General features: G+C 30.2%; 1 protein-coding gene across 9 annotated transcripts; it reads right to left on the bottom strand.

Moving 5' to 3' along the window:
* Window positions 1-72,810: 72,810 nt before the first annotated feature.
* LOC129958173 (toll-like receptor 6) lies at window positions 72,811-185,893 on the bottom strand. Of its 9 annotated transcripts, none has more exons than XM_056070418.1 (4): window positions 185,679-185,893; window positions 173,347-173,418; window positions 116,411-116,467; window positions 72,811-78,926 (listed from the first exon to the last, which is right to left on the bottom strand). In XM_056070418.1, the coding sequence occupies exon 4, from the start codon at window positions 78,512-78,514 to the stop codon at window positions 74,888-74,890; it is 3,627 nt and encodes a 1,208-aa protein (XP_055926393.1). In that variant the 5' UTR covers window positions 78,515-78,926; window positions 116,411-116,467; window positions 173,347-173,418; window positions 185,679-185,893; the 3' UTR covers window positions 72,811-74,887. The 9 variants fall into 9 exon arrangements, 8 of the variants coding, with proteins under 8 accessions (XP_055926393.1, XP_055926395.1, XP_055926396.1 ...); XM_056070420.1 differs by lacking the exon at window positions 185,679-185,893 and adding an exon at window positions 180,150-180,295; XM_056070421.1 differs by lacking the exons at window positions 173,347-173,418; window positions 185,679-185,893 and adding exons at window positions 169,161-169,345; window positions 180,150-180,295.
* Window positions 185,894-288,358: the final 102,465 nt, after the last annotated feature.

Raw genomic sequence — 288,358 nt, 5'->3', positions numbered from 1 at the left:
AAAGGATCATTTCACTATTTCCTATAGTATCATAATGGTCAATTTTCAAAAAAAAAAAAAAAAAAAAAAAAAAAAAAAAGAAAGTGAAAATTAAATTTGAAAAAGAAAAAAGAAAGGGAGGGGGGAAAAAAAGATTTACTTTTAGGTGATTGATTCTCTAAAAATATTTGAAAGTTGTAAGATCGAAACGATCATCGGAGAATGAATTTAGGCTTAATAAGTGAAACAAAATGTTAGGATTAAACTTAATTTCATCACTTCCTTTTGAAATCGTGCAATAACCTTTTTAAAATAAGATTTTTTTTTTAAATAGAAAAACACTTAGGAATATTTTTTGAATAATCTGTTTTTTTTTTTTTTTTGATAAAGTCAATTTTTTAAAAAAACAATGCGGAAATCGATTTTAAATCATTACCATTTATTAGCTTCTATGTAAATGTTCTTACGTATAATTAAAAAAAAAATCGCTCCAATTTAAAAAATATATAAATGAAAAATATTTTTCCAAATTTGAGCTTTTTGAAATTTACTTCTGACCTAAATAAGCTCATTTTATTGTTACTGTCAGTATCTAATACTTTTTAATTTAATATTTCTACTCAAATTAATAGCATTATATTTAAGCGCGAAAAACCAGAGACTATTTTCCACCCACCTTAACCCACCTCCTACCATCTTCTGTGACATTACTGATGCAAAATTAGAGACCTGTTTTAGGCAGCCATCGCAACAATTTAAACCAATAAAATTATTATTACATATTTTTCTCCATATTTTGACACTTTTTATGACAATGCGGACTAGTATATTAAGAGACAAAATGAAACACTGAACATTACAATAACGATAGCTGTTACAACTTTCTAAAGTGATGGTTTATGCGTAACAACAGAGAATCTAATGCAGCGGATGCAATACCTTGCACACAGGGGAGGTCAGCACACTGAAAATATTTCAGAAGACCCTAATATTGATTAATAAAAGATTTTTTTTCTCTGATTTTCATAATGTGTGTCATTCATTTCAGTATGTGCATTTTTTTTATTACTTGGACGTTAATGAAATTTTGCGCAATTCATTGTCCGTACTTCCATTGTAATTATTAACACTTTTTGTGTTCGAACGCATCAAAATCTCCCTTATCGGCGAGTGTGAGAAATAACCTTTTGGGGAGGTAGCGGAGATTTATCTTTGCGCGTCTTTCTCAGCTTGTATTCGAAATTTAGGTACATCCCGTTCATTAGTTTTAATCCAAACAAAGAAAGTCATTTTATGGCCAAGGTGTATAAAACATAAGCGTGATTTTGTAGGTTAATGCATATGTTAATTTTATGATATAATTAAGAGCGGGGGTTTTACATTAAATGTCTCATCTCATTCATGTTTAGGTCACATCTCTTAATCATATTACCAAAAAAATTAATGAATGGGGCATCCTTAAGAAAGAAAAACTACTGTAAATGCCCTCTGTTAGAGGTCGGATTAACTAATATGGGATCTCTGCTTTTGGAATGAAAAATATAAAATAACATTGACGCACCTGATATAATTAAAAAAATTTCCAAGGAACACCCCTATAACTTTTTTTCAAGTTATTATATGTATAAATAGCACATTAACTGCTTCCAATCACTTTATTTCGAAGCACTGTAGGTGAAATTTATTATAATACATTATATTCAACATACACGGAGTGTTTAAAAAACTTTTATGTGATTTTTTATTGTTCAGAATTTTTAAAAACCATCTTATTTTTTAACTTTATTAGAGTCGTCTGTTAGTTATTAATGAAAAAAAAAGTGAGAAAGTATTTTTTCCGAAATATTTGAAGCCAAATAGCAACAATGCGATTTTAAACTTACCTATGTTCTTTTTGCTTGTAAATAAATACCTTATTATAACTTCTTTGTCTTTTGGTCAAAGTTTATCAAATACAAAAGATCAGCTATATATTTATTTTTCAAGTATCTAAAAAATGGTTGAGAAATATGAAAGTCATCAATATTGATAGACATTTCTTTGGCCAGCTAGTTCACCTGATCTTTCTCCCTTAGAGCACATTTGGAACTCAAAGGAAATTCATTTGCTACCATTCCAGAAATAATGCTGATTTATTCCGATAATTGGAAATAATTTAGTAAGAAATCCCACAGGTCTCCAACTAGGAATTCATGCCGGTAGGGGAAACACACCCTGCTGTATTAAATCTCGCAGAAATGGACCAATGCGTTATTGACTTCCTTACTTTGCAACATTTAATTGTCCTTAAATGTTAATCACTCCTCTTGCGACAGATATTCATCACATTTTCTCATTTTTGTCACAACTAGATAACCCCTTCGAGGTTTATGAATTTTTACATCTTATGAATTTACTAAGTTTTAAATCTCACTGTATTCGGTATATCTGACATATTTTCTACTTATATTCTCCCTTAAGAAAACAAATAAAAATTTGATACAAGTAACAAAAATTTAGTACAATATCAAGTAAGAAACGCTTTTATTAGAGCATTTGAAGTCAGATTTTTTTATTATTATTATCTTCAACTTTTTAATCTCTAATTTATAATCCATCGTATTAAATATTACGTTATCTTAATTTTCTTAAATTCATGACTAGAAGGTGGTACACCCATGGGATAAAAATGCAATTAAATTAATTGAACAAATAAGTTCTGAAAGCATTAAAATAATGTTTTGTCATAACATAAGAGAGAGAGAAAGAGAGCACATAAATATACAAACTTTCAAACACAAGCACATCTTAAAGTAATGAAAAAAATTGTCAATATTTTCAAACATGATACAAATCAAACAATTAGAATTTTTAATACAAAACATTAGCTATTACTCTTCCCAACCGTATCATTAATTTTTCTTGCATGATTCATGCTGAATTCGCCTTATCTTGTTTCTGTTGAGAAATGAAATCTTGGAAAAGACCTGCCGGTTCTAATGCCGTCCTTATTTTCTGACCACGGTTACAAATTAAAAGTTTCGTACCAAAAGAGTCCAGAAGTAGCTTCTTAACAGAACAATAATGGTACTAAAATTCGATTAATCTTGCAGGGAAATATCTTGTTTTACTCACAAATTATTTCATTAGTCAAGATTTTCGAGCTCAGTTTTAAGTCAAAATATGGATTTCTTTTAACGAACTCAAAGAATTCTGGGATAATTGGAAAGTACATTCTGCCAAAAAATACATTTTAAATAAGTTATCAAGTACAAACGGTAATAAATAAGTTGATAATAACTTGAGTGAATCGTTTAAAGTTGCATCTTTTCTCTATTTATGCAGTGTTTTTTCTCAGTTGATCGATACATGTAACAATATTGCTAAAATGAAAATAAAATAATCCTGAGTGGAAAAAAAAAGGAAGAATAAAAACTTGAAAATCATAAATATCGATCATATTTTCTCGATTATAATCTTAGAACTTACAACATGTGAAGCAGTTTCACCCTTTTTTCTGTACCTTCCATATTTCGCCCCCAAGGGTCAAATAACCGAGTTCGATACAACCAGAGAAACCATTTGAATATTCCATGTCACCCACTCCAAGTATTCGTTCTGTGATTGGCTATCCCGATTTTCCAAGTAGATAATAGCTTGTCGTGGGCGAAAGCTCAGACAATGACAAACACCATCGCTCTCTCTTTGTTCAGCAGCCCTTATTTTATGACCGAGGACAAACACTTTGTCACTGGGACTCCAAAACTCTATGATAAGCGTTTATCTCCCGCGCGCTAGAATTTGTTCCGCCGCTTATCCGTACTGACCTCAGAAAACGTTTATTTTATTCAGAGATGTTGTTGATAAGAGACGTCTTTCGGCGTTTAAGCGAGGGATATTTTACTCTGAGGAAAGGCCGTTGAGTTACAAGGCTCTTGCACTTTTGCTTTTCTTTCTTGCTGGCGGAGCGATAACCGAATGGCCCATTTCATTACATCGCTGAATCTTAATTCAAAAAATAGATGCTCCGCTTTCCAGGGGGAAAAGATGAACGGCTGCCTCGCTTATTTGGAGACACACAAGAATGATTTTGTTTTGGATGGAGGAAGATAAGATGTTTCTAAGTTACATCCGTTAAAATATGTTCTCAAGGCAATATGTTTATTTGAAAGAACCAAGTGCACTTTTTTTTTTATTATAAACATCAAATGCTTTTTACTTTTAGCTCCAAGTAATGAAAATGAAGAAGAGTCGAAACTAACTGCTGCCATGGTAACACAGGCCTTATATATATATATATATATATAATATTTTAAAATTGAATTTAATCCTAATTAATTTCCAAAGTTTTATCTTAATTCAGCCAGTAGTAACTTCATTCTAAAATATTCTCTTATTTCCTGATCCCATTCCACTTTTTCTGTTTAATTAATTCAACTGAAGCTGTGTAAAAATGCTCAAGTCATTGGTTCACACACTTCGAGTGAAAGGATAAAAATTGTCAACCTAAGCGAATTCCTTTTAAAAGATCCCTATAATCCCCTTACCTAAATTGACACATATAAAAAAATCCCTATCATGGTATATAAGGACAAGGGGAAAATATTTCTGCCCTTTTTATGCTTCCTCTGCTCTTGTATCGTATGTGGATGGACAACAGTTCGTCCGAGCTTCTTGTACATAAATTATGCCACCCGGGATGGAATGAAAGCGAAGTTAAAAATTACAAAAGTATCTTTTCTCTCTTTGGCCCCGAAACTACTCAAAAATCATGTTTATTTATATATATATGTGTGTGTGTGTGTGTGTGTGTGTGTGTGTGTGTGTGTGTGTGTGTGTGTGTGTGTGTGTGTGTGTGTGTGTGCATATAACGCTTACCCATGTATGTTATCTTGTAAACAGGATAACAAAAGAAATTTTGTTTGAATTTTAACTGGCTTAAAATACGTTTTTAGAAATGTGGTAATCTCGAACAAGTTCGTAAATGGCCTATCTAGCTCAAAAAGAGAGGAAATGGTGCGGGATGCGTGTGTTTAACGCATATTTAATAAATTTAGAAAAATATATATAAAATTTTCTGGTGCTTTAAATATATTATCACTTATAAAATAGTATAATTGTTCACGTTGTTGAACTGTTAAAGAACTTTGGAAACTTTTTCATGGTTTTAAACCAGTTAACCCTTTCTAAGGCCGTGGGAAGTATGCCTCCCACCAAATTTATCAATATTTGTATGAAATTATGTAGGTTGGCGTAAGTTCTGACAAATTTTTTTAGAAAGACATAAACTTAGATGCTTCAGTTCTTTATCTCACACAAAATGATGTGTCTTGATTTGTTACTTAATTATTAATTAACCAAATTAATTAATTAATCAAATTAAATTTATCTAATAAGTTAAATGAATCTCTTTTCTTATTCTAATTTCAAGCCTAAAAATATTTTAACATAATATGACTAGGAAAAAATGGCCCTTTAAAGGGTTAACGCATATATAAATATACTAACAATCAATGGAATTCAGCTATATACGGACAATATATCGATATTTCTAGTTCCAGTCTTTAAACATATTAAGGTTGTGAAAATCTAAACTCATGTGAAAATCTCAACGTCTAAATTTTGTTTTAGCAGAAATTTCCTTAAAGTTTTCAAATAATGCATCCGTGCGATTAGTTACGCCGGAAAAGTTTCTTATCAATTATTTTTCATAAATAATTGAACCAATTACTAAACTTCTGTAAAATTTCATAGCAACTAATGGACTTGAAATTCAAATTATATTCATCTTACCGTGTATAGAAAGCTTACATAAAATCGTCATAAACGGATCAGTATAAAGACTCATTAGATTCAAAATAATAAAGGAAAAGAGTTCCAACTTTTAAAATTTTAAAAATGAATTAAACTGGAGGAAAAGGTAGCCGTAACCTGTGAAACACTAAGGAATATTGAAGAAATTTACTTTTTTTTCTCAATTTAAATTGTGTGATGATAATTTAATGTAAAGTATGCTGTTTTGAGATTTAAAATGAAAGCTTGTAATAAAAATTCCACACTAACTCATTTTGTGTGTAACTAACTTTTGTAAAAAAAACTTGTATGTAACTAACTTTTGTAAAAAAAATTGAGTGTAACTAACTTTTGTAAAAGAAAAAATCCACACTAAAACTCAATGAATTTGGGAGTAATTTGATGTACTGCAAAACTTTTGGTCCAGTGTCTAGATGAAGAACAACTCTTACTTGATTTATGATGTATTGTCACGGAAATTTACATAAAAGTCATTTAGTGAGAATCTCGAGTTTATTTTGCTAGTTACTGCATTTCATGTCTGCATGTTGATAAATGTTATCCAACATAAAATTTTGTAATATTATAGTAAACAACATAAAATTTTGTGTAATATTATAGTTTATCTTAAAGTTTGTGACTAAGTTGAGGATGAATGAATTGAAAAATGTCATAGAATACTTATATTTTTGAATTTTGGCATAAAATGCATAAGAAAAACAAGCCCAATAATAAAATATATACAGTTAAAAGCCATATATATTTTGAAAGTTGGAAGAAAAATGTTTTTTCTTTGTTAAAACGAGTCATGACTACAAACTTTCTAGCTTAAAAGTTTATCAAATTTTCAAAATATTGAAGATAGCTTTATAAGTATATTACCTATCCTATCTTTAAATATTGAGTAATATTGAATATAATGATGAGTGATAAGAGATTTTTTTAAAAAAAATTTCAGTGTTTTGTAGCATTAAAAAAAATCCTTTCAGATGACCATACTGCTTATTCTGTTGTCCAGAAACTGCATGTTGAAAAATTATTATACATCTAAACAAAAATATGCTCTTGATTTTACCACGCCGTCTGAACATTTAATCGGGATTAGGCGCCGGTAGGAATGGTCGGATCATCTCGCCTGTCACCGACGGTTTTTTAAGATTTTCAAGATATTATAAATTTTTATTTTCATAAAATGAATAATTAATTAAATGAATAACTTTCATAAAATAAATAATAATTAATACTAAACAATAAAATGAAAAATTCACAAAATAATTAATTAATTAAATGAATAACTTTCATAAAATAAATAATAATTAATACTAAACAATAAAATGAAAAATTCACAAAATAATTAATTAATTAAAATAATAACTTTCATAAAATAAGTAATAACTGAATAAAATGAAAAATTCATACAATATATAAAAATTCGCTGGGCACCAAAATGATGTTGCCTGCATTTGCCTGATAGTTTACGCGGAACACCATCGTGGTGTTACCGGACGGCATAGTGTTAATAGATGGAATTTTTCGAGAGAAAATTTTATCAAAATTGCGAAAGTAAGAAAGCATTAATTTTTTCAAGCACTGTGGTTTATTTTCGGAATCACTTATATCAAAGAAATTAACGCATGGTTGTCAGATTTTAAACCTCTTGATGATGAAAGTATTTAAAAAACTTTTTATTTTAAAATTTAAGAATATATTTTCCTCATTAAGTGATTTAAAAACTGAACGACCATGTATTAAAGACTTTGAAATAAATGAATAAAAAAATAAACAACCATGCTTTAATGTTCTGAAAGAATTAACGTAAAAACAAAATTCCAATGATATTTTAAAAAGAAAACCCTTCAAAAATAAAATCATTGAATAAAAAGAAGTTTTTTTCACCTAAAGTTGACGCTTCAATGTAATCACCTACTTTGATATTCCCAATTTAATCTTTAAGTTCAGAATAACCAACATTTTCATTTTCAATATATCTAATTCAAATTAAAAGCTACGTCAATAAACTTCTAAGATTTTTAAAAAGTTTAAACTTACAATCTGTGCAGCTGCTCTGAAGTTAGTAAAAGCAATGAACTTTCAGAAATAAGTCATTTATAAAATCAAAGATACTCTTATTTTAGCGTTTATAAAATCGCTAATTAAATATTAATTGTCATTTCAGACTTTTATTTAGAGTGTTTTTATGAAACAGTTAAAGGCAGCTTTCTATCTCTGCTTCTCCAATGTCCTATCTACCTATTGATCCGATTTGACCAAAGCTTTGTCGCTCCTAATTCATCCTATTTCTGTGGAATCCATAACTTTATTTCTTTGCCCTCAGCCGACAGAATCGCTTTTCATTTTTTTTCTTAAAAAGCTAGAGTTGAGCCTTTTAAATTTCGAATGACGTTAGGCAACGATGCGAACTGCCCGCATGCTTCTTTTATGTTCTGACGCGATCGAATCGGATCGGTGTTTCCGCTCTAAGAGATCCGCTTTTTTAAAAAGCGTTACCTTCTGAAACTGATGATAAGAGGCAGCCAGGAAGCAAAAGACCTCTCCGACCATGTTTTATAAAACTTGATACATGCCCCAATGTATTTCGATTGTGATAAAACTCCGAATGGTTACGGCCTCGCCTCTACCATGTTAAATGCGTTTTTCAGGATATTAAATAATAAAAATAAAAAGTTTTAAAACCACACCTTTATCGTTGCGTTAAAAAGTATAAAACAGTTTTTTTTTAAATTAAAAATATGAGCATCCACGCAAAATCATAAAAGCATGAGGATCTGATAAATATTCTAAGCCAGTAAGAATTTCGATCACATTTATAATATATCTTAATTTTTAACAAATGGCGATGAATTTTTTTCTTCTGATATTTCTTCTAATATTTGACTCCGAATGGTTACGAGCTTGTCTGTGCCGTGTTAAATGTATTTTTCAGAATATCAAATAATAAAAATTAAAAGTTTAAAAATCGCACCTTAATGATTGCGTTAAAAAGTATAATATAGTTTTTAAAAATCAAAAATATGAACATCAACGCAAAATCATAAAAGTGTGAGGATCTGATAGGGGTATTCTAAGCCAATAGGAATTTGGATTACGCTTATAATATTTCTTACTTTTTAATGAATGACGAGTAATTTTCTTTTTTTCTGATATTTACTGTGGCTTAATTTCTTTATAATTGTGTTTTCAAGCCCATTATGCTTTTATAAATTTTATTTATTTCATGTTCATATTTTTGATTAAAAAATACTTTCCATTTTTTAACATATTAATAAAATCGTACCACTTAAAAGCTTTTTTATTTTTATTAATTTCAATTTTTCAATTTTTGTTAATTAATCAATTTTTAAACTTTATTGGTTAATCATTTTTTCAACATTTATTAATAATATAATTTTCATTATTTTCAGTCGTTAAAATTAATTATTCCTTATAATAAAGATAATAAAATCTTTTTTCTCGAACTCACACCCATATACCATCAAACCGTTACAAATAATAAATTTTAATTCAAAAAAATTCTTCAAAGTATCTACTTGTAGATGAAAAAATTAAAATAAATGGAAAATTTGCAATTACATTACGTGATTCGTATAGGTTATAAAATTGGTAAAATTCACAATATATAATTCCAAAGGCAACCCTAAAGCGTAAAACTGACTGCATACTTTTTGTAGCCACAAAGCAGCATAATTTCGCCAATTCTTTTTAATATATATAAATAACAATAATAGATCACATGCTTTCATTTCACTTTTTGTAATATTTGAAAAGATGGCATTATATAACCGATTCTTCAATTTCTTCCTGGTGTGTTAGAGTTCTACGGGGTGCGGCACAAAAACTCGGAAAAAGTTATTACATCATAAAATAGAATTAATTTCTTTTTAATTTTGTTCATTTCTTTTTGTTTACCACTTTAATCATAACATATTTTATAACATATCTTTTAGTTTATGTACTGATTTTTGGCCTTTTTACAATGCCAAGCAAAAGATATGCTATTTTAAAGTTGGAAAACGAACAGTATGAAGTCGTTCGTTTGCTTAATGTGCCTCGGCAAACAGCGTCTGATGCAATCTATCGTTTCAAAGAGCTGGGCAATCATGGTCAAAGTCCAGGAAGTGAACTAAAACATATGGTGAACAATTTCAGTAGCCGTAGATTATCAAGAAGCGAGTTCAATGAAATTCGAAGGTTCCTATGAGAAAGATCCCTCGTGAACTGGAAATAAGGGACCGATCAGAGCAACGAGTGGCAAAATCAGAGCTTGGACTGAAGCCAAGGTCCAGAAAGTTCAGCCTCTCACTGAAGAAAACAAACTCGTGTGGCTCCAAAGACGTCGAAAGCTTTTGAAACGGGCCGCATGTCAGAACTGAGAGAGATTCCTTTTTACTAATGAGGAGCTCTTTACAGTCCAAAAGTTCGTAACTCCTAGAACTATAGGATCTGGTCTGTAGATGCACCAAGCACTTCAACAATTGATGAACATCGCAAAAATCCAAAGTCGGTCATGGCCTGAAGTGAAATTTGCGAAAGCTGCAAAACATCTCTGGTTTTTGTAGATGAGGGAGCTAAAATAATTCAAAAAGTGTACTGGTGGGACATTCTAGAAGTTGTTATATTTCCGTGGGTCATAACGCGTTTCGGCAGTGTAAAGTGGGAGTTTCAACAAGACTCTGCATCAGCTCACATGGTTAAAAAGACAGAAGAGTGGTTGATGGGAGGAACATTTTCTGGACGCGATATCATCAGGAGAATGGGCACAATACTCGCCAAATCTCAATCCCAAGTGCATGGTCCATTTTGGATTCTAGGGCTTGCACTAGGGATTGCAATACCGGACAAAAATTTCAATACCGGTATTCGGTATTTTTTAAATCTTAATACCGGGATACCGGTTTTAATACCGGTATTAGAAATTTTAGAAAAAGAAAGACAACACAGGTATTTCTTTGTTTTATTTGCAAGTTTTGTTAGAGAATGCAAATATCACAAAAAATAATTTGTAATTTATAAATTATAACAGTATATAATCACAAAAAAGTAAAGAAACATCTTATTTATTTAAATCACAAAAAAGTGTAAATATCACTATTCAGTTTGTGGTACTATTACAAATTTTTGAAATGTGATCTAAAAAAAAAACATAATGCGTTTATTGTACTGTCATTAAGCCTGAAAAGTAATTTTGTGTAAAAAATACCAGCTGTCGAAAACGCTCTTTCGGCATCTACGCTAGTTGGTGGTACTGTTAGCTATGCGCGATATACTTTTTCCAAGTATTTACCTCTAAATCCCTCATCTCCAAATAAATCGATTTCTCGTCGGATGGTTTTGGATATAGCTGATTTCTGTATTGTATTTTGGTTCGTTGAAATTTTTTTTATTTATCGCTAATTCTAATTTTTGTTCAAGAGACAATTCCTTTTCACTATCGACATTAGTGTCATCATAATCTTCGATAATTGAACCAAATTCTGAATGTGGATAGGTTTGTGGGGAAAAAAATATTTAAGAAACTTTACTCTAACTTAATCAAATTTGAATTGGTTATTTTTTTTCCTTCTTTTCATTTTCATTTTTAAAATCATTAGAATTATGTAAATACCATAAGACATTTTCTATTTCGGTATGCCTTTCTTCTGTCCGACTTTTTAATGTAATATATAATTCTTCAGATACTAATGTGTGCTGTTCTTTCAGTGACTGCAACATGAAATTTATTGTTGCATTATCTGTTAATAAATTAGAATCTCTCCGACATAATGCCTCAATAGTCAGTTTTATTGGAAGTAGAGATGATATAGTTCTGAATATTAAGTCGAATTCATTATCTGAAAAATTAATTTACAGGTTTAAGTCGCTTATTGGTTGGATTCGATTTCTCAATTTCAAAAATCGTTCCATCATTAGGAGTAAACTTTTCCAACGTGTTTTCAAATCTAATATTAATATATATTCTGTTTTATTTTCAGTTAGTATATATTTTAGTAATATATCCTTTTTATAGGGGAACGTTTAAATATCTTAAAAATTTTTCGAACTTTATAAATTATAGGAAGCAATTCTTGATAGTTTAATATTTCATCTTCATTAGCAGTATCTTCTTCAACAATTACATTGTCATTATCTTCATTGTCAATATCACTCTCACACTTACTCTTTTCAAAGTTGGAATCCGAAGTTTCTATATCCACAGTATTTGGATTCTTCTGTTCTTTATTTTTTTTTTGGTATAATACATCTATTAGTCCTAATTGAATTCCATGTGCATAGCATTTGTACCAATCAACTTTCCAACTTTTTTCATAATTGTTGCTCCATCAGTCGTTATGGATACAATATTTTCTTTCAGGGATAATCCATGTTTCGCTAATTTAGGTTTAAGCAATTAATTAAGCCATTAATTAGCCAATTAATTTCGCCCGCTAGGGAGACATAAAAACAAAAACGTATACTATATTGCTATGTTCGCGATACCTGAACATATAGTGGAGACAATTTTGAAAATTTCTAGTAAATACCGAAAAACCGGTATTTAAACTTGTGAATACCGGTATTACGAAATTGTACAAATGGCTCAAAATACCGGTATTCGGTATCCCGGTATACCGGTATTGCAATCCCTAGCTTGCACTGAACGATATAAAAGTTTGGACTCTCTAAAGGAATGACTTCTGTGGGAATGGGATAGATTAAAGGAAGAAGACTTGCGGCCCATTGCTGAAAATTTCAATAAGCGTTTGCACATCTGCATCATTGCAAATGCCGGCCACTGTGAAACCCATTAAATTTATTTATCAGTGAAAGTCTACTCTTATTATTATTTGTTATATTTTGTTAATTTATTAATTTTTAATCAAGTTATATTAAAATTTGTTTGTCCGGGTTTTTCTGCCTCACCCTGTAAATTTATCTACTGCCACCAGTGATAACATTTTTATATTTGCAGAATTTCATTATAAACTAATTTATTTACTTTTCAATTCCTTCGCTACAAGCTTTCTCTGATTGTGAATCTTTGAAAAATTTATTACGAAATTTATAATATTTGTAATAATGAGTCATGAAATATATTAAAAACTAAAAAGCAAAACATAGTAAATTTTTTCAGAAGTATGCCTTCATTAGAACAATTAAATGTAGAAAATATTTTTTTTAATCATCTGGAGTTCACAACAAAGATAGTTGAAATTCCAGACGCCGAAAAAATATAATACGGAAATTAGGTCACCATAAATATTCAAAGAAATAAAATTCTTAAACATTAATTTCAAATTAAAAGGCAATATGAATGTGATTAAAGTTTCAATTTATATGGTGTGTTTATATTAGCACCGCAAGCTTTTGAGATTTTTTACTTTGACTTCCAGATTATTGCCCTAAATATTATTTTGTATATTTTAATTCATTAAGGTAAGGCAGAGTTAGTGTGTACCATCTAATCTTTGTGCCTCTACTTTTTTAAAATGAGTAACGAGACTTTTCAAATCCCTTAATGGGAACACTGGGTATGTTTTCCCTTTATAATAGGGCATTGAGACGAGAAATTTTTAATTAAAGAATGTTTTCCTGTTTATACCTTGAGACACTACCTTAATTCTAGCTACTATTAGAAGTGTAATTTAGCGCAATAAAAATAGCTAGAACATTTTAAAGATTTAATTAAGGATATTTAATTTCTATTTAATTTTTTGTTTACAATACAATGTGTAAGCAAAAGCCCATTTCCCTGATTAGGAACTATTTAGTTACATTTATGTCCCATTTCAAAGCAATACTAGGGCTATTTTGGGATGAACCTTGTAATTTTGAACCGCCGTCAGACGACAAGGACGACATCTGAGCTGGTACCCTCCTATCCAAACTTCCACACCACACCAGGGGAAAGACGTTTGGCCACGATGGACTTAATGTACACCAGACCAGCTTACACGATAGTTCTTCGGTGGAATCGGGTCACGATCCTGAAACCTCCGGTTCCGAAGCCAAGACCTTACGACCCGGTCACAACGTCCCTTGTTAGGAACAGATGTGTTGGTACAAAAGCTTGGAGAACTATGTACCGATACACACGATTAAGAAGTCTAATCGTGAAGAAGTTCGTGCATCCAATAAAAAATGGAAAACCTCACTCATGTTTGCAAAAAGTTTGTAAAAATTTTCATATCCAAACTTTTAACAAAAAGGCACATGTTTAATTATTTGAGGGACATGTTAGCCACATTTTCTGTTATTTTATCATTAAAGCAATTGAAAATCATGTAGTCACTAAGATTCCCTTATAAGAAATCAGAAACTTAAAAACGGTTTGTTTATATGCATTAAAGCTGCCTGGGACAAAGTGTTTCTAAAATAACAATGAGGAAATACATAGAAATTTTTTTCCAAAAGCTGACTGTTAAACTGGTTAATGGAGTCTTTGACATAGTCCCACCTTCAAACACTATTAATAGTTTTAAATCAACAAGAATTTCTGATAGTAAAACAAACAAAACAAAACAAAAATAAACAGCCCCCCCCCAATGAATACATATTCAGCTTATATGATATGGCATCCCTAATAAACGCATGCCTTCAAGCACAAAAATAATTGAAAAAATTATTTCAGAAGAAGTAATTACCTCGTTCCTGGTTTGAGAGTATCTGAAATACTTTAATTCTAGAATTGAGAATTGAGAAATAGGCCAGTTTCTCTCGCCCTCACAATTACAATAAAAGAGCATGTATATATATATTTTGTTTTTTAATCATAAAATCAAACTTTAAATATTGTTAATAGTGTAAGAGCATCCCAAATACTAAAAGAAAAAAATTATCTTTACAACTCCAGAATTTTAGGTAGGGAATACCAATTTACACCGACCAGATGAACAATTAAGCACCTACAACTTTATGTTGGTAAATTAGCTTAAAAAACTGGTTAATTACAAGAAATTTTATATACCAGTTAAAAGATAAAAATCAATTAAGCAATTTGGTATTTACAATAGTGTTAAAGAGAAAGATTGTAAGTAGTAAAAGGGTTCAAATGCGGAATAAATCTGTGATGTTGTGAATTCGGCGCCCAATTACCCCACATCATTGGAAAAAAAAAAGAAACTTTTTAGAGCTCTTTTTATATAAATGTCCATCTGCTTTTTTCCCAATTACTTTGCAACTTTCTTCCTACATCATGACATTATATGCAATGCATAGAAAATGCAATTCAATCCCAAACAGAAGTCATCAAGAAATTGCTATCATTTTATAAATAAAAGCCTATATCCAAAAAAATCTATAATTCGCCTGACCATTTTTCATGGTAATCCTGAAATCTGCCTCCAAGTCGTAGAAAGAATCAGATGATGTCATTTATCGACCCAGGCAGTCAGACTTCCTTAGCTTCGGAATAAATTGATCCGAAAAAAAAGTGAACTAATGGAAGAAACCATGAGTAAATTAATTTTTCCACACAGTCCTGACATGATACTTAATTTCTTTGGTTTCCTCTGTCGAATTATTTTTCCATAAAGAAACGTCTTTCGCCTCATTATGTGTCTGCGAGTGCAATTAATATGCATTAGGGATGATGGTGGAATGTCTCCTCTAAGTGGAGATGAATGTCTCAAAAAGAGGGAAACTCAGTCTATTAAAGGTGAGCTGAGGTTTTGCCAGAAACTCATTCTCAGAAAGAAGGTTGGAGCAAACTGGCGCAATTCGTATTCTGTTTTAAAATAACACCGCTCGAGAGAAAGCAGTCACTACCTCAGATCCTGAAAGGAAGTACTTTCTGAAAGTGTCATTAAAAGAAGAAGAGAAAGAGTTTTTATCTGATATATAAACATACAATGAAGGGTGTTCACGCAGGTGAAAAAGACAAGAGTCCAAAGTTGTGAATCATCTGCCTGGATTTGTTTTCATTAGGTTGCGAATGTTCCGGCAGATTCATTTTGGTCATTAGTGTATTTATATTTTTCAAGGTTTAAGATTCTTAAAACATTTTAAAGATCCAAGGTTTAAGTTTCAAGATTCAACCCATGACTAATATCAGATATGAAGTGAAAAAACATGGTTCATTCTTGTAAACGTCATACGTAAGAAAGGATGGGAACTGGTTTAAGACAGAGTAAACCAATAGAAAACGGAAATCTCTATTTAATGGAATGCAATGTGATGACACATTTAAAGGAGCGCACAAGGCTAGCCGAACTAGGTGGTTGATTTGAGATAGACATAATAAAGGAAGGACCTTTGATCGGATGTAATTTAAACATTGACTAATGAGGTGGAAATATTTATTACCCCTTCCGTGTGTCTGATATAACATCAACATCTGGATTGTTGGAAAAAATTATAAATTTACTGGAAGTTGGGAAAAATTATAAATTTTCAAATTCTTAATAAACTGGGTTGTTTCAATGATTGTTATGCAAAGTAATAATTCAAAATGCAAAATATAAAAATGCAGGGAATACCTTTAAAAACTATGTATGTATAACCAGTGGTGTGGTCTCACCAAAACTTTCTCGCATGCTCTCTAATAAAGTGTTAACTCAATGCTTTACATGGCATTTGCGTACAAGAGTTAGGAAATATTTACCTTTAGCGTGAATTTAGCATTTTTACTGAATCTATCTTGTCATCCTAGGAGACTTATTTGGCAATTAATCTCTGGCATGCAAAAATTTGTTTTTTTAAAAAAAATCGAATTTGTGATTTAAACGCATTTTTTCTAACCAATTAAAACAAAAATCTGACACAAGACTACACTTGTAATCACAAAATCTCATCCCAAATTTGATATATTTAAGCCATTTTGTCTTTGAGTTATCGCTAACATGCTTCTAAAAGTACAGACGGACAGACGGCCAATCCCTTTTCGTATTTGGCTCAAAATTTGATAGGTGTATAGACTACAAATGTTAAATTTGTGTACCTGATTTTATCTATATAGCTCTCTTCGTTTTGTAGTTATCTTGTTAAATTAAATTCCTCTAAAATAGAACAGTCAGTTTTAGTTTAGTTTAGTTATATTAACGTCCCGTTGTAAAGCAACACTAGGGCTATTTTGGGACGGACCTCGTCATTTTGAACCGCACTCAGATAACGAGGACGACACCTGAGCTGGCACCCCCCTCTCCACACCACACCAGCGGGAGGACGTTCGGCATGACGGATTTAATGCAACAGACCCCCCCCCTTACACGACGGTTCTTCGGTGGAATCGGGTCTCGAACCTGAAACCCTACGGCTCACAAGCCGAGACCTTACCACCAGGCCGCCACGGCCAGAACAGACAGCCTTCCTCTGAGCGGAATTTGCAAACAATTTGATAGAAATCATCAAATTTTGTATAAAGGCCTCATACTAAATTTCATCCATCAAGATCAAAGAATTTTTGAGTTATCTTCGTCACAAACAGACAGACAGACGGAGATTTTCTAAAAATGTATTTATCGAATTCAGAGAGGTCTCAGGGATTCATTAAAATCTTGAGTTCGCAATTTTTTGACGATTACTGTACTTTCTCTATATTACGTGTACGAGAAAGTTAAAAGCTCGTAAAATGGAAAAAAAAAATCATACAATAGGTGCAAAATAAGTATTCACAACTTAATTATGTTTAATGTTAGAAAATTTATAATGGGATTTAAACCAACATATTACTTCCCACAGTTGTTAGATTTCCCATTTTTTTTTTTGTGTGTGTGTTTGTAATTTATAAAACAACTGAAGTTTTGAAATCTTCTCAGTGTGGATTAGTGATTGGAATTACAAGTTTAGTGCTATAGAATTCTCCGGAGAATTCTTGATTAAGAGATGTCTGAAGTATAACTTAGTGATGATGTCGTGTCCGCGTTACCACGGAAAGGGGGTGCTGTAGCTTCTGAGGTTGAAGACCCCTGAGCACCCGAGGGCAGAAGTTTGACTTCTAGCTCATATGAAGATGAAATTCACACATTCGCTTGCACAGCCCCTTTTTACCAGGGGGCACATTCACACACCTAAGAGATAGAACCCAGATGAAGAACAATCATACCCTAACCGGGATTTGAACCCGGGACGTCCAGATCATGGGGAAAATGCGCTACCCCTATCAAGGACGCCGGTTAGTAAGGCAGTTTGCACTTAGTAAAACTTGAGGAAATTAAGTGGTGAGAATGAGAAAAGGAAATAATTTTTTTCAAGCCTAAAAATAAAATAAATTGAGAAAAAAATACGATAAATTCTAATCAAGTTTGATACGAAATAAAATTCATATCAAAATACGAAAAGAAAAGTAAGTTTATTACAGAGAAAACTCACAAGGCAAACCACAATACTCTAACACAGCGTGTCGAATGAACACATCTCATTAACTATTATCATTTTTTAAAACACTAGATAACCCCCAGAGCACATCATGAGATAATAAACCTCTAAGGAGAAATAATTTGAGAGGTTTGATTCTTGAGAAGAAAAAATAATCCCAATATACATTTTAAACATTTTTTTGTTTCCTCCCATCAATATTGATTGTTTGTTCATGGCATGGTTTAAACCTGTCTGGAGAACGGAAGCATCTTAATTTTGAAATATGTATTATTATGATGATTGCTTAGATAAGGAATTGGGTGTATTAATTTCATAAATTGCCTCAGAAAGTCGCTTAATAATTTCCTTGGGACCCATAAAAGGTGGAAGGGCTTATTTTTTTTTATGTTAGAACAATAAAATTCTTTATAAATAGCAAAATCTTTCTGGGTTATATATAATTTTCATTTTTTTAAATAAAAATCTATTGATTGTTATAATAATAGTGTAGAGATTCATAATATTTATTCTGATCCAAGCGGTTTGTAACATTATTCTGATAAATAGGTGAGGCATAAAATAAAAGACTAGATAGCAAGTATGTGGAGTTAAACCCGGCAAGCATGTAGGCTAATAGGCTTAATTAGTAGTTGATTGGAAGATAATTCTCTCATTAATTTCTTGATCCATGGAGTTTCAGTTGATTAAGAATTCGGTTTGCATTTAAGTCTTATAATGAAGAATTAATGAAAGTGCTGAATTTAAAAATCAATTTAGGTATAATGTATGGAAGTTTATAAATATATAATATTACAGTTTCTTAAAAATTCTTTATATCTTAATAAAATAAAAGCAGAATTTCTATCAATGAATAATTTTTCAAAGACTTGCGTTTAAAGCATTTATTTTAAAATATTCATATAACTTTTACAATTTTGGCTGCTTGAAAGATAACTTCAAACATGCCTTGTTACATGGATAATTATGGTATGCAAATTTTTTAATTGAATTAGATGGATTATTTGTTCAATTTAATTAGAATAATTAAATGCAATAAAATTATTAGTAGTCAGGTATTCAAAAGATATGTACTGTTGAATATATTTGTTGAATGAAGCGAATATTTTTAATTCCTTTATCCTATTAGGTTGGCAAGTAGTGAAATATTTTGCGAATTCGAAAATATCAGAAGTAATTAGGTGGATGATATAAAGCGATTATTAAATTAATGAATTTTTTAAGCACCAAGATGACAAAATAGCTCATGAGCTTGGCTTACTAATTTATACTTTAGAGAATATGTAGCAACTATTTAAAACAGATCTTCATTTTTAATGACAATAATATCTTTAAACTTTTGATATCGAGATCCTCGTATTTTATTATATTATTTTATTATGCTTAATTTCTTATTGTCAAGCAAATAACTGAATTTTGAAGATAGCGAGAATTTGAATATCTGGATAGCAAATTCACATCATGTTAGTAAGGTGAGAGAGGGTAATTGGGAGTAATTGATACTACTCTAAGCATAAATGAAGTCTCTGCGAATTGGGAAACATCTGCCTTCGTAAATGCATTTTAGATAAAGATTATAAACACTTTTCCCACTTTTTTCTCTGAAATTTTCTAGCATTTATTTACTTTAATTGTAACCATGTTAAAAAAAGTAAAACCGAAATTTTTCTATGTGAAATTAATCATTCTCAACCGAAGTAATTTGCAAGTTTAGTCGCTAAGTTATGCATTTCTTTGATTTGTATGATATAAGAGTTGCGAGTTAGATATAATTTTCAATTTTAGATTTTCTCCTGAGAAACAGGAAAGAGTTCTCAATTACCTCTGGTGATTTTCATAATGGGGTAATCAGGAACAGAGCTTTAATATACTGATAATCTATATTTTTAAGCATTTAAAAAATTTATGATAGAAAGAGGTATAAAATTAAGGAATAAGGCAGAGTCCTGTCCCACCAATAATGTTTATTATTTTAATGTCGAATTAACAACTGATACTAATAATACATAATACTTTTTATTTGTGAAAGATGGTAATTAAAAATGATTTGGAACCGATTGTCATCTTGTACAGAAGAAAACAAGGGTTAGTTTGTTTAATTTGGTTTAGTTATTTTAACGTTCCGTTTCAAAGCAACACACACAAAACAAACAGACAACAATAACAACAACAAAATCAAAGAAACTGATCTGAAGAAAGGAAAAAAAAAATCTCATCAGTAATATTTATTATTTTAAGTCGAATTAACAACTGATATTTTTAAAGAATCTACAATATGATGTAAAAACATAATACTTTTTACTTATGAAAGATGGTTATTAATAATGATTTGGAACTGATTGTCATCGTCTACAAAAGATAACTAGGGTTAGTTTGTTTAATTTGGTTTAGTTATATTAACGTCCCGTTTTAAAGTAACACACGCACACAAAACAAACAGACAACAACAACAAAATCAAGGAAACTGATCTCAAGAAAGGAAAAAAAAATCTCATCAGTAATGTTTATTATTTTATGTCGAATTAACAAATGATATTTTTAAAGAATCTACAATATGATCTAAACACATAATACTTTTTACTTATGAAAGATGGTTATTAATAATGATTTGAAACTGATTGTCATCGTCTACAAAAGAAAACAAGGGTTAGTTTGTTTAATTTGGTTTAGTTATATTAACGTCCCGTTTTAAAGTAACATACGCACACAAAACAAACAGACAACAACAACAAAATCAAGGAAACTGATCTCAAGAAAGGAAAAAAAAATCTCATCAGTAATGTTTATTATTTTATGTCGAATTAACAAATGATATTTTTAAAGAATCTACAATATGATCTAAACACATAATACTTTTTACTTATGAAAGATGGTTATTAATAATGATTTGAAACTGATTGTCATCGTCTACAAAAGAAAACAAGGGTTAGTTTGTTTAATTTGGTTTAGTTATATTAACGTCCCGTTTTAAAGTAACACACGCACACAAAACAAACAGACAACAACAACAAAATCAAGGAAACTGATCTCAAGAAAGGAAAAAAAAATCTCATCAGTAATGTTTATTATTTTATGTCGAATTAACAAATGATATTTTTAAAGAATCTACAATATGATCTAAACACATAATACTTTTTACTTATGAAAGATGGTTATTAATAATGATTTGAAACTGATTGTCATCGTCTACAAAAGAAAACAAGGGTTAGTTTGTTTAATTTGGTTTAGTTATATTAACGTCCCGTTTTAAAGTAACACACGCACACAAAACAAACAGACAACAACAACAAAATCAAGGAAACTGATCTCAAGAAAGGAAAAAAAAATCTCATCAGTAATGTTTATTATTTTATGTCGAATTAACAAATGATATTTTTAAAGAATCTACAATATGATTTAAACACATAATACTTTTTACTTATGAAAGATGGTTATTCATAATGATTTGAAACTGATTGTCATCGTCTACAAAAGAAAACAAGGGTTAGTTTGTTTAATTTGGTTTAGTTATATTAACGTCCCGTTTTAAAGTAACACACGCACACAAAACAAACAGACAACAACAACAAAATCAAGGAAACTGATCTCAAGAAAGGAAAAAAAAATCTCATCAGTAATGTTTATTATTTTATGTCGAATTAACAAATGATATTTTTAAAGAATCTACAATATGATCTAAACACATAATACTTTTTACTTATGAAAGATGGTTATTAATAATGATTTGAAACTGATTGTCATCGTCTACAAAAGAAAACAAGGGTTAGTTTGTTTAATTTGGTTTAGTTATATTAACGTCCCGTTTTAAAGTAACACACGCACACAAAACAAACAGACAACAACAACAAAATCAAGGAAACTGATCTCAAGAAAGGAAAAAAAAATCTCATCAGTAATGTTTATTATTTTATGTCGAATTAACAAATGATATTTTTAAAGAATCTACAATATGATCTAAACACATAATACTTTTTACTTATGAAAGATGGTTATTAATAATGATTTGAAACTGATTGTCATCGTCTACAAAAGAAAACAAGGGTAAGTTTGTTTAATTTGGTTTAGTTATATTAACGTCCCGTTTTAAAGTAACACACGCACACAAAACAAACAGACAACAACAACAAAATCAAGGAAACTGATCTCAAGAAAGGAAAAAAAAATCTCATCAGTAATGTTTATTATTTTATGTCGAATTAACAAATGATATTTTTAAAGAATCTACAATATGATCTAAACACATAATACTTTTTACTTATGAAAGATGGTTATTAATAATGATTTGAAACTGATTGTCATCGTCTACAAAAGAAAACAAGGGTTAGTTTGTTTAATTTGGTTTAGTTATATTAACGTCCCGTTTTAAAGTAACACACGCACACAAAACAAACAGAAAACAACAACAAAATCAAGGAAACTGATCTCAAGAAAGGAAAAAAAAATCTCATCAGTAATGTTTATTATTTTATGTCGAATTAACAAATGATATTTTTAAAGAATCTACAATATGATTTAAACACATAATACTTTTTACTTATGAAAGATGGTTATTCATAATGATTTGAAAGTGATTGTCATCGTCTACAAAAGAAAACAAGGGTTAGTTTGTTTAATTTGGTTTAGTTATATTAACGTCCCGTTTTAAAGTAACACACGCACACAAAACAAACAGACAACAACAACAAAATCAAGGAAACTGATCTCAAGAAAGGAAAAAAAAATCTCATCAGTAATGTTTATTATTTTATGTCGAATTAACAAATGATATTTTTAAAGAATCTACAATATGATCTAAACACATAATACTTTTTACTTATGAAAGATGGTTATTCATAATGATTTGAAAGTGATTGTCATCGTCTACAAAAGAAAACAAGGGTTAGTTTGTTTAATTTGGTTTAGTTATATTAACGTCCCGTTTTAAAGTAACACACGCACACAAAACAAACAGACAACAACAACAAAATCAAGGAAACTGATCTCAAGAAAGGAAAAAAAAATCTCATCAGTAATGTTTATTATTTTATGTCGAATTAACAAATGATATTTTTAAAGAATCTACAATATGATCTAAACACATAATACTTTTTACTTATGAAAGATGGTTATTAATAATGATTTGAAACTGATTGTCATCGTCTACAAAAGAAAACAAGGGTTAGTTTGTTTAATTTGGTTTAGTTATATTAACGTCCCGTTTTAAAGTAACATACGCACACAAAACAAACAGACAACAACAACAAAATCAAGGAAACTGATCTCAAGAAAGGAAAAAAAAATCTCATCAGTAATGTTTATTATTTTATGTCGAATTAAAAACTGATATTTTTAAAGAATCTACAATATGATGTAAAAACATAATACTTTTTATTTATGAAAGATGGTTATTACTAATGATTTGGAACTGATTGTCATCGTCTACAAAAGATAACTAGGGTTAGTTTGTTTAATTTGATTTAGTTATTTTAACGTCCCGTTTTAAAGCAACACACACATCACAAAACAAACAGACAACAACAACAATAAAATCAAGGAAACTGATTTCATGAAAGTAAAAAAAAATCTCATTAGTAATGTTTATTGTTTTATGTCGAATTAACAACTAATATTTTTAAAGAATCTACAATATGATCTAAATACATAATACTTTTTACTTATGAAAGATGGTTATTACTAATGATTTGGAACTGATTGTCATCGTCTACAAAAGAAAACAAGGGTTAGTTTGTTTAATTTGGTTAGTTATATTAACGACCTGTGAAAGACGGTTATTAATAACGATTTGGAACTGATTGTCGTCAAGTATAGAAGAAAACAAGGGTTAGTTTGTTGAGTTTGGTTTAGTTACACCAAAGTCCCGTTTTAAATCATCAATAAGAAAACAAAAAAAAATTTATCTGAAGGAGAAGCAATAATAATAATAATAATAATACCGAAAAAGAATCTTCAGAAAGGAGTTTTGGAAAAGGAATTTGAAAGAAAAAAAAAACCTTTTCAACATGAAATGAAGGCTATAGAATAGGGAAAAAAATAAAATCATGAATCATCTAGAGTTCATTTTTCAACAAATATATTTATTTTGATAGATTATATTGAAGTTTCCAGAATGAATAACCATTATTTATTCTTTTGACAGATTGTTGTAGTCGAAGGTGGTCAATTGAATGTGACAGGTTTGAAAAGCACCAATTTGACTAAATCAAAATTTGTTTTGTGGGAAATGGCATTTTATGAATGTTGAGAGTTGGACGAAAATCACTGAATTGATTTTTTTATTCAAAGTAAATATTAAAGAAAAATGAGTTGATTTGAAGATTGAATATTCTACTAGAAACGGGAGCTCTATTATCCACTATAATTTGAGCTACTAGCCATTACTCGTTTTAAAGTGTATATAAAGTGTAAGCATATCTCCTTTTCGTTTTTCATAAAATCCAACCAATTCTGTTTTTCGAAAGGTACATTTCCCCTATATTGTTAGGATAGAACAATTGTAATTTATTTTAAAGGTATTAAATAATTATTATAGGTTGTACGAAATATTCCACAAAATAGAAAATGTAGAATATAAATAGAAGAATTTGGGGTAATTGGGAAAGGGCGATAAAATATATTAAGGTAATCAGCAGTAAATCCTTATTTCTTTTCAAGTCAGTTCGTTACTGTGATCAAAATACGTGTTCTCGATAACAACATATTTTCTGGGGTAATTAAGAACATATCTGGGTAGCTGTGAACGACGCAAGAACAAACACCCATTAATTAATTAATTAATTTGGGAAAAAAGAGGCAACGTATAATGACCCCTCCAAAATATTTTTATACACTCACATGAATCATAGATTTATTTTTCTTCTTATAAGAACATTTTAAAGCCCCAAAAATGGGAACTTTTGCAAAATTTGATCCTAATTATCCTAATTAAAACATGTACCCTTTTCACACTTAATTTTTAGCAAAACAAGCTTAAATTAGATGACTGGTAGAAAACCTAAACTAGGATTCTGGTGAATTTCGGAGAAATATTAATTGCATTGTCAATATAAATGATAAATTTTTGGTTAGAAAGATAATAACAGATCGTATCTGCAGAATATTATTACAGCAAGACATTTAAACTGAATAACAGAATAAAAACTTTTCAAATCTCTTAAAAATTTGGAAAGATAAGTAATTGGATGCAAAAAAATTAGAAGTGTTGTTTCAAGTCAGCTTCAACGTTCTAGTTTGATCTATCTACAAACAATGGAATGTTACATCAGGTTTACGCGATATTAAAATTGATTCAGTTGTTAAAATGTTCTTATATTTTTCAAATATACTTTCATATTCATCAACCAAATCACGCTTTCTCTCTTTTTTTATCATTGCAATAAAGAATATTTAAGACAAGGAAAGATTTATGTTAGATATTTACAAAAGCTTCTTCATGTTTGTTGCTTATTTCAATTTTTAAAAATGTTTCATTATAGTGCTACAAGAAGTAACCTTGATTGTTTAATCATATAGTCATATATTATTATTAAAAATAAAATATTACAATAAAACTGAAAATATAATGAGTAAATATGAATATATGAGTAAATACTGTTACGAAATTTCCGGGGTTTGTTTGGATAGTGGGGGTTATATGGTGTGAAGAACGCTCAATCACCGGGCGGCAGTAGAAAATAAAACAACGACGTTTATTTACACGAAGACACACAGGACAGCACAAAGACGACAACTATATACAGCACAGAAGACGATTATCTTCAGCCGAGACGTGCATCATACAACAGTATACACAGCAGCTCGACTCCGCTAGTCCCTGGAAGACGAGCTCTTCACCGTCGATTCCGACTACAACTCTCCGATCTGGTTCACGACTACTTTTCTCTGTCGCTTCCGACTACAACCCTTCAATTCACCATCACTCCCCGACAGCTGCAGCTCCTTTTATAGGTCTTAGGAGGCGGTGCTAGAAGCCTCTCAACCAATCAGGAACGTTCGAGGCGTAACTCGGTTCCTACTGGACGGATCGGGAAAATTGTCGATGATGCGGATATAATCTATTTCGGTGCCAAAGTCGCCAAATTCGTCACCAAGTCGCCAAATGGTCGCCAAGTTTGTCGCCATGTTCTGGGATCTCCCATGGAACCAACTATGCTGGAAAGCCGCATCACAGATTCATAACAATACAAATATCAATACGTGCGTATGTAAAGTAAAGTTTCAAATTTTATTAGGTAGTATAATGATTACCACTGCTGACGAATTCTCCAAAACGCATAGAGGCCTCATACAGTCATGAATTAAAATAGGAATTCCCTAGCTGAGATGGAATATAATCCATGATGCTAATACAGAGCTTTTTAAAGAAAATCGTTATTTAGTCAAAACAATTTAAGAAAAGCAAAACTAACTACTTCAACTTCGAAACTGTTCCAAGAGAAGGATGATCTATCATAATTTCTCCCCACTGCAAAACTCGTGCAACAACTTGGCTAGAATGGTTGTAGAAACAGCAAAGGTAGATTTTTTTTTTGCTTTGTTTTTGCTTTAATTTTCGTAGATAAGGAAAACGTTGCTGTATCATTACTCGAGGTTATTGTATGACAAAAGTAAAACAAATACAAATATAATATCATTTACATGGTAGTTTAACAGTGAGAAAAAAAATACTATTACAGATATTTAAGGCGAAAGGAAGGCATAAACGCAGTTGCATAGTTTGCAATAGTCAAATTGAAGCTGATCGAAATTGCATATATCCTTTGAGAAAATGAAAGTTTATTTCCCAATAAAAAAAATAAAAAAAACTCGATATACGTTTTAGACAGTGTGAAGTACATGACCTGACATTAGAGAATCTTGATACTATTACTTATAAGGTTTTCTGGAGTAATTTTTTGAACTCGGTAGTATTTATTCTCTGAGACAGTGTGAGATGCAAAGATTGATTCACAAAAATTTGAGAAAAGTGAACACTGGCATTAAGATTTTTATAAAATTTTACCCGAAACATAAAATAATAATTAACTATGATCTGACAATAAGCATAAATTCTGGCCAGCGTCCTGACATAGGGGTAGCGCGTCTTCCCCGTGATCTGGGCGTCCCCGCGTTCGAGTTCGGGCTTGGTTGTTCTTCTATGCTCTCAGGTATGTGAATGCGTCCCCCTGTAAAAAAGGGTTGTGCAAGTGAATGTGACTCGTGAAGTAGCTAAGTCGCACTCCTGACCTTAGTTGGCACTACTGAAGAAACAAGAGATGCTCACTCGGCTTAAATCGCTAACAGATCTGTCAGCGGGCTTGTAAAGGGCCATAAGTAAAACAACAGCAACATAAATTCTAAACTTTAAGTTAAAAAATTCATAAAAATAAAATTCCTAAACAATAAGTACAATATAGAAAATTTCTATTTTCCAAGTCTGCCAGATTAAATCAACATTTTCACTGACTGATTGATATCAGTATTCTTAATAAAGATTATAATTAGACTTGCTCATTGATTTTGATCTAAGCTATGCAAAAATAGGCAATAAACAATAATGAATTTAACAAACTATCAGCATTAGATATCTCCTCAAGGATTTTTAATCTTAAGTCTATTCTTTTTATGATCAATACAAAAATGAAACAAGCATATTAAAGTAAGGTAAGATGGGTAAATGGAAACAAATTTTACTACATCATAAAATGATTTTATGTTTGAACTTTTTTTGCTAGCTTTAATTTTCTTCTTTTATGCTCTTGTGCTTCAGAATGCTTAATAGACATTGCCTTTTAAACTGTCATATAAAACTTCTTAAAACCTATCAATTCTTTCGTGTAATGTTTAATTAACAAATATAATGTCATCGGTACCCTGTTCCCCATCTAGCCCGGGTAACTGGATAACACTCAGCACTCTAAAACATGAAACTGGTAACCGAAAAAAAAAAGTTTAATATTTGAAAAGTTCCTTTTTGCTATTATTTAATGATATTTAAGTGACGGCTTTGTGATTAAAAAGTAAATATTTTACTGCAGATCTAATTGAGAGGCTATTCATCATTATATCAGCAATAGCCTGAGAGCAGATTAAATACTTTCAACTGAGAAACAATAAGATAATTTTTAATCTTATGTAATTCTTTTAATCTTATATAATTCTTATATAATTCTTCTTATATAATCTTCTCTTGTCCTAACTCAGTTTCCGAGCGGGCAACTGGCTTTCTTTTGTTATTTTTTTCCCTGTTAAAAAATACAAATATAAAAAGCAAATAAGATGGAAATTAAAACTATAAGTTGTAATTTTTAAATCGATCTAGTTATTTTAGTTACACTCGCGAAGCTACATTGAATCAAATAGTGTCTTAAGTAGTAAAGAGTTCGGTTTTTTACATTCTCGCATGCGAAATATAGAGAAAATATTATAATCGTCAAAAAATTCGAACTCAAGATTTTGAAGTATCTTCCCGTTTTAGATCTCCCCGAGTTTGAAAAACACATTCTTGAGTAATGTCTATCTGTCTTTGATAAAGGCAACTAAAAAATGATGGATGAAATTTCTTTTATCCTTTTTACACCAAATTTGCAGATTTCTATCATATTTTGAACAAGATCTATTCAGAGGAAGTCTATCTATCTGGCTGTTCGAATATAAGTTAAGACGACAACTTCAAAACAAAGAGAGCACAGATATATTGTAGATACCTATGAAATTTTAAGCCAAATCCAACAAAAGGTTGAATATATGTCGCTTTGTACTTTCAGAAGCATGTAAAAACGAAAGCTAAAAACCCCAAATGAAAACTGGTAAACAAATTTGGTATATGAATTTGACACTGCAATTGTAATTATTCTATGTCAAATTTGGTTTCAGTCAGTTGGAAAAAACGCGTCTAAAACCGAATTTACCTTTATTAGAGAATAAACGAGAAAGTTTCGGGAAGACCATTCCAACTTCCTTTCATAAATAAATTCTCTTTTCAACTGCTGTAATACGATTGGCGATTTGACCTTTATTTTGAAAGGCACACGTACGGAATGTTACCAATATATGATTTAGAAGTTTCTTTAATTCATATTTTAATAATAATAATAAAAAAAATTAAAAATTACAAAATTAAAGAAACGGAATCCATCAACCAAGAAACTTTTTTTTTCGCGATTTATCTGTAGTTGCGATCGATACTGAGTAACTTTGCTCCGTGTACCAGTTATTTCGACTTTCTTTAATTAAAATCTTTAATAGAATTAAAAAAATTTAATTTTTTCCGCCCTGTTCCTTTCTTGCTCATAAACTTTATTTCGTTTACATTGAAATAATGATATGAAGATTATTAATTGGGGAAATCGAAACACGGTTCAATTGGTAGCATCTTTTTTGAGCCCTGCGGCATTTTTTATTTAAAAAAAAAGCAACTCGCCTGATTATTGAAGCTTGTATTATTTAATTATTCCCTTTCTTAGAAATGATATTTTACTTCAAATGATAGATGGAATTAAATCACAAATTAAAGTAAAGTAACTACTGTAGATTTAGGAAGCAGATAGGAACCCGGAGAAAACTATACAACCGTTAAGAAGTAAATATTTGATGCAACTTTTAGAGAAAAAAAAATGGCGCATTGAATGCATCTATTGATAGCAGGATTTATTTCTGAAAACTTAAAAGTTATTTTCAATAATAACAGGTTTCAACTCGGAACTGTGTAAACAAACAGAATCCATCCACCAAAAGATTTTTTTTCTCGATTTATCCGCAGTTACGATGGATGTTGGGTCGACATTTTCGTTTGAAAAACTTTCTTTCTTTTTCTTCCTTTTCATGGTAATACATAGTAATCCTATGAGTTTTTGTAAAATAAAGATTTGAAGTTATTACATATTGAAAAATTCTTTTTATTAGTTAACAGCATCCATTTTCTGAAGACAGAAACGCCGAAAAGACAGAAGTTTGATGCAAACACATTTTGAATGAAAATGTGACGTTCCGAGCTTAGAAGGAAAGTAATGTAATTTGCTCATTCAGCGCTTTTAGAGAAGCTCGCGATAAATCCCAACCGAATAGAGTGCTCGTAGTCAAAATAATGTCAGAAAGGCAGAGCAGATGGTTCAAAGTCAAAATAATGTAAGCAAAGCCGAGCAGATGGCATTAAATTCTTTTAACATTTTATTATTTAAAAGCTTTAAAATGTAAATACTGGATTGTCATCAAGAATGATTTTGTTGTAGTCAGAAGATCTGCAGACTATTTTTAATGGTTTTGTTTAATAAAATTTATTTCTTCTTCAAATAATTATCATTCTTTTTTAAACTCTCAATTAATCACATTAAAATTGACACATTAATGTAAAGTATCAGTTGAAAATACTTTTATTCTCTTTTCGCAAACTAGAAATTCAAAGAATTAGTTCTCTTTATTACAAGCGGCAACTTACTCCCATGACTCAATACTTCTTTGGGTCTTGATTTCGGCAGGTGTCTATGTTCTTGGGTAAACTTCAAGATGACTTAGACCTCTCCTTTGATAGAGAGATTAATGTATTAGCAGGTATAATTTTTATTGAAATATTCTATGCTGTTAAGGACTTTAGATTTCACTTTTTCCATTTTTTTTTACAATAATCATTTAGTTTGTTTCTATCATACTAAATTCAATAGGCTTTTTTTTTATTTATTTATACGGTGTTTCGGAAAAGACAATAGTTTTTAGCTTACGACAAACATTTGGTACTGAAAACATTCCTATTTGATATTTTCATCTATTTGACATTAGCAATTTAACTGCTAATTAATACAATATCATTCTAACTTCAGTCTTTTATTTCAGTTTTATTACATATATAATAAATTAAGAAAAATGAGAACTCACATATTCAAATAACAAACTAAAATATTGATTATAAATCTAATTAATGATAATGAGAAGTAAATGCATTTCCAATAAACTGAGATCCAAAAGTAATTAACCATATAATAGTACATAAATATAATAAAAATATTAATAATTTAAAAAATAATAATTTTGTAAAACCCTATAAACTATAGCTACTACAAGATACCCCCTCCTCTTTGCTAAGGCTATAGGAATAGTTGACGGATCGTATCACAGAGGCCTTAGGAAACTGAGGGATAAAGTTAGTTTGCCATCAGGCTGCGGCCATCACCAGCCACGGTGCACGTCTCACTGGCGATATGTTCTGTCTGTCATTGGAGTGGAGTAACTCAACTGCACATCATTACCGCATCCACCATGAAAGCGAATATTTGATTAATTATACAACTTATTATCCATGTACTTGAGAATCTTTTTTCATGTAATAACGTTTGTCTAAAATAAATAGGGTAGCTTTATTGATAGAATAGCCTTATTAATACAATAGCTCTAACAAACGAAACCTTTGTGAGAATTGTCTCCCATAAGTTTTTTCGTAGTGGTAGGGGTGCTATACTCGGGGAGTTTCTAGTCCTTTCATCTAATTTCATTTTCTGTTAATAAAAGAATGCTAAATGGCAATGTGTATATGGAAGCGTGTAAATATTTACTTGCTATAAGATGATATTAATGATTTTGATCTATTGCTATTTTTTAACATTATAGCATTATTATTACACTGTAATGTTCAATGGTTTTACGTCATCTGACCGCGGTTCAAAATTACGAGGCTCTTTCCAAAATGATTCAAAATGAGACATTCATATAGTTAAACAAAACTAACTACACGACTTCACAAACTTGTTATCAGCCCCCATCAAATGCTCAGATTGTTCATCATAATTATTCTTGCTTGGAATTTATTAACAATAATTAATTTACGATTTCTTTTATTGTCACTTCAGTTTTAACGATCAAACCTTAAAATTGTCAGTTATAATCATTTGACTTAGTATATCAAAGCCTTGTTTTGAAGCATTATTTGAAGGATTGTTTGGGTACGGATCTCGTAATGTTAAATCGTGGTCAGATGACGAGGATAACATCATCTTTTTAACACATCTACGAAGGGATACATCCAAAAAATACACGATGGGATTGTTCTTGAAGCCATGAATTCCGATTTAACTATTGAAATTTAGAACGTTAGGCAAATCTTTTAATGATAGAAAAAATGTTGATGTGGAAAATATAAAGCAAGTAATCTCGTAATGTTGAATCTTGGTCAGATGACAAGGGTGGCACTGTCTCTTCAAAAAAAAAAAAAAAAAATGTTGAAGTGGAAAATGTAAAACCGTTCATGGGCAAAAAAATATGCATTATTTTAGGATGGTTCAGGAGTAAGATATAATATTCATACCACACAGAAATAGCGCTCAGACGTTCTAGCCTATTATAAAACAATTACATACTAACAATATCAATTGGAACCCCATCTGCCATTCCTTCCGCAGTGAAAGAGACTTAAATTCAAGGCAGGGAACTGACAGCGTCAGTCAGAAGCAACTTAATTTGCATAAGCTCTTTTCAATCGCCTGGGCTTGTGTACAACAAGCCAGAGGCAGAAATATTCTTGGAATTTCCTCGAGTTCCGATGAAGACTTTCCTATCTTCGCGATAAAGATTTTTACCCCTCTCCTTCCCCTCTCTTCTCATAAAAATTGGGGACTTAGGGAACCATGAGCGCTCGGAGAATAGGCGTCAGTTCCGCACTTGAGTGTTTTATGTTTTATAGAACTAGTCGCTTTTGGCGACCAGCTTGTTAACCTTGATTTTTGACTACTTAGATAGCGAAACGGTTAATAAGAAATGCATTTTATTAAAAAAAGTGTCCACTTGTTAAGGACCCTTGCAGTATATAAAAATTATTCTACTGTGTTTTATTTTGAATTAGATTCTTTTTTCCACAATATTACGAGTTTTTCGCCATTTTTTCACTTTTCAAATCCGAGAGTTATCCAAATTCACTTTATTGCTAAATGTAAACATCTCCTCTTTTCATCTTTCCTCTCACCTCTATTTTAACTAAATAAACGCATCCTGACGCATGCGCAAAAGCGTGAAGGTTTTAGAATCCGTGAATGAACATTACGTTAGTATTTTATATATATAAGTAGTAAAGAAAAACGAGTAACCATTTTTAACTATTTTTTACGACCGACTGCAAATTTCAGCAATAATATGACATCGAAATTTCCATTATTTAATTCGTTTCTTTTTCAAATTTTCGCATTAACATGCATGCAAAAGACAGTCATCCTATTGGCAGATTTGATCCAAAATCTCATCAAAAATTTACACTTAAAATACTAAAACTTGTACCAAATTATAATTATCTAAGTACTTGTGTTCTTGAGTTACATACGAGAAATTAAAGATCGATAGATGATCTGAGTCTTGGTTCATTTTCAGTTTCAGTTTAGTTATATTAACGTCCCGCTGTAAAGCAACGCGAGGGCTATTTTGGGACGGACCTCGTCATTTTGAACCTCGGTCAGATGACGAGGACGACACCTGAGCTGGCACCCCCCTCTCCACACCACACCACACCAGCCTGAGGACGTTTGGCATGAGGGATTTAACATGCAACAGACTCCCTTACACGACGGTTCTTCGGGGGAATCGGGTCTCGAACCTGAAACCCTACCTTACCACCAGGCCACCGCGGCCCAGCGTCTTGGTTCAAAATTTGATGTAGATATATTCTTCAGATGCTAAACCTGTACATCAAATGCCCAAACTACTGTTCATTGCAGTATCCCGAGATTATCGCTTTTCGACGATTCTACCTCGCTAAGGGATGAGAAGCGGAAAGATGAGCGCATTTCCGAAATTCTACGTCATTTTTCGAATTTGATTTTTGTCTTATTACATTCTTTTTCTTTCAGTTTTCTTCCCCACGGGTATGTGAGTGCCGTGTCGTTTTTGATCATATTATTTTATTTTACCTCAAAATTGCGTATCGATTGCTTACGTGGCTAGTTACAGAGGGAAAAAAAAGCTTTTAGGAGTGGCACGAAGATTATTTTATATAATATCAATAAATATGACCGAGATTATCTACTATTGTTATTGTCAAAATGCTATCAAAAAATTCAGCGACAAATGAAAAAAAATTATTATTATTTTATAAAGAAGTGAAGTATCAAATTTTAAGAACAGAAACCTTCCATTTATTCATAATAATTTAATGTTTAGGATCTTTACAATCAATAAAAATTGCTCTAGAGTATATTATTGTTAATTAGTATCTTTTCCCCATAACATTACGAGTTATTTGCAATTTTTACGCCTCCTAAGCCTGCAAATAGTCCTAATTCATCTTATTTTTAAACGCAAATATCTCCTCCTTTCATCTTTACTCTCACCTCTATTTTGGCTAAATAAACGCATTCTAATGTATGCTCAAAAGAGTGGACGGTTTACGAATTCAAGAATGAACAGTAGCTCTTTACATTTTGTAGTCATCGTTTTCACTTGCACTCGGGTAGACACGAAGACTTCCTGTAAATGGATTTCATTCAAAATTTGATATCACTCAACAAATTTGGAGTAAAGAAAACATGCCAAATTTCATACGTCTAGATAGAATAATTCCAAAAACATGGTTCGTAACTTCGACTTCGCATTTCTGATGGTTACAATAATTTTTTTAAGTATGCTTCATATGCAAAAAAGTAAAAAACACAAAAAAAAATTATATATATATATATATATATATATATATATATATATATATATATATACTTTTGTCTCAATTCATCTGTGTTTTAGATGTTGCTGCATTGCGCTCTCTAAATACTATGATGCTTTTCCTGTTCCTTTTTTGGTTTTAGTTTGAATAAGAAATAATTTTTAGTTGCGATTCCGAAACTATTTCGTTTCGTTTTTGTTTTAGTTTCGTTTTCAAAATATTTCTTACTTGGATTGGTTACTATATATATATATATATATATATTTCTCTCTCTTTGTTCCATTGCTAATTGAATTTTGGGCTATAACTGAATTCTTGTTGGGTTGTTCGGATGTTAATATCAGTTTCAGTTTAATGAATACCTTCTGTCGTTTCTAAAATCTAACTTCCAGGAATGCGTGTTAGCTACACCGTTGGATGAATTTTTAGAAACAAATAACTAAAAAGAATTCTCCTATCATATCAATCATTTTTACTCATCATCTTTCAGGAACTCAAGCAAATAAAGTTTTTTGTTCAAATCAAAACACGAAGTTGATATTGAATTTGAAAAAAAAAAATTAATCATTTTTGATGATAGCTCAACGTATCATATTTCCAGTAAAGCAATAACCCACTTTATGAAGTATACTCTTGGAATGTGAATTATTTTCTCCGTCTAAAAATGATATCTTTTCTATTGGTAAAGTACCCGATGCTTTTGAAAAATGTTATTGAAAAGCGTCTTTCAAGAGCTCTGAAGAATGTTTGAAAGAAATGAAAAAATAAAACAAGAACTTCTTTAAAATCGTTTTTAAGACTCTCGTAGCTGTAACCAAATCATAAATTTGCCGACTTTTTATTATAAATTTTAAAATTACAGATAAGAATTTCATTTAAAGTAATTTTGATAACTTATCAGAAGAAGTAAGCATGCAAATTAAATTCCCAATCATATAATCATACAGTATGATTTAGTAACTCCGCCGGGGAGTACCCTAGATATGGAGATGACAAGTTTCTAACATAGTAGATAGTTCTTGCTTCTCTGGTGGGTAAAGCAAAGTGTAGGTCCGAGTCACCTCTACCCTAATGATGGAAATTACCTCCTACGGGAGAGATTGTGACATGGTCTATGATGGTCGTGACGACAGTTATTTATTACTCCGGGTGCTTTGACAAGGCAGGAGAGGCTTGCTTTTGCGGTATGGTTTAGCAATAGACAAAGTAGACTGATGGTATTCTGCCAATGAAATGTAAGAAGATAGAGCGATGTAAATGTATAACCTTCAAAGGTAATCAATTTTAATGTGGCTTGTACTGAAAAGCTGGCTATAAATCATATTTATAAGGAAAAAACAAATAAATAAAATAAATCTGGCCGTCCAAATAATTTTAAAATTCAGCTTTTGCGCCTAATTTGTCACAAAACTTATAAAAATGTATTCATAATTTATAACAGCTCTGATGAGTGGTCGACTGTTTGAAAAATTAGGGTTTCACCACAGAAGGCTTTCGTAAAAATAGTTTCTTCGTCCAAATTTTACAATATGCCATGAAATGGGATTTCATTTGTATAAAACAAATAAAATAACCATTGGGGAAAGGGGTCCCACAGAATTCTGATGTTGTCTTGCTACACGATAATTAGAAGCTGCATTAATCATTGTTGCTGCATACAATCAAGAACATGCAACTTAGAAAGTTTAGCCTTTTTCTGCAAAAATACTTTACGTGTTTGTTTCATTATAAAGAGAACTGCTAAATGTGGCAATAACATGAGCAAGATATATTAATATAAATTTTAAAAATATCGAGTGAATATAACACCGCTAATTATTAATGGAGGGTATTAATTGTACTGCTTGTCAGCAAATATATCAGAAAAGTTGCATTTGAAAGGTTTGACAACAACTTTTCAAAATCTTCTAAGCTAATTTATTTCTTAGCTTAGAAAACACATTGAGTTTTGAGACAAATAAACAGCATTTGGGAGAAGTTTCATTATTTCATTGTAAAGAATATTAAAGCAGAAACATATCGTCTGCTGTTAGACATTTAAAGTGAGCATGCATCATAGAATATAATTTATATAGAGTGGTTGCAGCGATTTAAAAATGATAGTTTCAATGCACATGACAAAGATCATGCTAAATCACCCAAACAAATTCGCATTAAAATTTGGAAGCAATTCTTGATGAAATTACCAGTGGTGAATGATACAAGCAACAATTAATCAATTTGAACGAAACACTGCAAGAGAAATATCTAGAATATAGTGAAAGATATGATAAGGTCGTTCTCCAACACGACGATGCTTGACCAAATGATATCAAATCATACGATAAGATAGAAGCAATAGTTGATCAGTTTGAACGGAACATTGTAATAGAATTGTCCAGAATATGGTGAAACACATGACAAGGTCGTTCTACAATACAGCAATGCTCGCCCACATGTTGTCAAATCAGTGAAAGAAATTTTAGAATCACTTCGTTGACATGCATTGCTCGCCCCCACCGCATTCACCAGACGTTACTCCGTCAGACTACTGGTTTTTTTTTTTCGCTCCATTCTGAAAGAGGTTCAATTATCACCATCAAAAAGTCATGCAGAGTGTCCTTTATAGAGATAGAGGTTCAATTCCCAGCATCAAAAGTTCATGCAATGCAAAAGTTCATTCTTTATAGAGAGAGGCTCAATTCCCGGCATCAAAAATTAGCTTGATAGCTGCATTGCATCTAAACAACCAGATTGTTTTCTTCGCGGAATTCGTTTGTTATCCAAAGGATTGACAAATGCTGTAGTTTCTGAGAGGAAATATTTTGAATAAATCGATCTTTCATTTTTATAACAAATAAATATATTTTTTAAATTCAAAAAAGCACGGAGTCATTTATATAAATCTAATAGATCATTTTCCACTTTCTTTATGATCTCTCTTGCTTCTTTATCTCCTTCCTTAATCAGAACAAAAGCCTCATCCTTTTGGCCATGAAAGTGTATTCCACATTTCGATTGCATTTTCTCAATTTGGCTAACAGTATTTACTTTCTTTCTGATTTTGTTACGATCGATTACTTAAAATCGATTTTCTTTGATAATTATTCTTATATATTTTAAAAATAGCATCCATAAGAATTGTTGCTGAAGTTTTGCGAATAATTCTCATTTGCGATATCGAAGGAAAATATTTACTTATTGCTGTGTTTTCCTCTTTATCTTATTTACATTAAGTATCTTTATATTCTTCAAAATTTGAAGATCACAAAATATGGCCCATTTTTGAAGGAGAATATCTACGATCATTTTTCTCTTCACTGCTTCTCTGTTGAACATTTTGGTTTCTTTCTGCTTTCTTTTCTTTACATTGTAGTTTATTTTCAAACATTTTACCTTGTTTTATTGTCAATATTTTCAACAACCATTCTTCAAAATATTCTTCAATCCATTAAAAAATCTATTTCAGTGATAGGTATTTTTATTTTTTAAGTAGAGATTAAAAACTGTTTACATTTACATAAAGGATACATCGAGGAGATTTTTCTCTATTTTGTTCTCGAATGATCAACTTTTTTCGAAGAGTATTGTTTATCTTCTCTTTTCATACTTTTCTTAATATTACGATATTATTTATGATATTCTCTTTTCTTGTGTAACAATTTTTAGTCTGATACAATAGAAATTGAAATGTTTATCCATAAGTGCTTGCGATGTTTTATTAATAGCGCACAGAGTTCCTGCACCCCCCCCCCTCTTAAAATACATGTGCATAAATAATATCATTTAACGTCTGCATATACCGGTAGCATGTTATCTTTAACCTTTTAACAAGCCATTTTTTTCCTAGTAAAAGTATATTAAAATATTTTTAGGAATGAAATTGGATTAAGAAAAGTAATTCATTTAGCTTATTAGATAAATTTGATTTGATTTATTAATTTATTAGATGGATTAATAAGTAAGTAACAAATCAAGAAAGATAAAGGACCAGAACACGCGTGATGAGTTTTGAAATTTCGAATCCCTTCATTCCTGAGGTCATGTTAAATATCAAATTTGTAATTTTCCTGGCAATTTTTCACACACCCCTGGCTTTATATAACAGAATCGTCAGAATTTACGAATGCATTTTTGTATGCATTATAAGAAATCATATGATATAAATAAATTTTAAAGTTAGTTAGGGAGCCAAATATTTATTTGATTAAGCTAAGATTTTGTATTATAACTAAGTTTTGTAGTACGCAACTTTTCATCATATAGGACTTTGTAGTTGGCAACTTTTCCTCATATAGGACTTTGCAGTACGCAACTTTTCCCCATAAAGGACTTTGTAGTAGGCAATTTTTCCTCATATAGGACTTTGCAGTACTCAACTTTTCCTCATTTAGGACTTTATAGCAGGCAACTTTACCTCATATAGGACTTTGTAGTACACAACTTTTCCTCATATAGGACTTTGTAGTAGGCAATATTGTCACATACTTTTTTAACATCGTGATTTTACTTTTTCTTCTTTTTTAAATTCATACATAGCATACACATTCATATCTCAGAAATCTTATTATAAGTCTAAGAAATAAGTAAGTATTGCATCTGAGTGTTGCTGTCTCTCAATTATATTCTTCAACTGTATTTCATCATAAATTTAGTTGTTTATCACATGACTTATTAATTTGAATGAGGTAACATGTCAGCTGCCATAAGAATTTCTTTTAATTTAAGGTTTGTAGAGTTTTGAAATGCAAAACACATTTCTACTATTATCTTCAAGTTATTGAACCAAATACTGAATATATTATCCTTTAGATCCTATTTAATCAATTAGTTTTTCACATAAAAACAACTTGTAGCTCGAATTATCAAAAACTGTCCATGAAATATTTACAATCGGTGTAAATTTTAGTTACCGCAGTTTTCATTCCGAACTCTTTCCCATCTGTTATTTCCAATTCACTGCAGCTGCATTTAAATCATTCCAGGGATATATTTTTATTTACATTTAGCGCCAAACGCAAAGCAAGATGATAGATAACGTTATCAATATACAGATGTTAACTCAAATCGTGGCGCATTAATTAATTTCTAAGCTATTATAGGCACGCTATAGTTCTAGTTGGAGAAATGCTTTGAACGACGCAAAGAACTAATGGGAATGGTTTCTCTAAAACTTTCTCTCAATAAAGGTGTTAGTCCGAGTACGCCTTGCATAGCATTAACGTGCAATAATTACGAAATATTAATCTTTGGCGCGTACTTAGCAATTTTACTGAATCAATCGTCTCATCCTTGGCGTTATTTGGCGATTAATCACTGGAGTGCGATTAGTAATATCCGAAAGTCGAATTTATGTTTTATATGCGTTTTTCCGACCCAATTGAAGCAAAAATGAGTTTAAAATCTACAATTTTAGTCACAAAATCTCATATCAAATTTGTTGCATTTAAATAATACTGTTACGGAATTTCCGGGGGTTCGTTTGGATAGTGGGGGTTATATGGTGTGAAGAACGCTCAATCACCAGGCGGCAGTAGAAAATAAAACACCGACGTTTATTTACACGAAGACACACAGGACAGCACAAAGACGACAACTATATACAGCACAGAAGACGATTATCTTCAGCCGAGACGTGCAGCATACAAAACTCTACTACAGACAGTAGCACACAGCTTAGTTCAGCACTAGCTTCACTCCGTCGCTGCTCCGCTTATCTCTCGAAGGCCAGTTCTTTACCGTCGCTGCGGGTGCTTCCTTTTATAGGTCTCAGGAGGCGGGGCTAGAAGCCTCTAAACCAATCAGGAACGTTCGAGGCGTATCTCCGTTCCTACTGGACGGATCGGGAAAATTCTCGATGTTTCGGGTATAATCTATTTTGGCGCCAAAATCGCCAAATTCGTCGCCAATTCGCCAAATGGTCGCCAAGTTTGTAGCCAAGCTCTGGGACCTCCTATGGAACCCACTATGCTGGGAAGCCGCATCAAGGATTCGTAACAATACTGCTTTTCAGTTATCACGTTTGCATGTTTTTAAAAGTACAGACCGACAGACAATCAAACCCTTGTTAGATTTGGCTCAAAATTCGGTAGGTGTCTAAACTATAGATGTTAATTCTTTGCCACAAACAAGCAGACAGATATACGAACGGACATTTTCCAAAAATGTGTTTTCCGAATTTTAAGAGGTCTCAAGCGTGGAGATTTGTCAAAATCTTTTGAAAATTTTGACAAGTATTGTGCATTCTCTATACTACGTATACGAGAAAGTAATTATACATTATATTCTTGTAGTCAATACCCACACTCCTAAAAAATTATGAAAATTAAATTTTTATGCAATCTCTAGTCCTATCAATCATATTTAGTAAAATATTCTTATAATTTTTCACGACCTTTTAGTATCTATGTTTGCCTATTTTTTATATTTTCAAGGCTTATTATACGATTTTATCGTTTTAAATACTCAGAGAAAGTATTTTATGATTCCAACAATTTTGTGATATCATATGCTTGTACATTAACCACAGATTTGGCGCAGTATGGCCAAATTTGGCTCATGTGTCAGCAAACCACAGAAATCAAACCAAATCTAATACAATATTCTTGACACATTGACATTTAAAAAAAAAGTTCCACTTTTCTACTACCACAATTGATCGAGTTGGGTAGTTTTGAATGCAGTTTAGACGATTTTTAGTTAATTCCAACGGTCATCCTAAGGAGGATAATTCAATCAAGGGACTCCGTTTCCTTTAAGTGACAGTTGATTGGATTCACAGTTCAGTCTGGGATGCATTCGTATGTAGTTAGTTCACTCTCCGGCAACCTCCAGAGTAATTGGAAGTTCGAATCTTTTTATCTTTTAGCCCACTTTTTATTTTAATTTTAGAGTCTAGTTTAAATTTAATAAATCTGATTGAAATTTGCAAAACCAAATCTTTGCACAAGGATTTTAAATATAAAGATCATTATAAAAAAAGAATGTAAAAAAAAAAAACATGCCCAGAAAGAATTAGAGGCTTAAATGAATAAATACATCAGTAGTTGAATGCAAGGAGATGTTATAGTTTGAACCAGTGGAAGTGCTCTCTCCGAAAATTTCTCGCATATCGATAATAGATGTACTTGTGTACACAAGTACTCTCTAATAGATGTACTTGTGTACACAAGTACTCTCTCTGTACTGTGTATCATTAACTGCATGCCATTAGCGAATAATGGATCCAAAAGAGCCTATTAGCAACAGATTCTTGGCGATCATTTTGGCGATTAATTACTGGGAATTGGTAGCCAAAAAACCAAATTTATATTTTGGATACCTTTTTCTGACTCATTGAAATCAAAATTTTACACAGAGTTACAATTGTGATAAAGAATTTGCATACAAAATATCGTATATTTAAGTCAAGAACTTTTGAATTATATATGTATACATGTTTGTGAAAGTACAGATGGACAGACAGTCAACCCCTTGCCAGATTTGGATTCCAAATTTAATACAGATTTACATTTTAGCTAATGAATATATGCACCAATTTTTATTCACCTACGAGTAACTCTCTTTATTTTATAGCTATTATGCAAATTTATTTTTGGACATTCAGACAGATAAACTTTCTCTTAATTGATTTCACCCAAAATTTGATAGAAATCCATACAGATCTCATACCAAATTTCATCCATATAGCTCAAAGTGTTCTTGAGATACCCTGTTTATAGAAAAACAGATGTAATTCTAACGAGCAGAGAGTAATCTCCCCGATACTTTCTCTCATACTCTCCAATATATGTACAAAAATATGTACAAATCTTCTGTACAAAATTATGAATCTTGAGTAAGACAGCGAATTCCTTGCATGGCACTGGTGAATGATAGTTACGAAGTATAACCTTTAGCATTAATCTATCACGAGAACATGCATTTTCGAATACATTTTTGCCGTTTGATTGGCACCAAAATTTTATTTTAAAAAATTACACTTGCAGTCACAAAATAACATATCTAATTTCGCTGATTTAAGTCATTGCGTTTATTAATTATTGTACTTACAGACGTACGAAAATAAAGACAAGTAGTCAACCGTATGACGAATTTTAAAATTTCATCAACCATCTATATTTTATATGCTAAACCCGTGTACTCTTTGCGTTTTTTAATTATCGAATTAACTTGTATTGGAATAGCTAAACAAATAGATAACTTTTGAATGGATTTCTTTCAAAATTTGAGAGAAATCTACGAATTATAGGTAATTTCAGATACCAAATTTCAGTCGTGTAGCTCAAAAAGTGTTTGAATTATCGTGTTCACAGACAGATAGACAGAGATAATGACAAAAATATGTTTTTCGGATCCAAGGCGATCTGAAACATGGGGTTTCAGCAAAATCTCGAGTTCGATTTTTTTTGATGATTACATTATTTTCTCCCAAACTCTCGTATACGAGAAAGTAAAATATTTGTAACATCAAAGTGTGGGTAAGAAAAAAATCTTCTTTTGGGTTAATGCACCAAAGAAAGCAAACGTTAAGCTTAGCTTTAACAATGTTAAAAGATAATACGATACAACTTATAAAAAGAAGGCGATCTGAAACATAAGGTTTCAGCAAAATCTCGAGTTCGAATTTTTTGATGATTACATTACTTTCTCCCAAACTCTCGTATACGAGAAAGTAAAATATTTGTAACATCAAAGTGTGGGTAAGTAAAAATCTTCTTTTGAGTTAATGCACCAAAGAAAGCAAACGTTAAGCTTAGCTTTAACAATGTTAAAAGATAATACGATACTACTTATAAAAAGAAGGCGATCTGAAACATAAGGTTTCAGCAAAATCTCGAGTTCGAATTTTTTTGATGATTACATTATTTTCTCCCAAACTCTCGTATACGAGAAAGTAAAATATTTGTAACATCAAAGTGTGGGTAAGAAAAAAATCTTCTTTTGGGTTAATGCACCAAAGAAAGCAAACGTTAAGCTTAGCTTTAACAATGTTAAAAGATAATACGATACTACTTATAAAAAGAAGGCGATCTGAAACATAAGGTTTCAGCAAAATCTCGAGTTCGATTTTTTTTGATGATTACATTATTTTCTCCCAAACTCTCGTATACGAGAAAGTAAAATATTTGTAACATCAAAGTGTGGGTAAGAAAAAAATCTTCTTTTGGGTTAATGCACCAAAGAAAGCAAACGTTAAGCTTAGCTTTAACAATGTTAAAAGATAATACGATACAACTTATAAAAAGAAGGCGATCTGAAACATAAGGTTTCAGCAAAATCTCGAGTTCGAATTTTTTGATGATTACATTACTTTCTCCCAAACTCTCGTATACGAGAAAGTAAAATATTTGTAACATCAAAGTGTGGGTAAGTAAAAATCTTCTTTTGAGTTAATGCACCAAAGAAAGCAAACGTTAAGCTTAGCTTTAACAATGTTAAAAGATAATACGATACTACTTATAAAAAGAAGGCGATCTGAAACATAAGGTTTCAGCAAAATCTCGAGTTCGAATTTTTTGATGATTACATTACTTTCTCCCAAACTCTCGTATACGAGAAAGTAAAATATTTGTAACATCAAAGTGTGGGTAAGTAAAAATCTTCTTTTAAGTTAATGTACCAAAAAAAGCAAGCTTTAAGCGCAGCTTTAACAATGTGAAAAGATAATATGATACAACAACTTGATGAAAAGATGGAAGTACTTTGATTTTCATGAATAATGGAAAGTATTGTTAAAAATCTTCAAAAATTTATTTAAAAAAATTGTTAAATTCAGGGGAAAATATTAGAAAATAATTATTATCATTTTTTTTACATTTTAAAATGGCATAAACGTCTTAAATGTTAGATAATATTTTCGAATAATTTTTCCCGAGTGAAAAAGGAAATTTCAAGTTCACACATCGACGATTGACAAGTATTGATTGATGGTTCGCTCGTTCCTATGATTCGCAGTTGGTTCGTCGAGGGGGGGCTGAACCGTAGGAGAAGGTCCCCTTTACCCTATTTTTGTGAGAGAAGCGTCTTTCGGTTATTTATAATACCATAGATTGAACTCTTCGAAATTATTATTTCTCTAATATTTTGAATTATTGTAATAAATAATCATTACTTGTCAAGCCCAATCACATGGGCCTCGGTGGCCTGGTGGTAAGGTCTCGGAACCGGAGAGTTTCAGGTTCGTGACCCGATTCCTCGGAAGAACCGTCGTCTAAGCAGCTCTGGAACACGTTAAAACCGTCTGGGCTAAACGTCTCTCTCTGGTGTGGAGAGGGTGGTGCCAGCTCAGGTGTCGTCCTCGTCATCTGAACCATTGAGTCTATTTAAAATGTAGCACTTCCATAATTTTATTTATAATGTAAGCTTAAGATACAAACTTTTAATACTGATACTGAGATTTGTATTTTGAATTTGAAATTACGAGATTCGTCCTAAAATAGCCCTAGTATTGGGATATGGGATATTAATATAACAAAACTAAACTAAACTAAGTCCAAACTAAGTTTAGTTTAATTTACTAAACTTAACAAACTGATTTCTGAATGTAAAAGAAAAAGCTCTATACATGTAATCAATAAATTTACTTACAGTATTGCATCACTATAGTTTCATTTACCACAGGTTTGATATTATAGAACAAACTTTAAATGCTCACTACATATTATTTTTTGTTTATTTAAAAGCTGTAGTAAAACATTTTTATAAACAAAATTATAATGCATTTGATTACTTTAAAGAGGAATAAAATGAGTTCTAAAGTTTTTATTAACGTTTTCAGCTTTTAGATAACAGCTTTTGTGAACTTTCAGAATTCATTTAAGCTTGCGACGCATGCGAACAATTTTCATGATTTTTTAAAAAAATTAACGTCTTTGAAATATTTCAATCCATTAACAAGATTTTGTTTATCCTACCTGAATTTCAAATGAATTCTGTTTTTCAAAAGTCCTTTTTTGTGTTTAATCTACATAAAAGATTGAAACTTTATTAAATTTAGCACTTCCGTAATTTTATTTAAAATAGATATAAACTTCTAATAATGACTTTGACATTTGTATTTTGAAATTGAACTCTGGAAACTGATTGCCAAATTTTTGCCAAATGCGCATCAAATTTCCCTTCGGTTGAATTACACATTGTACAGTCTTCAGTCACTAATGATTGGAGATGTCATGGAAGTAAAAATAATTTATTGTTATTTAAATGCAAACAAATATTAATTTTAAACCAATAACACTTAAAAAAAATACTGCGTAGAACACTTGATATAAGCATATTTTTAGAAATTTTGATTGATTGAATCTATTTGAAATTTAGCACTTCCATAATTTTATTTATAATGTAAGCTTAACATACAAACTTTTAATACTGACTTGAAATACTTTGTATTTTGAAATTGAAATCTGGCCAGACATTGGCAAATTGTGCCAAATGCACAAAAATTTTTCACTTCGGTTACCTGAATTACAAATGAATTCTGATTTTCAAAAATGTTTTTTTGTGTTAAAAATCCTCAAAAACCATTGACAGCTATATGAAATTTATCATTCTGCAATTTTATTTATAATGTAAACTTATGATACAAACAAGTAATACTGACACTGAGATTTGTATTTTGAAATTGAAATTTGGAGAGACATTGCCAAATTGTGCCACATTTTTTCCAAATGTCCAACAAATTTATCTTCAGTTACATTACAGCACAGTCTTCCGACACCTGTGATTGGAGATGTCATGGAAGTAAAAATAATGTATTGTTATCTAAATGCAAACAAATATTAATTTGAAGCTAAGAACACTTAAAAAAAAGCACACATAGAACATTTTTATACAAATATATCTTTAGAAATGTTTATAGAATTTTCAAACAAAACTGAGTACACTGGATTATCAGTGATTCATTTTAAAAACTAAGCTGTAACTGGCTTAGTATGTGCTTACACTTATCGAATTAAATTAAATTAGTTATGTTTCATCTAAGGTTAGAGGCTTATTAGCACATTAAGTTTTGTTTAAAACAATTTTATACACTCGTAAAGTATTACTAGAATTTAATTTTCTTAACAGCTTATTTTAATCACAATGTTAATTTAAATCAAATACTGATTGGTAATATCGTGGAAGTCAAAACAATTTATTATTATTTAAATGAAAGCAAATATTAATATATTGCCAACACTTAAGAAAACATACATAAAACACTTGATACAAGCACATTTTTAGAAATATTTATAAAAATCTCTGACAAAACAGAACACTCTGGATTTTGAGTGATTCATTTTAAAAACTAAGCTGTAATTGGCTTAGTATGTGCAACCATTTATCGAACTGAATTAAATGAGTTATATTTTATCTAAAGATGGAGGCTTATTAGTTCTGTTTAGTATAAATTCGCAATTTTATGCACTCGTAAAGCAATATTTGAAATTAACTGTCGCAACAACTTTTTTAATCACAATGTTAATTTAAATCAAATACTGATTGGTAATATCGTGGAAGTCAAAACAATGTATTATTATTTAAATGAAAGCAAATATTAATATATTGCCAACACTTAAGAAAACATACATAAAACACTTGATACAAGCACATTTTTAGAAATATTTATAAAAATCTCTGACAAAACAGAACACTCTGGATTTTGAGTGATTCATTTTAAAAACTAAGCTGTAATTGGCTTAGTATGTGCAACCATTTATCGAACTGAATTAAATGAGTTATATTTTATCTAAAGATGGAGGCTTATTAGTTCTGTTTAGTATAAATTCGCAATTTTATGCACTCGTAAAGCAATATTTGAAATTAACTGTCGCAACAACTTTTTTAATCACAATGTTAATTTAAATCAAATACTGATTGGTAATATCGTGGAAGTCAAAACAATGTATTATTATTTAAATGAAAGCAAATATTAATATATTGCCAACACTTAAGAAAACATACATAAAACACTTGATACAAGCACATTTTTAGAAATATTTATAAAAATCTCTGACAAAACAGAACACTCTGGATTTTGAGTGATTCATTTTAAAAACTAAGCTGTAATTGGCTTAGTATGTGCAACCATTTATCGAACTGAATTAAATGAGTTATATTTTATCTAAAGATGGAGGCTTATTAGTTCTGTTTAGTATAAATTCGCAATTTTATGTACTCGTAAAGCAATACTCGAATTTAACTGTCGCAACAACTTTTTTAATCACAATGTTAATTTAAACCAAATAGCTGGAAATTAATACTCTTTTCGAAAGTGATACTACTCATTCATTGCAGGTTTCTAGTTAACAGGACTTTAGCGTGTGTAAGACTTAAATCCTGCTTTGATGAAAAATGCAAATTGCAAGTATAATTGAACAGTAATTGGGAAAATGAACTGTTCGACCTGTTAGATAATCTGACCCACGTTTTCGCTACATTTCCCATTTAGATTGATATTCTTTGCAGTTCGCTTTGAAAGCCAGGTGTTGATTAGATTTTCGTTACCGGCATGCTTTAAGCTTTGAGATGTGTTAATTGTACCATTCTTCAATCTGAGAGTTTAACTTTCTATTATTTATTTGTGCGTTAAACATCTTTAAACTGGCCTGGTTGGTTAAAGTGGAAGTTCGATTTGGAGGAGTCGCTCAAAGATATAATTCATTAAATTTATTCACTATATGACTCATTAAATTGCTTGTTCTACTTATTTAAAAAAAACTGAAAGACTGAATATACCCTTTTTAAGCATCTCTGTGCTGGGTTCAAGCTGGTCATGTTCTGTTTAATGCAAATACGTTTCTCTTCAAGTGTTCTCATTATGTTCTATAAGACTGCCTTGGAATCACATGTTACAACAGCGAATCTGTTCTCTTTACTTACAAATCCCCACATATTCAGTAGCAATACTAATACTTCAATGTACCAAAATTTACTTTATAACAAAAGCCTATAAGTTGTTAGCTTTCTTAATTAAGAAAAATAAAAGGCTGAACGCAAATTATTACTCTGTGCTGGGTTCAAGCCGGCCGTGTGCTTTTTCAACATAAATGCGAGCATTTTTCTCTTCAAAAGTTCTCATTATGTTCTAGGGCTACCTCGGAGTCACATATTCCGTAAAAAGAATCTGTTCTTTTTAGTCATAAATCCACACATAATCAATAACAATGATAATACAGTACACTCCCGATTATCCGCGGAATTGGGTGGCGCGGCTGCCGCAGATAACAAAAATCGCGGATAATCCGAAAAAAGCTAAAAACGGGTATAGCAAAAGAGAAAACAGTCATTCCAACTTTGAAATATCGTTTTATGTACAATAAAACGTAAAATAAACAGCAGGAAATGTTTAACTAAAGCTTAATATTTTAGTATATCACTCAAAACTAACCTAAAATACATCTTGTTAATGAAAACAGAAAAGTGCTTTGGACTTACGAGAGGCGTCAAGAATACACAAAAAAATGAATACATATGTACTGTTTTAATACTGTAATGTATTATTTTATTACAAAAGCATAACTGTAAAACTACACCTTTTTGAAGAAATCAGTCATTTGTGTTTGCTTCTTGCTTTGGAAGCATTTCCTCTTTGCTTAGAAGCAAAAAAAAAAAAAAAAAATTAGTGCAACAGGCGCGGATAACCCGCCCGCGGATAATCGGGAGTCTACTGTACTTCAATAAATCCAAAATTTATTATATAAAGAAAGACCCTAAGTTGTTAGCTTTCTTAATTAAGGAAAGTCAAAAGCAGAATGTAAGTTATTGCTTTTTGCTGGGTTCAAGTTGCCCGCGTACTATTTAAACATAAATGCGAGCTCGCTTCTCTTCAAAGCTCTCATTATATTCTAGGGCTACCTCGGAGTCGCACGCTACAAAAGAGAATCTGTCCTCTTTAGTCACAAATCCCCATATAATCAATAACAATGCTAATACTTCAATATACCAAAATTTATTATTCAACGAAAGTCGCCAAGTTGTTAGCGTTCTTAATTTTATGCTGAATTAATATTTCAAATTTTCTTCTTGTGTTCTGAGATTACTTTGACACAATGCAAGTCACAAGCAGCAAAGCAACTTCTCTTTAGTCACAAATCTACACACAATTACTGATAAAATAAATGCCTGATTATACCAAAATTTATTATTCTAATAATTTTTAATTAATTTTTTTTCTTTTAAATTCACACATAATCAATAATAATACTAATAATTCAATGTTCCAAAATTTATTATTCAACGAAAGTCACCAAGTTAGCCTCTTTAATTAAGAAAACTGAAAAACTAATGTAAAATTTTTTTTCGGCTTTGCTATGCTGATTTCATATTTCAGATTTTCTCTTTGTGTTCGGAGATTATCTTAGAGCAATGCAAGTCACAAACAACAAAACAGCTTCTCTTTAGTCACAAATCTAAGAATAATTAGTAATAATATAAATTATTTATTATATCAAAATTTATTATTCCAATTAAAAATGTCGCTTTCTTTTGCTGCAGTATCTCTACAGAAGGATCATAGATTAAAAACACAATTTTCTTAGATATTTTATGCATACTTATGTTTAAACCTTTCTTATGTTTTACGTAGCATCTGATTAAGGGTTAAATATTTTCATATCGATACATTGTGTAAGAATGCCATTTATCATCATCATAAAAAAATTAGAAAAGGCATAACCCATCGCCTTCCTATAGCATGAAAAATGAACGAATCTATTCAATCCAATTGTAAATACATTTGAAATTAAGAATTATTATATAATATATAATGTTTATTTTTCAATTATTTGTAATTTTTAATTATATGATAAAATATTATCACTAAGAGTATTTTACCAACTCAAAATACCATTTATCATCAAACGATAATTCAAAAACGCAAAATCCATCGTTGTCCTATAATTTCAAAAACAGATAAATCTATTCGATCCAGTAACAAATATACCTGGAATTTAGAACCAATGGGAAACTTTATCATATTTATTTTTCGATTATTCGTAATTTTCATTTATATGATAAAATATTATCACTGTGAGTACTTTACCAACTCAAAATATTTTTCTCAAGGTAAATTTATCAATGGCAATACGTACGAAATAGTTATTTTTATCTTTATATTTATTAGAAAATTATATCATTCTAATTTTTGAGATTATACATGTGTGGAAAAATTCGACGCATCGACTGGGAACTCGCTGCATTTTAAATGTACTGTGCCAATGAGTCTATTTTAGGAATCCCAAACTGTAACCATGGGCAACCAATAATTGGGGTTTCTTTCCGTGAATTCACGACGCTCCTTAATCTTATCGAGATCAAATAAACAACTAATTCAAACTTTGAAGCCTTTAGTTGACCAAAGAGAATTTTGATTGCTTTTCTTCTTGTCAATTGTTCGACGAATACCGATAGCAGATTGTTTAAAACATACTAGTTTTCTGTCTAATCTATTAGTAAGATTTATCTGGAAAATTACATCTTAAACATTGTAAATAAACTTTTAGATTTTTAAGTACACATATATGCAATAATATCTATTAATCTAATTTAAATCCTGATTAATTTCCTAATTTTCATCTTAATTTAGCTCATATTAACTTCATTCTAAAATGGTCTCTTATTTCCGGATCCAATTCCCAGTCCTACGTTTTTATTTAATAATTCTGCACACACTCTATAAAACTGCTGAATTCAGCAACTTCTCACACTCTGAGTGAGGGAATAAATATTCTTAATGCTTACAACATTCTTTTAAAGATACTTAAATTTCCTTTTCCTAAGACTACACGTGTCAAAGAAATCCCTATCAAAATCTCATAGTAAAACCACTAAAGGGAAAAATTTTGGTTTCTTCTGCTCTTGTATCGCGATGTAAACAGACTTCAGGTTTTACTTTCTGTACATAAAATACCTCCAGTAGTAAAATAAATCAAAGTTTTAAAATTCTTCTATTCCACCACGAAACTGCTAAATATATTTACATATATATACTGTCAGTTTTCAGAAATGAAAACCCCCTACAATTTTCCGCTTGCGTCAGTCATTTTGATTCTACTGAAATAAGGATGAAATGAAAGATGGAAGAGGAGATGCTTACTATATAAGATCGATATATAAAAATATTACACAGGTTTTAAAGCAAAACAAGATTGTGCGATTCAAAAAGAAATTGAAAAACATCAGAAACGGATTACTAAACGGAAATAACGTCTAACAAAGAAATCTAGAAAACCTTTCTTACTATTTTCTTACTATTTCTTACTATTACATCCCTCCTCTGCATATTGAAATTATTGCGCGTGATTCTGAAACGAACAATAACAACGAGCTAATTACAGTCAACATTATCTCTTTTTCTCGCTTTCTCTCTATATATTAATTATACAAAAAATCTAATTAAAACAAGATAAACTAGAAATAGTGAAACTCAAATCAAAATACTTGCAACAGAGATAAAATGTATGCTTTTTGGAACAAGATATGCAGGATTTTTTGAATTAGAATTGTCTGCATAAAGGCAACAAAAAGTATCTGTTGCGTCACCCAATCGATGCATCCGAAAGAAGCTTTAAAATGGCAAAAAACTAAAATACAAAAACGAAAGACGAGTCTACGGCTTTTGAGTATTATCTAAAAGCTGCTTTTTTCGAAAAGTATGTCTAACTTTTATTTTTAACCAATGTATAGACGCAGTTTAATGCACTGCATTGGGTAATCCTTATTTTTAACGTATTAGGACAAAAAATGTCCTTAAAAATTTCAGAATCAGTATTTATTTAAATTCAGTTCCTTTCATGTTTTTGAGTATGGAACCAATTAACTTATTAAAAGGCACTATTAACTATCATTTTAAATAACACAAAAGTAGTGGTATACTTTTCATTTATCCTCTCCTCGAGAAAGTACTTATAATCGTCAGAAAATTCAAACTTTAGATTTTTATGAGTGCCCATATTTTAGATAATTCTGGAAAACATATTTTTGGAATTATCTCTATCTATTCACGTATATATGGACACAATAATTCATAAAAGAACAGAGCGAATTAGATAAAATTTGATGCGACATTTTGTCACCAAATTTGAAGACGAGTATCAAATTTTTGACCAAATCCTCATGAGATGCATGCACTTTCTACCAATTCGTATGTTTGTGAATACGAAAACAGAAAATTGTAATGAAGCAGATGAATGAAATTTAATATGTGGGCTTTAAACTAAAATTGTGGATAACATAGACTGACTTTTTAGGATAATGCTACCCGCAATTTCTAGGATAATTGTTGATAGCATAGACTGATTTTCTAGGATAATGATACCCATAATTTCTAGGAGAATTCTGGATAGCATAGACTGATTTTTCAGGATAATTTCTAGGATAATTCCACAATTTCTATCCTTAATTTTTAGGATAATTGTGGATAGTATAGACTGATTTTCTACGATAATGCTACCCACAATTTCTACGATAATTCTGGATAGCATGGACTGATTTTCTAGGATAATGCTACCCACAATTTCTACGATAATTCTGGATAGCATAGACTGATTTTCTAGGATAATGCTACCCACAATTTCTACGATAATTCTGGATAGCATAGACTGATTTTCTAGGATAATGCTACCCACAATTTCTAGGATAATTGTGGATAGCATAAACTGATTTTCTTGGATAATGCGACCCCCATTTTCTAGGATAATTCTGGATAGCATAGACTGATTTTCTAGGATAATGCTACCCACAATTTCTAGGATAATTGTGGATAGCATAGACTGATTTTCTAGGATAATGCTATTCACAATTTCTAGGATAATTGTGGATAGCATAGATTGATTTTCTAGAATAATGCTATCCACAGTTTCTGAAGTAATTGTGGATAGCATAGATTAGAACTAGCAATTTTTAGATACTTGTGGATTTCGTAGACTAGACTAGCAATTTCTAGGATAATTGTGGATAGCATAGACTAAACAAGCAATTTCTAGCATGTGACTGATATCAAATAGTGGATATTGTCTTATAACAATAAAGTTACTGTTTCCAAAAGCATACTATGGTCGATTCCATTCCCAGTGGCATAGTAAGAGTAAGTAGCTCCCAAGGCATAATAACATTTTTGGCATCAAGGATTTAGCAAGTAATCGTCGGTGTCAGTGGCTTAGAAAATATAAATATCACCCGGGGTATGGCCTAATTTTCCGGTTCGATGTTTTACCTTCATACCGTCCCTAAGACCAGCGCCAGGGGCATCCCCCCGCCTTTTTCTCCTTCAGTCCAAATCATAGCTACGCCACTGCTCGATTCTATTTCACTTCTGTTTCTTTTTCATTCGTGATACGGAGGATGGTTATTTGATGACAGACTAGATATGAAAATTTTGGGGCTCAATGATTTCTACAATGTTATTTCTCAATTTTCATAAAGAAACGATAAAATTTTCAAGAAATATATGAATTGTAGCCTAACGGTGATCATGTCATTCTTGTAATATATAAATGCATTTAAAATCTCTCTGCATAGATGTAAAGGTGAAACTTATACATAGCGACAGAAATCATTGATTAGATTGTGTTTCCCAAATTATTCTTATTGATTAGATTTTTTTCCTTAAATTATTCTTATTGATTAGATTTTTTTCTTGAAATTATTCTTATTGATTAGATTTTTTTCCTTAAATTATTCTTATTGATTAGATTTTTTTCTTGAAATTATTCTTATTGATTAGATTTTTTTGCTTAAATTATTCTTATTGATTAGATTTTTTTCTTGAAATTATTCTTATTGATTAGATTTTTTTCCTTAAATTATTCTTATTGATTAGATTTTTTTCTTGAAATTATTCTTATTGATTAGATTTTTTTCCTTAAATTATTCTTATTGATTAGATTTTTTTCTTGAAATTATTCTTATTGATTAGATTTTTTTCTTGAAATTATTCTTATTGATTAGATTTTTTTCCTTAAATTATTCTTATTGATTAGATTTTTTTCCTTAAATTATTCTTATTGATTAGATTTTTTTCTTGAAATTATTCTTATTGATTAGATTTTTTTCCTTAAATTATTCTTATTGATTAGATTTTTTTTCCAAAATTATTCCTATTGTTTAGATTTTTTTCCTTAAATTATTCTTATTGATTAGATTTTTTTCCAAAGTGATTCTTATTGTTTAGATTTTTTTTCCTTAAATTATTCTTATTGATTAGATTTTTTTCCAAAGTGATTCTTATTGTTTAGATTTTTTTTCCTTAAATTATTCTTATTGATTATTTTTTTTTCCTTAAATTATTCTTATTGATTAGATTCTTTTCCTTAAATTATTCTTATTGATTAGATTTTTTTTCAAAATTATTCTTATTGTTTAGATTTTCCCCCCGAATTATTCCTATTGATTAGATTCATTTTTTCTTCCCGAAATTTCCTCACAAATACTATAATTTATAGAAGATACGTTGATAATTAATTAAATAATAAAAGTAAATGTAAAAATCTTTAAGCTGTAATTATATTTAAGCTAAAAAAAATACTTAAGTTGGGATTAAAAGCTATGTTTCCATGCATAGAACTGATAATTTTATCTTTAGCTCTGTTGAATGAAAATATTGTAGACATTTTAATTTATTTTATTGGCTTATTTCTCAGTCACTCAATCTTTAATAAAATTTTGTATCATGTTTTAAAAATTTTCAATAACTTATGGAAAAAAAATTAGATTTCGGCTATTTTTAAAATTTGTTTTATACTTTCCGTAATCTTGCAAAGAAGCAATGAGATTTAAAAATCTTTTGAAGTGAATGATATTCCACTTTTAATCAAAAACAATGATGCATACGATAAAGCGGGCTTCATGTATTTGATAACTATAATTTTATTTATATTACTATTATTTTATATATTAGTATTTTTCACATAAAAATATTATATATGTTTTTCAGAAGTTAAATGTTGTATGAGTTTTAGAAATCCATCATGTACTGAAATGAAATATATTTTTGCTTTCTAATACATGACTTAAGCCAGGTATCTGACAACAGATGACATGATTTGTTCAATATTTAAAAATTTGCATGCAAATAACTAAAGAATAAAGTGCTTTAAAAAATGAAAATTTTTATGCAATTGAACAATTATTTCTTTATTAATAATAGATATTCAGATATTTTCATGCGAAGGATACTGGATTGCATCAGATAGTATTGTTTGACAACGGATTCTAAAAACCTCCGCGCTTTTGCGCATGCGCTAGAATGGGTTTAATTCGTCCAAATAGGGGCGAGAGGAAAGATGAAAAGAGGGATGTTTACATTTAACATTAAAATATACTCGGATTACACATAGACTGAATTAAAATAATTTGGTCAGAAACGACACGATATTAACATGCACGAGAAAAAAAAATTGAACAAAAAAGTATCTAAGAGGGCAAAAATCAAGGTCAAAGAATGACAAAGAATTCCGGAAATGCGCTCATCCTTCCCTTAATGAGATAGAATCGTCGAAAAGTGGTCGTCTCAGAATACAGAAACGAACGGTAAATAAATATGACAAATAAATATCAATATGCTAAAGCTAATATAATCTCTTTCTAATCAAAAAACCTCCTATATATTTTAACTACAATTTGCATTTATTATACATATTATTAAAAGTAGGAATTTCTAAATGGATGTGCTGTTTTGATGATAAAATCCTAAATATGTGTTTGGCGGTATTGGCATACTGCTATTTTGAGAATTATTAATTAAACTAAAAAATAAAATGCTAATTATTTATAAATTTCTTCAGCATCTTTAAATATAGTTCTTAGTATCCAAGACAATTAAAAAATTTAAAAAAAAAATTATTACATGTCCATTACATAATTGCACATTGACTACTCCGAGTCGCCTAAGGCACACAGATAAAGCTGAATGACCGGACCACAACAACGCTGATGGAAACTGTGGATGAGTCCTAAGAGCCATCACCGGCCTCGGCACAACCTTTCCCGAAGGAAATACGTCGTGTCATCGATGGGAGGTAGCCAATTTCCTTCTTTATTTGTTCCCACCAGAGTGACGAGAACCAACCACCATATAGGAAGCTTCTCATTCTTATTTCTAAGATGCTCCCCCCCAATGGTGTATGTCTATTACATAAAGGAAGCTGGACAAAATTTATCTAAATAATTTTGCATCATAATGTAATGAATAAATCACAAATATAAATTAAAAATCGGAAAATTACAAAATAACAAAGGAAGAAAAGTAAAAAAAAACAAAACAAAAAAAAAAAACAGAGATTTTGTGTTTGACTTACTGTATCATAATTTTTTTAAAAAAGTTCATTCTCAATTAATTTCATTACATATAAGCTCTTATATTTAAAAAATGGAATTAAATTCTTTGAAGACATTTTTTTTCTTTATTAATTTATTTTAATATTCTAATTGATACAGGTCCTAAAACAATCTGCTGTACAGAAAAATAGAAATCTCAACTAAAAAAGCAAAAATGAGTATATCATACATACTCTCATATATAAATAGAAATGTTGGCTAAATTAAATCTATATTAATTTAGACTATACTCTATATTAAATAGACAATATTTTGATTCAATAATTTTACCACATCTATATCCTATATAAATTGGATTTGATTGTACTCTTTTTATTACTCTTATGGGACACAATTTGTCTGTGAGCTCAGTTCTCCAAGGCCCACTCTGCTGGAAAATCAGTTAGCTCTGGCGATCTTTTGGGTCTTGAATCAAGCCACTGTTGTACCCTTTCTGTAACGGCGCATCCATAATCGAATAAGGACCTTGAAATGCATAATTTTAAGGAAAGGTGTGAATGTGGGAGTTTTCCTTTTCACAGCATTCGCTTTTATATATAATTTTTTTTCGTCCCACTTTTTTTTTTTTTTTTTTTTTTTTTGAAAACGAAGAGAATTTGCATACAACGGGACTGGTCCATTAGTTGCTTGAAAATAAAATGCAGCTGAAAAGAAAAGAAAAATGTCAGTCGTCATCGACAAAGTACTTTTCATATAAGGACTGCAATATTCATGGAGGGAGGGATGTCACCCCTTGTTCTGCTTCGACAAGGCTTCCAAAATCAATAAAAATCTGAGTGCGCGCAGCAGCTACAAACTCACACAAAAGAAGCTTAAGTTTGTAACATAAAACTATTTGCTTTTTTGTTTGCTTGGTTGGGAAACTTGTTTGATAACGCTTTTGTTTCCATCCTACTCACACATACACACATCCTGGGGAGGAGAGCGCGTTGGTTCATGTACAAGGGTCCCAATTGCAATCAGGTGAACAGGCGACTTGACTAGTCCACCACTGGTTACACATTTCACATTTTGTATTAGAGTGGGTTTTTGTGCCTCTAACTGGCTTATACTTTCTTTCATAAAGTTTTGAATGATCATCAATAAAATTCACAAATACATCTAAGACTTTTATTCATTTGAAATACATTAAGAAACAACTCCCATTTCCGCTTTTTATAAGAAAATTTTGCCCCATAAGAAATTAATACAAAGAGTATCAATGCATTATTATTGACAATATTTTATGAATAAAAAATTGTGGTCTCATATAATGCTTGTATGAAGCAGGCTATCAAAATTTCGATCAAAGGAACTTTTGAACATAAAAAGCTTAGTTTAACTTTGTAATATTAATGTCCGGTTTTTAAAGCAACACGAGGACTATTTAACGAGGGACCTCGGAATTTTGAACCATGGTCATATAAAGAGGAAGATACCTCAGCTGGCAACCCCCTCTCCAAGCCCCACCACCACAATAGCGGAAGGACGTTTGGCAGATCATTTCGAGTTCATTTTCTGTGTGAGCGACACACTAGAGAAGAGTTTTGTTTTATATCTTTTTAGCACAGGACGGTACGAAAGCATGACTTTGGCTATTCTTGCAGCTCATTTCGAGTTCATTTTCTGTGTGAGCGACACACTAGAGAAGAGTTTTGTTTTATATCTTTTTAGCACAGGACGGTACGAAAGCTTGACTTTGGCTATTCTTGCAGCTCATTTCGAGTTCATTTTCTGTGTGAGCGACACACTAGAGAAGAGTTTTGTTTTATATCTTTTTAGCACAGGACGGTACGAAAGCATGACTTTGGCTATTCTTGCAGCTCATTTCGATGAACTATTAATCAACGTTTGGAATCCAACAAGTTAATAGAACTCTGTGAATTTGCTGTTTATATTATTTATATTTCAGAGATATGCGGGACTGTTGACACAAGTTTTTGCTGTGTCTTCTTTTCTTGTTTTTTTTTAATTAATTGCTTTTAAAACAATGTAGCTGCAATTAACAGCTACATTATTCCTTCGAACAAACATTAAAGAAAAGCTACTTAAAAAGAAATATCTATGAACGCTGATTCTTTTCTTAGAAGGTAATATCTATGAAAGTTGGTTCTTTCCAAAAAGTGCAATATGAAAGAATACGTTGAGCTAATGGATCTTTACTTTTTTTTTTAAAGCCAGCTAAAAGTAAAAGCATTGAAAAGAAAAGTAGAACTAGATTTTGAAGAAACGAACGAAGTATCATCAGGTAAAAACTCCAATTACATCAAGTTTATCCAATTACAATCTAATTTTAACAATTAACCTCTTAAAAATTTATCTGTTATAATAGGCTATCTAGGAAATACGCGCTAGCTTTTATATTAGTATAGGGAGCGCGCTCGCTGAAAGTTACTTAACATTTTTTTTGAAAACGTTAAAAACAAAACCTTCAAGTATACTAAGAACTCTTTTAGTTTGACTCAGAAACTAAGTAAAGTATAAAGGAGTATATCTCAACCTCTGGTCTTGAGGGGCTAACCCCTAACAAATACTTGGTATGCTTTATTGTTTGGCATGGCCCTTTTATTGTTTAACTTAATCAACGTTACATTTCTCAAATTTTTAATTTTATGAATGAAAAATTGTGGTCTCATATAATGCTTGCATGAAGCAAACTATCAAAATTTCGTTCAAAGGAACTTTTGAACATAAAAAGCTTTGCTTAACTTAGTTATATTAATACCCCGTTTTTAAAGCAACACGAGGGCTATTTAAGGAGAGACCTCGGAATTTAGAATGAGAAAAACACCTGAGCTGGCACCCTCTTCTCCAAGCTTCCACACCACAATAGCGCTAGGACGTTTCACCCCGACGGATTTATTGTGCACTAGACCAGCTTTTCTAGACGGTTCTTCGGTGGAAGCGAGTCTCGAACCTGAAACCTTTCGGTTCCGAAACCTTGCCACCAGGCAACCACGACCCGTTTTATATAAAAAAGGCCAACGCATTAGTAAATAATCTAGTTTATTTTCCAATAAATGAATCACAAATCATTTCTAAGGAAATTTGCTGTTGGCCTGATCTACAACTCCTTAACATATATTATTCATTCTTCTTGGCCATTTTATCTTTTCATTTAGAATATTTCTCTGCATTTTTTTTTACGAACAAAGAAAGTGATAGGACATAAAAAGTGATATTCATTGTTCTAAAAACCAAAACATCATCTCAACAAAAATATAAAGGCCATTCTTACATCTTCATGAAATCTCATTTGTATCAAAAGGATCGAAAATTCTGAAGTGAAAGGATTTGGTTAGACAAGAAGATAAGACGAAACACTTCTGATCATTTGTATCACGATTTCTACAGTCAAAATAAATGCTCCAAGTGCTTCTTACAAATAAAAGATGTATAAAATCACAATCCGAATAGGATTACATTTCTTTCCTTCCTAAATTATTTTTTGTGGATTCTGCTCTATAATGGAATGTTTTTGTTCTCCGGGTTATCCGAAAAAATAATATGCAAATTAATCATGATCGTACCCTCTCATGCTTCTATGATGGATTATGTCACGCGACACCCAATAATGCGCAACTGATTCACTCGAGAAGAGGTTTCGTTCTATTCCTAGGGGAATAATTCCTTGTTTTTCATCGGCATTTGCATAAATTTGCAAATTGCTTTACCGTAGTGTAGTCTCCCCTCCCTAGCAAAGGATTGTACCATCCGCAAGCTGGAATAGTGCCCAGGAAAAATATCAAATATTATTTACTTGGTGAATATTTTGGCTTCCTTTTTAAAATTTATTTTTATGACAGACTTCGCCAAGAGTGAGTGATCGGTTCGGCAATTGCTGTTTCTTAAGAAAAGGAGAAAAATATTTTTTTTCTTTTTCTTTTTTTGTTATACATTCATTAAAAATACCGAATACAATCGAAAAATGAATTTCGCATATATTTTCGTAGCACATTTATTGCCTAGTGTTTCATTATATTTGCAACATGTATCTTATGGTATGCGTATTCCTAAAAATTTTGTGTTTGCTACGTTTTTGAAACGTAGATTTCTCAAATATCTTTTCTCCAAAAGATATTTGAAAAAGATTCCCAGAAAATTCTTCTGTGGTGAAAAAAAGTAACAGATTTCTCCGTACTGAGGAATTAGTATTAATCATCCAATAATTTTTTTTTTTCCTATAATGTGACCAGAAGAGTGAGAGGAAATTCTCAGCCCTTTTCACCTAAAATTGTCCTTTTTCAATTCCTACAATTAGTTCACACTCTCCCTAAATATATTTATATATCTTATTCAAATTTTCAATCGTTAACAAAATACTTTTTATTTATCCACTCAAGTTCAAATATATTTTTTAAATTTGTAGTGGATGACACTTGATGTTAATACAGTTTATTCAAATATTAATTCATTAATTATTAAATTTAATTAATTTTTAATATTTTAAATAGAGTTTTAGCAGTTTGTAATGCATTTGAAATCAACGTGCAGTGTCTCAATCGGTAAAATGCAACGATTCCAGTGTTTTTCACGTGAAGGTGAAGAATGCGAGTTCAATTTTTGCGAAAATAAGAATTGACTTTAAAATTTTTTTATATTACTTGTTCTCATATATCAATCTCCATATGCATCTTATGATAGTTCTTTCATGCATATTCCTAAAAATTTTGCATTTGCTACATTTTTCAAATGTAGATGCCTCAATATATTGTTACGAACCTGCAATGTTGCTTCCCAGCATAGTTGGTTCCATAGGAGGTCCCAGAGCTTGGCGACGAATTTGGCGACTTTGGCGCCAAAATAGATTATACCCGAAACATTGAGAATTTTCCCGATCCGTCCAGTAAGAACCGAGTTACGCCTCGAACGTTCCTGATTGGTTGAGAGGCTTCTAGCCCCGCCTCCTGAGACCTATAAAAGGAATCAGCCGCAGCTGCCGGTCAGTCGTGAACCGGTAGTAGTCGAGAGTAGTCGGAAGCGTCAGAGAAGAGTAGTCGGGATCGACGGTGAAGAATAGTCGGAATCGACGGTAAAGAACTGGCCTTCCAGAGATAAGCGGAGCAGTGACGGAGTGGAGCTAGTGTTGAACTAAGCTGTGTGCTACTGTCTGTAGTAAAGTTTTGTATGCTGCACGTCTCGGCTGAAGATAATCGTCTTTTGTGCTGTATATAGTTGCCATCTTTGTGCTGTCCTGTGTGTCTTCGTGTAAATAAACGTCGTTGTTTTATTTTCTACTGCCGCCTGCTGATTGAGCGTTCTCCACACCATATAACTCCCACTATCCAAAGGAACCCGGGAATTTCGTAACAATATTTTATATAAAAGATAACTGAAAAAGATTCCCAAAAAAATCTTCTGTGGTGAAAAAAAGTAACAGAATTCTCTGTATTGAGGAATTAGTTTTAATCATCTAATAAATCTTTTTTCCTAAATTGTGAACAGAAGTATGCAAGTAAAACCAATAGTCCTCTTCCCTTAAATTAAGGCTGTTTTGATAGAAATAATTAAAATATAAGGGATAAAGACAGGTAGATTCAAAAAATTTATAGCTGTTCCGACTGAAATAATTTTTTCTCTCTCTTTTTTTTATGAATATCCAGCAGTGGAAGAAATTCGAACCAAGTATACAGACATTGAAGCAAATTAAATCAATTTATTTCTATTGTTACGAAATTTCTCGGGTTTGTTTGGATAGTGGGAGTTATATGGTGTGAAGTACGCTCAATCACCAGGCTGCAGTAGAAAATAAAACAACGACGTTTATTTACACGGAGACACACAGGACAGCACAAAGACGACAACTATATACAGCACAGAAGACGATTATCTTCAGCCGAGACGTACAGGATACAACAGCATACACAGCAGCATACAACAAGACTCTACTGCAGACAGTGGCGCACAGCTTAGTTCAGCACTAGCTGCTTCACTCCGTCGCTGCTCCGCTTAGCTTTGGAAGGTCAGTTCTTTGGAAGGTCTTCTCCGACTACGACCACTGGTTCACGACTGCCCGGCAGCTGCGGCTGCTTCCTTTTATAGGTCTCAGGAGGCGGGGCTAGAAGCCTCTCAACCAATCAGGAACGTTCGAGGCGTAGCTCGGTTCCTACTGGATGGTTCGGGAAAATTCTCGATGTTTCGGGTATAATCTATTTTGGCGCCAAAGTCTCCAAGCTCTGGGACCTCTTATGGAACCAACTATGCTGGGAAGCAGCATCACAGGTTCGTAACAATATGCATAGAACGATGGAAAAGAATTTTGAGTGAGTTATTTAGGAAATTTTTAATGAAATAATTCCAATTTTGATGATGGTAAATTTTTCTGGGGGGGGGGTTATTTTGGAGTGGTCTACCTTCGAATAAAATATTTTGAATAAAATACCGACGCATAAAATATTACGAACCTAAAGATAAAACGCTACTTGAAGCACCGTTTCTACACTTCTATAAAAGTTACAGTGTTTTATGAAGACGAAAGAAATTTTAGAAATAAAACCATAAATGCAAAATTACTTGAAATTTTTCTTCTTCATAATCAATAGATTTGTGTTTAAATTGTTGCACCGGGAAAAAATTTCCTGGAAAGGTTTATTTTTATTACAAATTCTTTATCGCGATTGTCTTAATGTACATATCACAGCAGATCTAACCTTCAAGCGTATGTGAGCGACACACTAGAGAAGAGTTTTGTTTTATATCTTTTTACCACAAGACGCTGCGAAAGCATGACTTAGGCTATTCTTGCAGCTCATTTCGATGAACTATTAGTCAACGTTTGGAATTCGAGAAGTTAGTAGAACTCTGTGAATCTGCTGTTTATATTACTTATATTTCAGAGATATGCTGGACTGTTGACACAAGTTTTTGCTGTATCTTCCTTTCTTGTTTTTTTTTAATTAATTTCTTTTAAACAATGTAGCTACAATTAACAGTTACATTATTCTTTCGAACAAACATTAAAGAAAAGCTACTTAAAAGGAAATATCCATGAAAGCTGATTCTTTTCTTAGAAGTTAACATTTATGAAAATTGATTTTCTTTCTTGAAGGAAATATCTATGAAAGTTGATTTTTTTTTCTTAAATTAAATATCTATGAAAGTTGATTTTTTTTTCTTAGAAGGAAATATCTATGAAAACTGATTCTTTTCATAGAAAGTAACATTTATGAATGTTGATTCTCTTTCTTAAAGGAAATATCTACGAAAGTTGATTTTTTTTCTTAAAGGAAATATCTATGAAAGTTGATTTTTTTTTTCTTAGAAGGAAATATCTATGAAAACTGATTCTTTTCATAGAAAGTAACATTTATGAAAATTGATTTTCTTTCTTAAAGGAAATATCTATGAAGGTTGATTTTTTTTTCTTAAAGGAAATATCTATGAATGTTGATTTTTTTTTTTCTTTGAAGGAAATATCTATGAAAGTTGATTATTTTCTTAGGAGGAAATATCTTTGAAAGTTGATTCTTTTCTAAGAGTGCAATATGAAAGAATACGTTGAGTGAATAGTTCCTTATTTTTTTTAAAAGCGAGCTAAAAGTAAAAGCATTGAAAAGAAAAGCAGAACTAGATTTTGAAGAAACGAACGAAGTATCATGTAAAAACTCCAATTACATCAAGTTTATCTAATTACAATCTAATTTTAACAATTAACCTCTTAAAAATTTACCTGTTATAATAGGCTATCTAGGAAATACGCGTTAGTTTTCATATTAGTATAGGGAGCGCGCTCGCTGAAAGTTAGTTAACATTTTTTTTGAAAATGTTAAAAACAAAGCCTTTCAAAATCCTGAGAACCTTTTTAGTTTGACTCAGAAACTAAATAAAAAGTAAAGGAGTATATCTCAACCTCTGGTCTTTAGGTACTGACCCCACACAAACGCTTGGAGTGTTTTATTGTTTGGCAAGGCCCTTCTATTGATTACCTTAATCAACGTTACATTTCTCTGCCCCCCCCCCCTCCTCCTCATTTGTTCCTTTAGAAAGATTGATCTTGTGGATCATTGTATTTTGGATTGCATTTTATTTCAATTTCATTTAATCAAATCCTCAAATAAAAATAATAATATATGGTTTAAAGACATTTCATGTAACAAACGGCCATTATACAAGATCAGAAAGTGTTATTAAATTTCTAAACAAATTAATGATCAACTTGTGAATTCAGGGTCTTAACGATAAATTTAATTTTAAAATATTATTTTGGTTTGTTATATTAACGTCCCGTTTTATAAGCTAGGGCTAATTTGGGACGGACCTCGTAATCTTAAACCGCTATCAGTGAACGGGGACGACAACGAAGCTGACACCCCCTTCTCCGCGGCAGCGGGAGGACCTTTGGCCCAGACGTATTTAAAGCGCACTAGACTAGCTTACACGATGGCTCTTCAATGGAATCGGGTCTCGAACCTGAAACCCTCCCGTTTCGAAGCTGAGACCTTACAACTAGGTCACTGCGGCCCGGCTTTTTTTTTATTATTATTATTATTGCAGAATATATTTATATAAATTTCCTGTGTAGTTGAAAATATTTCTCTTTTCTTTATGCAATTAGTTGTAAATTTGTATTCATAAATACTTACTTTTGAATTTATATGTACAACTTTAAGAATTGCATATCGAAAAAATGCATATTATTTACACTGATTTCTGTATTGGTATTTTAAAAATAAAATCTCAGATTGCTCATATAAACTATTTGTTTATTATCATTATTAACTGTTTGAAAATTATGTATTTTTTTAAAATTTCTCCATGAGGATTATATCTAGTTCTACATATATTATTTTTTTAACTCTACACAATTGTTTTTTTTTTTTTGTATTTTAATATTTAGTTTGTTAAATTTTATTTTTTGGATACGTTTTTATTTCACCTAATGATATATAAATAAGTTTTATTTGGGTTTATTGTCATTGTTTCTTACCCCTATTACATTGTTTGTTTTAGTAATTTTTTTTCCCTTTCACATTGTCAATATTTTTGTAAAATTTATCTATATGTTTTGCACTTTAATTGCTATTTATTTCCGTTTGTTATATTCTGTATTATTTTATTTGTTGTTTTTTTATACTTTTATGAATTTTAAAATTCATTAAACTGTGTTAAATTTTAAGCATTTAAAACTTTGCTTTTCTTGATTTCCTTCCAGAATTTTCATTATCCTTTCAGTATTATAAAGTATTTCAGTATATATATTCAGTATTATTTCATTATCCTTTCAGTATATATATTCAGTATTATTTCATTATCCTTTCAGTATATATATTCAGTATTATTTCATTATCCTTTCAGTATATATATTCAGTATTATTTCATTATCCTTTCAGTATATATATTCAGTATTATTTCATTATCCTTTCAGTATATATATTCAGTATTATTTCATTATCCTTTCAGTATATATATTCAGTATTATTTCATTATCCTTTCAGTATATATATTCAGTATTATTTCATTATCCTTTCAGTATTATAAAGTATTTCAGTATATATATTCAGTATTATTTCATTATCCTTTCAGTATATATATTCAGTATTATTTCATTATCCTTTCAGTATTATAAAGTATTTCAGTATATATATTCAGTATTATTTCATTATCCTTTCAGTATATATATTCAGTATTATTTCATTATCCTTTCAGTATTATTATCCTATTCAGTATTATTTTTCTCATCGTACAATTCCCTCATTTCTGTTTGACCCTCCTTTTTACAGGAGTATTCTCGTCCTAGACGGCCAGTTAATGTTCTAAAACTAGGAGGATCCATAGAAAGAATAATCTATTTCCATTATAAAATAGTAGATAAAATTGTTTTCTAATAGCAGATCGAATATGTGTTAATCGATAACAGTTAAGATCATAATTATGAATCGATATGTTCAGAAAAAATAATTCTGTGTAGCAGTTGCATTACTCTATCTTCTCTTTTGGATAATAGATGGCGATGTTTGATTAGGTACGCATCCCACAGTGCATTGCGATTGTTATTATAATGATGAGATGCTATTCTGTTAAGGTGCAGGCGTTAATGTCTTGTCTTTCATGTTTGTGTTTGTTTTGTGTGAAATGTTATCATTAAAGAAATGTTTCCAAAATACGTCGTGTTGCTTCCTCTGCACGGATCATAATCTTCTTTCTACCACATCTGTATAAAATCTCTCTAAAATTAGGATAATATCTGAGTATAAATTCAATAACTAAATGAATTTATTTTAATATATTTTTAATGATAATGAAAAAGAATGGATGTCGCGTGATTTGTAAATCTAAAATATTTTTTTCTCTTTATAAATAGCCTCTTAAAATTATGTGGATGTGTAGAACTAAATAAAAATACGTTTGACAGATGTGTACTGCTAGTAAATATTGTAGTATAATATTCGATACATTTACGATGAAATGAATTTGTTTTAAGCGTATTGAAATTTGAAAAAAAAAGGGGGAAAAAAAACTCCTCCTTTTTTGAGAAAAAGGTAGAATATTGCATTTTTCTATCACATAAGTGTTGCTGTTGAACTTTTGGTTTTTCAAACCTATATATATCACGCATTTCTGTGATCATTGAAATATCCCATATTTTGGGAAGCTAATATTGATTCGCTTTAAGGTACAAATAAATGTTCCCAATTCCCTTCAGATTGTTTTTGGTTATATATTAGCATGTCAATCAAATATCACCTATCTTAAACGTTCAATATCGTATTATATTTTCTTTAATTTATCATGTTATTACAATTGAGATATTTGGAGCAAACTCTTTTTCATTATACACTTTGAATTTCGTAGCTAAATTAAACATTTATATATATATATATATATATATATATATATATATATATATATATATATATATATATATATATATATATATATATATATATATTCCCCCTCACGTTTATATTTGAACCTATTTCTCATTTACCACTTATTAACCTTTGTTATCTATATACTTATAATAAAGCTCAATGTGTGTGTGTGTGTTGGCACTCAACAGGCCAGGTCATTTGACATACAGCTATCAAATTTGGTACATGTATACCTTAGAGGTCGGGAATGTGCACCTGGGGTCCCTTTTTTTGAAATTTTAATTAGAATTTTAATTATTAATTAAAAACTAACTTTCCCGCCAAAAAAATCTTCCATTTTCCCCACCACCAAATGAGTAAGGCTTCAGTTTCTTTTTTCTCCCAACAGTAATGAGGCGAGGGTTAATATTTTTCGCCGGATTATTTTAAACGATTCTGTTTGTTTTCTTAATGTGTTATGCATTTAAAATTAAACATTGTTAATTAAACCATGTTTCGGATTCATTCTGAAGTACTTTTGAATTAAAATAACACAGAATAAAGGAAATTAAAAATGTATAATCTGCATAGCGTTACCCCAACTGGCGTAGAAAAATTCACGCATTTGCGTTACCTAACTGGCGAAGAAAATTCACGCATGTGCATTGTTCTGATTGTTGTCATGACAACCACTTTCAACGGATGATTTAAATTATTTTTAGGTTAGCTGCATGCTTTTGTAAGTAAATTGTATTTATGTTAGTTATATATTTTTTGTATATGCTTATAGTTTTAAGTACATCGTTTTTTTAAACCTGTTTTCGACCGAATATTTTAAACGATTCATTTTATTTTCTTAGTGTTTGATGCATTTAAAATTAAACATTGTTAATGAATCGATCTGTTCCTGATGAATCTGAGAAAATTTTGTTGACAAATTCTTGAGATATTACATAAATTAAGAAAGATATTCTTTAGTGCCCATAAAGTTTAAACGCTCAGTGACTCTGTTATCAGTAATCATATTATAAAAAAATGCTTTGTTCCAGTAAAAAATATTATTATATTAATTGCAGATTAATTCTTTCCATTTTAATTTAAAGCATAAATTCTAAGAGAGGTAACAGAAAATTAGAGAGATACATATTACGTTATGACTGAATGCCTTTATAATATTATGAGTAAATTATATGACTATCAAAATTTGAAGTTTTAATATATTTTGATGAAGAATCTATTAAAGTTGGAATTGCGTAAAACATTTAATTATTAAAATTTAAACGAACATTAAGATTGGCGAACCGGCTGGTCGCCAAAGGCGGCTAGTTTCAAATATAGAATGATTGTCAATTGTCTTTTAATGCGTAATTTTTTTGTCTTTAGTATATTCGCAATTTGACAGAGAGATTGGAAATTAATCCAGTTACATCAGCTTAATTTGACATATTAAAAATAAGGCTCTAAGAATTTACAAATAAGAATGCGCCATCTGGTGGTTCAAATGACAAGTGTCAGAATATAACTATTGATCGAATTAGCGTGTAATAATGCAGCATATATATTGCATTTTATAATATCTCAGTCATTTTCTTTTGTAATATTATAGTTTTGGATGCCTAGATTGATCGTTTTTTAATTTAAAGATTTTTAAACAGTTTTTTATTTTAAGTATTTTAAAATGGTTTTAGAACTTTTCTTGTGTGAACTTTTGGTTTTATGTTGGAAGCTGCCTTCTTGGCAATAGAATTTTTGTTATGTTTTTTTCTTCAAAATTTCTTATTGTTGGTTATATATTTCCTGCTTGGTTGATGTGATTTCTAGGTTTTTGTTTCATAATTGTTCCTTATATACATTATATATATTTGCTCTTGATGGTTCGTTAGAGTATTTGTATTTTTCACTTTTATGTGAATTGTTTATGATTCTAATATTTGCTATTCAACTCATTAATCATCATTTTGGTTGATTTTTGCATTTGTTTATGCATTGGTTCAGTAAGAACCTTACGCCCACAAATCTTGTTGGTTTTGTGTGGATGTTATAGAATGTAATATATGTGTAAATATATAAAATTAGAAATTTAATTTTAATGATGCACTGAAAGAGTGCAAAATAAAAAGTGTTCTAAGCCTCCTATAGATAAGTCCTTACATTTTACATTTCTTGGTTTTTGTGTTGTTATTGGTCTTGGTAATGGTTATTATTTCTTGGTTTTGGTAATGATTATTGGTTGTTATTATTATAAGCATTTGCTGTTGAAAGTCCGTTTAGAAAATTTTTATTCTTCACCATTATGTGAGCATTTCATGATTATAATTTATTAATCATCATCATGGTTGATGCTTGTACAATTTTTGCATTTGATTATTCATTTGTTCAGTCGGTTCTTGTACCCAATCTGGTACGATTTTGAGGGTTAAAGAATGTGAAAATATAAATATATAAAATCAATTTTTATATATTTATACAGTTTAAAATTTTTATATAAATATATAAAAATGTTTTTTTAATTTAAAAAAAATTTTAAGTTTTATTATGTTAACTTTTGATTTTATGTTTAAAACTACCTTCAAGGCACTTTCGATATAACTTCTGTAAATGTTTTTTTTTTTTTTTTTTTTTCAAAATTACTTATTGCCAGTTAGGTATTTCCTGTTTGGTTGATGTGATTTCTTGGTTATTGTTTTGTAATGGGTCGAAACAAACGAATATACCATGAAGCTCTTTTCAAACATGTAATTCATTCCAACTACTAAAATCAATCGAAGAAGATTGCACATTTAATTTTATATAAGGAGTAGTCCAATGAAACGAATATTTTTATTGTAGATAAGTGGTGTCTAAGGGTAATGGATAAATCTGTTTCGCAATTGACAATGGAGTAGTGATATAGCCTCTCTCTCTCTCTCTATATATATATATATATATATATATATGTAATGATATCTCCTAATTTCAATTTTAATTAATTTTCTAATTTTTTATCTTAAATAGTTCAGGTTAATTTGATTCTAAAATTATCCAATTCACACTTTTTATTTAATTATTTTTAACACGCGCTCTACAAAACTGAAGACTTTGGCATTTTCTCACTTTCCGAGCAAAGAGATAAAAACTCCTAGCATTCACGCATAACTTTTCAAAGATTCCCGTACCTAAATGACACGTGGAAGGAAAATCCTTATCAGAATCTTATAATAAAATCACTGAAGGAAAAAATTTCTGTCTCTTTGCTATTGTTATCACGATGTAGACTGATGGCCTTTTATGGCTTTTTCACTGTACATAATATGACTCCCGTTGTTAAATTTCAGAAGTTTCTTCTTTTCGGCCACGTATCTGCTAAAACATGTTTACATACATATATAAAACAGAGAAAGAGAGGTCATTCTGCTTTAAAGTCAGATTAAGTGGCTCTGTTTTTTGAAAAAGGAGCTCTACTCTTTTACTAGCTCTAACAGAGCAAACAATTAACACAACAATTAAAGATACAAACAATTAAGCGCAGAGGAATTCTCTCGAAAAGATAGTGTTGCTCTAGGGCAACGTGGGACTGAAAATCCCACAAACATTCCAAATATTTCCCTATCCGTCTCCTATATCTTCGGTACTTTAAATAATCTCTGAATGATTAATGGTTGATATGTGGCAAGGAAGTGCAGGATACACAAAATTGGAGTGGCCAGCAACACAGCAATATCAGAAACATCCACTCCTTTCCCATGTGTAGGGAAGGGATCCTCATTATCAGAATTTCAATGCTAATTATGTGTAAGTGTCATGTTACAAATGAGTCCCAATTAAAAATATTCTTTAGGTACAATCAGTCTCCATTTCATGTGGGAAACACTTTTTTTAAAAGTTTATCCTCAGAATGAACATGTACCCTAATTTCGGTTAAGAACTCTTGTAATTTAAGTGCATGTAGCGAAATAAAAAAAGTTATTGTATATAAAGCAGGGTGTGCTGTGTATTACTGAGAATGTCTTTGGATCTTTTTACTAACATGTGATTAAAACAGAACTAAATGTCGCTTTCAGATCATAAGCTGAACCTAGAATATATAAATTTCAAGTTTAAAAAAACAATAACATGAAACATTTTTTATAATGTTAAATATATTGTTTCTGAATAATGTTTATAATGTCACAAATAATGTTTCTGAACGTGAAGCAAGTGTGTTCCACACGACCTCTTAGATCAAAACAGTTACGCATACAGGTATAGGTATGTAAATCGAAACAAAAACATATTTTAATTAATTTCGTAATTTTCATCTTAATTTAATCCATATTAACTTCATTCTAAAATGGTCTCTTATTTCCTGATCCAATTTCCCTTAATTAATCCCACGCGAGCTCTGTAAAACTGCTTTTAGTCAGCAGGTTCTCACGCTCCGAGTGAAGGGATAAAAATATTTAACACTTAGCACATTCTTTTAAAGATGCCTAGATTTCCCTATTCTAAATCGACACGAGTCAAAGAAATACCTATCAAAATCTTATTGTAAAAACCACAGAAGGGAAAATTTCGGTCTCTTTCACTCTTCTGCTGCTGTGTTCCGATGTAGACTGACGTACTGCTTAATGCTTTTTATCTGCACATATTATACCTCCTAGGATGGAATAAATCGAAGTTAATTAATTATACAGATTAATAGAATATTATTGTTATTATTACAGATTAATAAAATGATCAATTGCAAGATTCCATGAGTCCAAATTCAACGATTCGTCATTAAATAGCTCAGTAGATAGCAACAAGCTATTAATAATAATAAAAAAAAGAAGAGTTAAAAACCTGTGGTTGATCAATATATTTTGTTTGGTAGGGTCATTTATGGTCAGTAGCCCATTTTCCAAATATTATACATTCATATGGCGAGTATGAACCAACGCTGAGCTAAGGATAAAAAAAGAAAAGATTCACGTGAAGCATGGGTGATTCAATGCAGTCCAAAGAAATACATTACCTGTGAGACACACTTGCTTCAGGTATTAACGTGTTAATGATGATCTATCTACATGACACTTTCATACACAAGTAAATAAACCTCCAAAGAAAGACAGAATCCATTCACAATTCACAACATCTACTTTATTATAATTGACAGCATAAGAAAACGTATTATCACAGATATCAGAATGTTTTCGAAAACAGCATGTTTGGTAGGACAATACCCGAAACTAGCACCACATTTACATTCTCTTGGGCAGGATTCCTGTAGATCACAGTTATGTGGCACAGACGATCCAAGCTCCATTTCTTTTGATCAGATTAAATATACATAAAAACTATCAGGTGCATTTCATACAAAAACTATCAGGTGCATTCCATGAATTCCGAACCTAATATTCTACAGGATGCACATATTTTTTAAGGAGTAAAAATAAAAATAATTCAATCGCGAATAATATTTATCATCAATCATAAATAATCAATTTCATTTATTTTTTAAAGAACAACTGAGTAGGATATTCAAAAATTGAAACGATCAGGTGCATTCCATGCATTCCGAACCTAATATTCTACAGGATGCACATATTTTTTTAAGGAGTAAAAATAAAAATAATTCAATCGCGAATAATATTTTTCGTCAATCATAAATAATCAATTTGATTTATTTTTTAAAGAACAACTGAGTAGGATATTCAAAAATTGAAACTATCAGGTGCATTCCATGCATTCCGAACCTAATATTCTACAGGATGCACATATTTTTTTAAGGAGTAAAAATAAAAATAATTCAATCGCGAATAATATTTTTCATCAATCAGAAATAATCAATTTGATTTATTTTTTAAAGAACAACTGGGTAGGATATTCAAAAATTGAAACTCATTTCTTCCCAAATATTTCACAAAAGAACAAATATTTTTATAATCAACTCTTCGAAAGGGACATTCGATATCCCCCCCTTTAGTAAAAAAAAAAAAAAAAAAAAAAAAAAAAAAAAAAAAAAAAAAAAAACAATGGGAAATAAATAATGATAATAAATAGTTCGAATAAAATTACAATAAAAAAATAGACAGCCTATTAAAAGAACTATTAAAGGATAGACAAAATATTAATCAACAAATTAGAAATGTTCCCAGATAATTTATGTATATCTAATCTGGAGTGCAGGGTCAAGCTTGGTATTTCGGTTTCATGTTTCGCTATAGACTTTTGTAATGAAGCTTGAAAATTCACATCTTAATATATATATATACAGAAAAAACATATATAAAACATTAATATATTTACAAAAGTTTCAAGCTTGTCAGTCCTAAACTTCTCCTCATCATTCCCAATAAATACGTGATCAGAAACACTTTATCGTCCAATCCAGGCTCAACATCATGCGAGAAAAAGAAATCAACATCAAGAAAACATCAACCTCCAAAATCTATCCAAGCATTCTCCTGCCTGTTCATGCACAACAGGATTCTAGATCGCCACATTCTGCAGGAGACACTTTTTGGATAAAAGCATGACAAAAACAATGGCATGCGAATCAACAAAAAATGCAAATTCACAGTACAGTTCTCGTCCAGAGATTCGTCTTCTGTATAAATGTGAATGGAAACAAAAATATACACAGAGCACATTTACAATGTCACCTTGGAATATATACATATAAGCATGAATATCAAACATCGAAACATCTAATAGCAGTTACTAAGTCTATTCATGCAATTTCTGCAAAAAAATAATCCAGTCACTCCATTAGGAAGTATTTTCTGAAGTATTAAGAATTTAGTTTCAAGTTCGTCATCAGGGGTATTAATAAACAGGTGAGAAGTGAAAATCAAAATCATTTTGGCCCGTTTTAAATTATTGGCTTTTGAGATTGATTTAAAATGTTCATCAAGTTATTGTTCGTGAAAGCTCATTGAAATTTCTGTCTGGCTATACATATTTTTGAATTTTACACAATCCAATAAATGGAAAACAATAAATAGAAGGGGAAAAATGTTTTAAATTATACGTTCTTGTCCAGAACAATAAAGTGAAAACTTTTCCTGAACGAAAAGGAATGCCTTAATAATAGGCAGATATTATCGAAAGACAGTACATTTAGGAACAATTATAGACTTTACCTTCAAAAAGGGAGAGTTAAATTTCTTTTTGAGAAGCATTTGGACTCCTTGGTTATAAGACCAGAATCCATTAATAATTACACTAATTTAACATTGCTGTAGGGGGGAATAGTTCCATGAGAATACTTCACTCTTGGATTTATATTTTTGTGAGGCATTATATATTTCAGTTTCTCCCAAAATCTCTTTTCTCCCCAACGAATAATTGGTGCTTTTCGAAAGCACAATTTTGCGTCAGGCGGTATATCTTTAAAGGACAATGGGTCTATGACAAGAATTATCAGCCTGTGCTTACTGCTATCCTGCAATTCCTCGTGAGCGATTTTTAAGTCTCGGTGGCAAGACTCACACTTTAAGTATTGTTCCGTCAAGATAATAATAGTTCTGTGACTGACTGATACATATTCCCTTAGATGAGCGTCTGGGCACAGATGCTCACGATGCAGGTCACGGTGTCGCAGACAAATACGGTAACTTGGAATACCTAATTCCAATTCTTGAAGAAGAGTCTGCTTCACAAAATTCTCATCTTTGGTGCTGTAAGATATAAAAGCATCAAACAGTTTTTCGTCTTGATGTGGAAATCCATTTCTCTTGAAAATCTTTATGCCGTACTTGGTGTACACCCAAATGCTCAGCTCTCGGCGATAAATGCATATAAGAATAGTAATTACCAGCAGCAACAGAAAGAGAACTGATATTATGACAACAAGAGCAACATGATCCGTTTTAAATACAGCTTGGAAGTAAGTAACTGAGCTGTAATTCGAACAAGAAGACATGTTAAATTCAATCAAATATGGGCCGGCTGAATGGTTAGAACGGCATTGAATGGATCCAAGGTCTTGAACTACAGACGAGGCACTCCGGAGCCATTCGTGGTAAGACTCTAAATAATCGCAATCGCATATCCAGGGATTGTGACCCAACTGGACACTTGTGAGATGTGGATTCCATTTGAAGTTCCAAACTTGAAATTCTTTGATGAAATTGTGGTCCAAATTCAAAATAGCCAAAGACTTCAAGTTTTGAAATGTAGTATTCGCAATATAACTTATTTTATTATTAGAAAGATACAGCTCTTCTAGGTGAACCAGCGTTTCAAATTCGTATCCGTTCAGAATTTTTATTTGGTTATTTTCCAAATGCAGAGCTCTGAGTATTAATAAGCCGTTAAAAGTTCGATTATTAATCACGTGAATGTTGCTGTTATTCAAGTATATAATCCGCATATTTTTACGACCTATTAGTGTATGACTAGTTAACTGGTATATGTTATTTCCATCCAAATACAGATCCGTCACATCCATTGGTATAACAGATGGCATGGAAGTAAAATTCTGGGAACTGCAATCGACGATATTTGTATTCCATGTTTGATCCGAATAGCATGTACAGTTGTCTGGGCAAACCATTTCGCAGTCACAAGCGTCAAATTCGCAACAGTGGCACAACGCAAAACAATGACTATTATATTTGCAGAGAAAATCTGACGATTTGGACATCGATAGTGGCAAGTACGTGCCGTATCTAATAAATGATAACTTGCAAATTACATCATTCAAATCTATAATATGCGGATATTGAACAGTTCCGTCAAGCTTATTCATGTGTTGCAGCCATTCCATGTTACAATCGCAAAAGAAAGGATTTGCTGAAATAGCAAATTCTGGTAATGGTTTTTTCAAAACAACTGGATTCAGTCTGAACGTGTTAATGTCCAAAGTTTCAATATTATTGTTAGCCATATTAACGTAAGTCAGGTTGGTTTTGGCTAAAAATGTAAAAGGGTTTACAATACTTATACGATTGTTGTTTATCTTTATTTGTTTTATGTGATTAGGAAACGAAGCGGCGTTTATTTCAGATATGAAATTAAAAGAGACATCTATAGTGTGCAACTGAAGGGTGTCTTCCAATTCATAATAGTTACTTAACATTCCGATTTCATTGCTGTGAAGGTCAAGTTCTTCAAGCTCCGTTGGTATTACGGCGTAATCAAACCATTGAATTTTATTCCGGGAAACATTGAGGAACATCAGACTTTTCAAATTCATGAATAATCCATTGATATCAGAAAGATAGTTATCACTCAAATCAATAATATTCAAGGCTTCTCCTTCGTCGAAAATACCATGTTCCAACATGTGAATGTTATTTTTCGATAAATCTAAAGCTTTCAAAGCAACCAGGTGCTTGAAAGCGTATTTTGTTAAATTTCTGATTTGATTTTGCGAAAGACTTAGATGACGAAGTTGTTTCAGGTCTTGGAACGATGAATTATTGAGGCTGCCGATGATGTTGTTGTTGAGATTCAGAGTTTTCAGAAATTGCAGAGATTTCAAAGCAGTTGGAACGTGGCTTAAATTATTTCCTTGGAGAGTCAGATCTTCCACGCTGCTGCAATTTTTAAATGCATCAGAATGCATACTGTAAATGCTGTTATGGGACAGCTTTAGATCACTTAGAACATACAGCCCGTTTAGTGTAAATATATCCAAATATTTCAGCTTGTTATGGCTTAAATCCAGAGTATATAGGTTGTAAAGAGACGAAAACGAATTTTCAGCTATAATGTCAATGTCGTTATGAGAAAGGAAGAGCATCTGAAGAGAATATTGCGACTGGAATAAAGTATTGTTGATGAAGCTTAATTTATTTCTGCTCAGATCCAGAATCACCAAACGAATTAAGTCGACAAATGTCTCCGGGCCAAAGGAAAAGCTAGAAATCTTGTTGAAGCTTAAATTCAAAATCACAAGTTGTTGTAAGCCATTAAACAAATCGGATGGTATGCTTATTATTGAGTTATTGTTCAAGTATAGCTCTCGAATGTCAGGTGAATCTTGAAACAACCTTGCTGGAAGGGTGATAAGTTCATTATTTGATAGGTCAACTACTTGCAATTTAGCAAAACTGGCGAAGACTGAAGAATCCAGGTCAAAAATGGCATTGTGCGCAAGATTAAGAAGGCGCAAGTTCATAAATCTTGCGAGATCTCTTTTTGTCACAATAGATATCAAATTATAAGACAAATCGAGTTCTGAAAGACTTTCCAAGCAGTGCTTATGTAAATTATGATTGGTTTCATCTGAGAAAGCAATTACAGCATTCAAATTATTATGAGTTAAGTTTAAAACTTTCAGAGATCCAAGATGGCATATCATTTCATCAGTTAGTCTTTCTAGTTTGTTATGGCCTAAATCAAGAGTTTCTAACTGATGCAATTTTGCAAATACTTCATTGTGTAGGGACAAAGGGAATTCGCCCCACTCGTCATTCATTGTCCGTAGAGAAAGGTTCCTCAAATCGTTTAACTCAGCAAAAGCATCCGCAGACAGTTCCCTCAACTTGCACTGATGTATACGCAAAGCTTTGAGATATCGTAGATGTGACATAGCCATTGGGGCAAGAGTACTTTCAAAGAACGAAGAATCGCATATAATATTAAGAGCTGTAGTATGCTCACTTTGTATCACACTGAAGTTAGTTGCCAGTATACCGGAGGCAACAATACTTTTTAAGTGGCAAGTTAACGAGACATCACTGCCGCTGATGAGTGTCCATTTACAGTCTTCAGGCGCTGAATATAATATTGGCGAGGAAACTATCAGCTGTAGAAAGAAAATTAGTACTTTGAAGACAAAACATATTTTTGCAATTTGACTGCGGTGATCGGAATTTGTGCAAATTCCGGCCCCCATGTTTTGGAATGAATGTCAGTATATGTTTTATTCAACAGAGAATTAAGTCTGTAAGATCAGTCATCTTATCAATCAATGCTTGTCCAAATGTCAATAGTCTTTCAAGTCTGTTCTAATTCACTCTTTGGGGCAGATTTTTCATCTCGATCAAGTTTCAGACTGAAGTAATATCAAATCCTATCTCGAGATTTCACTCCAGGGCACTGGTGTGATCTCGAGATCGAAGAACGCAGATTATCTAGAGATTTGTTGTATAAGTTCCATCTGCTTACCGCGAATCTTTCGGGAAAGGAGGAAATCGGATTTGCCCAACTTCTACTCGCACAAATGATATCAGCTGGTTTCTTTCTTCCCCTCCTTTAATTTCTCACAAAAGAATTTTTTCTCCTTCACGGAAGAAAATCTCCGTAACCTAAAAATAAAAGAAATAAATTAATAAAATTTTACTTTAAAGAATTTTTTTTTCTAATGTTGTATGTAATGAAAAATAAATGTAGACTTAGTTTTTTTAGTTTCAGTTTATTTATATTAACCTATTGTTTATTTTTATTCATTTATTTATACTTTTTCATATATATACAAAGAGAAACCATTAAATCGTCAAAAAAATTCGAAGTCGAGTTTTTAGGGAATTTCCACATTTCAGGCCTCCGAGAGTCTGAATGACGTCTGTCTGTCACGCTATGAATATGATAACTCTAAAACGCTTTGAGCCAAAGATTCTATTATTTTGAACCATTTGTGTGTGAAAAGAGATATTTAGCTTCATTTAACGAAAAACTTAATAATTCTAAAAAAAAACAACCCTTATTTATACTATATAAAGCAACATTTTTTGCTGTTCAAGAATCTGTAACGCAAAAGAAACACATATTTATTGAAGGAATAGAGCATACTGAGCTAAATAATGAAAAAAGATTTGGAGGCTGTCTATTCCGATCAGCCATCCTAAATAGCCCTAGTGTTGCTTCAAACGGGACGTTAATATAACCAAACCAAACCGATCAGCCATCCTGCAGAGACAAAAAAATAAAATGTTCTGTGAGGAAAAAAAATATCCTGCTTCTCTCAACCTACAATTATATTTTAAACAATTATATCCTAAACATACTGAGATAAATAATGAAAAAGATTTGGAGGCTGTCTATTCCGATCAGCCATCCTGCAGAGACAAAAAAATAAAATGTTCTGTGAGGAAAAAAAATATCCTGCTTCTCTCAACCTACAATTATATTTTAAACAATTATATCCTAAACATACTGAGATAAATAATGAAAAAGATTTGGAGGCTGTCTATTCCGATCAGCCATCCTGCAGAGACAAAAAAATAAAATGTTCTGTGAGGAAAAAAATATCCTGCTTCTCTCAACCCACAATTATATTTTAAACAATTATATCCTAAACATACTGAGATAAATAATGAAAAAGATTTGGAGGCTGTCTATTCCGATCAGCCATCCTGCAGAGACAAAAAAATAAAATGTTCTGTGAGGAAAAAAAATATCCTGCTTCTCTCAACCTACAATTAGATTTTAAATAATTATTTTATAAACATACTGAGCTAAATAATAAAAAAAAAAATTGGAGGCTGTCTATTCCGTTGAGCCATCATGGCAGAGACCAAAATGCACAACAATTTGTGAGAAAAAAAAATATTCTGCTTCTCTCTACCTACAATTAGATTTTATTCTATAAACATACTGAGCTAAATAATGAAAAAGATTTGGAGGCTGTCTATTCCGTTAAGCCATCGTAGCAGAGACCAAAAAGCACAACAATCTGTGAGAAAAAAAAATATTCTACTTCTTTCTACCTACAATTAGATTTTAAATAATTATTTTATAAACATACTGAGCTAAATAATGAAAAAAAAAATTTTTTTTTTTGAAGGCTGCCTATTCAGTTGAGTTATCGTGGCAGAAACCAAAATGCACAACAATCTGTGAGAAAAAAATATTCTGCTTCTCTCAACCTACAATTATATTTTAAACAATTATATCCTAAACATACTGAGATAAATAATGAAAAAGATTTGGAGGCTGTCTATTCCGATCAGCCATCCTGCAGAGACAAAAAAAATAAAATGTTCTGTGAAGAAAAAAAATATCCTGCTTCTCTCAACCTACAATTAGATTTTAAATAATTATTTTATAAACATACTGAGCTAAATAATGAAAAAAAAAATTGGAGGCTGTCTATTTCGTTGAGCCATCATGGCAGAGACCAAAATGCACAACAATTTGTGAGAAAAAAAATATTCTGCTTCTCTCTACCTACAATTAGATTTTATTCTATAAACATACTGAGCTAAATAATGAAAAAGATTTGGAGGCTGTCTATTCCATTAAGCCATCGTAGCAGAGACCAAAAAGCACAACAATCTGTGAGAAAAAAAAATATTCTACTTCTTTCTACCTACAATTAGATTTTAAATAATTATTTTATAAACATACTGAGCTAAATAATGAAAAAAAAATTTTTTTTTTGAAGGCTGCCTATTCAGTTGAGTTATCGTGGCAGAAACCAAAATGCACAACAATCTGTGAGAAAAAAATATTCTGCTTCTCTCTACCTACAATTATATTTTATTCTATAAACATACTCAGCTAAATAATGAAAAAGATTTGGAGGCTGCGTATTCCCTTTGAGCCATCGTGGCATGGACCAAAATGCACAACAATCTGTGAGAAAAAAATATTTTGCTTCTCTCAACCTACAATTATATTTTAAACAATTATATCCTAAACATACTGAGATAAATAATGAAAAAAATTTGGAGGTTGTCTATTCCGTTAAGCCATCGTAGCAGAGACCAAAAAGCACAACAATCTGTGAGAAAAAAAAATATTCTATTTCTTTCTACCTACAATTAGATTTTAAATAATTATTTTATAAACATACTGAGCTAAATAATGAAAAAAAAAAAAAAAAAAATTGAAGGCTGTCTATTCCGTTGAGATATCGTGGCAGAAACCAAAATGCACAACAATCTGTGAGAAAAAAAATATTCTGCTTCTCTCTACCTACAATTATATTTTATTCTATAAACATACTCAGCTAAATAATGAAAAAGATTTGGAGGCTGCGTATTCCCTTTGAGCCATCGTGGCAGACCAGAAAGTACAACATTTTGTGAGAAAAAAAAATATTCTGCTTCTCTCTACCTACAATTATATTTCCTCCATGCTGCCTTAAATGTGTTAGCACGCCGAAAAAGAAGAGGGAAAAGTGCCAGAAGAACTGTGTGGAACGGTAATAATCACCTCTGAGAAAGAAGGACAGGTACCTTCCGAAAAGCAGTAAATAAACAATACCGTACACCTGAATTCAATTGCAGAGAAGAGAGATAAAAACCATGCAGTTTAGGGCGGAGTAGGAACATATTGGTGAGCACTGAAGCAAAGATACCTATGTATTGTAGATGCTTGTACTATTAGGCGGCCCAAGTTTTTCTTTACGGAAGAGAAGTTAGGCATTTTTTTAACAGCACTGGTTTGCAGTCTCATAGGCGTCTCTTTCTCAAGTCCTTCCAATCTCGAAAAAAGAAAAAATATGTCTCCCAAGCACTCTTTATTTGCAAGTAAATGCATATTGACGAAAACAAAGGATTTGTTTTTCTTATGAGAATTCTTCAGTTCTTAACTTCCCATGGTTTTAAATATAAGCGAGACAAACGTTATCGCTACTAATGCTCAAGACGAAGGTGTGCGTGTCTATGTTGTTGGCGCTTTACAGAAAAAAAAAAAAAAAAAAAAAAAAAAAAATTAATGCAACATTTCTTTCCGATTTCAAACACTGCTTCACAATCCAAAGACATGTTTTTAGATTCCACGAAAAGTTAGTAGTGTCATAATTGAAATGATAAGTTGTAACAGTACGCACTACATATTTTAAGATTTGTAAACGAATTTTTTAATACAAAAATCTTAATATTGCGGCAGATTAAATTTTAAATTACGACTATCAAACATTAACAAAAAGAAGTGAAAAAAAATCAATTTAATGCAATATTTCTTTCCGATTTCAGACACTGCTTCACAATCCAAAGACATGTTTTTAGATTCTGTTAGTAGTGTCATAATTGAAATGATAAGTTGTAACAGTACACACTACATATTTTAGGATTTGTAAACTAATTTTTTAATACACAAATTTTAATATTGCCGCAGATTAAATTTTAAATTACGACCATCAAATATTAACAAAAAGAAGCGAAAAAAAATCAATTTAATGCAACATTTCTTTCCGATTTCAGACACTGCTTCACAATCCAGAGACTTCTTTTTTTACATCCTGAACTGTTTCTAAAAAAGTATTTCAAAGCGTAAAAAGCTGCGTAGAATAGCAAACGTTTGGCGACATCTGCCAATGACTCCTGGCGACTAATTACAAAAGCCGTCATCAAAAGAGATTGACTGGAGTAGAAAGTAAAGCGGTTTTTCATTATGTCTTGAGACGCGTCACCCTAAACTGTTGCTTTTTTTCCCACTAATGTGTGGGAGTCAAATCGCCTGACAGCGTAATAAGGAAGAAATATTAAGTTTCAGTCCGGTGCATCGATCTGTGGGGGAAAAAATATTAAATTGCCGTCGAAAACCACACGAGATTAATTTAACTGGGGAGCTCAGAAACCAAATTTACTGACTCTCGAGATGTAACCCTCCCCTTTCTTTGATGTAGATTTAGAGTTTTGTTGAGAACAAAAGCCCTCTCCCCTCCTGTTCTTTCACGTGTGATGTCACGTAAAGTGTTAAGAACACTTTAGTATAGTGATCTCTATGGAACTAAATGTGTTCACCCCCCCCCCAATAGATCTTTTCAATAAGCGTATGAAATAAATTCATGCCACATTACTTTTTTACATTACATCGATCAAATGATCGAGATTTACAATGATAAGACGGAATAAAACAATCAAAACCTTTCAGCAAATACATGGTGTTCATTAATTATTGTCGGGGTTTCCATACCTCATAACTTTCGAATAAAAAATATTACGCAAAAACCAATTACGTATTCGTAAATTACAACTCAACGAATTTTATTAATGATATTAAAGTGTAAAGCTTACACAATTTACACTTTGTAGGCATTCAGCTGAAGGCGATTATGTATTCGTAAATTACAACTCAAAGAATTATGTATTCGTAAATTACAACTCAAATAATTATGAATACGTAAATTACAACTCAAAGAATTATGTATTCGTAAAGTACAACTCAAAGAATCGCCTTCAGCTGAATGCCTACAAAGTGCAAATTGTGCAAGTTTTACACTTTAATATTATTAATAAAATTCTTTGAGTTGTAATTTACGAATACGTAATCGATTTTTGCGTAATATTTTTTATTCGAAAATTATGAGGTACGGAAACCCCAACAATAATTAATGAACACCCTGTATATAAATCATAGTAGTGTTAATAATTTATAATTCACAAAAATACATAAAAAGTTATATAATTTTTTTTTATTATTATTATTATTATTTAGGTCTGAAAAAAAAATATTTTGAAAGAAAATTTGAAATATTATATATAGCTATATTATGCAACTTTAGTTTTATTTAGTTAATTGGAAAGTAAAATATTGGTAAATGAAATAAGCAGACAAATATTCCTATATTATTTAGAAATAATTGAAAAAATAAATTATATGTAATAACATTCCTTAATAAATAGTTCTGAAGAATTTATCAAAATTAAAAAGTCTGTATATAATAAAATGGGTTTAAAAATTTATAATGAAAAATGGATAACAAGTGCAATGCAGCATTGAAAAAACTAAACGTTGACAACAATAAAAAACGTAAGAATTAAAACAACGATTAAAAAAAAAACGAAATAATTAGGAAAATAATAACGATAAGAAATTATTTAACGAAACAAAAACAAAAAAAAATATTGGAGAAAAAATAAGGATGAATTAAAAAAAATTAAATAAAAGTGGATGTTTTGAGAAACAATTTAAACCCGTTGGAAGAAAATATTCCACGGTATTCAAACAATCTTTGCTATTTTTTAATTAGTTTTTATTATTGGAGTTATTAGTTTTTCATTATTCAAAACACTGAAAGATAAAAAGAAACGAATTCATTCCATTAACGTTATTTGATACCCTTCTTTTATTTCCATATCGTGATTATAATTAAAGAAGATAACATTTAATAAGAATTGATGGGAAAAAAAAAAAGGCTTGAATAATCTATCTTATATAATCAGTCAAAAAAAAAAAATATTAGAACACTGAGATTAAAACAACAATGTAATTCAAATTTTTTTCAAAAAAAATTTGTAAGTTGCAGTAGCGATTTACTAAATACCTGTCTAGCGCTGGCGGGCTAAGAGGAACAGGAGGCAAGACGTTTATAAAATATTTTTAACTTAGTTTTCAAATAAATAAATTTAAAAACAAATACAAATTCCATGAGTAATGAAATATTAAGATTAAAATGTTTGTTTAGAATGAATTATTAAAATCATTATTAAGTATAATTAATTAAATATTCGTTTAATTGGTTGTTATATTTCACTTGATCGATCACATAAAATAATAACTTTTAATGTTACACTCGAATTTTATTATTTCTCTATAAATTATTATAATACGAAATACTTATTTTTAAATAAGGAAATCATCAGCCAAAATTATGATAAATTTTTCAAAGATGCTGTTATTAGTTCAGTCATTTTTTTCTCATGGCATACATATTAAAAGATTAAAGGTACATTTTCCCTCTAAGTTATTAAAATAAAAGATTAAAATAAAATGAATTATTATCAAAATAACCAGTCAACAATTGACATAAGTTCAGTTGACCTGTTAATAATTCACTCAATTAACCTGCTCAATTGACCTGTACATAAAACTAATTCAATGTATGTAATATCCCTTTGTTTCTGTAACTGTATTTGAGGTTTATTTATTAAACAATAGTTTTTCGGCTATAACGGCATTATAATGAGAGGGCGTATCTGATTCAAGTCTAAATTTAAAAATGTACTTTAAGTAAAGAACGGCAGCTACAAAGTAAAAGATTCTATATTTAAAATTTTTAATTATTGAATTCTTTATTTATTGAAAGTAGGAATAAATAATTAGATCTTCCTATACTTATATAAAATCATGCCTTTGGCATTCCCATATTTTACATTTTAGAAACATGTATAATTCAAAACATTATTTTTACACAATGGACCAACGTTTAAATAACTGTAGGCAAGAAGTACGAATTTTATTTTAAAAATTATTTTATTAGTTAATGCATTTCACTGCTTAAATTCTTTTGAAATGTTACGCAAACTTTAAGAAAAATGCATCAATAAAATATCATAATTATATAGAACTATTACATTAACGAGTTGAACACACAATAATTATTTTATATTAAAATGTCACATACAATAATTTATAAAATTTTAATGTTTATGTAAATTATACTTTATGTTCATAAAATATAAATCATATGCAATTGCAAAAATAAAAAATATATATGAATTCAATATTTACATATTATAAAATAAATTATTTCTAATGAAAAAAATTATAAGAAATATGACTTCATATGGATTCAATATTTACACTTTGTAAAATAAATTATTTCCAGTAGTCTGTCACAAAATATACTCAGTTTACGTTTGCTTGTTTTTCATTATGTGTTATGGTTAAAAATTCACTCACTTCCCCTAAATCTATCTTTGGTTTCGACGCTTCACCACACACATTTCTTCGAATTTTTTTTTGTGATAACTTATTGTAAACAACAGACATTGAGCTAAGTTGTGTCTGTTTTAAATAATTCCTCTCCTAAAAGCTTACATTCTGAGGCGAAAACAGAGCGAATCATGTATTTTCTGACAAAGCCTAACTTCACACATCTGCCCCGCTTTCCGTGATCCTCAAATGTAAACAAACGGACATCTGTTGAGTTTAGTTTTGCTTTTCACGGTTTAGAGCTTCGAAATCAACATCCGTTTTTTCTTTTTTTATAAAATAGATAGGATGAGGCATAATAAAGGCCTTTTCATTGATTTTTCGACGTTTCACCACCATAAAGAACTCCAGGAAAGATTCCAGATTCGGATCGAATCGAAGTGTTTATTCTAGCTTCGAGCCCGGAATAGTTGAGCCGAACGAACTGACGAATGAGTGTTTTTCGTCGCGTCAGTTTCGCTGGCAGGATATTTCGTAGTCGATCCCTCCCTAGACGCTGCTGCCTTATAGGCCCGGATTCTGGCGGGTTTTGGGCCAGAGCCAGGCCCACCCAGCAAGTCGTTTGTTGATCTGGAACGACACAGAGGCCCTGCCAGGATTCGGCTTCTTCGCCGTACTAAATCGTTTCGTGCATGATAAAGGAAAACTTTATTGAGGGGAATCACAAAAAGGAAAGACGCGCCACGGCGAGCTTTGGCTCTCCAGGTGGTCTGCTAAAGCTTTTACCAATAGAAAGTGTTGGAGACGCGTTGAATTTTTCACTTTATTCTTTTCATAATTGCATAATAGGACAATGCAAATGGAAATAAAAAGAATTAGTTTTAATAAGGCGTAAAAAAATAGGTTACAATGTTTGGGGTTATTACCTTTTTTTTTAAAATAAAACATACGAAAAATGGTTATTTATAAATTCACTAACTGAGAGAACAGATAAATATTTTATATTTTGCTTTGTAGAAATGCTTATCGTTTTTTTTTAAAATTACGGTCATTAGTATTTTTTAATGTCCTTTATGTTCATATATGTTATGGTCAATAAAATTAATCGGTTATTATTAATATTAACCATGGTTAGTATAAAACTTTTATTTACCGAATTATGTTGCCATCAATTTTTCAACTTCATTTTTGCACTAGTAGTTAAGTTTTCTTGCAGAATAATCCCAGGGAACCCAAGAAATATATTTTAATTGGTAGAAATATCTTAATTAATTTAATTATTAATTAAATATTTTTAATTCCTACTTTTAGCTTATATTAATTTCTTGCTATTTGGGTTACATTCTCCGTGTTCTTTTAGAATACCATCAGCAAAAATTGCCATATTACGAAGATATAAGCCAGATTTAAATGGTACTTTTAAGTACCGTCAGTAAATAAAGGGTTAATAATAACCAGTGAATGTGATAAATCGATTAATCCTTCTTACCAGTTATTATTAATAGTAACCGATTAACCACACTAACTGTAAAATATATATTAGTTACCTTAATGCGATATTAGATGCATTTACTTCTTAAATTAAAATATTATTTTTTAAAAGAAAAATATATAGTACCAGAATTTCTTATCGACATCTGCTTACAAGAATTTACAGAAGAATAAAATACCAAGAATAAAATATTTTGATTGATTATTCAACAACGAAATATCAACTAAATTTCGATGACACACTGAGTTTTTTGGTTCATTCACTTCCTAAGGGATAATAGCTTAATGAAATGCAGTACCTCAAATATTTCTTCGGCGAAATGAAATATGTTTTGATTATTTGATTGATTGATTATATTTGTGCTAATAAATTTCTTGTAACACTCACTTTAGATTTTTGAGCTTCCTCAAATCAGTTTTCTGAATTATTTAATAATTCTTGATGGAGATTTTGCTCATAATTCATCGAATGAAAAAGTCATCGTCAAATTATTTTGGTGTAGGACAATCATTTCCAAATTTTCTTCTCGAAAGTAATGGAATGCAATGAATGAATTTAAATTATACTGACACATAAACTTACTGAAAGACGTTTCATAATAATTAAGTACAATGCGCTAATGGTTTCTTTCACAGAAAATTACGAAAGCAAGGTGTCTCATAACTTGTAAAATATTTTTAATTAATAAGAAATCAGGTATTATTAAGAGAAATAAATATTCTACATTTTCTGAAAAGAAAGAATTGTTTTTACTTCGAGTAGTTTATAATAATAATAATAATTATTATTATTGATACTGGGAAAATTATGGCAATATAAAATGGAATTTAGCAATTAAGCATAATGCCCCAGTAAAAGATAATTTCGTGATTAAAAATGTTTTTCTTAATCAAAATTTACTCTTCAATAAATTATGTTTTACTATTTACCTTTAAAAATTTCTTTTTCTGTCGAAAATAAAATGAAAAAAAAAACCTATGTAACTTTTAAATATCTTTTATTAAATCTTAAGGAAAGCTCCCAGTATTAAGTTTAATTTTAAAGAGACCAGTATTGCAATTTAATATTTTTCTATTATTTCAGCGTACACGTACATTCAATAAATAGGCAAAATTTCAAATGAAAATTTAAAAACATATTTGTTGAATTAGAGAGGAAATCAACATTCCTATGCATTTAAATAAAAATTTAAGGGGAAGAAACTTATCCACATTTATCTTGGGTTAAAAATTGTTTAGCAATAAGTTTTAATTCAAATTTTAAATGATGAAAAGTTTTAAAAGATACGAATATGTATCGCAGATTATTTATTATAATGTTTTTATATTCGAATTCTTAATGATGAAATCGGTCAGAATTTCTTATTGACAATTTTCAAACATGTTTCTATTCCTTTAAAAAAATTTCAGTTGCTGTCTAGAAAAAAGTCAGTCGCTGTATCAAAAATCATGTTTTCTACTCTAACAGAATATAATTTATTTGGGCTACATTACATTTGTTATAAGTGATTTAAAATAAAACACTGATAATATAAATAATATCGAGCTAAAAAAATTGTGAGTTTAAATATATCGCTAAAATGAGATTAAAACATTGAATATTAATTTTTTTTGAAGCTGAAATCTAGTATTCACCCATTCTTCATTCATTATTTTTACTTTCTCATATTCAAAATATACAAGAGAAAAGCATTGTAATTGTCACAATTTTCAAACATGTTTCTATTCCTTTAAAAAAAAGTTTGAGTTGCTGTCTAGAAAAAAGTCGGTTGCTGTATCAAAAATCACATTTTCTACTCTAAAAGAATATAATTTATTTGGGCTACATTACATTTGTTATAAGTGATTTAAAATAAAACACTGATAATATAAATAATATCGAGCTAAAAAAATTGTGAGTTTAAATATATCGTTAAAAATGAGATTAAAACATTGAATATTAATTTTTTTTGAAGCTGAAATCTAGTATTCACCCATTCTTCATTCATTATTTTTACTTTCTCATATTCAAAATATACAAGAGAAAAGCATTGTAATTGTCACAATTTTCAAACATGTTTCTATTCCTTTAAAAAAAAGTTTGAGTTGCTGTCTAGAAAAAAGTCGGTTGCTGTATCAAAAATCACATTTTCTACTCTAAAAGAATATAATTTATTTGGGCTACATTACATTTGTTATAAGTGATTTAAAATAAAACACTGATAATATAAATAATATCGAGCTAAAAAAATTGTGAGTTTAAATATATCGTTAAAAATAAGATTAAAACATTGAATATTAATTTTTTTTGAAGCTGAAATCTAGTATTCACCCATTCTTCATTCATTATTTTTACTTTCTCATATTCAAAATATACAAGAGAAAAGCATTGTAATTGTCACAATTTTCAAACATGTTTCTATTCCTTTAAAAAAAAGTTTGAGTTGCTGTCTAGAAAAAAGTCGGTTGCTGTATCAAAAATCACATTTTCTACTCTAAAAGAATATAATTTATTTGGGCTACATTACATTTGTTATAAGTGATTTAAAATAAAACACTGATAATATAAATAATATCGAGCTAAAAAAATTGTGAGTTTAAAAATATCGCTAAAATGAGATTAAAACATTGAATATTAATTTTTTTTGAAGCTGAAATCTAGTATTCACCCATTCTTCATTCATTATTTTTACTTTCTCATATTCAAAATATACAAGAGAAAAGCATTGTAATTGTCACAATTTTCAAACATGTTTCTATTCCTTTAAAAAAAAGTTTGAGTTGCTGTCTAGAAAAAAGTCGGTTGCTGTATCAAAAATCACATTTTCTACTCTAAAAGAATATAATTTATTTGGGCTACATTACATTTGTTATAAGTGATTTAAAATAAAACACTGATAATATAAATAATATCGAGCTAAAAAAATTGTGAGTTTAAATATATCGTTAAAAATGAGATTAAAACATTGAATATTAATTTTTTTTGAAGCTGAAATCTAGTATTCACCCATTCTTCATTCATTATTTTTACTTTCTCATATTCAAAATATACAAGAGAAAAGCATTGTAATTGTCACAATTTTCAAACATGTTTCTATTCCTTTAAAAAAAAGTTTGAGTTGCTGTCTAGAAAAAAGTCGGTTGCTGTATCAAAAATCACATTTTCTACTCTAAAAGAATATAATTTATTTGGGCTACATTACATTTGTTATAAGTGATTTAAAATAAAACACTGATAATATAAATAATATCGAGCTAAAAAAATTGTGAGTTTAAATATATCGCTAAAATGAGATTAAAACATTGAATATTAATTTTTTTTGAAGCTGAAATCTAGTATTCACCCATTCTTCATTCATTATTTTTACTTTCTCATATTCAAAATATACAAGAGAAAAGCATTGTAATTGTCACAATTTTCAAACATGTTTCTATTCCTTTAAAAAAAAGTTTGAGTTGCTGTCTAGAAAAAAGTCGGTTGCTGTATCAAAAATCACATTTTCTACTCTAAAAGAATATAATTTATTTGGGCTACATTACATTTGTTATAAGTGATTTAAAATAAAACACTGATAATATAAATAATATCGAGCTAAAAAAATTGTGAGTTTAAATATATCGTTAAAAATGAGATTAAAACATTGAATATTAATTTTTTTTGAAGCTGAAATCTAGTATTCGCCCATTTTTCATTCATTATTTTTACTTTCTCATATTCAAAATATTCGAGAAAAAAGCATCGTAATTGTCACAAAATTCGAAATCAAGATTTTGACGAATCTTCACCCTGAGTTCAAAAAACACATTTTTGGAATTTAATCCATCTATGAGCACTAACGCTCAGAAACACTTTGAGCTAAACCGATAAAATTCGGTATTTGGTCTTGATGCCAAATTTGTAGATTTCTATCATTAAATGAGATCTAGTCAGAGGAAATCTGTCCGTCCACCTGTCCGAGTACAAATGTGCACGATTTACGACAAAACATAAAGAAATAAATGGGGAAAAAAGTTGGCAGTCAAATTTAACATCTAAAGTGTCGATTCGTATCGAATTTTGAAGCAAATCTCTCAAAATGTCGGCCATTTTTAGGTCGGTACATTTATGTACAGATATGCTCGTAGAAGGGGGGGGGGATTTCTATTTGAAGGGAGAAGGCACACGTAATTTGAAGGTCAAATAACATTTTTAAAATGAAACAATTGACTTGATGATGTAACTGAGTGAATGTTTGAGATATCTAATTATCTACTATAAATTTGCTTTATTACAGTGCCTATTGTATTTGTTTTTGATAAAATCATATAATCAACAGGTATCTGAAATGAAAGGAATGACTGCATCAGTAAAGAATATATTTCTCGGCGTATTTAACTCATATTAAGTGATTGAAAAAGTGCGATCTTTTTTTTTGGTTGAAATTTTAAATATAAATTATAAAAATTAATATTGCGAGCACGATTAAATTTATCAATTTAGAAAAGGCGTAAATTTTACTTTAAGAGATGAAGTTGAATACAAAAGATCCTTTACTTCTTATTTAACGACTAAAACTATTTTCCCGTGTATTTCTTAGCTGTAATTAAGGAAGACACTGAGGGAGGGGCAGATGAAAGGTAGAACAACAATGGGAATATAAAGTTTTGGAATTCATATAAAGCATGTGGTAGCTCTTTAAATTAATTTTAATTTTTAATATAATTAATTTTACCTAACCTCAAACTTAGCTTTCAGAATTGTCAAGGAATAATTCAATAAAAAAGCGAATTTAGAAAAGGACGAATAAAAATTTATTTTTTAAAAATGTTTTTGTTGTTTGACATTTTAAAATTTTAAATATTAATTATACAAAAATCATAAAAATTTATCTTGTAGCATAGCATACGCCATTTTCGGCGTATACTCCTGTTTTCCCCAACACATTACTATAAGAAAGAAAATAAAAAAGAAAAAAAAATTCATTTCTTCAGTCCCTTTTTTTTTTGTTGTTGTTGTTTAACAATGCTATTATAATTTGTAGTGTTTTTTTTATATCTAATTTTTTTTTTAAATCACTGGGGTTGAGGAATAATTGTTTGTCCACTTCCTAATGGACAGTAATAAGTTTCGATATTTGAACATCTGAAATTTTAATGCTGAAACGCTTCAGAAACTTTCCCCCTGTTTCACGACAGAGCACCGAACTAAGTGTTTGGTAAAACCGATGCACCCCAATTGATTTTCCAACCGAAATCAATCAACCAAATCATTTTAAATCACCGAATAACAGGGTAAACAGTGATGCCCCAGGTGTGGATCAAATAAAAATCACAAACTTTTATTCAAAGAAATGTCCTTCAGAAACCCATTCTTACGTAACCAATGATTACTGCGAGAACATAAATAAACAAACAAAATGGAAATAACGTGAAGTGTTATAAGGAGAGGAAGAAACACACACAGAGAGAGAAAGAAGGGGGGAAAGGGGGGAAGACAAAGAAAAGAAAATAAAGAATAAAATCCCCTGGACACCCAAAGCGTTCGACCTACAGAGCAGTTCCATAAGAAGGCTTGAGGTAATTGAGTTATTAAGTGTGACGTCACTGGTCCCCTCCCCCTCCTGAAGCCTCACTCGCCGAGATTTTAATCATTTGACTCGCGATTCGATGTCCTTGGGACAACCCACTTGATCACAAAGCATGTAATGGAATTCGGATGTTGGTTAAGACGCTCTGGCTGTATATCTGTAATTTTCCTCACTGGGTCGTTGGAAGAAATGACTCAATCAAGGAGTAAATTCACTTTTTTCCTCTTTCGTGGTCTACCGCCCATTAACGTTCGGAAAGAAATGAAGACATCAACTTTTCGCATTTCAGGTGTCAATTCAAGGACAGGATTCTGGTTGGACGCGCGCATAATATGCGAAAGATAGGGAGAATGATTAGAAAAAGTTGTTTTTCTTTTATTGTTATGGTGGTGATAGTCTTCAATGAATAGACTGTCCACTACAAGTGGAATCATGACAACACGCTTTGCAATTTCAAAGGCATGATTCCCAGAAATAGAACTTTTTTAATATGGAAGCTTATTCTGTTCTTGCGGTGATTGTGGTAATCCATGGATAGTTGGAAATTCTCAGAGAATTTTGAGCATGAGAAATATCTCACCTTTTATGTGGCTTTATAATATGCAGATGATCGGCCTTTTAACTAAAAATTTCGCGGTTTATTCCTGTCAAGATGAAGACATCAACTTTCGCGGTTTTAGGTGTCAAATAGTACAAAAAAGAGGTTTTACGAATTCTCCTACTTTTCAGACGGAAGTTATATTTTTATCACTGCGGTCGCTTAGATAATCAATAGTTCAAGTAATGTTTCTTTTATTGAGTCTTCCACTATAACACTGAGAAAATAAAGACATTAAGCTTTAAAATTTCGTAATCAAAATGGTTTAACTTCTTCGTTGTCCGTAACGCGTCTAGCGCGTTCATGTGAAACTTCTGCAGGGCGGACGTAACGCAAGCTTCTTCTACATTTAAAAACTTTGAAACATTTAAAACACTTTGTAAATGTTTACTTGTTTGAATTGTTGCTCTTTTTTGTTTGTTTTTTGTTCTAATGTGGCGAAAAGCAAAGGAAAAACAGAAATGTTCGTGGACAGGAGAGGACGGTGAAAGGGTTAATGAGTATTCAGTGGATGTATTACGTGGCGACGTGATCAAGAGAAACAACTTATATAGGCGGTATTAGTTATTAGATGAAGATTAAGCACTTTGGTATGGCTACAATTGTTAGGAACAATCCTACGGATAGTTTCATTTATTCCTAATATTTAATTAAAGTTAGTTAAATGCCTATAATTGTACAATATCTGGAAAGGAAAAAGACTGGTGAGAAACGGACAAGTTATCTGTGGAAAAACTGTTCGAATGATTTGCAATCTTCTTGAATATTTCAATACGATTGCAAAATGATTGCTTTTATTTCACCGGCAAGACCGAAAATAATTAATTCGAACTTTATTTTTCTTTAAAAAAACAGCAGTTTTAATTGATATAAGGGGATGAAAAGAATACAGGCATTTATTTTTAAATATCTTTGATAAAACTTATTCTTCAAGTCCAAAATATAACAAAGATTCTCCGTTATTAATTGGTCATTGAAATGAATTTCAAAAAACATCACATGTGTTCAAGCGATCAGTGTACACAATTTTGTACCACTAAAACACATCCCAAACCCAAATTTGCACGAGCTAGCCATGAAATTGAAACGACACTCTCTTTATTTTAAAATTTATTAATATCTATTTTATCATAAAAAAATTCATCTAAAAATAAACAATTTAAAATCATGAAAAAATCTCAGAAATAGATATCTTTAAATATTGCATTTAATTTACATTCAACTTCGATTCCATTACACACAGAGAGATAGATAGGGCGCTTATAATATTACAATTAATTTTTGATGAATTTTTCATAATTGATTATAAAGTTAACTTTAAAAATTAGAAAATGAACATACACAAAAATAAACATGAAACTTGCAGGTTGCAATTCGGTGTTGTTTACAGATACTTTGTTCTGACAAAAGTTCAGAAATGGCTATACGTATTTTTTATTCGAAAATAAAATCAATTTTCCTAAATAATGAAATTTAAAAAATTCAGATAACAAAATTTTCAGCCCGCTAAAAATGAAATTTATTTAGTTATATAATAAAGATTTAAATACATGATGGCATCCATCTTTTATAAAATAAGACATGTGAAGCATTAAAAGCAAATTGTGTATTAAACATTAATATTAATTTGAAAATGTGAACGATTATGTGTTTTTATCAGTAGAACTGTAACTAAAGACTTGGGGGGGTATAAATTATAATGCCCCTCCCTTTATTGTGTCTTCCAACTTTAAACAATTGTTTCCAGTCATGTTTTATAATTTTTTTAATAATTAAAGTAAATTTATATTTATAATAAAGTAAATTTATATTTATACTCTATATTTTTTCAATAAATCTCATATTGATATGTGTTATTATATATTATTTATCATTAGTTTCTAGTTCTATTTGGTCAAAAAAAAATCAGATGCTTTTTGTTATACAGAGAAGGGAAATATAAAACATGTGCAGTAAAATCAAGGTAAAATGTTTACTAGCGAAATATTCAGTATACTTTATTTCTATATTTGTATTTAAAAAATTAATCATTTCTATTTTAGTTTTAAATGTTCAGAAAATAAACTTTATTAATAATTTTATAAGAGTAAATATTTTTAGGTTTGGTTTTGTACTTTCTATTTAATTAGTAATAAGTTATATTTATAATCAGATAAATAATTTTTCAACTGAAAAGTGAAAACATAAATATAATTAGCAAAGTTTTATTTTTCCAATTTTTAAAATAAATTTCCCAATATAGATATTAAAAAAATAAAAATAATCTTTTACTCCTTATTCGGGACCCCAGAGCACTGTCCCTGTGGCTACAGTAGTAGTTAGTAGTAATAATTAAAGCATAGCTTAAAGTGAAAAATTATTCCAAGGGCTCGAGTTTTCGACATTTCCAATGATTTCTAATTATAAGTCACTAACAGGGAACCTCGTTATTATTACGGGCAAGGGCGGATTTAGAAATAGGAAAATAAGCTCTTTCAAAACTATAATACATAAAATACATTTATCATGCAATAAATAAGATTCGTAATAATTATAAGGTTCAAATACATATTTTATTATTACTAAATAATGACTGCATAAGTTTTATTCTTTTACACAGTTATTAAGGTTACAGTAAAGTAACACATGCAAGGGCTTCGGCAGTTATTACTTTATAATAATTATTATCTTTGCGAAATCATCAGTTAGATTTTTATTCTATAAAAAAAAGTATTAGATATTTATTAAGTGGGAAAAATGTTTTTTTTAATAGACAGCAGTTATATGACTATTTAAAACGTTGACAATCATTATTTTAATAAAATTCAAGAGTAACAATTAAATAGATGTTTTGTGCTTACTATATAATAAACCAGTTCTTAAATCGTAAAAGAAAAAAAATATATATCTAAGTATTAAGATACGTAAGATTTTTCTACTCCAGAATTAGCAAATTAAGGAATCTACCTCATTTTCAAAATATAATTTAAAAGCAAACCTGTTGTTTAATTTTTAATCACATTTCATGCTAAATTGAAAATATTACGCCGCGTTTAAATACGAAATGTTTACAGTAGCAAAGCTTTAAAAAAAAAAAAAAAAAAAAAAAAAAACTAGTAATTTAGACCACATAGACTGTAAGAATTTTTATTTATAAAAGAAAATCTCAATTCTCATAATTTACCACACAAACGATTCTTACTTCGTTAATGAAGACTGTTCTAGAAAGCGAGCTCATTTTATTATTATTATTTCATGTCGCAGATTTTTTTTCCCCCCGACAGTAATTACATAACTTAAGCTTTAATGTCTTCACTAACCAGTCAAGTCATAAGAATTCCATCATAATTTTAGTTTTTTAACGATAAGACACATAACTTTTGCTTTTTTGAAGTATATTTCAGCGCTTATGTTGAGCATTAAATTACACGAAAATATGATTTTAATATTTTATTTAAAATACAGATGGCGCTTAGAGAGAAATTTTATGTAATTTTAAAAAACAACTAGATTCATCAAAAGGTAGTTTTTTCCGAACAAAAGAATTTAAAAAAAGGAGAAATAATTAAAAATGAATAATATTTACAAAAGAAAAAAAAAAATATATTATCCATAGTTAACTGAAAAGAGTAAAAGCGAATGGACTGATTTGATTTCATATAAATTTTCAATTTTTATAATTATCAGTACCTTCAATTCCATAAGACAATAAACATTATTACTAGTTGAAAGAAAGAAAATTCTTTTAAAAATTAATGCTTCTTTATTTTAACGAAATTTAGAAAAGTTAATAACTTTCTCGTTTTTTTTCCTCCGTTATCATGCACCATCCAATTATGTTACTTTAATACTTATTATATTTCGATATAAATAAAGTAACATTGTGATTGAAAATTATTTCTAAATAAAATCTCTTTCACAAATTTCTCACAATGTTGTTAAAAACCGTCTTTAAGATATTAACACTTAGTGACACTTATTAAGTAAATTTTAAAAGAATAAAGTTTTTGTTAAATTAATCGAAAAGAGTGATCACAATTAAAAATGTATGCGTTAGTTGTTAAGTTTACCAAGAATCACAGTTGCTTTGGATTTAAAAATAAATTTTATGGTAGTATTTTTTTAACATTATCTACGAATTACACGTCATTATTAAATTCAAAGCTCTTGTGTTTTCTACTGATATTTTTACTAGGTAAAATTTTACTATGACACAAGTGAGTCATTATTTGATGGGCTTACTTTGAACTTCTGAAAATACTTTAAACAAAGGCAATACATAGAACTGTCAGGCTATTTCATATTAAGATCTAGCACTTTAAATAAAGTATATTTAATAGCTTTTATTGATTTATATCTGATAAATCATTTGATAGTACAAACTCATTTCATAACAGTATCGAAAATATCTATGAAACTAATGCAACGCATGAAAAATCAACCATGTACAACAAGATTTAAAGATTAAACACAAATAAAAAAAATGAAAAGATTTTGCATATATTGTTGTAAATGTTTAAGATTAAAAAAAAAAGAAAAAGATTGATTTAAACGATGAAATTATAGAAAGAAACATATCTATCTATACTTATTCCAATGCAACTTTTCCTAAAATGACATCAATTATTACTTAGTTTGACAAAATTAACCCAAATGAAACAATAACTATAAACCATAAAACCTAATGGTTGAAAATAACAAATTTTTCAATATCATCCATAGCGATGTCCTGTAACAGCATGGACATAGTCATACAGATAAAGAAACAAAATGAAAATACAAGGTGTTCATTAATTATTGTCGAGGTTTCCATACCTCATAACTTTCGAATAAAAAATATTACGCAAAAACCAATTACGTATTCGTAAATTACAAGTCAAAGAATTTTATTAATGATATTAAAGTGTAAAGCTTGCACAATTTACACTTTGTAGGCATTCAGCTGAAGACGATTATGTATTCGTAAATTACAACTCAAAGAATTATGTATTCGTAAATTACAACTCAAAGAATTATGTATTCGTAAATTACAACTCAAAGAATTATGAATACGTAAATTACAACTCAAAGAATTATGTATTCGTAAATTACAACTCAAATAATTATGTATTCGTAAATTACAACTCAAAGAATTATGAATACGTAAATTACAACTCAAAGAATTATGTATTCGTAAAGTACAACTCAAAGAATCGCCTTCAGCTGAATGCCTACAAAGTGCAAATTGTGCAAGTTTTACACTTTAATATCATTAATAAAATTCTTTGAGTTGTAATTTACGAATACGTAATCGGTTTTTGCGTAATATTTTTTATTCGAAAGTTATGAGGTACGGAAACCCCGACAATAATTAATGAACACCCTGTACAACACAATTCTACGCTAAACCTCTTTAGTGTTAATATTTATTCCTTTCAGTCTATTCAAACTATTGAAATAAGCTTCCCATTCCTCATTTTAATGTCTGCAATCAATATCCTGTTGTTTGACAAAACCTTACTGCTTTTTTAGCAGTTCCTGTTCTTTTCAACGCGCTTGATATTCTATGGCATTGATGATTGATGCGCAGTGGTATTGTTGTTGTTATTATTATTACTATTTAACTTATTCAAAAGACTGAAATAAGCTTCACATTCCACATTCTAACGCGTGCAATCTATGGCAGTTGTCCGACAAAACCTTACTGTTATTACTGGAATATTTTACACGTTTGAATTTCTATGGCATTGATGAGAATCTTTATTTTTTTTCTCCCTTTTTTCCATAAACGGATCTCGCCCTTGATCGCCGGAAACAATTGTTGCGCGAGAAAAAAACTCTTTTGAAGAGAAGCATATGAAAGGGGAGAAAGGGGGGAGTCAGCCATCAACCATTAGCTCATGGCGAGTTAGTTGTCTCAATAGGGAGAAAGGTTATCATTGGGACATTATCCCGCGAGCGAATTTTTTACCCCCATTAACAAAACCGCTCCCAAACGTTCAGTTATTATTATTTTTCTTTTTTAATAAATGACCAACACAGCTGCCGGTATGTATTCCTATTACCGAATTGGGTCCGAGTAGCGTTAATGACTGTAAGCTCTCCTCGATTTTTTAATACATAGAAGTTATTTATTTTTTTAAGTTTTTACTCTTCACTGATAAAGTAATTACTTACAACAGTTTATAACGGAGCGACCTTAACTTCCCTCCCTTTAAGAAAAAATAAATAAATGGAGAAGCAAGCTTATTATCTTTTTAGGTAAAGTGCTTTTAGTTTCGCTTCGAATTTTCTGAATTTTGTATCTAAACAACTTTTCTGCTTCGTATCTCAGCTATTTCTTTTAAAGTGAATAAACAAAATGTAATAGCTTTCTTGCTATATTTTCTACTTATTCTAAATTAGTTTTTTTTTTTCCCCCTTTTCATGTATTTTAGGCTATTTCCTTTTATTTATAAAATGGGTGAGTGTAGTACGAGAGGAGTATACGTATGTAAATGACCTTCCTCCCCTTTATTTGCCGATAAAGTTCCAGTCTTCTAGCATAAACGCGCGATGAAGTAAATTGTTTTAACTTTCCATTAAACATCGTTTATAAGTAATTAAAACCATCTTTTTGCAAATATTCTGGCACAAAGTACCGAATAAGCTGGTATAAGATCGCAAAAATTCCATGCTTACAATTTTTTTAATGAAAAAAAAAAAAACAGTTTTTAATTAAACTAACTGCCAATTCTAGGAGTGTAAAAAAAAAAAAAATATTCGTTAAAAATGGTCAGGAAATTCGTTATAAAAAAATGCATTTAATAGTTAAACATTAAAAAAAAATCCTTTCAAAGAATATATCAAAAAAAAAAAATCAGAAAGATGTTAAAAAAATACATAAATTGAAATAAAGTCATTTTAACTAAGCATTCACACATTTTTCGAAAGCCAAAAAGGAATTCATTTTTTAAAAAATTCACCGTTATCTCATTTTTGGGGGAATTTGAGACAGATTTTTTAAAAAGTAATTTGTAAGGAAGGTATCGAAAATATGTAGTTAATACTGGGCAATCTCATGTTTATTTTTAATTACTGCTTTTACTGTACTAATTACTGTTTGTTTGTAATAATATTTAAGTGTTTTGAAATAGCTGTTTTATAATGATGCAAAAATTCTATAGAAAGATAGGGGGCGCCTAAAATTTTCTACCTTACTTATAAGAAATCGGGGTTTCCGAGGAGAGGGCTTAAAACGCGAAGACATTTAAAACATTAACACTGTAAAATAAGAAAACAGAACCGAAAATAATTATTGAAAAAAATAGAAAATATAAATTATTTTCCTTACAATCAATGTGATTTACCCTCTAGTATAAATAATAATTATTAAAAGTGATTAACAGATTTTCCAGATTATAAGATTATTATTCCATTTTTTTGTGTGGGAATTTCAGCGTAATTTAATCTTGTACTTGTATTCATACTACACTCCAGACATTTTCCCTCCCAGAATTTTCAAGGTAATTTAATTTTGTACTTACATTAAAGTTAAAAGAGCAGCGTACACGAATTTATTCAAATTAAAATAGGCCGGGTATTGTTTAAATTTTGAAACTTCACAATATTTCTATTTAATTACCTTTTAAGAGTACCTTTACCTTTTAAAAGTTACGTCGCTTTATATTTTTTTTTTTTTTTAAAAAAAAGACATGCTGCTTTATAATTAACAAAAATATTCGTTTCTATAATTAAATACAATTTAGATAATCTTAAATGTTTTGCCATTTTTTATTATCTTGTATAAAATTACTTTTCAATTTTAATTTTGCATTTTCTTTTAGATTCAGCCCACTGGAATCAATTCTCTTGAAAATTATTAGCAATTTAATGCTTTGGTATTTCAGTTTCCCAAAATGTGATGTTAGAACTGTCTATACAGAGATTAAATAAAAACCAATTGAAAAAATATCGGACTCTGGAAATTATGAAAAGGGAAAAGGTGCCCCGAGACTTGCATTGTCTTAATCCGAGCTTTACTTTTTCTTACATTTAAAATTTATTCTCTTATCAGGCTCAGGATAAGGAAAAAACGCCTGTATTTTAACAATGCAGAATAATTCCTAATTGGAAATTCGAGTGAAACTTGAAAACAGGATTTCTTAATTTAAGTCAACAGCCAGCTTCATGCGAAGCAGCTTACAGAACAAATCATTCGAAGGATAACAACAATTGAAGGAAAACAATATCATCGCAGTTGTTGAAGCATTCAATTCAAGAGTGCATATCCGAACATATCCTGCTTACAAACAGCCCTAAAGACATAATGAATATGAATAAGGTTCTTATGACGCCGGAATAGCTTAGTCTCTCAGATAAATAGAAAGCTTTCTCTTGGACTGACGCAACTCGAAATGCTTTTTGTCTCGCATTGGTCAAGTTTTCAGAAGAAAGATCCGAATAATTTTCGAGGAATATGAAATGTACTAGATAGTAATAAAAATAAATGGGCAATATTTGTCGAGATAAGGAGCCAAAAATTTATATCATGTGTTTTGAGAATTTTCGTTTAATGATTTACACTTAATTCTAAACACAATACAATGGACTGTACAAACTCTGTATTCCTATTCACTTCTCTCTTAGCATCTTTGGTATAATATATTCAGGGATCTGCAAGTGTCCTTAAGCAACTCGGATTTTTGAGATCCCTTTCAAATCCGTGTATTTAATATAATATCTATATTCTTTTGTGGATTTTAATATAATATCGACATAAGCTGTTTTTTTTACTTGAAAATATTACGAAAATGTAAAGTAACAAAATATTTAATTGCAAGTCACCTTTGAGAAAATAGCTTTCTGTATCACGAGTGTAAAAGTAAAATAAGTCATTTTAAACAAGATAGAAAATTTTCATAAATTTTCTAAAGACTTCAAAAAATTCAAACACAAAATATCTTTATGATTTTTACATAAATAAACAAATAAGGCATTATATTTGTTCTAAAAGTGAACAAAAACTAAATTTTCAAGAATTTATCAAACACATTTCAAATTAAAAGTGTAACGATGTTATTTTTCAAAGCATAAAAAATCAGATTTTATAGATGAACTAAAAATTCTTAAAAAATCTACAAAATACGCTTGTTTGAATGAAAGAAATAAAGCACATTTAAAATTCTGGATTCTTGATGTGTAAAATTCGTCACTTAATTATTTCTTTTACTTAAACAATAATACATATTACTCATTTTATCATGTCAAACTTTTTTACATATGAACATAGTAAGGTCAGTATTTCTCGCAATATTTCCTCAAAGCTTAAACTGTCAAATATCGGGAATTCTGCATTAAATTGAGGGATCGGTGATACCAGATATTAAGATCCACAATTTTTTTTTAAAAAAAATTAAGAATTTAGTAGTTTTAAAGTAAAATTAAAAAAAGAAAGAAAGAGGAAATAAATATTAACATCTTTTACATCGCACAAAAGCCTGAAATGTACATTTGGAGAATATCATAAACGAAAGTCACCAATACCAAAAATGCAATCCGAATCTATATATAGGCTCAGATTTGCTACAAGAATCAACTGCTGCCGAGATACACATCATGTAAACATATCCAATGAAAAAAACTGTTTTCAAAACCCTCTGCTCTCATGTCTCGATGAGCAGCTGACAATAAATTGTTTCGTGTAATAACTGAAGAACAAATAAACAGATAAAAATTTTCCATAACCTGAATAAACAAATTAATTGATAAATCTGCTATAAGTAAGTGACTTTTAGGCAATTAGACATACTATCTCAATTAAACACAAAGAAGTTTTTCACGTGCATTTCAGCAAAAAAAATTAAATGAAAATATTAGATAACATATATAGGATTTAACATTTTGAGAATATTACTAAGCAAGGCAGATTGAAAGAATGCTTTTTCTTCACATCATACATATTTAAAATAAATGTCAAATGTAATTAATTCCAAAGAGCAAACATGCACATAAACCAAATAGCTGCCAAATAACTTTTAGCGATATATCTATCTCATTCAAGTTGCCTTGTATAATGATTAAAAAAGTGAAAATTAAATTGACCGTTTTTCAACGTTTTCGCGCATAAAATGATATTCGAAACTTAGCCAGTTCTGAATGTCTCCTATTCCGAAAATCAACTGTGATCTATCTATTTGCAACACATTCAACAGTTGCTAGAATCATATATATACAAGGTATATGTATAAGGTGTTAGGTACACTTAACAACAAGGTATAAGAAAAAGGTGTAACAAGACAAGGTGTACGAGATATAAGAATAAGGTGTTAAAAACTATTTTCAAAATTCTCTGTTCAAAAGGCTCGCTCAGCGGTTGGCAAAAAATGGCTTCGTGTAATAATTGAAGAATATAATAAAACAGGGGCAAAAATTCTCCAATATCTGAACAAACAAATGATTCGATAAATCTCCCATATAATTAGGTGACTTTTATGCCATTATTCAGATGATGCACTGTCTCAATTAAGCCATATCTCCTATACTAGAAAAAAAAAAGCCTTTAACGTCGATTTTCACATAATAAATTAATGTGAAATATGTTATCTAATTTGCTCACATAATGCATTAATTGACAAATTAAATAACTTATTTAGGATTTAACCTTTAGTGAATATCACTAAGCAAGGCATAATGAAAGAAAACTTTTCCTTTTCGCTTTTATTATTTAAAATAAATGTTAGATGTCATTCCAAAGAGTAAAAATGCAGTATGAACAAAACAGTTCGAAAATAACTTTTAGGGGCGCATTTATCCAATCAACGGAGCTGCCTTGTTTAACACACAAAAACGTGAAAATTGAATTGACCGTTTTTTCCCCCACTCCCGTGTTTGCTCGGTACTTTGAAATTCACCTCTCGGGGGCCCATTGTTTGGGAATTACCAAGTCGCTTTTTGGCAACGCACTTATCCCACCTAACAAGCCACACACCAAAAGCACGCATTCCAACAAAATAAGTAAATAAATAGCATGAAAACAAATTCCAAAGCACTAGCAAAGGCAATTGGTAGCGAAAATTCTTGGTCCGTCAAAGCTTGCAGATTACTTTTTGCAAGGGGTAGTAAAGGAAGTTTGCGTTGCGTTGCGTTACAAATCCTTTAGGCAGTTAAAGGTTGGGCAGGTTGGGAAGGAAAAAAAGAAAGAAATTGACTCAGGCTACCAGGCAGCACACGGCATTCTTGAATCTTACTTAAATGTGCGAATTGCGTGTTCAGAAGAAGCTCTAATGGAACGTCTCGTTCCGCAAAATTCCGAGGAGGGCGGCAATCAGAAGTTTATTTTCGCCTCTAGAAGATGAAGAAGGTTAATCTGTAGAGGAGTTCATTTAAAGCGTAGGGTGACTACGGATCGAACTTTGCATGGTGCAGGATTTCTTGGATATATTTATGATGGTCTTCGTCGACCTACATTATGCGCTTGAACGGTCTTGAGAGTGAATAAACATATTGAACTAAAACGATTGACGCTTAGTGTATCAGTTAGCGTCACATGTTCCTACTGAGGTTTCTTACGAAAAAAATGAAAGGCTTCTTTCTTGAAAAAAGAAGTGCAAGGATATAAATTCTATCTGTTCCGTCGAAATCTTATTCTTTTCTGATATTTAATGTATCAAAATATTCTTTAAATATTCGACTACTGAGGTTTCTTGCAAAAAGAAAAGCAAGGATATAAATTATACCTGTTCCGTCGAAATCTTAGTCTTTTCTGATATTTAATGTATCAAAATATTCTTTAAATATTCGGCTACTGAGGTTTCTTGAATAAAGAAATGCAAGGATATAAATTCTATCTGCACGATCGAAATTTCATTCGTTTCTGATATTTAATGTATCAAAATATTCTTTAAATATTCGACTACTGAGGTTTCTTGCAAAAAGAAGTGCAAGGATATAAATTCTATCTGTTCCGTCGAAATCTTATTCTTTTCTGATATTTATTGTATCAAAATATTCTTTTAATATTCAGTAATGACGAAAACGTATTTCCATTTTGGGTAATTTAAAAAAAAAATTGCAAACATGTTGAAGAATTTAAAATATGCAATCACTTTATAGATGATGAGGATTACATTTCTTTTGTAAGATAAATAATTAATTGTGTTAAGTGATTATCTTGGAATAGATTATTTTTGGGAAAGACAATTAATATCTTTTCATCCAATATTCTTAATTTCTGTACAATCTTCTTTATACAATCGCTGGAATTTTATTTCTAACTTCATTCTTTGGGAGATAACATGCATTTTTATACTTGCTTAATAATGTTATTTTACGTTTTTAACATAATTTTTTTCAAATTCGAAATTTGGGTAAAATTTTCTTAAGGAAACTTTATGAATCAGAATATAATGCATATTTATTGTTCAAAATTTGGTTCAATAATTTCTCAACGTGTTCTTCAATTTTTGAAGTACAAAATATATAATCTCTACATTTAAAAAAAAAATTTGTCCAATTGCTTGAATGTATCAAAAGGCGAAAGAATATATATATATATATATATATAATGCCATTTATTAGTCGAATCAATGTATTCAGATTGAACAGGTACGCTTCAATCTTTTTTATGCAAAAATTCAAAAATATTAAAATTTTGCAGGATCTCCCCCACACACCAAAAAACAAACTAACGTAGATGCGTATTACTTAAAAATGTACATCATGTTTATTCAATTACTTTTTTGGTTGTAATGAAGCTTTAATTCTTTAAATTTGCATTCGTTTCATATATATTTGGATTATAACAAAATAAAATCCTGAATTCATTATTTTTACCTTCAATATTTTAAAACATTCACATACAAAATAAAAAATAATACAATAAAATGAATAAGAAATTTACTTGAGTAAAACTATAAAACTGCATTTGTTCTTGAATTTGCCTACAGAATGCAAATGTACTTATTAACTATCCGTAATTATACGCATTTGAATGAATCTCTTCTCTTCCTCAAGGACAAACTACTTTTCAAAGCTCCAATGATTTAATTTCTTTTTCAGAGACCGTAATTTTTAGAAAAAGTTGAGAAATCCTTGATTCACCTAATTTGAAAAACCTTCAATTCAGAAGTAATTCTCAAATGCTAGTTATTAATAGGATTTTCAGATTAAGTTCACTTCAAATTATACATCAAGTTTCCTGTCTGAAGAAATCCCTTGCTTGAAATAAGTTTTAAAATGACGTTTAATGAAATAAATTCGAATTAAATAAACTTTTCAGGTGATATTGAAAATGAACACTTAAACTGAATCTTAACGCTCTTAATATATTCTGATTTGCGCAATGCAGCAATTCCTAAAGAAAAAAATCGTATACGCACACACCTAAGATAAAAATTGAAATTTTTTCATTAATTTAAGAGTTTTATTAAACCAAAAATCCAGTGAAATCATACACTGATGTAGATAATTTTAACAGCAAATCTAGGAAATTAATCTAGCTTTATAAAAATGTTAAATAACGTTATTAAATTTGAAGTGATGAATTTTGAAAATGAAGGTGAAAAATCCTTTAAAATATGCTTTTACTAATGTATTAAATAATTAGAAAATATTTGCTTATTTAAAATATATAAATCAAAAATCAAAACAAATCTGTGAACGTAGAAAGGCTGATAATAATACTTGAAACTTTAATTAATTAAATATTAATTTAATTAATTAATTAAATTCATAATATATTTTTAATTTTTAGTGAATGGTTACGAATTTTCTACCTTATGATATTCGTTTCCTCCTAATAATATTTTCAGCCGCTCAGATTTTTACAATAAAGATTTTATTTTCAGCTTTTTAATATCTTAATATATTATATATCATAAAAATATAATTATGTCTTGAAATCGTTTTTTTTTTATTGTTTAAAGCTTTCTCTAACAGATGACACTCAAATGCAGAATCGAAATTTAATTGAGATCACTTTAATTAAATTCATAATTTATTTTTAATTTTTACTGAATGGTTAGGAATTTTCTACTTTATGATATTCGCTGTGATATTCATTTCCTTCAAGTAATATTTTTAGCCGCTCAGGATTTTACAATAAAGAGTTTATTTTCAGTTTTGAAAAAAAATGCATGAAATCTATTTCTTTACTATTTTTAATGAATACTGAAGAATCTAAAAAAAGAATTATTTGTTCCGATATTCGCAGCCTTAATAAAATAATGTCAGCAACCCAACTTGGATTACCTGACCAAAAGTTTTAGAAGTCTCGATACAAATTAGAAAGAACAACAAAAATTCCATTAAAATAATTTAATCGCTTCCATTTACAGTAAGATATAAAATTTTGAAGAAATTACAAGTAGAACTGTAGCAGTTTCGCTTGAAAATTGCTCATTAATTGACGTTTCTTTCATTCGAATGACCATTTTAAACTTTTCCCTTGTTAGTTCTAGTAATCCTCCAGATTGAAACCGGCAAATACCTCCTGACAAAAGAATAGCCTACTTCCCCCAATTAGCTCTGGATCTCTTTCTTCACAGAATTATTTCGCAGAAAAGAAGAATTTTTCCAGGTTCTTTCAAAAAAGTTTTATCCCGGTTAAGGATTTCCTTCTGGTTCTATAATTGTTTAGTGCAACCCTAAAAATAATACTGAAGCAACTCCCAGTAGTAAGGTTAGGTTTCACTCTGAATTACAAACCGTTCTTTGTTATTAACATAAACAGCCTCATTAGCATTATCTGTTTATTGTGGTCCCAGATTTTAAGAGCAAGTGGGAAAAAAAAAAAAAAAAAAAAAAAAAAAAAAGATGATTTTTGATTTTGAAAGATTATGAGAAAAGTTTTAAAACTTTATAAACAGAAGTTATTAAAATTGTTTAACTCATTCTAGGGCCATGGCAAATATGCTGACCACCCAATACATGATTCTTTGAATAAAATTTTGTATGTTGGCATAAGTTTTCACAATTTTTTTTCAATAACGCAGAATCCTAGATACTTCAGTTACTTACACAAAATTATGTATCTTAATTTGTAGTTTAATTATTAATGAATCAAATTAATTAATGAATCAAATTAATTAATGAATCAAATTAATTAATGAATCAAATTTAATTTATCTAATAAGCTAAACGAATTTTTCCTTCAGCCAATCTTAGTCCTAAAAATATTTTAATATGCCATGACTAGAAAAAGAAATGGCCTTTTAAAGGGTAAAAATATGGATGAGTTAAAAGATATAACAAAGCTTAATAAAACATAAAAGCAAGTGGAAAACGCTTTAAAATGCGGTAAAATTTATTTAGAACGAGATTTCTTAAGAGTTAAAAAAATTATGTCACATAAACAAAGAGAAAAGTGAAAAAAAAAAGTAAAGAATGTTTTGACACACGATTTTAGGGAAAAAATTTACTTAGATAAATCCTTTTGAGATTTTCTATATTTTTCCAAGAATTAGCAAAGAGGAAATCGGATTGGAAAAAAGACTACACAGTAATTAAAACGCTGATATTTTAAAATCATAGAAATAGAAGTTTGAAAATAGTAACGAAAATTAAAGGCAATTAGGAATTACAAAGAAAAACGAAATCAATGTGGAAAACAGCATAAACATGTTATGCTAATTAATATACGCCTGTTTTAAATATAAGAAAAGTTTTTGTTTACAAGGAATCGGAATAACTTTGAGGAGATGAAAAAAGGGAAGAGAAAAAGTACATATGAAAAACAACACCAAAAATCAAAACGAAAGTAACAGCTATCTTACCAATGTGGGAAGTGAAAGATTCCTTCTGCTAGCAGGGAGCAAAGGAGGGGGAGGGAATGTAAACGGTCATGGTTACAAAACACAGCGCAAGAACCCTTTCCCGCGACCATAATAGCCTTTTGATCTTTAAACGATGTCCGATCATGTTTTTTTTTAATCAAGGGGAGAGTTTAGAAATGTTGCGTCAATATGATAACGACGAAATCGGCAAGAAATTTAGCCGAATCTTTCAATTACGGGATATCGCAAATAAACAAAGTCATCAATCTTTCTTTAGCTCAATGGACTTTGAGAAAAGTTGATGATATCATTGCCACTTTCTCAATTAAAAAAAATCCTCCTTAAAGACTGTACGATCCATGCAACAACAGATTGCACACAATTGCCTCTTTTTTCAAAAGAGCCCAAAATAGACATAAAAAACAAATAAATAAAAATATTCGAATTTTTATTTACTTACTATACTTTTTTGAAGTCTTAAAAGTCCTTTTGTCCGAAATAATGTATTAAGCTTTTTTTTAATTAATATTTAATAATTGAAAATGAAAAATCTTCAGACTAACAAATCCCTCTAAATGGCTGGGTTCCCCTAGAACAAAAGGTGGCCGTTATCGAGAGATTTCACTCTAGAATGTTTCATTAGCTAGTCTTATCTTCTGTTAAAGGAAATATATAACCACTCAAAAACCAAAAGCATCGAAACTTCCTTGTATCTCATACTTACGAAACATATAACTACAGATTAGAAGTCAAATATGGATAAAATAAGCATAACGCCTTAAAATCCAACATCGCCCTCAATATCAAGGGTAAAAGTCATCAACCACAACTGTCAAATATCTCAAACCGTAAGAGGTATCGCCCAACTAATGGAAAAGTGGTCAGAGAGTGGATTCGATCGATGCTGTTTATACGCATACCGTTCAAAGTTGCGAGATTTAAGATTGCGAAAGTAGTATCGGATATGCATTACTGAAGACACGAAGATCAACGTTGACCTCAAAACGTCCATCAAATTTGATTCACCCCAATGACAGTGATACAAGATAACATTATGAATAAGAGGTTCAAATAGCCATTTAGCTCCGGCTGACATGGGTGAATCACAACATTCTCTATAAAAAAAAACTTACTTTCCAGAGACAGTGTCAAGATCTTCCTTGTTAACTTTTTGTAGATTTGTTATTCTCTTTTTAATGGATTACTTTAGATATGTATATCCGCCAACTTCAGAGTTTTGACACCCTAAGGGGGAAAAGAGAATATTTCTTTTCACGTTTGTCATTGCTCGGCTATCACTGCGTCTGTTTAAAATCTTTTAATGCCATAAGCTTCAACCCAAAGAAAGAGGCTTAGTTACGCGAACTCAGAAAATAATAGACTTCTTAACGATATTTTTTTATTTGGTTATGCTGATTTGTCAGAGGGCCTGATTTCTTCATTTACTGCAGCGGGAATTTTTGAAATGCCATTAGTACCATAATGTTTCTTCTGTTTCTATAAAGTATATTTGCAGACTAAATGAGTAGATAGGTTTTTACCTAAATGTGGAGGAAAAATTTTGAAAACTATACTATCAAGACTATATTGATGCATAATGTCAAGATCGATGTTTAACAAACCGAAATCGGGTGTAGGTTCCAAATATTTTCTAAAGCTGCCGTTGAAAAGATCACGCTATAAATGACTCAATCATAAAAAGTAACTGAAACTGAAGTAAAGTTCACTATTTTTCAACCGCAATGGAATATCAGTAGTTAGAATTATAATATCTCCACAAGTAAAAAAAAAAAAAAAAAAACCAATTGAATAAATTTCAAAATTCTTTTTAAGCAAAATGGAACAATTTGAATAATAAAAAAGAATGGCAGAGTAAATTAAAACTTCTTTATTAGAGATTGTTATCAATTTAGCGAAGAAAAATAAAATAAAATAACAAAGATTTTGCCTTATGTTGTCTAATTTACACGACATTTAAAATTTATTATAAAAAATTTCATTTCCAGCAGCTGTAGAAAGCAAACTCCTTTCTGGAAATACAAAGGAATAATACTTTTCAAAGAATAACTTATTTCTATAACCATCTTCTACGAAAAATAAATAACAAGTGTATGTAACAAAACAAACAATTTGATTAAATGCTATTTAACATACAATAAATCCTAGTCAAAACAGCCGTTTTGTTTTTAGTCACGCAAAAAAGAGCATGCCATCCATATTTTATACCGTGCGTGTTATATTAAAGCAAATAACTGAACACACTGATATAAATTCTTAAAAATATTAATCTTTGTTTCATTCATAAATTTTAGAACACATACAAGAAAAAATTGACCGAGAAAGCCACATCATATTTCTTAGCTGACTATTTCGAAATGATGCAAAATACATCAAATGATCATTAGTTTGGGAAAATGACAGCTGAAGTTGACAAGCGCAGCTGAAACCTGACATATCTCACTTTCACTCACATTCCAGAAAGTGTCCGCGAAATGTAATCAATTTTCTGCCACAGAAAATTTTCAAGTCCAGCTCTATCTGTATAAACTTGCAGATAAAGCTGTAAATTCCTGCAGGAGGTAGTCAATTACTTAGTATGCCGGAGGTTATTTCATTCCGGCTCAGAAATACGATTCAGCCGAACCATACCGAAGTGAGTTTGTCTCTGAAGAAAGGACAACTCGTTAGAATTAATGTTACATTAAGACATCTCGTTATTCCTTTAATTTACTTCTGCTATCAGAGTAAGATAAATACATTTTAGAGATTTCTAATTTATTCGAAATCTCTAGCTCTCTAATGGTTGCACACTGAATTAATTAACGGGTTTATTGATCAAAATTCTGTAAGTTATCTCGAGTGCTTAGGTAAGGTTCGGAGTCACAGAGTTAACACTGCGGTACAGAATCCATAACAAATTATTTTGCAACCGCCTGGTATGCGCTTACTTGAATTAATGGAAAATTTGAAGTGGCAATATCGCTCTCAAATGGCTCGTTTTTCGCAATTGAAATAAATGATGGAAAATTAACCCACGGTGTGGAATTTCTCTTTTGAATTGAACAGAATGAAATGTTTAGATATTTGGAGATGGAATATTCATTAAGATTTTAATGAAAATTAAATCTTGCAATGAGAGATAAATATTTCAAAACTAACAGGGGAGAGAACTGTTACTTAATATAAAATTTGTCACTATATTCTCTATATTATTTGTTATAATTAGCTATAACCGATTAAAACTTTTTTGAACACTTCCCTTGGTGTAGATGTACTATATAAACTTACTGAAGTTTTGCAAATCGCCCATGGCAACTAATTTTTATGCCAATATTTAAAAAAAAAAAAAAAAAAAAAAAACTTTAAAATGTCGAGCAATATGGGCCATATTAAAATATACAATGTTTGAGATAAAAGCAGATAATTTTTAGGTAAATGGAGATATATTATGTTTTTATAGCTAAATTGGCATATAAGAAATAAATTTTCTAGCGACTGCATCGCTATTCCACTGGTTATTTAATTTCTAATAGTCACAACAGTAAAATACTGAATCATTGGTTTAAACACTTTTCCAACTATTGCCTTGACTTCTCTATGAACCTTGACTTCAAGTCAACTAATTATTCTCATATCGCCTTGACTAGTAGTCAAGCGAATAAAAAATAATGGAATTAATTACTAATGTATCGACAAAAACTGGAATTTTTCAGAAATCTAGATTTATAATGAGAGTAAAAGAGAAAATGTATTTTTTTTTTTTTTTTTTTTTTGTCTGTGGCTGAATAACAAGATACAGAAAGTCATAGAAATACAATGTAAATGTTCCGTTCAGTTTACTTAATGTATAAAAATCTTAATAAAATGAAAAAGAGAGAAAAAAATTAATTTTTTACCATCTTTTAAAAATAACAATACAGTTACTCTTCTGTATATATGTTTTCGTTTGACTTCTGCATCCCAGGCCATGGGCAAGGGAGGGCTTGCGGAAAATCTGATTTTAAAAGTAAGGAAACCGTTCTATTCTTTTGTACAAAAGGAATGCATGATGTATTCATCAATAGGTCTACCATCGATGCCAATACAAGAACTCCATTCGTAACTTAAACAAGGTTGAATTACATTCAGGCATGTGTTACAATTAAAATGAGAAATGTATTGAAGTTCATTACACACATTATAGGAACAGCAGCGAATAAAATGACAAAATAATATCATTTCTTTTTAAGCCATTTATGTATGATTCAATTCAGGTTCTGTGCTTTATATAGATGAGTTTAAAGCAGATAGGTGCTTTAAAAACTGAAAAGTAGATACCCAGTAAATGATCAAGTCAAACAGTGAAGGAAGGCTTTGATTTTGAGGCAAAAATCAAAAAGTTGACATCTGTTAGAGTAGTAAGACATGTTTTTTTTCTTCTCATCTTAAAAAAATAATACCGATTATACCAATAACAAAATTGCATAGAATGAAATGGTTTTGACTCATAATTCAAGAATATATTTTTTTAAAATTATAATCTGAGACACTAAAAAAGAAATATATCAAACAGATTAAAATAATTTTTAGTATTAGTTTTTTTTATAATTTTGATTACTATAATTATTATTCAGAAATATAAGGGGGAAAAAAACGAGAGCTCAAAGCCTTGATTTACCAGTTTATAGATTAATTTTAAATGATAATGATATCACTATTTGCTCAGGTTTAAATCTTTTCGCCCATAGTCGACATGCAAAGTAAAAACCTCAACATAAAATGCGCCTATTCCTTACTGATGCGATTTATGGAACAGCAGGGAACATTTATATCAAAATGCGGATGTCTTTACATAAGCTTTTTATCGCAAAGCAAGACAAAACGAATCTGAACAAATGAAGCAAATCAGTTTACCGGGATCACTGAGAAGTTTCCAGTCTAGGAATAAAAATTCAATTTCTCTTTCGTGGTGTGATTTCACTGATAGTAAGAACAGAAAATGAAAGCTATATATATTCAAAGCAAGCCCCACGACTGAGGAATACCTTTCCCACTTCTTGTTCTACCACAAAAATAGGGCGAAGGTCGTCCACCCAGAGAATTTACAGCCCTTATGAATATTTAAAAGTGCCACGTAAAATCCCGGTGAACATCATCTGGCACGAAACAATACGCAAAAAAGCAAAGTTGTCAACCGTAAACATTTTAGTCGAAGACGTCAAAGATAAAAGAAACCGTATATAAAAAAGCATTGACCCATAGAGGGTACAAACTCACGACTCTCTGGAGACGAGGGCCCCCTTTGCGCGACCATTTAGCAAGGCAAATGACGCGAATGCAGCGCTTTTTACGACGCTTTTCTAAGCCAACCAACTACTTGCTACTGTAATGGCACGGCGTCGTCAGATGGATACCTCCTTAAAAGCTTTCAGCGTCACTGCATCCCTCGATGGCACTAAAACTTTATCCCACTTGGGTTTCGAATTCAAGTTATTCTTTTAACATTAAAAACGTGTTAGCGGGAGGAAAAAAATTATAAGAAGCTATTTTCAAAGATTCCCTTTTCAAAAACGAAACCCAGCGTGAATGCATTCCCAAAATGTGTTTAACGGCGAAAGTAATGAAAAGTGCAAGTTGAGTGTATTTGACCGAAAAACAACGAATTCTTATTGTCAAACATTTATATTTCTTTTCACCCTCTCGGAAAATAAGAGCACAGAACAATGCATTGCCTTACAAAAATGATTGTCAAAATCATGGGCAGAAATACTGCATTCGAAGTTTTATTTGGAAAATTTTAAATTGTATTTTGTATGACGACAGATAAGCTACTGCGAAAATTTGGCAATACATGGTGTTTGTTCATAAATGAATATCCCAACTTTGCAGGGCAATTAAAAGAAAACAAAACAGTTTTGTTGCTCATCGGAAATCAGAAATAACAGTTGGAAGTTTGAATTAAACACAGTTAAAACTATTTAATGACAACCCCTCCAAAAACACGAACGACAGGACAATTAAAAGAAAACAAAACAGCTTTTTTGCTCATCGGAAATCAGAAATAACAGTTGGAAGTTTGAATTAAACACAGTTAAAATTATTTAATGACAACCCCTCCAAAAATACGAATGACATCGAGCTGGTACGATAATTTATCCCACACTTTTTTCTGCATGCCCAGTGCGAAGCTTTAAAAATCCTGCAAATACGCGCGTATGTCAGTAACAGATTTCTTGTTTCTAAAGCTACTACATCAAATAGGAGATGTTTGTTTTACCATTACCAACTGATATTGAGAAATTTAAATATATCCATATCTGCAATACTTAAAATTTTCATATCAGAGATGACGAAAAAGTGTGACATTAAGACATCCATATATGCAGTACTAAAAATTTTCATATCAGAGATGACGAAAAAGTGTGAAATTTAAGGCATCCATATCAGCAGTACTTAAAAATTTCAGAGATGCTGAAAAAGTGTGAGAAGAGTCCTCATACCGCCTCGATATTTTTGTATTTCTGGAGGGGCTCACATTGTATACTTATAAATGTGGAATTTAAACTTTAAACTGTAATCTCTAATAAATAACAAGGCTCTACTTTGTTTTCTTTCCATTTAATAGCTCTGGAAAATTGAGATATTCATTTATGAATCCCCTGCATTACTAGAAAACTCAGTGTTTAAGAAATGGCAGCCATAGAAGTTTATAATGCGGAAATACAAAAAAAAAAAAAAAAAAAAAAAAAAAAAGTAAGCGTTGCCATTTTGATGAAGCAAAGCTCAAGATGCCCACATGTATATATATATGCTTTTTATTCTATAAGATGCGCACTAGATGGCAAAACTAGCTAGGATCACGCACTTGCGTGTATCAGTGAGCGGGAAATGATTCCATAAAGAAGCCGAAAGAAACTTACCTCAGAAATTGGAAATTCAAATGTTTTTTCTGGCAATTTCCAAGGCAAGGCCAAGATCTGGAAATAAAAGGAAAAACAAAGTCAGGGAAAGGCTAACTAAACTAAAATTCATTTTATATAAATGACAGAAAAGAATTAAGAAACCATTTCATACACATTATAATAAATACAATAATACAGTATTATTTCACAATTCAAACAATAAAAAAATAATCACAGTTAAATTATCCTAAGAATCAGTGTGAGGTAAGACAATTATAAATAAGCAAACCCCCCAAAAAAGAATAATCGAAGCAAAATCGGTTCTCCCAGATTTTCAAGGAAATATATTCAATACCAGGAAGGAAAAGTTATGTAAACACCATTGGAGCATGCAACAAGTTATATTGCTCACTAAAATCAAACATTCAAATTACAAAATGTACAAAATATATTGCATGATAAATTGCAGAAAGGTTCAGGAAAAAATGGAAATTTTATTGCACATATAACAAATACCGAAAAAAGAGTTACTGCAAAAATGCTTGATGGCAAAATCAATTAACTATTCCATTCTCAAACTCTGAATCAGTAAAAACTGAAAAAAGAGAATCGTTTTCAGACTAATTAATCATTCAGATTTTTAACTTTAATGTAGATATATTGATATGTATGTACATTATATTAACCTGAATGCTATATATAGAATATTATTCACCATAAAATAGAATTTATAATTTAAAAACAAAATTAAATTGTTTGATTTAGCCTGTATTTAAAAATAATAATAAATTTTTGTCGCAGCTTGATATTTGTTGTAATTCAGTCCAATTAAACAGTACATGCAATTTAATTTTTATCATTACTCAAAGTAAATATTTTTATGTTTTTATATAATCGGCAAAATTAATTTTGCTTTTAATTACTCCAACTTTTATCCTTTATGTAAAGATAAAAGTAAGAAAGAATGGATAATGCATTCACTTCAAACAAATTTTTTACACAGATTTTTTAACCTTTACATAGTTCTAAATATTATGGCACGATTCTGTTTAAATCGGCATTTTTCAATCTCCCATGATATTAATTTATTTTAAACTTTCAGATTTCGAGCTTAAATACAATGTGGAAAGAAAAAAAATCCAATCTGTCTGACAGCCCTTATTTTTTTCATTTTGAAAGCGAGACGCAACAAATTAAATTTGGCACACTCGAAGAAAAAAAGGGAGAAAAATAAAATAAACGGAGGCTGCTTGTTGGTGATATCTAAAGAAGCGTATCTAGTTGAGGGTCGAACAGTTTACGAATCGTTCGTTGAAATTATTTTCATAACAAAGGATGCTCAAGTGACAAACCATTAATCATCACTTGTCAAACAAATTATGACTTCGCATGGAAATCTATTATATTCCGAGATACCTTTAGAAAATATAATCTCGCAAAAATGCCTTTTACATTTTTCAATTTAAAAATTATCCTTTTAATGATGCCAATTTCATTCAGATTACTTTCCCATAATTTTGATAAATTTAAAATATTTCAACACTATGTCATGCAATTAAATTAATTTCAGTGTTTCAATGAATAGATTTATTACATTGCATTTTCACATAGTTAATTCTATAGTTATAAAAAATTGATTTCTTCTAATATATTAACCATAATAAATTTCCAAAACAGATTTTCACTTACACAAACTTTTTTAAATAATGTGTCTTGACACAAGCTTACTGAATTAAGGAATCTTCAAATCATTTGATATGTTTAGTTTAGTAGAATATTTTCTCACAACAATTTCAAATTAATCTGTTTAATAATATTCACTTGATCTGTTTAATAATATTCCATAATCAACTTCGTGTTTTGTTTTCTGATAATAAATTTTATGTTTCATTTTAATTTCTCAAATAATATAATTCGAGTCTTGGTTTTTTTTTTCTTCTTTCGTTTAGACATAATGGTCTAAGACAAAAATGAAAAGAAACTTTTACTTAATGATGCAAATAATTTTAAACTTTTCTCATCTATAAATACTCTTTTTCTTTCGTTTAGACATTTTGACTATAACAAAAATGGAAAGAAACTTTTACTTAATGATGTATATAAATTTAAGCTTTTCTCATCTATTAATTCTTTTCTCTTTCGTTTAGACTTTTTGACTAAGACAAGAATGGAAATAAACTTTTACTTAATAATGTAAATAATTTTAAGCTTTTTTCGTCTATTAATTCTTTTCTCTTTCGTTTAGACATTTTGACTAAGATAACAATGGAAAGAAACTTTTACTTAATGATGTAAATAATTTTAAGCTTTTCTCATCTATAAATTCTTTCTCCCCCCCCCCCTGCTAAATTTGTCGAAGTTCTGATATACACACATATGACACACACACACGCCTGCGCGTGTAAATCTTTCTTTGAAGAGAGAGGAATAGATTTCTTTAACAGCTTTTATTCCATACGATTTTAAATAAATAAGTTCATTTTTTATCTTTTATAAAGATTTCTTTCTTAAAGCCAGGATGAACTTAATACAGCGTATTGACTAAGCAGAAAGTAGGATAAAGAAAAAGACCTGAGAATGTATTTTGAACTTATACAATTTTAGAAAAGAATGTGCCGTCACAGCGTTTTTGTTCTGAGAGAAAATAGTAGCCCATGCAACTGGGAAGTTACAGTCACCAGAGTTCGAGTGATTAGGAAACTATTTTTAGAGGGTAGATTAATTAGATATTATATATATAAATACATTATGTTTTAGAGTAAATGTAATTTCTCTTCCTATAATTTTCGATTTTCATAAAATTTATATTTTGTTGCCTTTTTAAACAACAAGGGTTACATTTTTAATAAGTATGCATTCCAAATGACCAATTTTAACAGCTAAATGAGCCAACATTTCAAGTCAGTAATTACTTAACAAAATAGCCTAAGGTTGCTATATATATATTTTTAAACAAAATTGAATAAGAGTTACAAATTAATTGTATAAAATTAATGTTAATAAAAAAATTGTGTAAAAATTTATAGCATGTGTATTAATAAGGTAGCACGTTTACAATGAAATAAAAAACAGTGGTAAAAAGACTATAAGAATATACCTTGGTTTGCTGATCATATTTTATAGGTTCACTGGAGGATATCAGAGTATGACAAACTACCTATAAATACTACTACGAATACCACCATTCATGCATGCTCGTTCCAATCTCCGAACTGTTCGTGAAATTTTCAGTTCATACGAATACAGTACATAATGGAAACATAAGTTGCTTAGAAAACACGCACTCTAGAGTTAGCCTGTCTTACGGAGACTATAATATATCAAAAGATGAGTGGAGAATCGACCACAAAATTTCAATTTTACAAATATGAAACTAGTAAAGTACGTAGAAAGTACAAAAAGGAAAAATATGATATTGCTCCTGAAACAAAGTTAAATATAAGAGTGCTCCAGAAACAAAGTTAAATATGAAAGTGCTCCAGAAACTAAGTTAAATATAAACTAACCAAGTTCAAGTTTATGTTTAATAAAATAAAAATACGAAATGGTGCAAAATAAAAAGAAATTAGGGATGGAATTAATGGTTAAAGATCAAAAGGTTAGTGATTAGCACATCAAAAGGTTATTGATTAATACATATAAAGGTAATTGAAGAATCAACTACATAATTTCAATTTTACATTCATGAAAGTAGTCAAATAAAAATGTGTTAAAACGTATAAAAAGGAAAAACATGAAATTGCACCAGAAACAAAGTTAAATATAAGCTAAGTTCTCAATAATTTATGCTTGATAAAATAAAAGGATTTGAAATGGAGAAAAATAGAAAGAAATTAGTTCTAAAAATCCCCGCCCCAAAAAAATCGTAGAAATACTGAACAGAATAAAGTGTACTTTTAATTAATAAGATGGTTATGCGCTCAGCAGTTTCACCATCGATCTTCCCATCATCATCTTTTGATAACAGTCTTCTATAATAAACAAAACTCCGGGGGAAAAAAAGCTTTTGTTGAAACAGGACATAAAAATTTCATAAAAAAAACAACCTAACCATAACAGATCATCGTTTACGGAAAAGAAAAAGAGATTCTCTCCCAAATCGCCTGTTAGCTGAAATATCAAGTAAAAGGGTGATAAAGGTCTCCTCTGGTTACATTACTCAATCAATTGAGTGTCGGCATGGATGCAAGAAAAAAAAAGTCTCAAACCATTTTATTAAAGTGTTTCAGAATATTGGGAAACTTTCCAAGGCTTCTGTAATGTGGACCTAGAGCCATTCCTCTAGTCACTGAATTGTTTAGGCAGAGTTTTAACATTTTCTAGTAGGAGAATGTTAAAACAAAAAATAAATATAAGATTGAAGCTTCACGCGTCATTAAGCTCACATGTATCAAACCCGACGCGATAAGAAACATAATATTCAATTGCACCCGTCAAAGGCATGTGCGCTTCGCTAACTCTTTATCCATGCGCAAGTATTCTAGTAGGAAGGGAAAAAAAATTGAAGAAAAAAGAAAACATCATTGACATGATGGTGAATGATACGAACCTCCATCGTAACATGGATGGATAAATCTTATAATCCTTCTTCAAGTCGATATGCATTTTCTTCATAAATGTTATTCCATTTTTTTTTAATAAATAAAATTGAGTTTCGGAAGCAGATTGATTATATTTGTTTCAGAGACAGTAACTAGAATCAAAATCAACTATCAACAGCATTTCGAAGACGTGATTTTAAATGAAAAAAAAATTTAATACCATTATGCATCGACATGTTTTTTTCATTTCCATTCTTTTATCTTTAATAAACAAATGGCGTTTTTAATAACTTAATTATCGTCTGCTATGTACATGCATTGCATTTTTATTAAGCTGAAAGGTTGACCCAACAAGATGCGCAGAGTTACTAATGTGTCCCAGAGCTTTTTAGCAAACTATTCTTCGCTTCTACAGCGAAATTACATTTTAAAATTTCTGAAGACGCAGAGCTCTCTTTCATCCCCCCCCCCTGACCAAAAGTTGTTGTAACAAATGTCATTTAGGAGTGTTGGGGAAGGGGTAAAAAGCAAAACAATCGAAACTGCGTAATGTTTCAATATATTACTCAGTAAAAAAAATAAACATCTACTCTTCCATCTGTCATCTCACCCCTATTTCGGTGAAATCAAAACCGTTTCTGAATCCCGGGCCTACCATTTTTGGACAATTTCACTCCGCAGAGGGTAGATACGCATTTGAGTAGAAAGAATCCTTTTCCGGGATTCTTTATTTGTCTTGCATTCCTCCCCCTCCCCATTCTTTTCCGTTACTGATTTTTATTTTGTTTTTGAATTGCACCATTTTGTTTTAACTCGAAACCGTGTAACGTTTTCTATGTATTACTTGGCAAAATATCGCGTCTGTCATATCATCTGCATTTTGGAGAAATCAACTGATGCATGCGCAAAGGTTTTCCAGTTTCTGAAAAAAGGTAGTAGATATTAACCACTTCATGCATAGAATTTGAAATGACAAATTTTTAGAACCTGGTTTGTACCAGTTTTGCTTTCATTCGATTTAACAATAATGGAATCCGGCTATTTCAAACAAAGGAGTATAACGGAAGTGCTTTCTTTTTATTATTTTCGAAAGCTGCATCACATTACTCACGGAAAAAATAGCCAAGACTATAGATTGGAGCATGATGAATACATTATTTAAAATATATTGTATCCAAAGTTTAGTCAATGTGACTTACACATTTTTGAAACAGTTAACTAACACATTGCACAGAAATAAAACCAAAGAAATCTTGGTTTAGAAAAATTAAGTAATGCAATTTATGTAATTCGTCTTTAATCCTGTCGATAAAAATTAATGGAAGTCTTCTAAAATAATAAATATATTGTATCCAAAGTTTAGGCAATGTGACTTACACATTTGTGAAACAGTAACTAACACATTGCACAGAAATAAAACCAAAGAAATCTTGGTTTAGAAAAATTAACTAATGTAATTTATGTAATTCATCTTTAATCCTGTCGACAGAAATTAATGGAAGTCAGGAAGTCTTCTAAAATAATAAATATATTGTATCCAAATTTTAGACAATGTGACTTACACATTTGTAAAACAGTAACTAACACATTGCACAGAAATAAAACCAAAGAAATCTTGGTTTAGAAAAATTAACTAATGTAATTTATGTAATTCATCTTTAATCCTGTCAACAAAAATTAATGGAAGTCTGGAAATCTTCTAAAATAATAAACCTGGTAGTCTTTGATGTAAAAAATTCAACACGCATCAGTATTACTATTATTATAACAATGCTAATTAATGATTCTGTTTCGGCTTTTTAAAATACACATATTATAGGATATTGATAATTTAGCATAATAAGGAAGAACTATTAAATTTTAAAGCCTCAAGTTTTTGTCAAATAGAAAATAAATAAAGGTATCTACCTAAATAAATAAATAAGTGAATCTTTTGATACCCCAACGATAAAACTGGCGATATGAGTCAGAACGCTTATTATATTTTGCAATTATAATCAAAATTAATGAAAAAGATTCGATCAGAAGTTTTATCAAACGTTTATCAAAATGACGATTTCAAAAGATCAAGTAAGATTAATGGATAATTTGACAAAATACAAGATTTTTTTCAGCAGAATCATTATACATTATTATAAGATTCGCGATCATAAAACATGCACCTAATCTATAATGTGCTGTTCATTTTCTTCGCTATTGAGAAATGCCAACCTATTTATAACTTTTTCTTATTAGGACTACCAGGGAACACAAAAAAGTCCAACAATACCTCAATTTATTATGCTACATGATCAATAAGATCAATGAATAGAGTGTAAGTCGCTGTCTAACTTCGCATATAGATATATGCAAATTTTTATTAATTAGGGACAAGGCTAAGGGCTAGGAAAAAGAAGTATATATTTCCAAAGAAAGTATATACTAAAAATATTTCCAAGTACTTCCTTTTTATTTTCCTAACAGACATGCATTTTTTATTCCTTATTTTCTTTTAGGACATATTCATCATTAGAATCTCTTATCCAAAATTTTTAAAATTTTGGATAAGAGATTCTAATGATGAATATGTCCTAAAAATTTTTAACCCTTTATCAATTGAGCTAGTATCTTCTGTCAAAGCCAGCAATTGGCAATTATTTTTCAAGTATATCAAGGTTTGAAGTAACGGCGTTTAGCATAGCGATTGTTACTTACGCATTTCTGTAAGCCCATCGACATTCAGTTCTTTACAATGCGAGTCTAACAACCCATTGACATCACAACTCCTAAATGTAATTGCAACTTCCTCTATTATAAGAGAGACTCGATTACTTTCTGGCGTTGTTCCCGGTTCACTTTCGGAAAAAAGCTAATTTTTTTCCCTTCAAACTTTTGTTATCCTTTTTTTTAATTCAGAAGTTTGCATACGTTCCACACACGTTCCACCGATGCAGTTAATTTCATTCAACTCACTGGATTACATATTTCGAATAATAACAAATTCTATAACGACGACTGTTGGTATAAATAAATAAAACATTCAAAATCTTTTTTATTCAATCATTTAAATAATCTCACCCAGTTTATATAAATCTTAATTTCGAGTAATGTGCTCTCTTTTGCAAAATATTTAAGCTAATTTATAACAACTGCATGGGAAGGGATATTATCAAGATGATTTCAAAAATTTTTTTTTTGCTTAGTAAAAGAATAGCAATTTTTTAAGATATCACCTCCTGTCCATTCTTAATAAAACAAGACCAAACTATGTATGTGTGGAAAACTATGATATGTTGACGCTCGCCAAAAGGCGGCAAAGCATAATAAATTACTTTAAAACATTATTTTCCAGATAAATCTTCAACAGAAAATAAGCTAAGAAAGGTGAATATATTAAAAAGAAAAATTATTTCTTCTACAATTATTTCTTAAAAATATGAAAAAACAATTCAAATATATTCAGACAACGCCTCTCAACTAAAAATTATATAGCCATGTTTGCTAACTCACTAATAAAAACTACCGATCAAAATAATGGTGAAGAATTTTTTATTAACAGAATTCTTGTTGATCTTCATAAAATAAGGTTAAGGACGCCTTGTCAGGAAATCAGAGGTTATTTATTCCAACAATTAGAACTATTTGTACAGCGATAGATGCCGCAGGAATAATTTTATAAGACAATGCAGTCACAATATTTGAATAAAATCGTCTGCATAATTTCATACACTGGTACCTCTTTTTCATTCACTGTCATCTTAATAACTAGTTTTAAACAAAGATATTTTGACGTCTTGTGGTGATCTGACAGCATTTCTGACAGCTCAAATAATGCATGCAAAATAACGATGCATTGTAATGCTGAAACTACAGTCAATTTTCTTCTTGACTGCTTTGCATAAGAATTTTTCCTAGTAGAAATGAATACTTCTCCGTTAACAACGATACTTATCTTTTTTTATAACAGCACGACAATATCGCTTTGTCGAAGAATACCATGAGTGAAAAATACCTCAAGAAAATGACAACTTCGTTCAGACTCTAAATAGCGAATGATTAGTCAAATTATCTAATTTTGTTAGAACATAATAATTAATTTCTTTGAGGGAGAAATCATTTTGTAACCAGAAAATCACATCTGTCTGAGGCATTTTATTTTGAATAATTGGATGAGACAGGCTGAATAAACATCTGTTACACGATAACATTCGTAAATTGAAACCACATACAAATGATGAGAACGTCAGCAAATTAACACCTGCTTTATTTCCAGAGGATTGCAAATTATGATGACGGTTTATTTCATAACAAAACTGGATCCATCCAAACAAATATTTATTATTTTTTTATAAAGAATATGAACAAGAAATATTGAAATTATGTACTTCATCACCCTGAATCAGTAACCTGAGTTATTTATTCACTATAAGACGACATTCATGAATTTAGCATAAAGAGAAATGTGACTCCTTTTCTACTTTTAATGCAAAAACGAATAAATGATGAAACAACGTTCTACATTTTCTAGATTATTCTTAGCCTTGAGGCTAAAAGAAATAATTCCATTTTACAGCTATCCTAAATCTTAAGTTAAAACAGCGAATTTCTTTTTGGAATGGGGAAAATGAAAAACTCATTTCATTATCATGCAGAATGCAGTAAATTCGTAAGTCTGGCCTTCCAGAAGGGGAACATTTCAACAATATTCAAAAGGTATTTTATCAGGATTATTTTTTATTTTGCTTTTTTTTGCGTAATTCGGGTGTTATGTTTTGTTTGTTTTCTTATTTGTTTTCGAATGTACAGGAATAACACTCTAATCGTGACCCAATAATTAATTTTAAACTATCAGAGATAGGCATATACTTTCAGTTAGAAAGATGCTTTAAATGACGTAAAGACTTATATTTATGCTATTTCAATTGTTCTGGAAAAATTATGAAATTTGTATATCGTTCTTCAATCCTATTAGTCATATTCAATGAAATGTTCTAAAGATACTAACATTTGAAAAGAAAAAAAGTCATTATTCTGAGACTTAAAATATCTGAGTTATGAAGCTTTGAATTTCACAATCATAGGCCAACCAATGATCGCCTAAATGAAAGGCGTGAGTTAATTGGTGTTTCGAACTAGCTATTGAAATGGTCTTAAATAGATATGCTGAAAGTTTAAAATTCGGACAGTTTTATTCACCAAAGAGTGAAACGTATTTTGCTTAAAATGTTAATAAGCTATTAATATTTTACTGAATATGACCAATAAGACTTAGGGACAGTATTTAGAGTTTGTAATTTTTCAGAACAATATCCACTATCTGATAAATATTTGGAATATGATTCTTTACATCATTTTGAGCAATTTTTCAAATGGAAATTTATGCCTATATCAAAAGATTATGGAATTTGGACACGGTTCGATCGAACATCTCGTATGTATATCATAAAACATTCAATTCAGCAGTTGGAATTCCGACAGCTGCAAAAAGTTACTAAAATTTCATTAAACAGCTTTTAGGCTTAGAGTACTTATCAGGATAAAAAATAGGTATCACGCACACAAAAATCTATTTTAACTCGGAAGTTTCTGCAAATATTTTCTCTAGAAAATTAATAAAAAAACCAATTCCCAAGACCACATTAAATGAAAATTGAAAGCATAACATATCTCTGACAGAATACTGAAAAATCTTAAGAGTAACATTAATCCTTTTTTATTTTTCATAATCTCATAAACAATCTACAAAATGAAAAGGACATTTCGAAATTCCTACAAAAGCTTAGTAAATTTGACATCTGCAAATAACATTTTGAATTGTAGGTAGAATAGCTGCATGTAATCACTCCCCAATTTTTATATAGGGTTCCAGGAGGGGGGGGGGGAGATCACCCCCACCTTCTTTACAGTTTTTATTCAGTAGTGAATCTTATCTCAGCAAGCAGGCATTGATCCTTTTGAACAATGATAAGTTCATTTACCTTACATCCATATTCTTGCAATCGATTACTACCCCCCCCCATATAATCCCAACCCAAAAGTGAAAAAAATGTAAAAGAAATCAACTCAGCTTTTCAATTATTAGAATTATTTCACTCTTTTCTAAAAAAAAGTGAATTTATTCTTTATAAAAGAGTAGAATGCATATTCAGAAAAAAATAATCAAACAATGTTTATCGAAGACCCTGTCGGATAGGGGATATTGTGAATCACTCCCCAACCCCTGCTTTATCACACCTCCAGTTTTCCTAATTAAAAATCTATTTGCTTCCTTTTTCCCGAAAGACTGAGATATGGTGAAGGGGGGAGAAAATGCTTTGTGATGGGTAAAGAAAATTAAAATGTTCGATGCGTCTAGCAAGTTTCTGGTGATCGACTTTTCAAATCCCATGCACCTTTGAAGAAGAACGTATCATTATTATTGAAATTATTATTACTATTACTATAATTCCACCCATCCAAAGAAAAGTTCAAAATTAAGCATTTTGTAAAATTAATGATGAGATAGAAGAGGATCATGGTGCAGTGTAACACAAACATACAAAATCCAATCCAGACATATACCGACGGTGTACCTTCAGTTATAAGAACTTAACCCTTCTTTGTATGATTTTTTTCTTTTTTTGTGAAATAAATAAGGGTGACATAATTCATGCTCTAAATTAAAGGAAAAATGTTTTTAAAAAATCCTATTATAAATATATAATATAGAATAATTTTTAAAAAGTATGAAGGAAATATTCATCATCGTGCAAATTTACATGTTAAGCTCAGTACAAAATCTTCAATATCCCTCTTTTCTAAATTTCTCCACATTCATTAACGCTTTTATTAGAAAAAAAAATATTCAAAAAATCGCAGGTTTCTTCCATCCCCAACAAACAGCTAAATGACAAGTTCAAACCCGTTATAATGATTGTGATATTTGATTTTTTTTTTTTGTCAGCTACGTTTCTTATTACGCAACAGTCGTGTAAGAAGTTGCCAGCAACAACCCATTTACAGTACACCTGTTTTGAGTACAATTTTTTGTTCACTAAATGTTATGATGGAAATTTCCATCATCATGCAAAGAAGGGTTAAAAGATTTCAGAATCGAATATGAAATTATTTAACTACGTGAACGAATCTGAAATTAAATTCTCGTTAAATTATGAAAACCTTCCCCCTCCATTTTATTACTTGCAAGGCAAGAAAGTCAACATCATGCGAGTAGGCAAAGATTTTACTTTATAAACAAAGATAATTGAGAAAAAGAAAAGATAAGAGCTTCTAGTACGGTTTAACTCGCAGTGTTATCATAAGGAACGAGTTATTAAAATTTCAGACGAAAATATATAATTGAGTTTTGAATACATGCAGCAATAATTAAATGTAAAAACTAGAAATTATAGAAAAAATTTTAGACATGCGTGATTAAAATTCAGAAGACTGCTCAGAAAATGAAGACATCTTGAATTGTTTCTGAAATTCATAATTCCGTTAACAGCTAAAAACAAACTTCACAACTTAAAAGTTCAACAAAATCAAACAATATTAGATTTGAAAAAGACATGATTCAATCATAGGTTAGAATTGCATGATTATAACTCAGAAGATTGATTAGAAAAATAATGTTCATAGATTAGAATTGCATGATTATAACTCAGAAGATTGATTAGAAAAATAATGTTCGTAGATTAGAATTGCATGATTATAACTCAGAAGATTGATTAGAAAAATAATGTTCGTAGATTAGAATTGCATCATTATAATTCAGAAGAATTATTAGAAAAATAATGTTATCTTTAATTCTTTCCGAAATTGCTATTATTCCTTTAATAGCTAAATAACAAATTAGACGTAATTTTAACTGGTATCACATTTGGTGTGATATAGTCACTCAATAAAAATATACATACCCATAAATGTACATTAACTTTCAAGAACTAAACATATCATTTAAATATGTTTATTTTAGCAACGAGTATTTAATAAAAAATTAAATAAAAATCAATATTTAAACAAGTAAATGAAAGTAAAAACGATAACATCATAACAATTCGATAAAAATTTACACTATGCTGAGATGACATTGAAAAAAAAATTCCGAAAATGTGCTGATTTTACAAATAAGATAATCTACGCTATATAATGCGTGTTTATCTATTATCTGATAAAGCTGATTATACTGACTCACTGATTTCTTCGCAAGGTCAATTTAGAAAATGAAACACTAACAGTAACTATAGCACTTTGGTAACATTTCTCGCTTGAACACCAGCACCAAAAGCATGTTGTAAAGAAAGTCAACACTCGGGAAGAAATGGATTCCCGCCATTACCTTGAAAAACAGGATTAAAAAATGATTACTTCAGGTCTTTCCGCCGGTATCATATTGAGCTCTTTTTAAAGATTTTTATTGCATAAATTTATTATTCAATGAAAATATAATTATTTGAAGAAATATTGCCTGTCAGTAATAACTGTAAGAGGGTAAATTTCGATAAAATCCTCCGAAACTCATCTATCAAGGAGGATTATTTTCTAGATACTCATTCCAGCTTCACAAAGAGGTCTGTCCTAAAAAGAATCTATTTAAAATTCAATGCAGTAGGCACAAAGCTTCATGTTTTTTCACAGAACACTATCTCTTGTGAGGAGATAGCTATCTACTGACTTAAGTAATTTGTAAGATGAAATAATACATTTCAAAAGCTGATGATCAGTAATGGATATGCCGATGGGAGTTTTGGAGGAGTGTTTGTCTTTTGTTATCAAGACCTGGAAGTGATTCAAAGTTTTGTTTTCTACATCAGTAATGAGTTTGGGCTCTCATTTTTTTCAGAACGTATAAAAAGGGGGAAATCCTTTGGCATGAAAATGAAGATCGATAAGCGTTTCTGCCTTGCGATTGATTTAAGCTAAAGCTTTTGTAGATATCGAATTGAATATAGAACAATGTCATTGAATTAATGAGATCTTATCTAAGGAACAAATTTAAATCAAAAAATTCTAAGAGTTTTATTTTGAAGAGATTAATGCAACAAGCTTAGCTACCAACGGTAACATAACTTTGACACACAAACAAGAACACAATAAAAATTCTAAAAAAATATATATATACAAAATAAAATATATAATGATATCTATGGAGTAAAGATAAAAGAAGATACGTAGTAAGAATGCGAAATAGATGCATTAAACTTTCACTGTTCAACAAATTTCAATCCAGAATTTAAAATTTCAGTCATTCCAAATAAAATAAAAAAATGCAGAAATAAATGCTTCAAGTATGACTCGAATTTTGGAAAAAGAATCTTCAATTCCTTTAATGAAAAAGTTAATAGTCACATATATTAATATTGGAACAAATAGAAGGAATGTTCTGTATCGTTGCAACACAGAAGATTATATTGATTCAGTAGATACTTTTCATAAAAGCGTTCTTATCGATAATCTAAATAACATTGAAAGCAAAGAATTAAGGAAATGAACAAAGGAATTAAATTACACCTTATTTTCAAGATTTCAATAAAAAGTATTTTTAAAAATTTTCTTGGCGATTCTGTCAAATTTTGCAAAGAAAAAAAAAATGTAGCTAAATATGACATCTGCATCGAATGGAAATGGTCGGCATATTTTGGTTTTCTTAAGAAAGAACATTTCTTAAGAAACCATTAACATTTCTTAAGAAACAATTGCAGACAAGCCAATTTAAATAAAGAATAAAACCAATAGTGAGCAATCTAAGAAAATATCACAGCTGGACAAGACAAACTTACCAAAACTCAATTGATATAACAATTAGCAACTACGTAATTTTATGCAAAATGTTAGATAAGGAATAGAAACCACTAAAAACTTTAATAAATCCGACATTATAACTACCGAGAGAAAAAAAATGCAGTTTAAAAAAAAATTAAACGCATATAGATTAGCACAGAATAGCATCAGATTCTGTTCACAAAAGAGTATCATAATTTCATTTGATATAACAATTAGAAACTACGTAATTTTATGCAAAATATTCTTTGTCAAAATGTTAGATAAGGAATAGATACCATCATTAAAAACTTTAATAAATCCAACATCATAACTACCAAGAGAAAAAAAATGAAGTTTAAAAAGAAATTAAACACATATAGATTAGCACAGAATAGCATCAGATTCTGTTCACAAAAGAGTCAAGATTTTGTTTGGAATGAGGTAATCTTCGTATCTTCATATGGTGAGAATGTGTAATGAGAAGTAATCTTAAAATTTACGAGTAAAGTCACATAACAGCGGCGGTGGGATGATGGTTTGCACAGATATAAGTGAATGTAAAGATCTGTATATCATCCGGAATGGCAGTTTGAAGGGTAGAAAGTCCAAGGACAAGATTTTTGGTCATGTTTTACCGCAAACGAAAGCCATAACTGATGCGTTCGTTCTTTTTAACGGACGACAACGCTTGTTGTCACGGATATCATCTTGTGAAAGACGGACTTTTGGAATAGCAAATCCAGCGTAAAAAATAGCGAATATATTATCCGATTTGAATCCAGTAAAAAATGAAATTTCTAGAAACAGAAACAACTTTATGGAAGAAAGGAATTTACTGGACTACATTTACATTCCAAGCCAATATGTAGGAGCTGCTCGTGGAGTTGATACATTCTACTGATATCATATCAAATTCCAAGAAAAAATATTAAAAAATTTTCTTTGGAATATTGTCATTTTAAAATCTTCATAAAGTTTTTAAGACATTTTATTTTTTTGAAAATTGAGCATAATAATTTTGTAAGACAAAAAAGAATACCGGAATATATTTCCAAAAAAGTGTGTATCTTTTTTTATAATTTATTATTAACTTTTTATATATTTTCAATGGTTTATTGATGAGAATCCACCAATTTTGACGCACGTTTGCACATAAGTAACTAGTCAATAACCAGTTTGTAACAACAATCCTTGAGTTAACAAAACACAACTTGATAAATTCTTGAAATGACACTTTACTGAATTTTTTGCAAATTAATGACGAAATTATGATTCAAATGAATAAAAAGGGGAGGTATTCAGGGAGTTAAGTTACGTTAGTTTATTAGAAATAACGGTAAATGAAACTCCAAAATATTATTTTCTAAACTTAAATTACAAATAAGAGCAACAATTAGTTTTTAGTAAGTTTAAAATTCACATTTTTAAAGATTACCGCACTTTAAGGTTCAATTTTGAATAAACATTGTATAAAAAGTTAAAATCTGTCAACACTAAGAGAAGTCCATCTATCTGCCTACGATTCATCTAAATGTTTCCTCAATTTGGCGGGAACAAGAACAGGAATCATTGGCCACATTATAGCTAGTCTACCATTAAGATATCTGTAACAAAGAACAATATTCAAACTTAACAAAATATGCAATTTTCTGTTTGATTTCTAAAACCACAGCCCATTCCAATGCAATTTCAGCTGTCGACGCCCTTTCCATGCAACCCCTTCACCTCTTAAATAGTCCGTCTGTCAGTAACGTGCTGATTTCTAAATCTGAAGCTTTTGTGTATCGATGTGGGTATGTGGGTCACCAAAAACAAGTACAGCGCAATTTTGAAGTCAGAGATCAAGCGCATTACTGGGTATTTAGACACCCGAAAGACCTTTAACACAGGCCATTTCATGCTTAATCGGTTTCAACAAACACAGTTTAGCTGAAGAGGTTTTTGGATATGTGACACCAAATCCAACCTATCGTTACAATCAAAGCGGACTCACTATGCCGGCTGAATCTTCCGTTTCAACTTCGTTCTAAACTGTTCACAAAGCGAAGGCGAGTTTTGTTGAATACTTTTATTCTGTTGTAAATTTTTGCATTTATTATTGTTTTCGGATATGCTATAGGATCATATAGATATTGTTTAATATTTGATAAGTATATTTTGTCAACTATTGGTAGCAAAATAATCGAATATTTATATTTTTATTTCTCAAACTTGCTATATATTAGTATATTCGTGAACATATTGCTTTTCACATAGAATTTTTATATAAAAAATTTCTCGAGATAGAATGTACTTTACTTAGGAGGTCTTTAAATATAGTTTAACATATGCATCCAGCCAACATCATAAATCAAAGACATTAAATTGAGTTTGAACTAGTTTAAATGATACGGAAAATTTCTTATGATTAAAAAGTATGGCAGCATTCATTAGTGGCGAACATGGAATTAATGATTTGATAACAGTTTCGAAAGTAATCAGCTTAATGCCAAGTAAAAACCCTTGTTCAACTTTTTTTTTTTTTTTTTTTTTTTTTTTGAGTTTTGGAATAGATGAGTACTTTTTGAGGAATTTCGAGACGTTTTGTCAGATGGAAAATTCTCATTAAAATAATTTTCTAAATTTAATTAAACGTGGAGTTAGAAAATTAATGTTTATGAGTTTGATCAAATGCTTTTAAATGAAATTATTTTAAGATAATTGCATTCTCTATTACAATTAAAAGCAAAGAAGGGCTTAGATTTTTCTCCTTCAAATGGTATTTTTCTAATAGTACAGAAATCAGCGATTGTGTAAAAAAAAAAAAAAAAAAAAAAAATACTGACTTGCAATAATTTATAAACATTCGAAGATTTTTTTTTTTTTTTTTTTTTTTGCACATACAAAGGTACGAATATATAATTTTTCACACATACTAACATGCGGAAGCAATTACTTACGGTGTTCAGACCGTTTATAGTCGTTACACAAACTAAAAATTTCAAAAAAAAAAAAAAAAAAAAACTCCGAACCAAACATGTCAAACAAAAAAATATTGTTACGAACAAATATACAATACACTTCAAATGAAAGTTTAGTTTCCTTTTAAAACATGCATAGTTGTAGTTTCTTAGAATTGCTTTAGTCAATACAAAACGAGAATTCTGTATCGTAAAGATAAATAATTCCTACGCTTTCCGTTTCCAACTTCAAAGGAAATTCTTTTTATTTTTTAAAAAAGGAAGACTTCCAAAATTTTTTTGAAAAATAAAGCAAAAGAGCGCAGTTATAAAATTATATTCAGTATTAGCTGAAATTCCTGCATAACTTCAAGGTAGAAGGAAAGAAGAAATTAATTTATATAAAAGTTTGCATTCTTGTTAAATTAAAAAAAAAATTACCTTTGCATAAAAGAAAATTTACTTCAGATTATAACAGAATGCATCAGTCGCATGTAAAGTATTTTTATTGAGTATTTAATCAACAGAAAGATAAAAAATTCTACATGATTTATCCTTTACTTTACAGAATATTTAAAGGATTAAAGAAATATCCATGTACTTCAGTATTTCTTCATCATAGCCAGTGGCAGATTTGGGTATTTTGCAACTCCATGCAGTGCATTTTACGAGGTCCCCTTTTTTAAATAATTTAACTTAATATAAATGTACTATTATCTTTTAGTATATTTTTTATATAATACATTAACTATACATTTTAGCTTATTTATTTTTAATATAATAAATTTATAAAACTGTACTTTTCTTCTGGCGAACTGGCGTGGGGATAGCGCGTCTACCCCGTCTGGGTGTCCCGGGTTCTAGTCCCGGTTCGGACACGGTTGTTGTTCTTTTTCTGTGTTCTATCTGTGAAGTATGTGAATTTGCCTAACTGTAAAAAGGGGTTGTGCAAGTGAATGTGACGCATGAGTAGTTAAGTCGTACTCTGGCCCTAGATGGCGCTGCCTAAAAAACAAGAGACGCTCACTCGGCTTGAAATCGCTGACGTCCTCACCGCGCTTGTCAACGACAAGAGCTATTAAACACAACATAACAACAATCAAAGCATGTTTTCGTTTATTTCTTATGATTCAATGGGTCGGCATTCGCCTTTATAAATATAACAATATGCTTGTGAACATAATCAAACACACTGGAACGTGATTAATTACTTCAATCCAGGTGTTAATATTATCGTAAAATTTTATAATTCATAAGACTGGCATTTTTAACAGATTTATTTATTTGTAAAATACACTAATAACATCTTTTTAATCAATTTGAATCTGTCCCTCCCCTTCAGCCCAACAGGCCTTTGGCAATTAGTTGCCAGTTCGAAATCCGTCACTGATCACAGCGGTCACTAAACAAGTTGCCTAATCTGTCTAATCCGAAATCCGTCGCTGATCAACAGCGGTCACTAAACAATGTAATTCTGGAACAATACAATAAAATGTAACGACTCTATAATAAGATATATCAGTCAGTAATTGATTCTTTTTACCATTAACTTCAAAATAGCTTCTATTTGTCCTTTCTTTTGCCAGGTTACTTATTTCATTTATTGGTCTTTCATATTACTATCAATATCATTCGCAATTGTATTTAAAATATTATATGCTATATGTTACTTAATCTGAGCAGCTACAACTGAACTTCACCCGAGATCTCATCCTATAGATGGATGGAATGGCTTCCAGCAAGTATTTATTAAATAAGCAATTGAGCAGATAAAGATATCTGGAATTAGGTTCAAAGGGATATCTCATCCAAGTGAATTGGAAATGAAGAGCATTTCTCCGAATTTCCCTTTAAATTGGTAATGGTGTTTCTCCGGTAACCTTACCACTTCAATATCGCAACATTCGAAAGATAAGTGCTTTTGTATGCAATAGCAGCGACTCATTCGCTAATGGATTGCATTTGGAATTCCAAAACGAAACGCGAATCCCTGTCTTCCTTTCTTCGTTGGCCCTTATTAATTCTCATTTCAGAAGTCGAACCCAACTCAATGGAGGGAGAGAATTTATCTGTAAAATGAATTTAATATCGGAGTTTGGGAAGTATAGTTTTCTGTTTCCCCATCAAACCCGAGACGGGAATTCTGTCATTAAATTTAATCCCCAAAATGAAGTAGGGCAGTTAATAATATAAATTGCATTGAGCAAACGACCGCTGTTATGACATGGGTGAAAGCGCCCTCTCTACAGCAGTGGGGTTGACAGGACCCAACCAGGGATTGGGTATCTGGTGGACCAGAAAATAAACACTTTCTTTGCTTCTCAAATTTCCAAAGAGGGGATAGGGATAGTTTATAAAAAAGAGTCATTAATTGGATCAAACACCTTCGTTGTTGGATTTCAGTTATTGTTATTTTGAAAGAAAAATTTACAAGCCTGAATTTGCATTTTCGAACTTTTATATAAATACACATAGAAGAAAGGGGGAAAAAAACAGGGGGAAAAATAGTCAAACTACTTTTTAATTATATATTAATTTATTTAAGCCCATTGCTCAAAAAGACAAAAAAAAAAATCATTTCAAGGTAATTTAGAAATGATGCATAGCTCGAAATGAAAATAATTTTAAATATATTTCATTTAATTATTTTTGTATAAATACCATGATACACACACACACACAAAAAAAAATTATCGTTTGCAACTGAAAATTAAAATCCATAACGAACTAACTAATAAAAATACAATACTTAGAAGCAATCACTTTTTTATTACAGAATATGAAAGTTTTACACCATAACATACAACTTTATATTACAAATTAATATTTTCTTTCAGTTTATTAGATGCTCTTTTTATCTTTTAGCACATAATTAATTAATAGTAAACATCCTAACTATTATGATAACATGACCAATGTAAGTTTCAAAGAATGACATTTTTATTTGTAATTTCAGCTTTCAAAATAGTACGTCTTACGAAAGAAAGAAATTAACTAATATTAATTCTTAGTAATTAATTGATCATGGCAATTTCTTTAAACGAATCGAATTCATTACGCAATTGCTCCAATTATGTCTCTATCAGTATATAAGTAGCAACAGTAATAGTATTTATCTTTTTAAGTCTTTAAGGAATAGATATCACTTTGTTTTGAAAAATCTATGCCAGTTGAAGAAATATTTATTTATTAAAGAAAATAATAGAGTAAAATTTGAAATTTTCTCACATCTTTAAAAACAGAAGGATACAAAGCAAACTAACAAATTCCAAAAGAAAATGGCTAAAATGGATGTAGGACGGAAAAAAACATTGTGAATTTTCTTTTTTTAAAAACTTTCTAATGAGTGGGCATAAAATAATATTAAGCTTTTGGAACATTCAATACTTTTAAAACTTTCATTTAAAAAATTCCCTTTAAACAGAATAGTTATAAAAAGAACCACTCTTTCTAAACAAAATAGTTACAAAAAAAAAAAAAAAAACACCTCCTTCTAAACAAAATGGTTGCAAAAAAAAACCATCCTTCTAAACAAAATGGTTACAAAAAAAACCCATCCTTCTAAACAAAATGGTTACAAAAAAAAACACTCCTTCTAAACAAAATAGTTACAAAAAAAAACTCCTTTTAAACAAAATGGTTACAAATTAAAAAAAAAAAAAAAAAAAAAAAAACTTTCCCATAAAAGTTGTCTACCAAGGCAATACAAAGCTACGGTCCAGATGAATCAGTCATAAAATAATTTTTAAAAAAATTGCAGATTAAAAAAAATGGGTTAAAAAGTTTACAAGAAGCACTTCTGTTATAGAATGCAAGAGATGAGGGGCAAAAACTACATCGTTGGCAATGCTTTAACCACACATTATACCCGAATCCGCCATCACAAAAAAAAAAAAAAAAAAAAAAAAAAGGAAAGAAAGAAAGAAAGAAATGAAGGCTGGGGGAATGAACTTATTGAAGTATCTTCTGAACAAGCTAAAATCTTCATTCATCAGACTAATCGTTCCCCCATCCTTCGTCGCTGAAAGAGTATCGAAAGTCAATGAATAACGAAGTCCAATAAAGGATACTCTTTTCAACTGACAGGGAGAATTTTGGCAAGCAGGGGACGAGGGGGGTGGAAAACTGGGAGCCAGAAACAGTGGGGGGAAGGGGGTGCTTTGTAGTATGTGGGAATGTAGTCGCTATTATTATGTTTTTCTGAAATCATGAATTGGAACACAAGAATCGAAATTAAAAATTAGCCCAACCAATATATACATATTTAATTGGTTGGACTTGTAAATTTAAGGTAAAACTCATAATATGATCCTCATAATTAGATTTTCATATGCATAAATGAAGTTGAAAGTACATTAAATGATGTTTTACTACAAATTTCTTCCTTTACTTCTTTTGCAAGCGAAGTCTAATATAAGTCGAATGCCAAAAGGAAAAACATCACCAACTATGTTTTGTGTCTTTCCTTCGTGCCCAATTCTTCAAGGCATCAACCAGAAAAGAAAGCACTCGAGGAGAATTATTTCTTTTAGGTGGCAGCAACCTTCCTCCCGTACTGGTAGCATAAATCAGTTCTTGGAAATACATCCCCGACTGGTAAAATCAACACTCGAATTTCGAGATGGTAGGTGATCAAGAGGTCCTTCTTCAAGCGTCCACTGTTCGGATGTTTTTACAGGTGATTCTTTCTAATAGTTTGCTTTCCACTAGAATGCAGTTGGCGACCCCGTCCATTTTAACACGTCTGCTTGATGAGTGCAATTGCTTGCACTGGAGATGGCTTTTAAAGATGATTGGCAGATGCCCAATGCTTACACCGCAGCCTTGAGAATGACTGAGGTTGAAATGAACAAGGGCAATGTTTGCTTTGAATTTGTGTAAACCTTTCTCCTTTTAGATTCAATACCAATAGGCGATTAACTCATAGGCATCCATCTCATAAAGATAACAAAAGCACAGGAAGAAAATAAAAAATATGTTTTATTTTCTGGCATTCGCTGCTTTTTGTCAGCTATATTAAGATTCTGGAAGGGGTCTTTTCGCACCTGTTTCTCTTTACAGCCGCCCTTCATAAAAACGAACTGGGAGTTTTAAAATTCGAACTTGATAATAGCCATTCCGTTAACGCAATAAATTTATGGATGCCAGAAATTAATTGCCTTTCTTTTCAGTCAATCATATTTATGATTTTTGTTTTGACCTCCAGACTTGTAATAAAAAATTACTTTTCTTAATACGCTGATGAATTAGCTTTTTTTAAAATTTTATATTCATTATTTTCTAGTTATTAGTCTTAAAAACAAACATCGAATAAAACGAAATTTAATGCCTCAATCCACTCAAAATAATCAATCATTTCTTTCCTTAAAAGTAAAATACTTCATGGTAAATTATAAATTCTTCATCAGAGCTAAACAGCGACATGACAACTATCAGTATGAAACATTTTAAATACCTTATTCGCAAGATAAATACCAGAATAGACAAGAAAATCAGTCCCCCAATCAACAGAAGTAATATCTAGAAAGAAATAACTGCAAAGAAATTCTGAGAAACATTTTCTTCTATTGTTCTGTGAAGGTATTCGACATGGTATTAATGATACAATGTCGTCAATGCAATAATATGACAAAGTATTCGAACAATATGGTGACTTAATATATATAAACATGTCCATCTATACTAGTTATTATGGATAATCTAATACTGGCAATTGTTGATACTCTCCAGCGAATGTCGACACATAAAAAATACATCAGTGAAAGATCGAATATTTTGTTAAATATCATTATTTCTAACTTGCAACAGTAAATATCAACATTTAGGAATGCTGATGAGGAATGTTGATGTGGAATGAGGAATGCTGAACAACAATATTTTCGCTACGTAAAGACAATAATGAAACTGTTTACGTCGTACTTTATTAATAAAGCATAATATGATATGTGCCAAAATAAGGGAAAGGTAAGTAACAGCACGTGTAAACAAATTGTTACACCTGAAACGAACAATTCATTCTAAATGAGAAAAGTAAACAATACCAATAATAAACTTAGCAGAAGTCGTGATTAACATTATACCATTTTATTTAGTGCAACGATTTAATCTGTTGTTATACAGCAACAAAATTAAGGTAGACTAGGCTAGACAAAATTAAACGACATAATACGTTTTTTCACCTCTCAGGCTGTTTTCTGCTTTTAATTACACCAGAGTTTATCTGTGATTCTCAACAAACACAATTAAAATTTTAAAAATATTCAGTCTTTCACCGGCGTATTTTGTATGTGCTGATATTCAATGGCGAATATTTGCATTCTCTACTTTTGAATTACCACTTTTGATGCAGTATTCCTCATCTAGGTTTTTTAACATAAAAAGGAAATTAAGATCACTAGACATCGGACTTCAGTGACTAGCCTGTCAATGAAGATCGTGACACTGGGAGTAACATTTGCATTTTCTTTCCCTCTTTGACATTCCACCCCCTCCTTTATTTTATTTTATTTATTTATTTATTTTGCCGAAATGTCTGCCTTTAACCTACGCCGTCATGCAGACGTTAGCCACATAATGCATTCTTGTAACCCAAGAAAATGGTATGTGTCGCCATTCACCAGTGAATATTGACATTCTGAAGTTTCGCTCTTCCACAGTAATATATACTAGTATACTAGCAAAAACATTCCCCATATACGTTTAATATTAAAGGGAATGTTAAAAGAAATTAAGGATCTACGCATCTTACTTCAGTGACTAATCCGTCAATAGAGATCGTGACACTGTGAAAAACATTTACATTTTCCTTCTCTTTGATATTCTTTCCCTTCCCCTTCCCATTTTTCTGTCGGAATTGCTGACTCTAACGAACACCAACATGCAGAAGAAGTTAGAATCAGAATTCATTCTTGAAACCCAAGAAAATTCACCGACATTCATCGGTGAATATTGGTATTCTCAAATTTCACTCTTCCACTCGGTGCAATATTCCACCTGTACATTTTGTAATGTTAAAAGGAAATAAGGATCACACATCGTACTTCAGTGACTATTCTGTCACTGGAGATCGTGACACTGTGGAGAACATTTACATTTTCCCTCTCTTTGATATTCCCCCCTGCCATTTTTTTCGGTCGGAATTTCTGACTCTAACGAACATCATCATGCAGAAGAAGTTAGCCACAGAACTCATTTCTTTCTAGTAACCCAAGAAAATATGTCACGTGACAGTGTTCTTAAAATACTTGACACGTCCGACGCGGAATAATAATGAGCATTTTTACGATTTTTGCTCTCTCGTTTAATGGCTTTATGCATGGGACCTACCACCGTGGCTAAGGAGTGGGTTCTTCGCCAAACACACGCACTCTGCCTCCCGACTTCGTCAAGCGAAAATTTGGGTGAAACGGTAGCATATGTATTATCTTCACCCAGCTTTTGTTTTTGCAACCGTTGGCCAAAAAAACATGTACTTTCAAAAAAAAAAATCAATTGTACAAAAATTACGAAAACTAACTTTTTATACGGTCTTCCGTTTTCTACAGTTATATTTAGTGAAATTTATACGTAACCAAACGAATATACCATAAATAGTATGGTTAAACATTATAGAATAAAAGCCGACAAAGAAATTTCATCCTAAACAAAAAAGAAAGAAAAAGAGTCGACTCATTTAGTGTGACGTTGAGACAGATGACGATGTTTTTTGGTATACTGTACAATTTATACAACTGTAAATTGAGAACTTGTTTGCCATTATATTTTGAGAGAGAATTATTAGAAAATAATTGAAGGAATGAAAAAATATTCGATACTTTCAAGGCTGTTAAGGTATATGCCTAATAAAAAAACCATTTTTGACCGAAAATCGCAATTTAAAAAAAATATTTATCTGGAAGCTTTCTCTTTTACCATCTCAAAACCATTTTTATACTATGCTTACGATAATTAGAAATGAAATTAAAGGCATCTTAATAAAACTTGATAAGTTGATCTTAACAGTTGAAAATGGAACTGTAAGCAATAAGATATATAAACTTTTTCATTAATTTTATTTAGGTTATTTAAAAATTACTGTCTTTCCCAAATTCATTTCTTTTATTATATACCAGATATCGTTTTCAAATATTTTCAGTATGCATTTCTTATTTTTGATACCATTGTTGCAAATTTAGATAAATCAGAATCATTAAAGTATTTTGTTTTTCCACTAATGAAGATTACAAAAGAAATATCGAAATCTGCTGATATCAGCTCCATAGCAGATCACAATACTCATTAGAGTAAAGAAAAAGACAAATTCTTCAAAATTGGAAAATTTTTAAAAATGAATTGCGCTCAAGAAAAAGAAGAAATAACCTACCAATTTAATAAGTTACGAAGAAAAACCTTTCTTCTATTATATTCTATCTAAAAATTAAAAATAAAAACTTCAAACCTATTTTCCTGAAAATGGGAATTTTCTGAAAATTTACGTTTTTTTTAAAAACGATTATTGAAATGCTATTAAAAATATAATTCAGAAATTTGGTATACATTTCGCTTATACTACTATTTAGCCGATGAACCAAGCACCAGTGTTATGACGAAACGTTCTTTGAAGTTTTGATGAAAGACGGTTTTGATTTTTTTTTACTGGAGTGTTTGAAAAAAGGACAAATTTTGAGTAATAATTCTATATTTTTTTCAAATAATTAAATTATAAAACAATTTGCATGAAATTTCAAGTTTTTGTACAAATAGCATTCGCAGATTACAAAATATTGCCTCAAATATAACTTAGAAACGAATTGATATTTATGTTCAGTGAGATTTATATCAACCATTCGTCATCAAGATTCAATTTGGGGAATACATATGAGATGTTTTTCGTTGGAGAGAACGCTGTAGGCGTCTGTAAATTGATGACTTGTTTCCCGCTATATTTCGGGAGCGATATATAACAAAAGTAGAATAATTGGGAGAGGCATTCGATTGTAGGATTGGGAAAGCATTGTAGGAACGTTAGGATCAGCTAAATATATATTCAGTAAGTGTTTTTCTCGTTCATTCCTACCTAATAACTGCTACTGAAAGCTGAGATGAGAAGTGACAATACGTTTATTAAGATAAACGAATTTCGATTTCGTCCTAATGCCTACATTAAATGGTATCGACGGCAAATATCAGCTCCCGCTACTGCTTCTAGAAACTAATAAGGTGTTATTGTTAGAATAAAAAGACACTAGATACTTTCAAAGCCCTTCTATTCTATTTAAATTCAGCTGAGTGCTTTGAATATCGAATTTTCATTCGTTTTTCCTTCATTAGTTAACTGAAAGCGAAAGCTAAAATGAGGTTTGACAACGTGCTTACAAAGTTAAGCGACTACAGATTTTGCGTTATATAGGTGCATTAAATGACGTCTAAGACAAATGTAAAATTCAAAAACAACAGTGGAATTACATATTTCTTCAATTTTATGCCAAAGAGGAGTGAAATCTAAATAATATCGAAAACATTTCAAATGGTTACTAACTACATACAGAAACCTAACGTTTATTATCTTCTTTTCAGTTTAGATATTTTCAAATAAAAAATAACCATCACATAAATAATATACTTTTTTTTGGTAAAAATTTGTTGTATTAAATTTCCCGTCTAATTAGTATATAAGCTACTTTTTTTATAAGTACTGTTCGTAAAACAGCAAGACAGATCATGAGCAACTGGATATTACTTTAAATGAATAGTACCTCATGAAAATGACTGAGTGAAAATTAAACAGGATTTTGTTTTAGTTGTCTACATTCAAATCCATTTCCAGTCAGAATTACGTTACAAAATATTTAGTAATTCGTTAGTTGATAATGTTACATAGATTATCTATTTACTTCGATTCCCATGCTGCATTGTTAAAAGAGAATACCAGATTAGGTACAGTTTAAAATATATCAGCATTTCTAATCCAAATGTATTTAACGAGATTTTAAAAAATGATGACTACTTTTATGGCTACTATTTCGTGATGAATCACATGGTTATTAAAAAGAACTTAAGTCAAGGGTGTGGAGAATATAATACAAACAGCATAGCAATCAGACAATCCCAACTTTTTTTAACATCAGATTTAGATTCTTTTATGTATGCTATAAAGATATATTTCTTGAGCAAAAAGAATTTTTATCATATCCAAAAGTGCTGCATCAATTTAATCTAATAAAATAACTCTGGATCTTATCTCAAGATCTATTTCTGCGTGAAAAATGAACATAATCCATTCGAAATGCTTTCATGGAATTCGATAAAAGCACACTCTTATATCATTCCGTTATATTTTACTGTACCAAATAGTTTCATCTTCCAACATAAAACGTAGTATATGGCTTCAAAACAAACATGACACAAAAGAATTTGTCAGCTAGATGTCTTTTTTTTCTGAAGATTGCTAATCTCTTTCCTTCTTTCTTTGCTGAGATCTCAAGATTCGAACTTCCTTTTACTGCCTTTACTGCATACGAGGGAAAAGTGGTACATCAGCCATCCTTCAAAACGGCAACAGAAGTCCTTTCTGAACCCGTCCAAATTCTGCCAAGCGAAGTGGCGCAAGTTTTTATCACTCATTATGTTGTTGAGAGCATACTGAAATAATTAGTAAAAACACAAGGCAGCGATAACGGAGAAAGACAAGCCTTGAATTCGGAATTATTGATACACCCGACTTAAACCACTTGAGACTGGACGTGGTTGGCAAATGGATGGAAATGCCATGAAAATGAAAAAAGATCTCAGCACTCACGGCACCTCCAGATTCGTGTTTTGAATACGAATCCTACTAATGACGCTAACAGGAAACAGAAGCTTATATGGTTGGTTTATCGTTTGAAGCCTTTATATACTTTTTCATAGGTAAATGACTTGCTTCTTGCGAAGTCCTCCTGCTATTTTTGATTGGTAAACATATCGTACTTCATTGCGTTTAGACCAATAGTTTTATCTTTTGCCCTGGAGGTAGTGAAGAAGGCGGGGCGAAAGGAAATAAAAATAAAAAGATTTAAATGTATCTAGAGGGAGTTGATTCAAAGCTGAGAACACAGCACAAATGTAATTACTATCTGAAAATCACAAAGCGTGAATTGGCTCCACCCCCCATTATTGACCTGAAATATCTGTACCTAGATTTAGCAAACATTCAAAATTTAGATAAAATCTAATTTAGGGTACAGTTAACGATCAGATCCTTAATGAATGAAAAATTTAAAAGCCACATTCTTTTGTAAATTCCGCAGCTTTCCTTTGAAGTTGTATTAAAAAATGGCTCATTAACTAAACTGAATCTCCTATAAGATATAGTTGGCAGATAGAAATAGCAGTATCAATAACTGAAATCCAAACAGTTAAAAGTTTCTTGGATTAAAATATAAAGAAATGAAGGATTCGGATTAAATAATAAGTAAGAGTTTACTATCTATTCTTAAAAAAAAAAAAAAAAAAAAAAAAAAAAAAAAAAAAAAAAACCTTTTTTATAGATACCCAGCTAATAAAGTTAAAAACATTTTATATGTTCTAAAATTCATTACATGTGTGTACGCGTCAGAAAGAGAGAGAGAAGTGTGTGTGTGTGGGGGGGCAGTAAATGAATAGAGGGGTTCTTGGATTTGATTATAAAGAAATGAATGATTCAGATTAAATAATAAGCAGTTTACTAACTATACTTAAAAAAAAAAAAAAAAAAAAAAAAAAACAGACTTTTTATGGATACCCAATTTATAAAGTTAAAATAACTTTATATGTTCTAAAATTTTTGTACATGTGTGTACGCGTCAGAAAAAGAGAGAAAAATCTAATAATTATGAAAAGGGTGAAATAATGGTAAAAGGCAGTTAATCAAATAAAATCAAATTAATAAATGGAATAAAATATTTTGAATACAATACAAACGCAACGAATTCGCGATATTAGGAAATTAGATGGAAAATGTGAAATTCAATAAGTCATAAATAAAGTTTAAAAAATAATATAATATTAAATAAGCAGTACAAATACAAGAATGCCTCGTCGGGGAATTGTAATTTATGGGACCACAAAAAAAGTTCTTGCCCATTCTGTTTACATCCGCATCAGTCAACTCCCGAGAGGAAATACGGTAATTTTTTATATCTTACTTTTTCATGTGCAAAATCATTTTTTCTTCCTTTGGTTTTGCATTAGACTTTACTCATTGCATTCTACTCTTATTTGATTTTTGCTTTCTGTTGGTATGGAGAATAAATACAATGTTTTTTGGCTTTACTACGGCCAATACTGTCGGCAGAAAATGCCACAAACTTTTTGTGGTTTGCATATATTTCAAACCACTTATGACGCATATTTAATATATACTTTAAAATACCTAATTTCTTTATTTACTTTTGAATTATTCTAAATACATACATATGTAAAATATAAGTAGACTGAAAGTGCAGCTAACGCAGAAAATAAATTACAAATCACTTAAATCTAACTAGCTTTTATCTGAAATTTTTAACTACTATTACTATAAAAGATTAGTCTAATTTTTTTTTTCTTTAATCTTCCATGAAGTCCAAATTATGGCCATTGCTTAAATCTTACGAGCAAAGCATCGTGGATTACGAACAAGTGTCAACAGCAGAAAGAAGTTGAAAGCGTCGCCACAGCTTTAATGCTTACGTAGCGCTAGCGAAAATCCACGGATTCGGGCTAATTCAGCAGCTTCGTGGGATTAAGTAGTGATCGATGCGGAAATTTCTACCACAGATGGTGGAAGTTGGGAGCAATTAGATTTTGAAAAGCGTGGGAAGGAGTAAAACTCAGAAGTACTTTTATTTGAAGTAGGGATTATTTTTTATAAAAAATTATAGACTAAATCAAACTAAATACTATATTTAAGTATTAAAAATTCAAGCTACCCGCTCATAAAAAAGACCGGAACAATATTTACATGAGAAATGCGGGGGAAAGAGAACAGAAAAATATTGGCACAATATTATACACGAAATAGTCACTGTCAGATGAACATTTATTGAAATTCACAGCAAAGAATAATGCGAACATACAGTTAAGACAAAATAAAATCAGTGTTTATGGGCTAGGTAGAATACGATAAAATTAACAAGAGAAATAAGTAGAAAAATCTTCAAATAAAAATGGCGAATTAGCAAACGATTATATTGCTAGAGCGAAAGGAAAATCTTAAGACTACCAATCTACAACATTAGATGCCTCCTCTAGATTACATTTATGTCAACATTCATTGACATAAATGTTTACAAAAATCAAAGTTTTAGATGCTCTTTGTGCTTCATGATGAAATATGCGTTCAAATCCAAACTGAATCATTCGGCAGTACAAAGTATTTCATGACATTAATCGTAAAAAGTCAAAATGTTCAATATTTTCATATTGAAATAGAATGCATGACTTTTCTCTCATTTTTTAAAAAAATAAGAATGATTTTTACATGTTTCTTCATTTTATAATTAAATATAAAAGTCTAACCAATGAAAAAATAAAAAGTGACAATGGCAAACAATTTGAGAATGTGCAACTTCATATTCATTTTACAAAATTGAGGATATTTCATGGAAAAAACCATTCCATATAATAATGAAAATAACTCTAAAGTTAAAAAACGAAATATATCCTTCAAAAAAAGGGCTAGATCTTTATTATATGAAAGTGAGCTTACATTAAAATTTTGGACCACAGCCATTAATTGCAGTGCTTAGGTGTCTAATGTAACACCACGTAAAGGGAAAGGAAAAAAAAAAAAAATCCTTTGAAATTCGGACAGATAAAAAAAAAATGCCAAATGCCGTGTGCTTTATTTTCACGTTCCATAAGTAATGGAAAATAAATTAAAAGTTCCGGGAAGAAGTAGTATAATGCGAAGATATATTACAGAAAGGAGAGGTTATCGAATTTATGATATTAAAAGCCATAAAGTGAGGAAAGATCAGTTAAATTCAATGAATCTTTGAAAGGTAGTAGTTATTTCGGGAGAAAAAAAATGAACACTGGAATATGGAATATTGATTCATCATTTGAAACTTCACCAGAAACAAATGAGATACCTCATTTAGAAAATTTCTGCCCAAACGATTGCAAATATGAATAATTACCCAATCCCATTCCAGGACATAACATCATATCAAGCAGGCGACGCTGTGGGGGATAAAAACTCAACTCCGGATGTTGCGTTGAATAATAATGATGTATATCAAAACTCCCGTCAGATGTTCAGAGAGGCTCAAATCTAAACAAATGATAGCTCATTTAACTGATAACTACTTCCTGGGCACTTATTTTAGAAACTAAAAGTAGTGTCGATAGAAAATTCACAGCAATGAAGGAAAAATGTTTAAACTTTTCACTATACAAATTTTTATACCCTCTTTTCAACACATTAATAATAGCGTGTTTGAATTTTATTATTATTTTCTACTTTTTAGTCTCGGATTCTCTACTTTTAGTTCTACTTTTCTCTACTTTTTAGTTCGTGGATTATGGAATGTAATTCCAGAATCCGCGAACACTAATATATTGAAATCTAAAAATTTGTATTTTTTTGAAATTGATTTTTAGACAGAGATTCATTTTTTTTTTTTTTTTTTGCTAAATTAAGATATTAATTGATAAAGAAGAGTCCTAAATGTATTAAAATATTTTATCATAGGGAACCGATAACTGTAATAAACTTTCAGAACATGAGGAATCAAAAAATTACTGCTTTACAAACATGATGTGTAGCTAAATAAAAGTGTTTTAAAAAATGAATTGTATCTATAAAAAATACATACAGTTCGGTAAACAGTACAGAAGTCTGCAAAGACAAATTTTTTTTAAAAAAAAGTGCTTTAATTAAAATAATATAATGCTCGGGAAACAAAACATAAAATAAGGCAATCAGCAGTTGGATTTTTAATCAAATAAAAACATTTATAACTCAAAGAGTATTCTTCTGTAATACATATAAAATTTTTTTGATAAATAATTGTACTTGAATCTCAACTGAATTTGCTTATTAAGAGTTTTGATGGAAAAATTGCATATTTATGGAGTATTATATAGGAAACTATCTATATGTTACATATTAATGTGAAATTAATTGGTTATAGAAAAGCTTATAAATGGAAAAGAATATTTATGGTTTATCATAAGCATTTGGAAACTGGTATATGAAAATGAATTAAAAAAATTAGGTTATTGCAATTAGCTTCTAATTGTATTAACTTAATTACTAAGCTTTATGGTCAAAATATTCTTTCGTAATGTAGATTATTTACATATTTTTTTTTGTCATAACAAGAAAATATATCATATATATTTCAATTAACATCAAAAGTGCATTTCAAAAGGATGCGCACAAAAACATTTTACGTTTATAGGTATGGAAACTTTTAAAATATGAAAATGGTATTAGTTTGTCACTGTTTGAATATATTGAGTCATAACTGGTTAAACATAATTCTAATTATTAATGGAAAAAAAATAAGAATTCCCCTTTTACAAAAGAACTAATGGATGCTACAATGTATCTTTAATATTTAGCAAATAGAACGCGTCATGATATATCATTTGAGCTATCTTATTTCTCATAATTTGATCATAAATCAGGCGGAAAAAAATAATTTAATTTAGAACAGATATATTAAGAGTACAAACAATAGTAAAAAATATATATTGTTTTATGATAATAAATATAGTTTTCTGAATACAAGGGGAAAATGTGGAAAATAATAATTCATCATCTGGTTACTGTAATTCTATTAGATAATTCATTAATTTCATGAAAATTTCAAATTCTAAAAAGCATTAGTCTCTCATCATGTAAAACAGAATTATTTGCTATTTCTGGACGTTATATTTATATTATTCTGACAATAAATATATTATCTGGAATTAGAATATAAACAATTTTTGAATGGTAAAATTAACTTAAAATCAGATCATCAAAACAAAAATTCAGAGAATTACAAAAATTTAGTACAATACGAAAAAAAAAAATAATAATCAATTGAATTTACAAATACAAAAATTCAATGGATGAAATACAACTTTATGATATAGTGATATGCCTTTATGGTATGGTATCAAAATATATGAGCCTAAGAATAGAATGGTTAACAGCCATATTTTATTCAAAGGCTTCAAATAAAGATAAGTAAAAAATGTTTAATTAATCTCTTAATTTTGTATGTTTATTGCTACTACAGTTTAAAAATATATTACTCAAAGTAGGGAGACTGAAGCGAAAGAACTGTTTTTCACGAGTACGTGCGTGTCTGCCCGTCTCACTCGTTTCAAAGTTTCTCGAGGGCTTGACCGATCACTTCGCCGTGTGCGACGGTTTCATTTTAAAAATGTATGTCATTTGTTCGTATTCTTTTTTTTTTTTGTCTGTTTTTATACGTGATAAAACTTTGTCCATATTTTTTTTCTCCAACTTTATCTCTCGACAACTATTCCAGTATTATTTACTGTAAAGCATTTAATAATAAAAGAATATTATTTCTCCTTTTTAAAGAACCCCCCCCCCTCCATTAATTCAGGAAGGAATTGCACAGAACTAATGCGTTTTATCTTTGTGAAGTAAATGAATAATAATAATAATAAAATTTAATAAAAATTGAGCGAATCAAGTAGAGGATTCGAATTCGAGTATCAGTAATACGTAAGCCACATTACATTTTAAAAATAAATCACTGCATATAACAACAACCTGGTTCATCAAACTGGATAGTTTAAGTTTAATATTTGCATACTTTAAGTTTTAATATTATTTTACATTTACAATGCTACTTTCTCGATTTGTTAAAATCCTCTTACAAAAAAAAAAATCTCGTCAATTAAAATCCATTGCATTTTTTTTTTTGTTCAAATTTGATATAATAATTTCTCAGTATATTTTGTATTTGTCGGACTACAGAATAATTAATCTGTTATTCAAAAGGATTTTACAGTCGTTCTAATAAGTCAAAATGTGAAAATAATTGAACATTTGAAGTGATTTAGCAATCAAACAGCAATATTTAAAAACTTGATAAAAATACAACTTAATTCCAGTTCAGGAGCTAGACGGTATTTATTTTTTAAAGTTTTATACCTGATTTTGATTTATTAGATTTGGTTTATTAGATGATAAATGTGATAATATTTGATTTCCAACCTTGCAAAAGGGGAATAATGATCAGAAACCTTAAGAAAATTGACAACACTGGGAAAAAGCTTTATAAGTTCCAGTATATCATCAAAAGAGTACAACTATACGGGTTTCAGAATTCGATCAAACTGAAATAGACACGTTAAATGCTTTTCGATGTTTCGTTAGGGTAAAATAGTTCTCTAAGAGGGTGTTTTCCCATGAGTTCGAGCCTTTACCATGTCTCATAAAAACTGAGTAATTCGTTTGGTCTCACTTAATTTCACCTCGTAACCTGAATTAGTAAAGATCCTCAATACAACGATTTTCGCTTTCAGTCACATTTGTCTTGATTAAGTAGAACGCTAAGAGACCCCTGCATAGCAGTATCAGTCACGTTAAAGTACCAGGGGAACTGACCCCTCCTATTAACACAAAAATCCAATACTTTTTCCACCCTCATAGTAAAGGGGTTGAGTTCCTTGTGTCTCCATATCACACCATCGAAGAGGTGGGCCTGTTTTCACAATTTATGGTTCATTCAAACTAACCTAGCTCGAGTAAATTTGACACAAGCAATGTCCGACGGGAAAGAGGGGGGGGGGAAGAGAATGGGGATATTGGGATGTATGCTCTCCCAATTACCCTGAAACATTCGAAGGAACAAGGTCTTGCTCTTCATATAAATGCTATATCATACGGTATAGGTTATATATATATATATATATATATATATATATATATATATATATAGAGGATATATACATATATATATATAGAGGATATAGAGGATATATACATTATATATATATATATATATATATATATATATATATATATATATATATATATATATATAATGTATATATCCTCTATTAGGAGGGGGGTTTCTATAAAGTGCATAAATATAAAAAAAATTCAGAGAAATAAGGATTTTATATATTTCTCGTAATAAATTGTTTTGAAAGTTTAATCATTGTTTCTACCTCATAAATACAGAAAAATATTATACAAAAGGTATTTAATTTTCGGAAGGAAACGCCTAAAATGAAAAACGGATTCTTTGTCAATTTTGAAGCGCAATATTTTCAAATGCGCTAACAATAATAGGAAATTATTAAAGGTACCTCACATCTTTTTTGCAATGCTTGAGCAAGTCTTTCCAATTACAAGTTCGGATAAATATTATACACTGTAGTTGATATTATAAGCACAATCTTTGGCAATTTAAAATGCATCTCCAATTAAACATTTAGAGCAAATTTGTAAAGTTTTCTTTCTTTTTTTTCAATCGTATTTTAGTTCTTTGGTAATTTTTGCGACATAAACTTTCAATGAAAAATTAATAATTTTTAGAAAAATCTGACTAATTGCATTATCTCTGTTAAAAAGTAACTACCAAAAAAAAAAAAAAAAAAAAAAAAAACACGCAAATTTTTCATTTATAATGATTGCTTAATCATTTTTATCACATTTTTTTTTTTCCCCTTCCAATAACTCCACGGTAAACTAATTCTTCAGCTAATTTTACTTTTGCGAATACGATGGACACAAAAAGAAAATATTGTAGAATATTGTCCACAACCTCACAAAACTGAAAACGCTGTTTAAGGAAATATGTCTATCTGTCTGTCTGTTTGCGATGACTCATAAAATAAATGAAACGCGGTAAGTGGTATTAAGGCTAAAATTGATCTGTATCAAATTTCATTTGATTCTGTATCAAATCTTAATTAGATTCCGTATCAAACTTTATTTGATTCTGCGTCGAATTTTATTTTATTCTGTGTCAAATTTTATTTCATTCTGCGTCAAATTTTTATTTGATTCTGTATCAAATTTTATTTGATTTAAGATTTGTATCAAATTTTATTTGATTTAAGATATGTAACAAATTTTATTTGATATTCATCCATAAGAAATCTGTCTATCCGTGTTTATGTAAATGGATAAATCCAAAACACAAAAAGTTACATAAACGTAATTTGATACGTGGCGTTGCCAACAAAATTGCATACCTGTATGAAATTTTCAAACGACCAAATAGAAAGGGTTCAAAATGTGTACTCGATTCACCTAACTGTACAACTAAGTTATATATAAAATTCGCTTATTGTGCAACTACAGAAAGTCAAAAAACTTCTCAGTTGGTTTATTTTATTTTAATCGTAGTCTGGAAGATTACTTTTCATTCCTAATTGTTCCAAAAGCGCAATAATAAAATTTTACCTACAACATCACTTTTTTTTTTTTTTGCCTATGTTCTTCTTTTTTGTAAATTAATTCTAGATGAATAACCCCTCTTCTTCAAGCGAGTTTGAAACCGAAGGAAAACAAATAACCTCGTGGGTCCAACGATGAGAGCAATAAACCGTTTCCGAAAAACCAATTTATCGAATCAATAATACAAAGTAATACAAAAAAAAAAAAAAAAAAAAAAAAAAAAAAGACCGGCTTCTTTTCTAATTTTGATGAAGAGCTATTCCAAAGTTTTCGAAAGCATTCCCTTTACAATTTGATGAGACTCACAGAGAAGAAATAGCAACTAAAAATGTTCAGATGACTTACCTAAGTTCTTATTCGACGTTTCGGAGTTTCAATCGAAACTTTTCCACTAAGAAATTAATCTAAGATGTGATGCAAAAGTTCAATTTTGAACAATCAATGACTCTGCAATTTTAATTAAAATATTTTCTGGCAACATTTCTATCTGATGCAAGATATTTTATGAAAAACTGATTGTTGAGTGTTTATAAAGAATTATTTTCATTAGCGTAAAAAAAAAAAAAAAAAAAATCTCAAACGAATATGAAGAAATAGATTGCTTGTGTGAATATTTTAATTCTTTCCGAATAGAATTTTGGCTTCTATACTACAGCACATTCTAACTTCAAAGAATATTATAAAATAAAAAGAAAACATAGAAGAAAATAAGCCCGTTTTAATAGTGCAAGTTTTAACTCACACAGGACCAGTTCATTTGTTAAAATTAACAATAATTCATCGCAGTCTGCAATATAATTTTAAGAATTGTTCTCTGACATTAGGCATAATGTCGGCTTGCCAGAAACATGAAGTGCTGTTATATAATTTTTCACGAGGGAATACAACTCTTAAAAAGCAGTTTTACATCTAAATAAACCAAAATTATTAACGGTAATCATTTGCATTGTATAATCCGAAAATTAACGAGGTACCCTCTTTTGATGAGACTTCTAACAGAATAAAATGAATGTGCATTAAAGTAGTATGTTATTTCTCTGAGGGATATGTGAAAATAAAATTAAAATCAAACAATAGTTAAAGAGAAAAACAAACAAAAAATCAAGAGACAAAGACAGCATTTTCGAAAAAATAGAGAAAGAGAGACAGCCAAATTTATTGGGAGGAAGTTTTGACTCCAGCTTTCCTTTTTCAATAGGTATTGTATAATAAGTGAATTTTGATGCTTTTTGGGCTGGTCAAGTAGCCTCAGCTTTATATCTGTTGCTTATTTATTCCTTTTTTTTTTTTTTAAGTATCATTGCTATTACTTTCACTTTCATTGTTCATAGAGTTCTCAATATTGAAAAATAGCCAAACAGAATATGAGGTTTAGCTCACATTTTGCTAAAGTATATGCAGAAACAGCTTGCCAGATGCTAGATAATCTTAAGTATATGTAGAAACAGTTTGTCAAGTGCTAGAAAATCAGTCCATAGCTTCAAAGAAAGCGATTCTAAAATTATAATATTCATAGGATTACAAATTACTAGATTTATGTATTTAATATTCAATGTATATGTTTCTTTCAATTTTCTGATTTCACAATCACCAACTATTCAATACTATCCGACTAAACATATTGCTACTTGAAATGTTTAGAAGTAGAGAATGCGTAGAAGTTGCAATTGAGAATTGCAACTCATTGCTTAGAATGGCTAATTGCATTGCTACTTAAAATGCTTAGAAGTTGCAATTGAAAATATTAAAAATAATTACATTTATAAATGAGAATCAAAAGTTCCAAAATAAATTTAATATAGTAAAAATCGAAAAGTACATGATCACAAAATATACGACTCAATAAATAAAATATTATAACTGTCAAAATCATTACTTTAGATTGTTGTAAAAAAAAAAAAAAATATCGGAACTCTTAAGAGGGATTCCAAAATACGGAAAATAACAGACCTATATCGAGCCAAAATATGAACAGCTTATTCTTTTCTACATATAACAATGACTTTCATACTTTTAGCCGCACATCCGAGCTCCTGCCAAATCCCAATTCTGAAGGCCCCCTACTCCCAACTCTTTAGCTAAATATAGGTCTTCAAAAGAGAGGACTGACTTCTGATTGACATAATTTTTTTTCCTATTATCCCCTGCCCCAATACTGCTCGACAATGAACCCTACCTTCATCTGATTTCGCATTTATTGGGGGAAGGTTGACTTTGCCCAGGGGATAAGCCCCCTAAAGTACCAAGAGACAGCACTTCCCAGTTTCTCTAGAGGGCCATTGAGCTCGGCTTGATCATGACGTTTCGATTCGCAACAAGGATGGCAAAGCTTATTAACGCTCCGTTGAAGCACGAGTGCTCAAGTTCATGTTTCTTCCGAAAAGAGGCTCGCGAACATTGAAGAGCTATTCTAAGCGTGGAAAGCCAAGAAACAGAAGAGACAGGCGGACTTTTGCCCTCTCACAATATTTGTTTTTAGGGAATTTTTTTGTCAATCGTCGACATCTTCAATGGAGTTTTGCGAACAACTAGTTCGAAACAAAATATAAGCTTCTGAAAATATTCTATTGCTTATTACTCAGAAAGGGGGGTGGGGGTTGAGGCTCTCATAATAGTATTGTTGATTTACCAGCAGAATTTGCAATGGTAAAACCTAACTTATATTTTTTCTCCATAATATATTTGTTTTTAGAAACACTCGAAATCTATTCTGGAAAAATAAGAATGTCTTCTGCCATAACCAATAACTTAACGAGAAAAAAATACGTCAAATATTATTTACTTATTTTAATAATTTAAAGGAAGGCGAAGAATAAATTATGAACCATTAAATAAAGGTATGAAATAAAGTATTTAACTGAACTGCTTTATTTTTTAACTGAAAACATTAAATTGTATTGTAGTCCTAGAGTTAATGAGAAAGTAGAAAATTTTTTCATACTACAAGGTTATTAACCATATAACGACTTTCAAATCACTTAAATGAACAAAATTTAATCATTCCATAATGTGTTGCAGAATTCCTTTTAACAATTTTGATTTAAAGTATTTAAGATGCAAAAACCAGCATTAAGATATATCAGCAATTTTCAATGCACTTTAACAAATGCAGCTATAATCATCAAGCATTTGTATCATTAAAGACAATTTAGTGATACAATTTCAAAATGACACACCAGGCTAATTATTGCCTTTGACATTTTCAAATCGTATTTGCAAGTACACTGTACACAATGATGTCAATTACCAAAGTGACCATTCGATATTTCAGATAATGATGCTACACGCCAATACAATGGAACAGGCAACGCCAAAGCAATACGAAATAGTAGAGAGAGCACTTCAGTTCTCTCTTAGATGATGCTTTCGAAATAGTAAAGACGTTGGACTTAAGTGCAACTTTATCTTTGATAAGTAATTTTCGCACGATGGATTCATCAAAAGGATCTTAAGATTTTAAAGTGGAGATGCTTTGATAGAACACCATTATCGTTGAGATACGAGCTACAAAAAATAAAACTACTTTTTAAATAAAAGTTTTCATTAATTGATAAGATTATTTGGTCATTAATGTAGCATAAGTATGTAGATTTTACAGTTTATAATGAATATTAATTAATTTTTTTAAAAAACAGTAACAAACCAAATACAAAATAATCATTTCTTGAGCTTCATTGTATTTCATGCACAAATTACAATTTAAATGTGAATTTTTCAATTTTAAAGAAGTATTAATTCATTTAACAGAGGTTCGCATTTATTTGAATGTCCTATGACTATTATTTCTTAAAATGTGACATACTGATTGGTTAAAAATTTCTCCAAAAAACTTTTTAATTCACTTTTTTTTCTGATGAAATTATATATATATATTATGACCAGTTACTATTAATATTACTGTGAAAAAAAAACTTTCGTTTTTTTTTTTTTTTTTTTTTTTGTAAATTGAAAAAAGTGTAAAAACATTTATTACAACGCTCTTATATATATATATATATATATATATATATATATATATATATATATATATATATATACTAGAAAGAAATATTTGTAAATCTGTGTCACCTATATCACTGAGTTTAACAAAAATAAATCTGAAGAAATTGATACTATCTATATTCGGGAAATAAAAAAATAATGCCTGACCAGAGCCTGATTAAGACAGGGGCATACGGGGCAGTTGCCCCGGGCCCCCACATCAGAGGAGCCCCCCCCCCCAAATCGAATAGAAAGTTTATTTTACGTTTCCTTCTTTAATGAACGTTTTTAAACATTCAACGATTCTACAAACGGCCCTTCATTACTAAAGTAATGAAGCAGAGGGGGGGGGGGGGCTAAAAGAAGTTTTTGCCCGGTCCCCAATTAGGCTAAGTCGGCCTTGTGCCTGACTTTAAAAATATGAAACAGTTCTCCCTGGATTATCAACCAACCTTTAATATATTTAGATATTTATTATATTTATATTATATATTTATTATAAATATATATTTATTTTATTAGCTCCTTGCTTCTTTTTATTATTACAGAGAAGTTGCTAGATTTCCCATCACATGAACGTTTTGTGACTATTTAGATTAAATAATTCCCAAATGCTATCTTTAATGTTTTAAGTCGTGCTTAAAACATGCATTCTGAAAAATTAATATTCACTAACAATGTGCAAAGGATATTAATAAAAACCGATTTGATATGAAATAGCCCAAATTTAAAAATTAAAATAGCTAACGTACTATTTATATGCCGAGTGCAAACGCACGCCCACCTATTTCTTTTTCCAAGAGATAGTAGAAGACTTTTCTCAAAAACATTCGGAAAGTCAGATAGTGTGATAGATACCTAATTTTCTGTAAATGGGAAAAAAAATAGCATTCATTTGAAACCGCAACTTTTAAATCCTTCTTATCGTTAAAATAATGAGAGTCATGTCAAGATAGAAATTCATGCTCTGCCTCGTATCGGCGATGGCAGTGAGTTCCTGACAGCAAAATCCTCACTATTATCTTCACTTATTAGGTCACACTGTGGGTGTCTTTTGCAAAGAACCCATAAGTAGACTTTTTAGCTTTGGGATAGACGTCTATTTTGAAAAAATGCTCTGAAAAGGTAAGTCATGGAGAATAATGTAAAAATCACACAACGTTATTTAACAGTGTGTGGTCCTACTGACAGAATAATCTTATCTGAGGGAAAAAGAGAATGCTAGGAGATACAATTTTGTGATTGGAATACGTAAGTAAACTGTTTGTAAGAATTCGGTAATATATCTTCCATTTTACACCAAACTATTCCCTCTCTGTTTAACTTGCCATTTGCATGTTATCTTACATTATAAAAAATTCTTTATATCCCATGCTCTATTTACTTAAAAAAATTTATACGGTTATTTTATATTTAATACGGTTTATTTTATATACGGTTTTATATTTAATTATTTATACGGTTATGTTATATTTTATTATTACAGCGTTTTAAAATTATAAGTGGAATTTTATTGGTGAGTATAAAAATAACTGATGATATCAATTCAAATTTACGAGATCTTTCGTCGACTTTATGACATTTCATAATTCCGTTTTATCGATCAAAATGATTTTAATGGGAAAATGACATCAAAAAATGCTTCAATGAATTGTCTCAGTTTTACAATACAACAGAAATTATTTCTTATTGTTTTATATGCATGCTGAAAAGTTGTCAGATTTATATAATCATTTCTATTATTGCAAATCAAATAAAATTATCAATCTCTATCACATTTTTAAAATCTTTTTCAAGCCCAATTATCATTGTCATTGTGATTATGTTGTTTATTCATGGTCGCAAGAAATATACGTAAAAATCAATAAAAAATTGATCATGCTTGAAAATTATTTAAGTTAAAGTCGTCTATTACTTTTATAATTTATCAAGTTGAAAAAAATATATTTTATGAATTTTCGTACACAAAGGAATTACAAATGTTGCATTAGATGGTATTAGAAATGCATCAACAAATGAAACCCTAAAAGTGCATTTTTAAAATAGCCGATTAATTTAAGTACTGATAAACATATAGTTTAATCATTGCAGTACTCTCTGGACAGGTTTTGTTCATTAAAATCAGATAATTAAGAACAATGTTCAGGTTCAGATTTGAATCTGAATATGAGAACAAAAAATAATATAACTAGTCTAACAATCATTATCAGCGATCTATTATCTCAAATAACGAAGACAAAAGGCGTTATCGTTTCCTATATCAAATGCATGTATTTTCTATACAACAATCGGCAAACAATATTTTTTTTTTTCCAAACTGAAACTATGTTCGAATTTATTCTATCCAAAAACCCTTCAACGTCCTTTTAAAAATATATAAATACCACATTCAAACGATCTCAGAATGCCAATCAAAATGTACTTCTTTCAAAAAAGAGAAACCCTATAGTCCCCAAGAAAACAAAACGACAGAAATTTTACTTCTAAAGTTTATTTTTATTCTGAATACAAGTATTTTACATAAGAAAACAAATCCTCTTTACAAACTGTCATGAAGTGATGCCTGTAAGGCTAAAAGTGTTTTCTGGCATGCCTTGAAACTGCCAAAATCTATCTTCTCAGCCAGGCGTACAGGGCAACGGGCTCTGGAGTTCTGCCAAACAAGAAAATTCAAGATTAGGCTCAACGTTTCTGTTAATCGGTCTCTTTATAATTCAAAAATGACAAAAACTGCGAGCACAGGCAGAAAAAAATTAGAAAAATTGCCGAAAGAAATTAATGGCCAGGTGTACATACTTAAGCTAAGTTGAAGGACAATTCCACTTTAGCTTAACAAATAAATCTTGCATCTCATGGAAATTTAATACCCGAATCAGATAATATTCCGATATTTTGTGTAAGTATACTGAGTAAATAATTGATTACAGATTTCATGGCATTCACTTATGTTTAAAAGTTTTAAATTTAAATGCTATAAGAAAATAAAACGTTGTAAGCAATAAGCTATATGTTCACTTATTAAAAATGAATAATAAGAATAAAGAATGCAAAATCATAAAAGAAAATGATAGAAACCGTATTGTATAGTATACTTTAGAGCGAATTCTTTTGTGCAGCTTAAACAATAAACAGTGCACCAAAGTTGAGAGTTAAAAGTAAAGCAATCCACACATTAAAATTGCCCAAGATTCGATCGATTACAGACCTATTAATGTTCAGTTGTAGAGTAATGTTTATTTCGATGATGAAGTGGGATTTTTTTAAATGAAATAAGTGGGGAAAGAACAAATTACCTTAATTTTAATTAGCAGAAAACATTAAAATATTATGTCGACTGGAACATCGATCATAATTGGTTACAGGAAACATGATTATTACAACAAATTGTTTGGTTTGATGGAGTTTACTGGTACTGCTCATGATGTGCCAATGATAATTGCGCCAACTCAGTTAAAACATTTAGACTCCTTAAGTATTATATAAAATTTGTTGTATAAAAACTCTTGTTGGACAAGACATTTGAAGCATTTCTTTGATCCACCTTCAAATTCTATACATAGTAATAACATTCTGAATGGCTGTCTATTCTAGATCTGTTTGTCCACGTCTCAGGCAATACGAAAGGAAAGCTTTATTCTATGGAAGTGACAATTAGACGGTAAAGCAACGATGAATTGAATAGAAATTTAAAAAATAAAAGCATTTAAAAAGCATTAAAAAATAAAAGCTCCCTTAAGACTAGTTGAAAACTAGGATGTGGAAGCGGATTTTAAACATTGTATTTACACGTTTCATTCATTCCGTTTTTTAGGTAGCGTTTAGAATTGTTTTCACACACGAAATTTGAGAAGGGTAGAAGATTAAGAGAAACGTCAACGATAAGATGCGAGTGTTACCCAAGGGAAGTAAGTGCTGTTATCGCCAGAACACTTTAGAGCTTTGAAAAAATAAAAACACACCAGTGGATACAAGAAGTCATAAATGACTCATGGCTGTCGCTTTGACCCCCAAATACACGACTCCTCCCATTCAAAATGGTTTTTAGGGGGTAAGAGGAATCCTGACATATGCCGAGCACAGGGAGATTTTATTTTTATTCCCTACCCCTCCCCATTTCTAGAGGAAAAACATATTCCACTAAAAGCAGAGACAGCAACAGAAATGAAATGATTAAAGAGGATTTTTCTTTTTAATAAAATAAGAAGTTTAAAAATATTTTAGTAAGTTCAATTGATTTTTATATATTTAAAAAAAATCAAACAATAAACGACACTATATATTAAAAGAATAAATTAGATGAGTTTCCATAATATAAATATTCGGCAAAAACGGCAAAAGTATGAAAGTGGGAACTCCTTTAGCTCTAATATTACCACACTATTTCTCATTAGAAAGAAAATTTATCAGGACTGAAAGTTAGAAAAGAAGAAAATAATTACCTTAGGGGGGGGTCATTGCAATAATAAGAAAAATTTTATTATTGCATTTAATTTTAATTGTTATGGAAATGTGAGATTCAAGTCAAATACTAATCAAATCTACAATTTTTAGATTTATTAATTAATTTCATCATTATTATATTAATTATTATAATTTTATAAGATATGTAATTAAAAATAAGTTTCTTTTTAGCTTACTAATACTTAATTAATTGCCGTGAAAATTTTACCAAAAATTCTTTTTGTTCACAGAATTTGTAAAAAAAATTTCCATGCATATCTATCTAATATTACGGATTTCAGTAAGGATGGCTTTTCAGTTTTATTTATGTAGATGAAATTTCACCCAAACATTTACGTTAAGATTGAAAAAACAGTATTTAATCCAATCATTTCATTCTCGACTTCGGAAAGAGAAAGATAAGAATCAGAATATTTTCCGAGATTCACATTCAAGGATAGCAATCTGTTCAAAATATTTTCAGAGATTCACATACAAGGATAGCAATCTGTTCAAAATATTTTCAGAGATTCACATTCAAGGATAGCAATCTGTTCAGTAAGCTTACTTCTTATCGTAGTATACGATAAATTTAAATCTTCTAAAGTAGAAATCTTTCCTTTCGTTTACTTTACCCAGACAAAAACCTTCTCCGGTTCATATGTCACTAACAGCTGTTTGTTTTAAAAATTTTTATTAGAATTAGACATTAAAAAAAGGAATCCTTGTAAACAGCTATCATCGGATCCCTTAAGTCTTTTGATCGATGAATAACAGACAAAAAAAAAAAAAAAAAAAAAAAAAAGACAAAAAAATCTTAAATATGGGTTTAATAAAAAGGAATTACACCACCAAACAGGATATTTACTGGAAATGACATTTTTGAAATAAGAACTAAGATCTGATAGTATTTCTAAATCTTCTTACGCTCTTAATAGGATTAAGATCCAACTTCCACTTTTAACGCTTTAAAATGTCAGCGACCAGGAGATTATTTCAGAAATTTGCTAAGAATGAAATTGAACTACTGTCAACGACAGAAGATTTTAAGATTTCAACACTGTATCTGCACTAAGAAGATCATATATGAGCAAATAGTGGATTTGATCTAAAATCTAACATGGTTCAAAATTTCTAGCAGCAAAAACCACATGCCAAATTTAATCTACGTAGTGTGATATGTGCCGATTTTTTTCACGTATTTTTGCAACATTTTTTTTAATAATTTACAATTTATATTTGAAGACAAAAGGGGGGGGGGGGGGGTTTGGAAATTCAAAGTAACTGAAGCACTCTAAAACATCTTCAAAGGCTGTTTCCCCTCCCCACTTTTAGCGTTGAATTGAAAAGAATTCTTGAGACCGCAAAGGGTTAATTCCACAATTAAAAAACAATTTCTTTGATGCGGGCGCAGCTCCACAATTCTGCTAAGCGGGGTTCTAATTTTAATTTGATGAAAGGAACAAGCTGTTTTATGTACAGACACTTATTTACTTTTTTCTAGCATTTGGAAGAGTACAATTTAGAAAAATTGTCTCTAATTAATGTTATTGAATTAAAAAAACAAGGAAAAAATATTCCAAATTTCTCAGCCGCGTTCTTCAATTTTATCTCAAAAAAAAATGTCAGTCATTAACATCCTCACAAGATAAAAGTATCTTAATCCAAAATAATAATACCCATGTCTCATCAATCAAAAGAAAGACTTTAATTCACCGAAATTATCAAGTTTTATAAGGATCCCGACTTTTCATCAACCATAAGAAAGGCTTTATATTATTAAGAAAGACTTTAATTCACCGAAATTATCAAGTTTTATAAGGATCCCGACTTTTCATCAAACATAAGAAAGGCTTTATATTATTAGAAAGACTTTAATTCACCGAAACTAGCAACAATGTTATAAGGGTTCCGACTTTTCTTCAATCATAAGAAAGACTTTATATTATTAAAAAGACTTTAATTCACCGAAACTATACAAATTTTATAAGGGTCTCAACTTTTCATCAATCAGAAGAAAGGCTTTATATTATTAGTAAGATTTAATTCACCGAAAGTATTAACTATTTTATAAGGATCCCAACTTTTCATTAATCAGAAGAAAGGTTTTATATCAACAGTAAGATTTAATTCACCGAAAGTATCAACAATGTTATAAAGATTCCAACTTTTCATCAATCATAAGAAGGGCTTTATATTATTAAAGACTTTAATTCACTGACACTATCGACAATTTTATAAGGATTCCGACTTTTCATAAATCATAAGAGAGGCTTTGAATTATTAAAGACTTTAATTCAAAGAAAATATCAACAATTTTATAAGGATTTCATCTAACATAAGAAAGGCTATATTATTAGAAAGGCTTTATATTATTAGAAAGCCTACAATTCACCGAAACTATAAACGATTTTATAAAGATCCCAACTTTTTTTTTTTTTTCTCATTCACAAAAACACACACGCACAAATCTAGACTTCGGTGCATTATTCCTCTAAAGCATGTTAATTCTTTCGTTTCTTAAGCAGCCGACTACGCGCTCTTTTAACCGTAAAAGTTGTTCAGAGTGAACTCCGCCTTTAAGCAGGGCGGTGGTCACGAAATGAAAATTGTAGTTATCTTTACTTCAGCGAAACATTTTCTAATGTGAAAGCTTTTTATTTTACTATGTTCAGTTTTCTACGTTAGTTTTGAAGCACATTAAGGTAATAGATCATGACATAAGTTTCCTTAAAAAAAGAGAGAGAGAGAGATCTTAGTAGAAATAAAGATAAGTAAAATATCCTAAAATTCTGACAAGATAATTTCAAGTGTTATAATTCGGTTCAAGATGAACATTTCCCAAACCAGTTGAATTTCTTTGAATTAATATTTTCACAAGTGCAATTTGATAGTCAACTTGCTTTACGTTTTTTTTTTTTTTTTTCACATTCTTGCAGCAAGAAATTCAAGCAACTAAAAATCCAAATATCAAATCAATTTTTCCTTCTAACAACTGCTATGTTGCTTTGTTTTTATCTTATTTAAGAAAGGTTTTAATTTATTATTCATTTTTGAAAAAACTAATTCTTCGTTACGATGACGGTTGAGACGAGAAACCAACCAGAAGGGAAAAAAAATTTTGATTCATCACCATACATCTGTCTAAAATCTACTTTTAATTTTTTAAAAATCTATTTATGACATTACCTCATTAAAAGTGCACTCAGCAGCTATCTATCGTAAAGAAATGCTTTCAAAAGATAACTAAAAACCTTGCTGCACCCAAACCGGAAACATTTTAAATTACTATTTTCTAAAGAATGCGAGAACACGAAAACAGATCCGTTTTGAGGAAATAAAAGGTCAGGAGCTTAAAATTAGTTTTCCCAAGTCCCTGGTACCGTTGGTCTACATTTTATTTATGAATCTACCTTCCATTCTTGGGCGAAACATTCGTCTCGAAGTCATATGAATATATTAGGACTTACGTGCCAGCTGTCGAGTACGGGGGAGGCAGAATTGTTCGATTCTAGAGCCACGCCCTACCAAGAACGCGCATCCCTTTCTAGCACGCGATTTACTCTTGTCAGGAGTGCTACACCTCAACCTTCCGTATCTCTAACAGCATCTCAATATCGAAATGGAACGATACCTCTCCATCCCAAAAATATATTAAATGGCAACATCCTATACACAGTAATTGCGAAATATGTTTTTTAACCAAAGACCAGCAGAGAAATGAATGCTCCAATTAAAATTCAACGGATAGGACAGCATATGAAAAAGCATCAAATTAAATTCCATTTCTGGTGCTTAACAATTGGCAAAAAACTGATAAGGGAAAGCTTTCAGCACTAATTGGCTTTTTTGGATCATTCGCTATCGGCACTGCGTTTATATTATCTTTCATCAATGATGATTAACTAGTGAGCGAGTCCGATGAAATGACTAGATGGGTAAAACCAAAACTGCAGTAGAAAAAATCGAGTTTATATAAAGGCTACAGATGGTTATTGACATATTACATTTCTTAAGCCAATATGAAAAAAGGTCCAGTTACTATCAAAACAAATGAGGATAAAAGGATAATATTCTAATGACTGATAGGGCAATAACACTAAATATTTCACCCGATGACTTAAATAATATATGAAAATAAAACAGGGCATCCAAGATAATCGGATGGTTTTTGAATGTTCATTTGCAATTTTGTGCCATAATGGAAGTACAGGAAAGATTTATTTCAGATTATTTTATTAAATTTTATATTTGTTTAAAATGTTATGGAAATTGTAAACACTTTGTATTCTAGTAGCAAAACTGATTCTAGGAATGAAATGCAAATTTTCATCTTTTAGAATGCATAATATGTTAAGAATAATAAATAAATGAATGAAATTAAAAAATATATATATAAAGTGCATAACATAACTCTTTGTGGCTTAGATACACAGTACAAGTAAAAAACAAAGTCGACTATTTGTAAATAAATATGCAAACCGAGTCTTTTTTTTTTTTTTTTGAAGTGGCTTTGCATTTGCCTGTTATAATGCGAGAAACAATATCCACTGTCCTCGTCAGAAATAACAAAGGATTATAAAAAAAAATAAACAAGCGTGTGCTTTTATTAAAAAAAAAAATTAATTAAAATTTTGGGAATTGCAAAACATTTAAATTACTGAACATGGCAAACAAGTTCTATTTAAAGGAATTTAATATATTGATATTCTGACATCGTTTCTACTTCTAAAATGCCATCTGTCTTATAAAATTTATTATATATTCTTATAAAAAGAAGGCTATTAGAAAAGCATCTAAATAATTCATTTATTTTTATCATACTCTAACAGAAAGAGACAGACAGAGAGAGAGAAAGAGAAAACAGAAGCTATTTTCTTTTAACTGAACCCAGTTGTCTCAAACACATAATACAAAAGAAAAAAAATTAAAAATTAAATACACCAAAATTAAAAGTCGTTATACCACTTTTAAACTAACATGCTTTTCCTTTCTTTAAAAAATCTGTATGTTTATTCTAACCTTCGAGTTTTTAAAAGCAGTAAAAAACAAAGCAAAGTCACTGCTACAGAAGCATAACAAAACAAACCTTCGCAGCTCACAGAAAATGAATGCAATCAAATAAAAGATAAAAAAAGATTTGATTAGCTTTCACCAGTATCTCTACGTTATATGGATCGCTATCAACCGTGGCGTTAGCAGTTGAAGGTTACTGCAAACACTGAGAACAATTGACCTAGAAAAGGCACGATTCCAATTCAAGGGATACCTTTTCCCCCACCCTGGCATTCTTGTTTTTCGAAGCATGTTTTGAAAGGGACATGAATCATTTCTATCAAACTTCTTTCCAGTTGTGACCTCAGCATGTTTCACACCTTCGATAAGCGTTTGCAGCTTTTATCTTATTGTAATTATTGCAGATACGGGTTGTCTATTAAGTTGTAAAAGTTCCCTCGACTATTAGTTATCTTGATTTTCAACATGCCTCAAGCATACGCTTCCAGATATTTTCAGCCAAATTCCTAAAAAGATTGATTCATAACATTTTTTTTTTCCCTTGGAAGAAGGGGGGACGGATAAAAGGAATTCTTTTTTTTTTAATATTATATATATATATATATATATATATATATATATATATATATATATATATATATATATATATATAGTTGAGGTTTGCAGGGGTGTTTGTGGGACCCCAAAAAATCCCCTGAAACTTTTACGGACTTACTACCGACATTTTGGAGTTCCGAGAAGGGGGGGGAGAGAGAAATGAAAAATTACAATTATGAAGTATTGAATGACCTAATTATAAAAGTTCAACGAATTACTTTTTTTGCAAAATTAATAACCATTAATTTTGCAAAATTAAGACCTTTGAACCCAGGTCACGTGATCGCACATCTGGTCGAACGAAGTCTCTCCCTTTTTTTTCTGCCGCGCCTACTTGCCGAAAAGAATCCAGAAGAGAATGTCCGAGAACCGGGGGAATGAGTCATAACTCGCAATAAGGAAAGAACAAAAAAGAAGTTTTTTCCCCCTTTTCACGCATTATCACTGCCTTTGGAGAAAGAAAGGAAAAGTTTTCACCACACACACTGACCTTGCGTTTTCTGCTTTCAAAGCAAACAAAATTACCCAGATCAAAATAAATAATTCATTATTATTCCTACTTCCGTTTGAATGACCATCCCCGGAATTTCCGGGTATCGAAGTTCAAAATCCCCGGAATTCCGGGGTTTCCCCGGAGCACAAACACCCCTGGGTTTGGAAATATTAATTTCTTTTTTTTTATTTGGAACAAACTTTTTTCAGTAGAACTTTTTTTATTACTTATAGTTTGATAGAGTTATGCAATATTAAGTATTCCTTATTGATTTTTGATTTATCCACTTTTTTAGTTTATATTTAAGTACTTTTATTACCATTATACAGTAATAATACTACTAATGATCAGTAAAAACATAAGTAAAAAATAAAAATCGGTAGTAATAATACAGGGTGTTCATTAATTATTGTCGGGGTTTCCGTACCTCATAACTTTCGAATAAAAAATATTACGCAAAAACCGATTACGTATTCGTAAAGTACAACTGAAAGAATTTTATTAATGATATTAAAGTGTAACACTTGCACAATTTGCATTTTGTAGGCATTCAGCTGAAGGCGATTCTTTGAGTTGTACTTTACGAATACATTATTCTTTAAGTTGTAATTTACGTATTCATAATTCTTTGAGTTGTAATTTACGAATACATAATTCTTTGAATTGTAATTTACGAATACATAATTCTTTGAGTTGTAATTTACAAATACATAATTCTTTGAGTTGTAATTTACAAATACATAATCGCCTTCAGCTGAATGCCTACAAAGTGTAAATTGTGCAAGCTTTACACTTTAATATCATTAATAAAATTCTTTGAGTTGTAATTTACGAATACGTAATTGGTTTTTGCGTGATATTTTTTATTCGAAAGTTATGAGGTATGGAAACCCCGACAATAATTAATGAACACCCTGTACTACTAATGATTTTTAGTTTTTACTTCTGTTTTACTGACAGTTCTATTTTGAGTAATTTCTCTAGTCTATTAATCCATGCATATAATATATTAATAAACATATAAAACTTCACCTTAACTTCTGAGTTGAGAAGGGTTTTGACCTTCCCACATTTCTGTCTTATCTCTGAAACTTTAAGTATCCAATGTTACGCCGCAATATCATGTGTAAAACACACGCTTACAATAAATGATTGCTCAACCAGATTTACTGAAAATTCCCATTTGAAACGATATAAACTTTGAATACTTCTTGCCTTATTTTGTTGATCACTCTTTTATCTTAGATTTAACGAATTTTAAAAGTTGCTGAAAACTGAATATTCTGCCTAACCATGAAGAAGGATAAAGTTGTCCTTTTAAAACAGCTCTTCATCTGCTTATTTACCAGTAAATTTTTAATTAGCTTAAATGTTAATTAAAATTAAGATTATGTCCAAAACTAATCAATTTTATTTCCCTCATTCTATCAGATTATAAACTTCGATAAAGATACCTAAACTCGAAAAGAATGAAAATTATAACGCATTTATGATAAATTCTTGTTGTGTTCTAGAAACAACTTAATTATCCACTTAGCTTATTCGATTTTTGGCATTGCAATGAAATTAAGAATACAAAGCTCATAAAAAGCAATAAAAGCGGCTCGAGTTTTATATGCGTGGCTGCTATTTGTCGACAATGTGTCACAGGAAGAAAAGAAATATTGTATCATACCAGAAGTCATCCATCTCTCTGTCAGTATAGCTAATTTCTTTCCTTCCTTGAAAGCGGTTTCGAGAAACCAGCAACCTTTTTTTAGCTTTTTGTCTAGTTTCTCCCATTTTTCATAGAAAACCGACAATTTGATTGAGCATTTATTGTCCAAGAGAGTTCAGATAAATTTCCCTAAACAGTTTAACCTAGAAGAAAATGAAGGGGAGCAATTAACCTAAATATTTGATTTTTTTTTTTTAAATATCTGACCATTGCTTTTCTTTATATATATCCTCACGGCAGAATCATCGATCACGAATTAATATTTTTTTTCATTTATTTGCTCAATTTTATAAATATTTTTAAAATATCTACAAAACATGGAAATATTTTAAATTTCATGTCCTTACAGAAAGTCGAAATATTTACAACAGTTTAAAGAATCTTGCTTATTATTCTTGTAAATTCTAAAATATGATCAAACACGTACATAAAACGAATGCCAATCAGTTGGATCATGAATTGTTTAGAACTTCACAGCAGAAGAAAAAAAAATCACTACTGTAACCCCCCTCCCAAGATTTAAGATCGAAATCCTTATTTTTAATTTGTCTTCCAGGTTCAAGCAGAAAACTAATAAGACCAATTTATTACTTAAAAATAAATAAATTTCTCAATTAGTATTAAAAACTATTTTGCTATTATGATATTTATGGCAGTCTTATATCAGTTTATCATGGATATTTTTATTATTTTTTTTACTTTTATTTTTATGTCCTAATACTTTTTAAAAAGTACCAATTTTATAACTGGCCTTTTCTACACCAGTCAGATGACATTCTATCTTTACAGAACTTACTTCATGTCAACAATTGATACCAGAAAAAAAATGTAACTTAATAATAGCCCCGGCTAAATAACTAAGGAAATTAAAATACCACATCTTTTACTTTTCCACGTATAAATACCCGTCTTAATTTAATTGAAGAAAATATTCATAAATACACTTATAAAATGCTCTTTTTCTATTAGTAATAGTCACTGACCAAATAACTTAAAGACATTAAATAGCACATCCTTTACTTTCCTACTCACAAATATCTCAGAATCCATTTCATTTTAATTCAAGCAAATAATTCATAAAAGGCACCTTTTCTCTTAGTAATAGTCCCTGACCAGATAACAAAAGAAATTCAGTAACACATCTTTTACTTTTCCACTCATAAATATCTCAGTATCTGCTTTAGTATAATTCTATCAAATTATTCTAAAATACCGTTATAAAAAGCACCTTTTCTTTTAATAATATTCCCTGATCAGATAACTAAAGAAATTAAATACCACATCATTTATTTTTCCACTCATAAATATCTCAGGATCCATCTTAATTTCATTTAAGCAAATTATTCACAAACAGCCTTATAAAAAGGACCTTTTTTCTTAATAATAGTTCCTGACCAAATAAACTCAAGAAATTAAATAGCACATCCTTTACTTTTCCACTTATAAACATCTCAGGATCCATCTTAGTTGAATTCAAGCAAATTATTCATAAATACTTTTAGAAAAAGCACCTTATCTCTTAGAAATAGTTACTGACAAGATAACAAAAGAAATTCAGCAACATGTCTTTTACTTTTCCACTCATAAATATCTCAGGATCTGTTTTAGTTTAGTTCAATCAAATTATTCATAAATACACTTATAAAAAGCACCTTTGCCTGATCAGACAACTAATGAAATTCAATATCATTAAATATCACATCTTTTACTTTTCCACTCATACATACTCAGGATCCGTCTTAGTTAAAGCAAATTATTCATAAATACCCTTATAAAAAGCACCACTGATCAGGCAACTAAAGAAATTAACTAATGCATCCTTTACTTTTCCACTCATAAATATCTCAGAATCCGTAAGGCTTAATTCAAGCAAATTATTTATACGCACTCTTATAAAAAGCTCCTTTTCTCTTAGTAAGAGTTCTTAACCAGATAACTAAAGAAATTAAACAGCATATCCTTTACTTTTCTCATTATAAATACCTCTGGATCCATCCTAGCTTAACTCAAGCGGACTATTAGCAAATACTCTTATGAAATACACCTTTTATATCAATCGTATGTACCCTGTAACAATCCAGATTAAAAGTAGTCATGCACAAATAAAACTCTTCCTAGCGGAATATCTCTTAACATTTCGGTCAAGGTAGCCACAAAAGACTTCCATCGAGACTCTTGACGAAATCTAGCTCCTGATGCGATTTATCAGCCTGAGGGAGTGAACTGACGTATGTGAGGGGAGAAGCGGTGTTAGATCTGCAAGGGTTTTTAGATAAGGCTAAGTATTTTTTTTTTCCTGCGTTATTTTTTTTATCCCTCCGGACACTTTGGATGAGGGAAAAGACTTTTCCGAGCACTTTACTATTAAGACCAAATAGGCTTCCTGAACTATTCTGATAGGCAGAATCTTCCTAGTACTTGTAAGGTCCGTTGGAGATAACACGGTAAAAGGGGGAAATTTCGGTTGAGATTTTGATTTTAGCTTTGCATGGACTGGATGTGTCAAATATGATGGTATATATTGTGCGATTCCTTTTATTTGCAAAAAGCTCAAAAAGCAATTCCACGGCGGAAAAAAAAAGCAAGAATTTGATGCCATACAGGGTGCAATCAAATGAAAACAAAAATAGTAAGCCAATCATAGCTAAGCATTTTGAAATTTGCAAAATATTAGCAACACAGCAATTTGAACCGATTTAAATGGAAATGATATTGATAATATCTAAGTTTAAATTAAAAACATTTTACTTTCGGAAATACAAAAGGAAAATTTTTAAATGATTAATTATAATAAAAGTGTAATAAAATAATGATAAAAAAAATCATTCCCAGTTGCATGTAGAATGCACAGGTAGGGAGAAAATCGGGCCGAAATGGAGTTGTGCAACAACAATAAATCCATATTTCTTTAAAAATAAGATCTCTCTCTCTCTCTCTTATGACTATGATTGAAATTATTTTTTTATTTTTAAAAGACTTTTAAAAAATCGTAATAACGTACCTTGAATGCAGCTTGAATGTGTCCTTCCTTTTCGTCACTGAATTGCAGCTTGAATAGTATGTCTTGCCTTCAAGATTTCCTAGAAGCTTCGGGAAGTGTAAAATTGTGGCTTACCATTATTAAGAGTTCTGTTCCGTCCGTGACTTCGAGTCTTCTACACTATTACGACTAATTTTCATTTCCCCTTACTCATAATCTTTAAATTGAAAATATTCATTCTCGGCAAAATTATTCGATCGATCATTTCGAAAAAATTTCCACAAATGGAAATGGAATGTTATTTAAATATGTAAATGATTATTTATATAAGCAAAATCTTTAATCGGTTTAATATCGGAAATGGAGAGGTTTCAAGGTTAATCGAACAAATCAAAGTTCATATCACAGGTCAACTCGTTATCACATATTTAACAAATGATAACGGCTTCCTAAAATGTAAAGTCTAGACCACATTGTTTATCGAATGTTTGTCATTACATTTAAAAGAAATTACTAGATCGGAACTATCAAGAACAAAGCTATTTCAAAAAGAAAATTATTTCATTCCATTTTTACTCAAATGACGAATAAATTTGCTTGAGCATGAGTATTTTCAAGGACAAGAAAAACAGCAAAAACATGCTGCATGAAAAATATAGTAAAAATTCTAATGCTATTGTTTAAACTTGATTCCAGTTTACTCGAAATAGCAAAAATTGTTGATGGCGAAATAGCCAAGATTTTTGGTAGTAATAATTGTTGTTGATGTTAAGTCTAAAACCCAAAATAAATTATTTAAGTTTCACGAATAAGAATAGCCCAAAGAGTTTTCATCTGAGATAAAAGTCAAATGCACAGTTTTTCAAAATCGAGTTAATTTCAGAAAACTGTACCATTTTTCAAGCCTTTTTTTTTTTTTTTTTTAAGGCAAAATGTTTTCTAAAATGTCGAGAATTGTACGATTCTTTTCCCATGCAACAATTAAAAAAAAAAAGTCCTAATCTAAGTTAATCATTAAAAAGAAGTTATAATCTAATTCTTGTTTCTAAAAAAACAATGGATAATGCCGAAAAATATTTAATAGAAAGAAAAAATATATACCTCACACTGATTCAGGATTACTAGAAATCACCTCACTGAATAAAACAGAACTGGCATACTTACCAATAGATGCCGTCTCAGAACGACAAATTTTTTCGACCTTTGACTTCTCAACGCCTCAGAACCGTCCAACACCTTACAAAAAGGAAAAATAAGTAAATTTCAAAATAAATTCACGCCCTTCTTCTAAGAAAGCAATTTCACACTTAATAAAGAATCGAAGAAACTCAATTTTGAATAGCCTGTTTTATAGTGTTGAAATACTTCAAATAAGCGAATTCAAAACTGATCTGGTAAGATCCAATTTCCATGAATCAAGATATAGCGATGGAATTTGCTTCGTTTCCGCATTCAGAAAGCGTTATTGAAAATTCGATAAATTTGTTGCTGCCAAATAATAATAATAATAAAAAATCGGATTCATTGAGTACAGAATAAGTTATTTAGTTTTTAATCAAAATATTTACTAGAAATATGGAAATTAATAAACTTGTCTCTCGCAAAATGTAATAAAAATCACTCTTACGAATGTTTTTGATTTAAATAAATTATAAAAGAACAAAATCTTTATTTCTTATATGTTATGAAATAAAAACAACCTTTACTACTCAAACAAATTAGTTGTAGCTCAAATAATGAGGATTACATAATAGGTAATAAATAAATCATTTAAATTTTAACCAATAAAAAGTTATAAAGGACTTTTTGTCATTCTTGCATGTTGAAACCACAAAAGTATTGTAGATTAACTTATCCAATGATTTCACAAGGCATCACATGCCAACAAATGAAAATTTGAGTCTAAAAGTTATTAGAAAATCATTAATTATTAATGTTTTTTCATCTAAACCTAACCGCTTGTAAGACGTCATTTCATTTAATACTTCAATGTAGGTATGCATGAAAAATCCATACAAAAATATAAGACTAACTGGCATTGCAAATGAATTACAAATGTAATATTTTTTGTCTACCCAATCAAAAAACTGGTTTAAAGGGTGGGAGGGGGGGGGGTATATATCCATAGGCATGTTTACCTATGTCATAAGTACTTAATTTAAGTTCTATAAAAAGGGCAGCATATGACTATTACATCAGAAAATATTAAATTTCATCTAATAACTGATAATTTATTATAAGATTTCTAAAAACAGATTTTGTTTCTAATTTTTGCTACATATCATCATAAAATGGATTATGGTTACTAACCAAATGCATTAAAGCTTTTCTTTAATTTCATTTCTTAAAACGGTTTTATTGCTAAAATCGCCAAAAATATTAAATTTCATTTAATAGCTCATAATTTATTATAAGATTTCCAAAAACAGATTTTGTTTCTAATTTTTGCTGCATGTCATCATAAAACAGATTATGGTCATTAGCCAAATGCACCAAAGCTTTTCTTTAATTTCATTTCTTAAAACAGTTTTACTGCTGAAATCGCCAAAAAAATGACCAGAAATTCATTAATATTCACGGATTTAATCGTAATAATACATTTGCAATTAGATGCCATAAGACAGTCTGCAGGTATTGCATACGGCCAAATGTAAGGTAAGAAGAAGTTTCATGTATTTTAAACATTCATTTTTGAGAAGATTCTTCATCTTTGGAATAGTTTTAATTGAATAACTCTACAGCCATCAATTCTTCTAAATAGTAATAATAATAATAATAAATAAAATCTATGAAGTAATTCATTTCTATTATCAAACCGATTTACTTATCTACAATTTTTTTAAAAAAAATATTTGTATATTAGTAATGTAATAAAGGGCTAAGCCTTCAACGTATTTTAAAAAACCTACATCGATTTCAAACCCTATAAAGCATTGTTCTTTCCAAAGCTTAAACCAGGTGCTTATACGTATATTTATATAAACAGAAAAGTCCCAATGAAACTACAGGGGAGAAGGGGAAGAATCACAAAACGGATTTCCGATTATAAAGAATCGCATTTCCTACATATGTTGGTGATCCACCTAAGTGTTTCCCAGTACCTGTAGGAAGACATGCACTGGACAATTTCGCTAAATTTTACGATATGCAGTGACGCGGCAAGCCTCTGCACTTGAAAGATATCAGGGACGGAGTCTATGCTAATTCTGGAACAAATCTGGCTTCTCTAGTTCGTGGAAATCTAATATTTCCTGTCATCCAATTGCTGTGGGGTTGTGTGAATGAATTCATTCTGTCCGATCGCGTTTAATGCAATTCCTAGACTAGACAAGAAAACAGTTGCAGGAAGCTTACTCTATTATTGTTAAGTAGATGCTGTGAGAGAACAGCCGCGATATATTCTGTGCAGGCGCATTCAGTGGAATTGAGCGTCCCACGGTAAGGGTGCGACATTTTAAGGCCGTTGTTCCGTGAATCCGGCGAAATGAATGAGAGGGTGCTTCAAACACGATACAATCATTATTACTAATACTTAGATTGTTCCGCTAAAGGCTTTGTTAATCAAATCTTAACAATACTACAGTTAATGCTACAGAAATGATTACATTTAATTAATTGTACAAAATGATTAAACTATTTTTAGAGTAATTAAATTTTAATGTTTGATAAAAAAAATAGTAAGCTGAGGATTATATTGCATATGCAATAAAATTCGTTTACGTCAAAATGAGCATTGTTTTTCAAAATTTTAATCTATATTAAATTTAAGTTATAATTATTTTACATAAAAAATAATAATCCCCTTCATTTAAAAAAGATATGATTACGTCTAAATTACCAAAGAATTAAAAATAGCTCAAACACTAAATAAAACGACAAATTTAAAGTAAGCATTTTGGGAATATTAAATGACGAAGTAAAATTTTAATTTTAATGAGAATGACTCAAACTTTATTTATATGAAAAAAAGTGCACTTATAATAATTAATGATTAAAGAGATAGGAAAGGTATTTGTGAAAATGCTTCACAAAATGAAAATAATAATAATTTAATTTTAGATGTCTGTAAAATGGAAATTTTAAAGCATTTCAATAATATAATGGGCCATCACCGCTGATTATTTAATTCCATATACTTTGGATGAAAAAAAAAAATACTTGAATTCAAAGTTCTCCGCCTCATAATACTGCGATTTCAGAAGAAGTAAAAAATGGCATTGCAAAAGCAGTTACTTAATAAATTTGTAAATTCCATTTTACTTTTAAAATTATAGAACAAAAAAATTGAACTTTTATATTTAATTTGAAAATATATATATATATAAAGGACGACAGTAATCTAGGCTTTATTTAACAACAGATCATTTACGTTGAGGAATCATGTTGTCGTTATGGACCAACATGTCATGGTTTATTGATAAAGCTTTCAGGGTTTTCTGGTATCATTTGCTTCAATTTCCTAAAGGGCTTGATGTCACTTTTGGCCAGTTTTTTTTAAAACAATTTTTTGACATTTTTTTCCCCCTATAAACGACATATGAGACTATTCAGTTTAAATCACACCTCAAAATTAAGAAAAAGCAGGTGGATCTGCTAGTATTTGCATTCTTAAACATAGCACTCTTCTACAAGAAAAGTTTAAAGACAATAATATAAAAAGAAATTTATGCAATTATTAGCTTACAGAAGCTATTTCATTATTTCAATATACAAAACACAAATTCTTTTAAGAACTGCATATGTAAATTTAATGAAACTATAGTCTTCAATAATTATTTTAAATGAAACAATTAAAATAATCAAAATTCAAACAACAATAACAGTAGAAAAACTTTGTGACATTTCGTTACTGGTTAACACATATTAAGAAAACCGATTTCAAGTACCTCCCTAATATTTTATTTTGTAATAAAAGTCAAAGAATTCATTATAATAATTCAAAGAATTCTTTATAATAAATGCCAGAGAATTCAAAGAGATATAGCATTGGCAAAAATAATTTCTCATAAAACAAAATTAAAGAAAATAAAAAGATGAAACAAAAACTGCCAAGAAATGCCAAACATACACATTTATGGAAGATTTCAGAAAATTTTGTAATGTAAATGTAAATTTAACGAAAACATTCCATAGAAAATATTAAAACTTAATTTAAGACAACAAATAATTAAATCTGTCGTAACTTATTTTACTTCAGGTAAAAAGATAGCTATCCATTCCACCTGGTTTTGTGAAATATTTTATACAAAAGTACTAATTATTTAAAATGATTCTGCAGTGGCTTCATAATAAATTTTCCCATTCATCTAACAAAACATGATCACAGGGTAGTTTGGATGGTGATGATATAAACCAGCTGTTTCATAATTCCACCTGTCAATGCATCCTCACTTCTGACAGTAATTTAATTACCAGAATCAGGTTTTCTGTCATGATTCCGTTTGAAAGCGAATTCCGCTACCTTTGAACAGATTTTTTTTGTTTCTCCGCAAGCAGAAAAGACATAGTACTTTTGAAAATTACTCAGCTTAGGGAGATAACCCTAATTCAACAAAGCTCGGTGATTAGCGAAATAAAGGAAGTGAATCTATGGTAATAAAAGCTAACAGATGAATATATACTCTGTAACATTTCATAGAATTAAAGCAAACTTTTCTGAACAAGGTATTTATTATGAACGGCTGTTAAAGCTTCAAAGTTTCGATAGTAATAATAATAATAATAATAAAACGCTATTTTAATGTCTGGACTTTTCATTTTGTATAGACAGCTTTGCACAAATAAACTGACTAATTAAATAAATTTAATATCATTTTTCACAAAAATTCATTCGTTTCATTGCACACTTCGAAATTCGTTTTATATTAATCTTACCCAAAAACTCATGAAAATTTTTTAAAAAATCAATTTGTTTTACAATAATGTAGAGCATCTTTTGAAATTCTAAGATGCAAGGAACAGCAATAAAGCCTTGAAAAATTAGATTCAGCAGATGAAAAAATAACAATTTTTTTTTAATTAAAATATTTGAATGAAGAAGCTATTAAAGTAGGAATTACATAAAATAGTGAATTATTAAAATTTTAACGAGCATTAAGATTGGCGAACCGGCTGGTCGCCAAAGGCGGCTAGTAATAAATAAATAAAAACTATCAAGCGAAAACGATGACACACTAATCCCAACAAAATGGGAAAGACCGTTCAATGAATAATATCATTACTTTTTTTATTTACAATTAAGTGTAAAATAAACACACATTTAGTTAGTAAATGTTAAAATAATATACCTTATATCTTGCATAATAAATAATAAATGGTTACACAACATAAACTTAAAAGTCCCCATTACTTAAAATTGATGAAACAATTATAATCATATGAAAAGTACTAAAGCAAATCTATATTTTCAAGAATTCTACATTAATTTAATGTATTTATTAATAAATTTACATACAGATTGATATTTCGAAATCTATATTAATATCATGTAAAAAACAATTCCTTTATATATGAAACAAAGAAAATAGATCCCTTGAATGTTATTGAAATAATCTAACAAGGAATAGCATATATCGTTAAATTAAAATGAAAGAAACTCTTTCATAACAAATAAAATAACATAATCAAATCGAACTCATTACTTTGCTAACACCTTCAAAAGTTTACTAAAATAGTATTACGATTCACAGTATAGCATAAATTTTTGAAAGTGGGCATATATCAAGAAGCTATATAGTTTATATTCGCTTGGAATATTTTTATAATTGAAGCAAACATATACAAATTTGATATAGAAGTCAAAGGGATTTGAAATAACTTCGATAGACTAAAAGTCTCCAAGAAAATCTCATTTATTCAGTCTTAGTCCCTTTCACACGAATTGAATTCACAAATTGAACGATGCAGTCAACCAAAATAGTCTGATGGGAAAAATGCCTCAAAGGAAATCATAGGCTGGTATTGAAGTTTCAGTTTCTGAAGCATCAGTCCGAATATACTAGGCTCAAAGAATCTTGTGAGATTTGTATGTATGGTTTAGATAGTAACACATAATAAGTCTTCGTGTTTGACAAGTACTCCGTTAATAGAAGACGACTGAAGTTTATCAGGCCTATTCAGACTACACATTTAGGGAAATATCAACGCTGCAATCTTTCGATAATACAGAATATGACAGAAGCAGCAATTTATTAAGAAATTCCAATCTGGTATTGAAATTAATTTCATATTGTTTAGTAAAAGAACTAATAATAAATGAATTCTGCAGGGGGGGGGGGCTAGAGGAATTCGCAATTATTTTACTCACCCAAGCAATATAGATTATTTTTTTAGAATATTAAATATTTTGTTTAACCCTTTAAAGGGCCATTTTTTTCTAGTCATATTATGTTAAAATATTTTTAGGCTTGAAATTAGAATAAGAAAAGGGATTCATTTAGTTTATTAGATAAATTTAATTTGATAAATTAATTAATAATTAAGTAACAAATCAAAACACATCATTTTGTGAAAGATAAAGAATTAAAGCATCTAAGTTTCTGACTTACTAAAAAAATTTGTCAGAACTTATGCCAACCTACATAATTTCATACAAAGATTGATAAATTTGGTGGGAAGCATACTTCCCACGGCCCTAGAAAGGGTTAGTCAATCTGTCAGCGAATTTTGATATATCATTGAGTTACATAATCATTTCATTGATGAAATGAATTGAAAAAAAAAATTATTTGTGGACAAAAAAATTATATTGTAGTTTAGAAAAATAAGTTTTAGGTGATCCGAAATTATTTGTCGTAAGAAAAAGGAAGGGGGAGGGATCTGTCATTTCCATATTTTAAGATAATGATGCTCAGTTTATTGTTTCCAGTTTTATAATAGTTCAAAAATTTATGAAATATAGACAATAAAAATTAATAAGTTTTAATGTATTTGATCATCATTTTAAAACATTCAATATGAATACTCACAAGGGTAAGAGGCCCCAGGGGCAAAATATGTTTTCGCTACTTGTCATCAATGACTAGGTGGAGTTCCATTAAGAGAGGACAGTGAAACTGAAATCACGCAGATGCGGAGTTGCATTAAGAGAGGATGAAACTGAAATCACGCATGTGCGGAGTTGCATTAAGAGAGGACTGAAACTGAAATCACGCATGTGCGGAAAAGGCGCAACAGCTTGCGGTCGCCCCGTCGAGAGGCAAGTAATTCTATTGGCCACTCTTTCTGCACATGCGTGAGCCTCTCTCTGCAAATGCATATTTTATTGTTTAAAAAAAACTGGATTAAAGGTAAATCCTTCTTTTCAACAAGTGTAAACTGCGCCCTGAGCTTATAACTTTTGCCAACTCCTTATCAGACTAAACTGTCAACAATATTAGTTAATTAATGTTTTTAACGCATTAGTTAAAAAATAGGCAAGAGCACTTTTTTTGTCTCCATGCCGTTTCCCAATCCCAAACCACCATTTGCCTTTGCCGCGCAAATTCATAAATGAAATATTAATGCAATAGATATCTATTAATAGAAATCATTTGATTTTAATTAAAAGATGGAATAACATGTCTTTTTAGAATTAGCTCCATTTAGTTACTAATGAACTGATAACTAAAAAAAAGCCTGAGATAGGGGAAAATCATTCAAAAATTGAGTGAGTATAGCCCGTTATAAACAACTATACATCAATAAGATAAAAGTAATAATTCTACGGTTCTAAAGCTAAAACTTAAAGTTGTTCCTGAACATGAACTGGCTAAAAATGCTCAACCCTATCATAAAATTCAATTGAAAACTTAGTATAAAAAAATTGATTAAAGGCAATTGACTGTTCTATTATGCGCCGAAGTCCTTATGGCGATTTAGAACATCACAGAAATGAACTTTAATAAGTAACTTCAAACGTAGGCGGCAAATACTGAAACTGGACAATAACAAGCGCGATCATTACTAGGACTTCTGACCTGATAATTAGCCTGCGTTCTCTGTAACCCATTACGTCATTTGGTAATGCGAGATGGAAAAGTGAATTTTCATGCAGTTTCAAATCTGGGATATGCCCATATTGCTACATATGCTTGTTTGAATTTGGGCGGAAGCGTGTTAGAAAAGTAATAAATAATTAAGACGCTTTATTATGATATTTGAACCACTCTTTTCACATAAACTATGACTAGAACATATTTTCATAAAAATGTTACTACCACAAATATCTTCCATTTTAAATAAACAATTCCAAATTTCAACAGAATATCATAAAAACTAAGTTTAGGAATGACCAAACTTGAAAAAAAAAAGCTGAACATAAATAATAAATCGAACAAAAAACACTGAGAAATAAAAAATGTAAAATAAACAAGTGAATTAAACGATAAAGCACAAAAAAATGGACTAAACGATAAAATAAAAAAAAGAAAAATGCTTGAGACATTAAAAACACTGTAGAATTATTACACAAAAGAATTAACTAATCTCAAGAATCATAAATTTCAATTCCGAAAATGGCAGAAATCCGCGCTTCCGCGGAAATTTCTGGTGTTATGTAAATTAAATAGGTTAAACTATTCGCTGATAAAAAAAATCAGAATAATTAATTTACCGAATCATATGACACAAACTTGATACAAAAAAGCTGAATTTCATAAATAATAATAAATCGAGGAAAACTAAAACACTGAGAAATAAAATAAGTAAAATGAAAAATTGAATTAAGCGATAAAATACAAAAAGAAATGAGTTACACGATAACATACAAAAAATGCTTAAGATATTAAAAACACTAAAATTATTACATAAAAAAATTAACTGATCTCAAGAATCATAAAATTCAATTCTGAAAAAGCTGAAATCCGCGCTCCCGTGGAAATTTGCGATGTATGTAAATTAAGTCGTTAAACTATTCGCAGATAAAAAAAAAATCAGAAAAATTAATTTGCCGAATCAAATGATACAAACTTGAAGAAAAAAAAAAGCTGAGCTTCATTAATAATAAATCGAGACAAACAAAATCGCTGAGAAATAAAATAAGTAAAATAAAAAAAGTGAATTAAAACGATTAAATATTTTAAAAAATGCTTGAGATATTAAAAACATTGTAGAATTATTACATACAGAAATTAACTGATCTCAAGATGAAATCCGCGCTTACACGGAAATTTGTGATGTATGTAAATTATGGCGGTTAAACTACTTGCTGATAGAAAAAAATTAAAAAAAAAACTATCTAAATAATTAATTTGCCAAATCATATGACACAAACTTGATATAAAAACCTGAATTTCATAAATAATAAATCGGGACAAACAAAAACACTGAGAAATAAAATAAGTAAAATGAAAAATTGATTTAAACGATAAAATACAAAAAGAAATGAGTTAAACAATAACATACAAAAAAAATGCTTAAGATATTAAAAACATAATAGAATTATTACTTAAAAAATTAACTAATATCAAGAATCATAAATTTCAATTTCGAAAAAGCTGAAATCCGCGCTTTTCGATGAAATTTATGATGAATGTAAATTAAGTCGGTTAAACTATTCGCTGATGAAAAAAAAAAAAAAAAAAATCAGAATAACTAAATTGCCGCACCATGATAGATGTCAATCTAAAGAAGAAACATATTCCTTTTAAGTAATATAATAACTTACATCAGACGAATCATTCTTCTCCTCAGATACAGTCAAGTATCTTTAACCGTCAGTCAGTAGTACAGTCAGTAATCAATGGTCTAAAAGACTGCTTCAATACAAGCGAACAAGAGAGCAAGAATGGCTTCCTGTCGAAACGCTGTCAAATTCTAAATTAAATAGTGTTCGCATTATGCCAGTGATGTCAATCTAGTAAGATCACACATGCGCATGGAAGACGCATGAGCAGAAAGAGCGAATAACAGCAGGGTATTGCCCGGGACAGGCTGCAAGTTGTTGCGCAAATTCTGCACATACTGGCATACAATGACGTACATACCGGCAATTACGGCTTAATTTAGCTACATTTAGCTTAAAATGATTGCCGGTGCACCAGGTCACTGAATATGGTACAAAAACAACCAGTACAAAATATAATATTCTGCGTCATGTAGAATTACATTTCAAATACCAGGAACGAACGAGCCATATGTTTGCTATGTATGCTTCCATAGATAGGAAGATTTAGCATTACCGAAAAACAGAAAGAATTTTTTTCTGGGACAAACATGACCTTGTTAAACATATTCCGTTTTCTTTTTCTCTTAAGCGATATCAAACATGCAATAAAAGCATAGTTGAAAAATTTGAATAAACTATGGCTTCATTTCAAATCTTCGGGCGAACAATTGAGTTCTTTTTAACTGCAATTCTAACAGAAAATAAGATGATAAACTGCACTAGAAAAGAAACCTGTTTGTAACTGGTGCATAAATAAAGTTTTGTAAGTTTAAATGAACATGAAAATTTTTCTGAAAGAAACATATGGTAAGGTAAAAACATCTATGTAATTCCGGATTTATAAGTACTTCAATACCAGCAACAGCCTTTTTACTATTCTACCATCTTTCTAAAAACAAATCGATTTCACAGTAATGTCTGCTCTATTGAAGTAACTAAAACGGATTAAGAAAAAAAAAAGGAAGAGACAGTTATAATATCCCCTCACACACAGGTAAAAAAAATTCTTGAAAGCCGTTAATGAAGCATTTCTCCGGATTCCCTAGATCAAGTTGAAACGATTACAATTGAAAGGGTTAATACTGGGGTGTCCGGTTCACTGAATCAAATCTAAAAAGTGGCACATCCTCATTGATTCGCGAAACCACACAAAAGATTAAGTTATCTTTGGTAATCCGGCTTTTCATTTGCATTCGCGCGATTGAGCTGTGGGAAAATCACGGTTAGAAATTCGGTATTTACATTGGACGGGGCCCCATTTGACGTTGGAACACGCACTCGCAGCAAATCAGAATTGTCTTCTGTAAACAAAAGAGGCAAATAGCTTTCGAATTCTTGTTGGCAAACATCCAAAATGACAAGGAATTCGAACACGCGACAGCCTTTGCATGTCAATAAATCAGTGTTTAAATAAAGTTTTTCTTTAAAAAGAAATTGATATTTTGCATAAAGCAAATATTTCTAGAAAAATAAATTACGCAGTTAAGAATTGCAAAAGATTGACTGAATTTTCTAATTAACAGATAAAACTGAGCAAACTTTATTCAGAATTGCGAATATCTACAAAAAGATAATAGGAATTGCTAACTTAAGTAACATTTTCTTAACGTAAAAAATTATTTTGAAATATTTAATGGGAGTAAGTTAGAAAGAATATTTATTACAATAGAAAAGAAGCGCGTACTTCTTTTCGAATTGTAACCAAATGCAGAACAAATCAAATGAATTATTAGAATATTTGTAACATAAATCAGGAATTTATAATGCTTACAACAATGTATAAACTCGTAAGATCTAAAACAAAATAAATTTAAAATTCTTATTTCAAATCTATTGCCAAATCACTTTGTAATTCTATCAAATTTATATAGACCCAACAAGTTGTCAGAAAAAAACTATAAATAACTCAACGCATTAAAAATTATTTTTATATGGATTAGTTTCATAAATAAGACAATTCATGCTCATACTTTTAAGTAAGTTTTTAATTATCCTATTAATCGTAACATATTTCAGAAATTTTATGTTTGAGCGATATGTTGACGGAAAAAAAAAACCGATTTCTCCCAAACGTTCTTCCTCCCAATTTCTCCATCGATTTTCCCAATTTTTATCAAAAAGTGCAAAATTGACATTATAGTACACACACTTTTTTTTCGGGGGAGGTTGTAATATATTTTTTTTAGCTAAAACTGATTCATAATATGACTGTAAAGAATTCAAATATTTAAATTCACTTTTTGTCACTTCTGAATTAAAAACTTTTTAATTTTCGTTAACTGCACTTTTTTTTTGTCCCCTTTACCGATATGACACCTTTCCTCCTCAAACTTTCGGCAAAAAATAAAAAAACCAAATTTTGTTATATTATTTAAAGCATAATAATAAATGAGAAAATTCTTCTCTTGTAAAAAAAATAAATAATTCATATTAGCAATTGAAAATATGTTCGTACTCTATGCCCTCCAAAACAATTTTCTATCATCTAAGGACGATAAAAACAGAATGTTTTGTAATTCACACTTAAAATCATCGTTATAAATTAATACAAATAAAGACAATATTTAATACAACAAATTCAGCTGGCAGAATTTATTTTTCAATGAACGGTTCAAAGTAAAATAATATTTTAACGATGCGTATAAATTAGTGCGTAATTTTATTTCAAATAGTTTCAAACTAAAATTTGCTAAGAATTCAGATTTAGGCAATGATTTAAAAAATACAGATTTTTTTTTTTTTTTTTTTTTTAACAATTACCATGTTTTTTCCCCCGATTAACTAGGTAATTTCTTAACTGAAAAAAAAAATAACTAAAAACATATGAAATAAAAATTTTCCTCTAACTTACCACTGGCCTCTTTGTTTTGATGAAAAACAAAAGTGTCCAGCACACAACAAGAGGCAAAAATTTTGCCTACACACACAGCAACACAATTTGAGAAGTTCACTGTGACGCGCGAATTACCGCTCCAATGAGGGCAAAGAGCGCTTATGGCTAAGCAAGCCGTCTACTTTGACTTCACAAAACCGTTGGCTGAAACGAACGACCGACAACGGCGCCAATCAACATTCATCTGAGTCGGGGCTGCTCTTCAAGAAGAGGATATACTTCATCCGTGTACGCCACCTACCGGTCACTCTCGACATCAAGCACCGAAATTCCTTTCTTTTTGGGGAGGGACGGGGATCAAAAGCAGAAAGCGCTCCGTCGCGGACAAAAATGAATTTGCGGGGGTTACAGAAAACGCATTTTGTTTCTGCAGGCAAGTGGTGTATTCTTATTCTGTTAATGTTTGACGTTCAGTAGTGGCAAAAATTCCTCAAAAGAGGCAACATATGGTTAGTGTTACGGACTAACTAATATATAATTTTGATTTGTTTTACTTTGAGATTCACATAAAGTTTAATATAGACAGAAAAAGAGTATAATGCAAATAAGAGTATTAGAGCAAAATGACAAATGTTGCTCAGCAACTAAACAGGCTAAAAAACAGCTCATTTGCCCATGTTCTCCACTGCTGTTAACTAAACATATTGTGTCTGGCTTCAGACAGTTCTGGCACATTTTTACCGATTCAGATAAGTAGAATAGCTCCGGTTTTGTTTTTGGAAATGTTAATAACGATTTTTTTTTCTTTTTATCTATTTATTTGCGCATTCAAGATTCAAGAGAATATTCTTAGAGCAATCACTGGTAGTTTAACTTGTCTCAGTTGTTTCTAAATAACTTTTTGAATCTTTCAAATTATCTGAAGAATAGAAGTTATCCTATATTAAAAATTGCCAATCACAAGGCAGGATGCTTACCATCCATTATAAGAATAAATTTAACTAATTTTTTGTGTCTGTTGAGCTTATTTATTTGGTTTAGCTTGTGGCATGCCTGGGGTAAGCAGAACTTGTCAACTTTCGAAATTCATCTTATTTTTCTGTTTCGACAAAATATTTTCTTAAATGACCAATTTTGAATTCTCTTTAAACTATGAAGGAATCGAATGTTTTAAGAAAAAGCATGGCACATTTAAACTCGTATTATTTACAGTAAATACAAAATTATACATTATATATAATCTTTGAAATAATAATATACTAAAATAAAAATATAATTCATAATGCAAAGTTAAAACATTATATATTTGTACTACTGTGTATTACTAATTTAAGGACTATTTATTCAATTTATGAATTATTTTATTTAATATATTGATTAATAAAATTAATTAAATGTAACATTGGTTTACTCTTTGTTTAATTTTTTGTGAAATTTCCTAGTATTTAATTAATAAGGACGGTTCTGGCAAGAAAAATGTCCATTTAGTTTATAGCTTTATAGAGGCGAATCAGCTCTAAAAGCTCTGAAAAGTGAATGGCTTAGGAACTTAAAACTTCAATAATATTTCTATATTAAGTAATATGATAAGTAAGATATTGACACGTATTATGGATTTTATTTAAGAAAAAAGATAAAATTAAGATTTCAGTGTCAGAGTATGTATTGTAAATAGGATGCAATGTAAACTAAACTGGCAGTCATCGAGTCAGGATGCGGGGAAAAGTCAAAGTTCATGGATTTAATTTTGCCAATTTCATTTAGTTTTGTTGACGTCCTGTCTTGAAGTAGTACGAGTTCTATTTTAGGAGGAAACTCGTAATTTTGAACCGTGGTTTGATGTTGATTCTGTCGGAGAGTTTGAAATAAGATGATCAGTTGATCCTCAGGGTTTTCTCTGGTTTTCAATAGTTTTAGAACTTGACGAACTTCAAATTTCTGCCTGTACATCTGGGAATCTGGGAGATTCGCGTTATTTTCATCACTGCTTCATGGGATGTTGGAAAGTTCGCTTGTAAGTGAAGTATCAACAGGGCTGTTTTCTGTTTATTTGTTCTGACTAAAACAGTTTATTTTCGCAGTTGGCTTCGTTGATCTTTCGTTGATGGGCTTGAACATTGAAGTAGAACTTTTGCTTTTCTGGATTCGAAAGTTATTTTGAGTTTTGGCAAATTTAGGAAAGATTCTGTGTTTGCTCCGTAAAGACAACCACAGTTAGTACACTTTGCAGTAAAGTTTTGACACTTTCTTGTGTACAAATGGTGATATTGTGTACACCTACATAGACGGCACATTTCACTTCGTACTCCCTATTTTTAGTTTCTCGTATACTTGGAAAATTCGAGCTTGAAATTTTATCAAATCTACGCATTCTAAATATGTTTTCTTCAATTAAAAAAACACATTTTTGGAAACATGTCTGTCTGTCATTCTGTTCGCACTGGACTATAATTCAAAAACGTTTTCGGCCAAAATGATGAATTGGATTTTACACAAAATTTATAGATTTCTATTAAATTTTGAGGGAAATCAATTCAGAGAAAGTATCTAATAGGATGTAATACAAATGAGCGTGATAACTACAAAACATAAAGAACTAGAAAATTAAAATCCGTCAAAGGTCAATTGATACGTTCGAATATATGTATGTATTATAACTCAAAAAAATAACAACTTAGATAAAGAAAATTTAATATCTTGAGATTACAATTGAAGTTTTATGTAAAATTTTATATTAAATCGGTCGGATGAAACGCGTCCAAAATATATAAAGATTTTTTCTGATAATAGTGTATTCACCGCATGTCAGCGAATAATCATAAAAAAATCGCGCTAAATCATAGTGAAATTGTTAGATCCAAGCTAAAAATATTGATATTTTGTAACTATTACTCGCCAGTGGCATGCAGTAAATTTAGAAATGCCGATTTTCTTTATTATACTACGAAGTACGCAGCACTCCTATTGTGTGAAAAGAAAAAAATGTTAGCCCAGTGTCTACGGCGGTGGAAGAGGGGTGACATATAATTAAAGAATATACGAGAAAAATTCGAGGAGACCATTCCAGAATTATGTTATAAAATATTAATCAGTTGTAATAGTAAAGCAATTTTTTCTTGAATAAATTTCCAATCTTAGTGTCATATAGAGTAAAGTGTCATATTCGTAAATTTCTTTCAGGTTTTCTGAAATAGCAGATAAACTTGAAAAATAGGAAAAACAGCCTTGTATTTGAATTGATTTACCTTTTCTACTTCGAAGTTTTTCCTTTAAATTCTCCTTGGATATCATTGCGGCGAATATATGTAGTCTAGTTTAGTAATAATAATGTTACTTTCAAATATTTGTAGGGAGCTCTTTAATTAGTGTTTTAACAAGTTTGGTTATTGGCGGGAAAGACCAAAAATTGCAGTTTCTGCTTATTAAGATATTTAGTGGTTTTCCTGCGGTTATCTGTGGTTTCAAGTAAGATATAACCAGTTTCTTTGCCTTTCTATATTTTTTCTACTGATTATGCGTAATCTCTTCATTAGTTGTTCAAATAGTGCAGTTCATTTGATCATGATGGGGAGGAATACATGAGGCAGCCAGTGGCTCGTCGTCGCTTCTGCCCATTAGTGGGTCGAATTGATTTCCTGTGGGAATGCGATTTCAGTCGCCGGTAGAGTTAAGTGTACTCTGTCAACCTGATATTTTGTGTCAGGTACTCAAAACTGATACAGAAAAAGAATATCAGGTATTCGGTATCAAGTTTCGGATTCTATTAATAATCTCCTCATCCGTTTCGATCAGATCCATAGTATATCAATCCGATATAAAATATTAGGTCATTATAACCTAGATCGGATCTTGCCTCTGTGACGCTATTAGCATGAAATTTATTTTTTAATAACATATATCTCTCCTCCAGTCCATATAACGGTGCCCATACCACTGACGAATTCCCAAATTATACCAAAAAAGATCGTCCTTTCATATTGCTACCCACTTGTCAATCATTGTCAAAATCACGGTCACCATTACATTATCAATAATACCTCTACTGAACAAGCGAAATCCTGATTTGAAGTCATATTCGTATCAGTATCAGCTACTAGTCTCGGCGCAAGTGTGAGAACCGATACACACAAAGTACCGGTTTCATTGCCACGGGAAGAGAATCGGTTACTGGCTGTATCAGGTACAAAAGTATCAGGCATAATCGAGTGTCGGTATCATCCTATATTTGATACAGCAAAACCGAGCATCAGCCCAATTCTAGGCGTTAGAGATTGCCTTCTTAGATATTGTATCAGGATCAGATATAGTTTTGTGGTTCCTTTCTCATTTTCCGCCGTTTCAGTGTCTGTTTCATCTTTCTGATTTTTCTGATAGCTATCAGCGATTCTTTATTTCACTAGACTGATCTTATTGCTTCTCTAAAAGAGAACTAAACTATTCAAGGCTAAATCAAAATCGTTAATTTCCATGTGAATCATTAGATTTTGATAAATTTTGATTTTCGGTTTCATTACTAGTAACAATATTGATACGTTCATTTTCACTGGTAATCTCCAAAAAGGATTCATTTTTACCATTGGTAGAATTTTTTGCTATTGATTCTGAATTTTTAAAATCAACTCTTATTTTAATCTTTTTACTACAAAGCTGGAAAATTCCATTAAATTGGTTGGATACTTCTGATGAGCTTGCATTTATATATTTAAATTACCCAAGACTATTGAGTTCAGTAAAAGTGAAAAAAACTTTTGGCGTTACATATTGCTTCGTCGTTTCTACCTTGGCAATCGACTTTTAGTGGCAAAATGCTTCACTTGATAAAGTCTTGGAGGGTTGATTCTTGTTCAGTCAGAAAGGAAATCGATGAAATGATCAGCTTCATGATGATATTCATTCTAAGCACTAAATTATTACGGGGATTCAGCACCATTCATGACGATTCAGCACCATTCATGACGATTCAGCACCATTCATGGCAGTTCAGAATCATTTAATTTGGCTTTGAATATAAATCAGTTATGCTTCCAGCTTAATAATAAATAATAACTTAATAAAGTCATTGAATATGTGTCAAATGATAACCTGTTTAAGTATTTCAGAAATAATGGAAAATGCTTTATGCAAATGGGTAGCAATTTTTTGTTAATTTACTTATTAAATACTATGAAAAAATAAATAAAACTAAAAATTAACAAAGAAAAGTGTTAAAATATTATTTAATATAAAATGTAAGCATATATTAGGAATATAATAAAGGCATTTATTTACTTTCTTTTCGGTTTTGTATTCTAAACAGAAGGAAAGTCATTCGAGTGCGTTAAAGAGATATGCTATGGCGGCGTGTTTTTAATCATGGTAATATTTTGTTAGGTTATTTTAATTATCTTTTTAAAAAATAACAGTGACTGAAAGGTAGTAAGTATATCTTTGGATGCATTTGCATATAATTTTTGAACTTCGTAGACGCATTGCTGTTTTATCTATTTAATAAAATATTTATATCAATATATTTTAATACGCTCAGAAATGACAAAAAAATTATTATTCCGAGAACAAAAATTTTTTTCTTCTCAAGATTAAGATTACATTAAATGCAGGACCCGACCTTTAGTCAAATAGACCAATTGCTCACTGGCCAAAGCAGCCTCGCACTGTATTCAATTTAATTCATATTCAAATCAAATAACGATTTGATTTCAGAACATTATTCCTGGTATTACAACTGGGTTTACAAGTCCCACACTGTACTCGATTTTATTCATATTAAAATGAAATAATGATTTGATTTCAGAATATTATTCCTGGTATTATAAATTGGCTTACAAATCCCAGACTGTACTCGATTTTATTCATATTAAAATGAAATAATGATTTGATTTCAGAATATTATTCCTGGTATTATAAATTGGCTTACAAATCCCAGACTGTACTCGATTTTATTCATATTAAAATCAAATAACGATTTGATTTCAGAACATTATTTCTCGTATTGCAAATGGGTTTACAAGTCCCACACTGTACTCGATTCTATTCATATTAAAATCAAATAACGATTTGTCCCACATTGTACTCGATTCTATTCATATTAAAATCAAATAACGATTTGATTTCAGAGCATTATTCCTCGTATTGCAAATGGGTTTACAAGTCCCACACTGTACTCGATTTTATTCATATTAAAATGAAATAATGATTTGATTTCAGAATATTATTCCTGGTATTATAAATTGGCTTACAAATCCCAGACTGTACTCGATTTTATTCATATTAAAATCAAATAACGATTTGATTTCAGAACATTATTTCTCGTATTGCAAATGGGTTTACAAGTCCCACACTATACTCGATTCTATTCATATTAAAATCAAATAACGATTTGTCCCACACTGTACTCGATTCTATTCATATTAAAATCAAATAACGATTTGATTTCAGAGCATTATTCCTCGTATTGCAAATGGGTTTACAAGTCCCACACTGTACTCGATTTTATTCATATTAAAATCAAATAACGATTTGTCCCACACTGTACTCGATTCTATTCATATTAAAATCAAATAACGATTTGATTTCAGAGCATTATTCCTCGTATTGCAAATGGGTTTACAAGTCCCACACTATACTCGATTCTATTCATATTAAAATCAAATAACGATTTGTCCCACACTGTACTCGATTCTATTCATATTAAAATCAAATAACGATTTGATTTCAGAGCATTATTCCTCGTATTGCAAATGGGTTTACAAGTCCCACACTGTACTCGATTTTATTCATATTAAAATGAAATAATGATTTGATTTCAGAATATTATTCCTGGTATTATAAATTGGCTTACAAATCCCAGACTGTACTCGATTTTATTCATATTAAAATCAAATAACGATTTGATTTCAGAACATTATTTCTCGTATTGCAAATGGGTTTACAAGTCCCACACTGTACTCGATTCTATTCATATTAAAATCAAATAACGATTTGTCCCACACTGTACTCGATTCTATTCATATTAAAATCAAATAACGATTTGATTTCAGAGCATTATTCCTCGTATTGCAAATGGGTTTACAAGTCCCACACTGTACTCGATTTTATTCATATTAAAATGAAATAATGATTTGATTTCAGAATATTATTCCTGGTATTATAAATTGGCTTACAAATCCCAGACTGTACTCGATTTTATTCATATTAAAATCAAATAACGATTTGATTTCAGAACATTATTTCTCGTATTGCAAATGGGTTTACAAGTCCCACACTATACTCGATTCTATTCATATTAAAATCAAATAACGATTTGATTTCAGAGCATTATTCCTGGTATTACAAATGGGTTTACAAATCCCGCACTGTACTCGATTCTTTTCATATTAAAATCAAATAACGATTTCATTTCAGAACATTATTCCTGGTATTACAAATGGGTTTACAAATCCCGCACTGTACTCGATTCTATTCATATTAAAATCAAATAACGATTTGATTTCAGAGCATTATTCCTGGTATTACAAATGTGTTTACAACTCCCACACTGTACTCGATTCTATTCATATTAAAATCAAATAACGATTTCATTTCAGAACATTATTCCTGGTATTACAAATGGGTTTACAAATCCCGCACTGTACTCGATTCTATTCATATTAAAATCAAATAACGATTTGATTTCAGAGCATTATTCCTGGTATTACAAATGGGTTTACAAATCCCGCACTGTACTCGATTCTATTCATATTAAAATCAAATAACGATTTGATTTCAGAGCATTATTCCTGGTATTACAAATGGGTTTACAAATCCCGCACTGTACTCGATTCTATTCATATTAAAATCAAATAACGATTTGATTTCAGAGCATTATTCCTGGTATTACAAATGGGTTTACAAATCCCGCACTGTACTCGATTCTATTCATATTAAAATCAAATAACGATTTCATTTCAGAACATTATTCCTGGTATTACAAATGGGTTTACAAATCCCACAATGTACTCGATTTTATTCATATTAAAATCAAATAACGATTTGATTTCAGAACATTATTCCTGAGATTTTTTTCCTGTTTTAAAATTTGCTTATAAACCAGAGCTATCGCCTCATCTTTTTTTTCCCTTCCTTTTTTTATTTTATTTATAGCCGATGTATCAACACACTATCTTACATATCAACAGCCTTTATAATAACTACTTTCCCTGATGTAATAAAGTGAAAAAAAATTTTATTTGTAAGGTTTGCGGCTTTTATATGGGGAGGAAAATGCATGGCATTGATATTCTCCAGCAAGCGCTATAACAAGGGGTGACCCTCTATTATAAAGTAGTCTTTCTCTCTCTCTCTTAGTGAACAGCACACTTACTCTTGATCCTTATAAGGTATTGACATCTTTTTACTGTTTAGAGAACAAGAATACAATTATTTTAAACTCATATACATGTTTATGACTGTTAATTTTTAAAAAAAATAATTTAAAAAGAAATCATCAACATTACGTTTTCTTTACATCATTAGCATTTTAAAAATTTGTTTTATTTAACAGAAGAATAAATAGTTGTAGAAAAACATAAAAAAAGTGAAATTATAATTTTAATTTTAATATTTCTAATATCAACTAATTTTGCTTATTTTTTTATATTTTTAAATTCAAGAAAATATTTGCGAATTCTTCTAAATTTTCTTCCTTAACAAAACATGAAAATGTGACCATTTATATTTTTCTAGAATAGAATTAATCAAAATACACATAATGGAAAATTCAAGACCTTCGAGAAAAATTTCTAATAAAGTTTCTTTTATTTATTAATTTTCAACAAATATATATTTCGAAAATAATATTTTTCAATCAAAATTGTATGAATTTGATATAAAAACCATAAGGATTCTATTCATTTTACATTAAAGGAATAAATGTTTACTTAATGTCGAGGAGTTGTTTTAAATTTATTAGAAGAGTACGTATGCTTTAATTATGCAGCTGCTAAAGTTTATTATCGTTGGGCGAATAAAACTTGAAAGTGTTGCATTTGAACTTTTTGTCTCTTGTACTTATTTGAATAAGTTTATTTCTCTTTTCAACAGTTTCACTAGAAAAATCGTTTTCTGTCAGTGATTCTTACTTTGTTTAGAAGACTAGAAGTTAAGTGCAGTGAATTAATTATATTTCAGCATTGAAACATTTTCATTCTTGAGGTTATTCAGAATCAGCCCCTTAAAATTTGTATAGTTGTTACATTTTATAATTAAGGTATTCAAATCATGAATTAATTCAAGAACTGCCATAGTATTATGCTGTTGTCATGAGCAGATAAAGAACTTTTTTATTACATTATTTATTTTTCTGTTAAAAATATGAATGTTTCAGATAAGAGATTTAGAAAAATCGTCTGCAAAAATACGTATTTTTAGACAAGAAAAAATTTAACAGTTTTGAAGAATTTATTTTTAATTCTTTTGTAATATTTTTATTTTATTCTCTTTCTTTCTTATTAATTCAAAAACATGCTTAGTTCTGACTTTTGTGAGCGTTCTTGCTTTTTTGTAATATACAAGCATTTTTCTTATAAAATCTTGATAAATATTTTTAGAAATATTGAAATTAAACCACGGAAGAAGAGAATAAAATCTTTTCCTTAATATGAAAAATATTTACCAGTTGGAACCGCGTAATATGACCCAGTAGGAACTTATGTCATCGAATTGCAATAACTACATAAGGTTTATCCTGAGTTATTTTTTTACCTGGAGGTTGTATTTACTTTAATTTATTTAATTCAAATTTTGCGTTAACACGTTTCACTAAACCTAAACTATCAGTTGTCAAATGGCTTTTTTTTTTTTAATATGTTTTCCAACACTTTATTGCACGAATGGTGGCAAATCCAAACCTTGCGTTAATTTTAGAACACCCTTTATAATCAGAGAATCATTTCTTTTCAAATCAAAGAGATCAGGCGATAGCATCAGTAAGTACACAGGGAATAATTCGGGAAGAAAAAGAAAATGTTATGCCACGGTGATCATTGTTGAGGCGTTATTTTTCGAAAGAGATGGCCCAAGAGAAAGCTCTTTAAGACATGAAAACAAAATGTTCTTCATTTTATTTTTATTACATAACATCATTTTACACATTTCTAATACTACTTTCGAACTTCTTATTTTCAAAATTAATTTAAAGTTCAAAAATATATTTAAATTAATCTCTTATTTTTTTGGTATCAAAACCTTCGTTCAAAACTTCATTTTTTTGAAAATTAATATCTTCATCAGCTTAATGTGCGAAATAATTTTGAAGGAAAAGAAGTAATGAATTGTTTTCCTTTATACTTAGTATGAGGGGAAAAAATGTAAATTATTAATAAAATATCGTTTGTCAATCTCTTATTTTATTGTACGATAAAATGCTAACTATGATCTTTTCTTTTGAAATCCTATTTCACATAATAATTTTCTAATGTAAAAGATGGTACTTTCTATAACTTTTGAAATTATTTATATTGCCAGTGTTAATATAAATAATATAAGATATATTATTTATATTAACAATAATATAAGAGGTTAATAATATAAGAGTTTAAAACTTTATGTTTCATATCTATCAAAACCATTTCTAAACATTTGTGAAAAAGATTACATAACGTCACCAGTGAGGAAAAAAACTCATTTTAATAAGAAACAACTCTTATAATACTAAAACATTTTCTTGTTAAAGTCATCGTAAAATTCTAAGATGTTTATTTAAGTGTATTATATCATTAAAGAAATGGTTTGTTTGTAGTCAATAAATACCTCAGCTAAAGTCGCTGTACCTCACTGTAGTCAATATAAGCTCAGCTAAATAAATACCTGAGGCTTATGAGACTGTTTGAATTTCGAAATATATTTTTATAATAACAGACTTAAAAAAAAATAAAAAAGAATGAGTGGGAGGTTGCAAGAAAGAAAAAAGATCCAAAAGTCGAAAGGGTAAGCACAGTTTGTTAATTACCAAACGATTACTTTTAAACTGCATATTGCTAAAATGTTAGCCATCTATAACAACTTTAAGAGAGAAAATATTACCCAAACATTGCGCAATTTAAACGTAATTTTCATTGGTAGTAAATGATATATGTATTCTTTTTTTTCCGTTCTTTTATTTCTTTCCTTTTTTCTAAAAGAATTGCATGACATTTTTTACTGTATTTATGCAGGGATTAAATCCCAATGTAAACTAAAGTAATCTCTTAGTTTTAAATAAAAGTATAGTATTTTTCCATCCAAAGATAAATAATACAGAAAATTAAATGCTGCCTTTAAAAAGTTGACTTAATAACAGCTTAGTGACCTAAAGGTCATAGGTCATAAAAGAGACAATAGACAGAGAATGTAAATAATGCGCATTACAACAGAGAATAACTAACATATAATTTAAAATAATGCGCATTAGATAAATGCGTAAAAAGAGAATATAGTCATAAAAAGAATAGATATAAGTAATTAGAAAGAATGCTTATAGTTAAGATTAAAGTTATTCATAAATCCGAATAGCAGGTTTCGGAAATAAGAATCGTGTTCATAACTGGGAAATGACACATCATTATTTGTTTATTTATTTTTCTCATTTTATTTCATTGCTTTCTATTAACACAATTTTATAAATGGATTAACTAGTTAAAGAAAAATGATAATAATTCAATCCCATGAAGACTTGTGCAAAGGCCATAAATTGATGAATGACTTCAAAATAGAATGAAAATTGTGTCAAAGGCTACCACGCATGTAACTTTCGACTTAAAACATCGTCTACTTGCAAAGGATTTAATTCATGTTCTGCGTATTGGAACTATTCATCAAAGTTTAACTCACTGTCCGGTAAAGGTTAAATGACCATTAATAATGAAATATCAAATGTATTGAGTCTGAAACAATATTAGTGAAAGCATACTTCCAGCAGTATTAACAATTATTAACAATTGATTTATTTATTTTTCTGATTTTATTTAACTGCTTCCTATTAACACAGTTTTATAAATGTATCAATTTGTTAAAAAATTACTGTAATTCACTCACACGAAGAACTGCGCAAAGGCCAAAAATTGATGAATAACTTCAAAATAGAATGAAAATTATGACAAAGGTTACCACCCGTATGACTTTCGATTTGAAATACCATCTACTTGCAAAAGATTTAATTCATGTTCTTCATAGCAAACTTATTCATCAAAGTTTAACAAACCTTCCGGTAAAGGTTAAATGGCCATTTATTCTGAAATATCAATTGTATTGAATCCGAAGCAGTATTAGTGAAAGTACACTTCCAAAACAGCAGTATTAACAAGCTTTTAATATGAAATATATCATTGTTGTCAAAAGTAAACTGGTACCGATCGCGTTTCAAAACATACGCTGCTTTCTTCCTTTTCAAATTTTGCATAAAGCTTTATCAAATGCCCAATCTCAATTGCTGAGGCGTGGGCTGCTGCTGTGCGTCTGTGTTCACGTTTCCGTAATGTCCTCTTTTCAGCATGTGGTCAACACCAGTTGCGAATGAAACCCCCTCAACTGAATAACTGGAGTCAGAATGACATCCGGGAGTAGCTGGACATTTCCGATCGACCCTTTCCCCATTTCATTATCCATGAGCCGGACGATTCGGATAAGGAACAAAGGGTCTGGTACCCAACAAGTCGCCGGATCTTTCGCCTTGTCAGCCTCAATCAGCTCATTGGAAGTGCTCCGAAGTCGATAACGCAAAGCAATAAAGGGGGCCTCCTGTTGAGTCATGCGTGATTCAAGAATTAGTTAGGGAAAAGAAGGTGCTTCTAAAATAGAAGCCAATTGCCAGGGTTCCCATTCTTTGCATGTTAGATGAGACATCCAGCATTCATTGTTAACGTACTTTTCTGAGGCCTGCCATTCGAAAGTTGCCTCCAAACGAATCATAGCAAATATTATTTTGACATTCTATTTTCATAATGTCGAAATAATGTATAAATGTTAAATATGCTTACTAGTTAAAAAATGAGTTTCGATCCAGAAATAATAGTCAATGATCAGTTAAATAGTTAAATGAATATCTTTTCCTGACTGTTGCAAAAGAAACAGGAATTCATTTGGTAATCGCTACTTACTTAGCGTTATATATAGATATTTTTTTTTTCAGACTTATATATTTGAAAATATGAGCTGCACATTATAAAGGTTCTTCATGCAACTTCGGAGCAAAATTGAGCTATAATCATATAAAGACATGCAACTAGAAAAGGGGTGGGCATTAAGGCTATCGCAATCGACTGGTGGACCACCAAGACATTTGGGGGTCACCACCTTTACTACGATCTAAGAAGCGCATATTAAAGAAACATATTTATGGAACATTATATTCTTTTTATCTCTTGCGAAAAACGAAATTTTTCTCCTTCAAAATAACATAATTTTAAAAGCAGGATCTAAGAATAACTTTTGGAATCTAATGGACGTATCCTAATTTTTAAAAAGTTGCAAATTATTTAACATTGTTTTTTGGTTCTACCTACTTGTGTGATCTGCATTTTCAACAATGAATATAATTACGATAACACATCGTTTCCGTCTTACAGACGACCACTTAGAATCCAGCATAAAATCAGCAGTTAACAATTATATACTGAAATACTGATGGCAGTATATAGCCGAAGTCTTCTACTATCTATAACGGCGAAAACTAACTTTAGATGAAAATGATTTATTTTTTTAGTGCATTTTGAATTTTTTTATATTAAATACATCATTTGATATTATTATATTTGTGGCAATTATTATTATGTTTGTAGTTATGTAGGTAAGTACATATTCCTTATTTATTATTAAGTTATATAAATATTGTAGACCTACGTCACTGGGTGGACAACAACACCTTGAAAAAATTAGAAGTACCCCATACCCTGAAAAAGTCTGCCCATCCCTAAACCAGAACGATCACTATTTATTAACTATAATCGCGTCCGGTCAGAAGGTTTACTTTATGAGCAGTATCCTGGATAAAAGGTTTCTGCTAACATTATAAAAGTTATAAAAAAACTGAATAACCCTTTTCCTTCAGATTTTAACTTTCTCTTCTACTTTTATAAAGCCATTTTTAAAGGAATCTTCGACTTTTAAAAGAGAAATAAACAACAACAAATAATCTACTGAATCAAATAGAGAGGTAACTAAATATAGTTTAAAGTTGATGTTTTGGAAGAATGTTGTTTGACCTAAAGCTTTTGTTCCATGGTTCTTATAAAGAAATTTTGAGATTAGTTGAAAATAGAAAAGAAAGCCGGAAAAAAATTTCTGAGCAAAAATTGCAAGAATGCCACGGAAATAAAATTTACCGACATAAGAAGCTTAGTCAACTGAAACGTTGATATTTGGAAAACTCATTCAGTGATTAAGTCTTTGTTCCATAACCTTTTCATCTAAATTTAACATTTGTTGTTTGTACTTTTATGGGATTTTGTTTTTTAAAAATAAGAGAAACAGTTGTTTTGACAAATATCTAGAGAAGCCGTAACCACTTAACTGTTTTTGACGAGTATGCTCGTCATGGAAAAAGTACAGCATTTTGCGTTATGACGAGTTTATTCGTCAGGAGTAATAAGTAGTAAAATTTTCAGTTTGAATTACAATTTTAGTAAAAACCCAAGATGTTAAAAAAAATTATTTCATAAATTTCAAGATGTTTAAAATATTTTGAGACCAAGTCGAAATCAAAGGAGCAAATAAAAGATTATTATATGTTGTACCATGCTTTGCTCAATACCATTCTCTAACAGCAAATTAAAATAATAAATTAATTTTTTAAATATTTCTTTTCGTTCATATGCAAAAATTATGTTAGTTTAAGGAAAAAAAAAATGTGATTATTGAAATAAAAAAAAATCATTTCATTACAACATAATTTCATATTACACATACTCTGTGTTTGACGAGTATACTCGTCATCGCTAAATTGAAAAAAAAAAGGGTCTAAAACTCAAATTCGATTTTTGGATGCTATTAACCAAATCCAGGGATTAATATCCAAATGACCCGCCAAGGATGACACAGTAAAAATGCTAAACTTTCACGAAATTTTAATATTTCGTAACTATTGAGCGCCAAGGTGTTTTCTATGATAACACCTTTATTAGAAAGTATGCGAGAAAGATTTTGGGAGACCAATACCGCTGATTTTAATACTTCTCAGTAGATTTAAAGATGTAACTACAATATTTTAACATTTCATTGCTAGTCGAATTTCTATTAACTCTCAATTTTTCGATTTATTTGATAGCGCTTTTTTTTACCCCACCAGCGAATTACGATTCAGGAGACAGGAAATTAGAATGCAAAGGCAACACTGGAAAGGAAATATGATCGAACATTTACAGGGGACATAAAGGTCTTTTCGAACGAATAATCCTTTTTTTTTTATGGAAGGGGGGGGTTAGAGGATGGAAATTTAAAGAAAGATACTTAACCAAAATAATGAAGCAGAAAATTCTAAAGAATAGATGCAGTGGAAGATAGTAAAAATAAATAAATAAAATATTGGAAAATGGAAAAGATTTAGCTTCTTCATCGGAGCTTAAAATCATTTGGAAAATGGAAAGAAAATTGAAATTAATAATTTTATATTTCCTTAGTTTCTTTGAAATAAATGGAATAGTTTCTTTAATCAAAATTATTGTCCGATTAGCTTTTGCTTCGCTCTGTCTTTTTAATCGCTTTCCTTCACATTTTAAAGGAGAAAAATAATTTAGCAATTTTTCTTTTTCTTCGTCTCTGCACTTTTCTTAATAAGGTTTAAATAACTTCCTCTGAGATTGCATTTTTTTTTTTTGCATCAAATAATTTTGTGATTTCTTTCTGATTTTTTTAAAAAGGTTGCAGAACTGAATTTTAAAAAATATGATTTTATTCTAATTCTTTTAATACAGTTCTGTTCTAAACACTGAAAGAGCTTCATAGATTTTCTGCATTTCATTTTAACCGCTTAACTGTTCTGCCCGAGTACCATACGTGCATCGATTTATCGAATTTTGATAGCTGTAAGCAAAAAAATAAACCATTCATAACGATTATAATTCAATATTAAAATTACTTCGAATACATAGAAAAGTCAAGTATTCAATGGATTTCCATTTCAATCAAAATAAGAAAATTTTCCCAAAATAGAAGGTGTCATCTTATTAGATAGTAAAGAAAATAAAACAGTTAAGTGGTTAATGATTTCTTATTTTAGATTGACCCATTTAATTTAGCCAAAAAGGTTGAATCAATGTCTTATGAACATGCATGATTATATTTTTTTAAGATATTGCATTTAGATTAAAATTACACTATATTAAGAAAATATAAATGTATTTTTGTTATAAATAAGCATGTAATCATTATAAATATAATTACACTAAAACATTTGCAACTTATTTGCCACATTCTAAATTAAATATCGATCTGGATTCGCTGTATAAAAGGATAATCTTGTCTTAAAAATAGAGAAAATAATCAAACGAACATCGTGCATTTTGTTTCAATTTTGTATATAAAAAAAAAATCTATATTTATCTTAAAATGAGTTCAGTTATTTAAAATGCATAAAATATAAAAAAATAGACTATTAATTTGATATAATAGTAATTATTATGAATTCGTTTTTTGATATGACAATGAGTATGATACGATTATTATGATTAATTAGACATTATTAATAATAGCTTGCAAAATTTATTAATCAATTACCAACATGTTAAAAATAACTAGCCACCTTTAGCTACCAGATTATTAACTTTTTTGGCTGTTAAATTATTAATTTGGAATCCATAGTTTAAAAAAAAAAACATTTCATTTTGTTATTTGAGAAACGATTGATTTTTGCTTCTTCAAATATCTAAGTGTGTTCCTTCAAGAAATATTTTAAGCACCGGATAAAAATATGGAACTAAGACTCTGTCCACCCCTTCCAGAAAGTAAAAAAACTGAAAAACTAAGCAATATTTTTAAACATATAAGAATGGAATTATTCTAATGCTGAAATCTATAGGTATAATATCTTAGCGTTTATTTTTAATAATGTAGCAATTATAAAGCATGTATTAATATTTCTTCTCTGTCTAAAGTATTAATTTATCGTGAATTTAGGAACACATGAAATAATTTGGGCTAGATTTTAAACTCTATAATATTTCTTGATTTTTGCATTAAATAATTTAGTTCGGGACGCCGTTGGGATCTCAGGTCGATTGATCGACTCTAGGGATCCTACTGTTGTTACTGTTAATATCATCTAGTTGTTGTCAGTATGGTTTTAATATTAAGTCATATCGTACTTATATAGCATAACCATCTGATATTCACTATTTCTGGTATCTTATTCAATTTTAACATTTTCCTATGTGTTTAATTAATCATTGGTTTGTTTTAGCTCTTTATATGCAAAAACATATTTCGCATCCAACGTTTACGTAATCTCATGCCTTTTAGTTTCAATTATTTTCATTTTTCTGCCTTACACTATTAATAATAATTTAATTATCCGTTTCTGATGAATAGAGAAACCATTAATTCAAGTTTTTTACTTCTACTAAATTATACACCCGAACAAACAAAAGGAACTCCTTTCTATCCTCCTGCTATCTTTGAGCTTGGTTTAAATTCATTAATTTATAAAAGAAAAATAAAGTGTGAAAGTTCTTTATTAGCATTTGCGAATTTGATTTCAAAAAGTCTCCGTTAAATCAACACTTTTTAAACTACACCTCCTTAACAAGATACCTCAAAGAGAACAGGAGAGAAGCAAAGAACATATTTGGCGATAGCTACCATATTCTGTTCTGCTACAGTACAATGAATTCTGTTTGAACAACCGTAGTCCCAGTTTCTGGGAATAAAGCATCTGCGCGGCAAATTTCAATAACGAGAAGCTACAAAAAATAAAATAAAATAAAACAGCCGGGAAATAACTCCGTTGAGGATTAAAAGGGAGTCAGCTGTTTGCGGAAAAAACCAGGAAAAGAAAAAAGGTGTTAAAGAATTTCTCATCCCCCAAGTAGATGAAGCTACCGAAGCCAATTTGTCTACTCTTTTTTGGCAGATTTCTTGACTAATAGAAATGAATTGGTTCTTGTAAAGTTGGACGAGCGTATTCTTCTTGGCGACACTTCGTTTGGTTGATCTCAAGTTTCCCTGTCAGATGGCATCAATGATTGCGTCAACTATTGAAAGAATCCTTATGCCAAACGACTTTTGCGGCTCTATATTTAACTTCCTCCCAAGCGCATCTGCCGAGCCTCCCCCTTTTCCTCCTCCCCCCCCCCAGACATGCATCTCCCTCCGCTGCGGTATATGGGAACGTTTAAAGACTCCGACCAAAAAAACGAGAAGGAGGGGGCTGAAGGATTCGGTTTTCTTCCGGAAAACGGTTTAGGACATCAAGACAATTTAAATCTCGATTTCTATGGATACGCACTTGTTGAGCGTTAACTTTGAAATGCGAAGCTTCTTTTTCTTTTTCGTTTTCGAAATCTGAAACGAAAAAGCATTTATTGTGATGCTCTTGTATTTATATAGGAAAGAATAGAATAAGTATTTTAGAACCTCCGTATGCCTTTTTCGAATAAACTGACTCGAATTTCGAACTAACTTTAAGGCAGCTATGATAGCATTAAAAAAGATAATTTATTTCAGATGAACAAAGGATTTCATTTTTGTTAAGTAATTCCTATTGAAATAATAAAATAAAACCTACAATACTCTAGTTTGTAGTTGAAAAATGGGATTTTAACAATGGCTTATGTACCTGAAGAGTAAAAAGAGTAATTTCGTTTATCATATCTCAATAATTTTTTCAATCAGGTTTTTGAGAAAAGGACAACAAATATTTATTCGTAACAAACATTTCTTTTGCAGCTGCTTCTTTTTAAATAATATTTAGGATTGAGAAATCATCATAAAACTATAAATAACAATAATAAAGGATCAAGTTCCTACAATTGAAGAATCATAGATATTTTCTAATCCGCATAGTTTCTTCAGATATATTGCGTTATTTTACTCAATACATAGGCATAAATCAAACAATATATAAATTTCAACACTTCCAATACTGATCATTCTTTCAATTCGACGGTTATTTCCAGTTAAAAAGTGATATTCTCTAAAAAATCCTATTGGAAACTATTCTTATTGGTACTATTACTTCGAAAAAGAAAGGTTTTCGCTTTTCATCTTTTTTTTATGTTTTATTATATTAAGTATATATATGTTAGCCTACTGATTTTTCATTTAATTTGTTATATAAATCTGCTTAAACTGTAAGGCCCCGAAGAAAAATATTAAATCGTAAAAAATGTTACAGGTTCTTTTTTTTAAAAAAATTTCTGAGCAATAAAATAAAATATTCATTTAAAAAGTCATTTAAATTTCTTTAAACAATTAAAACTCTTTTTAAATCAATTTCATTTTATTTATTATAAAATAATGGATCAATGTTTTATTTATTTTTTAACTATATGGTAGTGAAAAAAATTTTCTGACTGTAAGGGATGAAGTGCTGTTTTCAGTATTTTAAATAACGATATTTCATTTTTATTATATTTGTAAATTGAAGATAAAGAAAGTGCTCAACTAAACATTCAGCTGATATGTATTGCTCGTTTCTATTAGGAATGCTGCATCGATATCACCAGCACCAATTTCAGAGAAAATACGAGCAATCTTTACAATAAAATTCACCACTTTTTCAAACATATCGATAAAATCGTTATACAATGTTGTATGATTATAATTCAATAAAATAGATATTATTTCTAATTATACTAAAACAAAACACTTTTTTTGAAAAAACAGTGATTATCAGAAAATCGACAAAGCTGAACGTAAATCTGAAGAAACTGACGACATAAATATGTGCACCACGGCATCTTTGAAATTTAAATCTGTCTTTTTTGGCAACTTCACTCAGCGAAACAGATTTGGCCGTCGCCGCCACTATCTTGATTCACAACTCATGTTGGAGAACCTAATATTTTCTGCCAAGTGAGTTTCTAAGTATTTTGTCGTCAGATGTTGCGCAGACAGTGAAGAATTATACAGTTTTGCTTTTTTCAACAATAAAAGAAAGAAATTACTCATGATCTTATCATACTTTTCCAGAATCCCTCTAGGGAGTCCGGCCTTATGACAAGAGGTAGAGCACATGTCCCTTCTGTTCACGCTTCAGGCAACTAGATCATCACAGCAGGGAGACCAGCCGTGGTAAGCCCCAGACAGTGATGGCTCCCTTTTGCCATTTCCTTTCGACCTCCAAAGTGTTTTACAACTCCTGTCTCCCAAGGGCTACACCCAAAGCGGGCTGAGGGCCATAAAAAGTCAAGTTCAAGTAAAGAAGACGCAAAATGGATTGATTGGTGATACACAAAAGGGTGGTCACTGTCTACCCTACTGGATCCGCTCATTAAAGTCCATGGACTCTAGTTACAAAAGGGTGGTTAGGGCAATTGAAGGCGTGTGTCAAGCCTGACTCCAGATGTAGGAGTAAAAGTAATAAAGAAAACTGATGGTGAAGGAGAAAGGATGGTCGGTATGATGAGTTACAAGGTATAATAAATTTAGCTCTGAAGTGTAGAAAAATGGATGGCAAAGAGGGGTTTGGGAAAGCTTGAATAGAGGACTGAAGTAATTACTTATACAGTAACCGGTAGCAGACTTTATGCCTATAAATTACTGTGCTTTATTGGTAGCATTTCAGTTCATTTATTCCGAAAACGAAAACTATGCGGAAAAGCTTGAAAATGCACTCTAAAATATTCTGCAGAATATTCTGAGATGAAATGGAAGATTCACATGGAAAAATTGAGATCACGGCAGTTTTCAAACTTATTTGAATACTTCCAACCGATTCTCAGAATAAAAATCTAGGCAAAAAGTTTGTATATAGTTTTAACACTTTAGCACACGCACTCATATTTTGAACATTAGCACACGCACGGGGTCATTTTGATCCCAAATTGTCAGGCATTTACTCGTTATCTTATTGTCTATCTGTATAAAAATAAAATATGGTCAGAATATATAAATGTTTTTCCATGGAAATATGTTCTTATTTAAGATACAAAAGCGATTTTTAATAAGAAAAACCAAAAGTGAACTTAGCCCCTTTTTTTCATATATTTTCAGTCTGCAGAATATTCTGTGATGAAATGTAAGATTCACATGGAAAAATTGAGATCACGGCAGTTTTCAAACTTATTTGAATACTTCCAACCGATTCTCAGAATAAAAATCTAGGCAAAAAGTTTGTATATAGTTTTAACACTTTAGCACACGCACTCATATTTTGAACATTAGCACACGCACGGGGTCATTTTGATCCCAAATTGTCAGGCATTTACTCGTTATCTTATTGTCTATCTGTATAAAAATAAAATATGGTCAGAATATATAAATGTTTTTCCATGGAAATATGTTCTTATTTAAGATACAAAAGCGATTTTTAATAAGAAAAACCAAAAGTGAACTTAGCCGCTTTTTTTCATATATTTTCAGTCTGCAGAATATTCTGTGATGAAATGTAAGATTTACATGGAAAAATTGAGATCAGGGCAGTTTTCAAGTTTATTTGAATAGTTCCAACCGATTTTCAGAATAAAAATCTAGGCAAAAATTTGGTATATAGTTTTAACACTTTAGCATATGCACTCATTTTTTGAACATTAGCCCACGCACGGGGTCATTTTGATGCCAAATTGTCAGACATTTACTCGTTATCTTATTGTCTATCTGTATAAAAATAAAATATGGTCAGAATATCTAAATGTTTTTCCATGGAAATATGTTCTTATTTAAGATACAAAAGCTATTTTTAATAAGAAAAACCAAAAGTGAACTTAGCCCCTTTTTTGCAAATATTTTCTGTATTCATTTCCATTTTCCCCATTCCATTCACATAAAACTTATTATTTTTAATATTAGTATTTTTTCCTGTATAGAGATATTGGAAAAATAAGAAAATCTACATTTTACATACAGTTTGCATTTGAAATTTTTTAGAAAAAGAAGCTTAAACATACCCCTTTGAAAATTCTTATCTTTCGTCTTTCATTTTTATATACATACACAAAAAAATTCTTTTGATTTCTCATTCGGAATAAAAATAAATTGTTAACATAAATTTCAAGGTAATTTATTCATATTATTAAAGAATGCATTTTGTATGATGATTTGTTACATTTTTTAAGAGCAGGAAAGGATTCGATCATATTTTCTGGAGTATTCAGAATCTGCGTTTTGTTTCTGTTCTCTATCATGAGCGTTCTCCAAAATTTCATGAAGATATGACGAATCTGAGATATCATCATTCTGTCTTTAAGTAGGAAGACTTGTGAGAAGATCTCTGAAATTTGAAACGCTAGCATATTAGGGGGTTAATTTGACCCCAACACTCTTGTAAAAAAATGAGACACATTATTTCATTGATTTCTGCTGTTTGAATCTTCTTTTTTTAGCGTGAAGGCATAGGAAGTAACAAGTATAAACTTTTATAAATTTCTAGGATTTCTAAACAAAAGAGGAAGGATGGGGTCAAAAAGACCCCGTGCGTGTGCTGACCGGTTAAGTATACACAATGATATTAGGGAGTTGTCTTGAAGAATTCCAGCATAAAAGAAAATTTCTCATTACAGCAAAATAACACGGGCGAGTTTCAAATTTTTTATTTTATTCTTTTATATTTTTTTTTAATTCAGCAGAATACAATTACTTTATGAATGCATTAGCAACGCAATAATATTTATTACCAGCATATACTAGTCAAGGAATTTCTATGATATAAATTTACAAAAAATATTTAGAAATGAGAAATTAAATTTTCATATTTACTTAATAAAAAAGACAATTTCCTTATCTGTTTAAATCCAATAAAATGAAAGTATTTTCAGAAGAAATAAACTAATGTGAATGATTTAGAAAGCTGGCTTTTGTTTATTTAAAGATAAGCTAACATGGAGATTAAGATAAACTAACATTTTGTAAACTATATAACATAGATAAAATAACATTTTGTAGCAACATACAGTCTGATATGTTGCTACAAAGGACATATGTTAAATCCCCTCTGAAGTATATATATATATATATATATATATATGTTGCGCTTGAAGAAGAAACTTTTGAAGTTTAAAACTTTGATTTATTCCATCCCGAGAGGCAGAATTAGTACGATAATAAAAGATGCGTCAGCTTACATTGCGACATAGCACTGAGTAGATTTTACTCAACATTTGACAGAAATCTACAAATTTGGTGTAAAGACAATATACCAAATTCCATCCGTCTACCTCAAAACATTTTTGAGTTATCTTTGTTACAGACAGACAGACAGATTCCTAAAACGTATTTTACGAATTCATGGATGTCTAAAACTTATAGATTCGTCAAAATCTCGAGTTCGATTTTTTTTTTTTTTTTTTTTTTTTTTGATGATAACTCTGCACTTCGTATACCAGAAACTGTATTATTGTAAACTACGTAAACTGGGTTGCATTACTCGTATTCCTCAACAGAAAAATCAAAATTTTAGGTTCACTCGTCGCTTAATGATCATTACTGCAAGGATGCTGCACGACTTCTCAATTATGCACGGGACAAATTCTTTTAGAATGCAGAGAAGTCTTGAAAACCGCTATTTTTATTTTATTCCCTGATCAATCATAATAAAAGTGTTGACTGAACATCCACTGTTCAAGAAGAAATGACACTTTAGCAAAGCATATTTAAGCGCAAAGGGAGTTAGTAATCTCGTAACTGTAGTTCCAACATTGGGTAAAGTAATTATTCAAATTTTGATATTTCGCGCTCAAAAGGTGAGCGATGACTCATCTCATATTCGGACAATTTAATTGCTGCCATATTATATTCAATCCCAAAACGTTATTTGTTACATCCCAGTAATTTTATGATTGGATAAAGCGATTATTGAAATTTTAATTATTTGGATTTGAAAGGGAAGCACTTCCTGACCTCTTGCTCCAACAATTTAATTGAATTGTCTATACTGCTGCATAATATCTAAAATGCATCTACTAACTTAATGTCTACTTATTATAGTGCGATTCTGAATGTAGTTTTATAAATGCGTTTAATTTCACAATCAATAATGAAATAGAAACATCGTTTAACTTTTGATGTATCATCGCTTTCAGGGAGTTACTATAGGAAGACTACCAATAGCAGTGGTTCTCATGACAAGACTTCATAAAAGTTTATACAATTCTTTACTGATTATGGTCCCTAGAACAGAAAACCACCGTTCAAAAGTTTTATAACGTATAACGCTTTGCCCATGTTATCTTGTGAACAGTTTAATTTCGTTTGGATTTTAACTGGCTCGGAATATGTTGTTAGAAGTGTAAAAATCTCGGATAAGTTCGTGAATGCCGCATCTAGCTCAAAGGGGATGGAAATGGTGGAGGTTGAAACTTTCATTTCGCTATAACTTTCTTAATATTAGAGATAGAAAAATAAATCCAACTAGATCCTCATTAATACAAAAAAAAAAAAAAAAATGTATTTAAAGTTTTTTTGATAATTGCAGTATTTTAGCAGTTAAGGGCTGAAAAATGATTTTCACGTCCTAAATTTGACTGTTTCTAATATCAATAATTTATGTTGATCGATAATTAGATGTAAAGGAATTAGATGTAAGGAACTTAGATGTAAAGGAATCTCCTTTGCCTTCCAGCATGCTGTGAGTTTTTTTTTTTTTTTTTTTGCCTGATCTGTTTCTCTAAAATTTATGCTTTTTTTTCTCAAGATATAATTAAAGGGTACATTTCCAAGGGGATCACTTGCTTATGACATATAGTTATGCTAAATCAGACTTATATACAAATGGCACGAACATATTGAGAGAATCAGAATCAACCATTCTTTTTATCCCTATTTATTTACATTTTACTTAATTTTAACAAAATATAAAATTCTTTAATGTAAAACCATATGACTCGGTATTTTTTTTTCTATCTTATTAATCTTTCTAATGATCTATGTAGCTACGGGTACTCGATAATTTATGAAATTAATATAATTTCAACGCTAAACAAGATGACACTTCCCTCCTTTCGTGAAAAGATATCAATTCGCGTCTCTCAAAACTGCACCTCCATTTGCATGAATTTGGTCGAAAAATGTATCATTATTATATAATATATGTTATTTTCATTAACATCACTATTTCAGAGTCATAATCTTATCATTAATTCAAAATATTTCAAGTGCTATTATGATGTTTTTTAAGCCCAGTAATAACTAGCGGGTATGGTTTCCCCGAAGCTTTCTCGTGTACTTTCCAATATAGGTTTTAACCCCTTTCCTCCGTATAAAATTATGAATCTTGGGTAAGGCCGGGTATGGCATTGGCGAGTAATAGTTACGAAATATAGATCTTTAGTGTGAATCTAGCCTTTTTATTGAATCTGTCATGTTAATATGTATTTTGAAAGCTTTTTAGCCTACCTCTTGGAACCAAAATTTGACATGGAAGTATAATTGTTATCACAAGATAATATAATGTATTTTATTGATTAAAATTATTGCATTTACATGCATGCAAAAGTACAGACAGACAGGCGATCAATCCCTTGAAGAATTTGGTTCCAAATTTGACGAAAAAATCTATAGTTTAGATGCTAAACCAGTGTACATAGTTTATCTACTTAGCTTTTTGAGTTTTGGAGTTATTGAGTTCACTTGTAATCAAACAGCTAGACAGACAGACAGACTTATTGTGAATGAATTTCGTTCAAAAGTTGATTGAAATCTACAAATTTGGTTGTAAGTCCGTATATCAAATTTCATCCGCTTTGTTCAGAGCATTTTTGAATCATCCTGTTCACAGACATATGGGCATACAGACATAATGCAAAAAAGGTATTTTTCGAAATCAGGAGTACTGAAACGTGGAGATTCATCAAAATCCGTATTTTTTTATGATTGCAATATTTTCTGTATACTTTGCTTCGTACAGAGGAAATAAAAATCTTTACAAAGTAGAATCATTCAAAGGAAATCTAAATGAGAAAACAAGTAGGTACTCCAAATTGTGATTGATGATGTTAATACTTGTACGACAATCGATTTTAGAAGAATGATAGATGTTGTCGTAAATACTAAAGTAAGATTTAACTTTTTTTGTTGTTGTTGTTGCTCTAACTATTATCTATACATAAAAATTTACAAGCATCTGTATAATAAAAATACCACTGATTTCTGTACATTGTTTTCTACAGTCGATGCTACGTTATTGTAAAGTTTCAATATATCCCTTAACTGTATTTAAATTTTTCATTATTAAATTCATTATTTGCTTCGTTTCTTTATCCATATACTTGCTCAATAAGGAACTTTTTTCTGCCAAAATGGAATCGCATTTGGAAGAAGCTATTTCATTGGAAATCGGAATCCATGGAATTTGGAAACTCCTTTCTAATTTTCTTTCTCAATTCTGTACCACCATGAATGCTTACTGTTTAGAAAGAAAAAAAAAAAAGACTATCTTCTTGCCAATTCTTCTTTTCAATCACCCAAAACTTTCTTTCATCTCCTGTAGCACTGAGAAATTATCTGCATCAACGGCTGAGCCGAAATTCAACACTGAGCCTATTTGACACTCAAACAAGTATTTACAATCGAGCCATTGCTTCAACCCACCTACCACATTGTATCCTTTTGTGGGCCTGGGGTAAGGAAGTTGTAAACTGACTCTTCACCCTCGCGAAACTGACCTAGCTCCAGGATATTGTTGGATTGAGGATTCAGTTTACGAGAAATGGTAACAACACATCTGCAACACAGTTGACTATTTTTCCTTTCTTCTTTACGCTGAAATAAGTTGAGTTCCAAGGCTTTGTGTGAAGGAGGGATGATTTACAAAAGTTCCTTTTCGGGTTCGTGTGCCGCCTGTAAACCCTTGAGGCAACAGCCATTCACAAACGGCGTAGCAGAAAGCTCTTAAAAATTAAACAGCGGGTGGTAGAGAGGTGTTGTGTGTCTATTTGACGAATTAGAGTGCGTAAAAACTTCGTTTATTCTGGTAATAAATGGGACGCATTCTGCTTCACGTGGCATAATGGACGGACCGCAAGAATGCCACTAGCTTCGTTTTGTGCAAGAAAATTAATGGAATGGTTTACAATAGGGTCAAGCAGTTAATTTTATATGCCACTGCGACCGCTAAAAAATGTTTAGGGAAGGATACCGTCCCTGAATTTTATTAGATAGTCGAATTGCTGCTAAAATTGATGGATTATAAATGAAGTGTTAAAAGACCAGAGTTAAGTCTTAACTTAAACGTGGCTCTTAAATTTTATGGATTTCGCTGACTTGACAAAGTTTTGATGAAAAAAAGATACACTACACAGGTGAATGATTTGTTTGAAAAATTAGATTAGTATTTGCGAGAAAGTTTTTAATGTATTAACTTTTGGGATAAATTTATAAGATTAAATTATAGACAAGTAAGTGTGATCTAATTATATGGTAGTTTTCTTTTAACGTAATATAAACTTTTCTGTACAGAATCAATGTGATGAATTCAGTTGTTTCTTTTTCTTTATAGTCCTTATTCATTAAACACTCTTAATTATTAACTCTAAGCTTTAAGGTAATTCAGAATGAGTAATTTTATATTTATTTATTTTTTATTTTAGCGTTTTATAGAGTTTTATTCATTTCTGCCATTGAGAAGATTCAAGTTCCGATAACATTTGATTAATGTGACTGGAAAAAAAGCGATAAATTAGAAATAAAATGAATGAGAATTTAATCACAAAATGTTAGCTAGCTCCATACCTTAAAATATTAATATTTCGATGTAATAAAGAAGTTTTATGAAATTTTAGGAAAAGTAATATTGACAAGTTTAAAAAAAGTAATCAGTTTTCCTTTAACATAATTTTCTTTAGAAACAGGAGCTTTAAATAAATTTATATAAATATTGGGTTATGTTTTATAAAATGCTAAATATCTTTCCTTAAAGTCTTCCTGGTTATGAATGACGCAATACATATGATAAATCAGGGTTACTAGGCACACGGGGTAACTCACCACCCAAATTTACCTCACACGGGGTAATTAAAAATAAGATGGAAGGGGTTTTTCTAAATAAAGTTTTGACTCAAATAAAGTTAGCGTTAAAAGTATTTACACATTTGTCAGAATCTTAAACATTGAAAAAGAAAGTAAATTAAAAAAACTATTATTTTTTTTGGAAGGGTCATTAAAGTTTATTTGAGAATTACATTTTTTTTATGTATAAATAATGCTATCGTTGTTTATTAAACTTTCTAGAAGCCAGAGAAATAATTAACAACAACAGACTTTGCAAATATGTCCTGTAGTTTATCGAACTAAGGGCTTCTGTAAAATTAAAAAAAAATCATCAAAATTTAAAAAAAAAATCTAAATAAATTATGTTTTTAGAAGCAAATTAGTTATCTCACATGTCTGCTCTGACGAATTTGATTACTTTGCCGATAAAATTGTAGTCTTTAGCAATTAAATGATTAAGGATGAAGACCGTGCATTTTACAGCTTATGTCGAAGCTACCGAACTTGCTAACTAACGACTCTTCGAAATTTCGAGAATTCAAACCAATCACAAATCGGAAGAAATCGAAACTCAATATATTATGATAACATTAAATACAATAAATAATTCTTTGACAGAAGAACATTTCGATTCGTCACAAAAACTGAAATGAATAATCAAGTGAGATCAATAAATATAATGATGATGTAATAAATAAAATAAGAAATGAAGTCAGTTTTAAATTTCAGGTAATCCTAGACACAAATCTTTTATTTCGTGTGATTATGCTTTAGAATTCTATCATTTTTCAGATAAAATTGCAATCGTTTGCAATTAAAGTATTAAGGATCAGGATTGCGCATTTTACATCTTAGATCCGAGCAACCGAACTTGGCAACTAACGACTCGATTTCAAAGCCAATCACAATTCAGGTGAGATTTAATACATTATATTATGATATTATTTCATTACAATAATTCATTCCTTGTCTAAAGAAAATTTCGATTGCTACAAAAAGTAAAATAAATAAGTATGCGTGATCAATCAGTTTAAATCCTAGACACAAATTATTTATTTAGCGTGAATTCTATCATTTTGTAGATAAAATTGCAATCACTTGCAATCAAAGGATTAAGAATCAGGATCGTGCATTTTACAGCTTAGATCCGAGCAATACAACTTGCAAACTAATGACTCTTCCGCTGACTCACAATATTTCAGGAGCATTTTAGATAATCCGATCGCCAAATGAGAGAACCTGATAGTTATGGAGAACTATATATATATATATACATGAAGGAAAAACCGTGAAAAAATATTCTGCTGTTTAACCGGACGTCAACTTCAGCAAAGCGTCTAAAAATGATCGCCCTATTCCCCAAAGAACAGAGGCATCATTTTCATAATAGCATTTCTCCCAAACTCAATAAATAACTTCGGTTAATGACTGTGAGGTAAAAAAAGGTTCATAAAGTAATGGAGCGATTTCGCGCACTAAATTTAATGAGTCATCTCATAAGTTCCTGTCTCGTTTTAAGTAAAATTTTGGCAAGCCTGCGCTCCCGCTGGAAGTGAAACATGAGCAGGTTCAAAGGTTTTTTCACCGTGCTTCGATTTGTTGATTCTTTTACTGCGTAATCAGGCCAACTAAAAAGAATTGGACGAGGCCCAGCTACCTTTTGAACTGTAAACTTCCATAAGTGCTGAATTTAATTTAGGATGACTAGTTTCCTTGTTCCTTTAGTTGAAAGCTCTGCAAGCCATGGAATTGCTCCTGGTTATAAAGAAGAAAATTATTGTTTTCGTCAAATTTTCTAATTAAAGTAGAGGGCCGGAATTTCGAATTATGGCCTTATCTGGTTTTTCAAATCTTATAGTTAACCCGATCTTTTCCGAGAATGTCCTAATTTTAGTAAAATGCTGCCAGAAAACTTTTTTTTTACCAACGAGAGTAGTCTCTCCGAATCTTCTTCGTCCATCTGCAATAAATGTACTTGTATATTATTAACCCTATGCCATAAATAATGACTAGCTAACGAAGGAGTCTATTAACACACTATCTTTGGCGATTAATTACAAGAATGCGATTAATTCAAAAAATACCAAAAAGTCGTACATGTCTATTGGATTTTTTTACGATGGATTAAAGCAAAAATTTCGCAAAGAACTGCAATAGTAATATCAAAATTACTTATTAAACTTCATATATTTTAGTTTTCATTGTGCAAGCTACCGCGCTTATGTGTTTGTGAAAGAACAGACCGACAGACTGTCAACCCTTTGATGGATTTAGCCCCAAATTTAATACATATCTACACTCTAGATGTTAAATCTGTGTGCCAAATTTTATTTATCTAGATCTCTATGTTTTATAATTTGCATGCTAACTTGTATTCAGTCAGCCGGACAGATTTGCTCTGCATGGATTTTGTTAAAGATTTGTTAGAAACGTATAAATTTGGAGTAAAGACTATAAACCAAATTTCATTCGTCTAACTCAAAGCGTTTTTGAGTTATCTTGTTTACAGACAGACAGACATAATTCCAAAAATGATTTTTGCATTCGGAGAGATTTGAGAAGAGATGATTGGTCAAACTCTAGGTTTATATAAAAACGATTATAGTATTTCTCTTTCTATACATCATATACGTGCAATAAAAATTAAATAGCTACACATATCAAAATACATACGCAACACTGACTGTTTCTGAACTAAACAAATTAGTTCTAATCGAAATGAATTTAGAAATGAAATAAATTTAATCTCTTTATCTTTTCGAATTCAACGATTTTTTTTTTATATCTTTCTTTGTCTTTGTGCCAAACTTTACGAATTTTTTTAAAAAAATGTTTTACACAAAATTCTATAATTATAGTTAAAGCCTCCTTTTGTTAAGCGGTTAATGTAATAATGAAGATGATATTATTGGTTATCAGTGAATATTTTTAATTTTCTAATTATTTTTGCGTGAATTGCAACACAGTTGAATTTAAAATCATTGAACGAAGAACTATCGTTTATAAAATTATATACTTCGAAACTGCTGTTTTGGTTTTAAGGAAAAATGAGAGTTGAAGTATTGAGAGCCCCCCCCCCCAATACTAAGAGGAGTGTCTCCTCGAAAATTTCTCACATACGCCTTAATAAACTGTTCCCTCTCATTCCCCTCTCACTCCATAAAAAAATATGGAGAGAGAGCAAGGCCTTAATACCACGAGTGCTCATATTTTTATTTTCAGAGTCCCGCACGGAAGCATTTTTTAATAGTATGATGAAGAAAACCGAGTATGCAGTTTGAACACTCTTTTTTTTCCAGCTGGTTGAAACTAAAATTTGACATAGAACTACAATTTTAATATCAAGTTCACATTAAAAAAATTCATTTATCTATGACTTTGTCTTTTTAAGTTATCGCGTTTGAATGCATGCGAATTAGGTTCAAAATTTCATATCTGTAGTATTACCTGATAAAAAAAAAAAATCCTTAATTCATTGACCTTTGTTACAATCCAACATAATAATTTAATACCTTTTGTCACAATCCAGTATAACAATTCAATAATGTTTGTTACAATCCAGTATAACAATTGAATAATGTTTGTTACAATCCAGTAAATAAAGCTTGAAGTGTAATCAAATAAAGAAATTTTTATTCCTGCTCAGCTTTATACACATACCGATAAATCAGTCACGATCAGAATCCGATAATACAGATAAAAGGGGCGGGGATATTTGTAAACTCCTCCCAACATTACAGATGACTGTGGACGATTATATTATAGATAACAAATTCTCATAACAAATGGCTTTTCATATTGTTTTGGAGGTTATAAATTGTTTTGTACATTATAAATAAGTTTGTTACAGCCTCTGAACATACGGTTGGCTAAATACGATATAATTCGGTCTCCTCAATAATGGAGAGGAGGCAAAGCTCCTGAGCTAAAACACGAAAAATAAATGATGAAATAAGCATACAGATAAATGAAGTCAAAGTGTAATGTTACTAATAAAAGAAGAAACAGCAGATAAAAAAATATTTCTAGTCTAGTCAACGGTCTTGATTGATATAATTATCGTAAATATCAACGGATTGAAATATATTCTAGGAGAATTTGATAAAATAGAAAATCAGATATTTAAACATCAAGCGATTACATGTAGTGCGTAGGTTTCTATTGATTTGAAGGATGTTGTCGTGGAAACGTCATATATTTCTATCCCTCAAGTATCTAACAAACGGATTTCAACCGCACATATAAGAGCCACTTTACTTTTATTTATTTATTTTACTGTCTAACACGAAGACTACTTCTATTTGAGGAAAGTCTTATTACATGGATTTGGTTAAGAGTTCGTAGAATGCTGGAAATGATTTAGGAGAGTTAATCATTGAATTATTTATTTTAATGTCCGTTTGCCTTGCATTTGGGAAAAATCTTATTGCATTGATTCGGTTAGGGGTTCGTAGAATATTGGAGATGATTCTGGATTTTTCATCATTTCATTTCGAACGAGTTATTTGTGTCGATGAGCGAATTCAGTTATGTTTGTAGGTTTCAAAAATGCTGACGGATTATTTAGAATATAAGGATGGAACGTATAAATAGAAACAATTTTTTGAAGCGAAATTCAAATGTCTCTTTTGAATAATGATGATGGAAATGTTCTTAGGAGGTAATGATACAGGAATAATAATATTCCAAGAATATACGAATTATTATTATTATTGCCTTATTGATGTCTTATTCTTGTATTGAATCATCAATTAACACTGCAAAGAAGTTTGTTTTTCTCAGAAACAATAGATTTGTAATGACAAATTATTAAAAAACGATTGAAGCATTTTATCTAAGGAATGCGAACGAAACAATTCTTGAATTTGAATATACATTTGTGTTATAGAATAGAAAAGAATTTAGTTTGTTGAGAGCTTTCATATGATGTTGCTAGGGGATTCTAAACTAAAGAAATGCGAACATCTTTAATTTAGTTAAACTATATTAACGCCCATTTCGAAGCTATTTTGAGACAGACCTTATAATTTTCAGTTCCCTCTCAGAGGAGGAAGGAGACATCCGAGACGGCTTTCCTTTTTCCAGAATTTTGCACCACACCAATGGGAGAATGCTTGGCTCACAACAGTTTTCAAGAATGCGTTTGTCAATTTTAGACGAACCCTTTTTTATGTCAAGGAACGTTCATAATTTTAATCGCAAACATCTCCACCAATTTTATAGATAAATCTATGAAATTTTTTTACTTGTGCTTTTATTATGGTATAACATACATTTTTCAAACTGCACGTTTTAGCCGATCTTCTTTTTTTTCAGTTATTTTTTCAAACTTCCTTATTTCGCCACTAGGGGCGCTGTAATCTGTCTCAATAAATTCAGCATAGTCACTTTACTTTAAATACATGTTACTTCCTTAAATATACAAAGTACCATTTTGAATTTTAAAAGGCTTAAAATGATTTTAGAGATCACTTGTATACTTTTATTAAAGAATTAAAAATAAATCTTCTATTTTTAATTAAATCTAATTCTCAATATTTTCTAATAGCAAACTCTTTTACTGCATCATCAATGTCTATAGCATGACATACTTCTTGCTCAATAAACAAGATAGCCAGATTGGTTAGCCTTAAAGTACTTACTGTTGCTCAGCTTTAATTTTGAAAATCTTCTCTGACAGCTAGCTTTGCTTATGGTAAAGATAAGGGATACTCGGAATTTTATTATAATATTCAGTAGAATATCTTCCAGTTTGGATTTCACAATTAATTGTATTAATTGTGAACTGTGAGTGAACCAAGTGACTCTACATGAATTACTTTCATTGCCTGTGGCAACTACGAAAGCCCGTAATCGAATTCGTTTGAGCTTGAAGTTCCGTTCGTCAATTTCGGCAGATGCATTGTCTACATTACATCCTGTGGTATCCGAATCTAATAGAACAGCCAACGTTAGGCAGAAGATTCTTACATCCAATTCCGTAGCAGCTGAAACCACAAATGGATTTCTACATTTATTCAAACAAATGAAGAAAATGGATTTCGTTTTAACTCATTTTCATAGGAAAAATTGGCATCTGTACATCCACCGTCCGCCAAAAATGTGCCTTCATCTTTTGCGCCACTAAGGTTTAGTGGAAATGTTAGTCTACATACACATTTATTTGCATATTTTTCAGCCCTGTCTGTGAATTAGACCCGTTTTTCTATCGCTACCATCTACAAAGCGCTTATTTTTTGAGGGCACAGTTTCATGTTGAGTCCTTTTGCAAATATTTTTATTCATTGTTCACTTCATATAGTGCAGGTTGTCAGATTACCAAGGAACAAAGAAAAAAAATTACTGCATCGTAACTAGCAAAATTCCTGTGTCTGTTCTCGTGTTTAAGTATTCATCTACTAAGCGCTTATTTTTTGAGGGCACAGTTTCATGTTGAGTCCTTTTGCAAATATTTTTATTCATTGTTCACTTCATATAGTGCAGGTTGTCAGATTACCAAGGAACAAAGAAAAAAAATTACTGCATCGTAACTAGCAAAATTCCTGTGTCTGTTCTCGTGTTTAAGTATTCATCTACTAAGCGCTTATTTTTTGAGGGCACAGTTTCATGTTGAGTCCTTTTGCAAATATTTTTATTCATTGTTCACTTCATATAGTGCAGGTTGTCAGATTACCAAGGAACAAAGAAAAAAAATTACTGCATCGTAACTAGCAAAATTCCTGTGTCTGTTCTCGTGTTTAAGTATTCATCTACTAAGCGCTTATTTTTTGAGGGCACAGTTTCATGTTGAGTCCTTTTGTAAATATTTTTATTCATTTTTCACTTCATATAGTGCAGGTTGTCAGATTACCAAGGAACAAAGAAAAAAAATTACTGCATCGTAACTAGCAAAATTCCTGTGTCTGTTCTCGTGTTTAAGTATTCATCTACTAAGCGCTTATTTTTTGAGGGCACAGTTTCATGTTGAGTCCTTTTGCAAATATTTTTATTCATTTTTCACTTCATATAGTGCAGGTTGTCAGATTACCAAGGAACAAAGAAAAAAAATTACTGCATCGTAACTAGCAAAATTCCTGTGTCTGTTCTCGTGTTTAAGTATTCATCTACTAAGCGCTTATTTTTTGAGGGCACAGTTTCATGTTGAGTCCTTTTGTAAATATTTTTATTCATTTTTCACTTCATATAGTGCAGGTTGTCAGATTACCAAGGAACAAAGAAAAAAAATTACTGCATCGTAACTAGCAAAATTCCTGTGTCTGTTCTCGTGTTTAAGTATTCATCTACTAAGCGCTTATTTTTTGAGGACACAGTTTCATGTTGAGTCCTTTTGCAAATATTTTTATTCATTTTTCACTTCATATAGTGCAGGTTGTCAGATTACCAAGGAACAAAGAAAAAAAATTACTGCATCGTAACTAGCAAAATTCCTGTGTCTGTGCTCGTGTTTAAGTATTCATCTACTAAGCGCTTATTTTTTGAGGGCACAGTTTCATGTTGAGTCCTTTTGCAAATATTTTTATTCATTTTTCACTTCATATAGTGCAGGTTGTCAGATTACCAAGGAACAAAGAAAAAAAATTACTGCATCGTAACTAGCAAAATTCCTGTGTCTGTGCTCGTGTTTAAGTATTCATCTACTAAGCGCTTATTTTTTGAGGGCACAGTTTCATGTTGAGTCCTTTTGCAAATATTTTTATTCATTTTTCACTTCATATAGTGCAGGTTGTCAGATTACCAAGGAACAAAGAAAAAAAATTACTGCATCGTAACTAGCAAAATTCCTGTGTCTGTTCTCGTGTTTAAGTATTCATCTACTAAGCGCTTATTTTTTGAGGACACAGTTTCATGTTGAGTCCTTTTGCAAATATTTTTATTCATTTTTCACTTCATATAGTGCAGGTTGTCAGATTACCAAGGAACAAAGAAAAAAAATTACTGCATCGTAACTAGCAAAATTCCTGTGTCTGTGCTCGTGTTTAAGTATTCATCTACTAAGCGCTTATTTTTTGAGGGCACAGTTTCATGTTGAGTCCTTTTGCAAATATTTTTATTCATTTTTCACTTCATATAGTGCAGGTTGTCAGATTACCAAGGAACAAAGAAAAAAAATTACTGCATCGTAACTAGCAAAATTCCTGTGTCTGTTCTCGTGTTTAAGTATTCATCTACTAAGCGCTTATTTTTTGAGGACACAGTTTCATGTTGAGTCCTTTTGCAAATATTTTTATTCATTTTTCACTTCATATAGTGCAGGTTGTCAGATTACCAAGGAACAAAGAAAAAAAATTACTGCATCGTAACTAGCAAAATTCCTGTGTCTGTGCTCGTGTTTAAGTATTCATCTACTAAGCGCTTATTTTTTGAGGGCACAGTTTCATGTTGAGTCCTTTTGCAAATATTTTTATTCATTTTTCACTTCATATAGTGCAGGTTGTCAGATTACCAAGGAACAAAGAAAAAAAATTACTGCATCGTAACTAGCAAAATTCCTGTGTCTGTGCTCGTGTTTAAGTATTCATCTACTAAGCGTTTATTTTTTGAGGGCACAGTTTCATGTTGAGTCCTTTTGCAAATATTTTTATTCATTTTTCACTTCATATAGTGCAGGTTGTCAGATTACCAAGGAACAAAGAAAAAAAATTACTGCATCGTAACTAGCAAAATTCCTGTGTCTGTTCTCGTGTTTAAGTATTCATCTACTAAGCGCTTATTTTTTGAGGGCACAGTTTCATGTTGAGTCCTTTTGCAAATATTTTTATTCATTTTTCACTTCATATAGTGCAGGTTGTCAGATTACCAAGGAACAAAGAAAAAAAATTACTGCATCGTAACTAGCAAAATTCCTGTGTCTGTTCTCGTGTTTAAGTATTCATCTACTAAGCGCTTATTTTTTGAGGGCACAGTTTCATGTTGAGTCCTTTTGTAAATATTTTTATTCATTTTTCACTTCATATAGTGCAGGTTGTCAGATTACCAAGGAACAAAGAAAAAAAATTACTGCATCGTAACTAGCAAAATTCCTGTGTCTGTTCTCGTGTTTAAGTATTCATCTACTAAGCGCTTATTTTTTGAGGGCACAGTTTCATGTTGAGTCCTTTTGCAAATATTTTTATTCATTTTTCACTTCATATAGTGCAGGTTGTCAGATTACCAAGGAACAAAGAAAAAAAATTACTGCATCGTAACTAGCAAAATTCCTGTGTCTGTTCTCGTGTTTAAGTATTCATCTACTAAGCGCTTATTTTTTGAGGGCACAGTTTCATGTTGAGTCCTTTTGCAAATATTTTTATTCATTTTTCACTTCATATAGTGCAGGTTGTCAGATTACCAAGGAACAAAGAAAAAAAATTACTGCATCGTAACTAGCAAAATTCCTGTGTCTGTTCTCGTGTTTAAGTATTCATCTACTAAGCGCTTATTTTTTGAGGGCACAGTTTCATGTTGAGTCCTTTTGCAAATATTTTTATTCATTTTTCACTTCATATAGTGCAGGTTGTCAGATTACCAAGGAACAAAGAAAAAAAATTACTGCATCGTAACTAGCAAAATTCTTGTGTCTGTTCTCGTGTTTAAGTATTCATCTGACACTGTCAGTTTTTCCAATGTGACCAAAATGTCTTTATAATGTAGCCGAGTCATATTCATGGCTTCGTGCCTTGAGCTCCATTTTAAACCCTTTTTAAGGGTACAATGGATGTTGAAACCAAAATTTCTCATTTTCTGAAATATTTTTTTTTTTGAAATTTTTCTGGCAGTTTTAATAAATTAGTCTAATGCTGTAAAAAATGCTTAATTAACATTCATTGGTAACTTTTTGAGTTTTTGGTAATAAATGAAAAAAAACTGTATAAAAATATCTCCATGCGCATTAAAATTGAGCATAAATCTATGTTTTAAAATTTTTTAGACAGACATTTTAATTCTATAGAGTGCTTTGCAGGTTTAACTTTATAAAAATACAATTTTTACTTCAAAACTTGATTTAAAAAAATTATTGTAATATATATACATATTCAATATTGTAGTAATATTGCTCGAGGTCTTCAAAAAAAAAATTCTAAGATTCATAAATTATCTGTTCATGAAAAATTATATCATTATATGTTTACACAGCATAACCGAAGTTTGAGGGTTGTAATTAAAAATATCATGCGCATGGAGTATTTTAAAACTCCTGCTCTTGAAGGAAAATGAAACTGTGTCATATTGCAGTTGTCTAAATGTAAATGGGTGGGAGTGGTTTCTTAACATAAATAATTAAAAAAAAACTCTAATATTTAGCAGACGAATAAAGATATCAAAATAGTTCTTTTTGCCAACGATTACACGCAATCTAATTATTCATAAAAAATAAAAATATAAAAAAATCGCTGCTTTACTCGATTTTTCATAATTTTATCGTTCAATGTATCTTTAAAATTTTTGTCTGTAACCGCTATGAGAAATTTCCAACGATGTGTGCATATGGAAAAAAATAATAACAAAGCTCTAGAGCCAAAAAAAGTTATTGAATTTGCTTCAATTGTAAACAAACCAGGTTTAAAGAATGGTTTAAGCAAGGTAAGAGTTGAACTTTGAGATTTATTTCTTTTATTCTGTTCTGATCTCCGGTTGAATGCTTTTCAGCAATACTTCAAAAATCAGCTTCAGCTTTCTGAAAATCATATTTGATATTGGTTCAGCAGTTTTATTATTATTTCTTTTGTTTCAGTAAAATCTATAACAGATATTCAACTACTTGTGCTTCCTGATTTTCAGTTACTACCTATCTTAACACTTGTCTTGTTTTGATCTTTATGAGAAACAACCAGAGAGCTGTCGAATTTAACAGAATAATATTTGATTTTTTTTACTTTTCTGATGATATGTTGGCAAGCTTTATATTCCAAAATTACAATAAATTTGTTTAGAATTTCTTGTGACTTAAAAGTGATTGACATTTTGCTACCAATTTTAGATCTTTCAAGATTATTACCTGATTTTCAATTACTACGTATTTTAATACCTGACTTGTTTTGATTTTTATGAGAAACAACCGGAGTGCTGTTGAATATAATAGAATAATATTTTACCCTTTTTTTTTCTGATGATATACTGGCAAGCATTATCTCCTAAAATAATAAATTCGTTTAGAATTTCTTGTGATTTAAAAAGTGATTAAAATGCTACCAATTTTAGATCTTACAAGATGATTGCTTGATTTTCAATTACTACGTATCTTAATATATGACTTGTTTTGATCTTTTTGAGAAACAACCAGAGGTTTGTCGAAATAACAGAATAATATTTGACCCTTTTTTTTTTCTGATGACATGTTAGCAAATGTTATCTTCTAAAATAATAAATTCGTTTAGAAAATCTGGTGACTTAAAAGTGATTGAAATTTTGCTACCAATTTTAGATCTTACAAGATCCTCAGAAGTACAGGATTACACTTTGAAATTAAATGTACTAATTTTTAAAAGTTGTCTCTTTTAGCAGTTGTATCGTTTTCTCCGTGACCACGTCAGGCCAGATTTTATTTTCCCAGAAATCTTATGACGTCAATCCTTCAGACAATGTAGCCAATCTTTAGAGCAAGCGAGATGACTATATTCACTTAAAGAAGACTGTCCGGCGTTTTTCTTCTTTTTTTTCTTACACTGATTTTCATAATGTATACCATTCATTTCTGTATGTGCTCTTTTTATTTCTTGAACGTTAATGAAATTTTGCGCAATTCATTGTCCGTGCTTTCATTGTAATTATTAACACTTTTTGTTTCCAACCGCGTGAAAATATTGCTTATCGGCGAGTGTTAACATTAATTTTTTGGGAGGTAACGGGATTTATCTTCACGCGTCTTTCACAGCTTGTATTCGAAATTTAGGTACATCCCGTTCATTAGTTTTAGTCCAAACAAAGAAAGTCATTTTATGACCAAGGTGTATAAAACATAAGCGTGATTTTGTAGGTTAATGCATATGTTAATTTTATGATATAATTAAGAGCGGGGTTTTTACATTAAATGTCTCATCTTCTCCCAGTCTAGGTCACATAGATTAATTATATTACCAAAAAAATTAATTAATGTTGCATCCTTAAAAAAAAGGAAAAACTACTGAACATGTCCGCTGTCAGAGGTTGGATTAACTATTATGGGATCTCTGCTCTTGGCACAAGAAATATTAAATAGCACTGACGTACCTGATATTATTAAAAAAAATTCCAAAGAACGTCTCCATAACCTTTCCGAGTTTGCATTTCCTGTATAAATAGCTCATTAACTGCTTCATACCTTTTATTTAGAAGCATTACACGTGAAGTTAGTTACTAATGAAAAAAAAGTGAGAAAATATTTATTCCGAAATATTTGAAAGTGAATAGACAACTGGCCAGCTAGATCACCTGACCTTTCTCCTACAGAGTAGATTTAGAACTTAAAGGGATTTCACTTGCACCATTCCCGCAATATTGCGGATTTAGTCCCATAATTGCAGATAATTTAGAAAGAAATCCCATAGGCCACCATCCGGGAATTCATGTCAATATGGGAAACATCCCTGCAGTATTGAATCTCGGAGAGGTGGACCAATGCATTATTGACTTTCTTGCTTTGCAACATATAATTGTCCTTAAATGTTAATAACTCATTTTTCAATAGATATTTTTCAAATTTTCTTATTTTTATCACAACTCCTTCGCGGTTCATGAATTTTTGGATCTTATGAGTTTACTAGGTTTTAATTCCAACTGTATTGAGTATACTTGATATATTTTCTACATATATGCTGCCTATAAGTAAATAAATAAAAATTTAACGCAAGCAGTATTTGAATGAACTTTTTTAGTACATTTGAAGTAAGATTTTTATATATTTTTATTATTTTCAACATTTTAATCAATAAATTATTATAATTCGTTTTTAAAATTACTCAATCTTCTATCAAATTTTATTTTCTCAGATTCATGAAGAGGTGGCACACACATGGAATAAAAATGCAATTAAATTAATTGAACGAATAAGCTCTGAAAGCATTAAAATAGTATTTTGTTACAACATAGGACAGAAAGAAAGCACATAAGTATATAAAATTTCAAACATAAGTACACCAGGAAGTAAGGAAAAAATTGATTAGAAATTTCTATATTTATAAACATGATACAAATCGAACAATAAAAATATTTAATACAAAGGTATTAACTGTTATTCTTTCTAACCATAGCTTTCATTTTAGTTGCCTCACGGTAAATTCTCATTGTCAAGAGGGTATACCTTGGTTCGAAACTCGATTTCATGGAAAATCCGTCTAGCAGACGGGCATGGATTCATGTTGAATTTCGTTTTATTTGCCTTCTGTTGAGAAGGGAAATCTAGGAAAAGAACTGCCGGTTCAAATGTCGTCCTTATTTTCTGACCAAGGTTACAAGTTAAAATTTGACAAATGCTAACCAGTGGTGAGAGCTCAAAGTCTTTAGTGATTCAAAGTATAAAATCAAATAAGCACAATAATTATAGAATATGACAAAATTTTCCGTGTCATATTTTCACATGGGAAATTTGAAATTTGCTCTGGTCACCTAAAACTTTGTGAACACGATTTGTAGAATTTAATCTGGCAACAAAATACAATATTCAGTAATTCCATAGATGAAGGACATATTAAAATATATGAAAATATAAATATACAAATATATTAAAGCGTAAATATGCAAAGTTCAGAAGTACTGAAGAACAATACAAAAAATGGCATTATAATCCTATCATCAAAAATTTAACGAGAAGCGATATTAAAACATGCAGAATAGTTAGATTACATCGTAACTCTATTTATTAGGTTTTAATTTTTTTATAGAGGAAGCAAAATAATCATCGCAATCAAATAACAGGTTTTTTTTTCTCCTAATATTGTAACAATGAAATTAGTTTTGTACTTGAACAGAAAAATTCTAATTGAAAATATCTAAGTGATTTTGACTCATTTGAGGATAAAAAAGTTCTAGAAATAATTTCGACTTTTATTTAGAAATTGTCTGTCCAATCAGGGAAGACAGTAAATGGTTCTTTGTTGAAATTCAATATCACGTAAACAAATACTAAAAACTTTGATTGTTGTAAAAATACAGAATTATCAAAATGTATCTTCCTTGCCAAAAAATCCCATTAATTTCTCAATTTATTAGTGGACGTTGGGATAAAATTTCTGCAATAAAATAAAATTTTGAGGCACTTATTTAATACATTTAAAGTCATTATTTCTCTGGGGTGCGTTTTTTCCAACTATAGAGGTAATATTACGTTTTATTTTTCTCCCATACATGCTTCAATTATTTTGAATCAATTAATTATGCATTTAAATTTTTTGGAAACTTGGGCTATAAAATTGCTGCAATAAAATCAAATAGTGTGGCACTAATTTAGTGCATTTAAAGTCATTATTTCTCTGGAGTGGATTTTTTCCCTACTCTACAGATAATTTTACATTTTCTTTTTCTTCTTTATATGCTTCAATTACTTTGAATCAATAAATCAAGCATTTAAATTTTTTGGGAACTGGGCTATAAAATTTCTACAATAAAATCAAATTCTGTGGCATAAATTTGTACATTTAAAGTCATTATTTCTCTGGGGTCCTTTTTTCTCTACTATAATAATTTTACATTATAGATAATTTTATATTTTCTTTTTCTCCTTTACATGCTTACTTTGAATCAACTAATTATGCGTTTACATTTTTTTTAGTAATTGAATTCATTCTTAATGGAAATCGCATGCTTATGAAATAGTTCACTGAAGTTTCTTTAGCTTTTTCAGACGGGGAAAAATTGCATATTCAATCATTAGTTATCGCCAATTTATTAAAAAAAGCAAACTCCAATTTTAAATTTAATCATTAGAAGATTTTTCGTTGATATTTTATTTTTGTGGACTTTTTAAACCATATATAATTTAATTTCTCGCTCTGAAATTTCATCTTCAAAATTTTAAAAATTAAAATTAACGGAAAAACGAACGAACAGAAAATGCATTCCAGTAATTAATTATGTTTACTTAGCGAAAATTAGACTGAATTAGGTGCACAAATTCTTCATAATTTTTGTTAGTTTTAAGTTGGGATTTTCTTTGAAAATACATCTCTTTCTTTATTCATTTTCTGTCGTCTGAATTTTATGCCACTGATATTTTATTCATAAATTGGGAAAATTCTATTTCTAATTTTAATAATTTTCTTTGAATTCATTGAATTACTGCCTTCAAAACAAATTAATTTTATTAAGTTTATACTTTCATATAACGAATTCATTAATAATGTCACATTCTCTTTAGTAAACTAAGGTATGCCTGGATATTTATTTTCATTCCAGTCCAATGAGTGTTTCATTTCAAATCAAACAACAATAATTTTACTATCCTTGTTTGATGCCTCTTTTTCAAAATCAACTACTGAATATCACTTAATGGTTTATCGTTTATAATGAAAAAATAAAAACATATAATTTAATTTATATATTTATAACTTTTTTAACGAATTCATTATTAATGTCACATCCTCATTAGTAAACTGAAGTATACCTGGATATTTATTTTCATTTCAGTTCAATGAGTGTTTCATTTTAAATCAAACAACAGTCTTTTCACTATCCTTGTTTGATGTCTCTTTTTAAAAACCAACTATTGGATATCAGTTAATGGTTTATCGTTTGTATTGAAAATTTTATTTAATATAAATAAAAGTATATAATTTAATTTAGATATTTATACCATTTTTTAACCATGTCACATTCTCAATTGTAAACCGAGGTATGCCTGGATATTTATTTTCATTCTAGTCCAATGAGTGTTTCGTTTCAGATCAAACAACAGTCACTTTACTATCCTTGTTTGATGTCTCTTTTTAAAAACCAATTATTGAATATCAATGAATAGTTTATCGTTTATATTAAAAATTTTATTTAATGTAAATAAAATTATATAATTTAATTTATATATTTATACCATTTTTTTACCATGTCACATTATCATTAGTAAATCGAGGTATACCTGGATATTTATCCAGTCCAATGAGTGTTTCGTTTCAGATCAAACAACAGTCATTTTACTATTCTTGTTTGACGTCTCTTTTTAAAAACCAACTATTGAATATCAGTTAAGGGCTTATCGTTTATATTAAAAATTTGTCAGGAGAAATATGATTAGAAAACACTTATTGTAACTAAACGCTTGCGTTTATTATCCTGGATTAAAATATCTTTAGTGATTAAATTTTTGAGTGAAGTTTCTAAGAAATGTTTTAATAATTTACTTTCGGGTTTGATTTTGGCGGAGTTTACTGGTGCTAAAACCATTTCTGATTATGCAGCGCCAATAATTTACTTTCGGAAAAGCATTTAGGTGTATAATTATGCCCTCATTACAAGGCCCCGTCTTGGTGTTTTGAGAACCAGACAATGTAATTGCATTAATTCATTTTTCGGTCGATAACTTTTTTTAAATTATCGGTATCAAGAAACGTCAAAATGATGCGGCATTTAGATAATATTTGCATTTAGATGCTTTATCATCGTATTTATCGATTGGTTGGTTTGGCGGTGCTTATTGGAGGAAAAGCCATATAGGCCATACTGCGCCAGTTTTACTTATTGAATTTTTAATCAAGTATTTCAGAAGTATTTAAATCTTTCGTACAGGGGAAAACATTTAAATGTATAACTATGCACTGAGTATAAGATCTAAATTTCCAGTTTAACGATATAAGGAAATACAGTTTTATAAATTAATTTTTTCCCGTATTATTTTTAATCAGTATTAAGAAATGCCAAAAGGACGCATTAACTAGACGATACTTGAGAAATTCGGTTTAGTTACCTTAACATCCCGCTTTAAAGCTACACTAGGGCTATTTTGAGATGGTCCTCGTAATTTTGGAACGCGGTCAACTGATGAGGACAATGCCTGAGCTGGTATCCACCTCTTCAAACTTCCATACCACATCACCGAGAGGACTTCAGACCCCGACGGATTCAACATGCACCAGACCGTGCTCACACGACGGTTCTTCGGTGGAACTGGGTCTCGAACCAGGGAAACTCCAGTTCCAAAGCCGAGGCCTTACCACCAGGCCATCACCGGCCGGTACTTGATAAGATACATCCTATTGCAAAGAACTGATGAAAACTGTTGTCTGACTTCTGACTCGATTGAGGCCGTTGTGGCTTGTTGGTAAGGTCACGGCTTGTGAGCCGTACGGTTTCAGGTTCGAGACCCCATTCCACCGAAGAACCGTCGTGTAAGGGGGCCTATTGCACGTTAAATCCGTCAGGGCCAAACTTCCTCCCGTTGGTGTGGTGTGGTGTGGAGAGGGGTGTGCCAGCTCAGGTGTCGTCCTCGTCATCTGACCGTGGTTCAAAATTACGAGGGCGTCCCAAAATAACCCTAGTGTTGCTTTAAATGGGACGTTAATATAACTAAACTAAAAACTCTGACTCGATTGAAAATTTTCAGTTTCTTGAGTGCAAATTTGAAAGGTAAACTAACCAAAATTCCATTTATATGCGATTTGTAATTATTGATTGCAATCTAACTGTAATTTCGACTTCAATTTAGTATAGACGGTGGAAATGAGTAGACCGACTGTACCAAAATTCAACTTGAGAGGTACATCAAATACGAGGTAAGATGTCACTACATTAGTAACCAGACTGGCTGCTCTGTTTAATTAGTAGAAAGGGATTATGCTGCCTCTCTGTATAATGATGATAGGGAGGACCACGTAGCACCCTTTAAGATTTGTTTTAGATTAGGCACTCAAAATGAGAGTCTTAAAAGCTTTGCTTCCATATAATAATGAATCTGAAAGATGGAGTCATTGTTCAAATATAAAGTCCTGACATAGAAAGTCATCTCCGTTATTTATGTAATAGGAAATCGGGCTATATCTCGTATACAAGGTCATGAGATAGGGCATTTGTTTTTGTACTCTCTTAATAAATTGTACATGTAGTTGCCAAGTTACATATACCATTAATACATATACCATTACCATTATTATTATACCATATACCATTAATACATATACCATTACCATTATTATTATACCATATACCATTAATACATATACCATTACCATTATTATTATACCATATACCATTAATACATATACCATTACCATTATTATTATACCATATACCATTAATACATATACCATTACCATTATTATTATACCATATACCATTATTACAGTTATTATATACCATTAAGACCCTGATTTGCCATCCATATGAAAGTGAAAGGCAATATTTTATAATTGAATTTTCAGTCACTTCATGATGTTTTAGATTTTACAAATGCTGTGCACTTTGATACTATTGATGGTGATACACTATTCGTATATTTTCAGAACTTAATTGTTAGTTAATCAATTGATTTAATTAAATTTTGATTCCATAAAAACGTTGCCACCTGGAAACAAATATGAAAAAAAAAAAAATGCTTCCACGATTTCAAATTATTTAAAATAATGAATTATAAATTACAGATTCCTTTTATGCAATTAAAACAGGTAAATTTCTACATTTTACTGCAATAATAAAAATGTATTTTTAAAAACTTTTTTATTTAATCTGTTTGGCACTATAAATGTTGACTATCTTTCATAATCCGGGCAGCGCCTTAGTGGTAAGACCTCGGCTTCAGAGTTTGACCTTATATTTTTTTACCAATCAAGGTTTTTCAAAAACTTTTTGTGGTACTGAAATGTCCTCCTTTTCCCTCCTTTTGGTATCAATAGTTTAATGATAAAGTCTGGGTGTTGAGGCCAGAGTTATCAAGGTTTGAGCCCGGTTCCACTTAAAGATCCGTTATGTATACCATGCCAATGTATATCAAATCCGAAATTGTAGATCCAATGCTGCCTCCTTGTTGTGATGCGAAAATTTGGAGAAAGTGTGCCATTTCAGATATTAACCTCTTCACCAGATTTGGGTTCATAATTAATTACGAGGTCCATCTCAAAATAAACTTTGTATTGTTGTCAAACGGGAAGTTAATATAACTAAACTAAATGAAATTCCCATTATTTTTCTGAATCAAGTCCATGAAGAAACATCTGAAACTAAACAATATTTTATTTTCTAGTGAACTTTTGATGAAACTCTTAACATCGTACAAGGAAGGCATCTAAAATAACTAATTTCGGCACTCAATCAGACAACGAAAACATTGATCATGCTTTCTTCTGTCAAACTGATTTTTCAGCATTAGTTAACAAAAGTAATTAAGAAATCCGAGCTAAATCAAAATATTTCAATCGAAGTGTTTAAAAATTCAATTCGATCATTGTCTTTCTTTAAGATAAATTAATGATTTGATGTTTATTTTGTTTTTGTACGAAGCCATTCTCCAGAAAATATATTAAATTTTCTCCAGTTATTAACCATTTGTTTATCCCAAATTTTTTTCTGTCTTTTCCGTATGCTGTTGTTTTCGAATGCTAATGAGATTGATGACAGTTGGCAAAACAGATTTCAAACAACATAACGAAAAGGATTAAGAATTCATGAGCTGGAAAACATTTTGTTTTGTCTTTCCCGTTTAGCGAAAACTTGGTTGGACTGTATAGATAAATAAGGCAAAATAGAATTAAAATCTTTTATTGTGTGCAATTGAAAATGAAGAATGGGGTGCTATTTTTAGAAATGACTTTAATTTTTCTGTCTTCTAGACAATGGGAGATTGAGGTGTATTGTGATTCTAGCAGTGTTCTTTATGAAATCCCTCTATTAATTAACTAGTCAATTTAATTTCTCATTTCAACTTGTTTAACTTGAACATTTTTAGCTTGTTTATTTTAGTTTAGTTTTTAATTTAATAACTTTGTCAACATGTATATGTAATGATATTTTAATTCTAATTTCAATTTAATTAATTTTCAAGATTTTATCTTAATTTAGCCCATAGTAACTTCATTCTAAAATATTCTCTTATTTCGTGATCCAATTCCACTGTCTCTACTTAATTAATTCAAGAGAAACTTTATTAAACTGCTGAATCAGCTAAAATTAACTTTCCCACACTACGCGTGAAGAGATAAAATACCGCTGATCAGGCAAATTCTTTTTTAAAATCTCCCTGTGTTTCCCCTACCTTCTTCGCGCATGTAACGAAAATCCCTATTGAAATCTCATAATACCTTAGCACTGTAAAGAAATCTTTTCCCTATCAAAATCATAGGTTATATAAGACCAGGGATAAAATGTCCAAGAGCTTTTCCCTCATTCCTTTTCTGTGTCTCTCTGTGTGCTCATCGCTTGTACATATCGCTTGTTACAGATATATTATTGACTCTGATTATGTTACTGATTTATTATAACAAATGATGTTAGGACACAATAAGATTTAAGCAGATACACCATGTTTTTAAATTCCAAGTTAAAGAAATGAACTCAATAAAACAGTTAGGAAGCTGACCAATTATGCTTTAAAAAATATATTATTATTAGCTCATTTTTTTTTGTTTGTAATTCATAGAATTCGTACTTTTAGCTAAAATATTTGGCAGCAAAGCTAATATTTATTTAATCGACCTACCCGTGGCCCCTCTCCTCTAAAATCCTAGGCAGCTGCCTAAACTGATTAGTCGGATAACCGCCATTGAGTCTAGAAGATAATTGGGTGTCATGGTGAAATCTGAAAAATTATGCCTTGTTCCACATGCCCAGGATCAATGGTCTAATATAGTTATCGTAAACAAGTTACGGACCACAAATTAATGATTTTTACAGATGACACATCTTCATGCAGATTGTACATAGGAAGCATAATTCAAAATAACACCACGTCCCACGAGTGCAGAATCAATGGTCTAATACAATTATTGTAAACAACTAATTCTTGCATGTTACAGACCAATGAATAACGATTTTTAAGAATGACGCAACCTCATACATATTTTCCGTAGGAGGCAAGATTCAACCGTACTAAGAGAATAAATAATTAAATACTTCGAGGAATAGCTTCTCTAATCAAACACTGCTTTTAATTTGACATCATGACGAGGTTTGAAATTTTATCTGTTCGAAGTGCGCATATTAGAAATTACGAAGGCTCCAAGTAAATGAAGAATGCCAAAATAAAATTTTCTAATAAATCGCCTAGATAATGTCTTTATCATAATTATCGGAAAACCACGTGACACTTGTTAACGCATCGCATTGCCATGCTAATAGGCCCCGTAATAAATTTCCTAATTTCCGAGTAGGGGGGAGTCATTCAGCATTTATAAAACCCTATTTACACACAATGTACGGAGAGACATTTCAATTTCCTGCCTTTAGGGTAGTGCAGCCCTTCCGTTTCAGATAATGAGGAGGTGAATGGGAGGATGGAAGGGCTGCTTAATGGATTACGAAGGGCTCGTTAAGTGAATTAGAGAAGCCCGTTTCGTTATCTGTAAGCTGTTATCAAATACCTTTTCACTCGGAGAACGCAACTTTTGCAAACTCGCTTTCACAGGCGAGAAAATACCAAACAAATCACAATTCAGGAGGATGGAGTGGGCCTTTCTCTTTGTCAAGTGTCGATTCTCTACAAAATGATTAATGGTCGAAGAAAGTTATACTTTTCCTTTGATAAGTATGCAAAGTCGCCTTTGCAGTAGTTGACGCGTGAAATAAGGGAAGACAAAAATGAACCAACGCAGTTGTTACAAAGCGGTGCTTCTGAAGGCTCGCTGTAGCTTTTCGATTTTCATTATCTGGTCGGCTTCCAGGTCTTATGGCTGCATGAGACTTGGTACAATATTAACGGGACATAATTATTTACACTTGAATAAGGTGTTTTTCTTTAAACCAACAAACTTACCTTTGTTTTAAAATGATCTTTAGCAAATCTGATCTTTTTTTTTAAATTTAAATACTTTAAACCTGAAGCAAATTTTAAAAAATTCCCACATTGTGAAATAAAAGTAGATCGAAAGAGAAAAGGATCGAGGTTCGACTGAAGTTTTTAGCATCCTTGAAGCTCGAAGGATATGGAGTTTATAAAGCATGCTGACTCTGTCCCTTTCTAAAAATCAAAAGATTCGAAATAATGCATAAAACCCGCCAAAGTTACTAGCCTTAAAATTTTTATGGAATAAACAATGCTGCTTTCTGCCTACATTATGAATGTAAGATATAATATATACTTCTAAGCACAGTTAAAGGATACTGATGTTTTGAATATCTCGGGAAAAGGCAAAAAATTGCGGTTTCTTGAAAAATAATAAGTTTTAATAGGAAATATAATTCATCTGAGGGTCAGCAACTTTGAAAACCTATGAGCAGGTAATAAATACCCTGATATCAGGATATCTCTAGAAGCACTATTGCATTTTGTCCGGTTATCCAGAAGATTCCTCGCTAGTTATTCAATCCATTTTAGGAGCTATAGGTGACCAGCAATTTGTGCACCTAACTTAAATAAAACATGAAGTGCTGAATTAATATTTAGTGAACTTATGAGTCAAACCATTCGAATGATTTCTTCGTCACTAGGAAACTATCGATTAATCCTATTCCATAAGAACTGCAATTAAAACACGTTTAATTCCCAATTGTTGTAGTGTAATGGTCTCTAAAATGTCAAAGAACCTCAATCCTGGATCGGTAAGTCACATAAGATCGATTTCTAATGATGTTAAGGTTGCTCCACATCATTAAATTCTGCATTAATCAACTCATTGAAAAATAATTCAGCTCTAAACCACCTGTTTACCTTCTATAATTCTGGCACTTCCTTGCTCGAATGCAGAATTCTTTCAAATACCATTCTTTCTCTTAAGATTATAATATGCTTATTATTAGAATAAATTGCGAAATTGCGAATCCGGACTTAACAGAGGAGAGAGTATCCAGTCCAGTCACTTTTCCTCCATTTAACATGCTCTTCTGTTCATTCTCTTTTGACATCACGGCGTATTTTTGTTATCAGAACATATAGCATAGATGTGCGAGAATACAGATCTACGGCCTGAATCCAGTCAGTTTGGTTTCATAATTTGACATGAATAGCCGCAGTTTTTGAGATAGTGGTATTCATATTTCAATGTCTCAGTTCAATATTCAACATAGCTCCTCATTTTTTCAGTATTGATTATAGGTCCTTATTTTTTCAATATTCAACATAGGTCCTCATTTTTTCAATATTCAACATAGGTCCTTATTTTTTCAATATTCAACATAGGTCCTCATTTTTTCAATATTCAACATAGGTCCTCATTTTTTCAATATTCAACATAGGTCCTCATTTCTTCAATATTCAACATAGATCCTCATTTTTTCAATATTCAACATAGATCCTCATTTTTCATTGCTGCGCTATCTTGCCCTGCCTTCTGCATGTAATTTAAATTCTTAGAAAATGATTCCGGAATCTTTGGAAATCACATTTGGGATATTTCTATGGCTTCCACATTATGCTCGATTTCATTCGAAAATATCAAAAACTTGGTTTCTGATGTGATTAAATGGTATCATTCAGACATCATACACATCGATATAAAGCACTGAGTGCATACCACACCTTATTTTTTTGTCATGCTTTTCATGAGATGAGCTAAAATCCACAATTAATTTTCTGCCAATAATGCTTGCTTTTTGACAAAATTTATCTATTCAAACTTTGAAAATGAAGAAATCATTATTTTTAGAAATGTGGAAAATGTCTGCACTTTTTTCCTCTTCATTTTTTCATTTTCTTAAAAAAAATCAATTAAGTTTTTTCAATAAAACATTTTCTATAAAAAAATTCATATTACCTTTGAATTTTTTCGAGCAGGATATATGTTTTCATTGATCGATTATCAATATCTATTTTAAAAAATTACTTTATTCACACAGGCAAAGAATATTTTAAAAACATTTTTACCTCCTTTGATATATTTAAAACATTAAATCAAGTCTGCATCTTTAATTTACTTCTCCGTTTTGTGTCTTAGTATCTTAATATTTTTAATGTTAAACAGTTAATTCTAAAAAGATTATATTTCTACATTTGAAAATTACCATATAATAATCTTTTAATAGATTAATTGGAAATCTTAACTACTGTTCAAAGAAATTTACTTTTTCTTCTTTCCTTTCTTTCTACTTGAATTTGTTCTTCTAATGAAGTGCTTGTCGAAACTTAGGAGCAAAACTTTTTGTACTTTTCTTAAGTTACTTTGAACCAATTATTTTCACGCATCAAAGAAAGTACCACAGGAAACTATACGAGTGACTTTCTTTCTCTCTTTAAAACCTGATATAGCTTGGGATTCCGCATTTGTTTCTTATTGAAGCATTTATATTTGTGGCATTGTCGATTAAAGATTTCCCTGTAAAAAATTAAAAAAAAAAACTAGATTTAAAACGAAAATCTGTGCAACAGATATATAGTGCAAACGAAAAAACATATTTTAACAGTACTGTCGAGGACACACACAAAATGGAGACAAAATATGTGTATATAATTTATTTTTTAAATTTAAAAAATGTTGATAATTCATTTATCATTATAAAATACTTCATAATAAAAAATAACCATTGCCATTCCCATCGCATTTTTTTATTTAATTCTTTTTACAATTTATTTCATTCATTTATATTTGTAATCTTTTGAATTAATTAATCTGCTAGCTGGATCGCCAGATATATTGGTTACATTTAATTCCATTTAAAATGTTACGTTAACATCATGTTCATGGTTCCTAGAAATGTTATGTTAACTTCATGTCAGATATTAAAGTTTTGTTATTTTAATTGCCCTACCTATTTTTTGTTCATTGAGTTCATGATCCTTTCTAATGGATACCAGACCCATGACATCATAACGTTATCAAAAACATAAATACTCAATCCATCTGTCTTCTATCTTTTGAGGCATTATGACTTCGCTTTTTCATTCGTCTTGTAAAAACAGAAATATTAAACAGAATCCTTCTTATTTAGCTTTTAACAATGGAAAAAAATCACGCGTTTGAAACAAAGAAAATAGTTCGAATTTCAGCGTTACAATGTAATCTATAGTTATAAATTAGGCAATAATAATAATTACAAATAATTCTAAAATAAATAATACTAATAAATAAATTTTAAAAAATTGTCAAAATTCACAAAAAATTTGCACTATGTTTAAATTAATGTTTAAAAGACATTTTTTTAAATTGTGAAATAATGTAAAATTCAGTTTTGTGAAATAATATATTCGTAAGTCATCGCTAAAAAAAAAGCAAAAAGCAAAAAAAAAAAAAAAAAAAAAAAAAGGTTTAATTTTAATTAATTAAAATTCTAATATTAATTTCAAAAAATTGTTCCGAAGTACACAATCCCATCTTCCAAAGTATATATGTGCCAAATTTCGTCGATGCAATCAAACTCTTTGGCCTATAGTACACCAACGCATAGAGACAAACATTCATCTTTATTAATAGTAAAGGTAGAATTTAAATCGTATTGCTATGACCGAAACAATTAAATCTGTCTAATGAATATATTGCATATATTGTTTTGTCTGGCGCATTTTCATCAAAGGGAATTGATAATTACTGCGAATTATTACACTAGTTATATTTCTTAAAATAAAAATTTAATCATTTTTCTGTTTATAATTAAAGGAAACATTAAGAAAAAAGATTTTAATTTTCATCAAGGTGAATCGATAATTACTACGAATTATTCCACTCTTTATACTTCATAAAATAAAAATTTAAACAATTTTTTGCCTATAATTAAAGAAAACATTAAGAGAAAGAAGATTCTAATTCATGATCATGATTAACAACACACATTAATGACATCATGTAAATAAGCATACAATTGAAAAAATTCTACATATTCTTTATACCTACCTATTTCAAGCTCGTTAGGAAATCAGTATGAAATCTGATGTATTGCCAAAAGTATAAACTTTCAACTCATTATATTCATCGCCCTTCATCGACAGGACATAGAAATTTTACATATTCTTTCATCCTATTTCTCATGATAAATAGAAACCCAATCAACAGCTGCACCAGAGATGAGGAATAACAGCTGCAAAATGTATTTGTTTTTCCATTTCATTCGAGAGTGAATTATTTATTTGGTCACTAGCAAAAGCAACTTTTACCTAAACTTTAAACTTCCTTTTCCCTCTTTACAATTGCTGTTACCAAAAACTCAAAATAAACTTTTTTAATTACAAACTAGCGACTTTAATTATGAAACACGCATTTAAAAATTTCGTTTTCAGTTGGTTTTTATGAAAAATACTAACGCCAAATCTAAAACTCAAAAAATAAATATTGAAAGTTCTTTAGCGGAACTATCCTTTTACATGTGATTTAAATATTGTCTTTATTCTAAATTCATCTTCTTATACTTTCAATGTATTAAATCTCGATATCAAATCGTTATTCAAAAACTTTCAGACGATTTTTGAAGTTGAAGAATCTCGTTCGCCATAAATAATTCTAACCGGATTTGAGTGATGGCGTAGTTCCGTTATCCAAAATGTTCGATGATCTTTCTACCTGCACAAATTTGCTATAAAACCGCAAGCAAAATTGCGGTTTTCACTTCCGTAGTCGAACATTTTTCTACTCCATTTTTTATAAATATTTTCTCACGAGGGGAACTCACGCCTCTGTGCAAATAGGTAAGGGGGGGGGGAGGGAGGGGAAGAATCCAGTGAGGGAAATGCTTCATCTAATAGCTGGAGAAATTTTATGCATTTCTTCCAAGAAAAACACGTTCGTTGCTCGATGCAAGAGGCCTATTGAAGAAAATGACGTCAGTGTGATTTTTTATATTTTCCAACGTTCACATTAATCTAATTTGAATGCAATGAAAGGGAAAGTTTGCTAACATAAACTTTCCATTCTTCGTATTCTTCATGGATCAGAAATACTCATTCGATCAGCTACAGAAATGATTCAAATATTTTAGATCATTTCCATTATTTTTGTGATTCTGTTTCGAAAGTTAATTTAAATTCACTTACTGGGTTTAAAATTATTTAGATTTTGAATTCCCAAGTTTACTATTTGCAAATCATTTTTATGAATCTTATCTGCTTGAATTATTTTAATCGCATAAGACAAAATTTAGAATCCAAATTATAACTATACGTAATAAAAAAAGTTAAAGGATGAGCAATATAGTAGGCCGTGAAAATAATTCATTCATATTATAAATATTTTTTTTCCGTAGAAACTCCCTTTGGAAAAAATTACAGAAATAAGTTGCTTAAAATTGATAATTAAATCATAAAATTCTTTTTTCAAAAAATTTGATACCATTGAAACTAATGCGAAATTTAACAGGAATAATAATAATAATAATTTTAGGCTCATATTTTTTTTTTTTTTTTCATATTCTCAGTTTCTCTCACTCTCTCTTTTCTTGCACATTTTGTAATACGAAGAGTCATGTATCTGTTTTAATGTGACTAAACAGACTTCCTCATTAATTACAGCACATTGCATGAATGTCTGAAACTAGCCTTTAGTGACACATATGCACATGTCATTAACTATTTATCAATAAAGTTTTGGCAGCCATTTGTGTGACTTATAAAAACAAATTTAATTTACTTCGCAATTTAAATATTATCAAAAATCATGAGAGTTTTTCAATCGATATTTGACTTGCTGTTAAGCGAAATTGAATCGACTTATATAATTTCAACGTAATGTATTTTATTAGATAAAAGTTGTTGTAAGTCATTAAAGAGAAACTGCAGATAGATGAAAAAAATCAAGGGCATGATTTCTTCTCATTATATATATATATATATATATATATATATATATATACGCCAGTCTACATCGCGACGTAGGAGCAGACGAGCAAAAGAGGCAGACATTTTTCCTTTCAATCATTTTACTATGAGATTTTGATAGGGATTTCTTTGACATGTGTTGTCTCAGGTATCTTTAAAAGAATGTTGCAAGCATTAGGGATTTTAACCCCTTCGCTCAGAGCTTGAGAACCTGCTGAATTCATCAGTGTTCCAGATCACGTGTTAAAAGTAATTAAATAAAATTGGAATTGGAACAGGAAACAAGAGAACATTTTAGAATGAAGTTAGTATGTGTTAAATTAAGATAAAACTTAGGAAATTAATTGAAATTGAAATTAGATTAAGAGATATCATTACCTGTACTTATAATGTAACTGTATAGATAACAATTTTTTCCCAATAATATTTTATACATAATTTTTCATAATTGGTATTAGGGACTATCAATTCGTAACTCTACTGAAATAGAGCACCCTTCGGCGACTGAAAGACGTTAGATTTTTTTTTTTTTTTTTTTTCAGTTTTCAACATATTTCCTTTTTACTTCGCTTGTTTAATGCAATATATCGGAATACAGAATTGCATTGTGTTTCATTAAGATTTTTTAAATTTGAAAATAGCCAAGTGAAGTCAAGGATATTATAATGTCTTTTGAAGTTGGATCAATGAGCAACTAAGTAATGTAATTAAAGTTAAAATGACTTAAAAGATGGATTAATTTGTTTTAAAATAGTTTTGAAATGCATTGAAAAGCATGATAAGTGAACCAACGTATCACCAAAAGTGACTAATATTACATAAAAATATAAAAAAATAATATTCTAGAATTTTTAACTTTTTTTTTGTTGCTAAGTTTAACTTGTTTTCTCTATGTTCCTATCTTTTATTCACATTTAACAAAAATATTTGGCTATTTTCCTTTAGAACATTTTCATTAAAATTAAGGAAAATTCTGTCTAAATTAATATCTTACTTACCTTAGAGATTTAAGATAATGAATTCTTTGAAATGTTAATTAATACAAGAAAAATTTCCTCGGATTTACATAATAGGTTCTGAAATATCAAAAACTTTTATATCCAGATATGCAATCATTCTATCTTTTAGCCTTCTAAATATTTTTACCAGCAGCCTAGCAACAATTCTGTATAACTATTTAACCCCTCTTTACAATTAAGAAGAGATGACTGATTAGATGTTTAAGATTTGTACACAAAAGTCACTGTGCTCGTACTACAAAATCGCATTATATGATGCATGGAGGACTCCTTAAATTAAAACTCACTCCCGAGTTTACTCAGATAGTTTCTTAGACTATTAATCTATTTACTTTTATAACATTTTTTTTTCCTATCCGTGTCTTATCCATCTTTTACAAGGAAGCATTTCGTTTCGTATCTTTTATATCCCTGTATTCCTTTATTTAAATCTTAAGAATTCTATTTCGGACCCAAAATTCCTCCATAAATAACTGAAAATTTTAAATACATTTTTCAAAAATAAATTTGATGATATTTCATCAAAAATGAGGATAAATCAATCGTTATTTTCAGCTGCTGCATATCATTATAATACTGCCATATCTAAAGTTATATGTTGAGTACAATATAAACAAATGATTTTATAGGTTAGAACTTTATTTTTACTATATAAAAACTGTTTATTTTTATTGTTTTTTTTCATCGAAAAACGCTTTTTTAATATAGTCGGATAGCTCAATTTACCGTTCAATATTTATTGCTCAATTTATAGTCTCTTTTTCTCCTCATATAAGAAAGGATTTATCATAAATCCTATCCTTTTATCAAAACACATGTCCTTCTTCGGGCTTTCGTAATTTTGAAATCCTGCCAATGCAATCTGGTAAGATGCTATACCAGCTAACTTACGAAGACAGCAATGACTCACCGTCTAGGATCGTAAAATCGGGCTCTACGCACTCTGTAAAATTAGTTCCATTATCCCCTCTTACTTCACTTGCCCTAAATACAATTTCATCTGCCTCTTCAATAAAATCATCTAACATCAAGTTCTGATTTCTATTTAATTCCAATTTGTGAGGATCACAAAAAACTTTAATACAAATGGAATTGTGATACTTGGTACAGAATGGAACCAATTAAAAAAATAGTCCTCAATTAAGTGATCGATATTTTTTTTCACTTAATATTCCATAGTTGCAAATAACTAACAATACGCAGCTTATTTGCATGTTTTAACATTTGTTGGTGAATAGTCCAGGGTGAATTTCAGTGCCCTAAAAAATCTCCAACATTCTTTTAGCTTCCATCAACCTTTTTTTTTTTTTTTTTTTTTTTGAGAATAGCGGCTTTTTTTTTCAGTTTAGGATTAATCTTCAATTAAGCGATCTATATTTATTTTCACTTAATATTCCGTAGTTGCAAATAACTAACAATACGTAGCTTATTTGTTTGTTTTAACATTTGTTGGTGAATCGTCTAGGGTGAATTTCATTGCTCTAAAAAATCTTCAACATTCTTTTAACTTCCATCAGCCATTTTTTTTTTTATAGAACAGCGGCTTTTTTTTTAGTTTTAGATCAATCTTCAACTAAGTAATCAATATTTTTTTCACTTAATATACCGTAATGACAAATAACTAATAATTCGCAGCTTATTCGTATGTCTTAACATTTGTTGGTGAATCTTCCATGGTGAATATCTATACTCTAAAAAATTTTCAACATTCTTTTCGCTTCCTTCAGCATTTTTTTCTTTTTTTTTTTTTAGTTTAGGATCAATCTTCAACTAAGTGATTGATATTTTTTTTTCACTTAATATTCCAGAGTTGCAAATAACTAACAATACGTAGCTTATTTGTATGTTTTAACATTTGTTGGTGTATCGTGTAGGCTGAATTTCTGTGTTCTAAAAAATCTCCAACATTCTTTTCGCTTCCATCAGCGATTTTTTTTGGGGAGAACAGCGGCTTTTTTTTTTCTTTTTCTTTTTAGTTTAGGATCCCCCAAGTGGATCCTAACCTATCGCTATCTCTCAGCAAGTTCGAAAAAGAAGAACCTTATCTGAAGATTTTCGCTATGGGCTTCCAATCGATATATCCAGTACCTCGCATCATCTCGACATGGAAGTTTCCCTGTACCTCTTGTGAAGGACAAAGGCCATGTTGAACAACTGAAATAGATCTGAAGCAAACCTGCGTCTAATTCTCCTGCTCTTCCTCGGGTTTTTGTTCGAGGGGGACAGTTCATAGTCGGAACAAAGGACTACAGGGCAAGGACGGAAATTGGATTTTAAAGCTTTATCTTTTTTTGTTTCTTGAAAAGGATGGGGGAGTATTGACTAATAACGGACATTCGAAGGAGAAATTCGATCGAAAACTCAAAATGACGTTTACTTCTTTTTTATGTTTTGCTTTGAGAACGTGAACGGATAACTTTATAATCCAGCAAAGATGCCCCTAAGGCTACTCAACTAAATCCGTCGGATCAATAAAATTTTAAACGAAATTAATATGCCCTATTATCTTTATAATATAAAAAGAAGCGAAATGTAAGCAAAGCGGCAAATACTTCAAGGAGTTAATCATATTCAATCAGCTTACCAAGTCAAAGACAGGAAACTAATTAAGGAAAGAAAACAATAGCCTGTATCGTTTGCTAATTAAACCAACGAATCGGAGCTCCTTTTCATTATTTTTATATAAAAATTACTATACTAAAATTGTTTACTATTAAATATGATAAATACATTGATTATTTATATTTATTGATTCATATTCTAAAGCCAAGATCTTCTTTACGTACATCTCCAACTCTGACATCTTTTTGTCCAGTTACGAAGGTAAGAAATAAGAATAAAATATAAAGAAATTTTCTTCAGTTGTTATTTGTGTAGGATTTTAAAACAGAAGAGCCAGATATAGCAGACCTCCCTGTAATTAAAAAAACTAAAACTTTAGTTAAAATCAGAAAGAACAAGAGTTCTTCGCTTTAATGTATAAAACGCATTAAAAAACAAGGACAACCATTATTAGAGGAAAAGTGAAATACATGAAAATCTGCAATAAAATAAAGAAGTAAAAAGAATTGCGAGTCGATATCAGATAAAAAAATATTAGTATGTGGTTAAAAATCCGTAAAAGAAGTAAAAGCATACCGATATTTATGTTTTATGCAATTATTACATGAGAAATATCATTCTTAATATGGCAATTTATTTCGTTTCTTCTTCTTCTTCTTCTTTTTTTTTTTTTTTTTTTTTTGAGATTGTGAGATTGGTTTTAAATCTCCAGGAGATTTTATTGGTTTCTCTGCCACATTTTGCGAAAATTCATTAAAATTATACTCTAAAACATTGCTTTTAGTTGAGATGTGAATTCGGGTACCAGAATTATTTGATTTTTTTATCAGGCCGATGCACAATAACTGATTGAGTGTTAATGCTAACAAGGAAAGCTGAATGGATACCGTCATTGTTTGTAGTTTTTTTTTTTAATTATTATTGACGGGAGTCAAAGCAGTTTTACAAGCTGAAATCTTAATTTCCTCTAAAATTAGAAATCGTATTTGAAAGTATTTTATTTTGATTTTCTATTTTCAGTTTAGCGCTTTCTTAGGCTACCTTCACTTTTTGACTGTCGAAAAGTCTTTTGCAGTGGAAGTAATTGACTGGATGCTAGAAATAGTAAATTGACTGGATGTAATTTGTTGTATAGAATTTTCTCTAATTAAAAAAAAAAGAGTTAATTTTAGAATTGAATCAGATTTATCAACAGCAGACTTATGAGTAGCATGGTAGAATAGATATGGCAGCATCTAGAAATATAGTAATAATTGTACCAGTGTACAATAAAGGAGAAACAATAGATTCTATTTCATTTGTTGTTGAAATAAGTTTTAGTATTGTTATTGAAGGATGTATTACATGGACTAAATTTTGGCATATCAGAATGTATAATTTAACTTATGAGCATTCTGAGCATTTTGCTCATTATTATATACGTATATGTACTTTATTGAGAAATACGTTTCCTAGCTTCAGCGCTGACAAGTTCTATTTGGTTTTGATTTTCTATTTTGTTTTTCAATTTTTAATGTAACGCAGTTGTGTTGATGTTTCTGAAAACAACAGTTTGAAAAATGTTTTTTTTTTTTCTTCTGTAAATTTTTTATGACCAAAATTTTGTCACCGATAGCAACGGATAGAATTAGGTATGCAGCAACAAAATTGCAAATCAAATCACCAGCTTCAATGACTTTTAATATTGATGTAGCAGAAAAGGTTAGAACAATACATTTTGTCGGGATATTAATTCAAATATTCCGTGATATTAATTCAAATTTTTGTTAGACGTACAAAAAAGGATAAATCCAAGATTTTTTCCTCCAAAAGAAAAGATTGGATAGACTGATAATAAAGTTTCTAAAAGATGATCGTCGAATTTCAAATTTATAATGACTTTAAGGTTTTCCATCTGCACCAATAACGGTGTCAAGCATTGCAAAAGTTAACAAATTGGTTAAAGATAATAGCATAAAGATTGTTGGTAAATGGTAAGATCCAGAATCCAACATATGCATTAAGAATATAAATATTTGAATTTTCCACATTATAACATCTCCACCAAAAGACATTTTTCTAAAGAACTCATGGGTGGTAAGGCATGGGAATGTCCCTGACGACATCGTTCCCCACGAAGCCCAAATAGGAAAGTTATCGGTTAAGGATTTTCTTAGCTTTGGCATTCACCTTGGTGCTAGCCAAACACTCTGAGTCATCTCCTGCAACTTTGAAACCTTAAGCGCTAAGCCACAGAGAATGACGTTTCACTTGATCCCTAGCAGATTAGCTGCTTAAGGACTAAGCTACCAGCCTAATTGATACACAAGGGACTTACAATGTACCACCCGTCAGATGGGTCACACTAGCAACCCACGGAGAATTCGTGATATTTCTGGCTGTCTATGAGAAGCAAGAAGCAAACAGAACAGTTATAGCATCTCTTGGAAAGCTTCCTTTCTTGCCATTGAAAGAAAAAGGGGATAAAATGAAAAGCATAAGCTCAGAAGGAGGGTAAATCTGAAAGGAGACCAGATCAATTGGAAATGGAACCCCTTTACACACTTAAAGAAAGTGAGTTCCTGAAGGAGGATCCTCTTCAAATCTTAGAAAGAAATTCTTAAGTTTCTTAAACAAGACACGATTTTGAAAAGACTTCTTGGAGAAATTTCTACTACTTGAAAATCCAAGACCAGTCCCTTTCTATGGAACTATTTAGTACTCATAAAATTTGAGTGTTTTTTTTTGGGGGGGGGGGTAGAAGTGTGTATTTCCGAATGGAGATGAGATTAAAGGAAGGGGATTCTTAAAAGTTGACCATACATTTTGAATCCGTATTTTTTGGGGGGGTACCGAAAATTGCTTCTCAGAAAACACAGCATCTGAATGTCACAAATTTTATCCGTTGACTGTCATTTTATGTGGAAAGTGTATTTTCAGTAATTTATTGGCATTATTACTTTCAGCCCAAAATAATTTTAAAACAATAGATTAACAGCAACAAATAAATGATAACTTATAAAAACAATACCTTATAAAGAAATTTTTCCTTTACTTTATAACCACTATTCCATAATATCTACAAGAAACATTATCTTTACTAGATGGATGTTAAGTTATTGTACTGCTGGAATGATATACCACTTATTTGGGATATGCTACACAAAGTTAACTTTATAAAATACTAGTCACCGATGGCGGCCTGTTGGTTTGCCAGGATTAATTATTTCTAAAAATTTCAATTAAATATTTTCTGTAGCTTGGTCTGAATAATTTCATCACCAAAATTTGTTTACATTTCAAATTTGGTAGATTTATAGCTCATGTTATTTTAGAAGCCTGGCACCATTCTCTTCAATGCGTTCTTTTAATTTTCGGTGCATATTCTTATACTTACAATTATCCCACAAAGGGTCACCTCAAAGATTGAAACGAGAAGTTTACTGCAGGTGATTGGTTCTCGCCGCCATGATGGGTACAGATATGATACGGGTGGTTGTACCGTGGTCGGCGAGGCCCTTAGGATTAAATCATAGTTCCCGCCAGTGCTGTCACGGTGCTCCGGTCATTCAAATTTATCAGAATCCTTTCAGGTGTGATGGAGTAGCCTTTAGTGCTTGTACTTACAATTATATCACAGGAAAGAGCAACAGTATTTAAATCAGTACGACATAACTTTCTTTAATTGATTAAAATTTCAGAAAAAAATCTCCAAGCTGCAAATTTTTACCCTATAAAATATATATGTGCAACATCTGGTCACTGCAAATCAAATGGTCTTGCATATAATGCGTCAACTCATACATTCATCTTTATAGTTTTTAGAGATTAATCACATTTGGTAGCCAGCTACTTCTCCAGGCCTGTTAATTAAATTTTATTTCAGTTGAATGGTTTAGATATAACTTCATGTCCATGATTCTGCCAAATTATCAACATTAAAGCCTATTATTTTAATTCTCTTACATATTATCTTTTTATTGTGTACACGACCCTTTCTAATGGAGACTAGTCCCATGTAGGGATTGCAATACCGGACCAAAATTTCAATACCGGTATTCGGTATTTTTTAGATCTTAATACCGGGATACCGGTTTTAATACCGGTATTAGAAATTTTAGAAAAAGAAAGAAAACAAGGTGTTTCTTTGTTTTATTTGCCAGTTTTATAAGAGAGTGTAATATCACAAAAAATAATATGGAACTTATAAATTATAACAGTATATAAAGAATCACAAAAAAGTAAAGGAACAACTTATTTATTTAAATCACAAAAAAAGTGTAAATATCACTATTCAGTCTGTTAGAAATTTTAGAAAAAGAAAGAAAACAAGGTGTTTCTTTGTTTTATTTGCCAGTTTTATAAGAGAGTGTAATATCACAAAAAATAATATGGAACTTATAAATTATAACAGTATATAAAGAATCACAAAAAAGTAAAGGAACAACTTATTTATTTAAATCACAAAAAAAGTGTAAATATCACTATTCAGTCTGTGATACTATTACAAATTTTTGAAATGTGATCTTAAAAAACATAATGCATCAGTTGTACTGTCATTAAAGCTGAAAAGTAATTTTGTGTAAAAATTACCAGCTGTCGAAACCACTCTTTCGGCATCTACGTCTACGTTCTTCAGATAGTGATTTGTGCTGTTTTTTCATGATTGCAACATGAAATTTATTGTTTCATTAGCTGTTAATAAATTAAAATCTCTCCCACATAATGCCTCTATAGTCAGTTTTATTGGAAGTAGAGCTGATATAGTTCTGGATATTAAGACGAATTCACTGTCTGAAAAAATTAATTTGCAAGTTTAAGTCGATTATTGCTTTTTGGATTGGATTTCTAAATTTCAAAAACCGTTCCATCATTAGGAGTGAACTGTTCCAACGTGTCTTAGAATATATTATTAACATATATTCTGTTTTATTTTCAGTCAGTATATATTTTTTAATATGGAGTTTTTTGTAGGGGAAAGTTTAAATATCTTAACAATTTTTCGAACTTTATAAATTATAGGAAGCAATTCTTGATGGGTTAATATTTCATTCTCATTAGCAATATCTTCTTCCACAATTACATTGTCATTATCTTCATTGTCAATATCACTCTCACTCTTACTTTCTTCAATGTCGGAATCCGAAGTTTCTATATCCACAATATTTGGAATCTTCTGTTCTTTATTTCTTTGGTATAATACATCTATTACCCCTAATTGAAATCCATGAGCATAGTACAATTGCTGATTTGCACCAATCAACTTACCAGATTTTTTCATAACTGTTGCTCCATTAGTCGTTATAGATACAATATCTTCTCTCAGGGATAATCCATGTTTCGCTAAATAAGATTTAAGCAATTAATTAAGCCATTAATTAGCTAATTAATTTCGCCAGTTTGGGAGACATAAAAGCAAAAACGTATACTATTTTGCTATGTTTGCGATCCCTGAACACATAGTGGAGACCATTTTAAAAAATTTCTAGTAAATACCGAAAAACCGGTATTTAAACTTGTGAATACCGGTATTACGAAATTGTAAAATGGCTCAAAATACCGGTATTCGGTATCCCGGTATACCGGTATTGCAATCCCTGGTCCCATGACACGGCGTTATTAAAAAATAAGTATCCGGTTCCTTTAACTTTTAAATTTCGCGATATTGTTTCTTCATTTTTTTTATACTTCTCGTAAACTATTCAGGTATTAAACAGAAACATTATTAATTAGCATTCAGTAATGGAAAAAAAAACATTACGCAATTAGATGATGAAACACTGAAAATGGTTTGAACTTCTCAAGTTTACCAAATTGGTATCATGAAAAAGATAATTTTTTAAATTTTAAAACGCTGTAAAATCTACTTTCTTCGCCATCCTTATCGTGGGAAAAAGCCCCCGAAATTAAGCTTAATTTTTAATTAATTAAAACTTCTATTAAAATTTTTAAAAAACCGTCCAGAATTGCATATTCTCGACCTCCAAGATAATACATACATGAGCCAAATTTGGTAGTTGTAGCCGAAACTGTATGGCCATGGCAATATGTTTTGACAATCTCAATTATCCTCCGAAAAAATGCTTCTGAAATTTTAATATAAATCAAAAACTTTGCAAAAAAATCTTGTAAAATGGAATGATAGTCAAAAATATGCACACAATACATTAGCAGATAATCTGGTGTGCCCACATTAACTATTAATGATGTAGAATAGTTTGGGAATAGAGTAAGTGGCGGAAAGTGATTAATTCAGATGCAAATTTATGCTGAGAGAAGACCACGCCATTTATCTCATTACCATTCATTTGAAACAGTGAGTACAGTCTTTGCACTCTTTAATTAGTACCCTGCGATGAGTCGAGAGAGGTTAGATTAAATTTAAAGAGTTTTCACGATGAAATGGATTTGGGATAAATAAAAGCTGGAGACCGATACGCAGCGTAATTAAAGTTTGGCTCTTGAAGCAGCGACCATAAGATTCCAGTTGGCTCTCAAGTTCTCGGAAAGCCATTGATATACAAATAAAAATATGAAATTTAAAGAAAACGAAAATTTTTTAATTATAATTAACATCCGTTTATTCCAGTTCGAAGTATTTTGTAAGATTCTATTTTGATTCTTTATTTTATATTATCCTTTTTATTATACATGTTTTATTTAGGAATGTTTTATATGGTTAGAAATTACCATCGACCCACGAGAGGCGTTTCTTTGTTTCGCTCTCGAAGCAGCAGCCATAAGATTCCAGTTGGCTCTCAAGTTCTCGGAAAACCATTGGTGTAAAAATAAAAATATCAAATGTAAAGAAAGCGAAAAATCTTTAATTATGATTAATATTACTTTATTCCATTTCAAAGTATTTTATAATTAAAAAAATTCTTTACTGAAATATTATCCTTTTTATTTATATAAGAATGTTGTATATGATCAGAAATTACCATCAACCCACGAGAGGCGTTTCATTGTTTGGCTCTCGAAGCAGCAGCCATAAGATTCCATTTGGCTCTCAAGTTCTCGGAAAACCATTGGTATAAAAATAAAAATATCGAATGTAAAGAAAGAGAAAAATCTTTAATTATGATTAATATTACTTTATTCCATTTCAAAGTATTTTATAATTAAAAAAATTCTTTACTGAAATATTATCCTTTTTATTTATATAAGAATGTTGTATATGATCAGAAATTACCATCAACCCACGAGAGGCGTTTCATTGTTTGGCTCTCGAAGCAGCAGCCATAAGATTCCATTTGGCTCTCAAGTTCTCGGAAAACCATTGGTATAAAAATAAAAATATCGAATGTAAAGAAAGAGAAAAATCTTTAATTATGATTAATATTACTTTATTCCATTTCAAAGTATTTTATAATTAAAAAAATTCTTTACTGAAATATTATCCTTTTTATTTATATAAGAATGTTGTATATGATCAGAAATTACCATCAACCCACGAGAGGCGTTTCTTTGTTTCGCTCTCGAAGCAGCAGCCATAAGATTCCAGTTGGCTCTCAAGTTCTCGGAAAACCATTGGTATAAAAATAAAAATATCGAATGTAAAGAAAGAGAAAAATCTTTAATTATGATTAATATTAGTTTATCCCATTTCGAAATATTTTATTACTAAAAAAATTTTTTTACTGAAATATTATCTTTTTTATTTATATAAGAATGTTGGATATGATCAGAAATTAGCATCAACCCACGAAAGGCGTTTCATTGTTTGGCTCTCGAAGCAGCAGCCATAAGATTCCAGTTGGCTCTCAAGTTCTCGGAAAACCATTGGTATAAAAATAAAAATATCGAATGTAAAGAAAGAGAAAAATCTTTAATTATGATTAATATTAGTTTATTCCATTTCGAAGTATTTTATAATTTAAAATAAATTCTTGACTGAAATATTATTCTTTTTATTTATATAAGAATGTTGTATATGATCAGAAATTACCATCAACCCACGAGAGGCGTTTCATTGTTTGGCTCTCGAAGCAGCAGCCATAAGATTCTAGTTGGCTCTCAAACTCTCGGAAAGCCATTGGTGTAAAAACATAAATATCAAATATAAAGAAAACGAAAAATCTTTAATTATGATTAACATCAGTTTATTTCAGTTCGAAGAAAATCAAAGTTTCTTGTTTTATTCCTTATCGAAATATTTTATTGTGGCGTTAATTACCCTTTTTATTTATATAGGAATGTTTTATATAACCAGAAATTACCATCAACCCTCGAGTGGGGTTTCTAGACAATGCATCATTGTATCTTAAATTGTTTTTTTTTTTTTTTTTTTTTTTTTTTAATTGCGGTACACACACACATATACGCGCGAGCAAACACGGACATACACAAGAAGTTTTTTATATTTTTCAGAAGTACACATAATTCGCATTTTTCGGAATACACATTTTTACATATTAAGAATTGAATTTTTCGGAAAATTCATCAGACAAAATTATTGTTTTGAGATCTTGGAGCACCAAAATAATCCTTTATATCTAAATGAATAATGACTATTTAATTATTTCTGAATACAAAGAGATATTATATTTTGGAAATATATGAATAGATCAAAATATTATACTTGAGGATAATATGGCCAATTTTATTCAAAACTAAAATTGAAATGGTTGTAACAAAGTTGGAAAAATGCGCAGTTATTTATGCTTTCTTTCTTATTTAGATTTTAAGAAAATTTTTTGTTTTCATTTCTGATTTTCACTTTCAACTCTAAAATTTCTCAGAATGCATTTGTTTGAAAGTAATATGATCAGCGAAATTAATTTACAATTAGAATTATACATTTAGAGTCAGGCGTTGACGTTACAGCAGGGTTTTTCTTAACAGCAGTCATTTCTAACATATACAAATTCCGTGGCACACACCTCGATTGCAATACAAACTTTCTTGGTGGTAAACGTAAACTCATGAATTTTGAGTAGCTCGCAAAAACCCAGAGAAAAATGTTATTCAATTTTTGGTTAATAATGATAATGAATAGTCTTTTGATGTCCCATATGCGCAATATATGGGTAGTTTATGGGTATCAAGCATAAAATATGTTAAATATAACATGAAACGTGTTATTATTGAAATGAAATTGACCTAAGAAGGCTATGAAACATGTTAAGAGCAAAATGAAACTTAATTCTAAGCGATTAAAACATTATCTAATCATCCTAATGATTTATCAGTTTTAATATTTGGTCATATCATTATCTGAAGACCACAAATTAACATCCCTGTCCATAATCACGCTGTCTATATCATTTCATATTTCTCAAGGTCGCCCATTATTTAAAAATTTAGGGGACAATTTTGAAAACGTTGGCGGAAGGAATATTCATGACAATCGCAATCAGTTTTAATTTTTAGCCATGACATTATTTGAATGTCACAAATTAAATCTCTGTCTATGATCACACTGTCTATAGTATTTCATATTTCACAAAGGCGCGCATTATTTAAAAATTGATGCAACAATTTTGAAAACGCTGGCGGAGGGAATATCTATGACAATTGCAGTCAGTTTTAATATTTGACCATATCATTATTTGAAGGTCACAAATTAATATCCCTGTCCATGATCACGCTCTCTACAGCAATTCATATTTCATCAGGTCGCAAGTTATAAAAACTGGAGTAAATATTTTGAAAACGTTGGCGGCAGAAATATCTATGTCGATTGCAATCAAAGCCAAAATGGCTTTTGTTTATAAAAATCTTGGAAATTTTTTGAATTGTATTCCCTTAATGATTATAATTTTCTCTAACCGAATGAAAAAGCGACAGAATCATTCAATTATATTCTGGGCCGCATGAAAATGCCAGGTTTCTGAGAAATATCAAATGAAACAAAATGCATAACAAAAGAGTGTAATTTACCAACATGAAGGTGAATGTGTGTATATCTTAAAATGTTTCCTAAAACTTTAAATTCTCACCCTTAAACTACAATTTAAATTTTTTTATTATTATTATATTTTATGAATATTATTACTGCAATTTTATAATTTCTATGTCTCCATTTATACTTCTCTCTTCTCTTATCTACTCCATACTCCAGATGTTTGTGAGAGAAAAGTAAGAAAAAAATCGGGCGCACCTGGAAAAATTTGATAATGTCTTCTCTATGTGAGTAAATTTTACATTTGTGCAGTTGTTTAATTTATTTTGTTGCTTAAAAAAGCAGAAAGACAAACAAATCAACAGGGATCCTAAGCGGGAGGTTTTCATGGAAAGTGTAGAAATTCTTTCTAAATTGTTTGTTTGAAAACATTGATTATAGTGTTATCGTCTCAAAGCATACTCACATCCCCAGACCAGTCGCATGCACATCCCTACATAAATTACATCTTCGAGTAATTCAATAAACAAAGTGAAATTCGTGCTACATCAAAGGAACCGCTATTTAACATACAATGAAATATCCCCCCCCCTCCCCTACTGTTCTCTGTTCCATAATTGGTACTGAAAGATTTGAGGAACATAAAAGTTGGGAAAAACACACCGATACAATTTTTTTCCCCCTCGAACGGCAGAAACGAGTGGTCTGCGACGAAGCATCGAAGCATTCAGATGTCTCTTGGAAAAAAAAAAATAATAATAAATAAATAAACAGTGTTGAGATGTTTTAGGTGGAACTCGTCAAAAGAAAGTGTTTCTAAATAACTGTTATTACTCGATTTCAATTAAAAAGAGGAAAATTGAAACATCGACAAAGGTAGCTGTATATGTCTGTATTCCGATCCAGATAATAGTAGACTTGCAAGGGGGTGGGTGTGGTAAGATGCGGAAATTTCATTCCGCGAACTTGATGTGTGATGGAAGAAAGAATAAATTTATCGATTTTGTTCCATTGCTGGGAAAAAAAAAAAAAAAAACCTATCCTATTCGAATTGTTTTGAAACGTTTCGGGTATCTTCACGTTAAATTCAAAACAGATGAATTTTAACGGTTTTTCTCGCTTATTAGTTTCATTTGTATTGTTATTTTAATGAGCGAACATCTGTTGATTATTTTAGTAAATAAGAAAGAGTGGTGATATGTTTATTTTTTTCTTATAAAATCCGTTTCGTGTGCTATTTTGTTTTGTAAGCTGGACAATTATACAGATATCGAATCGTTTTCTATGTTTTATTTTCCCATTCTATTTTTAATATCGTGGCTTAGCAAGCAAAACCACCTGTTCAATGTTCAAAATACTTTAAAAAAATAATAAAAGGAACAAAAGTTTCGCATTCAGTAATGAATAAACACCTTTTTTTTTTCACATCCGGCATGAACATGACATCTCTTGTTAATATTAGAAATGAAAAAAAAAAAAAAAAAAAAGTTGAAATTATTAGTTATCGGTTGCGAAAAATTCAGTCTTTTCTTCCTATTGCAAAACATGGAATATTGAGAAAGATGGTGTTACTTGCTAAGCGATGTTTTTTGCTTGCAATGTTTTATTTTTTATTTTTCTGCCATATTTATATTCAACAAATTCTTTAATGCTGGTAATAGTAATAATAATAATGAAAAAGACAAGGAGGTTCATTGATGCTTACGTGATACACGTCAAGTGTGTTATGCTAAATTAAATTTGACTCCATTGTCAAATTTGAATATGTAGTTTGTAGCAACAGGCACAGTACAATGTAAGATAACTGATTATCTACCACTAATCTATTGCCAAATTTGAATTTGTAGTTGGTAGCAACAGGCACAGTACAATGTAAGATAACTGATTATCTACCACTAATCTATTGCCAAATTTGAATTTGTAGTTGGTAGCAACAGGCACAGTACAGTTGAACATTAAATGACAAGCACAGTCCGCTTGTATTGTGACTGCGACGTTACATGAAGTGAATTAAAGCATCTCATTAAAATTTACCTTATATCTCGATTATAATTTAATTATCTTTTATTTATAATTTGTAACTTGTTAAATAATTGATTCGCTCTTCTAATCGTATAGTAATATTTAGTGTTGAGTTACCTCATTCCATTATTGAGGCACCTCATACTGCAGACGCCTCCTACTTAGTCTCGTTTAACCCTCTGACGGCGTAATTTTTTAAATCACTATTTAGATGCGATATTTGCAAATAACTTCAAATAGTTTTTAAACAAAAAGCACTGATACTATATGCTACACGATAATAATATGATATAATAAAAATCTGTAATAGTAAAAATGAACGCTCTAAACTGAGAAAAACGCGGGATGCAATAGAAAATGGACTGATTGCCAACCCGTGGAAATCGCGGGATTTGGCAGCTGGAGAGTAAACGACTATCATTCGATTCAATTTTGGAACTATATGAAGTTAGAGTATAGGGGTTGCATAATTACAATTATGAATTGATATTCGGTTCCCTTGAAACATATGTTTATAGGGATTGCAGAATTACAATTATGATTAGATGTTTGGTTCTCTTGAAGCATACGTTTATAGGGATTGCAGAATTACAATTATGATTAGATGCCTGGTTCTCTTGAAGCATACGTTTATAGGGATTGTAGAATTACAATTATGATTAGATGTCTGGTTCTCTTGAAGCATATGCTTATAAGGATTGCAGAAATGGTTCTCGTGGGGGAAGAGGTACCATAAACATTTCTTTCGATTGAAAAGGGTTGCTGTAAGTGAAAGCTAAAGAATCTTTGTTATAAAGAATTCAAACGAAAGAACGAAACTCGACAGAACCTGACATCACTCATAGAGTGGTTTGAGCAAAAGGTACATCTGCAATTGACGATTCTATTCGTTGCTGAAAGTTTCTTCACCCCTTTACCCATTTTTTATCTCTTTATTCACTTCCTTCCCATATATGCGTAAAAGAAAACCAGTAGTTTGAGGATGGATTAGTGGGTGGATGCATGCAGGGTATAGAAATGGCACTGGGCATTGTACTGAACTACGGAAAGGGGTAGAAATAACGCGTGTCCAAAATGGCCCACATAAATCAAGTACTTTCAATTTCAACCCCACTAAAGGGGTTCGCTTGCTGTATTATGTCTCTAAAAAACGAAGTTGCTAAACGGAGAGTGAATAAAGACACCGCAGCAAACAAAGGAATTTAGACTTAAAAAAGGGTACGCGTCTTTTTTTTTTTTTAAGACCATTACATTTTTTTTTTTTTTCGTTTTTGAGAAAGAATTGTTATTACCACACCTTTAGCACCTGTGGAAAGAGCGGTGTAAAAAAAAGCTATTATTTATGAAAAGGGACATGTGATTGGCTAACTTGTTTGGGGCAAAAATACTATATTGTGACACATATTATGGCTTTATCGCCACTGTCTAGTAGCAAAAGTTTTCAGAAATGGATCTCTAATGCAGTGATACTCGCTTTTCTTCCTAAAAAATATAAATCATTGCTGTAAATGAAAAGAAAGGTTAAAAAAAAAAAAAAAGATTTTCTAGCCTTTCTAGGTTATAGCTCATTTTTATTCTTTGAAACTTTTCCGAGATAAATTTTATGAACCCAGGATTACAAATGAATCGCTTACTGTACAAAGGAAGCAAATCACAAAGTAAAAATTTTACAGTTGATATAAAAAATTCTTTACTGTCATTTCTGATTAAATAAAATATAAAATACACTTTTCTAAGAAAGTGCGATTGTCTCATAATACTTTTCCCATAATACCCATAATATGTATATTTTGGGTTAAAAAAATAAGCACCTTTCTTTAAACAAAATCTTTGTGTCTTGTACTATTACCTTTTGCTGAATATAAAAAAATAACTTATTTGCAAAGAAAAATTATATTTATATTTGTAGTCAAAATGCTATCTATATTTGTAGTCAAAATGATATCTATATTTACAGTCAAAATGATATCTATATTTGTAGTCAAAATGTTATCTATATTTACAGTCAAAATAATATTTTACTTTGAAAGGACTCTAAAAACGTGAAAGAAAAGTTATGTAGAAGTAAAACTATTAAATGCCCTATGAATACTGAAAAACTATGTTGAAATTCTAGGAATACTACGCGAAGACAGTGAAGTCAAATTCAGTAGAAACCCAAGATAATAACAAATATTAGTAATAGAATAGCATTAGTGCTTTATCAAGGAAATAAAATTAATGTGAATTGCATTAAGAATTCTAACATTTTCATCAATAATGGAAGTTCACCATTAGAACCCCCCCCCCTCAAAAAAAAAGTCTGCTTTCCTAGAACAGATAAAAATAAAAACTTTAAATGTCAAAGAAAAGTGCAAATCCCGAAATTGATATGAACGCATCTCTCGCTGACATCTTGTTTAGCGGATTTATTGTAAACATCAAATTAAAAGTTCGTTGATTGATTAAATAGAGTTTGAAGATTTTTAGTTGTAAAGGCTGCCATCCCCACATTGACTAAAATTACACATGTGTTCGCTCCAAACTTTTGCATTTTATATTTACAGGAAAATGCTGGGAAAATAAATTTGATGAAGATAATGATGGAAAGTAAGCGGGTAAAAATTAAAATTAAAATAATAACGATATTAATTTTTTTTTTCAGGAATAGTGTTTAGTAAAAATGTATTGGTAGGATTTAATAAAACAAATGTCATAGAGATGTATCTTTCCAATTCAACCTTGCTGGTTCAAATGAACTTTCTAAAATAAAAATATAGTGCTCTGGTTCCTCTGATAAGCAATCCTTTCTTTCATCATAAAACCATTAATAAAAGGTCCAGAGAGTAAATCGAAATTTTTTTCCAATGTTAAAACTATTTTTTAAGCTCTTTATTTTTGGATGGGGGGGTATATAACTGTTGCATCATTTGGTAAGATGTTTATTAATAGAGTTTTAGTAAATTTTATAGATTCTGGAATTTCAAACGGACCTATTAATGCTAAATTTATTTCTTCGCCAAATATATTAACTTTAACCCTTTGCACTCGGATGTTTCCTCTCAGGCGCCATTCGAGACAATGAATGCCTCATTCTTTAGTTTTTTTTTTTTTTTTTTTTTTTTTTTTTTTTAAAAATTTCATTTCATTTGTTAAAAACATCTACATAGTTGTAAGACGATTTATGTTAATTTTTTAACTAAAAGAACTTAAAACAACTATATACTTTTACAAAAATGAACTTAAAATAGCCATATACGTTTATTTCTCGGAATAATAAATATGTATTTGGCGAATAATTATGCACTGAATTACTTTTCGGACCACAAAGGGTTAAAATTGTTTTGGAAGTCTCTAATTACATATAAAAAAACCGATATCTTCATAATTACTTAGTTGTTGTTGTTGTTTATAATGGCACTTGCCATGGACAAGCTCGCTGACGAAGTTAGCGATTTTAAGCCAAGGGAGCGTCTCTTGTTTTAGCAGCGCTAACTACTGTCAACTACTGTCTGAGCTACTTGCTCATCACATTCGCTTGTACAAAACCTTTTTACGGCGGTGCACATTTACACATCTCACAGATAGAACAAATATGCCCGAACCGGGACTCGAACCGAGGACGCACAGATCACGTGGAAGACGATCTATCCCTATGTCAGGACGCCGGCTTAATTACTGAGAGCTCATGCTAGTAAAAAGTATTGATAATGGAGTTGGAAATCTTTTTTTTTGAAGTTTAATATAATCATCAATGCATTTGAAAACGGAATTGAAATTTAAAATGGGGAAAATTCTTTCAACAAGGCTTAGGAATAGGTTGGCTATTGAGTAGTTAGCATCCTGTAGTCATGTCTTATTTATCCCAATTTGAAAATGAAATTACTGCAAATACAGTAACTAAGTTTGGTAAGTTTTTCCAGTAACTAAGTAGTATGTTAAATAATTTTTTAGATAATAAAAATGGGATATTAAATCTACATTAAATTTATTTCCTAGAATAGTTTCGAAGAGATCTTAGAAATGTTAAGTTTTTATTGCAAAAGTTTTGATATATTTAGAGATGCAATGATTTTGATATTGTTTTTTTTATTATCATGATAGAATTTATTTGGTATATTTCATTTAGGTGTATATTGAGGCATGTAGAAAAAATAATCCCAGGTTTTTTCATGTAATTATTAATATCGCAAGTAGTTTATCAAAATTTTATTAACTGTTTATGAAACTTAGAACAGATAACAAACACACCAAAAGATGTTTACTTATATTATTTCAATTTTTTTCTGTTCTGTTTAAAGATGAATTTTTTCTTTATAGTAATTATATTGAGTTATTAAATTTACAGGCTTCGGATGATTTAGAAAATTATTTTATGATTCGCTTTTGTGTTTTGCATATAAAGGATTAGTTGCCGGCTATTTCATCAATAGGGTTTATAATAAGTTTTTACAGAATTTTGATATTTTCTTTGATAATTTAATATCCTATTGGCGTCCTACCCTAATCTTGGGCAATAGCTAATTTCAAAAGATTTAGCGGCAAGCATTTACAGTTGCAATTAGAATAATGTTTTAAGTGAAATAAAGAATTTTGTCTTGCTTCTGACAGTAAATGTATCAGGAAAAAAAAATCAAGAAATCCAGAATTTTAAACCCTGCTTCTGTTCTAATAGTTGCATTTAGTAAAATTTTATTGCCACACTAAAATTTAAATAAAAAAATGTTCTGTTTTTCCATAATCAAAACTCACTAATTTATGAAGCCTTCAAATATCATTTTTAGGTCAATCAACGACCGTCTTGAGAAAATGGAGTCCGATGATTGGATGATTATCCTTGAAGTAGCTGCTGAAATGGTCTGATTATGATTAGAGAACATATACAAAAATTTTCCGAAAGTCATGCCATAAGAACCATTGCAGTATATTGTCTTCATAAAAGAATTTTCATGAAAGCAGCAGACAGATATAATGAGTTGAATTAATTATCAAAAATCCACAAAACTTATATTTATTTAAAATTAGTAAATATATCTAACATAATAAAACCGCATCAAATTTAAAATCAGATATTTTGGTTTTTCAAAATTGATTAAAATTCAAATTCATATCCAGTCTCAACAGCTTTTGCCCTTTTTTGCCATTGCAGAAGTGATTATTTTAATACCCCGAAAATCAGCTAATACATTACAGAAAACCCCATTTCAATATTCTTAAAATAGCCTACTTAATTTGGGATTAACTCCACCTTTGTACATTAAACACCACCAAACAATCCAACTCCCTTTTAACACAAAACAACCATTCCAACACTGCCTGTCTTGTCTGGCTCTAAATGGCTGGTATGATCTGAATTTCACTCGAGAAATCAGTCGAGAAATAAATAACGTGACAAAAAAAAAAAAAAGTAGTACGCTAAAAAAAACTCACCTTAACCGTGGTGCCATTATTTCCGAAATCCGACAAAGGAAGCATCCTTAGAAGGGGTATGAAACCCTTCTTTTTCACAAACCTTTAGAAAAGGGTTATTTATCTACCACAGATCTTTGTTCGGGCACCTGTTATGCATTCTTTCCGTGACATCTCTTTGCAAAATGAAGAGACCGACGGCAGTACATGAAGCAGTGATCTCTATCTTATGGGAGTTAACTTTGAATGTAGCCCATTGTTGCAGTTTTTTGTTACTCACTTTCCCCCCAAAATGAATGGTCGGAGAAAAAGACGAAACGTGTTTTTTGCGGGCATGATAGGAATTGGAACAGCCCCTTTGACATTTCAAGAGTATCTTTGTTTGAATCTTTGGAGAAAGTGCATAATAATGTTCGCTAAAACATCGAATTATTTTTTAAATGCTATAAATAGTTTAATATGTCTAACTTCGTTTCAAGGCAGTTGAAGTTTAAAGGTCTCTGACTTCCCTCTGTCTACTACAAATTTTATTTTAATTTAAAGATTTTTTACAACAAACAAGCAATAATATGGTCATTTTCATTTTCTAGTAGACAAAGAGTACTGTAATCGTTAAAAAGTTTGAAACCGAAATTTTGACGAATCTTCACATTTCAGATCTCCTTGAATTCGAGAAACAAATTTTTGGAATTATAGCTCTCCGCCTGTCTATGAAGACGATGTCTCTTAAGATTCATTTGATTCGAATCGCGCTGTTCCATACTTTTTTCTTTTCTCTATCAAGTCATCAATGTACATTCGCTGCTAATATGAAAACTCGTTAAAAAATGAGACATATTTTGCATAATAACGTTCGTTAAAATATCGAAACTTTTAAAAATGCTATAAATAGTTTAAAATGTATAATTTCGTTTCAAGGCAGCTGAAATTTAAAAGTCTCTTTGAATTCTTGTAGTCTACTACAAGTTTCATTATTAATTTAAAGATTTGTTTTTACAACAAACAAATGATAGTACGGTCATTTTCATTTTTAAACAAAGAGAAATTAGTGTATTCGTTAAAAAATTTGAAACCAAAATTTTGACGAATCTCCACATTTCAGATCTTCTTGAAACCGAAAAACATATTTTTGGAATGTCTCTCCGCCTGTCTATGAAGACGATGTCTCTTAAGGTTCATTTGATTCGCACAGTCTCCTACTTTTTTCTTGTCTCAATGAAGTCATCAATGTACATCCACGAACATGAAAAATTCGTTAAAATATTTTATAAAAATTCGTTAAAGAGGGGAACACAATAGTGCCTTACATTTTTTTTTTTTTTTGAAAAACTACTTTTCCAATAGAATAGAGTGAAACCTATCTAACAGATTCATTACAAATATTTTCAAATTTATTTAAAATTTAATATATAAATCATTTAAAAATATTTCCAAAATTATTTAAAATTTAATATAGAAATCATTTAAAAATGTTTTCAAAATTATTTAAAATTTAATATATAAATCATTGAAAATATTTTCTTAAACATTAATAATTTTGATGACTTATCTCAATATACGCCTGATTACGTGCAGCGTTTTTATCTCACCTTTTCTTCCAGTCTTCAAACACTTACTGCAAAATATTTTCTTAATCCTCAATAATTTCTATTTATTTAAAAAATCATTTAAATGCTTCATAATACATGTGCTGTTCAATAAGATTGATTGTAAATTAATAAGAAATAACTAGCTATACTTATCCTCCAAATTTTGATGACTTATCTCAATATACGCCTGATTACGTGCAGTGTAATTATCTCAACTTTTTTTGCAGTCTTCAAACATCTACTACAAATCCTTCTTTAACAGACCTTTCAAAATAACCTACTCAACTTTTACCAAATAAATTAATAATAATAAATAATTGGTTAATGAAGCAAAATGCAATTCAAAAGTTAATTCCAATACGAGAAGTTTTAAATTGTCGAAATAAATCTAAATCCCCAAAAACATTCAAAATTTTTCAAAGCCCAAAACAGGAAGATAAAATTCCTTCAGGTAATTGGGTGTTAGTTCTACCACCGTCCGTCTCAGTAGGGTCAAAAAGCAACACGCACTAAAGCTCTTATTATTTATTACCCTATTTTCTTTAAATTCATATTCAACAAAATGAGCCATGAGCTTAACTTCTATTTTGCTTCATATGTCAGTCATTTGTTCATTAAAACAAGGTAATTAGTTCATGAAGTTTAATTTTTTTTTTTTTTTTTTTTATAATAGATTCTTTGAAATATTGCCATTGAAACATATTCCAGATAATATTTTCAACACTAAATTCGAATGAAAAGAAAAAAAAAATAATCAATTTAAATTTTTATATTATCAAATGTTTATATTTGGGTAGTTCTAAATACTTATTATTTTAAAAATGGACTTTAATATTAGATTTTTATATCAGCCATTTATAGGCCAAATCGATGAACGTCATTTTTTGAATTTGTTTTGTATTTTAATGTTAAAACATTAATTTTTATGTTAAAATTTAGAATCCATTTTATGTTAAAATTTTAATGTTAAAACATAAATAATCTAATTTTTTATGTTCATAGTATGATTTCCAAACAATAAGGATGAAAAATACTAAGTTATGTGACGACGATTGGAATGAATTTTTTGAAAAAACGTTTGAAAACTGTTATATTTTTGAATATTTGCATAAAAAAAGATTGGAAAATCATTTATAAAATCAAAATATATCACCTTACAAAAAATGTTTGAAAATTGGAAAAAAGGGGCCCTTTTTTTGGCTAAAAAGAGGTATAAAGAAAAAGTTTTCTAGTTTAGAGATTTATCAAAAAAAAAAAAAAAAATGCTATATAATGTTGTTCAAATAATTCATCGGGATTTTTTTCTCAACAGTTCCACTAAAAAAATCTTTTGCTTATAGAAAAGTAATAGTTGCAAAGATAGAAAAAAAAATCGGCTGAAAATGTGCCAGATAAAATTAGAAAGGTCAAAACTTCCATGTCCTGCAATTCGAATGTGGCTTTAACGAAGATAAAAATCTATTAACACACTGTACCACAATTCTAAGCATTTTATCAACAGATGAATGGAGCGATATAAACAAAACAAAATTATTACAAAAATATATACTAATTGAAGATAAAACAGAATATATGTTAATATTAGATTCTAAAACACGTTGGAACTGTTTACTCCTAATGATGGAACGATTTTTGAAACTGAGAAATCCAATCCAAAAAGCAATAATCGACTTAAACCGGCAAATTATTTTTTCAGATAGTGAATTTGACTTAATATCCAGAACTGCATCAGTTCTACTTCCAATAAAACTGGCTGTTGAGGTATTATGTCGGAGAAATTCTAATTTATTAACTGCTAATGCAACAATAAATTTCATGTTACAGTCACTGAAAGAACAGCACGCATCACTATCTGAAGAATTATATATTACATTGAAAAATCGCACAGAAGAAAGGCATACCGAAATAGAAAATGTCTTACGGTATTTACATAATTATAATGCTTTTAAAAATGAAAATGAAAAAGAAGAAAAGGGACTAACCAATTCAAATCTGATCAAGTTTATAGTAAATTTTCTTAAAATTTTTTACCCACAAACCTATCTACATTCAGAAGAATTCGGTACAGTTATCGAAGATTATGATGACACTAATGTCGATTGTGAAAGGAATTGTCTCTTAAACAAAAATTGAAATTAGCGATAAATAAAAAAATTTCAACAAACCAAAATACAATACAGCTATATTCAAAACTATCCGACGAGAAATCGATTTATTTGAAGATGAGGGATTTAGAGGTAAATTCTTGGAAAAAGTATATTGCGCATTGCTAACAATACCACCAACTAGCTTAGATGCCGAAAGAGCGTTTTCGACAGCTGATAATTTTTGCACAAAATTACGTTCCAGGCTTAATGATAGTACATTGGATGCATTCTGTTTTTTAAGATCACATTTCAAAAGTTTGTAATATTACCACAGACTGAATAGTCATATTTACACTTTTTTGTGATCTAAATAAATAAGATGTTCATTTACTTTTTTGTGATTCTTTATATACTGTTATAATTTATAAGTTACGAATTATTTTTTGTGATATTTACACTCTCTAATAAAACTGGCAAATAAAACAAATAAACATCTGTGTTTTATTTCTTTTTCTAAAATTTCTACTACCGGTATTAAAACCGGTATCCCGGTATTAAGATCTAAAAAATACCGGGATTGAACTTTTGGTCCGATATTGCAATCCCTTTATATATGATATTCTTGGAGTAAGAAAATCCAAACATAATAACTCCAAAACAAGTTAATAAATAGATATAATTGTTTTCGTCCCAGGAAACTTAATCGTTGTTATTTGAAACTACGTAAAAACATCATGAAAACTATCAAAATAAAGGCTTATTTTTAGAACTAAACTTGCGCAGTGCTCTAAAAACGACAAACATATCGATTTTCACTTCTATATTTTTCGATGACATAAGAAATTTGGAAACTTGGTTCTTAGTGTTAGATTTCATATATAAATAATATTAAAAATTAGTTTGCTGAATGTTGTTAGTTTCGAAATTTCTTCCACAAAAATCTTGTGATTAGGTTTTTTTTTTTTTTTTTTTTTTTTTTTTTTGAATAAATTTATTTTTTAGATAATATGGTTATCATCTTTCACTAATCAAACTGATTTTTTTTTTTTTTTTTTTTTTTTTTTTTGCTTTCGTTTATGTTCTCGTTCTTTATGAATAGTCATTGCTTGCCAAAATCCCTTTTCAATACCAATGTTAGGTTTCCTTCGTAGTTCTTTCAACTGTTCAGAAAATAACGCGACCGAGTTATTGAGATACATTATGTTTTGAAGACATAGCAGACAAGTGAAAAGAATAATTATAAAAATCAACCTTCTGCAAGTGTTGCTCTGAGCCGCGGTGGCCTGGTGATAAGGTCTAGACTTCGGAACCGAAGGGCTTTGGATTCGAGACTCGATTCCACAGAAGAGCCGTCGACTAAGTGAGTTTGGTGCGCTCTAAATCCGTCGGGGCCAAACATCCTCTTGCTGGCATGGTGCGGAAGTTTGCAGCGGGAGGTGCCAGCTCAGGTGTCGTCCTCGTTATTTCACCAGGGTTTAAAATTACGAGGTCCGTTCCAAAATAGCCGTAGTGTTGCTTTAAAAATGGAAATTTAATATAACTGAGCTGAACAGATACTAATGTGACACTTCAGAAGTGCTTTGAATGTACTGTGAATAAAATGGATGGTATCTTTGTTCCGTCAAATTATATTATTGTGGATATTGAAAAATAAACCAGAAAATTTAAAGGCGTGCAATACAAATTCAAACTAGTTAAACTGCGCCGATTTAAAACTGAAAAGGAATTTTTATAAAACTGGTTGTTTCCAATTTAAATTTCCGTCATTATAATTATTATATCTTTATAATTGTATTTTGTTTTATGAAAATATTAAGTTGCCATAAGCAATGTTATTGATATAGTGAAAAACAAAGTCATTTGAATAAGAAAAAATATGTTCAATCTTATTGAGTTCAAATAATGTTTTTGTGCATTCTTTAAATTGAGAAATAAAGTATTAAAAAAATTAGAGTTCTACAAGCATCATTAGTTTTTGTTTTATGCCTTTACAGAATTTGATTTTTTTTTTGTAGATGTATGTTATTTCTATTCTCTTAAAACATTTTTTCTGTTCAAGAAAATTCTTGAAATTTTTAGCAGATTTTTTTTATATATTTGTGCTGTAAAAATGAGTATGTATTTAGATCTTCAACAATTTTCAATAATTTTTTTTAAATAAGCTGTTTAAGGTCAATAATTTTTTTTCTTACAGTTTTTATGTTTTTTTCACAAATTTAGCTACTAAGATAATTTTTAAAATTTAGCAAAGAGCCAGATTTTTAGTTCCATGCTTTTTTTTTTCAGTAATTCAAGAAATATTGATTATTCAAAATAACAAAATAATAAAAATTAAACATCTTATAAAGGTTTAAGATCTTAAAAAAAGTAATGGTTTTTTTAAACTTTTAAAAATTAATTTAAGTGCTATCTTGGCTTTATACGTCGCATTCAATTTAGAAATATAGTCTGCAAAAAGGGTATTTATTAGTTTAAATATTACTGTAAAATTTTGAGTAAAAGTAGTTTTAATTATAAGCTTAATTTTTATGAAATATTTAAAAATAATGTTAGTTAATAATGAAAATTATCATTGTTGAATTTATTTCCATAATGGCGTATTTTTATTCAAGTCATGATTAGGTTTTATTTAAAATGCTCTCTGATTTTTCTGAAGGTATTGTAAGTGCATATGAAAAATATTTTTTACTTATAATGAACGATTAATAAAAGGTTTTCTGCTATATATCTTGGCTGCATTGCGGAATCTGAAAATGTTTCAGTATGAGTCTGATTTGCTATTGATTTGTTGCTTTCAATTTAAAAGTACATCATAGAAAAAAATATCCGAAACGTTTTTCTTTATGCGCATAAGGTCATACCTGAAAAAATTTTCAAAAAATTTATTAAATGGACAAATAAATTGGTTCGCCAAAAACAGATAAAAAGAACTAAAAAATTGAGAACGAACATGAATTATTATACTTCGAATAGTCTATATAATATTAAATAATTTCTTCAGTCACATTTTATAGCATTTCAGTATTTAGCATGAAAATAACTCTCTTTTGGCCTTCATATTTGACTGAATGTCAAGTAGAATGTCAATAGGTATTTATTCAATATTAATACCCAAAGAAATTTCGCTAAGAAAATGTTATTTATATTTCTCTTAATAGAATGACACTTGAAGTTTTCCCCAATACTATTTCTTTTATAATATACTTACGTTAGTTCAAATAATAGCAATCATATAAATATATTAATTAAAAAATTTTTAATATAGCAATTATAAGACAAATAATTAACAATATTATTTGTAAAATATAGTTAAAATCATTAAAATAATCAAAATTATTATTGTTAAAACTTAATTCCGGCAAGTCGAAACGTGCAATTACACTTATGCTTATTTGCGCTTGCACATTTTATGCTTTACTTATGATTTCAGAGGGAATCGAAAGAATTTTGGCACCAAGGGTCAAACAAGCTCACTCCATCCCTATAAATGCGAAACATCTCTCCTCTAAAATCCCTCCTTCCAAACATCCGCCCTTTTTTTTGAAATTCATAAGTAATTTAAAATAATAAAAGTTAGTAAGTGTGCATGTATGACAGAATGAATTTGGTAAAAGTATAGGAATGATTGATAGATCTCGTATGTTTTTGAAACAAATTTTATTTTTTGAATTTAAAATTAAAAATTACTTAGTTTCATCCTATCCCTCTAAATGCGAAAAATCTCTCCTCTAAAATCCCTCCTTCCAAACATCCGCCCTATTTTTTTGAAATTCATAAGTAATTTAAAATAATAAAAGTTAGTAAGTGTGCATGTATGACAGAATGAATTTGGTAAAAGTATAGGAATGATTGATAGATCTCGTATGTTTTTGAAAAAAATTTTATTTTTTGAATTTAAAATTAAAAATTACTTAGTTTCATCCTATCCCTCTAAATGCGAAAAATCTCTCCTCTAAAATCTCTCCCCCTGAACATCCCTATTTACTGAAATTCATAAGTAATTTAAAATCTTAATAACTTTATAAGTGTGTGCGTGATAGAATGAATATAGTAAAAAAAAAAATAAGAAAAACGGATTGATCTAGTTTTTTTCGAAATAAACTTTAATTTTTGAATTTAAACTTAAAAATTACGTTATTTAAAATTTAAATTAATTGCAGAATTACAGTAAGCCACATTTCAGAAGACGAGGTAAATTGTGTTGTTTGGTTAACTTTAACTCCTGAATTGTTTTGAATTTTTATTTTGTCGTATACAAACAGAAAGTATTTCAATGTTCGAAAACTTTAAACTCAAGATTTTGGCGACAAACACATGACGAGCCCGAAAAATGCATTTTTGGAATGTTTGCCTTTCTGTGAACACGATAATGCAAAGACGCTTTCAACTGGATGAATTAAATTTGGTATTTATTCTTTACACCAAATTGTAGAATCTTTTCAAATTTTGAATGAAAACCATTCAGAGAAAGTTTGTCTGTTCGAGTACAAAAGTTTGTCTGTGAGCACGATAACAGCAAAACATCAAGAGTTAGGTGGATAGAATTTGGAAGAAAGATTTAGCACCTAATGTGCAGATCCGTATCAAATTTGGAACCAAATCCGTGAAAGGATTGACGGTCTATTAGTCTGTTTTTTCGTCTGTTCGAGAAAAGAAAGTTTGTCTGTGAGCACGATAACAGCAAAACGTCAAGAGTTAGGTGGACAGAATTTGGTACAAAGATTTAGCACCTAATGTGCAGATCCGTGTCAAATTTGGAACCAAATCCGTGAAAAGATAGACGGTCTATAATTCTGTTTTTCCGTCTGTTCGAGTAAAGAAAGTTTGTCTGTGAGCACGATAACAGCAAAACGTCAAAAGTTAGGTGGACAGAATTTGGTACAAAGATTTAGCACCTAATGTGCAGATCCGTGTCAAATTTGGAACCAGATCCGTGAAAAGATAGACGGTCTATAATTCTGTTTTTTCGTCTGTTCGAGTAAAGAAAGTTTGTCTGTGAGCACGATAACAGCAAAACGTCAAAAGTTAGGTGGACAGAATTTGGTACAAAGATTTAGCACCTAATGTGCAGATCCGTGTCAAATTTGGAACCAAATCCGAGAAAGAATTGACGGTCTATTAGCCTGCTTCTTCGTATGTATATGAACATGTTTACTCAAAACACAATGATTTGAATAAATGAAATTTAGTATGTAATTTTGTTATTAAGATCATATTTTCGTGTTCGGTTTTAACCAAGTAACAAAAAGCTGTTCAAAATGCATATTTGATTTTTTTTTCATTTAATTACAAAATAAAAAATAAAATCTGAAAATAAAGTGAAAGCAATAAAAATAAATTAAATAAGATGCTATATATATATATATAATGAAAATAAAAATCAGAATCCTTGTAGAGTTCAAGCCTTGGCCAAGGTCAACAATTTTATGCGGGAGACACCTTTATTAGAGGGTATGCGAAAATCTTCCAAGAAGTCCATTTCCGTTGGTTTATTATTAAATTAGTTGACCTTCCAGTTTCGGAAAAGTGTTGCTTCATTGTGTTATCGTTTGGTTAAATTAAGAATCTATAGAAGACTAGGTGTCTGTGGATGTTATGTAATTTTTATAGCCTTCTTGAATAATTCAATGTCTTCGTATTCTAGAAACGGTAATTCGATGTCCCTATGACGCAAAGGTTCATCAATTCAAAGGTTACATTTGTTCATTCATTTTTATTTGGAATTCCGTGTGTGAGGCTTCCTTTTATATTGGGTTAAAATCGTGACAGCGTTATTGTAGCTGAGCCAACGAGGACGACACCTTCTGTTCAGTCTTCCATTAACACTAGTAGAAAGGTGTTTGAGGTTTTGGGTTATAGTAGGCAGGCTTCTATATAACATCAGTAGAAAGTTATTTGATCCTGACTGTTTTGGGGTACAGTGGGCAATATCATTTGGGGGAATTGTTGAAACCATATTGTTTTTCTTTGTTTTAGCTTTTGACTGATACAGAAAAAACAGGGAATCCAGTTTTTATTTTCCATTAAAAAATTATCCATGTTTTTTTTCTTTCTATTTTTTTTAATACTAACTCATATTTGTGGATTTTGTCCGCTTGATAATTCTAGCCTGTTGAATAATTCAAGGTCGGCGTATTTGAGAATCGATAATTCGATGTCCGTATGAAACAAGGGTTCAACAATGTAGGAGTTACATTTGTTCGCCTATTTTTATTTGGAATTCCTTGTGTGATGCTTCCTTTTATATTGGGTTAAAATCGTGACAGCATTACTGCAGCTTAGCCAACGAGGACGAAGCCTTCTGTTCAAGATTGATTAATAGCAGTAGAAAGGTATTTGATTCTGAAGGTTTTGGGATACATTAGGCAGCATCAAGTATTTGGTAAAATCCGTATTATTTTGCTAAGGCTTATCTTTTTGACTGATACCGAAAAAACAGTGAATCCTATTTTTATTTTCTAAAAAAAATAATTCATGATTTTTTTTCTATTTTTTCATATTAACTCGGATTTTTATTGTTTTAAATATCTATTTAAAGATAATATTCTTTGTAATAATCAAAATAAAAGATATTTTATTTTTAACACACCTTTGTTCCAAACTTTATTTTCAATTCGTCTAAGTAATAGGAAAAGATCTCAGTCAATAAACATAGGCTAAAACGGCTCTAGACAAGATATTTTTATCAGAAACTCACTGTATAAAAGAAAATGGATATTATCTATATCAGGCTTAAGAGCTAAGTACAAACTCATGTTTTTATTGTTTTAAATATCTATATAAAGGTAATATTCTTCATAATAATCAAAATAAAAATTTTGAACACACATTTGTTTAAAACTTCCTTTTTAATTGGTTCAAGTAATAGCGACAGATTTTAGTGTATAAACATCGGCTAAAACGGATTTAGACAAGATATTTCTCGCATAACTGTATAAAAGAAAATCGATATTATCTAAATCAAGCTTAAGAGATAAATGCGAAATCGTATTTTTATTGTTTTAAATATTTATTTAAAGATAAAATTTTTCATAATAATCGAAATAAAAGGCATTTTTATTACAACTTTGTTTAAAACTGTCATGTCAATCGGTTTAAGCAATGGCAACTGATTTCAGTTGATAAATATCGGTTAAAACGGATCTAGACGAGATATTTTTTACAAGAAACTCACTGTTTAAAATAAAATCGATATTATCTAAACCAGGCCTAAGAGATAAGTGCAGAGGAGTTAATTGTAGATTTTAATGTGACATAAATCTTATATAAAAAAAAACTCGAATAATCTCAGCTTTGAGAAAAAAAAAATACAAAAAGAAAATATTTAAACAAGGAATTTAATGGAAACTTGGTTTACATTAAATATATAAAATTTTGTAACAGTACATTTGCATATAAATAACCCCGTTCCCGTAAGCAGTTAATATTTATAGACAAATCGATTCTGTCTCGAGGGTCGAAAGAATGAATCGATTATGTCTACCCTTTAGAAAAGTTGAAAACGGGGGAAAAATTACGATGTATAATAACTAATTCGAAACGTATTAGTTGCTGAACAGAATCATGAATATGGTATGCATTTTGTTTGAGCGATTAAATAAATTTCTTTTATATCATTCATCAAAATAAAAATTAATGTACGCACTAATTCTTGTAATAAATTATACCTGAAAAGCACCTTGTCTAATGACTCGCACTCGAATAAATATTAATAAAAGCTATTTATTATTTAAAATTATTTGTTGTTGCTGCTGTTTCTTATGGCACTTGCCATGGACAAGCCCACTGTTCGAAGACAGCCGATTTAAGCCTGAGGGGGAGCGCCTCTTGTTTCTATAGTAGCGCCATCTAGGGCCAAGAGAACGACTCAGCTACACACTCGTCACAACCCTTTTTACGGTGCGGACTTCATTCACGCATTTCATTCACTCAATGACAGATCGTAATTTAGACCTGAATCAGAGAACGCTCACCCCGGATCCAGTACCCCCAGTGGTATTACTCTCGACATGGAAAACTTTGTGACCACGACAGATTTAACGCGCGTCAGCCACCAACGGGGGGAATCTTCGGCTGGCGGGGTTCGAACTCGCAAACCAAGGGACGCGAATCCGACGCTCTACCAACCAGGGTATCCCGGCGTACTAAGAACATTTATAAATAAGTATTAAAAATTATTTATTGTTATATCTTTCAAATAATAAATACAGATGAAATACAATGCTTTTGAAAATGAGTTATTTATACAATAAATAATAATAAATACAGATGAGTGTATAATATTAGCTAATGATCGATGTTAATTCAGCTGAAAACTTGCAGAGGATTTTTGTGTTTCTCAATGTTGAAGAAAAATTGCAAAAATATGTAAACCAACTGACAAATCGTAGCACTAAAATATGCTATATTTAATTATATCATTCAAGCAAAATTACGCACACTTCACAATTCTTAATGAATCTTAAATTAGAAAAAAAAAAGTTTTTCCAAATGTTTCTTAATTGCATTATGTTCGAAAGTAAATTAAATAAAAAGAATCTACTATACAACTGAATAGAATAAATCATCTGCAGATAATCATAAATTTGAATATCCGTTTGTGTTAAACCCGGGGGGGGGCACTTCGAAATGAGAATGAGATGCTTCCGGCATGGTGGTTGGATCTCGCCACCCTGAAGGGTACACAAATAGGTGGGGGATCTGACTCCTCCCATCGATGACGGGACATACTTCCTTCGGGGAGGGTTGTACCGTGGCCGGTGATGATCCTTAGGACTCAACCACAGTTCCCGCCAGTGTTGCTGTTGCGGCGGTCCGGTCATTCAGCCTTATGGCTTAAATCCGTGTGCCTTCGTGGCGGGTCGGAGAGTCAGATGGCTGACTATCCGTTTGTGTTTTTAATTTTACGCAATTTCCACACTCCTAGAGGGATTCAAATGAAATTTGGCGCACTTGTTCCTATGACCTGGAGAGATTAAATGAGATATTAAGAAATTTTTACACCCCTCTGAAAGGGGGTAAAATGAGGGTCAGAAGATTTAATGTGTTTCCGACATAACTTCTGAACAAATTACCGCACAAAATTTATTCTTACGCCATCTTAAAATTCAAAATATTAACTTTACAACGATTTTAATTTTATTACTGTACTACTTTTCTCTGATTTTTAAAGAATTTTTCAAAACTAATTTAAGCATAGTTTTTATCAATGCCATTTTTTTTTGTCGAAATTTTAAATTTTATTTTTTAACCATATATATATGGAATCTGGAATTCAGACTAAATATGTTTTAATATGCTATTTCGGAACTAAAATCCATAATATACAGTTACTGAACTGAAAGTCACAATGCATAGTAATTCAAACCAAATATCCTTTTAAGGAATAGAAAAACGGATTCTTTATGAGAATTATCGCTAGATTTTTATTAAATTTGGTCAACCCTTTGAAACAGTCATCGATATGAATAAGAATATCGATAGTAGGGTTTGACGGTTTTTCAAACCCGGTTTTAAAAAACCGGTTTTTTAAGTAAATTTGTCACATTCGAAAACCGGTTTTTAAAGTAAGAAAACCGGTTTTCCGGAATAACTGGATATTCCAATTTAAAAAAAAAAAAAAAAAAAAAAAAATATTGGTTGGAACTGATTTGTCTAGCAGCTGGGGGCTTAAAGCATGTGATGCGAATTTATTATCAAGTGTAGGTATATTTGAATTTCTGTTAAATAAACTAAAAAAATTGTACACTGAAATGAGTTTCAAATTATTATATGCTTTAGAAGAACGAATTCAAGAAAATAGAATTAGCGACTCTTTTGCAGCATTCGCACACTTCTAGTTCAGCGGAGAAATCTAGTGTACTTTCTTTAGTTTCAAAAACCGAAATTATTAAGTTATCTGGAAAGATATTCTCTAGATTATTTCCAAATTCTTATGTGGAAAACGATTCTGATGAAGAACAAATCTTAGAAACTATTCGTCAGAGTAATGCTTTTTTAAAAGAAGCCATGGAAAAATCAATTCATAAGTTTCTTGAAGACCCTGAAGAAAAACTTGCAAATCCAAAGACACTGAAAGCTGAATTTTCATTATTTGAGGCAACGGATAAAAGAACAAAAATCTTAAATTTGTTATTTGATGCCATGAAAACTATAAAACCGAGCTCAGTAGTTAATGAACGAGTATTTTCAATTTCAGGCAATATTGTGTCCAAAATTAGACTTAACTTTAAAATTTAGTCACCGTCAGTTGGCATTTTATGTTTTTTAAAATCCTTTTTTCTTAGGAGAAATTAAAATTAGTGAAAATAATACAAATATTATTCAAAATTTTTGTTTAAGTTTTCTTTATTTTGTGTAAATAATATGTATACGTAATCTTTAATTTCATTGAACTTGATATTGATTTCGTTTTTTGTTAAAATAGAGAAAATATTTTTCCATATTCTATTTTTTTTTGACAAAAATTCGAAAACCGGCTAAAACCGGTTTTTTTAGAAATATGGAATTCGAAAACCGGCTTTTCAAAAAGTCGGTTTTTGTATAAACCCTAATCGATAGCAATACAATGCTAAGATGGATAAATGAAAAAAAAAAAAAAAAAAAGAGCTGAGAAAACTATTGCATTTAAGAATTTAATACAAAGTGATTTGCTTTATCTTTTAAAAACAGATAAAGAGAATCGACAGAAAAGCAGAACGGCAAACTTTAGGTTATCGAATATATCTCTGTAAAACTGGAAATTATTTTAAAATTGATTTTTTTTGCGCTCTTATTTATAAACTGCGAATTAAAAAAATATTTTTACTAATTTATCAACAATTTCTTAAGTAAGCCTATTTCCGGCTGAGAATCCGAATTCATGAGATTTGTCGAGAAACTGCCAAATTTTTGAATTTTACAGGCTTTAAATCCGTTGAAAAAAATTCTAGTCGACAGAAGAAAAAAAATAATGGTGCATTATTTGCAACAATTTTTATAAATTTTAGACAGATTCAACATAATATTAACATAGTTCTTATGTCAAAACGATACATAATATTTTACTAATCTTTCCAAAATTGAGTAAAATGCAAAGCGGAAAGAAAACTATTATTTCAAAGAATGTTAGTTCTCCCTAATATGCTCTTTTTAACTACTTTCTGTATCACAATAACCGCCTTAAATATTCCATTCCTAGCCAACCAACATGTACCATCCGCCACCAAAATTCGGGTCGCACCCTAGAAAAGAAAGTCTCTTAAAGGCCATTGTGCTCCATGCTCCACGAAAAAATAGACAGACTTCTAAAGGACGAGGTCGCATCGCACCTTTTGTATTGTTGAGGGAAAACTTCTTTTGGACCTCCGTGCTTTTCGAGAAGAAGGAGTTGCAACTCATTAAGCCTCCAACACCCCCGCTCAAGAGCCGAGAACACAAATAAAAGGAGATTTTTTTGTTCACGAGAGAGACCAAGTTCGGAAAGAAAGGCTTTTCTGTGACAAAAAGATGAGTGAAAATAGGGAAGAAAAGGCCGAAAATGTGAGTTTGAAAATGCTGTTACTCCGGGCTTGTAGACAGTAAATGTGTGAAGAAAATAATGGGGAAAATCATTTTTATTATAAGCCTTTCAATCTTCTATTATACCAATATCGAAATAACTTTTGTAGTATATATTGGCAAATATTTATGCCTCGGTTTAGTTTATGAGCTTCAATATTGATGCTTTTAGTTTAGTGGTGAATATTATACGATATTTTTCAGTTTTTTTCTTCCCCTTTTTCCTCTGTTTATTTTCATTTATTTGTGAGAGCTTTGTAAACATTTGAAATTTAATGATACGTTTTGTATCTCTCTCAGACACACACATTTTTTTTAATGTATTATGAAGCGCTAGAGAAAATATCCATTTTATTTTGGAAGCAGCTAGACGGAGATTGCCGATATTCGCAAAGGAATTGAAGGTAGCTTGAAAAAAACATTTAGGGGCTACCATAAAAAGCAAGTTTTTGTTAAAATTATCGAAATTATTTATTAGATATTCTTAATATTTGAACCATTATCTTTTTATAAAACTATTTGGATTTTGTTTCTACATTCATTCTTTGGGAAGTTACAATCTATATGGAACGCTTTTTATTATCTCTTGATTGCAGTAGAGAAGTAGTCTAATTAGAAAGCATGTGTGAGACACAGGTGATTCAGCCGGCTGAATAACATTTTAATGCTGTTTTCTCACATCCTAAATTTGGTGAAATCTTCTTACGAAATTCGTTCTCTGCCACGATTCAAGCCAGGAGTCATCTATATGGAACGCTTTTTGCTATCTCTTGATTGTAGTAGAGAAGTAGTCTAATTAGAAAGCATGTGTGAGACACAGGTGATTCAGCCGGCTGAATAACATTTTAATGCTGTTTTCTCACATCCTAAATTTGGTGAAATCTTCTTACGAAATTCGTTCTCTGCCACGATTTAAGCCAGGAGTCATCTATCTATATGGAACGCTTTTTGCTATCTCTTGATTGTAGTAGAGAAGTAGTCTAATTAGAAAGCATGTGTGAGACACAGGTGATTCAGCCGGCTGAATAACATTTTAATGCTGTTTTCTCAAATCCTAAATTTGGTGAAATCTTCTTACGAAATTCGTTCTCTGCCACGATTCAAGCCAGGAGTTATCTATATGGAACGCTTTTTGCTATCTCTTGATTGTAGTAGAGAAGTAGTCTAATTAGAAAGCATGTGTGAGACACAGGTGATTCAGCCGGCTGAATAACATTTTAATGCTGTTTTCTCACATCCTAAATTTGGTGAAATCTTACGAAATTCGTTCTCTGCCACGATTCAAGCCAGGAGTCATCTATATGGAACGCTTTTTGCTATCTCTTGATTGTAGTAGAGAAGTAGTCTAATTAGAAAGCATGTGTGAGACACAGGTGATTCAGCCGGCTGAATAACGTTTTAATGCTGTTTGACATCTTTTAATGTTGTTTTCTCACATTCTAAATTTGGTGAAATCTTACGAAATTCGTTCTCTGCCACGATTCAAGCCAGTGAGTCATCTATATGGAACGCTTTTTACTATCTCTTGATTGTAGTAGAGAAGTAGTCAAATTAGAAAGCATGTGTGAGACGCAGGTGATTCATCCGGCTGAATAACATTTTAATGCTGTTTGACATCTTTTAATGCTGTTTTCTCACATCCTAAATTTGGTGAAATCTTCATACGAAAAAGCTCATGACTAAAAATTAGATGCTTATTTTTTTGTTCAAATTTGATATTATAAATTTCCAATATGTTCTGCTGTTCCTGAATTACAAAATAAATAATCTGTTTATTTAAAAAAGATTTTGCAATTGTTTTAAGGTCTCATATTACGAAAAAAAATTGAAAGTTTCACGTTATTTATCTGTCGAACCCTAGTATTTAGAGAATGGAAAGGAATACAGTTTATTTTTTAGTTCAGGAGCTAAATATTATGTTTTTTTAATGTTATCACCAAAATTATGAATGAATCATTTGATAAATTGCTAAACTAGTAGGTTTTTGCTTTATATCTGGGTTTAGCCATTAAAAAAAAGAAAAACAAAAACAACATATTTTTTCCTATTTTCAAAGCATTTTTGTTGTTTAACTGATATATCTTTATTTCATAAAAGTTCTCTAAAATTGAAATTCAAATAAATGTTCTTTATATTCATTCATTCATGTTGAATTGCAGTTTCCTAATTTTTGAATATATTAACAACAAAGAGCAATGCGAAAAAGAACAAATTATGATCATAGTAAATTAGTTTTTTTTTTCAATTACTCATAGCAAAAAACACTGAAAAGATAAGAAAGAACACAGTTTGTCTCTTCCGGTTATACATTATAGACATTCAAATTATTAAGAAAAGCATCGACTTATAGATGAGTCAGGTTATCTGTTATCATACAGAGACTGGAAAATGTCACATGTTAGATGGGCCTTTTTTAAAATTAACTTTAAAATTAATTGCTGATCTAAATGTTCTAAAAGATCCCTACAGTTCCCTTACCTAATTCGACCTGTATAGAGAAATCCCTATTAAAATATAAGACGAGGGATAATTAATTTTTCGCTCCTTTACCTTAATCTGCTCTTGTATCACGGTATGAGAGGGCGTGCCTTGTCCGTGCTGCTTGTGTCTCCCGGGATGGAAATAAAGCGAACTTAAAAATTAAAAATTTCATTTCTGTCTTCGGCCACGACTCTGTTTCAAAAATGATGTTTACACACACACACACACACACACACACACACACACACACACACACACACACACACACACACACACACACACACACACACATTATTAACAGCCTTTAAAGATTTTTTGAAATGCTTATTTTACGAGTCATATGAAGAAAAAATTCCCATATTTTTTGTGTCCAATAATTCCTGTAGCCCAATAATTAAATAAGAGAAAAGCTCCCATTTCATAAGACGAAGACACCAAGCACAGAGAGTCTCTCTTAATGTTGTTCTTCAAAGGAAAAAATACATCATTTGAACGAACCCCATCTATGTAAAATTGCGCCATTACCCTATCAAAATCATCTGAAAGGAGCTCAGAAAGATGAATCATTGCACAGCATTCATTCATTATTCATGGTGACCAAGGAATAGAGGAAATAAGAATGATCGCTTTCCTCATTAATTCTTAGAAAACTTGTTAGTGAGCAATGAGGTTGTTAGTGAAGAACAGAGAAACAAGTTAACAAATTCCTTTCATCACTATGGAAAAGAATTAAAAAATGTTCAGCAAGAATTTTTTTTTATTATCAATTTATGTATTTATTGAGCTATCGTAAAAGTGCTTTCTTAAAATATATGTGAAGTAATAGAAGTTTTGAGAAATAAAATTTATTCAAAAGAGCAAGTAATTAAATTTAAAAAAATAATTTTGATGGCTTTCATTACCATTTAAGCATTCATTAAATGGTGAATAATATCGTTTAAAAGAACTGTTAAGTGATAAGTCAAAGGTTCAGAAATGATTAACGGCTGATTTTTTTTTTTTTTTTCTTTAACGATCGATAAAATTGAGTAAGTTTCTTCACTGATTTCTTCTCTATCGTTGCTAAAATAATCCAATAATAGTATTCAAATTGTTTCGAAGAATACTTTGAATGTTGAAATTATTCCTCCATAAATCAGATTGTATATATTCAACTAAATGCTTATTTAATGTAAGTAATTTTTTAAAGAAAATTTTAAGAATTTTTTAAAGAAAAAAGACTTTGGCGCATGTTAAGTCAATATAATCTATCTCACTAACACACTTAAATGGGTACCACTAGATCAACGATGATAGTGCTGTTACATAAATGGTTACCATTAGTCCAAAGAGGATAGTGCTGGTACATAAATACTTACCACTAGTCCAAAGATGGTACTTCTGGTACACAAATGGTGATCACTGGTCCAAAGATGGTACAACTGGTACATAGAGGGTTACCATAATCCAAAGATGGTACTGCTGGTACATAAATGGTTGCCACTGGTCTAAAGATGGTACCGCTGGTACATTAATGGTCCAGTATTTAAAATAATGTTTCGACCATTTCTATAAGGTCCTTAAAACCACATTAGAAAATCAAGTTAGTAAATATATAAAATAAAAGTAGAGTAGAAAATTAATGTGATATTAGATGGATAACACAACTATTTTTTAATATCAAAAATTTTGTTTAATTTCTTGAACAAGTAGCCATTCTTAGCCAAAATTAAAAATTAGATATTATGTTCATCATTCGATTTTGAGATAGATAAATGAAACTCTTTAGTATAGACGCGATAAAAGAAGTACGGATCGACATCTCCAGAATCGCCAAGGTCAGTTAGAAGCACATACACGTTGTTTTCTACAAACTTCTAAAAATTTGAGTATCACAGTGGTGTAACAGTTCTCTATTTTCTTTCTGCTGAGCTCTCAATCCAGTGAAATCATTATATGTTATTGAGGTGGTGTACATACATGTACCACAACAAATGGTACTGCATGTACCATTGCGATCTCTGACACAATAGCCCTTGTCACTGCTGCTTTTGCAGTACAAACAGTCGTATTACTGAAGGATTTGCAAAGAATTGCATTAGATCTCGTGTAATAAAATGAGTGCATTTTGAACATTTCTGATGATTACATACGAGACTTGAATATGGTACCTCTTGAAATATGCATTTTTCAAAAAAAAAAAAAAAAAAAAAAAAATGTAATACCTGTTAAAAGGCAAATATTTGAAATAAGGTCATTCCTTTTTACACATCCCCTAACACCCTACTTTGAAGCTTCTACAAGTTTATTTAAGGATTGATCTCGTAATTTTGAGTCATAATTAGATAATGAGAGAATATTTCATGATCTAGAATTTCTCTCTCTCTCCAAATATTAAACCACATAAACGTGAGGAAGATATTTTGGAAATAAAAAAAATTACTTTTCAATTTATATTTTAAGTTCTTCAACGATTGCAAAGAAAATAATGTTATTATTAATACATTATATATATGAGATAATGTAATGTATATGTATAGAAACAATATAATATATCGTATATTTATATAATGTATATGAGAAACATTGTAGACATTTTAAAGTTTAAAGAACGATGAAGACTTTTTAAATCTTCGATGGCAACGTAGTTTAAAAAAAAAAACAACAAGAATTTCGAAGTTTGTATTATGTCATAACTTTTATTCAATAGAAAAATAATTTTGAAATAGTTGCTTACTGCCTCATTTTTCATTCTTTTCCTCATTGATAAACAGAATTACAAAGTTCTTTACTTTTTTAAATAATAGTACTTGTTTTTTTTTTTTAAAAGCAAGAAAAAGTCGCTCTTATCAGATGAGAATCCCAGCATCAGCTTCTGTTCTTAAGGCGTCAATTTATTTTAAGAATAAAAAAATAAAAAAAAGAAGTAACTAATGACTTATAACGGTTGATGCATAACAAGTAAAACTCTTTTCCTTTTTAGGCTTCTTTTGGTAAGCAAATACAGTAACATAATTTATTAATGTCTTCTAAAGCTGTGTCACTAATTATGCTCCTTCTATTAATTGCCAATGCTTTTTTAGGGCATAAAAAATAATTATTTTCGTCGTTAATAAGTGTTCGGCAAGCTCTTATCTTGTTTCCGTGAGGTTGATTAGTTTAGGTGCACGGGTTTAGGGAATCTATAAAATACACCAACTTTTTTTTGTTGTTGTTGTTGTTGTTGCACAAGCTAAAATTCATTTGACCTGAAAAGCGTTTTTCAAAACTCCATAATGAGCATGAAATTGTTAATACTCTATTAACTCCAACTTGTTTAATGTAATCCTTCTAAATTCAAATTATTTAAGATTAGTAGAAAAACAAGAAAGTAATAAAAAAAATACCCCCATCGGAAGATATCAGAGCTATTGCAGATTTAATTAAGTATAAAATTTAAGTACACATAATTTTTTTTTCTTCTGTTCATTAGTGACTTTACTCGTATGAAACACGATTCTTTATGCTATAGATCCGTCGACTTCTAAATTGAATGGGATGATATAATTTTTGAATCGTGAAAGGTTGCGCAGGATTTGCTTTGAAACGATCCGGTAATAAAACATTCAGAGAGCTAAATGAGTGCTAGGAAGGGAAAACCACTAAGAAAATCTGTCTGGTTTACTAATGATTCATTTAAAGCTTTATAAGTAAGCAATTAAGCACTGAACTGATTAATGAATTCAGTCAACTGCTTATTGAAACTGAATTTATCTTTTTAATTTTTTAAAACATATTTCAGCGCATTTTTTTAATATCAGCATAGAATCAAACAGAAGCAAAGCACAGTAAAAGAAACTCTGAATTAAAATCAGTGACGATTTTAGATATTTTTCCTGCTAAGGCGATGCACATTATGAGGTCACTCTAAATAAATTTGTCAATTTATTTTCATATTCCAACGCATTTTTAACATATTAGTGATGTTTTTAGGTTAATCATTTTTATTTTATGAAATCTGTGAAAATGCGATATTTTTTTATTTGTCTATTATGCGCTTTAAAGTATCTGGAACAAAAAACTTTTTTATAAAATTATTAAAAAAGTGATTTGGTGTCTATTAATATTCTAATTTAGTGAATATTTTGAGGTATATAGGGATCTGACCAATAATCTAATATATAAAAATGAATTTTTGTTTATTCGAATTTTATGCATTGCCGCACCAATCATCCGATTGTGGTCAAACTTAGCCAGCTTATTACTTGCATGAAGGTTAAAGACATAGTACAATTATTATATCTAAGGTAAAAAAACATAATAAATATTATTTATATTTCTTCTTTACATATCATTCAATTTTAATGAATGTATTCATTGTCGACAAGAAAAAAAAATATCATTTCCATCATTCCTAATGAAACAAAATAACTATATCAAATTTCAATCGACAATTCCAAAACTATCTCTTCTGCTGCAGCAATGCGCCTGGTACCAGCTAGTACTGGATAATATTTCAAAATTACCTAAATACTTCATAGAATAATTCATAGAATTTATATCTTTTTTAGAAACTTAAGAATTTGTCTACCAGTAAAATAAAGTCTTTTAATCGTCTTGCGTGAGGTCCCTTCTCAACCTAGAAGCTCTAGGCAGCTGCCTAGAAACTCTAGGCTGCCTGGTTGAAAATCCGTAACTATCTAAAATAAGAGCTATCTCGAATTAAATTTTGACTAGCCCTTTTCCCGAATTCAAATGGCTTTCAACCACTCATGTACCATTCTTTTGAACATATGAACATTTTATAATCATGAAGATGAATATGCCGCATATATTCATATGATATGAAGATGAATATGCCGCATATATTCATATGATATGAAGATGGTTATGCCGCATATATTCATATAATATGAAGATGAATATGCGGCATATATTCATATGATATGAAAATGAATATGCCGCATAAATTCATATGATATGAAGAGGAATATGCGGCATATATTCATATGATATGAAGATGAATATGCCGCATATATTCATATGATATGAAGATGGTTATGCCGCATATATTCATATGATATGAAGATGGTTATGCCGCATATATTCATATAATATGAAAATGGATATGCCGCATATATTCATATGATATGAAGATGAATATGCCGCATATATTCATATGAATGCATATGAATATATATCTATATATTCATATTCCGCATATATTCATATATATTCATATGAAGATGAATATGCCGCATATATTCATATGAATGCATATGAATATAAATCCATATATTCATATTCCGCATATATTCATATTCCTCATATATTCATATTTATTCATATGAAGATGAATATGCCGCATGTAACAAACGTTCAGCTTTATGTATATACAAATATAATGTATTAAATATATATACGAATACTCAAATTTAATGAAAAAACATTTTTCTTCGACTGCCAAAGACGAAGCCATTAGATATTAGATACAGAAAAAATGGGAAAATGAACCGAAAAATGTTATAAAAATAGTTCGGCAGGAGTGGAATTAAGAATAAAATTGCCAATACTGGAAAATGAAATCGTTGATATTCTGTGTTTAATAGATAAATCAAAATATCGTAATTAGTTTTGCTGTTACATATATCATAAGTAGTTTCATCAGAATTGCTTGCATAGGAACCCCTTCTCTTTGATTCAGAAATGTTTTTTTCATTATTTTACTCATGAGCTATAAACGTTTGCAGTAGTTAAATTAGAGTGAATTTATGGAATAGTAAGAAAGAATTGGGGCGTTGGATATCATTAGAAACATTTCCGTGTTTTTGTTTTCAGCGATTAAATATTTCATAGAGGTATAAGTTGTCATTATAAATTTCTATTCCGCATCGCATTGCTCTAAATTTAGAAACAGAAGTAACTGATTTATAAAGCTTTTATGGGCCAGGTTTCCTTGCATCTTTTTACATTTTATTTAGACTACAAAACCGAAACAGTAATTTAGGCATATTAGCAGATATATACTAAAAGTTCGAATTTTCATTATGAAAAGTTATGTTGACAAAACACACTTTTGCTTAATATAAGTTCAAGGAGCTTTAACTATTATTTAATATTTATCTGCCTATAATATTGTAACGAACATTTAAAAATTATTTGAAAAGAAATAGAGAAATGTATTATTCTTGAAAATAAAGTATTGCTGACTCCAATGCATTTCTTCGATATAAAGCAGGACCCAAAAATTTGATTATGCTATAGCATCAATGCAATTAATGATATCAATAGTGATAATAGCTACAAAAGTGGAATAAGTCACAAATAATTTTAGCATATTAGCAGATGCATACTAAAAGTTCGAATTTTCATCGTGTGCTCTGGCCAAGAGTCATTCAGAGCAAATAAAGAAATATGGAGCTTTATTCCTTTTATATAAAAGGAAGACCCGATTATTTGATTATATTATATCATCAATATCGTTAATGATTAAGTCGTGACAATAGCTACAAAAATGAAGTAAGTCACAAGTAATTTGAGCATATTAGCAGATGCATATTAAAAGTTCGAATTTTCATCGTGTGCTCTGGCCAAGAGTCATTCAGAGCAAATAAAGAAATATGGAGCTTTATTCCTTTTATATAAAAGGAAGACCCGATTATTTTATTATATTATATCATCAATATTGTTAATGATTAAGTCGTGACAATAGCTACAAAAATGAAGTAAGTCACAAGTAATTTGAGCATATCAGCAGATGCATATTAAAAGTTCGAATTTCCATCGTGTACTCTGGCCAAGAGTCATTCAGAGCAAAAAAAGAAGTATGGAGCAGAAGATCGAAGAAATTTCGTCTAAAGAGGAAAAGATAACTCGAGATATTCCTTAGATACTGCATATACATTCCGATTTTCAATAGATATCCTCTTTCTACTTGAAAAATAACGATGAAAGCTGACACGCTGTCGGCAACCGACGAAATAATTTTGCGTAGCCGAATCTATTTCTTTCAAAAGGCGTGAAATCCATATGACAAAAAGGAACCCATATCGGTTATTGATTCAGATTCCGGTTGAAGTCGAAACTTATCACTTCATGACGTTGAAGCAGAATTTGGATTGAAAACGGTCTTTCATATCCATAGTAATACCTTTTGAATTCAGATCGTCTTTATAGATACAGAGAGAATTTTACACACTCGTGCACGCGTAAAAAAAAAAAAAAAAAAAAAAAAAAAAAAAAATCCAGTTATGAGTTCAAAAAATTTTGTGTTTTGGATCTCGAAACGATAAGCGTTATCTGTTGCTGCACAGCTTATCATTATTTAAAAATTTCTATATATAGGATAGCCGGAAATCAAAGGCAGATTTTATTTGTCCAGAAATGTAAGGGGAAAAAAATTATCACCACCATCTTTCCTCTGATTTTATAAGGGGTGTAGCTACAATGATAAAAGAAAATAATTGAAGGAAATTGAAGATAACTTTTCAACGAGGTATCACAAGCATAATTTAAAAAGCAGTCGGAATCGAAAATCACTATACATAACTTCTAAGCATTTTAAGTTGAGAAAACATTCAGTACAAAAGCTGTTGCTTATAATGAAGTGATAATTCACTTAATTTGAATTATTATTGCATCTAAAATCGTATTTGTCAATATTATCTTGTGAAAAGGATAACTAAAGTAATTTGAATCTTGTGAATCTTGTGAATTTTACAACCAAAGTAATTAAAGTAAAGTATGCTATGAAGGCGCGGACATATTCTTTTAAAAACTAAGAACCGCATTTACTAAAATCACTAATAATAAAAAAAAAAGTAAACTAATATCACTAATAATAAAATGAATGAAGGAAAATTAACATTGCTTAATTTAAAGCAACACTAGAAGCAGATTTAGGGTCATGGTTGCATGGCGGGGGCGGTGTCCCCAGCTCTGGGCTCCTGAACAGCATGGGGGTAGGGGAGGGAAGCATTTGGCATCGACAGTTTTGGTGGGCGCCGGGCCAGTTTACAGCTCAGCAAATTCTTCAGTGAAAACGGGTTTCAAACCTGCAACCCTCCAAGCAGATTGCTTTAGTTTAGTTATACTAATATCTAGTTTCAAAGCAAGACAAGGACTGTTTTGAGACGGACCTCGTATTTTTGAACGCCTGAGCTGGCGCCCACCTCTCTAAACGTCCACGCCACACCAGTGGGAGGACATTTGGTCTCGACGGATTTAACGTATACCGGACCCGCACACAAGAGGTTCTTCAATGGAATCTGGTCTCGAACCCCAATCTTCGGCTTCGGAAAATGAGATATTACCGCCAAGGAACGCAACCCGCAATTGATGCTGTATACCTCTATTAAATATAGTATGTAATAATCTATGATAAGAATTGCA

This window comes from Argiope bruennichi, chromosome X1 (assembly GCF_947563725.1).
Source record: "Argiope bruennichi chromosome X1, qqArgBrue1.1, whole genome shotgun sequence".
NCBI classification, from domain to species: Eukaryota; Metazoa; Arthropoda; class Arachnida; order Araneae; family Araneidae; genus Argiope; species Argiope bruennichi.
This window is presented reverse-complemented; position numbering and strand designations above follow the sequence as displayed.

Bases quoted from the DNA above. Each gene is read 5' to 3' on its own strand.
- LOC129958173 (XM_056070418.1), bottom strand. From the start codon at position 78,514: ATGGGGGCCGGAATTTGCACAAATTCCGATCACCGCAGTCAAATTGCA.